The sequence below is a fragment of the Papilio machaon genome, chromosome 24, assembly GCF_912999745.1.
Source record: "Papilio machaon chromosome 24, ilPapMach1.1, whole genome shotgun sequence".
Taxonomy (NCBI): domain Eukaryota; kingdom Metazoa; phylum Arthropoda; class Insecta; order Lepidoptera; family Papilionidae; genus Papilio; species Papilio machaon.
In genome coordinates, this window is record NC_060009.1 from 343,471 (window position 1) to 631,828 (window position 288,358).

Below are 288,358 nucleotides of genomic sequence, written 5' to 3' on the forward strand. Positions count from 1 at the left end.
TCAAAATCAGGCGTTCTGGAGATACCTTCAGACAAACATCCATCTAAACATTCGCATTTATAATATTAGTAAGATTGCACTTTAACGTAGAATTCTACTGCAGTGTCTCATACACACTAGCGGTTTCTACAATAACTAAATATAATAATGTCTCCGCATTATTTTTTACAAACAAAATACTATGAGCCTTTTTATTAATGAAAATAACTAGGCTGTGGCGGGGTGAAGTTAAATGTCATTGCAGCTTTTTATGTATAGATTATATGATTAAAATCGAATAATAATAATATTTTTGCAAGATAACTTTTCGATTTTGTGGAAACATATAACTTACTGAAGCCGTAGCTTAAGTATCCTGAAAGAAATAGTGACCCAAAGACGCCTGTGCTGAGACATCTCATGCGGACTATAATCCCGCAAGCTATCCTAAATACATGACGCATTACAGTTTCATATGTTTAAATACTTTTTTTTTAGCACCTATTTCCACTTACCCTATTATATTTGTAATTTACTAACCAAATAAATGGTAACTTTAGGTAAAATAAAGGACATTTTTGTCATTAAAGCGTTTAATTTGTGAAAAATTAAGTTCATATAAAACTTATACTAATAATATCTTAATTAACACAACTAAAAAAAAAATACATCGATTAATTAAAAAATTAAAATCGTCATTACTTAATTAAGAATCGCAAATTAATTAAATTAAAATACATCATTTGATAATATCCAATTAATGCTCAGATTTGAGAAAAAATTATTTTAAACATAAATATTCGATGTTCAGTCTTTTTAAAACAAACGGAATCACATTTAAATGGCAAATACTAAACAAAACTTTAAAATTATTGACATTATATTAAAAAAAAATTATGCAAAATATACGATAAAATACGGAATGGAGATTTACAAATAATTAGGAACGATACAAATTTAATATAAAAATATATAATAATTAAAATATTTGTCAAATTGAGATTTCTGAGTCCATTTGATAAAGCTCAAAAGTGCAAAATGCAATAATTAATATTAAAGTTGGCTTCCACTTACGAAAACATGCTAAAAACTAATATCTATTGTTACAACCATTCAATAGAAATTAAAAATTATATTCACACATGTCACTGGTTGACAATGACATTTATTGTTTTTAATTGACAATACAAATATGTCGTGTTTCGAAATAAGTCTGCAATAAACTTTTTTAAGGTAAAATTTCTTTACATTGTTATAATTTCTAATTTCCATTGAATTTACTTGTAAAATTGTTTCGTCTGAATAAATCTATATTTATATTCTAACCTCTAAGTGATATTTAAAAATACATACAACATTTTATTAATCAAAATGACACAAACACTCACACAAACATTATTGTCACAACTAGTAATGTGCAAAAAAATTTTTTTAAAGTCATTTATTTTTTATCATAACCGTTTTTTTATTTTGACCGTAAAAAATAAATAAAGACTGTTATTAAATGGTAGAAAATTTTGCCAATCAAAGAACTATTTTAATTATATATATCAAAAATATATTTATGTGTACAGTTTCATTCAAATAGAACCTTAAATTTGAAAAAAAAACCTCTACAAGAGAGACCTCTATAAGCGAGAGTCATTGTCCCGTTTGATCGGACAATCTTCTCAAGCGAGAAACTGGTTAGAAAAAACCACAATAAGTGAGATATTGTAGTTACTTGGATTCTCGCTTTTACAGGTTTGACTGTATTCCTCTTTTAGGACGGATTTGTAGAAGCAAAATCAATGTCTTTTATAACATAAGAAGATATACTCTCGATATTGGATAAGCGAGAGTCATTACTTTACGTCCTGACAGACGACCTCTATAAGCGAGAGACTCGGGAAGAGAGAAACCTCTAAAAGCGAGAACTATATTGTAAACGGAGCTGCTTTGTTAATTAGGACGGATGTACGCTATAAATTGCTTTCAGTTAGTTAGTTAATTGCATTAAAATAGACAATGATAGAAAGATTCTGAGAAAAATAATTAATTTTTTTTTATCCATTGCAAATTAATATTTTTTTTACTTAAAAAAAGCTTGATAAATAGAAATATTACCAATTATTTTTAGACATTTTAAAAGAAAAAAAAACAATAGCTACCATTTTTAAATGCAGTTTCGATGCAAAGTTATTTCTTGTAATAAATATTTTTTATTTGTTTTCCTTTGAAATCTTGATTATAATATACTAAGGCACAGACAGAATTGTAAATAATGTTGACATATAAACATATAAAGCGTGTGAAGTCTTAAAATTAACAACCAACATGTTACCTAAAATATTAGGAATTCAGTATAGCAGAGAACATATCAACGTCCCCATCGAATAATCCTGTAATGCACTCTTATCGGGTTCTTGATTTTCCCTTGAATTCAGCATCTAAAGGTTCTATTACAAGTTGTGCATTTTTTTATATTTTTCTTAATGTTAATTACGGAGATAAAAAGTCATTATTGAAACAGATTTTTTTTTTTATTTCCGGTATTATAATTTTTCCTTCATAGCACAGAATACGCCCGGAATATATATATGAAAATTAAATACAATGAAGCTATAAAAATTAACTTTGTTTTGGTATTTAAAAGATTCTTGTACAATAATTATTGATGAAGTTATTAAAGAAATACGGTTTTTTTTGCTTCTCCTGAATTTTTTTTTCCTATTACGGGGTTATTTGGTGGGGGCGTCGATATATAGTTAGGTTAGTAATAGTACTTACTACACTAATTGTAGTCATCCATAGATTTACAACCTATAGACGTCTAATCTATAGCACAAAAGTAAAAAAAAAAACATCTAAAAGCCTTTTGTTGGTAAATATAAAGTGAAATTTTGTAAATCGCCATTCATTTACTGTGGGTTTCCGAATTCAAAATATATGTATTAAAAATATTGTCATCCCTCTCATTATCAGACAGAACAGACAGACAAAAATCAGAGATAATATGTTTTATACGGAGATTTTGTCTCAGAAACCTACAGTGCGATGTCCAACTTATATGAGTCTATGGATTATATATCTATGGATATTAAAATACTTTAATTATTTATTCAAATTAATTAAAATCATTATTAACATGTGTTGCTATATATTGATTATAAAAATATAATTACAGATAAAAAAATAATTATGTAAGTTTAAAAATCATTAATTAAAATATTATTTTCTATAATTATCTATAGGTAAATTGGAAATTATTTAATTACTTGATAAAAAATTGGACAAACTAAAAAAATTATACAATTACATGGTCACTTTATCATCACGTGACACAAATGACCATAATTAGAATTATCATCACTTATTATGGAAAATACTTTATTAAAATTAAATAATTGAGATTATAATCGAGACGATACACATCAAATATGTCTTTACCGAGACAAAACATTTTCCCGCCATTTCAAAATGGCAGATGATCACAACATTAAATTTAAACATTAAATCAAATTGTTAAAAAAACAATATAAAAATTATAATCATGGCCGATATTTGAAAATTCCTAGAAATATTAAAGTAAAACTTATATTTATTTCACACTAGGGTAGAGTATTAAGACAGTAGAACAATGAAATAATACTATTATTTGAACGCAAACAAAATAGAAGTACTGTTACGACAGAAAATCAAACTCAGAGAAATTGAATCCAACTTTAGTGTAGATTTAGGAGTACCCCTTAATCATTAAGTAAATCTCAATACAGTAAGATTTAACAATAACAATACTGTACTACTCAACCTCTATTCTACCCATGTGTGAATAACCATTGTTTCTAGTATGTTTTAACTGAACTATGTTATGTGTGAACAGTGAATTGTAATCATTAGTTAAAAATATATAAAATACCTAAGTATTGAGTTACCTTCAAGCTGTATCACTGTTGGGGTGGACTGAGAGAGTACATGACGCTGTCAGCAAAGGTTGCCGCTATTGTATAGTTCTTGGTTGCAAGGAACTCTGATGTCTTGTTGCGGTACGAAGCATCCGTTGAGAATACTTCAATTACCTGTTGATATATTTATTGTTGAAATATTTAATAGAAAAAAAATAAGAAATGTATCCATATAAATTTACTTTAATATATGTATAAGTTAAATAAAGTCAGATTACGATGGCTTCCACGAATAAGGAACATATAGGAAAAGATGCCGCATAGCCCCTTTTTACTTTAGTAAAAAATACACATTTACATTGTGTATTTGTGTTTAGTGCATGTTAATTAAACTAAGAAGTAACTTTGAATATAAAAAAGTTACCCATCAATATGGTTTTTGATGTCATTAAATGACTCAATGAAACACAAAGAGACAATTCAATAATTGTAAATATAATATTAATTCCTTATATCTTACTAATCTATCTATATATATAAAAGAAAGTCGTGTTAGTTACACTATTTATAACTCAAGATAGGTCGAACTGATTTAGCTGAAAATTGATGGGCAGGTAGCTTTGAACTAGGAGACGGACATAGGAACTTTTTTATCTTGTGTACATTTTTTTTATTCTGCGCGGACGGATTCGCGGGTAAGAGCTAGTATTATATAAATACTAATGTTTAGATGTTGTAAAGTATCTCCGGAACGGTTCAACAGATCATGATGAAATTTGTCACAGATGTAAAACATATTATGGTTCTTCCCGAGGCTACTTATAAAAGTTTTTTTTATTCCGCGTCGACGGAGTCGCGGGCGACAGCTAATAACATTTAAATATTTCATTTCACATGTATACATATAATAAAATTGAAGTGTCGGTATTTAACATTGAAAAAAAAAATCATTTTTCGAACTTTGTGTATTTGTGTACAAATTATCATGAACTCTGTGTAGGAGGGTATATTACCTGCAGCTGTAGGTCGGGCAGGTGGTAGGGCAGATGTGTGAGGGCGGGCAATGCGGCATCGCCCGCCAACAGCAGCAGCTGCGCGCGCGCCGCCTCCGCAGCTAGCAGCACCGTGTACAGAGGTAGACAGAGCACACGAGACCGGAATGCTGATCCACTGCTCTCAGACTCTTGGTATGTCACCTGTTTCAAAAAGATGTCAAGTAAAGTTGTGGTACACATAGACTTTTGCCAAAATAAGTACTTTTTTGATATAGAATCTGTATTATGTATCTGTATCGGTATCTGTATATAGAATATGTAAAAAAAAATTCAAATTACCTCACGAGGATGATTAGTAGGACTGAGACAAGCATGCAAAGCTCTCGCTGCCCCTCTCAGTGCCAAATAATCCCTTGCAGCAGCTCTGACCACAACCCCATCCCAACCTCGGACAGCCTCCAGAAACAATGTAGTATTATCCCTCGGTCCTTTAGGTAGAAACTCCACAAAAGTCCCACGTTCCTCCGGTCCAAGGATCTGATCCAGGATTTGAACTCTCGGAGTGGGTTCAGGGTTCGGTGGCTGGACATGTGCAGCTCTGGGCGCAAGGTGCAGTTGCCTCACGTAAGCGACAAGAGGTGGTGACTCCTGAGGTATCTTAGCCAGTTCGTAATCACGAGACATGTTCAGACGAAACTGTTGTGCACCCAATGCTGAAACAAAATAATTAGATAAATTATAAAGAATGTAATATTTAAAGGTATGTAAGCTTACTTTACAACAACTATATTTGTTGGATGCTCCAATGAATCACCCATTTCAATACCACAACCATACAAAAGACAAGCATCAAATGGAACCGATTCTGCGTACAGTCTGATGAATGTGCATGCAGATGACCTACATACAGTCCACATTCGCGTATCCGAGAGGTGACTTTGGAGGAAGGTAAGGGGAAATGTCTTCTTTTTGTGCATGCCTCTGTTGATTTAACGTAGGCAAAGCACCTACAAATGCAGGAGTCCATGGCCAGCAGTCGCTACACTATTTCAGCGAATTCAGATGACTACTTGCTCTTTGCCACCTTAAAAAAATATCTAGTCCAATCCCAACAGACTATCTCCAAAGAGAAACCTCTATAAGTAAATGAAAAAATATAGAAGTTACTTAGACTCTTGCTTATATAAGTGGGACTGTGTATATGCTGTAAGGTGACAAAGTTATCTGACCTGGTGAGAGAGGTCGAAGTAAGCCTACTCATACCCTAACCTGGATAGGATTCAAGCCTCTTGGTATGAGCTGACCATGATGACACATGACATGACAAAAATGCTACAGTTGAACAATGATCTATTGTATTAAGCTATTATAATTTAGTTTCACTTGTGTGAGGTCAGGCATGTTTGTCAGTGAAGTTTTTTTATATTACAAGGTGGCAAATGAGCAAGCCAAGGCCATCTGAATTCACAGATGCTTTGCCTACCCTCAATCAATTGATGAGGAGACACACAATAAGAATATTTCCCCTTCCTATGCATCTCTTCCTCCATCAAATCCACCTTCTAATCCTTTCCTTATAAGAAAAAGGTGGGAAGGAAAAGAGGACTATAATTAGGCCTCTGGCACAACACTCATCAGATGAAATGTGGAATTACTCCCACTTCACCCCGTCTTCTGTGTGGTTGTGGTATTGCACCAGGCAAGCTGGTCTATTTGTACAACAGATGTTTCCGGCGTCTACCACTGTAAAAAAGTTAAATTTAAAAGATACTTACCCACTGTATCCATATAAACCAATAACACTGTCATTACAGTCACAAAAGTCAGTAGAAACAAGACAGCAGGCAGTAGTTTCCTGTACAGTTCATTGGGTGATGTCTTCGTGAATGCTGGAATGGTCAGCCGAGGAGATGGAGTCACTACAGGGACTACCACCGGCACTGGCACTACTTTATCAGGTAAAGGCTTTGGTGGAATGTTCTTATCACTGCCCTCTGCTTGCTCCATTGTATCACTGGGCTTTGAGTGTTTGGGTAAAGTTTCTTCTGGACTCTTCTGAAAGTATTGTAATTATAGTAAATTTTATAGCCAGAACTAATTTTGTAGCTAAGTTTGTTATAAAGTACCATTGTAATGTAAGGGAAACCCAAAGTTAAAAATGAATATGTTTTAGTTATTGAAGAAAACATTTAAGTTATGCTATTTGTGTATAATCTTTAATAAAATAACACATTGAAACTTGATGTAAAGACTAACAATGATGTAATGATGTAAACAAGAGTTGTCCACACTCAGTACTCACTGAAATGATTTAATCAAACCACACTAAATTGATTTTTTAATAGAAATACGTTATTTTAGATTAAATTCACACTAGAATTTTAACACTACGACTGCCAAATGATATGAAACCTCTCATTGTCAAGACGACAGGTGCTAACCTTTTTTTGTTTTTTTTTTCAAAGTAGCTAATCTCAGATAGTAATAGTCAAAATATATTTTATTTGGCACAAGCATTAATAGAATTAAAATGTAATTTACAAGTATACTTACTTTTTCTGCCATAATTAAAGTTTACAATGATTTTTAATATTTGTGTAACAATAACTGCACTAAACTCCCCACAAATAAAATTAATAATGACTTTGCCCCTATAGTAGAGATTCTACCATATCCAACTATAAATAAATCATTTCTACACGCTTTTTACTTTATTTAACACAATAACAATAGAATTTTACATAAATACATGAAACAGGTGAACGAACGCGTGAGTCATTAAAGATTATGTATAATGTAGACTGGACATGTTATGTAATCAATTTGACAGATTTATGTTTTTAATAAATCCTATTAAATCGACAAATCTTTTTCTCAACTTTACTTGTTTTTATAATTAAAAGCTAATTATATAGCTAAGAACAAATAAAATTGCCACATCAAAAAATCCCTCAGTATTGTGTTGTATTCTGTGGTTTGGTGGCACAAATTATAAAATACGTTTCCCGCTTCCCGCGCTCTTATTCAAAATCTCCGCGTTCTAATCAAAAACATGTCGATTTGTGTCATAAAAGTTATAAGTTGTAAAAAAGTTGAAATTAAGCTAAAAACATAAATACATTCCTAGCTATATAAATAATAAAGGGAGTTTTAATCGTTATTTATGGTATAGGATAAATAAATAACAATTTTTACTTAAGGAAAGGCATTTATTGTCGAAGTTTTCAAAAATTACATAACGTAACAGCAATTTCTTCAAGTGAAACGTGGTAATTGTAATTTTTTTTACAAAATCGAGGATTTCACTTATGTAGTCACGCAAATATTTACAATGGTTGAATGCGGAATGCGAAACGGCTAATTTTTAAAGACAGTGTGTACACTGTCAAAGTTCATTTAAAAAATCCTACACAATGCACATCAGATAAAGTTCAAGAGAAATGTATTTACACAAGGACAAAACAGAATAATTAACAAATAATTTTAGTGAACAATTAAAAACATCTAATAATATTTATTTATATATTAAATACTTTGATTTAAATTGGATATATGATGTTTGTACTCTGGTAAACTATTTTTTTGGCAAATATATATACTTCATATAAAAAAAACCATGTATAAAACAAGAACATGTTACTTTGACATTCTGCTTTGCAGTACTATAATTTTGGTTAGTTCTTCCGAATTGTTTATAAAAATTCGTAAAACATAATATTATTATAAAATATTAAAACGGTTATAATAATTATATTATTAACTAACACAAATGAAAGCAATAAAAAAATAACACATAAATTACTAACGTAGTTTTCTTGAAGCATTTAAGGATTTTTTTTAATACAATTTATTTTAGAAGGCCATTTGTTTTTTACGTTGGACTTATAGCTAAAGAGTGATATTTTGTAGCTCATTGTTACGCCAAATAATATGAATAGGCCACTTTAATTGCACGTTAATATGATATATATTTGCCTAAAATTTTCACAAAGTTTTAACTTCTAATAAAACTCTTTAATAACAAAATTGTGCTCAAACAACTACGACTACGCAGTGTAAAGTGATTTCAAATTACACTCATACTATTTAATAAGATTCTAATATACATATATTAATAGATAAAATTTATCGAAAACAATTTTTTTTTCTAATAGATTAATTTACTGACGCATTTGGCGAAATTACGCGGAATAGAAAGTACGAAATTTATTGTCAAACATTTACCTTCAGTTCGGTCGCAAATTCCTTACAAACATTTTATTGTCAAGAGTAACTAACTACACATAGGATTTGAATCTCTTAAGCTGGGTTTATACACTATAAAACCGAGGAAACAAAGTATACCCGTAAGTATAGTGAAAACCCAGCTTAAGAAATATTTTATTTAATTAATGTAAAAAATAATAAACTATGTTAGTTTTATTTTTAATAGTATGGTAACATTGATTTATGGTCATTAAATTACCAAAGTATTATAGGGTTGCAATTATAAAAAAAATATATTAGCGTCATAAGTTTTTTTTTATATAATAAATTATACATAATGTAAATGTTTTCTATTAGACCATTTTATTGTCTGACTACTTGCTTATTACGTATCCCAAATAGCAAAACCAAAATCAATGGAATGACGACTTAGTACAATATTCTAACTAAAGATATTACTTCATATGTATAAATGTTACGTTTTAAATTATTATTACATACTTAATGTATTAATAAAATATTTTCTTACATTATTGTCATTACCACTGTGCGAAATAGAGAAGGGGAACCAAAACTTTCAGATATCGATAAAAAAGATAAATGGATCCTAACATCTAACTGCAGTCTATGTTTTGAACGAGTTAACAATTGAATTAATCTTAGTTGCCATTTTGTTTTATTATTAAGGAGCTTTATGGCCTTTTAACACTATTTTTAATAGTTATGATTCACCCTCTCTATGGTTTACATTTATAGATGTCAAATAAATTTTTAAATATCACGATTCGAAATAAGAAATAAGAAAAACATTTAATTTTATAAACATTATTGTCAAGGACGTTCATACATTATATTAATAATTAAATAATTCAATATTTATTATTCTAAATGTCAATATTATTGTCAATGTTTCCATTGTGAGAAATTCTTATTTAACTATTAAAAAGTTTTTTTTTTAAATTTCAAGCAATAAATTTTATGTTTAATTCTATAATATGATAAATATATGTATAGTATATAATACTCAGATTAATCTAATTCAGGAGACGTTGTGATATATTTTGTATATATTTCAGTTGTATATTTAATTTAAATCCTATGTAAATATTAATATATATATATATATATATATATATATATATATATATATATAATCATCATCATCATCATCATCATGTAATATGTTAACATAAGCAAATAGTATTCAAAAATATTTTTCTAACGTTTACACCGATATTTATTAAATCAAGCAATATTTATTTTGTAAAATCTATATTTGGCTTAATTTTTTTCAATCAAGTTAAATTTTATTATTGTCTTGGTAATTTTATCTTGGTAGATTTAAACTTATTATAAAATCACTTTGTTCTAGTGATTTAAACACATTACAATTTTATTTAACAATACATAAATATGTCAAACATTTTATAAAACAGTATATATAAAGATGAGTCTAAAAATTATTAATCAATTCAATTATCACTTCGTCTCCCAAACACGTTTAATCTGGACTAATATCTAGTAATTATTGTCGAAAAGAACTGTCTACAGATCTCCAAGTATTCCAAAATCTAATTTACAAAGTTCAACGCACAAACACGCATTAGAATGATATGAAATTGATATATAATAGATTGACATTATTTACCAAAATTCGGTTACCTGTACAATATACGAAAGCTCTGTTCGTATTTATATATTGTTTTATAACATTCCTATTTGAAGAGAATAAATCAATTCGAATAATAATTATTTTTTATCGTATAATTTCATCACATAAAATAAATATCGATAAATATTATACCCATCACTATTTCTGTCAAAGTACATTATCTGTATTTAATATTCTCTAAACAATATTCAAACAAAAGTAAGTTTCATCGCGTAAACGTATGATAAATATGTTTTTATATATTTTATGTATGATTTGCAATTGTAATTTCAGACAAACCTTAACGTAACAGAGCTCGCTTTGCGTTTTCGAACGCAATCTTATCTTGCGGCCATATTGCGGAGAGCTGTCACGATGACAAGCGCCGTCAATGTCAAGATGGCGAGCGGCGGGTAAGTGTCTGCGGCGTTAACTCTAGCACCCTGGTCGCCGGGGATAGGTACTGGAGTACCTGGATCCACGACGTGTATCTTCCAGCCTAGATTATTGTGTGTGTAGCACTGGAAAAGTTTTATTTAATTTAACAAACTCCTAAATATAGACGAGACCTGCCTATTTGTGATATGGACCCACTAATTGGAACTAGTTGTTTTTACAGATCTTTTCTTTTCATAATAGATTCGAAGATATCCTGAATTTGAAAATCGATTTATCTAAACTTTCTATTTCCATTTAATGGCTGAAACCAGTAATTATTATTGAAGCAGTTAGGGCCACGTGATTTAAATCTATTTAAATCTGTAGTGTTCACCTGATAGTAGACCAAGTCGGGAGTTTCATGTGCCACCGTCCAGTTGAGTACAGCAGGCTCGCCCTCGTTGCACTCCAGCTGCAGCGTCTTCATGTAATCTTCGAACGTCTCCGAAGCGGCCGACTGATCGATGGTCTTATGAGTCCATTCGCAATAACGACCCACTGCAAAATATAAAAAACAAGATAAAAAAAAGTTCCTATGTCCGTCTCCTAGTTCTAAGCTACCTCCCCATCAATTTTCAGCTAAATCAGTTCGACCAATCTTGAGTTATAAATAGTGTAACTAACACCACTTTCTTTTATATATATAAGATACTAGCTTTTACCTGCGACTCCGTCCGCGCGGAATAAAAAATAGAAAACGGGGTAAAAATTATCCTATGTCCGTTTCCTGGTTCTAAGCTACCTGCCCACCAATTTTCAGTCAAATCGATTCAGCCGTAATTGAGTTATAAATAGTGTAACTAACACGACTTTCTTTTATATATTAGGTCCTTACATATGAAATTGGCGTTTTGTATGGGAGGAACAAAAAGTCGAATATTTTTTAATATAATATATTTAATTAATCAAAGTATGAACCATTATTTTCTATGCACTTTTGCCATCTCATAGGTAGTTCATTGATCCCTTTACTAAAAAAACCAGTCGGACGGGAATCAATAAAATCTTTGAAGGCGATTTGGACTGCCCCATCGGAGTTGAATTTTTTCCCTTGCACGAAGTTATCCAAATTTCGAAAAAAATGGTAATCTGTTGGAGCAAGGTCCGGGGAGTACGGAGGATGTCTTAGACTTTCCAATTGAAGCTCTTCTTATTTAGTAGCCGTCTGTTGCGCAGTGTGTGGTCTAGCGTTGTCGTGAAGCAGCAGTGGCGTGGAGCGATTGACCAGCCTAGGTTGTTTAGCCGCTAGCTTTTCCATCATGGTTTGCAATTGCTGACAATAGACATCAGCCGTAATAGTCTGGCCAGATTTGAGAAAACTGTAATGAACAATACCGGCACTAATCCACCAAACGCTTACAAGTAACTTTTTTGGGGTTAATTTTCGCTTGGGGCAGGATTTGGCTGGCTGGCCAGGATCCAACCATTGCGCTGAGCGCTTCCGATTATCGTAAAGAACCCATTTTTCACCACAGGTAATGATTCGGTTTAAAATACCTTCATTATTGTGCCGGTTCAGTAATGTAACGCAACAGTCGACGCGCGTTTGCCGGTTTGCTTCAGTCAATTCGTGAGGTACCCACCTTTCAAGCTTTTTAATCTTCCCAATTTGCTTCAAGTGAATTAAAACAGTTTTATCACTAACATCGCAGCCTGCAGCTAACTCGGACGTGGTTTGCGATGGATCCGCTTCCACAATAGCCTTCAACTCTTCATTATCAACTTGAGTCTTAGGCCGTCCACGGGGCTTGTTCTGCAGATCGAAATTTCCAGAACGAAAACGTTGGAACCAAAAACGAACTGTGTTTTCTTTTGCAACACGACCGCCATACACATCATTCACCCTTCGAGTCGTTTCCGCAGCACTAGTACCACGGCGGAACTAGTACTCGTAAATAATGCGATATTTTAAGTTTTCCATTTTGTAAAATGAGTGACGCAAACAGAAAAAAACAGAAGAAAAAAACAAATGAATGACGGTCATCGAACCACAAATACATGAGTCTATAGCTGTACAAATTTGAATTTGGAATTCCTTACCAAAGAGGAGAAATTCGTGATTAAAGTGGCCAGTACGAAAAACGCCAATTTCATATGTAAGGACCTAATATATAGATATAGAAGACAAGATATAGATAGATTGTAGTAAGTGTCAATTACGAGTGTGTTCAACTTAAATCACCTCTTAATTTGTCAATATCTGTTGTGTTTACCTGACAAGTTATCATTATATGTCGATAACTGGTATTTTTATCGGGTTAGATGGCAATTTGTAATTAAAAAAAATGATAATAAGGTTACATAGTTTTGTGCAAAAAGACACAGTGTGTGGGGAAAAATTTGCAAAAAAAAATACAAGCTAAGTACAGAAACAAATTTGGATACCAACTCACCGGCAGTTGGATATGGATATCCTTCATTATCGTAGGCAACCCCTGCGAATACACGCTGTTTCCTTTGATCCTCTTCCCTCTTCTGACCGAAGCCACCCTCTGATGAATCGCTGATATAGAAGGGATGGAATTTGGCAGGGTTGGTCCTGTCGTCCCCTCCCTCGACGAGGAATGTGTACGTCTGACCTCGTTCTACGTATATCTCTGGTATCAGCTGGTCGTTGATGTACCAAGCTATACCCCACGATGGGTGACCTGGTAAGAAAGAATTAATTGAGTAAGAAATGTAATATTAAAATAAAGTTTAAGTTCACGAAATGGGGTTTATTGTATCAAATATCGGCTATTGTTAGGGTTGCCAGGTCACCAAACCTACTAGCCGGACAGACAGTTTGGCCGGACATTTGGGTACAAAGGTCGAAAAACCTATGTTATTTAGAATTTTGTCTCAGTATTAATAGGTACACTCTCGTTTAGGAAATGTAAAAAGCCTAACAAAAGCCGGACAACTCGGACAACGTTTATTTTGGCCTGACACGCAATCAAAAAGCCTACCTATGTCCGGCTTTATCCGGACGCCTGGCAACACTAGCTATAGTAGATCTGTTAGGAAAATAAATCTTTCTATAAACCTTTCTCTTAACATATTTTTAATAATGAAAATAGTTGTTATATTTACCAGGCAAGAATCCATTGTTAATTTCGTTGTCTGCGTGTAAAAATAAATATAATAAATATCAACCAGTATTTTAATTATTTGTATTCACATACTTACTAAATAAAATCCAAAATTGAGCCATCATAAAACCTGTTAAAACGTAATTGAATAAATAGCGCGGTATTCACTAAACAAATACGCGTAATCGTCGCGTAGGAGACGTTTAGCCGAATATTTGGTAGCAAAAAGGTTACGACCGTTTTGTTAATATATTTGCAATGCACTGACCAGTGATAGGTGTGTACCCGCGCAGTCCGGCGGCGGGCCCGATGCGCGCGGTGAGGCGCTCCTCGCCGGCGATGACGCGCGCCCCCCACGGCTGCGGCCCGCCCGCCTCCAGCTCCGCCAGACCCAGGCACGTGTTGTCGTTCTGAGCAATGTCATATAGTATATATATAAGTAGCCCATATGTTCTTCCAGACTATGTTCTACGTCTGTGCCAAATTTCATCAAGATACGTTGAGCCGTGGTGGAGATACATTCAAACAAACATCCATCCATCTAAACTTTTATAATATTACTAGCTGTCACCCGCGACTCCGTCCGCACGCAATTTTAAAAAATATCTAAATTGGGGGGGGGGGGGTATGAAAAATAGATGTTGGCCGATTTTCAGACCTACTGAATATGCTCACAAAATTTCACGAGAATCGGTCAAGCCGTTTCGGAGGAGTTCAAGTTCGAACCCCGTGACAATAGAATTTTATATATAAGATTAAGAAATAGTAAGAAGTACGATTGGTGTGTCTATGTGATATCTAAAAAAAAAGATATTTCGTGTACGTGATGTATTTGCTTTAGTTATAAGGAAAAAAAACAATTTCTCGAATTTTTGTCTGTCTGTCAGCAAGTCGCGTTTAGTTCCATACACTCTTCATAACGGCTGGGCCGATATTGACGGGACTTTCACTGGAAAGTAGTTAGTGTGAGCGGTAATATTGTAGTTATTTTTTATTTATGCGCTGATGAAGTCGCGGGCGACAGCTAATATATTAAAAATGCGAAACTTTAGATAGACGAATAGATAGATGTTGGCACAGAGTTATATTACAAAATATTCTTACCTGAGCTCCAAAGTCTATTTGAACATCAGTCCTGGTTGTATCCATGAAGGAGTGAGCATTGGCCTCGTATCTGGAGTTGAGAGGTCCAAACGCCGCGATGACGGACTGCGAGCGCGATGTATGTATCTCTTTGTCTTTAAGCGGCTCCTTGGCCGCTAGAGGCCGGCGGTATGTTATGGTGGTAACACCACCCTTTTGATGACCTGACACTGAAACGTAAGAATTTAAATATATCTGAGTAAAACAAATCACGAAGCTGAGTGTGGCAATAATTTGTATTTTATTGAAATTATTTACTAGAAGTATGTACGACTTACTTATTTACTGTAATAGTTGGTATTCAATGTCGCAACAAATATTATTTTAATTGAAAGAAAACGTAATATCAACTTTCCTAATATGAAAAATAGACAACAATATGTTTTTGTACAGGTTGAGCAGTGGAAATCCCCGATTAGGTTTTTTATAGGATGAGGGCGCAAACGACGATTAGCTGTCCTAACATTAATTGATCCGACCCTCATGATAATTGATGGACATTCGCAATACCAGAGGAACCGTACATTTGTTGTCGGCCTTCACAGTCGTAACTGCCCCTAAGTCATAACTGTTTGAAAATACTGTAGAGGACAAAGTATTCCACAATGCAGCTGTGCGAGGATTTTCAACTGTCTTTTCTCCTAAAGAAAAAGAGCATTAGGCAACTAGAGCAAGTTACTATACCTAGAACAGCGTCGTTGCTGCCTCCCAGCCGCTGGTCGGGACACACGCCGCGCTCGCCGTCGCACTGCGCCAAGTGGGTAATGGTGTAATCCGCCACACGAGGCTGGTCTGCCTTGTTGTCCCAATATGCGACGACTACGTCTGCGGCGAGCATGACGGGTCGGCCCTGTGCGCCTGACACGCCAAATGCCATGTACTGATCTCTGCGCAGGCGCGCCGACAGAGTGATCTGAACTTGGTCGCCCTGCAAATTACATTGAACAATTCTAAAACTGTAATATTTAAAATTGGAAAACATAACCAAAGAGATTGTGATTTATTAGTTGACTATATTTAATTTATTGTTCATATTACACGTCTTTTCAAATAACATGGCGGCTCAAGGTCATCTGAAAGCTGCGCAATGTCTTCCCTACTGCACAGCTACATGTTCCGAGCCGCTAAAATATATGATAACCTCTATACACATTTTTATTAATATTTCTACAATAAAATTGCCCATTTATCACAAATTCAGCTGGAGTAGTTGTACTATAGCTGTTAACAAAGGTTATGGTCCTGTGATAGAAATATTCGTATGTAATATCTGCTATGGCAATATTAAAATCCAGTGTTGCCACTGTCGATACAATCGTATCAAAACATAACGTCATCGCTGTCATTAGCGGGGGAAACTCGCGGTCTTCTGAAAAGAAATACATTACCTTCCTGTTTTGGCAGTTGCTAAATGATTTGATTGGGAAAAAAATGTTTAAATCTAACATACTGTATTAAATATTAACATTTAGTCATCATTTTGAGAGAAATAGTAGCAAAAATCATCACATTAGCTTTTTCTTTAAAATTAATCGAGAAACGTCGGCAAAAATCTTAATTAAAAAGTCATAATATAGTCAAAGTAATTGTTATAAATATACGTAATTTGGAAAAGCCATCATTTAGTTTTTATTCACATTATTATTACCTTGTATTTTGTCAGCTTGTCAAATGCTTGTATGCAAAAACATTAATACACTAATTAGGTAATGTTTTCTAAACAAAAATAAAAACTACGTAAACATTAAAACAACTCGAAGATGAAAAATTTTTGAACATTAAGTTTTTCTTTTTTGGAATTGTAAATCTTTTTTTTTCTAAATTCCATAAACAGAAATATTAATCTAAATAATAGTATTTCTAAATAAAATTTAATAAATATTATTTTTATTTAACTCCTTACCTGTACTTCCCATCTAACTTGTAGACGTTTGTCGAGAATTTCCTTGCAATTATTAGAGCTGCTGTGCGGAGTCTGAGATGTTGTGGAACTTGTCTGAAACATTAACAGATATTACTGCTTGTCAGTAACACAGTGTGTCTCCACTGTAACGTAACTTGTATAACAACAACGTCTTTTACACCTAGAAAATACATTCTTAAGATTATAATTATTATCTCATATTTTCAATGTGAATCACCGTAACGATTGCAATACCGTTGTTACGACAGTGGAAGCTCACCGTTATTATATGAAAAGATAAGTTGTGTTATGAAGAATGTAATTGCAAAATGTGAAGGATTAAAAAATCTATCCTTTATAACTATCCTTTTTTTACTAGTACACAGAGCCCTTCACTTCGCTTCATATTTGCTGTATAATTATTAAACTTCTATATGTAACTATGACTGTTACCATTGCGTATCTATATATATAAAAGAAAGGCGTGTTAGTTACACTATTTATAACTCAAGAACGGCTGAATCGATTTGACTGAAAATTGGTGGGGAGGTAGCTTAGAACCAGGAAACGGACATAGGATAATTTTTACCCTATTTTCTATTTTTTATTCCGCGCGGACGGAGTCGCGGGTAAAAGCTATATAAGATAAAAATCTGTGTTAGAGAACTCTAACTGAGAAGAATATTGCGGTCTCTTGGACTATCGTTTATCCAGGTTCGACTGTAATGTATATAAGTATAAAATTCACACTAATTTTTAACTATTAAGCAATTCTATTTTTATACATTTGTAACAAATAAACTGAAAAACTACTAGAGTTATTTTCAAAATCTTTTTCAATTTTAAAAATGTCCACCTTTCGCAAATCTAAAACGATCTTACGTTTCTGGACTATGTTAGTTTTTTTCGATTAAATATTTTGTTACTTGTCTAAGTTGTGATTAAGTTATAACTTACAGGATTGTACCACCAAGCAGGCTGTTAGAGAAAAGTTAACATAATCCCCGGATATGCATTAAAAGAGGAAGCACACAAGTTAATATAAATTAAATAAAAAATAACTTTAAATCTTATGAAAATTGTTATTTGTTAGTTTCCTTGCTGACTGAAAAAAATATTTATTAGTACTGAAAAGAATAATAATTAATCCTCGATGTGCTTGAAAAAATAACAAAACAAGTAAAAAGATTAGAAAAATATAGTTAACTAGCATAACATCTGCGAATTCGTGCTCTCTGAATTAAAAAAAAACTTTATTAGTATTCTATGTGGTCTTCTACGGACTATGTTTTTCATTTATGTCAAATTTAACGAGATCAGTTAAGCCGTTATGCAGATACCGTCTAACATCTATCCATCAAAACATTCCAATTTATGGTAATAGTAAGAAATAAGATGGAATTAAAAAGTAAAGAAATAAATTAGTTTTTTCTTTTTTAATGTAACTTATTTCGTTTAACACTCCTGTAATATATTTATTCAAGTACTCTCAAATTTATCTCGACGTCGTACACCCGCCGGGTCTTCAACGACTCCATGGCATAAAACCTGTACTATTTAAGGCACTGTACTCACGGTAATCTTTGTCTGTCCAAGCGCGGGCGGCACGTCTAAGTCCTTAGGCAGGTAGACATGACCGAAGTTATGCCTGTACTCCACGCACCAGACGGCCAGCCAGTCCACATCGTAGGCGGTCAGCTTACCCGGCAGCTGTATCTCTATGTCCTCACCTTGGTAGCCGCGGAGAGGGTTTAATGAACCCATCTCATTGGGTACCTGGTTACGATATATTTTATTTTATGCGTATTCTCTGTCTTGTCTAGCTTTACATAAAAATGAAAAAAGAAAGGAGGAGATAATGAGGGAGGAGGTGAAGAATATGAAAACAGGATGAAACTCCAGTTAATAGGAGAAACACAAAAGATTCTTATGACTATTTGCCTTAATGGAAGTATAATGCATTTTGTAGTTAATTTAGACAACACTTTATTGAAGAAATGATGCTTTTCTGTTCTATAAGTTGCCTGTAGATAATTTTTAACGTTGTGAGATGACAGTGTGTGAACTACCTTGGTGCCAAAAGGATTAGGTTCAGTTCCATTGCCGACCCAGAAGTAGGCATCGGGTCCGGCGCCGTCGTAGTGCAGATTGGGAATGTAGAACGTCTTGGCATCAAGCACGCTCACATTGCCGGAGCGCAGTCCATGTGCCAGCCGCTTGAACTCGGGCAGCACTCGTGGACGTGGCGGCTCTAAGCCTGGATTAATAAATACATCGCCGAAGTTCACCTGAAAAGTAAGAAAAGATTTAATTTAACTGTCGCACTCGCAGTCGTTAAATCTTCCTTACTGTCGATTTAGCAACGGATATCTGCACTAAAAAATTCCTTTGTTGATCAGCTACTCTAAGAGAAGCAGTTAGTAAATTACTGTTATGTCAGTATTTTTTAGAAGAATATCTGCGTAAAATTTGACGACACAAACAAACCGGAAACAGACTTTGATATATTTGGGAGAAGTGTTACCGAACATGTTAAATGTATGCCGATTCGGCTAGCGATACGAGCACAGATGTTTATCCAAAATTACCTATGCAATTTATATTTGCAACAAATTGCCAACTCCTATGTCTTCAGAAGCAGTAAAGAAATATCTTTTCTTTTCTTTCAAATCATGAAACAAATCATTTTGTCATCAATCTGTGAACGAGTGAATGAAAGATAGCGTGTCGTAAACGTCACATTTTGGCGGGAAGCGGGTGAAGTGCGCGCGCAAACCGATCGATACTATGCTACAGCTGGCAGCGCCATTGACACATATTTAATTCAACTTTAATATGAGTTAAATATTAATTCGTTTGATGTAAATAAATACTTAATGAAACTACGCGTATGAATGAAATAATTGCTTTCGCATTTTATTAGAAATGCGTCTTTTTTTAATCTTGGCACTCATTTTTTATTTTTTTACATTCAGTTTTACAATGTACTAATTAACTAATATATTGAAGTATAAAAATAGGCTTATAAATAAAAATTAATACGAACTACTTTTAATGATCATACAAGCAAAGACGCGGGAAAAAGTAAGCAGTAAAATTCACTGAATAAATTATGGTAGAGATGTTTTTTTAATATTAATACATTACGTCGGTGGCTTGCAATTTCAACTCTCAAATTGTATTTCCGTGCCTCTGTTTTCATTTAAATTTCAATATTACATTTTGTAAATGAATTTTGTAATATATCATAAGTTATTACAGAACATTTTTATTTTTACACAGTTTATTAATGACTATGAGTTAAAAGATACCTACCTGAATTACCGTTCGTTTCTGAGACCAAGATCTCTGTATATCGTCATTATCTTTGAAAAAACAGAGATAGCAATTCGTTTTAAACGGGAATTTTGGCATCAGAAATTTACGATTAGTGATAATTTGCTCAATCGATTCAACGTAAAAATTATGAAAATGTGTTTTACCAGAACTATATAGTAATTTCCGAGACATGTAATATACTGTTTGTCTAGTGTGAAAGATTTGTATTGTAACTTTTGTACACTCACAGTGAATCTCCTACACCAGACGCTGATCCACTTGATGTCCCTGAGGCGCTTGCCTGCCGGCAGCCTCAGTAGAATGTCAGAGTTCGTGTGAGCTGTCAACACTGGCGGGTCTCTGGAATGCAAAAGGATTACAACACGTAAAGAACTGATATGAGAAAGACTAATGTAATTTAATTTATATAATTAATCATCAATTATGTTTAAGGTTAAAAAATTCAAAATCTATGAATATTATCCCCTTATTAAAACCACGCTCGCTCCCCTCTTAATGTCGTTTTTATAACACTTCCGAAACACGAGAAAAAAAAGAAAAACAATTTATTTGACCGTTTTTTCATCTCCGATTAATTCACGTTTGGAGCAGATATTAAAAATAATTAAAGAGGGCGCCTCCTTTGTAATTTGAGATCTTTTCAGAAACCGAAAAGAGAAATAAAACGACAAAACAGGAACGTTTCCTTGCTCCTCCATTTTTTGCAATAAATGGTGGAAATAAATTACAAACGTCGAAATAACAATTTTATTAAATTTTTTACAAAAGATTATTTTATAGAAATGTTTGAAATAATATACCATTTATGTACAATTGGTTCCGTAAGTATTTTATAAGCAAATTTTAATTACTATAAAACATGTCAATACAATAGCTTAATGTAGTGATGTCAATATAGATTTAAGGAGAGTTCATTTGGTTGAAACTTATTAAAAAACTAGCTGTCGCTGACTCCCTCCGCGCGGAAATAAAAAAAAAACGTTATAGCCTATGTGTTCTTCCAGACTATGTTCTACAGATGCGCCAAATTTCATCAAGATCCGTTAAGCCGTTCCGGAGATACCTTCAAACATCCATCCATACATCCATCGAAACATTCGCACTTATAATTTTTTTTTTCCGTGATCCCCTGATATGTGTGTTCAGAGACTTTATTTACATTTTTAATTATATACTATTTACATATTTACTTGTTTTTATAAATTGATTTGTTACTAAAAACAATGGTGCATATATTATCACTGTGTGCGGCATTATCTCTATGTATGCTAACATACATATGAGGAAGCCGCACAGGTACGTAGCCTCTTGCCATAATATTTGCACCATTCTTTTACATTTACAGATTTTTTGGGCGACAACATTGGCTCTGCATGACTACATTCATATCTTCCTTCTCTCCTTCGAGTGTCTACTGTTCCGGTAAGTACTAAATTTTTTCTTCCTTCTTCTAATTTTATAATTCTTGTTTTGTTTCCCAAATAAATACCAAATTCCCTAACTGCATTTATAATATTAGTAAGACGTAAGATATATCTATAATATTAAAAACTAATTTAATCTCACCTGCTAGCATAGTCCTCAGGATACGGCACTAGGGTACCCTCAGGGGAGGGTTGTGGAGTGTCCCCCACCCAGAAGTAAGCATCAGGCCCCGTGCCATCGTACGCAAAGCCACGCACGAAGACAGTGCTCTCGTCCACCGCGTAGACCGTACCTCGTATACCATGTGCGTATTGCGTCAGACGACCTATCAGACGGCCATAGTACGGCTCCGGACGACGTGAAACTGCTAAATCTGTGAAAAATAGAATGAGGTTATCGTGATAACAGATTAAAACTGTTCTTATTTGAAATTCACATAGTCTATAACATATGTAGACCAGAAAGTTAATGGCAGTGTTAGTCCAAGAGTTGCACACAACGATTGGTTAATAACCACCAGTCACACTAAAGTATTAAAAGCCGATACCAACGTATGGCGCAAATGTTTGAATGTGGTTGAGAGAAGCCAGGAGTGTGCCAAAATGAAGTCCGTAATTTCTGCCTACTTTTCGTAGAATGACATAATGAAAAAATATGCAGACGTATACCAGTACTAGAAAGAAAAAAATAAGACAGTATTTAAACAAAGAAAGCTTTACAAATATTGATACTGTATTGAATTGTAACCAATATCAAGTATCAGTTTTCCAGACGTCGTCGCGTCGTACAATTTGTAATATCTGATGTTAGCTTGTAACTAGGCCATGTAATGTATTACGATATACGCTGGGGACGTATTTGTTATTTAAACACGATTGAAAATATCGTAAGATGTTAGAATAGGGGACTTAAATTGTTCTATTTAAAATATCGTAATTCTTCTAGAACTTTGTTTCGCTCTAATGAATTTTCGTTCATTATTTGTTTAAATCAAGCAAAATAGAAAACAAAGAAGCCTCTTTGATATTTTCTATCTATATAATAGTTGCATAATATAGCAGTTCAAAAGCTAGACAATTTGTAATTCATGACATAACACCTATTTGTCGACGTAGTCTTCTTAAATTGTGTTCGTGATATTAAGACAATTTCCATCATCATCAACGAGGCATATTCGCCGGGGGTTGATTACTAGAGCGTCGCTTATCGTTGGGGCGAGGGTGCAGCGGGGGGTAGACGAGGGGTTGTATTTATCTAATATCCTAAGCGGGCCGACGGCGCACATTAAGGCATATTTTGATTGACGTGCTCGCCCCCGAGATTTAGCAGCGATGGGGTCCGCTAGGGTTGAAACAGTTCAGACATTCATCGACAGACTTGCCCGACTTATAGGAGGGTAAATATCGATTTCGTAGAGTGTGGTATCATTAGGTTTGTATTATTTCTACGGATTGTTAAGGAATAATCATAATCAGTAAGATTTGTTAATATTTTATATCAAAATACGTAGTTTGAATACACATATTAAAAGTAGCTTTCATAATATACTCATTTGTAACAGATTAGATAAGGACGAAGTAAAATTAACTTCCAAAACATATTATGTGATAAGTTATTTAAAAGTTACAGCTTGAAACTTGTGAAATATGCTAACTTTTATGCGTTAACTTTGATTTAAAATTGTAACAAATAAATAAATGAAATATAAAATTAACTAATCGTTAGTTTCTGAGACAGAAATCCCTGTAAGAAACATATCGTCATCACTGTCATCAACTTTAACAAAACAGAGATGTTGTAAGCGGAGGAAAAAAAAAATTATAATTAAGTTAAATTATATGTATTTATAAGTAAGTTATATATATATATGTATTAAGCAGGAACAAACAATATAGCACAGGGATATTAATAAAAAAAAAAAAGATAACTAAAACCTGTGCAGAAAAGAGTACGGACCAAGCGTCTGTAGATGTGATTTTATAAAAATAAAAAAAAAATAAAAAAAGCGGAGATTTTGGTCTCGGAAACCAACGATAAGAATTGTATTTCGACAAATTGTTCTAAGACTATGGTCAAACATCAAAGTCGTAGATTATTCCATTCGAACAAAAAAATCCATCGTTTAGTTGGCAGCCCTATGGCACCCTAGGCGCGGGGGAGGTTCGGCTAACACGTACATTTAATACAGTTTTGTCTCAACATTTCGATACTCATTTGTATGTGAAAAATGTATGACTATGCGAGGTGATTCCATCATGTCGCAACGCATGCTATTTATTGCGCTATCACTGGCATAAATCTACGTTTCCACTATCAAGGAACTTGTATAAAATATTTTTCATACTCTTTGAAACTATTGTTAAAAGTAGTATTTAAATAGCAGTGGAATTTAACGGCAACTCTTTAACCAATGTAAAGACTTTGAAATTATGTAAGTCGTCGTTTAAAAAATATAACTGCAAATGTGAGTCAATCGATCCTTTAAATTATAGATATCAGCATGATCAAGAGACAGTGGCACTAAATGTACCACAGATATGCAAAAAAAAACACTTCATTTTGTACAAAGTACTCTGTGGACTGTAGTCGTAGCAACGACTTCAGTCAAATTTCACTCGAAAGATTCAAATATAAGTGATTTTGTAAACAACGTTCATAAATTATTTTCAACAATTTTTTTTCCAGCTGTTGAAACATTCCGGCTTCGCATCTTTTTTAATTCTGGCACAGTGTATAAGGAATACATTTTATCTTTTCAATATCGCTAGGATGACGTATAAAAACTTTGACAGTTGACAGCCATCTCTTGACGCTGGCGCCACCTTAGATCTACTTAGAGCCTCCACCTCCACCTCCACCTACTTAGAGCTTTCGGATTTTCTCCCCTTAGACTAAGTTCTTTCCTTGTACCAGACAGTCGGACAGAAAATTAATTGTCTTTATGGTTGTATTTGGCTTCTTTCAAATTAAAAACTCAAATCTCCATAAAAAATGCAATTTTAAAAATGAGTTTTAGGTAAATATAAGAGTAATATTCAGTAGAGTTTTGAAGAATTTATTCATACCGTGATGTGGGAGTCGGCGGGAATAAATTCGATCTTTACGCTGGACGCATACTGATGCTGGACGTTTTCAAAACGTGCCAAAGTTTATTGATTGCCTGCAGTGAAAACCTCTCTTATAAAGATGAAAGAAAGAAAAAGGAATTCATCAATTTGTTTTTTTTTTGGTTGTTATTTAAATTTGTATTTGAAAAATATATAATTATTAATAGCAATTTTTTTGCCAATACTTTTATACATATGAATTAAATTGATCATGTAGAAGTCCTGATAATATTTAAAAGACAAAAAAGGCAAAGGCGTGTCCAGCCACAAGCCGGATATATTACATGAGCCCACTTTGAGCTGTCATTTAATCTTTATAATCTGTGAACATTGCACGCCCGTGTTCGCGGTATATTATTTTAAAATGTTCAAACCATGGCCTTGGGGATTTCCTTTTTTTAATTAAAAGGATTGAAACTGTTTCAAATTTTATCGAGATCGGTTTGACATTTTGGAGTTACCTGCTAAGAGACATCCATCGATCCCTGTACACTTTCGCATTTATAATATTAGTAAGGTGTAACTTATCTCTTCTACTCCAGTATTTCAAGTAAGTATCTGAGACGTCTGAAAAACTTTTACGAGTTATAAAACAAAATTTAATGTCGCGATGTGAAGACGAACGTTCAATCTATTTTTTAGGAAGTATTCACACTATTAAGTTATTTCTTACAAATTATAATTATAATTTATATAATGAATATATTCCTGCGTATTACAATACTTCCACTTTTTATAAGAAAATTATTTTTTTCAGACAGAAAGATGTACAAATAAATGGATGGATGGATGTTTGTTTCAAGGTATCTCCGAAAGGCTCAACCATCAAAGGATCTTGATGAAATTTGGCACAGATGTAGAACATAGTCTGAACTGACACATAGGCTACTATTTTTTTTTATTCCGCACGGACAGAGTCGCGGGCGACAGCTACTAATGTTATAAAGAGGAAAGAATTTGTTTGTTTGTTTGTATTGAATATGCTCCGAAATTACTGAACCGATTTGGAAAATTTCTTTCACTGTTGGAAAACTACACTATCCTCGGGTGGCATTGGCTATATTTTTTGCTACACTTTTTTAATTCCTCGCTGACAAATTCACAGGCAACTGTATGTTATAAACAGGTTGTCCACATATTTTTTATTTAAATAAAATTTCAATATATTTATCAGTATGGAGGTACCTTTACGCGTGTCGTTATCCTCAAGAGTCAAAAAGATACGATAATAAAGGCGAAAAAGAGTTTAATAATGTTACAATAAACTTACGATTTAGTTTATGGTAGCTCTTATGGTAAAATTTCTTTTTTTTACTGATGTAATAAAAGACTTTGAGGGATAAAAAGTTTATGGTAAGAAATAAAGAAATCATGAATTGATTTGACTGATCTCTTATGCAAATAATTGAAAAAACTTGACTTTTTTTATACTCTGAGATTCTGCAGCAACAAATTTATTAAACTTCGTTCTCAATAATAGGTTAATATATTCATCCCTATGTTTTGATGAGAAGAGGGAGAGAGAGAGAAAGTTTTCAATGCTACATAAATATCTGTGAAAATAAATTTCTCTTATTTTGTGAATAGCAAAAGAGTTTACAAGATTATTTTTGCTACGAATTTTTAAAAGGAGTTAATAATGGGAGCTTATTTTATTCACTAAATGTGTGAGATTAGAGCTAAAGTTGTACCCCTCTTGAATAAAATCAATCGAAAGCCATAAATAATTCCACTTATCTGAACTTGTGAAGCCATGGGATGCCTTATACTAGTTTCACACGAGGGTAGCACAGTGCGATAACGTAGTACTACTATTTGAAGGTTCATCGCCGAGACGGAATTGTTTTGAAAGTAAGTGAATTCAAACAATGATAGTACTGCACTTAGTATTACTCTCTCACTTTGCCTCAGTTAGCTACCCTCGTGTAATACTGGCATTACATTCGAAGCGATTGGTATGCACCCCGCGCACCATTTATCTTCCCCTATAGTCTCCCTCTCCCATTGTTGTTATCATAATGCAAGGAAATGCGGGGGAGGACGTTTTTATACTTCACAACCTTTTATCTAATTAATTTCGTCGTTTTATTTTTAAAATTTTAATTACTTTTATACAACCAAAAAGGTGTAGAATTTACATTTCATTGCGTACAAGAAATGCTACGATAAAGTAATTTAAAGTCAGGTCACAATGTTTGAAGGCCTTTTTGCCTTCAAGGCAAGAAATATCATCACCTCGTATACTTACTCACCGAAAAGCTCGATTCTACACTGAAGTATCTATTTTTTTATACATATCTTCCAAGACTAGTATACTAAGTGTCAAAAAGATGGGTAATTTATTTTACATTGATATTGCAGACATATCAGTCAGTTATGCTAACAGTTTACGTCGACAACTTACTAAAAGAGAAATCAATTACTTAAATGTGTACATTACATGATGCAGTTTTCTTACCAGTTTTAATATTTATGATGCTTCTGTCTCAGACTTCTGTCTCATTACATACAGACACTATTTTATTGATTGTATATATTTAATAATCGAAAGCGGCCAGTAACTATCTTTTTCTAATCCAATTAGGTTAAAGAGTGTGCAAAAAACGAATAAAAATCCGTTCCGGCAATACGATTTTAGCGTATGTTGCAAAACTTTACTCCCTTCGTCTGTGTTGATGTCTGAGGGGCTGAGCGCTGAGCACGCACAATAGGGTAGACAGGGAGGGTAAAAACTTTCTATTCTATTGCGAGACATTTTTTCTTTCAATAATGTTTTTTATAACCATGGTAACATAATTAACATTGACTTAACAATGCTTAGACATATATAAAAAAATTAATTTCTGTTATTCTTAAAAAAAAAACGGAGATTTAAATTTAATAAGTATATTGAAATTTGATTGATTTGATGGATTTAAACTTAATTATATTAAAAAAAAAACTGGTTTTTAAGGTTACAAAATTATATAATTCATTTGTTTATTGTTCTGATAATATACCTGTGTTGTTTTATTTGATTTAGAACAATTTAATCTTGTTGAATCAAATGTTTACATAACTTCGACTACATGAACCAAAAGATTTATAGATCTGTTCAGACACAAAGCTTTGTGACCGTGAATTATTTTGCTTGTTTATTTTCTTTTGTATTTCTTCTTCCTCTTATCTTTTCAGGAAACTGAGCTGTGAAAGCGAAATCAATAACAATTACATGATTGAAAAATACAATGCTGTGATAAAAATGCTTTAATACTATTCTTAAAATTTAATAATCTCTATTTTAATTTAACTGGAATTTAAATTGACTAGTATTTAGCAAGTGGAATTTTTTCATAAAAATCACTAAGCAATAGAAAACTTTTGCTTACTTTATTAATACAAATAACTGACTTATTTCTAACCTTGGATTTCCACATAAAAACAAACATACACTTTCTTATTAACCTTGATAAGAAATAATAATATATTTCGGCAATAGAAACTCACAGTAAATTTTATACTTCAGTTTTTAAATATATAGTATATTTTTCTAATACTAAACACAACCAGAATATTTATTTATTATTATTAATTTAATATTGAGTTGTTAATACAAACTTTTGTTCCAGTCCTCAATTCTAACACAATAGTAAATAAATGAATAAGACCCTACTCGTGCCATAATCCTCTAATCTCTACAAAGCAGAGTACGACGTGCAACTATTTGCAACGCCATTGTTCATTGTGTTTCCACTGTTGGTTTACTTGTATCGAAACATGTTATCACTCATTTTCTGTTTTTTTATATCATAAGATGACAAATGAGCTAGCGGCCACCGGAATTTGCCGAAATAGCGAAGTGACCGTTGCCTACCTTTATGCACAGAATGAGGATATATCCCCTTCTTATGCGTCCTCTCCTCCGAAAAATCCACTCCCCTTTCCCATCCTATTCTTATTAGTAAAGGGTGAGAAAGGGAAAGGGTATAAAGTTAGGCCTCTGGCACTCATCGGACGGATGACACGCGGAATTGCTTCCACTTCACGTCTATCTTCTGTGTGGTGTCGAGATAGTAGACAGAGACATGTTATGTGTACGTGTTTAGGTAGTCGAAACTCATTATAAGGATTTTTTTAAATATTTACGTATTTTTAAGCTTCATTTTCTTTGCTAAAAAAAAGTGAGTCGTAACAAAAGTGACGTCTTGTACACTTTTCAAGATACATTACAGATATTTCTAAGTACAATCTACAATACCATTGTAAGAAAAAGATTACCTCGTGATCCGTTCACAGGGGCCTTTGAAATCTCTATTGTAATAAAAATGGGAACATGTATAGTTGGTTGCATTGCAAAATTTATTTTTATGTTTGTTGAAAAATCTACAATATGAGGTTTCCAAATTCAGCATCATACTGCCCTTTCCTTACATGTCTATCAGCTGACATATCTGAATTTACGCTTTTCTCTAACATAACCTCTTTCACATAATCCATCCATACTTTCTTCGGTCTTCTTCTACCTTTAAGCCATCCACATTCACATTTAGAGACTCCTAATTTTTAGGCGTTTCGGAGACCTCATTTAGTCATCTTTCTTATCTAATTTTGTCCTAATTTAGAAAGTGGATTTTGAAGGAAAATATTCTCTTCTCTGTGCCTCCACCGCATCTGCGGTAGCTTCGCCATTTCCACGAATTCAGGTGCACATTTGCCACCTTATGATATAAAGATAAGGAGTTTCTTTTTAACTTAATACTTAGTCACGTCTCACCATACAGTTTGTAGTATATATCCTTCACTTAACCTTTATTATTTATTCAAAAATATTCATCTAAGTACAGCTGTAGTATTAAGTACGCAATAATAACTTGTATGACAGGTATTAATAGGGGACATTTTGCTTTGTAAATCAATGTTATTGAGAGATTTATTTCGTCAACATACTTGCCATGATCTTAATCGCAAGTACAACTTGTATGGACGTATGTAGAACTAGTAACCTACACATTTAACTTTAACAAGGGCTATTAAGGTCAATACAACAAAAATAATTAATTTTTGACAACCTGTGAATGTAACAAAAGCTCTTTGTACTGTATCTTGATTACAGTCTGTCTTGAGTATTTTCTTAAGAATTTAGTTCGGTTCTTGTACATGTCTGATGAAGGTCCCGAATACAATAACTTCAACGGGTATTTATAATATTAAATATAATACCAACCAATAATATCGGTGAATGGACTGATAGCGAAGAGCTTCGACCAACAGCTTAAGAAGCTCTCGCTAAACAGTTGGATTAAGGGCCTGATACAAAAGGCAGTTATTTTAGAAACCGCACGCATAGTTAGGAGGTTCCTGTCTCTGTAGCCCTCACCACTGGTTGTTTGAGTAATGGGATTCCGCAGCCGGTGGTATACTATTTTTTATATAATATATTTTGTTAATTTTTTTTTTTTATAAAATGTATTATATAAATAATAAGATAATAAATGAATAAGTGTTATAATACCAATCAATATTAACTAGCATTTGTGCGTTCAAATTCTTCAGCTTTATGAAGTAACTGGCTGTCGTCCGCGACTCCGTCCGGAGTTAAAAAAAAACATAATAAGCATAATGCCAAATTTCAATGAAATCTGTTGAGTCGTTCTGGAGATACCTTCAAACAAACAAACATCCATCCATCCATCCAAAAATTCGCATTTATAATATTAGTAAGATAAGCTACGCCTTCAATAAGAACGTGTACACATTTTTATGTATGACTAGTAATAATAATGATATGACCTCACTAGAACCTCAAGGTACTGACTGCATATTCAATATCCGGTTTAAATATTCTTGACTGAGGATTAAATTTTTTGCCAACCATACTTATGATAATAGTTTTCCACTCACAATAACAACAGCATAAAGCTTTTTCGTGTAATTCGTTAAGGAAGGAAAGAAAGAGTTATAGAGGTGTTTTTTCGTAAAAGAAAGGTATTAGAAGGACGAAAACGATGTTGAGTTTTACATACAAAGCTGTTTTATGGATTATTTTAGGTTGTGTCGATATTATTTATAGTAGCTTCATAACAAGTCAGTAACTCAGAAGGGATAGGCAGAGATAACAGATACCTATTTGATGAGGTGTTGGCACACACATTTCGCTTCTTTATCCAATATGTCGATATTTAAATTCAGACTGTTCAACCCTAGATTATTAGACCTTAGATGTATGAAGTAATCTTTAATAAAGTAGAGACCCTGTAAAATAAATATTTAACGTCTATTACTCGAAATTCGTTCGGAAATTACTGATTTAAATTCCTGAAAATCGAAAAGTAGAGTTTATATTCTCGTTTCCGAACGTTCTTGTCCTGAGACGACTTACCGGCATTAAATAGCAGAAGTAAAGTTAGTACCGGCGCGCAGCCGTGCGGGGGCGCGGCCCAGCGCGTCATTGGCCGAGCTCTGGGGGCGGACAACCCCGACACAATATTATAAATATACAACACACAACACACTTTTTAAACAACACTAGATTTTCTTATCTTTATACTGTTTTAATTCACGTCCACACCGCTAAGCTGGCTGACGCGCACTGGCCACTTTCACTTTTTTTTAAATGACGTTTGACGTTTGTTTCGCGCGCGAAACTGCCTTTCACTATTAGTTGCGTTTGGTTACTTAATTTTAATAATATTGTCGTCGTTTCGTAAACCAGTCTTATTTAGTTTTACTTTCTATTTAATACATATTTATTTTTTATCTGTAACAAATAGTATTATGAGAAATTCATAATTTATAATAATTAACACGTCTTTATTCACATTTAAATTGGAACACTGTAGAGCCGTTTTTTTCGAGTTTACGCCAGTGGTTAACCATTATCATATTATTTGTAATGTATTATAATTTTAAATTAAAATAGATATAAAATAATACATACAATGTGTCAAAGCGCAAAATATTATAAATCCACAATAAAATAAATCAAACAGATTGTTATTGGAGTATTAATATTTTATTTATTACATTCAACATAGCAAGCACTAAATACAACTTAAAATACAATAAAAAAAACATGCAAAATTTAGTTTCAATTTAACCACATGCATAGGAAAAATGATAACAATTTTAATGCATTATCGTAGTTAATTTAAAAGATATCATTATTTATAAAGATAGACAGTGATTTTAGATTGTCATATCCCGCCACCCTTTAATCCTCGTACATCAAAGCACTCATTAAATGTAATTTTAACATGTCAACCCTATTTAGTATACCATCGATGTGAAACATTTGTTTCCACAGTCAATAAACCTGTACAAAAAATATATTGTCACCGTTTATTATCTATGGAAAAACAAAGACAAAGACAATATTGTCTTTGATGTTAACAAAATATAGTTGTTATAAGAATACAGATAAGATAAAGTACAAATTATTTAATTATTTTGCAAACAAAAATGCTTTTCCTTATAATAGAGTTATAAATTCGCTTTCCTTCTTTTCTTGTGTTGCGGTATAATGCATACGATACAAAATTTTAGTGTTTTTGAGAGTAACTATATACTACTTTTTTATTTTTCTCATTGTAAGTGAAACATTGTGTTTTTTATGAGAAATAAAGATCTTTAAACCTAAACCTAACTAAATACACATTATATGCGTCTTTGTGTGTATCCTACAAGTGATTTAACAGCACAATCTTTGTTTAACTAGAGGTCATCATTTATTAATAACTAAATCCAAATACATTTTAGAAAATTTAACTTTAATTTCACAAAATTATAATACATGTTTTATAAGACTGTTTATACAGTAAAGTAATATAGGATGAAGTTATACAACGTATGAATACTCTAATCTAAGGGTAGGGGGATGATGCAGCTGCGAAACCTCTACATGAATAGTTTTGAAATAATTAGGTATACTTGAGAGCAGATTTATTAGGTCAGCCGCTGGATAAGTACCGAAGTAGGAAAAGTCTAGAAATGAGGACACGAATTACCTGCCTACAAACATTACACTAATATTATATTCTCCTTGTGTGAAATATTTGAAAAATAATAAAATATTAGTAACCATACTTTGTAAACATATGAATTGGTTAGCAAAATGGAAGTAGAATTGCTGTCAATATATTAAATTGGCATTATTAGGAATGTTTTAAAAATATGCTTTGAATATATGTTTTGTGTGAAAGATTAGATGAGGTCTATGAAATCTAGCGACTTAATATCTCATCTCAATATAACTTTGTTCAATAAAATGTTTAGATAGATAATTCAAACAAATGCTAAATAATATTTGGTGTTGTATAATTTTGCATTTAAAATAACCGGTATACGAGCAATTTATGTACGAAATTCGATCAGTAAGTAATCATTGAGATTGAAGTTAAATAAGATTTGATAACATTGCAAACGTTGGCGAGGCAATGAGGCTACTTTAGAGAACGTACGGCATTGACGCCTTACGTAACACAAGCACAAGTCATCTTGCAAAACATCGACATCACATGTTCTCAATGCCGGATATATTTAACAGTTATATATCGACTGCGATTCCGTCTGCATGGATTTAAAAAAAACTTAAAGAGTAGTCTATGTGTTCTTCCCGAATATGTTCTAAGTCTGTGTCAAATTTCATCAAGATCCATTGAGTCGTTTTGTAGATACCTTCAAACAAACATCCATCCATCTAAGCATTCGGATTTGTAATATTAGTAAGATGGAATAACATATATAGAGATAGTATGACATTAACCTATTGATTTGGGGGGGAGGGGTTACGCATGTATATGTTTTTACTTATGTAGATTTGGACATAAGTTTTATAGTGACCAGGCTAAACACTGGAGCGGTTTTGACGAGCTGTCCACGACACTTACTTTCCCATCTTTCTAAGTAAAATTGACGTGGTTTAAAACTAGTTGTAAACGTTATCACAGTGTAAATTCATGCCTAAAACGATTCATCTTTTAACTTATATTAAAATATCAAATAACAAAGTCAATTCGTCTTCAAACTTTTACGTCATTAGCAATTTATAAGACAAATGTTTGCTTCGAATATGTTTTTTTTGACAATGTGATGGATTAATTCCAGTACAACAAACAACGACATGCGAATAAAATTAGATGAAAGCTTTTAGAGTTATGATAATATTTAACTATTTATTTTTCATGGTAAAAAACTTTATTTTTTTAACTACACAGTCATTTTACAAATTAGTAATTTAAAGTAAACAAAGCTCGTAAAGGCTAAAATTAAACAATATTAGTGATAATAAATTAAATTTAAAAGTTGTACATTTATAACCATTGGTTTCTGAGAGTAAAATCTTTGTATAAAACATATCGTTATCCCTGTCATTATCTTTGACATAACAAAGATAACAAAAGGTTTCAAACGGGCATTATAGTCTCAGAAATCCACAGTTAATGACGCAAAGACTTGCGCTCAAACGTTACACGTGGGCATGAACTCTGACATTCTACTCCGAACCCCCTTTTGATACTGTATTTAACCCAACCTCCAATCTATTTTTAAACTAACAGGACTCTATTAAGTTAAAAAAAAACTCTAATAAGTCACGTGTAAGAATTTTAAAATAACTAGGTATATAAGATGATATAGGTTACAATTGTTTTTATATTATGTATCTTACATAAAACTTTATGTGAAGGAGATTTTCAATACAAGTACATATTGCATATCCCAACAAACATGGGCAACTATATATCTAGAAATAAAGCTTCAAACTGGATTATTTTAATACAAAAAATCTTGTATATTTGTAAAGAAAAGAGGATTTTCTTTTCTGTTTCGTTTTCCTTGTCAAAATGACTAAATTTATTAATTATAAACATTGTAGAAAGACTATTAATTTTATTATTTGATTTTAGTTAAAATAAAAAGGTTTTATGTTGTTTCTTTTTTCTTATCAGATATGTCAATATTTTTCCTTAATTTTATAATGTAAATGTAAATAATATAAATGTATATATTAATAAGACCTGTTGCCTCTAGATCCCTGGATATCTATTTACTTAATAGTCTCTCTATATTCTACTATTATAAACCTACCCTTGGACTCGTAAGCTGTAACACTAACGACGTCCTGATGCATTCAAACTTACTACCCTTGACACAGCGGTAAGCACGAGGTCGCTACGCCCGGGTCGCACGATCGATCCCTGATGCACAAGAAACTTAGATAATTACACACAGAATTCTAGACTTAAATACATAATCTTCTACTGGATTAGAACTAGAGTTTTAAAATGCTCAAAAACAGTATTTACAAGTATATCTTTGAATAAATATTAAAAGTGTTCAAAATATACTGAGAAGTATTTGAGTTAGTATTAAGTACTTTGTTGAATAAATATTGGTAATAGAACACTGTTATTTTTAGCCGACTTCAAAAATAAGGAGGTTATCAATTCGACTGTTTTTTTTAATGTGTGTTACTGCGAATCTCCGCTCCTGGTGGTCCGATTTTGATAAAAAATATTTTAATCGAAAGGCTTGCAGATGGGTCCCATTTTTTTTTTTAATAACTAGAAGACTAGTAGATTTTGAATTTAGCTTCAAATTTCGTTGTGAAAATAGGGACATTTTTGCTTTCAGCGCTTACGTAGGCTAAACTATAGGACCTACATAAAAATGATGTATGGACGAATTGTAGCTCTTTAAATTTTCAAAATAAAAGTCGGCGATAGCATTTATCTATCTATTATAGTTTTCTCACAATAACCATTTTTTTCTTTAGAAACATCAATTATTTAAAATAATTACATCACTAAAATACTCATTTTATAGTCTACAAATTATGTTTAAATTTAAAACGGGATAAAAAAATCTTTACCAAAATTTACTACATTGCTTTAGTACCATACTCAAAGATTGGTTACTAACATTTAATCGATTAGTGTAGATTTAGTATAGATTTACTACGAGAAATTAACATTCAAACACATCAGTTGTTGCTTCGAAAAGCTGGCTAAATATCTACATATAGTTTAAATTAAAATATTACCTAGGTTGAATCTGTCTTCTGAATTTTTAACTCTTTCTGAGAACTGTTCTTACGGTATGTTTCTTCACTTTATCGGATTTAAAACAAGTATTCTAGGAAAGTTAACGTCGCTCTTAAAACGTGAAAACTGGGTCAACAGCGTTCCACAACTTTGTCAAAAAAAAAATCTATACGCGTTTGTATTACTGTGAAAACTTTTGCGATGGATTGCGGTAACTTGTTACATCTCTGCATATTTCTCATTATATATAACTGATCCATAATATAAAATTGAGAAAACTTTCGCTTTTCTTAAAAATAAGAAAGAAATTTTATAAGACTTTGGTTCATATTAATGATATTAAGATATATTTTTCTGGAGTGCTTGTAATATTCATCCATTAAAGAACAAAAAAAAAATTAAAATCGACTTAAATTATTTAAACCACATTTTAGTTTATCATCTTATTTGCTAACTATAGCTAAGTCCGCTTAAGAGTTAAGTACAGTGAAACTTGGATAAGTGGGACCTGGATAAGTGAGAAACCTCCATAACTGGAACTCATGCTGAACACTTTGGCACTGAATTACCTCTGTTAGTGGGACGAGGTAAACCTCTATATCTGGGATTTGTTCTTTCGATTTATCATCATAGTTACCTCTATAACTGAGACAGCGAGTAAATTTTATATGCATAAACCTCTGTAACTGAGATAACATTGTTTGTTTACTCATTCTTATTCTACCCACAAATTCCACACGTAATTCCAAGTACGTAAGTACAAATTTTGAGCTTCTATATTTTTTTTATTAAAACTCATTTACATACATAACACGTTATTTTATTTAATGTTCGCACCTGTATAACTGAAATAACCTGTATTCTCACCTCTATTAATGGAACCCTCTGTAAATGAGACAGATATTTATTTATAACTGTATATTTGAGACACTGGGTAAGTGGAATACCTCTATAAGTGAAACGACATTGCAGGTCCCTTGATGTCTCACTTAACCAGGTTTCACTGTATTTTTTACTTAAAGAAATATACTGCTACTTTTATTCTTGTTATTTTACGAGTTACTTAAAAATTAAGTTCAAGAAAATTGAAGTAGTCAATCGAACTATGAGTGATGTTTACTAAGAACTTACTTTAAAAAGTTTATTTTCAAATTCAATTTTGATTAATAAATATTTTCACAAAAATATATACCATGCAGACACAGGTTTATCATAAGTCAACCACGCAAAAATGCCTCCACGCTATTGACCACTCCTAAGCAATATATACAAGTCTAAATTGTCTGGCTTTAGACATCTTTAGGTCATTAATCCTTTTACTATTTACTTGAGAATTATTTTAGCTGATATATGTTTTTTTTTTTAATGGTGGATACGACTAATTCATATGCATCTTTGTTACATCCCATATAAGGAATACTATTTACAATAAACGTTTTAAAATACCGAAGGAAAATACGAAGTAAAGGTAAAGATACCTCTTTTTTTTCCAAACTCCAAGAATACAAAAGTTATTTTTTTTATTTTATGGCTTTAAAGAAAAAGACATTATTTACCACAAGACACTATATCTAAAATAGTTCTAGACGTTTTAGTAAATATGATTTTGTATAGTACGTTTATGTTTAAAAAAGAAATTTGCTTAAAATAAAAAAAGATAAAATAGAAGAAAGAGCTTCTCTACGTAAATACCTACACCCGCCATTTTGGAATCATTCAAGCAGATTTCGGCCATTGAAAATGTTTCAGCAAAAAACTATCGCTTTACAAAAAACCTATTTAAACTAAATAAAATTGATGATCACATTGAATATCATCTTATATGAATTAAAAAAGAGATAAGATTTCATCTTCCAATTGTGTTTATTTTGGTGTAAAATCAAACGAAAAATGTCTTATTTATTTTCATATAATGAGTGTTTTTATTATTTATATTATTTTATCTGATATTATTGTTTTATTTTTAATTCGCTTATGAAATTTATTATTATAAAACAAAGAATGCATTTTATAAAATTTTCAAAGGCACAGAGATATAAAAACTACTTATTTAAAAGCTTTGTACAGCCACACATGTCATGAGTGAAAAAAAAATCAATTCTTTTATGCTGAAGTTTAAAAAATGATGCATCACATGCTTTTATATAAAATAAATACTTATATAGTGTTAATATTTGTTAGTATTGATTATTTTGTGTTTAATTTAAATGTATTTAGTATGTAATTCGTTACTTTTGTATTCACTTTGTGTTAAATACAGAGTTTGTCGCGACACGCGCTCGCCGGCGCGCGGCTTAGACCGGACTGACATATTTTGTAAGGCGATACGATGCTAATGGAATTTGCCAATTTTTGGGGAAAATTAAATATCACTGAAATATTGTGACATGAATATTTTAATTATAACATCAGAACTATACTGTATTGACACTTGTCTGAATGCATATTGTCGTCCTACAAATTCACAAATTTCACTGCAGTAGAAACCCACTGCTTTGCACCGAAAACACGTCAACGAGTATATAGATGGCTATTGCATAGAACCCAAACTTATATAATACAATAGTTATTTAGTTGTATGGACTCGATTTACCACAACTCAACGATTAGCGCGTATTTTAAGTGTGGGATGGGACATGGACTCAATCCAGCCAGCGCAAGTCTCCGAAGAACTTATATAGAAATGAATAAATGAATTACAGAAGAAATATAAAATATTTTTTAAATACAGTAATGGAAGACAACACGTCGCTAAACAAGTACGCTGCTTTCTCTTGCTAATTTTTTTTTAAATTATTTCTCACGAATTCTCGATCGAAAAACTAATAAATACAGGCTAATTAAATGGTGTTCTATTAATAAAGTAAAAAAATAAATAACGTGACAGCTCAAAATATGTTTCGCAAACTAAATATTTCAAACACTTTGCATATGTACATATAAGATTTATATGTAACATTATAAAATTGTATATGTATTATTTCAATTTACATATATATTGGAATTTCCCAGACAACCAAGAGCGGTGTTAAATGTTAAACTAAGAAATAGACAACAGAAACTGAATCTCGTTGACATCGGACACTCATTAAAAGTTCAGACGACACGTTTATCTTCTTCTTTGTTTTGTTTCATCACAAGTGTTAAGTTTTAAATAATAATTTCAATTCCCATTGTACTTCTTTACGCCTAAAAGTTATCTGAAAGAAGTCAATTATTATAATTTGTCTTCTGGAAGCATTTTTAATTTTTTATTCATAGCCTATCAAATTAATAGCCTAAAAAATTAGCTTTAATGTTCAAGCTGTAAAAATAACGATACTTCCATACAACCGTTCATCCCCTTTCAACCCCTTACAATCCTTTTCTCGCGTTAAAAAGTAGCCTATGTCATTTCTCAGGCTCTAGACTATCTGTGTACATATAAATTTCATTTTAATCTGTTCAGTAGTTTTGACATGAAAGCAAGACAGACAGACAGAGTTACTTTCGCGTTTATAATATTAGTAAGGATAAAAAAGACCCTTTATTTCCTTTTATAACCGCATAAATTCAAATCTATTGTAACTTTTATAGGGCAAGTAAAACCTTAAAAAGTAGGAAAATTTGTTTGCCAAACATGTAAAATTAACTTTTTTTTTTTTTCATTTCAATAGGAAATTTAGTTATCCCTACTGGCAACACAGGGATGCTACGCCCCGCGTAGCCGCGTAGACCCCGCCCGCTACGGCACTACGATGCTACGAAAATACATATATATATGCAGTACAGAGGCGTATTATACGTTGTTTTTATTATAATTATGGATGGGTGTGCAAGGGGAAGGGGGGTACGACCCTATCCTGTGTAATTATTGGGGTGATTCAGGTTGTGCTGCGTCCCGCAGGCTGCGCTTAAACCTTTGTAGAATTCCGCTCTCTGTGACGTTTCGCGGTCTCAAAGATTGTCTTGTGTGAAGTTATTGTGGTAAAGTTAAAATGTTTTTATGTGATCTTTAATGGATATTTCTATGATAATAATCGTAAGTATGTTATTTCTTGTAATATATAGTATGATATTTTAGCAGCGTCTCAAAATAGGACGGGATGATAATGTTTCGTAAAAATTATGGATATCCTAAACATGCATTATTTAATGACGCGGAAAAATCGAAATTTTATTGGACTACTAGTGGAAAAACTTTAATAAAATTGTATATAAATATCTTATAAATAGATAATGTATGCTTATTGCATATTAATAGTAAATTTTATCATTTTGTTTGAAAGTTTTTCGTGTTTTTTATACAATTAAACATTGAGTTTCTAAGGCCTGAATCTCCTTTTTGTCCAGGATAATGCAAAGGAAAACGTTAGGTTTTAACAGAGATTTTGGTCTCAGAAAACCACGATAAGTAACCTAACCTATTCCATTGAGACCCCCTTTTTTGACATTTGAGATGACGTTACCCTTCCTTGTTATAAAAGTCTACTGTCAGTTGAGTTTTATATTTTTTTTAATCGTTAATCATTAAGCAGTTAAATAAAGTGTTAGGATAGGTAGTGTTAAGATGTTCCCCGAGTCGAAATTTATGACAATTTGATGAGCATTAACGTAATCGAAACACGCCGTGACGTCAGCACTCACAGTGGCGCCCCCGCAATTTTGTTTCATATCTATGAACAGGGTGTTGCTAAATGTCATCGAAATGTCAAAGTGTACCGAATAATCAAATAATGTTTAATTGTAACATTAAATTTATATCAAATAGAAACTAATACGAAGGACAGCGACGTGACATTTTGAGACCAGACACGTTAAGTTGGTAAATATATTTTTTACAGTATACAGATTGTCTATTCATATTATTGTATTTCACCTCACTCTATCTATCTCAGAAATTTCTACAAAATTAAAATATTTCTGATGATAATATGACTTAGTTTTTATGTTTTTTTAAAACAATAAATAAAAATCTAAATATTATATTCAGCACATACTGTATAAAATAAAAAAGCGAAGGGAACGTCCCCCATAACATTTGGTATCGACTAAATTGTACTATCATGTTTTCTGCACAACACGTTGTATGACATTTATTATTAAATCGATATCTTTATAGAAACACTGTTGTTTATGGTATTTGACAACCATAGATTTATTGGCGGGAACGTGGATTATATTTCCATGATTATTTGTTTATGGTTTACGATCACACAAGAATCTTTAGTCTACGTGTTAACTTGCCTTTTGCTTATCTTATTATTATTATTATTATTATTATTTATTTATTTATTTACAATACAATAAAAAAACCTAAAATAGAACTATGTCCCACAAAATTATATAAAATAATTTGACTGTGGGATCAAGAAATTTAATTTAAATTTCAATTGATATAATATAAAATTAGATTAGTGTGATAATTAAAAATTAAATTAAATTTAAATTTATATAAAATAAAATTAGATAAGTATGATTATTAAAATTAAAATAAATTTAATGAAAGTATAATGAAATCAGTTATGGGAAAAGAAGTTATGGCAATGCATGTAATAAAAATTTTTTGAGCTTTGTTTTAAATTTACCTTTGATACTTTCATCCGTAATGAATGCAGGTAAACTATTAAATATATACAGTACACGTTTTTTAAGAGTTCGGTCTCCGTATATATTATGTACCCTGGGCACCATATATTTACCTGCAATCATTGCTCGGGTATTGTAGGTATTACATATATTTTTAAAAAAAGAAGTATGCTCACGATTGTTAACTGCAATTAAATACTTATGTTTGACACTAACAGGAAGTATTTTACATATTTTAAAAAGTTTGAATGAGTCCTGATTATATTTTGATTTTGTTTTTTTTATCCACAAGTAATTTAACATATCTTAGTTGAATATTTTCCAGTTTAGAAATATGGGTTTTATGTGTGAGTCCATAACAATCGAGAGCATAATCGAGTATTGGTTCCACTAATGAATTATAAAGTAATTTTAATGTCCCTTTTGGGACTCTAAAACTAAGATGATAAAATTTGCTAAGAATATTCCTAAGTTTCTTACATAAAAAATTTACATGTTCAGTAAAAGAGAAATTTTCGTCTATTTTTACACCTAAATATGTTGTACATTTAACTCGTTCTATTGGTTTGCAAACACAGTTAACCAGGTTATTATGAAAGCAATCAAAAGAATGTGCAACTAATGATGGAGGAGACTCTGTTAAAGGTAAGTGTGGGGAATGTATAATTAACAATTGTGTTTTATCAGAATTGAGGACTATGCCATTGTCATGTGACCACTTGACAACGGCATTTACATCTTGCTGCACAAGGCGACAGGTCTCTACTAAGTCAATACCGGCTCGCAGCACGCACAGGTCGTCCGCGTACATGTGCGTGGAGCAGTGTTTGAGTACAGCACATAAACTGTTTACGTGCATCAGGTAGCAGACGGGACCACATCCCGAACCTTGAGGCACCCCGCAATTGACCATTTTCTTATCACTTAACGTGTCACCTATTTTCACCCTATAGGAGCGAGAAGTGAGGTAGTCTCTAAACCATTCGTTCAGAGGCTTCCCCACTCCACATTCTAGTATTGCATTCAATAATGTGTCCGTCTCAAGGGTATCAAATGGGTATAAAAATCAAATCAAATGTATCTGTATTATTAAAAACAATTGATATCGCAAAATATCCATAGACATCAGCGACATCAGTCTGAGCGACATCAGAGACATCAGGAGGAACTGAAATAAGGAATCGATCTCTATTCGTAGACAAACATTAGTTGCTCTCCTTTTTTGTTTTTGTTTTAATTATTTTAGAGAAAACTCGATACTACTCGATACTAATATTATAATGCGAATGTTTAGATGGATGTTTGTTAGAAGGTGTCTCAATAACGGTTGCATGGATCTATATGAAATTCGGTACCTACATATGTAGAGCACTGTCTGGAAGAACACATAGGCTACTTACTATGTTTTTTTTATTGCACGGCGGACGAAATTGCGAGCGCCAGCTATTATAGTATAAAATCTATTACCGTAATGGTAATGTTTTGCAGTCTTCTTCCACCGCCCCCTCGGTAACAGCTAAATCGTCGTGAGACCGCTCCCCCATAGAGTGTATCAAATCGGGATTTGTTTAAGTACCCCTTCGACGCACCCCGAACGCTTAGAGTTGAAGGTGACAAACAGTTTGTGTAAATTATGGCCAATCCAAATAATAAAAATTAGTACCATGTTTCGATCACATCACCACTAACATCAGATGCGAATATTCTACTAAGCCATAAAACAAATTAAAATACGGTTTTCACCATCACTAGGTTATTTATTTCGGATAGTTTGTGTATACCATAGTTTGTGTACCATAATATTTCAATTATCAGACGAAACTTTTTACTCTCGAATTAATTAAGATTTAAAAAAAAATAAAACACTATTAACTCATTTGTATAATACTCCCGATTGTAAGTATAAATTATGGTTACCTTATTACGTCGCTTAACAATACCGTCTCGGGAGAAGGGGTGCGCAGCCCCGTGTATTAAATTTAATACTAATTCACGTCTGTGTTCAGTTTCGAGATATCAATTATAATCCATTTTACGTTTGTTCCCATAACGTATTAGTTGAGATACAGTTTTACAAGTTATTAAACGTATTTGTTAAATTATAAAGTACTAGTTTTTGCCTGCGATGTCGTCCGCTACGAATTAAAAAATAAATACGTAGCCTATGTGTTCTTCTGGATTATTCTGGACTACTGGACTACGTTCTGGAGTTAAATATTAACTCTCACATTTATTATATGAGTAAGATGTTAGTTAATTAGTTACGAGTTACACGGAATACGGGAATAAAGTCTATTAAATGTTCGTTCGTTTAGTATAATTCCTAATCTATTATTTACAAATAATTACTAAAGTAACTCTTACTTAGGTTACTTTCTTAATTTCTGCGCTAATAAAGTCTTGGACAACCGCTAACACATAAATTTTTAGTTCCAAACGTACTTTTGTAAACCAAATCTCTTTCGTGTTAAAAAGCGCCATCTATTATCGAATACTAGGTACTGAAACAGAAGAACATTATAGTTTATATCTTCACCAACAGATGGCAGTACGGTTTTTAAAAAACACTAGTAACAACAATTTTAAAGTGATTTTTTTTAATTAATCTTTTGTTTCATTGTTTGTATCGATATTGATTTTTAAATGTTATCGCTATGGACATTAAAAACGCATTAAGGGTAAGTGATAAGTTATTTCATTTTTGTTCCATACAAACATACATTAGTTAACGTTTTCCATTACGGAAAACGTTAACTAATTGAGGAGAATTTTATCGCAGCACTAACAGCAGCTGTGCGCTCAGTATAGACGATGACGCAGAGGACAGTTATTTATTTTTTACTGTCATTTTGCTTACGTAATTAAGCATATCAAAACAAACATTACAGATCAAAAACTTCCTTATATGTTATTTTTTTACGAAAAGAATAAACTAATAACGGTTAATTAACAAAACAGTAACGACTGCTTTTGTTGAAACTTTTTATAAAAAAACGATCAAGCGTATACCAATAAATGGCGTACTAATTCTTGAATGACTTTGAAAATATATTTTATGGAAGGATTAAAACAGTATAATGATGTACACAGGGAAATATCGATAAAATACCAAAATAATTTTTTCGAATAGTTTTCAATAAACAAACTGGAGTTCTAAAAACGGCTGAAATTAATGGCCTAATGAAAATGTAGGTACATGCAACGTTTTTTGATAGGATGTTTTAAAAACTAACTTGTGATGCGTTAGGCCACCGGAGACGAATGTCATATAGCTATAGCACAGCAAATATGTCACGTGCTGGGTTTCATCTATTTAAATATTGTGGCTAAATTAAGCGACCCTCACGTTTGTTAGAACACTGTTAGAATACAAATTATATTGTTACTTTTATTTTCAATTTCAAATTGCAAGTAGCTGTCTGTCAGTGACTAAGTTTTCTAATGACGAAATACATTTTTTTATGAGATTCATCACTTTAATTCTCTTTAGAAAAACAATATTTATAGACATGGCGTTTTAATGTGTTTCTGCGTTTCCGCAGTTTATTCTTTTCTTGACATTATTTTTCAATTATGTGATTATTTCTTCGAAATGAAAATTACTTTAAACGTGTCCGTGCTATTAAACAATATTTTAAATGTATCTTTGTTATTGTAGAGAATTTTGTACTAAGATTGTATACAACCTTAGGTTTCGCCCACACACGGCTAAGTATCGATATGAATTGTACTAAAGAAGTAATGTTGCCATCTAAATAAATTGCTATAGCGTTTTTAATTATCTGCGAAAATTAACTGGATGAATTGAACAACTGTAGCGTTAACCGTTCTTAATTGTTTAACACGTTAACAACTATGTTACAAATATAACGTCCATCTGCTACAAAAATAAACGATACACACTTTAATCTTTAATTAACACAAAGGAGTGCATCCAAATTGGGCGAATTTAAAGAGGACATAAATATTTTTACGCTTTAATCCTGCTTGTAATAGCGACGTTAACATTTTACGATTCCCCGGTCCAGGATAACGAGACCAGAAATAGGAGCGGGCACACGGGGTCAATGGCCCGATATTTATTGTCCTCACGTAAAAATAATAACAGAAACCATGTGACTCAGATGTAGAAGGAAGACTAACGCGTGGGATATTTCTTTTCTTTTCTTTTTTTGTTGCCACCAAAACAACCGACATTCCCTTGTCACATGAAAAAGATGCATATTTCATTGAAAACATTTCGGAACACATTCCGCTAAAATGAGTCATTATAAGATCTGATTATGGATTGCAATTTCAGTATAAATTAAATGAAATATTGAATACTGAATTATGAACATTTGTGACAAAATCTTGTTGTTATTAAATGAATGTATTGTGCTGAAAGGTAATCGGATTGCCTTGGCTTGCCAGGCTACCAGTTTGGCGCCCTTTGAAATAAGCCCCGAACTGACCCCGTTTTCTAAATATGGAAAAAGTTTTGTAAGGTTCTCTCTGCCTGTCCGCAACGGACCGAGTTTTTTTTTTTAATTTTTTCCCTTAGCCTCGCTTTCGGATTACTTCGACCGTGACAGATTTCTCTAGATCTAGAATATAATATAAAAAATTAACATTCGATTGGTTATAAGTGTAAAATTATATTGTAGCACATTTTAAAATTATCCATTGCTATCTAACTATTGTATAACCCTAAAAATGAAAAACCTAATTGCCATAATCAGATCTAAGCGATCATTAAAGGCCACCCATAGTGAAGATATTTATACTCAGAAAACCTTACGCTTAGGGATTTCTTAACCAATCATTTAACACGCTGAGTGCGTCTGTAATATTTGTTTTATAAACAAGTTATTTCTACACAAATTCTAACAGCAATAGACGATTATTCAATATTATTAAGTAGATGGAATGTATGCATTTATAAGGATGAGTAATAACGGACAATCAGCAAATCATAGCGGGTCCGGTAATGCAATTAAATGGGATTATAGTGTTATCCAAACTTTATGGGAGCTCGGAATTTTGCACGATATACTGACCACATAATATGCATATCATAATTCTATCCGTAAAAACAGTTATTCATTGAAAAACTTCACATTACACTAAAATAGTAATTAAAAAAAATATCACATAACATTAGTGATCTTATTTCTCAATATCACATCTTTTTATCTCACAATTTTTCAAAAAATAACTGAAATAGTGAAACATCGTAATGTCAACCATTTATGAAATTTAACATTCCTTTGTTTATTTTTCGACATTGGGTCGAAACGAGTTATGTTTTCGCATTGGGTCCCATGTCTCAGAAGCAATAATTAGTATATCTTTAGAGTTGTAGTTGGTACGAAATATCATTATAGATGAGTTTTATCCGTGTTATTGATATCCAGCTACGGAGGTCACATTTCTTTATAGTGTTATCGTACGTTATTATCTGTGATTAGATAAGACGAAGACATGAGCTTGCAACATTTAGCTAACACCAAGCCATCATAAAGTGTGAATGCAGCAATACAAGTGGGGTCGTGGCCAGCGCAGCCCACACGCCGACAACTCCTTTTCGTTTACAGAACGGTCTCTGTTCGTCGTTTCACAGAACAGTTTAATTTTAGAATATCCGTTCGTCCCTATTTGTACGAAATGCATTTAGTATTAGTTTAGTTTGTCGACTGCAGTTATGTGTGGTGTTGTGTGCAGATTGTGTTATACTTTATTTTGATAAAAATCGCGATGTATTGAATTTGTACGAGTGAATCCTTGAACAATTTAACATTGAAGTTTTTTTTTAATCTGTTAAAATTATATTGTAAAAGTACTGTATTGTACTGTAAAAGTTTTATGGAAAAAAAAAACACATTTGAAAGATAATTTATTTGTAGGTTTTATACCAATCTGTACCGGATTGTAAAATCATAATAAAACAATTTAAACGGGGGAATTTATTTTAAATGATCACTAGTGAGCGAAGTTTACTAATGTGTTGTTATCAATGATTACTTGTGATGTCGATGACGTAAGCTTACTGGAAAATAATGTGGTTTGATGATAAGAATGTAAGCACATTGATAAGTAACATTGAACATGCATGACCAATTCTAGCTAAATCTCCACTAGCTACTACGAATTACCTATGACATATGCGACTAACCTACTCGATACATGAGCGACAGCGCGCTTCAAACATAAACAAAAAGCGTAAACATTATCTCATATGACTCACAATGGCGAAGAGTTCATTATCATAATCATAACTGCACGCATACGTTAGTTACGAACGGGCACTGACGTCTAATTGTCGTCTGTTAAAACATTTTTAAGTATTTATCGGCTCTACAGATAATTACTTTTATAATATACGCGGTCCATCGAGGCTGTTTTATTGAGTGAACGCGAGTGACACAATCCACGGCCGCTCTGTGAACGTACACATTATTACGCGTATTTTCCTCAACGACGGAACAAAGAAATCATATTAGTGAATTAAATCCATCACTTTCCAATAAACGGGCCACGGGCCTGTTGATCCCGACACGTGTTGTGAACTTTGCATGTAAAACTGGAAGATGTTCGGTGCGCGCGTGTGAAATATCGAATGCAAAAATGATTAAAAGAAACGGCGATAATGTATTTGCGATCGCGTCGAGCAACAATCACAGCCAGTGTCAGAGCGGGAGCGGCCGTAGCGGGATTGCCGTGTCGCCGTGTGCCGGGCCCGGGGCGACGAGGATCCCGCGCGCTACACCCGCGCCTCTCGCAGCCAGGATGACGCCGCCCGACGCGCAGCCCCACACCAAGGAGACCAGCATCGCACTGTCTACTTACGTCGAGAAGTGGAAGAACCGATACGAGGAGGCCGAGAGGAAGCACAAAACGTACCTCCTCAAGTCAGAAAAAGGTCGGTACTATTCAATTTGACGTGCGAATCTTTAGTTTTTTCCCACTTTTTTTGCAAGTCGACACTGCGCATGCTCTATTTACCAGTGTTTTATGCAAATGAAAGTGCGAAAGAAAATCCTAGCCGCGTATTTGTCGGATTATGACGGACGATAACCTGTTGCTCATACATTATGTATTCACGAAACTTTTGTAATGTAAACCCGTTTCGAGGAGAGGTTCGAACTTTATGCGCAGTTGATATCATTATTCTTTGCATGTTTCACTTTGGTATTATTTTAAATACGTTGTTTTTAATACATTTTGTATACATTTACATGTTTGTGACTTGCACTATATTATCTTAATAGATTTTACAGTTAATATACTCGCGATAACACTATATTTGAACAAACTCGTTACTAAACATATTAAAATATTGACTTGTTTACTGTTGGCCCAATTTAAAAACATTGATTTTTAGTTTTGCGCATCGCCACTTCATTGATTACGTATATCGAAATGTCAAAAGTACAAATTGTTAAATTACGAATACAATAATTTACGTAAAAGTTAATAAAACGTTGTTCTCTGTTTGAGAAAACTAAATGCTAAATAGTTTTACTTTAAAAAAGTAATAGAAAAAAGAATTTAATAACTTAAGATTAACTTAACTTCAAGTAATAGATAACAACCAACAATCTTTTCTTTTATACTAAAGAATAACTTGAACTTTATCAATATTTATCATATTACATTATGTTTTATAGTCTGAGAAGGTTAAATCAAAGATTAACAATGGATAAAGTAACATAGGAACTGAGTTGAACATAATATATGAATCATTAAGTCTTTGTCTACTTTACTATGTTATACTTTGTTCCTTACATGTTTACACATACTATATATACTACAAAGATCAAGAAAATTTACAAAGTGGAGACATTTTTCCCATGAAGTAAAACAGTATTAGTCAATCCTATAGTTTTCATATAATCAAATCTTTACTTTAACTAATGCGGGTAAAATAAACTGGTTATCAATTACGGATACTTCATTAAACTGTGATCATACATTTGTGATACTGTTAATATCAAGGTATTAGCAAAGAGGCTTAATACAAAATATATATTCAAACCATAAAATCGAACACTATATTTTTTCTAATTTATTTTTGTGATCATTCGTTTGTGATACTGTTAATATCAAGGTATTAGCAAAGAGGCTTAATACAAAAGAATATATATTCAAACCAGAAACTCGGAACACTATATTTTTTCGAATTTATTTCGTCTATTGTTTACTTTTTATATATAGTCTGAATGGATCGCAAGGATGAAATAAGTGTTTCATCTTATACTACATACTTATACCAACGGTTACTAATTTCCGTTGTAATAGATTGTAAATACAAAAGTTGTTGTTCGTTAATGTAAAATATATATTAAGACAAGATAGATGATAGCGTTATCCATTATAACATTCCAACTATCTTGTTTTGTTAAACTGTACATAATAAAATGTATTAACAATGGTACTTATTTACATAACAATTTAACTTATGTAAAAGCAGCTGTATCTTATCTTTTGTTCTATATTTCATAATTGCATTTACTTATATAATGTTTCATAGACTACAAGATTTAAAACATCTGTACTGTGGAGAAATTAAAAGTTGAAATAAAAATATGCTGATGGTACTCTTATGATTGGTGAAGAACACTGAAGTAAACATTGAACATATCTTTAATCAGTTAAGTAATTTGGGGCATTGGTCATAAAAGCACAAACAATCAAGCTATTATCGTTTTGTCAGTTGGGACATTTTTTTTTCTGTTTGTAAAATGCTTTCCCCATTCAACCATTTTATGGCATTTGTAAGGAAAGTAACCATTATTTAATTACAACAGATGTTAAAAATTAAAATTACGTTTATCTTTTCAAATTAAATGCCAGATTTCCTACATAACTAGACTAAATAAATTAAATTTTGTTAAATTATCATAAAATATATTTAATTATTTACTTGTATTATATGTTTTTTTGAGATGAAAAAAATAAGTTTTATCTTGCAAATTATATTTCAATGAATTTTCTAAAAAAAGAAACAAATATGACAACAATTAACAATTTCGACGAAACAGATCATTTATTCCAGCGTCTTGTATTGTTACCACAAACATGTTTTCATTGCGACCTAAAAATAAATCTTACTCGTTTAATTCTCCCTCATTTGGATTACTAAGAATTTGTTTACCAAGCAATATTGATTTACTAATTGTGTCGTATGATTCTCGCCATACTTAATACGTATGATTTTTTAGGTAAATTGACGTTTGTTAGATAAAGGCGGGAAAAAGTTTTTTTTTTAAGATAAAGAACCATATGCTTTCTGCCAGTGACCGTGGCCTATATGTATTTCGTTGAAATTCTTTGCCGATTACGCATATTTGTTGAACTCGTACGTGTTTTTTTCCGCCGATACTCGGAATATCTTTGACGGCAATTTCGAAAAAGTAAACTTTAAAACAAAATTCTTGAAACTTAGACTTTTCAAGTATTTGAACAGTAAGTAATACTTAATGAAAAATAATCAGTCAGTTTAATTTTTACTCTTCAAAAGTGCATTATACGTATATTTCCATAGGTTTTTGTGAACGTAACATGAAGTTTGTTAATTAAGTCTAATTTATATGAGCTCTAACTTTGTTAGCATTCATTAAATTTGCCCGTACGATGTCCGGTCATGTCAGAACAGCCACAGTCCTTGTTCAAGGAGATTTTACATATTTTGGTGAAATGGCATTAAGAAAAAAGAAGAATTTAAAATATAGAAAAAAGAACACATTCTTAATGTCATTGTATTTTTAGTTGTCTTTTCTATTCATGTTTCTCAATATACGCTTCTACAAAAAGTTAATTTCATTTTAAATGTTTTTATCATATACATTTTGGTCCGATTCGAGCCGCATATTTTACAAGACCAATGGATACTGTTGAGTGGTTATAAATAACGATTTTAAGAACAATTTTTACAATTTTTAAGATGTCTCAGTCAACAACAATACGAAAGCTTATTAATCATATTCACATAGTCTAAGGAAAAAATAAACATTGCTTGAAACAGTACAAGTAAGTCGAGAAGTTGCAGAAGCCTGGACTATTCTTAAGAAGTATTAGGATTATAAGCGGTATGTTGCCAATTGTATTCTTACACGTTTCATTAAGAAGAATTGATAGCTCAGTTTACTACAGAAGAATTATAAGATACCTCAATCAATAATGCTATCAAACATATTACTTTACAAGAACCATACATAAGTTAAAGACAATGAAACAAGAAAGCATTTTAAGCAACCGCTCAGTATTATTCATTAAGTAAGAAACTCACATCTTGTAAAATATTAATTTGAAACACTAGAAAGCCACACACCCTGGAAGTAGATATATTGGGAGAACATGAATACAGCAGCAGGAAAACAAAAGACCCGAAGGAGAAGGAACAATTAGTACTACTACACTTCTCCTGTAAAATGCAGCCTGGTCAATATGTTACTGTCTACAACAGCACTAACAGATGTTTTTTCAGACAGACCATTCACACGTCGTTAGCGCTCTACATGACCAGGACACACAGGCCTCGTTTATTACCGAGTTAATCTCGGTAAAAAGGATTGATGACAAATCGAGGTAACAAACATAGGTGAAGGTAAGATGAGTTAAGAGTGCGGTAAGACGCAATATACAACCTTCCACCTAGATGTCATTGCATTGCTTTTGCCCTGTCACAGCCCTTTTTTCATGATGTGGAATAAAGGGTCCGCCTGTCTCTTAAGAAGTGAGGTACCATTACTTTAAGCTGAGGACTGAGGTCATACAATAATGGTATATTTGACAAGGAGACAGGCACAGTTCACTCGAATGGAATGAGTCTATCGAGTGAGTCACACAGGTCAGAACAAGCATGGCATAGAGAGAGAAAGCGAGACAGAGAGAGCAACACAAATAAAAGTGCACTTACAATATTAGAAAATCACAACATATAAGAAATACTTATGACATCATTACATTAAAGAGTTTTTTTGTGTGAGAGAGAGAGAGAGTATACATACACATAAGTAGTTGAGATTTATTCCAGAAGTTTTCGTAGACAGAATGAGACTTAAGCAACACTACGGGAACATTGACAAAAGATGAAGGTAATTTACAAGACAATAATAAAAGGAGATGACAATGGAAGTTAATCAGTAAGTTATTTTCAAACAATTTGTAGAAGAGAATACAACGTGTGGTACTCGTACCATCGAGTCGTTCGACGATTTAAGCATTTAGTAAAGTATTTACAAATTCACATACTCTAAAAGTGGAGAACATTATCATAGAGTATCTAAGTTAAGGCCACGCGGTGAAAGACAAATGAGGAAACAATTGTTTTATTAATGTTTACTACATCATGCAATTAATGAGAGACTGACACAAATAAGAGATCGACGATTCCTCAGCAAAACACTTGCGCACTTATTAGATGGAAATGACACAGAAATAATTATTAGGAGATATTACACAATGTTACAGTTGAGATCGCTGAAGAACACAAGAAGCATAGCTTGGCGCGATGAACCAGAACAATCTTTAGAGCAATACAAGTAAGTCAACATTTTCAATGCAGCAGCACTCTTCTATTGGAGTTTTGAGATTCAGAAGCGATTCAACTATTTAAGATTCTAAGATAGAGAGCACTACAATTTTCACGATACAGTCCATTCCACTTACCTGAGTTTCTCTATCATATTAGTAAAATTCACATTTTGTCAGATATTCAGATTCATTCGATTTATTTAGCTGTTTAGCGTCTTATATCATGATAGCCATACTGAGTTATACAAAGAAGTTGGTGATTTTCAATTGAGATTAAATAGTGCACATTTGGTAGTATAAGTTAATCAAATGACTAAGTATAGAGATGAGTAATTTACAATAATAATAGAAATGTAAATAGAAACCAAGAATTTAAGAAAGAAATGATGTCTGAAATCAGATTTAAAGAGGAATTAGAAACACTGATTTACAGATAAAAGAGTATATTTACATAATTTGAGTCAGGACAAGATGAATAATTAGCGAATTCAGAACAATACAATTAATATTAGAAGATGAAATCAGAATTAATTGCAGCATTTGCAAGATACGCAGTTATAAGAGTTTGAGAATACACGAAGTGATAGCACAGATTTCATCTTTACAATTAACAAAGTAACAACACGTTTAAGCAGAAAATAGTAACAACAAACGAAGAACATTTACAGCAGAGTTTTAGAAATTATTCAGCGCCTCCAAGAAGATTAGCACAAAACACTAGAATTTCCACCGCCGAATATGAGAGCAATTATCATTACAGAAGAGGAGAGAATACACAGGAGCTGAATAACTAGCATTTAGTATGAGATGTAACGGTGAAGTGCAAAGAGGATTGAGTCCTTTAAACGATCGTTACAGAAGGCAACATTTTTAGATTCTCCCTCACGGTGGCCGGTCTTCGGTTATTGAAAAGACTAGTAGTCTTTTGGTGGCCGGTATGTTCAAGGAGATTTTACATATTTTGGTGAAATGGCATTAAGAAAAAAGAAGAATTTAAAATATAGAAAAAAGAACACATTCTTAATGTCATTGTATTTTTAGTTGTCTTTTCTATTCATGTTTCTCAATATACGCTTCTACAAAAAGTTAATTTCATTTTAAATGTTTTTACCATATACAGTCCTAGTCCATTGGAAATGAAATAGACAAAAATTTTCATTTAATCCTCATATAAATCTGCTAATGCAAAAAAAGTTGATCTAAGCCGAATTTTTCTGTAAATAAACAAGAAAAAAGTATTAAAGTGCTACAAATGTAACATTTTTCCTCATCCAAAGCGCGTGAATAACGGAGTACAAATGCGTCCATTAGTAACCGAGGTATTTCCAACAGTTGTTCGTGTAATAGGATAAGATATAGTGTAGTTAGAAGTGTGGCTGTTGATGCTTGTATTTTGTCACACTCACATATGTTTCTATTTATATACTAGCTCCGTACCGCGGTTTTACTTATGTTACTTGATTATAGCAGCGTAGTAAAACACATTAGCCTCTCTCTCTTTCTGCCTAGCTCGTATCGTATCCCTCATGGTGGTGAGGTCGGCTTTCGACATCTTCATCTGATACTTGGCACTCATGTATTTTACACATATAGCTTGTTTAATCAATATTTATTAAATTCATTTGGTAGATTTCCATTTATTGCAAAATATCCATATGTTTTTTTATGATATCAAAGGTAATTGTTTAATTATTTTTTAAGCAAATATATTTTCCATGCAGATAATAACATACCCAAAATGTTACATCTATTGAAATAACATAACAATAATGTAATTTGGTCCCGTTTACGTACAATTACCGTGGGCTTCCACTGCCCAAATATTGAGACAAAACAATATGCCATCAGCAATGGAAACCGACGTTAACACATGATTGTCCTGATTGTTCTCAATGAAGACAATTCCTTATCTGCTAATTAAACATGTCATCTGTCTCAAGACGTTAAAATAACAATCAGTTATATGACCGCTTTGTATACGTTTCATTACACTTAATTGCAAAGAAAAGGTTACGTAAAGAAATAATACTCCGGTTTGCTTCTCGTCTGCTTCGTTATGCTTCGATCAACAACATTGTTCATGGAAGCTTATAATAATAATAAGATATAATACTGTAGAATAACACTGTAAAAAAAACAACGTTTTCACTATGGTATGTTACTGATCTACTCAGGGCCGGCGTTAGGGTGGGCGTTTGGGTAACCGCTCAGGGTGCTGTGCAGAAAGGGGTACCATAGGTCTGCTGAGAGCGGACGAGAAATCTCGTCTAGGACGTTAGTAGATCTAAAATTGTTACATGGGTATACGATTACGTTGTCTGTATGAATTCGTTTTTATCCTGTTTGTGTGAAAGGAGATATGCGTAAGAAAGAAGTGAATTCATATATGACTGCTGATAAGATGTATAATAAAGTAGTTTATTCTATACTGACCCTTGTAGAAAAGTACAGAGATATAAAGTGTTATTATTTCACAGCTAAACGCGAGCATGATGAGCTGCAGCGGCGGTACAACATCCTATTGGAAGAGCGGCGGCATGTTGAGGCCGAGCTGGCGGAGCGCGAGCGCGAACTGGCCAAACTACGGACTGTCTCCGAGAAGCTATTCCAGGAGTACCAACAGCTCAAGCACCAGCATGAGATTGACGCCGGAGTCATGCAGAAGTAAGTAACAAGAACAAGATTCAAACTTTTTGAAGGTTAGCTTCGAGTAGAAAGCGCGCGAATCCGTCCCTGCGTCTCCTTTACGATACTCAACGTCTTGTTGCGAAATTACGAGCCGCCATGAAATTTAAGTACGAGTTGTATTGAACATAATAAACAATGAAAATACTGGCTTTATCGAAAGATACTTTATAAAAGGAAGAGTAAGGAAGGAAGGAAAGGAAGAGGAAGGAAGAAGGAAATTTCAAGAGTAATTGATAAAATTATTATTGATTGTCGGTGAGAAATAATTGTAGGCAGATATAATCACATATTTTTGGTATTAGTTGTCGTTTCTAATAAAAAAAACTTGTAGTGATTAACGTTAATATTACCTTTTACAGTCTGTATGTATTTGTATGATGCATGACCACCATGTAACCGGAACTAACAACTGGCCACACTTCGACCTCATCCGTCACGCGACAACCACACGATGATTTTTTATATCATTATAAATAAATCGACTATTGTTGATATATTTTAACACTAACTTAAGTATCAGTGTTAAAAAATATTGGGGAAGTAGATTTGACAGAGGAGGGGACGCATAGGAAGAGGATACCTATCCTCGTTCTGTGCCATTCAAGGTAGGCAACGCATTTGCAATTGCGGATATCTATGGGCAGCGGTCGCTTCGCTATTTAGGCAGATTCAGGTGACCGCTTGGTGTTTTGCCACCTTATGATATAAAAAAAATGACAATTATTACGATTATTACGGACAATTATAAATGATAGACAATTTTTATCAATTTGACGATGTTCCAGTATTTCTATTACTGACTTTACTTTCATACGTTAGCGTTAACAAACACATTTTTGATTTAATTAATAATAAAATCTGAGAAGTGGCACGGACAGACAAAATACAACGTTATGTCACCTCAGGACGGAAACCGGTCGATCTTGCATCACGGTAAGCTCGTGTCTTGTTAGGTAACTACTAAAACGAAATTCAACTCTTATAATGATTCCGTTATTCAAAATGTAAAGACAATAGGACGACTAGCTCTCTAACTACAGTAAAAAGGCTTTACTAGATTTATGACTTTCCTTTCAATATCCGGAGAAATTTCAATACCACGCCTCTTAATTTCTCTTATATTCGAACTGTGTTAATGTTCTACAAAGTTATATTACATTGACACGATAAGACAAGTACCAAAAATGTTTACTCATTGTTTAATTAGGAATCTTCTAAAATGTTGATAGAACTCTACTTACAAACTTTTACATAACTAGCTGTGTTATTTCCTTTGCTCAGAATAAGTATCGATTTTTTGCACTTGGTACATTGATTTATGTTACCTTTGGTTGAATACTTTTTATAAAAAGTATTAGTGGGAAAATTTTATTTTTTAAGAGACAAATGCTATGTTAACATTCGGCCAGTGTTTTGTTTTAATTTTTAATCATTAAATTTAATCAGGTACAATATTATTTAGTATGTAATTTAGTTGGAATTAAAAAATAAAATCCACATTAATATTACAATAAAACTTTATAATAATCGTTTTTCCTTTCCGCATTACTTCCTTTTTACACATTGACTTTTAAAATATAATAGTCGTCCAATCATTCGAGAAAAAAACAAAACAAACCAAAAGCCTTAAAAAACGCACGTAAATTATCTAAACACATATTCTATAAATAATTCATGCGATGATAAAAGCTAGAAAGTGGCGAATATTAAAATGAAGCCACTGCGCCAAATTACTTGTTACATTATTGATTTGGCGAGAATTTTACACGAACAAGCCATAGTTGAATACTGTTCTATCATAGTAGCGCACAGTTACGCTGTTGTGTATTTTTAGTATATTATATTTAATTTATTAAAATTAATTATTTTTTAATAAATAAACATTAATTCTAATAGTTATTTTTATCTGTGTTTTAAGTGGATTTAAGATTCCAAAACCTTTGTACTGTAAAAAAAAGTGCGATTAAAAAGAAGCATTTGTTTTTTTTCTGTGTCGTCATGGCAATAGAATCGAAATTTTGCTGCCGGTGTATGTTATTATTGTTTGAGATACGATTTAAAAATTTACTTTTAACCATGTGAGTGTTTTCTGTCATTTTTTATTATTTTTTTTGCTTCATTAAACTGAAATTTAACTGTTAATATAACAAATATTAAATGTCGCCAGCTCTTGATAACGACTTAAGTTAAATTGCAATAATCTGTTTTTGGACCTTTGCGAATTTGTTTAAATTTATAAAAGGCTTCAGCGAAGTAATCCAGTAAAAAAAACATATCTAATCGACTTTCTATTCAACTCGATTTGGTTAACTTTTTTATTGTTTTGCATCAAAAACTCTTCCACGTGAAATGAGTTCTCTTTTCTTTCCCAACTTTCGGCTCACGTTTGCTTTGTAAGGAAAATATCGTTTGTTTTAAAAAATTTCAATTGTTTAATCAATTGTAAAAGAATGAAAAGTAAAAAGTTTTTAATTGCCTCAAAGAAAATGAAATGATTCTTTTTAATTGTCTAACTTTAATTGACTTTTCTACATTTTAACTTGTTTAAAAGTTAAAGTTCAGTACTTTGATATATAAGTGCTACTTATTTGTGCCAAGAAATTCGTGTGTTCCTATAGAAATGTTACTCTTGTGTGTTAGGGTTATGCAGCAGGCGGGAGAGTGGTACAAGCAGAACAAGCAGCTGAAGAGACGCAGTGCGGCGCTCATTCACGCCTTGCCCACACAAGTCGACATTGATCTCACTGACACAACTGATGCAGGTGAATTACTTTGATTTGTTTTACAAGATTCATACTTACGGCTTAGTTGTTATATTTTGTGCAACGTCTTTTGCGAATTTTCGCGTCGACCGCGCGACATCCACGCGTAAACAACTGGTGAAGGTGTGATGTTATTAATTGTTCAACCATCGTCAACAGATGGAAGCTTCGAGGCGATACCATTTGAAGTCTAATGACCTTTTAGTCTTTCTGCCGCAATCTGGTCACTGAGATATTAAGTGTAAATTTCTCGTATTAAATCTATACTTAGTGATAGTTTTTAAGACTTTGAGTGTGGAATTAAGATCTAGATGATTGAACTAAATTATTTGTGTGTTACAGCATCAGACAGCAGCAGTAACGAGGAGGTGGAGTTCCTAAAGCGCACAGTGTCGGAGCTGTCGGCGCAGGTGGGCGCGCTGCAGGCGGACCTCAGCGCCGCGCGCCTACACGAGTTTGAAGCACACGAGCACAATGTCGCCCTCGCGCAGGTGACCTACTACCACCTAGTGTACATACGAGACTTGAGATCAAGTTATACTGGTCACATGTCTCATGAGTTCGTTTTTCGTTACGAGCTAAAAGCTGATCCTATTTGAGGAATTCTTTCACTTTTGGAAAGCTACACTATCCCCTGGTGATATAGACTATATTTATTAGGAGTTTTTTTTATAACTTGCGTACAAATTCTATGAATTTCGTCCATACAATCCATACTAAAATATTGCCGTCTTTCTCACACTGATTCAATGATCGCCATTTTAATAAATAAACCATTACACCAATAAAATTTGTTATTGTTCTTTTCCATTTTGCTTGATTTAAATGTCCTTGTTATTGCAGGAGTTAGAGACAGAGAAAGAGAAATGCGTTGCACAAGAGAAGGAGTTGCAGGAGTTGCGAAGTCAGCTGGAGAGACACAACAGAGTCTCCAAGCTGCTGATGGAGGAAGTCACCGCGTTGAAAGATAACGCCGACAAGGACAGGCAGATGGCAGAGACGTGAGTTAGACTGACATATTTCACATTTCCATTTCATTTTACTAAAAATAAATAAAAGTACGACTAAATGATCAAAATTTTACTTCTACTTTTACTAATAAACTTATTGTAAATTGTAATACTTCTATAGACCAATGGTTCAAGGTACAAAGTATCTGTTTTGGGGATAAGGGCTTCAATTCCGTTATTGGATTGAATATTTTATAGAAACTTCCGGGAAATATAGAAAAAACATGTCCTAACCATAGTTTGCATTTCGTAATTTTACTTGTGTGATCTTTACAAAACTACAGTCAAAAGAAAAAACTAAAAAAAAATGTTTTTATAATGTTTTGTAAATTAAAAAAAGACAAACTACACATCAAGACTATTCTAACGAGCCCAAACTCGTTGAGATTGTGATATTTCATTGCGAAGTTCCTATGGCTACCTTCCAGCTCCATCATCAGATCAACACCAAGTCATCATGATATTACTAGGCTTAATTTATTTTGTGGATTAATTTGGATGATTTGATGACAAACATCGGAACATTGGAAACGAAATAATTAGTTAAATATAATTTTCAGATATAAAGTTGAAGCGCGTGATGCCAAGAAGCGTGTGAAGGTGTTAACACACCAGAGCACGCTGCTGCTGGGCGAGCTGGAGATGGACGAGAGGCTGGGCAGGCTGCTGGGGGAGGTGGACAGCCTCCGGGATGCACTGGAACACCAGGCCACCAGGCACAGGGAACAATTAGACGAACTACAGGTAAAATATCAATTAATTTGACTGACAAGGGAAGGAAACTCATAAAACAACTTTTTAATGTTGAATATACTTCATAAAATAAAAAAAAACTGACTTTAAGTTAAAACATTTCGAGGAAATATTGTAGTATTGTAGTTAGTCGGGTAAAAAAACTAAAACTTCTATTTTTCTAATCATTGTCGTATTGTAAATTCTAAAAACTTTTTAAATTAACGACAATTTCCTTTTTCAGCTTAAACTAGCTGAAAAACACGAAGAAACAGATATTCTTTTATGGGAGGAGAAGATAAGACTCGCAGAAGAAGACGCACAGAAGGCTCTAGAACGAGCCGAGAGAGCGGAAAAGAAGTTGGCAGAAGTTGAGAAAAAACAACCTCCGAAGAAATCAACTCTCATGTCAAGAATAAGTTACTTCGAAAGTGGTGGAAATGAAAAAAACAAGAAAGAGAAAGTTGAAGTAAAAGAAGAAATAAAAGAGATTAAGGAAGAAGTGAAAGAAGTCATCGGTAAGATTTTTTTTATATATTTATAATTTAAACAAAGTGAAAATTCTACTTTCTTACCGTTGATTTTCGAGACGAATATCTTTTTATAAAAATACTAGCTTTTACCCGCGACTCCGTCCCCGCGGAATAAAAAAATGCACACAAGATAAAAAAGTTCCTATGTCCGTCTCCTAGTTCTAAGCTACCTCCCCATCAATTTTCAGCTAAATCAGTTCGACCGATCTTGAGTTATAAATAGTGTAACTAACATGACTTTCTTTTATATATATAGAGACTAGCTTTTACCCGCGACTCCGTCCGCGCGGAATAAAAAATATAAAACGGGGTAAAAATTATCCTATGTCCGTTTCCTGGTTCTAAGCTACCTGCCCACCAATTTTCAGTCAAATCGATTCAGCCGTTCTTGAGTTATAAATGGTGTAACTAACACGACTTTCTTTTATATATATAGACTTTCTTTTATATATATAGATAGATAGATCTGTCATCACTGTCATTATTTTTGATAAAACAGAGTTAACAATATGTTTTAAACGTGCATTTTGATCTCAGAAACCCACGATTAGACAGAAATTAGATGAAAAATATCTTAAAACTATGTTCTATATAAGAAAACTTTAATTTTATTTACGATTTTGTCTAATAAGTCTTTTTAAATTATTATTATTTAAGAACTAATAATAATTTATCTTTCAGAAACGTCACAACCTTCAGAGAGCACAAATCTGTCGGAATCTCCCCCCACAGAGACTGCAGCCCCTCCCCCGCCACCACCATGTCTCCCACCTCCGCCCCCACCACCACCACCTCCTCCCCCTCCCCCTGCACCAGTCTTTCTCCCCGCAGAGCAGTGCGAGGATATGGCAACACTGCTCAATTCCAAACAGGGAACATTAAAGAAGACCAAGCAAAATGGAGGTAAAAATACCGATATCAGAATTTATTCTATTAAAAGTTACTAATATATAGAAAAAAGTATCAACAGATAAATATATATATGATACTAGGTATCGCCCGCGACTCCGTCTGCACTGTATTTAAAAAAACTTAATAAGTAGTCTATTTGTTTTTCCAGATTGTTTTATATCTGTGACAAATTTTATCTAGATCTGTTAAGTCGTTCCGGAGATACATTCAAACATTCATTCATACATCCATACATTCGCATTTATCTTAATATATATAAATCTCGTGTCACAATGTTTGTCCTCAATGGACTCCTAAACCACTTAACCGATTATAATAAAATTCGCACACCATGTGCAGTTCGATCCAACTTGAGAGATAGGATAGTTTAAATCTCAAATTATAGTCGCAATTTTAATTTATTGCTAATTATTTGTCTGTTATTATTTGACAGTCACAATTATCTGTTAACTCCAAATGATTCTAACAGATGTCGATACCTTTCGACTGGGTTGAGTAAGTAATCAATAGATGGCGCTGCTATGGTAAATCTACGAACGTCTCATATAAGCTTATTAACTGCGCGCGGACGGAGTCGCGGGCGACAGCTAGTAATAATATAGTAAGATTGAAAAATTTATAAATAACTTATAAGAAAATCTGCTATTAATAAGTTTTTGGTAATTGAAATATTAAAATGTGTAATATTTTTAATTAAAAATATAACTCTTGTCTATGACTCCATAAAATAATAATTAATAACCTGTGTACTTCTATCAATATAATCTTTCACATTTATCTTACTAATACTATAAATGCATATGTTTGGATGGATGGATGGACGTTAAAAAGTATCTCCAAAACGACTCAACGGATCTTGTTTAAATTTGTCATAGATGTAGAACATAACCTGTAAGAACACATAGACTACTATTTTAGTTTTTTTAAAATACCGTGCAGACGAAGTCGCGGACAATAACTAATATTACAAATAAGATTTCCATACATTAAATGATCGTTATTATGTATGAAATGTATGGAGAATACATTTGTAGAGCAATGCTCTTGTGTATGGAGCGTGGGGCGGAGCGCGGCGACGTGTTCACGACACAAACACCGCCGCTGGAGAATATGCACCTTTGGTAATCCACAAACCACGGGAATAACTGACCATAGACTCACGTTTTACATATACCATAGATAATGCTCCATACTCTTTGGCGTCATTGACATTACATAGTTTTTGGTGTATGTTATAAAATTAACCATAAAGTAGTGGTTTTTTGTAAAATTTTTTGAAACCCTGCAGGACTTTTTTTAAAGATTGAGGTTGTGGAAAACGGCGACTTTCTTTACAAAGATTTCAAGGTTCTGTGCTCTTTTTGTTCGTGATTAAAGATGGTTTAAAATCATAGACAAAATATGTTTCATATTTTTCTCATGGTTTTTCCCGCCATAAAACCATTTAATAACTTTGTATGGTTTATTTTGATCTCATTACGTCATTATTTTTGTAAGTTTATAAAAATAATTTTTTTGTTTAAAAAATGTGATAAAAATCAATAATGTTTTTTATATTTTTTTTTTAGTAAATTAAAAAGCATGATATTTTTATTTTACGAGTGTTATATATCGTTTGAGATTTTCTTTTATTGGTGATGGCATAAAAATAAAATTAAAAAAAATCAATACGTTAAATATTACTTGATAATTTAATTCCAGGTGGTGCAATAGACGCTATAGTAGACCAGATCAAATGCGGTAAGTTCCAGCTCAAGTCTACAGATCAGAACTTCATGGAGAAGAAACCTAAAGATGACCAGCCGGAGGCTGTGAAGGAGATGCTCGCTATATTGGGAACTTTGCGCAAACGCAGGGGAGGGAATAGATCTAATTTCGTTGCTAACGAACAGGAAACATAATATAAACCTTTATTAATGATATTTGGCACACCTTTCGCTTTACTTATATGTATAGTTCGCTTCAATTTTAAAAATCGTCATTTTGTAAACATCACAAAATGAGAAATTTTACACTTTTGTAAATATAAGAATGGTGTACTTTTTTTTTTTTGAAGAAAAAAAAAATTTTTATGTTTGCTTCATCAGTGGAAATGCACTGTTAGGTACAAAAAACAAGTTTGCAAAAGGACTTTTTCTTTTATTACATTTTTTTTTGTTTAATTTGATGTTTTATTAATTTTGTTACCATTAGACAACTGAACTATTAAGATGGATTACATGTTTTGTTAGTGGAAATGCACTTTAAAACATGTTAATAATTTTAAATGCCTGCCGATATTTCGTCCAATTAGACATTCATAGATATATTAAAAATATACTAGTTGTTAATAAACGAATTCTTTTATAGATTTTGTTTATTAAAAACTTCATAAAATATTAAATTATATTTTCATATACTTTAACTAAGAAGACGGAATATATCGTGTTTTTACAAAAACAATGTGATATTTAAATCACAACTTTACAAAAGAACAATTTTGAACATTTAAGTGTTGATAAAATTGTAATTTCATATTGATTTGAGTTATTTTTACTTATTTTAATAAGTCTTAATTGTTTTTCGACACTAAAATTATCAATATTTTAAAATTTATCAACGTTTTTTGTATTAAATTGCTCTTCTGTAAAGTTGTGATTTAAAATATCACACTGTTTTTATAAAGAGGTGATAATTATTAAGAAAATATACAATATACATACATACATTTTATATTATCTTTGTAAATTGATGTTTTTTTTAAATTAGATTATTTGAAAAAAAAATGTACTATAGATAGTGAAATTTTTTAAGTTTTTTTTTTAATGAAATTAGTTGAAATGGTTTTTTTTTTCGAAATTTGTCCGTTAAATGAATGGTAACATTAAGGTTGTAAAAGTGATATTTTTAATTTATCGCAAAATTATTAATAAATAAATTGTATTGTTAAGTATATTATGGAATTATATTTAATTATCTTAGTAATAATTTTATAGAATATTAAAAGTATATTAATTTAAAGTTTTATATTTTTTTTTTTCTTAAGATGCGTGTAAAGGATTTAACTTTATTTTACAAAATTTTCCAACGAAAAATCACATAAAGATACAAGTTTTTAACTGTTAGAAAAACAGTTGAGAAAATTTACTTCCTTTTGTATATAATTATGTTTTTATATGTATGTTATATTATATACAATATTACATTAAATATGTTTAATATATACTAAAGCATTTAATTATATGCAAGTTGTATGTTGCAATCTATATATCTTTTATATATATCATAAAAAATGTAAAATTTTTGTGGATCAATAATTTTTTTTTATTTTCCATCGTATTAACTAGAAATATATATATTATGGTAAAATACACACACCATATATTTAATTTGATGTCCCACTTTACTTAATCTGGGGTCTAAATAATTCTTAACTATTTCTTGGAAATCATAAAACGCGAACGAGTTTGTTGAAGTTGGAAGTGATCTGACGAATAAATTATGATATATTTATATTAAATGTTATTTATAAAGTAAATTAAGTGTCATAAATGTATACAAAATTTTAACAGTCATGTATTTTAGAGAAAAAAAAATTTACTCTACGAAATTCATAGAGAATTGTATTTTTTTTTAAAGTTACCGTCGGTGCCATCGAATCGTAATGTTCCGTCAAAGACAATAACTAGAGCATTTCTCTATAGTATTATTAGTTTTTAGATTATAAGTGAATTATATGTTTTTTTATTAATTAATAAAATATTTAAACATATAAACTTTGTATCATTAATATATAATTTTTAAATAAAACAATTTTCAAAGAAAAAGATATAATTTTATTGATTTTTTTTTATAATCATCGATACTCAATTTATAAATACCTAATCAGATGCATAAAAGTGAGACAAAAATGCCTTAAGAAGCCTTATTTGAGTGAAATACCCTCTTTGTTGTTATTTGCATACAAAATGACTCTCGATTAGTTGTCAAACTTGTAACACTTCATTTATAAAGTTATGTATGTATGAAATATATAATTAAAAACTGACTTATTTCCATTATCCACTAACCGCGTCTTTGGTAATTTATGTAAGGCACAACTTTTAAAACTACAAACGATCGATTAAAATGTAAAAAAATTCAAAAACATAAAACCGAAACGATAAAAAAATCAATATACTTGATTAATAAATTGCCAGGAAATAAATGTTAAAAAATAATTATGCTATAAAATTGTTATGACAAAAACTGTCAAAATTCGATATCAAATATTTCCTTATACATAACAAAGATTTTAATATACATTTTATAAAGTTTTATGCAATAAATAAACCAAAGATTGCATATATACCAATAATTCAGTGTTGCCTGTAGACATAATTCCCTCGCTGTTTAGACGACTAGAATATGGCAATTCGGGAAAGTCACTGTAAGGAAATAAACAAATTAAATTTTTAATTTATAACAATGCTATAAAAAATAAAGTTGTAAAATAAAAACCATCAAAATCCAAAGGAAGGAAAAAATAAAAAAAAAACACCAAATAAATGTCAATAATTTCTTTTATTGTGAAGTTAACAAGTGCTAATCATTAAATGGACGGAGAACTAAGTACAAAAATAAAATATGAAAAACATTAAAAAATCATGACACCATCCTATTGTATATTTAAAGTTTAACATAAAATAAAAAATAATAACATCCAAAAAAAATTAACATAATTGGAAGAAAAAATCTTTAAAAAAAACACCCTAACATTTATCAATATTATCACTTGGTTGTTCGTTAATAATTAACAATATTATTTAATTTAAAAAAAAATGAACAGAATTGAAAATAAATTGGGGAATAATAAATAAATGGAAACATACAATAATAATTACTGGGCAAAAGAACTGAATAACAATAAAAAAACAGAAACATGAACAGAATAACAAAAAAAATAGAAATAAAGTTGAAACGCGATTTAAAAAAGTATTTATAACTCTATTATATATTTTTGTTCTTTAACGATAATAAAATTGATAATTTTGAGCATTTACAAGAAATAAGTACATAAATAACAATCATTAAAGTTTTACATAGCCTTTAATCTTAACTTCACTTTTTTTTCAACACAAGATCATAACTTCTATATTATTTTTTTTTAAATTAAATGTCAAAAATAAATTAATTGTAAATATTAAAGTCATTATCATTAATATTATCATCTTTTCCCTATTTCGTATACGTAATTGGGCGATCTACTGCTCGTCAAGTTATGGATAGCGTAAATGGATAGCATGATGGATTGTTCTTCCCACTGGTCTGCCGGTCTCCGGTAGCTAACAGAATTGTTGTGTTAATTATTATTAAACTAACAATTTGTGTAAACTACACTGACAAATCGTGTTAATTACATAGTAAAGTAGTGTAATCTTTACTGTCATGTGTAAATTACCCTAACAAGTCGTGTAAATTACACAGACGAGTGGTATAAACTACACTGACAAGTCGTGTTAATTACACAGTAATGTAGTGTAATATTTACTGCTATGTGTAAATTACCCTAACAAGTCGTGTAAATTACACAGACGAGTGTTGTAAACTACACTGACAAATCGTGCTAATTACACAGTAAATTAGTGTAATCTTTACTGCCATGTGTAAATTACCCTAACAAGTCATGTAAATTACACAGACGAGTGGTATAAACTACACTGACAAGTCGTGTTAATTACACAGTAAATTAGTGTAATCTTTACTGTCATGTGTAAATTACCCTAACAATTCGTGTAAATTACACAGACGAGTGGTATAAACTACACTGAAAAGTCGTGCTAATTACACAGTAAATTAGTGTAATCTTTACTGCCATGTGTAAATTACCCTAACAAGTCATGTAAATTACACAGACAAGTAGTATAAATTACACTGACAAGTCGTGCTAATTACACAGTAAATTAGTGTAATCTTTACTGCCATGTGTAAATTACCCTAACAAGTCATGTAAATTACACAGACAAGTAGTATAAATTACACTGACAAGCCGTGCTAATTACACAGTAAATTAGTGTAATCTTTACTGCCATGTGTAAATTACCCTAACAAGTCGTGTAAATTACACAGACGAGTATTGCAAACTACACTGACAACTTGTGTAAAATATAGTGACAAGTATTATAAATATCCATAATAACCTATAAGACCTTTAAGGCTACATGATAACGCCATAGCCAGAAGTACTTGTAATAATACTAATAACTTTTTACTCTAACTGTGGATTTCCACTACCAAATACGTATTTTTTTTTTTGTTTCCTTTAAATAACTATATGTTTTTTACGAGCCTTTTAGTAATGGAAATCCACAGTAATAATATGAAAATAAATCAAATAATTTCAATACGTACTGTGAATTAACTTAATTATGAATAAAGTGCAATTTTTATCTACTTATTTTACAAGTGTTATGTACTTTTTAGCAAATTTATATGTTATACTTAGTTTTATTCTACATTTATACTTTTAATGCATGTGAAAATAACACGTTTGCTATAAAATCTTTACTTTTATGTGTAAATTACCCTGACAAGTCGTGTAAATTACACAGAGAAGTATTGTAAACTACAAAACTACCTAGCTACTACCTGTAAATATTAGAAAAGCTGAATTTCATAAAATTTCGTAAAAATATGTAACAAAGTGTTTGTGTAAAATCAAAGCATATTTACATTTTGTCATTGTTTACAGTTAATTTTATAGATTTTCTAAAACTAATTATTAAAACATTACAACTAAATATATTATTTGATATCTTGGAAAGAAATTTGTTCATTTTCCAAACCAAAAATATGATGTGAATTAAAAAAAATTGATAACGTTTCCAAATAGTTAAATAGCACAGATAAAATAAATCTCAAACCTTAACAAATGTCTTTCCAAACACATTCTATACAAATTATAATTTTTCATCAACACGAATATTTCATATCTAATATTAGGTCAAAGAAACAAAACTGTACTTACAACAACAATATACTAAAAGAAATAAGCAAAAAAAACCTACCAAAACTAAAACGGTCTCACCGAGTGGCAACACTACGTATGACATATGACATTTGACAGTTGACAGCTGTCAGTCTTACGAGGAGAACTCTCGCAGGCGGTCGACGACGTGGCGGCGATGTCGCGCCAACCAGTCGATGTTGACTCGCGCGCGCTCCACGCCCTGCTCCACCGCCAAGTGCGCGTCCTCCAGGTACTTCTCGTTCTTTTGCTTCCATACCAGGAACTAAACACAATTTATTAGTACTATTGTAACCTATTGTTTTAATATACAACTCACGCCTTTGACCTTGAAGGGTAGGCAGAGATCACAGACCTCCACTTGGTGTGGCCAAACGAGGTAGGTGTGATCAAAGATATATGAGAATTCTCCCGAAAATTCACATATTTCATTATAATTTCTTATTACTGATATGTTCAAGTTGCATTACGATGTTTTCTTTTATTTTAAGAAAGTAGGATAAATGTAAATATGTAAATAAAAAATACATTGGATTCGAACCCAGTACTCCAGAACCTGCAGGTTACAATTCAAGTGTTTAACTCCTGAGCTAAAATTATAAAAAAAAAAATTGAAAACAAATTGTGAAATGTGTTACCTGGTCGAGTTCCTTCTGTGTTGTGAACTGATCGAGCAAGGTCTTGATGATGAAGCCGATGCGACGACCTTGAGAGAACCTGACGCATAATGATAGTATATTAATATTTTTTGTTTTAGTAAAAATCCTATATATAAAATTCTAGTGTCAATGTTAGTTACCATATTCCTCCGAAACGGTTTTACCGATTTTTATGAAATTCTATATGCATATTCAGCAGATCTGTAAATCGGTTACTATCTATTTTTTTATACCCTTAAATAATAACTGTTGTCCACCCATACTATTTTTATTTTATTTTTTGAACAAAATTTAATTAATTAGAAATTCCCTAGAAATAATTTATATGGCTAAGCAACGTTTTTCGGATCAGCTATTACACTATAATATACACTAACTCCAGTTATCTTAAGATATCAAAATGTATGTATGTAAATAGATGTTTTGTCTGCTCGGAACATCGCACGTAATAACATGTAATACCAAAACGGTTGAATTGATTTGGATTCAATTGAAACCAAACAGTGTGAAATATAAAATGGCGTATAGATGAGAAGTGTTTAGTAACAGTAAGTTTACTCACGCGTTGTAAATATCTTCAATACGGTCGTATATAAAGTCCTTGGCGACGTAGTATCCAACAGTGGAGCGAGTGACGCCGGCGAGCACGGCCGCCGCGTCCTGACGCCGCACCTCCGACCCCTCAGTTATTGCCCACTCCAAGTATCTACAGCCATACACGTGTCATACATTGTCATACAACTCGTCTACTAAGTCGGGATCTTACGAATATAAATACGAATGTTTACTGAAATGTTGGATGTTTGTTTGAAAGTATTAACAGAACAGCTAATCTTAATGATATTTGGTATAGATGTAGAAAATAGTCTGGCAAAATATATAGGATATTTATTTAGTTTTTTTCAAATGCCACGCGTAGAGTCGCGGGCGTCAGCTAGTGGTTTATAAAATAGCAAACCTAAATAATTGACTAATGGTTCCGTTTTGAAAAACCGTCAATGGAATTCGACCTAGTCAAGTCGACGAAACTTGAAAAAATTAACAAATTCTTATCAAACATTTAAAATATAAACAAAAGCGTCAAATCTTTATAATTATACTAATAAATAAAAACGAAACATTTGAGTGTTTGTATTGAATAGACTCGGAATCTGCTGATTTAATTTACGGAATTCTTTCACCGTTTTAAAGCTACACCATCACCGGGTAACAAAGGCTATATTTATTAATTTCACGCGAACTAAATCGCTTTGAACAGGTAGTTGTCAAACAACACGACATTCTATCATACTATTCATTGTCTATGGTGTAGTCTAGCGATGTCCAGTGTTGCCATGTACAATCTTTCAATTTCTACCATTGTGAATTAATTTAAGAATGTTCTAGATGTATGCTCACTGCGCCAGTATCCATGTGTCTCTGGAGCAGGCGAGGGCGTGCAGCAGCTGGTCGCGGGCGGCGGCCACGTTGGCGCTGCGCCGGCGCTCGAGGGCGAAGCGCCAGTGACGCACGGAGCCCCGAGACAGCGCCACACAGTACACCGTGCGGCGCAGGTCCAGCGGGATACTGCGCAAACACGACAACATCATACCGCACTTCTAACTTACACGGAACTTGGAAATAACATAAAAAAAACCCTTCTAATAATGCCAAAATATTAGGTTGAGTTGCAGAAGAAGAAAAAGAGAGAGAGAGAGAGAGAGAGAGAGAGAAACAGAGAGGGCGAGAGAGAGAAAGAGAGAGAGAGAGAAAGAGAGATAGAAAGAAAGAGAGAGAGAGAGAGAGAAAGCGAGAGAAAAGAGAAATTTGTTATTGCAGCTATACAATGATGTGTGAAGAAAACTCACGGATTATTCTGATCAGGGTTGGGAGTCTCCATCCAGCGGTCAAACAGCGCGATGGCATTCTCCTCGCAGCCTGGCACCTTCATGCGGCACGCCCAGCTGCTCGTCGTCACCTACACACACATACACACAGACATACAGAACTTAAACTTTCCTAGATCATGTACCCCCCCCCTCCTCCTCTATTTGTATATTATACTTTACCTGCATTTTAACACTGATGAGGTCGTCTTCGTTGAGGATCTTGCTGGAGGACAGACCTCCGGAGCGAGTGTAAGTCTCACCTGGGAACAATATATTTTTGGAATACAACAAAAAGTACATCAACTCGTAAAAACACCTTCAAATGACTTGAAATCAACGTTACTATCCAAATATTAACCAAAATCCACAACACAAATTAGTTTATATTTAATATTATTGATTCATCTTTCCATCTAATAAGACGAGCTTTAAAATGCGTCACATTTGAGTACAATTCGTTACAAGAAAGAGAAGAAAAATGTGGTAAAGGAACAAAAAAAATGTTAATTTTGTAAAACTTATTTGTTTAAAACGTTAAACTGACCAATAAGTCGTCTAACAAACTTCTGGAAGGCTCCGTAGTCTGGAGTACGCTTCAGAACATTCTCAATCTTAGCCAACCCACGCAGACCTGTCGACAGCGGCAGATAGTCCATCTCTTTCTGCAGGTAACTCGTGAGTCTGTGCGGGAAAGAGATAACTAGTAAGTCTGATATTGTGATATTTAGATTGATTGCGTGTATGTATGTGTGTGTACTGACTGCAGTGCGGTGGTGTAGTCAAGTCGACCAGCCCAGGCCAGTTCCAACGCGTCTGACAGCAGCTGCACTCGAGCCAGCACTGGAACAGCGCGGTGTCCGCTCGCCAGCGCGCGAGTTATCAGCTGCCAGTTGCGGGGGTCGTAGTTCACGCGGTAAGGAGCTGGAACAGAAGGAAATTCACAATATCATCACCAGCATCGACCTTTCTCTGCCCATTGCTGGGCGTACACCATCCGCATCCCACGACTTCCCGCCATGCGAACTATTTCGTCGGTCAACCTGGACGGAGGACACCCCACGCTTCTAGTGCCCTTCCGTGGCTTCCATTCTAAGACTTTCCTTCCTCATCAGGCGTCACTGGCCCGATAAATGTGACCGGCCCATTGTCACTTTGAATAACTTTGAGAGTTTTATCGTTTACATACAAAACTCATAATATATAAACTAGAAAACATATTAAATTATTGAAGTGATCTCTTGGTATTTTATTAAGAAATGTAATAGTAATACAATAATACTCTCCTACAAGTAATACTCTCTTGTACAACACTGCATTTCTTACTTAATGTCACAAAATTATATGTGTATGTACAAAGTTTAAAATAAATAAATAAATAAGTAACATACCGATCATGTCAGTGTTGAAGATGACCCACTGTTCCGGTGCTGCGCCGTGCTCGAAGCGGTGCAGAGTGTTTGTGCCCTCGCCCGCCGCCAGCCACTGCACCTGACCCGTCTCCATCTGCGTCTGCTCCTCCCCCTCGCACAGCACCCGCAGCGGCACCCACCACGACGCGCTGCTGCTCGCCCTCGCGCCCAGAGACAGGTAGCGCTTCTGTTGATGAAACAGGATGTTTCCCTCTGACGCCAACTTCACTTCCCCTTTCCCACTATTTCCTTCACTTCCCCCTTTCCCACTATTTCCTTCACTTCCCCCTTTCCCACTATTTCCTTCACTTCCCCTTTCCCACGGTTTCCTTATTAGAAAAGCGCGGGAAGGAAAAATGATCAAAATTTAACTTCCGGAATAAAATAAGGTAGAGAATCATCTCCAAAAAGTCGACTAGCAAACTCCATCTTTGTCTGATTAAGCCAATCATCAAACTACCAAAATCGAAAAATGTGACAGTTTACAGGAGGTTTTAGTACCATTGTCATATATTTGTAAAGAAGACCATAGAGCATACTTTTCGCGAGTCATACCTGTGAGATGGTGAGCGAGTTGTCACTGTAGTCTCTGGTGACAGTGAGGAGCGGGTAGCCGGTCTGCGTGGTCCAGGTGTCCATCACCTGTTTGACTGTGACGTTGCGAGAGAGGCCGCCATGTCGCTGTGTGGCGGCTGTCAGCTCTGACCACAGGTCGTCCTGCTCCGCGTTACCGTACGAGTGCTTCACCAGGTAACTGGTTACACAAAATTATCTCTCAATAAATGGCCACCGAAAAAGATGTAAAGACAAATTGATCACCAAAGATGAACTGAGTGGAAAAGGACAGAAGGAGACCTTCCACGCTGTCAAAGCCCGAATCAAACTGGCACACCGACTCATCAGATGAGACGCTGAAATACTTTCCTTTCACACTGGTCTTCTAGTTTTTATGGTGAAGTTCATCAACCTGCATATTTCCGCGAAGAAATTCGAAATGTGTAAAGACAACCGCACTGGACAAGCACGACCCTTGAAACCCTTACCTTAGTAGGCCTGAACCTCAAAAACAAGAACTTTAATGAGCAGATCAAAGCAACAAAGAAATAAGGAAAAGACAACTCTGGATGGATTCGTTAGTCTTAGCTAGAAATTTAAGGCTAAAGTATGAATACTTACTTATTGATGGCTTCCCGGAAGACGTGTTCTCCGAGGAACATGGTCATCATGCGGATGATGGTAGAACCTTTACGATACGAGATTTCGTCGAAGATTTCCGATATACGCTTCGGATTGTCGATCGGTACTGACACCTGTAAATTTTATAAATAATTTAAACCGAAAGAATTTTATAGCGTGAACGATGAAAGGAAATAAAATTGAGATTTCACACGTTAATGGAGCCAATGTTTCACCGAAACTAGTTACATTTTGAAAGGGGTCTAAAATAAAGAAATTCAATCTCTGTTCTCAAACCAAGATAACTAAGAACGTTAATACAAATTGAAAGATTTTTTATAGCAATATTAGTATATTAATTAGTATTAATAGTGAGGAAATAAAGTAAATCAGAGAACGTATAATTTTTGGTTCGACTTTTAGGATAGGGTACTGATTTTGGGTTTGAAAGATTTTTGGAAACGAAGGTGAGAAGGCGAGAGAGTGAGAAGGTGAGAGAGTGAGAAGGTGAGAGAGTGAGAAGGTGAGAGAGTGAGAAGGTGAGAGAGTGAGAAGGTGAGAGAGTGAGAAGGTGAGAGAGTGAAAAGGTGAGAGAGTGAGAAGGTGAGAGAGTGAGAAGGTGAGAGAGTGAGTATATATACCGGGTGCGAGGACTCGAGCGCGTCCAGACTGAGCACGGAGAGGATGTTGTCGAGGGCGTATGTGCGGTCAGCGCGCCAGGCGGGCTCCACCGCCGCCACGCCAACTGACGCCGCGAACGTCGCGAAACCCTCGTTCAGCCACAGGTCTGACCACCACTTCATCGTCACCAGGTTGCCGAACCACTGGTGAGCCAGCTCGTGAGCTATCACCTGCAGATGTTACAAGCATCAAATAATATTCTCAATATCAGGTCTTTTATAAAAAAAAAGGAAATTAAAGTTTGTAAAATCTGACACTCATGATGCAAAATTATATTACCCTCTTTCTTTCAATTCCTACTATTAATTTACTCATCGATTATGTTTGTCTATGGGCTTCCATTTGACATCCATGTTGGAAAAGTTGTACAAAAATATTTGAACCGCCATTTTTTGACGGCGGTCTAAATTTTACACGATCCACTGTACCATACTTGAAAAAAATTGGTAAAAAAAGGAATTGTCTTAAAAATATATTTTAATATTATTTGTTAGTTAAAACTACATCTATTACACAAAGTCAGTCCCTAAAGACGCACTCTGGGTAGCAATAAGGGCTCACCTCTGCGACCCTCTCCTTGTTGAGGAAGGAGGACTGTTGGTTGTCGTAGAGCAGCGCGGTCTCCCTGTAGGTGACGAGGCCCCAGTTCTCCATGGCGCCGGCGCTGAAGTCGGGGATGGCGATCATGTCCTGCTTCGGCAGCGGGAACGATACGTTGAACCAACGCTCGAAGTGCGACAACACGCGGGGACCCAGATTTGCGGCGTACGCGGTCTGATCATAATATATAGTCATTATACTGGCAAACAAGCAAACAAGCAAGCAACCTGGCAACACTACATTTCTACCTATAGACAATAGACACCGTAATCAACACCTTCAACAATTTAATTAATAATAGAAGCGTTGCTGTTGACATTTAATTAAGAGCAATCAATTTTCCGTTTCTATTTTTTTTTTGACCCTAATAAAATCAGTATAAATTTAACAACCCTAAAATAATTACGATACATACGTCAAAGTGACATTGACAGTAAATGTCCAATGTAACTTTAACATTTACCACAGATTAAAAATGAATATTAATGTAACCATAACCAAATTATAAAACACTCAGAACCAATAAAAAAAAAATAGACATTTATTTCTTAGCTACCTGATCAATAGCATCACTCCTAGCCCAGATCCTGAACTTAGTGTTAGCGAGCTCTGGCGGGCTCTCAACGTACGCGAACTTTGACACCACAAACGCGACCAGGTATGTAGACATCGGGACAGAATTCTCAAACTGATCCCAAACGAAGTGAGCGCGGTCCTTCCTAAAAATATTTAAAGCCAAAGATTTAAATTATTTAAAGTCGCGACCACCAAAAAATATATGTGTGTATAACTATTTTGGACTTACCTAAATTTCTTTGCAATCGTTTCCCAAGGCCAAACATCTTCAAGGGCACTGTAAAAAAAATAATTATGCAAAAGACTCAAAATAAATAATGAAAAACTTTGTTAATTAGAAATTTTCTATTACACAATTATGAGAAAAAACGTGAAATTAATTCTCACTTGAGGCATGTCTTGTGCGCATTGGCAAACAAAAAAATGTAACAAGATGTATTTGTACTGTAGCTGTCATGTCATATTTTCTATGTCTAAGTAGGTCTTATATTCGGACAGAACCAACCGCGATAGCGCCTCTCGCACCGGTTCAAACTTTGTTTGACTGAAAATTATTATACGATTAGAATTGGGATCTCACTTGTCACTGGAAGTATTAAACAGCGGCATGTTGGAGACTGCTGAGAACTCCTCATGATGACCGATGTTCAGTCGGAACGTCGCCTTGTACACAGGTTCGTCGAAGCACGGGAAACCTTTGCGAGCTGATATAGCCTCAAATTGAGTCGCTATCAAGTACCTGTAAGCAAACATATTATTTTTATAGAATTGTTAGAACCTTTCTAGAATATTCTAAAAGAGAGAAGAAAACATTCAATGATTTGGGTCTTTTTACGCTGTCTACTGTTCGTGATATTATGATGTACAATAATATAAGACAATTATGAAACTTATTAATTGAATTTTTATAATTTATAAAAAAAAATGTAGTTGGGTCTAAAATATTGAAGAATGTCTAAATGGACCTTCAAAAAGACAATAAAATTACTAATATCGCTACTGTCTTTCAATTTTATGGATTGCGGAATTTGTGGTCAATAATTGGAGAACCACTTGCAGCAAGTAACAAGCGATTGACTTGCTTGTTAACCTCTATTAAAAAAAGCAGAAGTAAGAACTCACTCTCTAAGATTTGTCTTCTTATTTACATATGTACTAATATAGACACCATCAAGTCCGATCTTCAAATTGCCATAGAAAGGTATCTGCAGGCGGTAGCTAGAACCTTCTACAAGTTCCTTGTTCAAGGTTAGGGTAAGGAAATTGTATGTATCATTGAGTTTCACAGAAGTAACGACTGGTAAGTCGCCAGCACCATGAAATACCACTTTATCGTCTGCTACAATAAAATCCTGGGCGTGCAGAACGATCTTTGAAGTCGTCTTCTTAACGTCCAACTGGAAAGAAAATAGATCGAATTAAATTCGAATATCGTACAATTCATAACTGTCATCCCACTCATTCTCTCTGAAAAAACAGAGACAAAAATATGTGTAAATTTTAGGTGTTGGGCGCAACGGGATGCGGGGAAGAGTCATTGCGCAGCGCGCTATTGACCTTGGGCCGCCATTATATATAAAAAAAAGTAACTCGGCAGTTGAATTTCACGGGTATTACAAGTACATATGTTGCTATGATAAATTTTTAACCTACTTGCATTGTTAACGTCAAATTACATTTCATTGTAGTGGATAGGAAATAAAATTCCTCGACTGTACGTTTGCAAAAAAAAAAAGGAACAAGATTCTTGAAAACATCCCCTTCATAAACCGGGTCATTATTGTGTGTTAAGGCTAATTATAATAGCCACATTTCTACGCAATTAGTTACGCCTGTTAATCTGCCATAAAAATTCCTAAATTTGCGTTGAAGCCATTATAAAAATAATAATTAGGAAAAAAACGTAAACTCTTTTTCCTTAGTTTATGTATTGGTTTGAAACAGTAAACACTTTTTAGTTTAGTTATAGCATGTTTAGTAACTTTCTCAACCAGTTCTTTTACGTAATTGGTATGTTGCTCAATGATATATTTAACCCTTAAACCCTACACTGCCTGGCGTACACAGTATTCCTACACAGGGGTGACAAGGCACCCCAAAATAAAATAGTTAGTAAAGTGTAGAAATAAAAACAGTTATAGAAAATTATACTTTTATTTATATATATTGACATTATGAGATCACGAATCAGCCTCAAAATTTTAGATTACACATCAATTTGAGCACTTTTGGCATACTTCAACTTGGTGTTCCAAGCAAATTGGAATTTTGCACTTGGTGCTCCTGGTCTTGCTCTTCCGATCCCTGTTTCTCGGACAGAAACCACAACGACCCTGTGTGTGACGTTCAGACCCAGAAGAATCGAGAGGCATGAGTTGCTTGAGAATCGCAGCGATACTCTCCTTTATATCCCTCTTCAAAGTTGGTGTTTGTAGGCGCATTCTCAAATGTTCATCTATAAGATTCATTCTTTTAGAAAACTCCGACGAAGCTTTATGTCAGGCTTATTATTTGCTTTTGAGCATTTGTAGAGAACCCAAGAGTTAATACCAACTCCATCCAATAACCCATAGAAAATGCACATTGGCCAACGTTTGGTTCTTCTTTGGACAGAGTATTTTTTAGCCATTGCATCGAACACATCCACTTCTCCCTTTGTTTTATTATCAAAATTAATAATTTCTGGAAGCTCAACTTCAATGTTGTTATCTGGGGAATCTAAACGTTTATAATAAAATAATTCAACTATAGAAGTAAGCTTAAAAAATAGTTTGGAAAATTTTTAAAAACTTACGTTGTTCCTACACTGGGGTGCTACAGCACCCAACGACACACGTGGACAAGTCTACAACAGCCGGCTGTCGCCGCGACACAGGCCAATCCGTGGCGTATAACCTCAAAGTAAAATACGCGGAAAGTCAAACACGTGCATTATTAATCAACGAAATAAACAAGAAAAATAAACCTTGTGGGGTGCTCCAGCACCCCGAGTAGGGTTTGAGGGTTAAGAAACTGTAAGGATGTCTTTGATCTGTATAATGTATTGAAAGGCAAAGGAAATAGAGCGTGTTACCGTGACAAATCTGAACTTCAGACGAAAGGAATGCTGTCACGCTTCACGCTTACTATTATTACATATTTCCAATTTAATACAAGTTAAAAATAATCAATTGTTGTTTTGAATTTTTATAGATAGTTATTGATGTTTATCAGTTATGTAATTTATGTGTAACCTAGTGATTTTTCGTAAATAATCTCATTCAAAGCACATAACTGTTAAAACTGCATTTTTATTTTTTCATACTTAACGCAATTAGGTTGTGGAAAGATTTCGGAAACTGTGATTAAACATCTTCCACGATAGTTTATCACTGTTAAATTTTGACCAGACACTAAATTGTCGTAAAACGGAACGCACTGCGCTCTGTGTGTTCCGATTGGTCGAATGTGACGACCCGCCATACTGGCCACGAAAAAAAGTTTAGCTATCATCTGTTCTGTCATTCTGTCAATCTGTCATATCACACTTCAATCGTTGGTCGTAAACAAACCAATGTTTTTAATAAATAAGTTTTACATTAAAAGTAATTGAGACTGCTAGACTATGTTTTATTATAAAGTTAGCGAATTGAAATGAAAAATTACTGCGAGTAGACAAATATTATATTCCGAATGGCTTTGGTATAAGAAACTTGTTGTATTTTGTAAGCTATTTAATAAACAATGTCGATTATACCGGAGTCTGCAAAAAACTCTGAATTACCAGTCGTTGATAAAGAAGAATTTAACACAAAAGTTCAAAACTATTACAAATCACACAGCGTGCACAGCAAAAAGTTAGAATGGACAAGAGAAAGAATAGAAAATGTGATCAAACTGTTAGAAGAATATAGCAAAAATAAATGTCGTGGCGTAAGAGCAACGAATACACAATACCACCACGCGCATAAATACGACGTCGTTAAAACAGGTAATCATAAGGTATTAATTCTCAAAAGAAAAGATAGTTCACACCCAATATTAGAAATGATTCCAACAGAGGATTATTATGAAAAAATACTCGACGCCCACCTCGCCACTGGCCATGGCCGGAGAGACAAAATTGTTAGTACATTGAGAAATAAATATATGATACCTATATTTGCTATTAAAATATTCCTTGATCTTTGTAAAGTATGTATTTCACATAAAAGCAATTTTAGGTCCAATACAAAGACAGTCCCTGTTGCTCTAAAACCTATACTTTCTGATGACTTTAACCAGAAAGGACAAATAAATGTTTTAGACTTCCAAACTAGTCCTGATGAAGAATACAAATGGTTAATGCAGTATCAGGATCAAACATCAAAATTTAGTTTTTTAAGACCATTGAAAAGCAAAGAAGTAAAAGAAATAGGTTTGGAAGTTTTGAAAATATTTCTACAAATTGGTTGTCCGCATGTTCTACAAAGTTGCAGGGGAATTGAGTTTACTATGTCCATACTAAGAGAAATTACTACATTGTGGTCAGCGTGTGATGTCATACAAGTACAAACAATAGATCCACAGGAAGAAGAAAGCATAGAAACATTGAAGCAAGATATAAAGAACATGATACAAGCATGGATGGTCGAAAACAACTCGAAAAATTGGTCTTTTGGCTGTTATTTTGTTCAATTTCAAATGAATTCATTATACCAATTATCAACTGGTAACACTCCATATAAAGCAGTTTTTGGAACTGATCCTAGATTAGAAATATCAACGTCATTATCAGAAAATATTGAAAATCACTTTCAAGTAGAAATAACAGTGAAAGAAGATTCTGAAGAAAATGATAACAATGAAGAAAAAGATACACTAAATAATCAAATGATGAAAGATTCCAGTTGTGGGGAATAAAAATTATGTTTTAATTTATATAATTTTATATCTAGTTTAAATGATTCCAATCCAGTAATCGAAATCTGTAATGGACACCAATTGAAAAACTATAAACACACACTGGAATCCAGAATCAAATGCTGAAATTGATCACTGAACTGGAATGATGTAAACAGGGTATAAAGCATAACAATTAATGGTGAGGAATTGGAGTCCACTAACAATTGGTTTCTGAGAGAAAAATCTGTATAAAACATATTATCACCATTGTCATTATCTTTGATAAAACAGGGATAAAAATGTTATAAACAAAGATTTTGGTGTTATATGTAAAATCATTAATATTATATTTGCATTGTTAGCAAATTAGTATGAAATAACTTATGTACATAATAAGAAATAAATATAGTTTTATATTGTAATTGAGTTTATAATGTTGTTATTTAATTTATGTGATACAGTTTTAAATGTTAGATGTAAATGTATGTAAAAAGTAAATAAACAAATATTAACTCTACATAAACATGATTGAGGGAAATGATGGTCGCTACCAGACAAAAGCTTAAAGCTTTTTTCTATCTATAACATTTAATCACTCACGTCTATTATTATTTATTGTTGTTATATTTTCAATATTCATTTTGAAGATTTAAACTATTATTATTTAGTTTTTAATAATATTACATTTTAATTTATTCCTTCCAAATAAGATTGGCGACAGGCAAACGGCCGGCCGTAAAAAATTAAGTTAAAACGTTACGATTTAAAAACTTGTGCACCGACCTCACATGTATGGTATAAGACCAAGGAGATGATGATATGAACTTGATTGATTAAGCATCTTATTTATATCTGTAGAAAGAACGAGAGTTGTGTGACAAATCGCGCCAAACGGAAATCCATAATCCTTGACTAACCATCTAGGTTTTTTTAGGAACTTTTTGTTCTTATGAACACGCAGTCCCATTGCAAACTACTATCAAAACTATTACAGATAAAATCAAAAAATTACAATTAATAGTAACAAAAAGGGAAAGTATTTATAAGTTCACGCAACGGAATCCGTCTACTAGGTCCGTCATAGGTTGGGTCAAAGCAGACACAAGTCCGCCAACATTGAACCCTTCTACATTACAAACGTGAATTTTATAACTGTACTCAGAATAGCTTACTCTTAATAAGGAACAATAGAGAGTATGGCAAAAAAAAAAATGTAACAAAAAGTAATTTCACGGTGTCAACGAACAGGTTTCAAATATCGAAGCATACAATAAGATTTTGTTACGCCCACACGTCAAGTAATGTCTTGGTAAGATGACAATGTTCAGTACAATAACCCTGATAACGTCATTGATGTATTTAACCGAAAGAAATAAATGTTTAAATCTCTATTTTAATAAAACAAATGAGAAGGATGGCTTATGTTTTTGGATAGATGCTACAGTATGTTCCAAATCGAAAATCAAAAAATCGAATCAAAGTTGTGGTGTACAAAAAATGCAAAATGGCGTATACTTGATGTTTCTGTTTCACTACTAGGTACAGAGCGCAGAATTAAATATTCTACCAAAGACGTGGCATAATGGCCACTAACCTTTGCCTTTTTATTAATGAAAAAAAAATGACAAAAAGAGTAGCGCGGGATGCCGGAGTGTAACAACGAGATGTAGTAGATATTAGAGTGGAATTGTTAGTGTATATATTTATATTAATTAAATTATATTAAGTGTTAATGTAATTAAATTAATTTATATTAAATGATTTTAACAACGTAATAAAAGCATATTGGCTGCCGTGTTCCTATTATCAATTTATATACTAGGTTGTTTTAAGGCCTATTGTGTGGTCATTTCCCTGACATGATCGTGTCACTTTGTTGAACGGATACGTCTGATATGCCGCTCTTGTAATTTGCCTAGGCAAATTCATGATAGTTGATATACAAACTAAAAACCTTGAAACAGATTTCACTGGTCAAACAATCTGTATATTTAGTGAGCGGGACACGACCTGCTGCAGACGTGGCTGGCCTCACAATGACCAAAGAAAGTGGGTTATGCACTAGTTAGTTTTGTGTTAAAGATATTTAGGTGTAAATATTTGGCAATGTTTGTCTAGGCCGATCAATTGGACTGCGTATTTAACAATATGAAGGTAAAGTGCATACTTTACTTTAAATCGGCATCTGTTGTATGAATTCGCTTGGTCCTAGCATGTCAATTCAAAAGCAGGTATTATTTTCAAAGCAATTGTTTCCGAGGCATTCACTTTTATAAATTGAGAAATAGTTCTTATTTTGGTAAAGAATTTATATCGAATGCGTCAACATATTCCTGGCCTTATCCCACTCACGTGGAGTCAGTTCACCGGGTTTTATAAAAACCAATTTGCGAGTAAATATAGTTAAAATGCGTATTCACTTTAAATAAAACGAGTAGAACCGGTAAGTGAACGCATTCATGTTGTTTACATCAGTTATTTACTTTTTAAAAATAAATGAATGTACGTACTCGTCAATAAGAACTTCCATTTCATATAGTTACGTCATAGTACATTTTAATAACTTAAGATATCAGATATTCTCGTAATTTGTAGAGAAAAAAAAACATTCACCCCAACTTAAAGGTGTAAGCTAGACAGTTATTATAAATTTCAAATTCGCGCTAATTTAACTCTTTATTACCCTATTAGTCCGGTCATTTTAGACAATTGAAATAAAGAAAATTCCGACAAAACCAAATCTTCGTAGAGACCTTAGGTTTACCATAAGGAATAAAGTGTCAAAAGTACCCATCAGTCCCATGTGAGCTTCGGGACTTATTCGGGGTCCAAGGTCAAAATTTTAGTTTTTTTGGATTTTTCTCGAAAACGGTAAGTTTTATTGAAAAAGTACTTCAGAGCAAAGTTGTAGATCTTAAAATTCTCTATAAAAATGGTCCCTATAATATTTTCTCTAAGACCCACTATTTCCCAGATATTGCGCTTGTAAAAATCATGTTCTACCATGCCACGTATATACATATTTAGGTACTCAAGCAAGCAAAAATGCCTACTCGTGTCTCTTTTATGTATACATTATACTATTCTAAGAAAATTTACTCTAAAATGATAAAAAATTGATTGCATAGATACGTACAGATATTTAACATTTGTAAAAAATACACGAAACAAAAAGCAAGTACAGCTATCTTGTCTTCCTCCAACATCGGCATCTGCTAGTCAACATTTGTTTCGAGTATACTATCAAGTTCAGATATGGCAAGGCAATGAACTGAACCCTGAAGACTGGGGTTGGAAATTGATAAATAATACTTTGGAACCGATTCGAACTTTACTGCCCCCTGCTCCAGAAAAACTTCTTAACACTATTTTTTGCAATTGCAAGAAAGGTTGTAGTGCCAAATGTGGCTGTAAAAAAGTAGGGTTGCAGTGTTCTCCAGCGTGTACCAATTGCCAAGGTGTCTCTTGCTCAAATGTTCAATTAAATACAAGAGAGGAAGATTCATGTGATTTTGATGAAGAGACAACTGATTCTTCTGCATTTGAACAATTTCTAAGCGTTCATCAACAGGAAGGAGAAGAAGAAGAACAAGAAGAAATTGAAGAAAACATGATTGTTGAAGTTGAATATGAAGAGTATGAGTCAGATTAAAGTGATAAAAAAAAGTTAGAACGACAGTTAAACTCAGTAACCCATATCAGTAATCTTCATACTATTAAATAATTATTGTTCCTGAAAATAACGTCATAAAGGTTCGATTTTGACCTTGGACCCCGAATAAGTCCCGAAGCTCACATGGGACTGATGGGGACTTTTGACACTTTATTCCTTGTGGTAAACCTAAGGTCTCTACGAAGATTTGGCTTTGTCGGAATTTTCTTTATTTGATCACTATTTTTATGTCTAAAATGACCGGACTATATGTGTTGTAGTTACTTTTGCAACATTGACTTTTTTATATTATAAGGTGGCAAATGAGAAAGCGGCCAATTTAATTCAGCGAAATAACGAAGCGACCGATGCCCATTGACATCTGCGCAATTATAGAGGGGACGCACAGAAAGATTTCTCCTTTCCATGCGTCCCCTTCACCGTCAATTTTATTCCCTATTCCATCATTTCCTTTTAATAAAAGGTCCTCCTGTAGCCTTAACGGCTTAACTGATTTTGTATACCACGTTGCAGTCTACCGCCGCAATTACGTAACCACAGAAACGTCAAATTCCATACGGTACTCCAGTTTTTCAGTTATTTTTTATAACCTTGCTAAGGTTATAAAGTTATGAAAGAAAAAAGGTTTTACCAGAAATATTTTGCAATTTTATTATTAGTAGTATTACTTTGTCTATGGTTAAATTCGATGCATACTCTTTGCCACAGTGTCATAGAGTCATAGAGAAACCAGTCAGTTTGTTTAATTAATTTATATGAACAGCATTTGTATTCACATTGAGACTAACAGTGTATTGTTAAGGACAGTCGTTGTAATTCTAAATAGAAACTGAACAAGATTTTCCTCGTCTTGACTCTGACACATTCTTTGTCATACTTATACTTTTTTATTACCACACAAATCCATTGCACTCACTTTTGCATTTATAAATATTGTCATCCCTTTCTTACTCTTCAATAAAACAGAGAGAACAATATGTTTCACGATGTGTTTAAAGCGTTTTAACATACCAGGATATCAGCAACACCAAAAAAGCTGTAATTAGTCCTTGGATCGACGTCGAAGACGAGCCTCACGTCGTAGTGCTTGGGGACCACGTCACCCGGCAGCAGGTACTCCGCGAGAACCACAGGTAGTACCAGGACCAAGACCGGCAGGACCAAAAGATATCCCGACCGTCGCATCGTGATATCTGCAAAAGGCAAATATTAATTCATCAAAAAGTTGTATGAACTTTTTAACGATTTTTAAAAGAAAAATAACATCATGGGATGCTTCAAATGTTTTCGCAGTGCGAACACAGACAACCTTAGGTATAAAAATAATAAAAAAATCTCTAACCTTTAAATTTGCTGTAAGCCAATCTGAATTATAAAAAATTTGAATTTCATTGATTTGAGTGTTATTTTTCATTATTATTTAATTATAGGCATATATATTTATCTAATCTAATTGACACCAAATCGTTCACGTGGTGATAATTGATAAGCATATTTCAATGTAATATATTTTAATTAAATATTTATTTTACAAATTATACATTTCATTTTCTTGCCTTACTGACACTTCGTCTTCATTCAGACGTATGTACATGACGGACCACGTCCATATTACTGAGACCACTTTAAGTAACAAATACTATATTGATATTGTCAATCTTACTAATATTATAAATGCGAATGTTTAGATGGATGGATGTTTGAAGGTATGCCCGGTAAGCCTCAACAGATCTCGATGAAATTTGGCACAGATAAAGAACATGATCTGGAAGAACACATAGGCAACTTATTACGTTTTTTTTAATACCGCGCGGACGGAGTCGCGGGCGACTGCTAGTTATATCTAAGAACTATGCTTAGTATGTTTATGATTATAAATACCTATTATATCTTGTGGCAACACGAGACAAACACAATATGGTACCAACCGGTCACAGACACAAAACTGTACTGTGTATTAGAAAATGTTGCATGACAATATAAAACAATTCAGTCATATTTTTATAGCATATTAAAAAGTTGTAAAGTGGTAATATTGACCTGGAATCCTGAAATACCAGTATGTGGGCGTCCGCCATCTTTAATTATTATAGACAATGTTAATTTGATAAAAACATTTTCATTAACTTTATCTTTATGTTTATTGTTAATTTTAATCAAATTAGTTATCAATGTTATCCGTGCTGATTTGATAACTATTAACAAAAAGTAAATTTATAAGAATAATATTATGTAAAATATTTGTATTGTGACGTGAACTTTCGCGCGCTTTTTTATTGTTTTTTTAGGAGCCTGTGAATATGTAGGAAAGTTACGTTCAGCCACAACATTTTAAAAAGTTTCAATCTACATTATATTTTTTTAGTTCACAGAATTTATTAAAGTCAAAATGATTTTTGATCTTTTTTTATTTCTTTCATTTGAAATTGTATCATTTGGGAAAGGATTTATAATAATAACTTAACTTTACGTTTGCTTTAATTTGTTTAAAATTTGACCTTAAAAATTTAAAGTACTATTACTACATGAGAATTGTCTTAAAGATACGTCAGAAAACTGTGTCTAAATTAAAACTTTCTTGCTAAAGAAAATAACAAACGGAACCAATTTATTTACTATATTATTAGCAAACGACGTCACATACACGCGGACAGAGCAATTAGCATTAATAATGCAGCTTTAAGAATGCATAAAAAGAGGAAAACTAGGTCATACATAAGACCTAGATCGAATGCGACCACACCAGTTAGCCTTCACCATGCGTGCTTGTAACATAGTCTTGTTTACTTTACAATATGTTTTACAAACACTAAGTTTTATTTTGATTTATCATCCCAAGACTAAGACATAAATAAGCAAATCTCTCGACAGCAAAACAGATTAAACGAACTTACACGTGGATAGGACACAAAATGAGTATATTAGAGGAAGTCTGAAAGTATCACCGGTAGTAGAAAAATTGAGAAGTAAAAGGTTAGCGTGGTATGGACATGTTATGAGGAGGGAAGAATCGCATGTGGCAAAGAGAACGTTAAGTATGAGTGTGGAGGTACACCACCAGTAGGAAGAGATGGATGGATTGCGTGAAAGGTGACATGATCAAAAACGGGGTGACAATGGAGATGACGGAAGACATTGATTTGGAGGACGGAAACCTGGTGCACCGACCCTACGTAAGTGGGACAAGGTCAAGGAGATGATGATACGATTCGATCAAAAATACATTGTATAAAGCAATAGAAATACAAAATACGATTTAGGGTCTTTAAGAAGCGAGCGTATCACCATCTCAAAGGCCGGCAACGCATTTGCGATTCCTCTGGTATTGAAGATGTCCATGGGCGTCGATGAACACCTTGGTGTTCCCGCTGCTCGTTTGCCCCCTTTTCTTATAAAAAAAAAATACGTGATAGACTGGTGTATGCTTTAACTAAAGACTTTTAACTAAAAACATTGAAAATATGCTCCCAATTGAAAGGTTTTATAATTCTTTACGTAGTAAAACATCATTTAAGTAAACCAGGTACAAATTTCTTGTTACAATTATTGTAATAATCAAGTAAGAAATGCATTAGCTCCAAGGAAGTTTCAAATCGATCAAACTTCATTATAAAGCGTAGTTACTTATTTCTTGTCTATCATTGCTGTAATCAAGTATACTTTAACTACATTTCACTAGAATTAACTTTCGCGGTAATATAATATATACAAGTATTCTCAAAGCTGAATAATAACTGTCACTAACATGTATTTACAAATAACTGGTTTAAAATATTTTTCCTTGTTATTGCAAACATTTCTACAGCTTTAGGTAAAGACCATGAAGTTGAGAATAATGCGTCATATATTATCAAGTTTTCCTTCGTCCTACATAACCTAAAATACTGTTCACATATTTGGAATTTTCTGTCAGTTTTATATTTTGGTGTCGTGCATCCGATTTTTAATAAGGAAACATGTCATTTTGTCTTTGTCTCGATTTAAAAATAAATTTATTTATTGCAAGTCAATTAGTTGCAAAATTACACTTGTTGTTTATTTTCTGTTTGCTTGCTTTTTTCTTTCAGACGATTTCCTTATTTTCTTTTATTATTCATAGGATTCAAATCTTACAATTTTAACATTCAAAATATTTGGCTATCTTGGAAAACTATCTGTTGCACTAATTGGATGAATAACGGACAATTTGGTCACAGTTTTAATTTAAAAAAAAACCTGGCACGTTACGATCAACGCACGAATATGAACAAGTTGAACTGGTGTTTTATTCAGATAGAATACTTACTACCGTATTTCAACTTGCAAGAAATGAATCTCGGGTGCGTTGTGTATCCCTACCCGGAAAAGGAAGGTAACTCACCAATACTTTAGTCCGTGGTGACTAAACCAATGTTCCTTTGGGAACCAAACATTTTAGTAATTAACCTCTAACAAACAAACATAAATAACATCTGTAACATTTGCCGCGCGCTGTGAGATCACAAACCAATTCACGTTGGTCGACAATTTCCAAACGACATTTGAACGTCACGTGACATCTGTCATGTCAAATTGTTTTTAATTATTTCGCGGCAAAAAAATTAATGTGAAAATATGTAAATAATAAAAATAGAATTACTGCCACTGACCTCCATAAATAGATATCATTATGCTAATACAGTAAATTGTAAATAAATAAAAGCTGCCTAATAACGAAGTATTAGCCCGAGCCCTCGAGCCTAGTTACTCTTAAACGGGGTTTAGGCTAAGCGTCATCTGGGCCCGACCACCTCAAGTCTAGTGAAGCTGTAAATGCCTCTTTAAGGCAAACAGTGACTACTCAGTCACAAAAAAAGTATCGTTCAACAAGGTAAAGGAAAGGATCATTGTTAGTTTGACATTTTTCTTATAAAAATCGCAACCACAATGCATATGTAAAAGGGGGAGACCCCTTTTGCCCAGTTGTGGGCGTTACGTGGCTGAAAAGAAGACATGTAAAGGTAAAGTTCCCAGTAAACTATACTTTATGATTTTTTCTCATTGACGTGATTATAAAATTGACGGTTTTATCCATAATTGAAATATTTGATAAACATCTTGATCAAACAAATTAGGCAAAAATTTTTATCTTTGACTAAGCGTTTTACATAAGCTTAACAAGATGTGTATGTAAAACATACCGTTAAAGTAACCGTAACTCAAAAAATAACTGACAGCTGTCCACCTCCCCCCCCCCCCCCCCCGCCTTTTCTATTCGTTCAAATAAAACTAGATAGTACATTGAACTTTATCAATATATGCAAATATTTATCTAATTTTGTATTATTTTAGAAAACAGGTTTTATATAAAAGTTGTTATTCAAGTGAATCTGAATATTAACGTTTTTTAACACATCGAAATGCTTTATTAACAAAAAAATGTTTTAGTAAATCTCTTAAGTGTACTTAGCAAATATCATACAAGTAATGTGCCAATAATTTTTAATATGCAAAATTTTACAGTTAAGGATTAATCCATAAATCTGTGTCTTTACAAAGCGCTGTGAAAAAAATACTATTATTACGGCGGCTCCAACATTTATTGAATTCAAAAATATTTCGACAGTTAATGTTCGATAAGTAAATGTGCAATATTTGACAGATCCCACAAAAAAAGTTATAATTCGTTCACGATAACATTTTGTTGGTAAAAATTTAAAGTACAGGTAAGGTAAGAACTGCGTCAAATAGCCAAAGGAGTAAGCAGGCAGATTTAAATATTTAAATCTGCCTGCTTACTCCTTTTGCTTACAGACTTAATGTGCAAAATCTTAGTGATATTTTACCTCGTATAATTGTATGTCAGATTTAGAAGGTAAAAAAAAGGTTTCGGTATAAAAACCATTAATTTATTACCGAGAAGAAAACGGATTCTTAATCTTAAAACTCCGCCTAAAATCTCTACCTTATTAAGTAAGAGATTTATTTTATATATTCCTTGATAGTTATCTGGCAGCTTGAGAGCAGTATATCATCCGGGTATTCTTGGTAAGAACTTTTTCGATTAACGTAACGGTTTTTCAATATGTAACGCCCTCTAGTGGTCAAGCTAAAAATAATTTATCTTTCTTCTGATATAATCTATAAATCTATATTCTATACTATTAACAAAATTGGAGTGTCTGTATATAATACCGAAAAGGAAAAAAAATGTACACGATGTATTTGCGTAGCTGAATACGAAAAATCAATTTTTAAAATTTTTATTCGTCTGTGTGTCTGTCTGTCTGCAAGGTTGCGTTTGTTCCGGGTAATCTCCGGAACGGCTGGACCGATTTTGACGAGACTTTGGAAAGAAGGTAGCTGATGCAGGCAGGCATATAGGCTACTCTTTTTTCGGCGCTGACGTAGTCGCGGGCTGCTGCTAGTCTTACATAATTTTATCATTCAATCTTGCAAACTATAATCTAGGGACTCAACCGTGCCCCGAATAGGCAAGCACGAGCGTTATAAATAATGGTGTTAAAAAATAGCCAGAAATATATTGTTTTCTTCAAAGATGGATTAGTGTTTCGTCAGTGGGTTAATTAAAGAATAGAACATAATCACAACTATCCTTCAATTTTCCTTTTCCGCCATTGCTACACTTTTCAAGCATTATGGTGTGCAACATTGAATTAACTTCCGTGAGCGTTTGGCGAATAATGGCGAGTATTTATTAATATAATAATAGATAATAAGACACCATTAAATACGGTTCTTTCCCTGTTTTGTAATTAGGGCTTTCACCATTTGCAAGTTGCTCTAAATTTTTCAAGTTTCCATAAGCATGTTCGGTTTTGGTATTGTATTAACCACCATTCTAATAAGGGTTTGTGATGTCTTAACAAGTCAATAGATGTTATTTCTTCGTCCGCTAAGGATTTAGGATTGACAAGTGATAATCGTTTTCTGTCGCAAATATTAAGTTCTATTATTGAGAGTTGACAGCCCTAGTTGTCATCAAGCTAGGCACGCGATATCTTGACATTTCAATGATTAGGAAATATAAAAGGGGAAGGTTATTCTAAAACTAAGGAAAGTAACAAAAGGAAAAGATTCATTTTCTTTTATAAAACAGATATACTAATATGTTTTTTTAAATGTTTCCGCAGTAAAAACTGACAGTTTCATTAAAAGTAATCCCTTGTTCCATTGTTTTTTTTTTCAGTTTCAGAATATTTTTACGAACACAGTCAGTTGTCTATAGTGTTAGGGAGAGGACATAGTGTCGAGGACTTAAGACCAGCTTCTCTAACACTGGTTACCTGTGTAGATTAGGACCACCACAATTCTATTTAAGACAATAAAATACATCTCGTTTATTTGCTGACTCACTCAAATTTAGTAGTCAAAAATGGTCGCATAATGTTATTAAAAAACACTAAGGGACTGTTTAAGTAACAATTAACGAGTTTTTGAGTATGGCAGTTTTTGAGTAAATAAGTGTGCCAGTACGACTACTGACAAAGCTCTAAAGTTCTCTCAACTTATTCAGTGTTAAATATTATGGAGTTAAGTTTTACATAACAAAGAATGACTCAAATACAAGTTTGTAACTTGGACCTCTGTTTTTTTTAATGCTGTGACTCATTAAGTTATACTAATATTTAAAAGATGAGATAAGCTCACAAACTTTACACATATATTAATCTTCATTTATGAGTGTAAAATTTTTAACATTTTCGAAATATACTTGAACATTCGACTTTAGTACTTAGTGTTCAACGCCCTCTATACTTTACGAAATTAAACAAGTAGGGATTTTAAATGCCTCTATGTAATGCAATAATTACCTTATTATTAAACAAAACGAAATAATGAAATTATGCTAAAAAGTTAAAAATAAATAAACCGACCCGACAGATCATTAGGAAAAATTTTCGTGACAATAAAATAAGACAGGACAACTTACAATAAGTTCTTCAGCATAATTGTAACTAAAATATTAAAATACCTTCAGTTATTTACAAAATTTACGTTTTTTATTGTTATGTCTGTTTACGAAATTATACCTCCAAAAAAGTTTGTTGCATTCTTTACAATCGGTTACAATCTATTTAAAAATCTTATATAAAATCAAATTAATCGACTAACTTTCACTATTAAAAGTTACCGTAACATTTCAACTTTTACAACAGCTGTTGACTTAAGTCTTACGAAGTGTCTTACTTAATACTTTGTTAACATGTGTTAAAATTTAGTAAAACAATCACCAACAAAGCAGACACGAACTATAATACGTAATAAAAAAGTAACTCACTCAAACGTCGCCTCCTGTCGACGGTCAAACACCGACTGGAGTAGATTGGCTATTTGTCATAATTCGGCACCAACTTCTACGATAATCATAACGTTTTTACAAGCGACGACACGACTACGATACGATTTTTAGGAAATTGTTGTTACATTTCTGCTTTAAGTTTTACAAAATGACAAGTTTTTTTAATTTCCCGGTCAGGCTTTATACACATTTCGTTCCATGAGGGGGAAGCTACCAAAAAGAAAGAAAAATCCTTGAATGACTTGTTTTTAATCAAGTTAATTTCTTTACAACTACTCTACTGTCACATTTTTTGTTTCTAATCCAATTGACTTGTTATTTATCATCACGCTACGACAGTTAAGAGCTGATAGGTGGTGAAAGTGGTGTGGTGTAGCCCTATTTAATAAAAACATTTATAGCTATAGTAATGGTCACAGGTGGGCACAGTTAATCGAAAAGTTAACTTCGTTAATCGTTAATTCGTTAATTAAACAATTAACTTCGTTAATCGTTAAAGCGTTAAATTCTCGAAAATTTAACGCAAGTTAATCGTTAACAGTTAACCATACCAAAATTATACATACTAATTTCACACTTATGTGGCGACACTTGTTTAAAATAGTAATTTGACTATACATTTATAGAATGTACACATTAGTATTAGAGGCAAGTATGAATGCAATTATATGTAGTATATTTCATTACGAGTGCGGAAAGCCTGTCATTGCGAAGAGTTCCGACAAATGTCTACCCGAGCCGAGGCGCAGCCAAAGGTGAGGGTTTACAGTTGGAACAAGTTGTAATGACAGTTTCCCACGTGTACTAAACAACTATTTTTGATACAGTTGCGAAAAAATGATGCAATTTAATATAATAATAAAAACACAATAAACTCAACTAACTAAAATGTTCGAAAAATGGCGCCAACTATAAAAGAATACAAAAAGAGATTTTTTTTTTGTTTTCTCCACCCATTCTGGGTAGGCAAAGGGAACTATACCCAAACGGCCAAGTCTTCAGTAGATTATTTTTATTGCCATGAAATGAAAATGAAATTTAATGAGATGAAATAAAATGAAAACTAACCTAATTCAATGAATCAAATCATTTAATCTGATATTTAAACAAATTAGGAGCTTCTTTTTAGAAATATTTGCATGAATCATAAAACTTCAATGATTTTTTTTTTGTAAAAACTTCGTGGTCGGTTTTTCTTTTTAACAGACATTATTTTGACAGTTGGGAAAGAGAACACACGAGTTTGGAAAAGCTAAAGAAAAAGCACGAGTAAAAAAGTGCTTTTAATACAGTTGCTCAAAAAGTGGTGTATTACAGGGACGTAGAGGGTTCGGGATGTGGGCTGTTACATACTCTTGCTTTTATATTATACTCGTAATGTAAATATACTATTTCGAACCCTCTTTTAATTTTGTCCTGTTGGTTACGTCTTTCTCGGACACTCTGATGCATCACACTTGCACGCGACATTCACATATATCAATTATGAACTAGTTCGTTCACCATTCGAGTAGCCGACAGTCGCCCAACATTTTAAACAAAATGACAGCACGTCTCCAAGTTTCTAATTTAACGATTAACGGACTTTTATTAACGGAAGTTGAGTTTAACGGAAGTTAACAAAAGCGTTAACACTTTTTGAAGTTAACTTAAAAGTTAATCCGTTAAGCAAAATGTTAACTTCGTTAATTAACGATTAACGAGTTAACGCCCAGCTCTGGTAATGGTTAAAGTGCAAATAAACATCGATTTGATATTGTCCAACTAAAATCGTGACATGTAAAACAAGATAGTTTCTCCCGCGTCTGCCACAGCCTTTGCCATTAATGTTGCCAGTTGCTACCGTCACCAAGTTGACCACTGACCGCTTCAATGCGTCATCACTTGAAAGTTTAAGGTTGCAAATACATTCCAACTTGTAAACTTTGTTAATCGTGTTCAGACTATACCGAGATTTCAAACAAGTTTATTTGATAAACTTTATTCTATAAATTAATCCATAAGTATTTACTTAGAAGTTATTTAATTAACCAGAATATTGTAAATTAGAAATATCGAAAAACGTATAATTTTTTTGCTTTAACGTTTGTTTTGATCATTTATTTTATACTAGCTTTTACCCGCGACTCCGTCCGCGCAGAATAAAAAAATAGAAAACGGGGTAAAAATTATCCTATGTCCGTTTCCTGGTTCTAAGCTACCTGCCCAACAATTTTCAGTCAAATCGATTCAGCCGTTCTTGAGTTATAAATAGTGTAACTAACACGACTTTCTTTTATATATATAGATGTAGCGTCGTAAAAGTTATAAACTGTTGTGAGAACAAATAAACATCTCCATGAAAATAGAACAATGCGTAATACAAAATTTTATACTCAATAATTTATTGCGGTTATTGTCATCTAATAAAAAATAACATGGCTTGCAGAAGTTTAGTTTTGTAAAAGTTTGATATCTAAATCGCTAGATGGCGCTGTTGTAAAATTAAGTATTTTTGGTAACGCTATAAAAAATTGTTACTTTCAATTTCTCCCGCAATTTATACATTTCATTTTTAACTAGCTTTTGCCCGCGACTCGGCCCGCGCGGTATTCAAAATAAAAAACATAATATGTTCTTCCACACAATGTTCTACATCTGTGCCAAATTTCATCAAGATCCGTTGAGCTGTTTTGGATACCTTCAAACATACATCCATCCATCCAGACATTCGCATTTATAATATTAGTAAGATTTAAACGATAGAATTGTAAAAACTTACTTACTATCAAAAGGTTAAGGGTAAAAAAAAAACCAAGATATTCACAAAGATTTTATTAATAAATCTAAAAATAATTTCTTTCAACATAAATATGATTTTTTTCTAACGTAAGTTTGAAGAAAAAAATAGGGATTTAAATCGAAAAATAAATTGTCAGCACTTTTGTATACAAATTTCAAGATGTCATTCAACATGTCAACTTTTAATTTATTATTTACTATTTCAAATTAATACTTAAGTTAGTAAATAAAAAGAAAGTGGAAAACTGAAAACTTTACATGATCAAAACTAAAACAAACTTTTATTAAAAAAAAAAAACTTTAAAATGTCAAATTTTAAGCCAACAATACATTTATTTTTATCTTAATCCCTTATCATCCACAAAAGGGTGGACATTCTTAATCTAAGCAAGACAAAGTTAACTTATCTTTTAATTAACCTATTTGAAAAAAAAAACTATTAATTTTCAATTCGAGGCAGTGAAATTATTAAATACAATTTCATCAAATATATTTGTTATAAATATCAAAATATAAACTAAATTTAATAACCACGTATTATATCATGTAATGAAGTAAACCAAACAAGAAAGAAGGAATATTATAGAAAAAAAACATGTTTTCAATATTGATTCGAAAAAAAAATCCTGATATTTTTTTGTTATAAACTAAAAATAAAAATCATAGACAACTGTGTTATAAATTGAATTTACATTAACACATACTTTACCACGATTTTTTCTTATTAAGGTTCCATGACATCTATCTCTCTCAGCAATAGAGTTCGTAACAAAATGTCACACGAAAATATCATTTCATTTTTTTCTGTGGCATTGAAAGTGTTAACAATTACACGCAATTTAATTTTGATATGAGAATTTGTATGAAATAAAATATATGGCAACAATCGGTGGTCAAAATTGTATTGTCATGAAATAATACTGGCAATTAACAAAATTAAATGACATTTAACAAATCATAGACATTATTTTTTTTTAATTTATTAAGGCATTGGATACCGGTGTGCTTTAGCCTGTCTTGAAAATTACAAATGCAAATCATAGACAAGTTAGTGTATGTCATAGATTAAAGAAGAAATGCAATACAATAAAGTTTGAAAACTTGGAATAATAACAAAAATAAACAATCCATTATCATACAAAAAGGTTATTTATATAAAACTACTAGCCTTTACCCGCGACTCCGTCTGCGCGGAATAAAAAAAATGCACACAAGAAAAAAAAGTTCCTATGTCCGTCTCCTAGTTCTAACCTCCTCATCAATTTTCAGCTAAATCAGTTCGACCGATCTTGAGTTATAAATAGTGTTACTAACACCACTTTCTTTTATATATATAGATAGATATTTAAATTAAAAAACAATGAACTGTAATAGAGAATTAATCGTAAAAATTATTGCAAGCTACAATTTTTTTTTTCATCCATAAAATCTTACAAACTTTTTTTTGTCTATTATCGTTATATACTTAGGATAGTTCTTTGTGTTAAAATTCCAAGTTTCAGTACAAAACTAAATACATTTGAGAGAATGCACATTCCCGAGTCAGAAAAACAAAACTTATACCTAAAATGTAGTAAAACGAAAGAAATAACAAATATTATAATTTGCTCTTCTTTCGTTTGTCAGAGGTGAAAAAAAATCCTACTAAAATCAAAATTTTGTTACATATTCTCTGCCTACCCTCTTTTTATTTACGGATATATTTATTAAATATTTGTTATTTTCAATTTGCAAAAAATGTCTTTCTAATATTAAATGTACATACAAAAAATGCATGAAAAAATCTAAGTCGGACTATCGTTTATATAAAAAAAACACTATTTTAATTAATAAAAAAAAACATGATTAACAACTAAACTTACAGACTACATTTTATATACATGTGAATATAAATTTTGATCTTTCAGTCAATATTCAACCAGACAATATTTAATTCAATACAAAATACTACGAGCAAATATTTTAATATTCAAAAATTTTGTTAAACCAATTTTGGAAAAAAAGAAAAACATGAAAAAGTCAATGTTTCTATACATGTTTCCTCAGTGAAAACTATCGGGGAAACACAATCATAGTATGTTAAACATACGTTATTTCACAATTAAATATAAAACACTACAAATATTCTAATCAACTTAAATTACAAAGCAAACTTACTTCTTTTGATTCCTTCAAATACTAAATTACAATAACCAGAAAAAATATTTATTTTTTCCTTTTTTAACCTCCAAAAATAAGACTTGAACATTCTTACATGACGACACAACGTTTCGAGTCACGCTCCGACGCCAGTGTGGGCGTGGGCAATACGAGAGGCGTGGTCTGGGCGTGGGCCAGTGTGGGAGTGGGCGTGGGCTTGATTGTCTCCGGGTCGAAGGCATCATCAGCGCCAACGGGCGCGCTCTGCGGCAGGTCCGTGTTAATGCCCACGATCTAAAACAAGAAATTGTTGTTAACATCGTGTAATTAAGTTAATTTGTAAACTAACAGTTGCCCGTGACTTTGTTTGCGATGAATAAAGAAATGTCACTTAGGGATAGTGGTGCTAGATGACAATGAAAGAATTTTTGCAAATAAGTTTAATAGTTTCCGAGTCTATTCAACGCAAACAATCAAGTCTTTGCTTTCAAAAACTAAGTGATAAAAGATAAGGCAGGTTAAGGTGTTTTAACAAATCTTTTCTAATTTACAAGTTTTAGTGCATGTACAATGCGGAGAAATACTGAAAGATCTAAGTAAGATAACGCCAGCAGCGTCAAGAACGAACAGTCAGCTGTCAATTTTCTTTATACGTCATTCTAGAAATTAAAAAATGTATTCCTTTATTTTTATTTATCCTCTTATCATATTTATCCCTTTGAATAACTTATAAAATATCCTAAAAAAAAAATTGAACTTTTTCACCGAAATTTGACGAAAATCGTTGCTATAGTCATAACAACGACTTTCAGACCATCCACAGAGTACTTTGTATATAAAGCAAGATGTTTTTTTTTTTATACTTTTGACCATGTTGACATCTATAATGAGCGAAAAGACAGTATTTCTCTTCATTGAGCTGCTCATACATTTCATATTCATTGTTCAATTTGAGCAATGTTTGTATTCACCTCAGCAGCTCGGCGCGCGGGCAGCGGCGTAGAGGTGGTGCGGAATGGGCGCGCTAGGCGCTCCAGTAGGCGCGGCCGTTTGGCGCCTTCGCCTGCGCCTGCGCCCACAGCCCCGACAGTCTCAGCCACGCCTTCGCCCTCGCCTTCACCACCCGCCTCCGGCCGCCGTTTGCGACCCACCACTGTACCAGTGGGGCGGACATTCGACTCCCGAGCTGAAATATACATTCATATTTAATTTATACTTCATTATAAATAAATAAATAAAATAAACATGTTGGCAGTCAATATCCATAACGAATACAGAGCACTGGTAAGGCGGCCATGTTGAAAATAAGTCAGTTCGGTTTGAATCGTCATAGAGTGCGCACGCAACCACATGCTCGGTACACTATTTATAACTCGAGGTCGGTTGAACTGATTTAGCTGAAAATTGATGGGGAGGTAGTTGAGAACCAGGATACGGATATAGGATACTTTTTATCCCGTTTCCTTTTTTTTAAATTCCGCGGGAACGAAGTCGCGGGCAAAAGCTAGTAATATATAAAAAAAGTACATAATTAGTGACCATTCAAGCTGGTGACGGAGTGATGACTTGTGTTGAAGCTGTGCGTAAGTGAGAGCGGCTTGAGTTCTCGATATGAACGTCGTGCACGGATTGTACGTAGAGAGGCGAGGTAACTGTCCTCTGGTGCACTCGTGTCGCAAGCTGCAGCCTCCGCATCCGCAAAAGATTCCGTTATATCCATCTCCATTGTTGTATTGTTGCCTGAAACAAATATTAGTTGTTAAAACATCTACGTTGAAGGATTTCTGATCAATTGCAGATGCGTTCCTACCCTCAATCGACGAAGGAGGAGACGCACAAAAAGAGAATATTTAACCTTCCTATGCATCTCCTCCTCCATCAAATCCGCCTCCCCTTCCCATCCTTTCCTTATAAGAAAATGGTGGGAAGGAAAAGAGGACTAAAATTAGGCCTAGTCATAAATTTCAACAAAAAATCAAAAAAAGGAATACATTTTGATTTTTTAAATCACTAGTGATGTACAAAAAATTGACAGGTGACGCTAGCGCCACCTACATAGAGCTTTCAGTTTTTCTCCCCATTAAGTGAAAACTTGTTATCAGTATATATATAGTATGTACATAACGTTATATATTACTGACCAGTGTAATTGGCGAGTATTGATGTGGCGGTGTTGTCTGCCAGACGCGCGCTTCTGCGGTACGGGCTCACTTTGACGCGCGACCGCGAGTAGCGCGTGTCGCGACGTGTCTCGCCCCCCGCACCCCCAGCGCCCCCCGCACCCCCCGCACCCCCTGCAACACGCGCGTCACACTACACATACCCTCACACTGCCTCTCTATACACCGCTATACTATATTGTAATTAATACACAGCACGTCCGCACTCCACGGCGGCCGATGTAACACTGAGATATTTCACCTCCCTCCACTCACTGATTAATTATGAATACACTGTATTTTATTCATACCCTCATCATTTCTCTATACATTTGCAAAAAAAAAAGGTTTTATCATTTTTTTTTAAATTAAGTGAGAATTTGGTTAAACTAATTTATGAATTTTAACGTGAAATGTTCCTTGAAATTTTATTATAAACTACTTTTAGACATTCTTTAAAAAATACAGAAATTCAATCTTAGACAAGACGATAAGTTTTATAATAAAAATACTCACCCTCAATATTTTCAACTTCGATTACCATTTCTGTGACGGTTCCTTCGGATTTCTGTACGTTCTCCTGTTTATCTTCAGCGCCAGTTTCCTCCAGCGTCTTCGTTTCTAATTCACTCTTTTTTATCTCCTTCTTTGGTGAGTCTTTACCTAGAGATCTCTTCTCTGAAGGTTTAGGCGAGTCGGCGGAACGGAGACGACGGTCGGTGATCAAAACGTCCTCTTTCAACTTGAGTAGTTTCATCTCCTTGGACTGAAATATAAAACGGTTTATTTGTAGATTTTGTAGCCATTTTATTTGAAAAAAAGTATAATAAGCTAAATATACCGGAACTACATGTTAAAGTAAAATATATAAAAAAATGGTTACCGAAAAAAAAAACATATCGAAACTAAGTTATTGGTTTTAAATTGAAAATTAGCGATATGTTTATTGTAACATACGAAAGCCTTGTACAAAAAAAAAATCTGCTTTCTTGTTTTTGTACAAGGATTACGGCTATGGAAATACACGCTTAGCTACAAAAAAACTAATTGGTTTGTTGTGAATGTCCAATATATGTAAAATTGTATACAAAATTTAACTTTGATACCCGCATATTGTATGTTAGCGTTTTGTTTGTCAGATTGATGAATCTTAAAATATTATAAATGCGAATATGATGATGGACGGATATTTGTTAGAAGTGTTAGAGACAAAAATCAACACTGTGCCGGTGTATCGGCGCAGCACTAGACATGTCAAATATCAACGCTTACGTCGCCTCACTACAGCTATATGACACTTGGTTTTAGTAACTTTAGCGCGTAATTCGCTCGAAAGGATCTTGTCTAATAATCTCTAAAAGAAGGTATTTCTGAAACGGTTAAACTTATTACAGCGATTTAGAACATAGTCTGGAAGAATACATAGATTTTTTAATGTCTTTTTTAATGCGGCGCAGACGGAGTCGCGAGCGACATCTACCTACTCAATAAGGGCGATATAACGCGATAGAGGTGTGTCAGGAGTCCGCGAAATTAAGGTTAATAGTCTGCCTACATGGGTTACAGGTATGAGTTGTGTTATTGCCTTGTCTGTCTGTCTGTGCCACTTACATCGTCAGTTTCCTTGTCAGCCTGCTTGACGGAGGCGGGTCGGGGTGTCTCCGGAGTACGTGTCACCTTCACCTTCACACATCATCGTTACCGGGTTAGTAGAACATCACAAAACCTTTGAAACCCTTTTATAATTATGTTAATTTGAATAGAATTGAACAAATTTGTATGAATAAATACATCTACCAATCACCGTATGATAAAACTGACACAAAATATGAACCTTATCTCCCATATAATAAGAGCTAATGAGAAATAAAAAATTGAAATGCCTTTAAATGAACCCTCATCTTAAATAATATGAAACAAACACAAATAGGGTAGCCAGGTCGCCAAACCTACTAGCCGGAGAGACGAGCCAGTTTGGCCGGACATTTGGGTAGAAAGGTCGGACCCCCTATATTATTTAGGATTTTGTCTCAGTATTAATAGGTACACTCTCGTTTAGGAAATGTAAAAAGCCTAACAAAAGCCGGAAAACCATTTATTTTGGCCGGACACGCAATCAAAAAGCCTACCTATGTCCGGCTTTATCCGGACGCCTGGCAACGCTAAAGACAAAGTAGATATGATGATATTGTTATATTATGAGTAAAAGTGCATTTTAAATATACTCCAATTAAATAATACCCCTAACTATGATAAACACAAAAATGATTGTCAGTCAAGTTACGTCACATCACACAATGTCACATAAGTAATGTCATACCTGAGACCTTCTCGTGACGCTGCGTAAATCTGTGTCGGTTGGTTCCGTGTCTGAGGTGTCATCGTATGCCAATTCGGGGAACATCTCGTCATTGTCAGCCTCAACTATCACCAGTTCTTCTTCACCGTCATCAGATTCACTGGCAGTTCCATTACTTGCTTTACCATTCTGACGGCTCGCTTCTCCGTTGTGTTTTATCGTGTCAGATTTTTGTTTCTCTTCGTCTTTCGATTGCTGCTAGAATTATTAATGGTTCAAAAAAAGTTTCAGAAAAATGAATTTAAAATTTAAAACATGTTCTGTAAATTAGATTATCAATTGCTTATAATAGTAAGTATAAATTCAAGTAAATAAGTTACCTTTCCTGTCTTTTCTACACTGGTGCTTTCTTCAGTTTGTTCGACTGGCTTCTCTATTGGTGTGTCTTTCTTTTCCGTTGACTTATCCACTTGCTTATCTACACTTTTTTCTTTCTTATCAACAGATTTATCTTTCTTTTCTGTAGTCTTTTCTTTCTTTTCAGATTTATCTGCTTTCTCTTTTTTATCAGTAGATTTATCCATACTTTTGTCTTTCTTATCTAAAGATTTATCCAAACTTTTATCTTTTTTGTCATGAGTTTTATCTATTTTTTCCTTCTTGTCGGCTTTCTCTGCATGCTTCTCTGCTTCTTTCTTATCCTTTTTATCTGTTTTGTCATCGTGTTTGTCTTTTGATTTATCGACATGCTTCTCGGCTGCGATCTTTTCCTTTTCGGCGTTGGCTGCCATTTTTTTCTTCATTTCTTTGACCGGGCTTGCGGTTTGCCGCTGTAAGATGCAACAAGAAAATGTCAACAAAAAAACCGCAACTTAAGTTTATATTTTATATTTTCAGCACAAAAAACCTTCTCTTTCCCACAGGTACACACGTAACAAGAATTTCAAAGCAATTATTATTTGTAATGACATAGTTATGCGCTAAGTGATTAGACGGTGGATCACAATACAAGTTATTCTCGACATAATGACTATGATAAGAAAGCTCACCTTATCTATGTCTTCCCCGACAGGGCCCTGCCGCGTCACCATTTGACTCATGATCTGATAACAAACAAAATAGCTATTAGAACATTTTTTTATTACCTTCGACCTTAACGTAATTGGTCTTTAACTTTTAAATTTTATCTAAATTTGAAATATACGGATAAAGTTGATTTTTTTCTTTGGTATTTTTTCAATAAACAACAAAATCCGTTACGTCACAACAAAGCGTCTCTAAAATTGTACATTCGGAAAGGGAAAAAACTCTAGTGTCATTACACTACGCTAGGTATATCTTGGCATTAGTGTTTATAGAGCTAGATATTTTTAGAAGTGCGTTGACATGACAAACGACTACTATACTTATTGAATATTACGTTTTCGTGTCTAAATGTTTTAAATACCAAAATGTGTATAATAATTAGTAGTTTTTTTATTGAAAAGGTCAATACGATACATAATTTCATTGAAGTTATTGCATTCAAATAACTCGTTTTGTTTAATTAAGTGCTGAATAAACCCAGTATCCGCCAGCATCTGTCTTACCTTTCAATTTAAATCAGGGAGATTTAAGAAAAAAGCAGAGGCATGTCGCATTTTCTACCATTTTCAACAAAAAAATTAAATGTTACGAAAATGTAGTAAAAAGTGCTGAGATAAAATCGTATTAGTCGCTGAAATCAGTTGGAATGAAAAAAAAATTGCTTAGGTCTCTAAAACATATTTACTGAACCAAAGATATATTTTACTATTCAATACAAAAAAATAAAAACAAAGTCGCGGGCATTAACTAGTTTATGTATAATCAGTAACAAAAGATCTTGTACAACAAAGACATAAACACTTACATCAGTTCACACATGACATGTGCGTGTCTATACATCGCTTAGCTCTATGGCCGGGTCGGGGTGAATAACCTAGCCCACTCGCGGTTGAACGAGCGCGTGGCTCAATTCATACAATATGCGAGGATAGATTATAACTACGGATAAAAATGAAGCTTATGTCCTTAAGTGTAGCTTTAGTATAGGAGTAAGGGAATACTTAAGCAAGACTGTGGCAGTAACATTTGAACGATTTTTAAATTATTGATGAAAAATTTATAATAAAACACATTGCAAGAGGTGCGCAAACGCATTTTTCAAAGTTGTAAGTATAAAAAAACACATATTATAAATACAGAAATTATTAATAACCAGATAATTAAGATGTATTATTATTTTTAATGACACTTGTCACATATATCAGCTGAAGAAAGAATTTTGACCAAAAAATCCACCAACTGAGGATCATATAAATATTAATAGCTACCAATATCTACCGCTAGCCATCTAATCTCAAATAATCGCTACCGCTACCGCCTATCCATGTTATTTTGAACCGCAAATGAATCACACACATGCGTTATTCAAAGACCAACATACCAAAGGGAGTTATGAACATACATGGGGGATCTCTGATACTTAAAATAAGTTTTTTTTTATTAAAGTTGATGTACTGTTAGGGTAAGTTACGGTACAACATTTACGTAATAAAAACTTATTTGTCTATGAGCTTTAATAGAAACTTGATTTTCACAAAAAAAAAAACAATGTGGGCGACGGGCCGTGTCCGCGAAATAATACCAGTCCCACTCACCCTGATGAAGGGCCCCCGATGGGCTCGAAACTAGTCGGTGCCGACACCGGATATGTGTACGTGAATGTTTTAGCCGTTCCTTTATAAGTTAACTCTATAAACAAATTTTAATGGTCCGTAAATCGATGTAATCCTTGAGAATTTTTATAACTATTTCATTTGTTGGTAAATAATAGGAAAACTCTAGGCTTTGGTATCTAAAAACTTCTTGTACCATTTACTCATGTGTTGAAATAGAACAATATAACTTGAGGTAAATAATAATAATATAAACGATACTACTGTACTGTGGATTAATATTTTTATGTAAACACGTTTGGGATAAAAGCTAAAAACATCGCATATTGTCATCCCTTACATTACGTAAAAAAAACATCAGAGATAACTTATACATTTATCGTAACACCACCCATTGGTGAGTCATATCTTAAACACAGAGTGAAACCACATAAAATATATTTATATACTTTATGTGCTTTATATATCAATATCCCTATACATCTTACTAATAATATTTGGATGGTGGATGGATGTTTGTTTGAAGGTATCTCCAGAACGGCTCAATGGATCTTGATGAAATTTAGCATAGATGTATATAGACACATAGGCTACTTATTTTAGTATTTAAATAATTCCACGAGCACGAAGTCGCGGGCGACAGTTTGTATAATATAACCACCCACATAAGTATCAAATAAAAACATGCGATCGGAGTCAAAGTAATGTGGGTGGATCTTAACTAACGCTAGCACCTGCCCTAACTGGGTCAATACAGTGCCGCGTTCTTTTTACTAAACAACTAGAAATGTACACTTTTAAAGCCTGTAATCTCTAAGCAAGCAATAATCAACTGTATGTGTTCTCTGGAGATAATAAAATATTGAGAATAAAACATTACAACGTATACCTTTATATTTAGACGATAAGAAATAGTTGATTTGTCTATCTTACTAATATTATAAATGCGAATATTTGGATGGATGGATGGATGTTTGTTTGAAGGTTTCTCCGGAACGGCTCAATGGATCTTGCTGAAATTTGGCACAGTTATAGAACATAGCCTGGTAGAACACAACGACTACTTATTAAGTTTTTTTTTTTATTACGCGGGCGACAGATAGTAAACCTCTTACATTGGCTTCATAAAACTGAGGGGCGTTAACAGATTATTTTTTTATTCCAATACCACTTTAAGATGACGTATGTTATACCTACATATATATAAATAACGTATATACATAAGGACATCAAAAAAAATCATACAGATAAAAAAATGTGTTTTTTTCTTGTTGGAATTTTAAGTTACATTAGTATAGATATCAAGTTGAAGGCCGAAGTGGCGAGCGTTTGATACGTCTATGAAAGAAACCGGTTAGTTTTCGTGAGGCACGCAAACAATTACTATATACTACATTAATTCGTTTTAAATTATTGTCTACAATATATAAATTCGATTCTACAAAAGATCCGAGGGTTCTTTTAATAAGTTTTTTTATAAGACTACAAAAATGGATTTTCTAAACAATACATTAGGGATTTCGATAGTTTTTGTAATACTAAAAATTGTTACAGATCGATTATTGGGTTCGGTTAGTCTACACATACATCTAATATATAAAATTCTCGTGTCACAGTTTTCGTTCCCGTACTCCTCTGAAACGGCTTGACCGATTCTCATGAAATTTTGTGAGCATATTCAGTAGGTTTGAGAATCGGCCAACATCTATTTTTCATAACCCCCCCCCCATTTTTTAACTGCGCGCGGACGGAGTCGCGGGTGACAGCTAGTATAAGTATCTTTCTATATAAGAAAAATAAAATAAATCTAATAAGTAGAAGACTAAATTCGTGAATAACCCTTTTATAAAAGCAATATTATATTCCTACCTTTAACAGTGTTGGATTTGTAATAAAAGATGTCTAGTTATTCGTAAGGATATGATAACTCTGACGCATTCACACTTGCAATAAGTCCACAGTATGAGATGTTTTCATTCATAACACAACAATGAAACTAGAACGCTACTGATATTGCATCTTTCTTATTTAATTTATTGTACATTGGTCCAAGATTTATTTAAAGCTTTAAATAAACGGGTGTTTTTCGTTGAGCTAATAGATTTAAAAAACATACCGTTGGGAATATCGGATTAGGCAGAGTGACTACGTAGAATTATTTTTTATTTATCATAAGGTGGCAAACGAGCAAGTGGCCACCTAAATTCGCCAAAATAGCGAAGCGACAACTGTCCCTAGCCCATGCTCATATGCAATTGCAGATGCATCCCCTACCATTAATTGACGAAGGAGGAGACGCACACAAAGAAGATATTTTCCTATGCGTCGCCTCATCAGGAATATACAGTTCCCCTTCCCATTATCTTTTATTATAACGAAAGGGAAGGGAAAGGGGAATAATACTATGCCTTCGGCACGCAGGAAATATTACCATTGTGCCAATTGATCGCTTGAACGATCGGACCTACGCAAGACACAAATATTTTTCTAGTAGCTATATAACTAGTATACAACTACTCTCCTGAGATCACGACTGTTAGATTAATGTCAAAGTTGTCCAGGTGGATCCACGAAAGATACCATAACATGGCGAGAAATGCAGTTAAAAAAAATGCAAATTTTGAAACAACGGGGTCAACGAGAAAAAAGTTTGCTATTCTCTGTTAGGTTATTTAAACTATGCGATAAAAGGCCATCTATAGTTTTTTTTGGGCGACGGTAAGCATGCTGCAGCCAAAGACTTTGTCATTCTATGTTTTTTAAAAACACAATATTCAACACAATTATCAAATTCAAAGTGTTAATAATCTTCACGTTAAACTTTAATTAGTACGTAGTTGCAAAAAAAAAAGATAAAACAAAAAAGCGCGCAATGTAATCAAAACAAAAAATGCACGAGCGAGATATAAACAATAAACAGTGATAAGTGTGCAAATGTTTGCTTTTAAATTGTATAAAAAAAATCATAACAAGCTACGATATCGCTTTTCACGGTCATGACCTATAAAACTATCTGAGAGATATCATTCTTTTTCTCTAAATTTAAAACAACTTTCTATTCTTTACTTCGTTTGCTGAGAAATCTATGTACAGTCAAACCTGGATAAGCAAGAAACCTGTATATACAGACGGTCTCCATAAGTGAAAAACTTGGGTTAGAGAGAAACCTCTATATGCGAGAAAAATATCGGGATACTTTCAAACCCTTTCCTATAACTAAAGGATGCGAAAGGGAAGGGATTTGACAGATGAGTGAACGCATATTATTAAGTTGAAACATTATCTTCCTGTGCGTACCCTAAGTAGCAAGTCTAATTATTTAACAAATAGTAAGCTTTGATAAAATAAAATTAACCCAGGATCTCTTTTTAGCAAGAAACTATACATTTTTGATGTAAATATATGCAATTTAACTTATGAAGTCAGTTACAAAAAAGTCTAACACCATAATTATAATGCGGCGCGTATTGTTTCGATTCACAGGAAACGGTCAGCAGTGGCCGACACGTGGTCGTTCAATTGTCGGACTTACGTATTGTTATGTACGGGCACTTAGCCAGCAAGAAATTTGAGACAAGTGCAATATGCAATTTACGTCATCCGCTAATTTCCTTCCTTAGCAACTATTTAAATAGCCATTAGATGGACTGACCAAGTAAAAGAGACGTCCACAAAATTTTACACCATCATGAGAGACGCGGTGGACAGGACCTACATATGCACTCCAGATGCGACCCTACACATGCTGACCACGATCCTCAGAAATGAGGAACCGACACACAGAGAGAGAATTAACCAGTAAACATTTCTGAGAATGCCAGTTAGTCTACAATCTTATAATTAAATTACTTCTTTTCTAGGTAAATTGCCTGTAATGTAAGCCATGGTGCCAAATTCTACTATCAACTATAAATTCCTATACCGAAAGCCTAATCTTTTACAAAGAAACATGTGATCTCAATTCGAAGTCAATATGAAATGTGTTTCGATGATTCGTTAGTAAAATAGGGATGTAAGACTCTTTAATATTACCATCTTGTAAAATATGAAAACAAATGTTTTCTTATGCTAATTTCAGTCTACAACATTTAGTACATTACCATAACCCTAAGATATGCGCATGTCAAGACGACTGACGACGCATTTGCAAGTTAAAGATGTTTTCAGAAACGAATGGATATTTAACGGTCAATGGTTACATTTAAAAGAGGTAGCGATTCTAATATTAAGAAAATAAACAAAAATATAACATATCTTAATAATATTATAAATGCTTATGGATGGATGGATCTTTGTAAGAAGGTATTTCTCCGAAACAGCTCAACGGATCTTGATGAAATTTGGCACAGATATAGAACATAATCGTGAAGAACACATAGGCTTCTTATTAATCTTTTTTTTCAATTCCGCGCAGACAGTGTCCCGGGCGAAAACAAATCGTTATTATGTTTAAAATTTAAGCTAAACTAAATCAACAATCGGTACCAAGAAAACCCTAGTACTTATAGACTTACAGTATCTTTTTAGGTTATTAATATATAACATAGAAAATTGATCCAGCAACTTATTAAGTAGAAAATATTTAACTTGACCTGAATAATTTTTAAATTAAGTTACAGTCTTAACTTAGTAACAGACAAGTTAATATGCTACGCTTATGTTTCTAACCCTAGCCGGTAACACTTGTGGGAGAAATCTATGTCTTAGAGCATATTTGAATAACTAAGTACCAACTATTTGCTAATATTTGCTTACTTATTTTAAGTTGTGAAAAGAGCTAATTTATATTAATGTAAATAGCCATTCTACTGTGTAAATTATGCAGTTTCACACTTTACTAAAAGGATGTTTACAATACAAAATTGTATGTATACCAAACATACAACTCTAATACTAATACACATGCGTCTTAAGGCCTTAAACCCAAGCTATTCTAGGTTAAGATGAGGTTAAGTGCTACACTGTCACATGCATAACTGACAAGATTGTATACAAACATAGATGATAGATAGCAGGGATCCCCAAACTATTTTGGACAAGTGACCACTTTTTCCAAAATGAACCATTTCCACAGACCCCTATGTCCAAATTATCTACTTTTAAGATCAATTAATATTATTTTCCATTCTGACTTAGGTCAATAGAAGAAGACAGAGTGAGAATTAGTAGTGCTTAAAGTTCGATTTCGACCACTTTGGGAATCCCTGATCTATAGGCATAGAAAAATGGAGAAGGTTACAGTTACAGAAGCTTAGAATTTTGTCAAATAAATATTTGTTATCATTATATCTTATTTGATCATGAACTTACGGGTCCCACACATTAACAGTCCGCCGGCCAATATTAGTCTGTATAGGGCAAGCGGCCACACACTCAAGGTTGGTATAAATCGCCAGTTCAAAAACTGTGAGTGTGTAGTCTATTGCAATTAACTGACAGCTGTATGATATCGGCTGGCGGACTGTTAATGTGTGGTACCCTTTAGACACTTATTTGTGTATAAATGCAGTTAAACCTGGATAAGCAAGAAACCTCTATCACTTAGACATTATCTGGTCCCAATGTACAACCTCCAAGTGCGAGAATCTCACATCAGAGAGAAACCTCAGTAAGTGTGAAACTTATCACATACCCATGGACTCTTGCATACAGACTCAACTGTATAAATAAATAGAAACTATGTACTTTATAATTTTAACACTATCTTTATCATATTGAGGGGTGAAAGGCTATTTGTTTGACTTTTCAATATCGCAAAAAATGTTGCTTAAAACAAATAGCCTTTCACTCCTCGATATGGATATGAAAACTGTGATTTATTCTACACATGATGTAGTCGGTTGCACATTTTTAAATAAAAGGGTGCATAATTACAACAGCTTAATAAAATTGAAGCACCCAATATTACCCATATTAATCAATTACCAACAATCTTTGCATTTGTGTAATACAAACTATATAACAAATTCTATTCTCCCATTATTTCTTTGTTAAACAGCCATATTACTACTGTATATAAGTAATTCAAGTACATGTACCCATTTAGGGTGGTGTTATATTACAAAGCATTGAAGCGCGAGGCTTTCACGCATCAATAAGGATGCCAAGGGCCAAACTTCCTATCGTTATAGCTTTATTATCTATCTGTAATCAATGTAACACACCTAGTTTTTTTACATAATGCTTTTATGAGCATGTATGTACATAGGATTGATTGTGATCTCCTATACAGTACAAACAGTTTAATATATTGAAATATAAGGATTTAATTTATATTATTTTCCATATGCTGATTCTAAATATAATTTTGATGTTATTCTAACTTTGACAATGGAATACATAGCAGTAATCTAAAGTCCTATTTGTACCTTTAGAGTTCTCTAAACTCACTTTAGCTGTCATGTAATTAAGAAATATTAACAAAAACTCTTGTATGCACAGATATTAATGGTAACATGGAATCGAGATTTATTAAGTAGGTAATTAACCTTCTTTCTTTTTACAATATTAAATTACACATTTACCAAATATATCATAACAGCTGTAATAAAAAATAAATTAGATATTAGTAGTATGCTTGTAGTAGTGTTATGGCTAAAAAGTAGCCAATGTATAATTTGCTGTTTACAGTAAAAATAAACTAAAAATTGATTTTTGCTACTATTATGTAAATTCACACAATAAAAAGTAGGAGATATATAAAATAACATTGTTATTACGCTAAAAAAAACTAATAATAACATTTATCAATACTTACCTATGACTTTTAGCTAAACAAGAATCTCGTGTAAATTATTTCGGTGACAAGGTCAGACGTAACATAAAACTTGCGCGTTTCGTTCACTTCCCGATTTTTTGTAAACATATTCCAATTCGATCATTACCGGTAAGTCAACAGAAAATAATAAAATAGAACTTTTTAAATGTTTAGTAAACGAAATCATTGCTAAATAATAATCGTTTTTTTTATAATAGGAATATAAAAAGATATTTGGCTCATGAAATATGAGAAGTACCGCGCAAAATACATCTAACCTAAGAATTGATTTTAACCTATATTAGTGTTATTTAAGGGAAAATCTACTTATGTTACATACAACAATGTTATACGAATTCTCTTAAAACATGAAATATTAAGACAAAGATTTAAAATACTCGGTAAAAACAATACACAAACCAAATAATGGCGGGCGTTATTAACATGGCGCGCCGACTATTTAATAAGAATTGAAGGTTTAAAAATGACTTACTTACTTTTTCTTGTCCTATAGCACTTAAACAAATAACTGAAAAGAACACTCACTATTTTTATAAACACTTACAACTAACAACAGAATTAATGATAAACTATCAAAGACCTGAAAAATAATTATCGCGACAGCGTCGTCAAAACTTCATAGCAAAAGCAAAAGGCAAAGACAAAAAGCGCAGAACAATTTTGTGAACGCATGAACGCGGCGCGGCGCGAGTAGCGCGAAATGTTTAATGTTGCCAAATGACACTGACCAAGTGACCACAAAATTCACCATTTCTGTTTGCATCAAATTATAATTTTTTTGTAAAATTAGTTAAAAAAAAACAAAAATTAACTTGCAATGGAAAATCAGTTAAGTTTTTTTTTTTTTCAATTTTTTTGTGCAATTGCTGCCATTTTCGTGCAGATTTAATTTTTAGGACAACGTTCCCGATGTTATGTGTTGTTAAGTTTTCATACATAAAAACGTATTTCAAGGTCCAAAAATTACAAAAACTTAAAATTTTTAATATTTCTTGCTTGTTTATTATTTTTTGATTTTTAAACGAAATTCAAATTAATACTGACATTTGTCAAAACAGCTCTTATTCTTTGACATAGTCAATTTAAAAAAATACCATGTGCGTAACGATTCAATTGTTTTATTATATTTAATTCAATAAGTACAATATCATGGATTACGTAGTAGGTAGTGTTGCGGCCTTAGTAACTGGTAATGTAACTCCTAATCGACCAAAATTTCTAAAACGTGCGTTAACCCCGACAAAACACCAACCCTCTCCAAATGTTACCCCGAAGAGTGAGCTCGCTGATGACCGATCAATTTTTCTTTCACCTACATTACAAAAGAAGAAGGCTGTTGTAAAAAAGTCACCTAAAAGGATTTTTGAAAACCCTGACTTGGACGTCACCAATGATGATGAAGGGAGTACGAAATCTAAAAGTCCGAAGGCCGAAAAAGTTAAAAAGCATCTTAAAGAAGACCTAGACGCAGATTTAAGTCCTAAATCAATTAAAAACAAAAGCCCAAGTATTAAAGATGTACAATTTCAGAGTACAGAAAATGAAGATATGGATATTTCTGGCAGCTCACAAGTTGAAAATGAAAGTACTCCTAAAAAGAAGAAAAAGAAACAAAGTCTTATTATTGAACCAATTGACAATATAAATACTTCAATTGACAATATTGATGAAATTAAAAATAAAACAATCTCACCTAAAAAAAATAAAAAAGGCAAGAAAAAAACTATTGTTGAAACGAATGTTGACGCAGAGAATAACATAAGCCATACAAATGAAACTCAAAATAATGAAACTGAGAAATCAGATACAGAAGAAAATTCTACAGTTATTAAACAAAGCAAGATTTTAAACAATATTGAAAATTTGGAAAACCCTAAAAAAGCTAAAAAGAAGAATAAGAAACAAAAGAAAAAATTAAATAATAAAACCGACAATACCAACAGTATGGTTACAAAAAATACACTGGCCGAGTCTAATATAAGTATCTCAAAAAAAAATAAGAATAAAACTACAGTTAATCCTAATGCTATTACGGATAAAGACAGTGATTCAGAACATGATTCCGATAATGAGATTGATTCAGAAGACGAACAGAACAATAAAGAAGTACTTGACACAGGTCCAGCGGACGACAGCTCAGAAGATGAAGAAGAGAAGCCAAAGAAGAAAGAAAAAGTACAGAAGAAAGAAGTAGTCGTAAATACAGAAGAAGAAGTCAAAAGAACACTGTTTGTAGGAAATGTGCCTTTCAGTCCAAAATGCAAGAAGGAAATTAAAAAGATCTTTAGTAAATACGGGCAGATTGAAACCGTAAGGTAGATACTCAGAACAGTAATAATTACACCCCTCTCAATCTCTGAAAAAAATAGAGATAATAGTTTTTCTTTAACTGTATTTAATGCAGTCTTAATATTTTGCAAATTGATTGCTCCATCATAAATATTTCTACATTTTCTCCTTAGCTCTATGAGACATTAATAATTATTGCTTGTGTGTGATTCTAATGTGTGCGGGAATATTATTGGCTACTTTTTAAAAATTCCGCACTGAAGAAATCGTGCATGACCGCTAATTTAAAGTATTTTTTTCTTCCAGAATCCGCACAGTCCCTGTTAAAGATGGTAGAGCAACCCCTAAGTTAGCTGTAATCAAGAACGATCTCCATCCAGAGCGTTCAACTGTCAATGTGTATGTCAAATTCCAGGATGCATCATCTGTAAGAGAGGTAAAAAAAATTTTTTTTAAAAGTAATCTTACAAAAAAAATTTGAAACTATGTTTTGTGGCATTGACAGACAAATTTAAATTATAGTCTTCCTTTGATTCCAGGCATTAGCTGAAAATGGTACTGTACTAAATGATCATCACTTAAGAGTGACCTTCAGTGACTGTACGGGTTCAGAACATGACCCTAAATGCGCTATCTTCGTTGGAAATCTACCATTTGCACTGGAAGACGAGACTCTACAACAGAAGTTCCAGCAGTGCGGAGAGATTGAATCCGTACGGATCATAAGAGACTCTAAGACAAAAGTGGGGAAAGGTATGGACAAAATATATTAATTTTATAATTAATTTAAAACATGATTATGTATCCATCTGTTCATAATGTGTGGCTTGAACGGGGAAGTGGTTCCAAAAATTACTAAACACGGACGGAGGGAGGACTAAAATGAAAGAATTTAACACATTCAATGCCACTGAATCCAATTCAGTTTACTAATACATAAAAATTGTATTGTCACTGAGTGTTAGACACAATTATCTTACTAATATTATAAATGTGAAAGTTTAGATGGATGGATGGATGTTTGTTTGAAAGTATCTCCAGAACAGCTCAATGGATTTTGATGAAATTTGGCAAAGATGTAGATCATAGTCAGGTAGATCAAATAGGCTCCTAACAATTTTTTTTAATTCACATTCACACATTCGCGGGTGACAGCTAGTTCACTATAATAAGATTTTTATAAAGGGAAAAATTTGTAAAAACTTTCATTTATTCTATTACTGCTAAGAACTGTTATGTACATTTTTATATAATCTTTTGCAGGATTTGGATATGTTAACTTTAAATCTAAAGACGCTGTTGAATTGGCCCTACAGTTACCCGAAGAGGACTTAACAATCAAAAACAGAATACTCCGGGTGAAAAGATGTATGCAAACAAATACTAAACAAAAACCTCAACAGGAAAATCGCAGGGGAAATTTCCAAGGAGGTCGTGGCAGAGGGAATACACGAGGTGTATTTGACAGGGGAAATACGCAAGGTGGATTTGGAAGGGGAAATGAACAAGGTGGTTTTGGCAGAGGGAGTATGCGAGGTGGCTTTGACAGAGGCAATTCGCGAGGTGGTTTTGGCAGGGGAAATACACGAGGTAGTTTTGGCAGGGGAAATACGCGAGGTGGTTTTGGCAGAGGAAATATGCGTGGTGGTTTTGACAGGGGTAATGTGCAGGGTAGGGAACAGTTTTGGAACGGAGATGACAAGCAAGTGGGTAGACCTGCCTATAATGATAGTAAAGCTGACGGAGCTATGAGAAGATTAATGAAGAAGAGATCAAACCAGGTAAATGAACTAGTATTATTCAACTTGTGTTTATAACAAAATAATTTTACAGTATGTTTGTGTAAAAGTATTTTGACAGTGAAAACTCATGTCAAGATTTGTATTTAATAAACACTGCACTTTCATTTGGTTAAAAAAAACAAAATCTTATTTGTTTTTTAATGAAAAACAGTATTAAAAAGTTCTGGAAAAGTATTAAAGCAGATATTAGCAGCGTATAAATAAGAGAAAAATAATATGTTAAGTAACTGCTTTATTTGGCACCATTATTTGTAACAGAATCAACTCGGAACAATCACAGCCTACAGTCTATGCTAGAGTAAAGAGGAAAGGGAACATAGATTATAAACTGTTGATTGTCAATATTGATATAAGAAAACAAAGATTGATTGCTCAGGGGTCAAGCACTTGACTTGCAATCTGCAGGTCCTGGGTTCGAATCCCGCCGTGTACCAATTTGTTTTTCGATTTTCGATCTACATATGTACATTTATCCGACGTTCTTACGGTGAAGGAAAACATAGTGATGCTGCACATATCTGAGAAGAATTTCAATGATATGTGTGAAGTCAACCCGCAGTGGGCCAGCGTGGTTGACTATGGCCTAGTCACCCCTAACTTAGGGTAGGCTCCGAGCCCCTCAGTGGGGATGTATAGTGAGCCGATGATGTCAAGATTGTTCATCAACATATTAACTATCGTTTTTGAGTTTATCTGGAACAATATAATTTTTTTCTATTATATTAAATCTAATAGATGTTTAAATCACTATTAATGTTATCAGGATGGTGCTGATGGTCCTCCAAATAAAATGCAAAAAACTATAAATCAGCCAGGGAAAAAGCAGCGCAAGGAATTTGTTGGAATGACAGCAGAAAAGAAAAAGGTAATATAATATATCTTTCTTATAGTAATAATAATAAAGTATTTTTTTATCAAAATGTAGCAAACGAGCAAATGGCCACCTGAATTCGCCGAAATAGCGAAACGACCGTTGCCCATAGACATCTGCAAATGTAGACGCGTTTGTGTGTACCTTTAATCAACGGAGAAGGGGACGCACAGAGAATATTTTCCCTTCCTTTGCGTCCCCTCTTCCGCCAAATCCACTTATCCTTTCCTAATAGGAAAAGGGTGGGAAGGGAAAGGACTAGTAGTAGTTTTGATTTTCTCGGTAGATGGCGCTGATTTAATTTGTATAGAATGTCAGAGGTGGCGCAGTTATTTATACGGACCGTACCGAAATTTATCCGTACAGGTTCAATTCCCGCCATGTATCTTTGTTTTTTTTTTGTTTTTTAATTTAATATGTATCGGACGTTCTTACGATTAAACAAAACATCTAGATTCAATGTTCACATATCTGTGAAGTAATTCAAAGATATGTGTGAAGTCTGTCCCGCATTGGGCCAGTGTGGTTAAATGGCCTAAATCATTTAAAACTTAGGTAGACTCCGAGCCCCTTAGTGTGGAGAAATTAACTCATGTTGTGCGATATTTTTTTCCGAATTAATTATCAATATAAATTTAAAACTTATTTTTTTACAGAAAAGCAAATTCGACAAGGGACAAAAGAAGAAGAAAGCACTCAGTGAGATATTAACTAAATAATATCATACGTTATAATACATTAAATTGTTAATTCTTTAACATTTGAATATAAATGATAGTTTTACATTATTTTAATTCATGCCTTTTTATTCCCTTAACTTTTATTAACAAATTATAAATGCTCAAGCAGTTTTCTTAACCACGGATTGCGCCGTTCTATTTTAAATAGCAATCGTGCAAAAAAACAACATTGCAGATTTATTTTGGTAGGCGCTTTATATGACAATTTACTATCTGTTTATAGAAGAATTTATTTAATGTTGTCGTCATATTATTGATTTCGTCAATATATGATGTCACTAGCCACATTATAACCTGAGGGTTAATATTAAGTAATTAAACTTAGAATACCTCGATTGAACTGTACTCAAAACTGTGATAGATGGCGCTGTACAGTACTGCGTAGTTCAAATGAACTATATTTTATGAATTTTGATTCTTTCAATCAACCTACATGCAGCGTTCGGAACCGTACGATAATTATCGTACACATACGATAATTTTGTGCCCACATACGATGTACGATAGCATATTATTATCGTACGCAGATTGTACGATAATTTCTATCATGATGCAAAATTTGAGAATTTATATTATTTCACTCATGCGTTGATAGTCTAAACCGCAGTAGCATGATTTTATTTTGTCCAATAAAATCTTGAGAAAATACCGGGAAATACAAGTTCTTTATTCCTATTGGTCCTTACGATCCGCTCTACTAAGTTTCACCACTGCCAATACTGTAACTTTATCCAGCGCCTGCTGTACACGCTTTCTTATTGGTTAGTATAGCATCTACCAATGCGAACAAGAGAATATACCAAAACGGTTCAAGATTTATATAGTGACGCGGATGTAGAGGAATTTAATAATATTTTAATGCCAAACGATTTCTAAGTGATAACACAAATAATTAATCTTTATCTTATACCTTAATTATATTAAATTATTTTATAAAGACTATATTAAAATATAAAAATTATATTTTCTGTTTTTATGAATATAAGTGTATATCTAAATATAAAAAAAATTCTTTGATTTTTTATTTCACCACCCATTCATATCCATTTCTTCTTTATAAATACAAAATTTTGACGTGTTTCATACCCAACTTGCATGAGAACAGTGAAATTTTGTCTAAGTGAATTTTAAGTTTGGCGCGTTTATTGAACTTAAAGTGGAAAGGGAATCAGTTCAGGTCTGTACCACGTGTAAAACATTTGGGTTTCAGTGTTCTGTTGATTTGACAGCGGTGGTTTAAAAAAGATAAACTATAAAGTACTTGCATGCATATCAATATTACAATTTATATGATTAATTTACCTATAATAGACATTATCCTAAAAAATACGATAATTTCGATCCATGTACGATAATTTTTACGCCCCTGGTACGATAGTCAGTCCACTTCAGGTTGCTAACGCTGCCTACATGTAGTATAGTGAAGTCTGCCTCCAAATTAAGTCTAACACTACTATTAGGGTAGGATAAATGCACGTTTATGTACTTTTTATAGTTGGTTTACAATATTTCGTAAACATAAGTAAACTTTATATGTCAAATGTTTACTTTCCTCTCGGTGATGTTGCGAAAGACTTGCAATTCCAAGACCATTGGTTAAGACGGCCTACACCACTAATTTAAAATGTACACCGGGTATGCGGAAATGCAACGTAAATAACTATGTTTTTCTTTTCGTCGGTTAACCGTTACGAGTTGTCTAGTCGAGTTGTGGTGTAAACAAGCGACGCGCCTTCCTGCCACAACCGGCGTAGCCACTGACCGTTAGTAACGTGGCGAACCGAATACTAAATTGAATAATTCTTTATCTGTTTTAAATATCATACGAGTACTGTACGATATTAAAGAGAAAGTGTTTTGTGTTTAGGCGCGAAATTGCGCCATAGAGAAGTGGCAGTGATTTTTTTTTATAGTGAATTGTGACTTTTTATTTAGTGATTTTTGGATCTTTCAGACAGCTATTTGAAAAGGTGAGCCTATTTTTATTATTAAATTAAATTAAATCAAAACATTTCAACGACATATTTTTATATGTTACTTTAGCTAAGTCTATTAATGGAGGGCAAAAGTTTTTTTTTTTGAAAGTTATTTAGTGTCAAAAAAGTAAAAGTTGTGACGAATATTGAAAATGCCATCGGTTTAGCGTATTCGATGTTAACGTACTCAAGGCAGGCGTATGAAATCAAGGTTGTAAGGAGAAAGTAAGGCAGGTGTATGAATGGGAACCGACTGCGCCTGTAAAGATGATGTTTTTTAGGTTCTTTATAGCTTGCACAGTTATGTCAAAACCGGATATTCTTACGGGAAACGTACCAGTTTCTACTTCGATATAAAATATGTTAGGAATTTAAGAATGTAATGTTTATTAACTAGCTCGTCGCTCGTGACTTCGTGCGTGCGGACTTAAAAAATATTAATAAATAGCCTACGATATGTTCTTTTAGACTATGTTCTACATCTGTGTCAAATTTTATCAAAATCCGTTGAGCTGTTCCTGAGATTCTTTCTAAAAACCTTCATCCATCCATCTAAACTTTCGCATTTATAATATTAGATATAGTAGACTAGAACCTAGAACATGTCATGTTTATTTTTGTCAATATTAAACTGGAATCACGTTATTTACATTTTCATTGAGTTGTGACTAAACTCGTTATTATTCGGATTTTTGTCACTGGTTGAAAAAATACAAAATACATTTATGTTCTAAGTTATTTATACGTAGAACATAAATGTATTTTGTATTGTTACTTCATTATGTAATTATTCTAACATCTATAGTGAATCAATGAAACTTGTCTGAACGCGCGGGATGTAATCTCCGTGTTACGTGCAGAGAGAGTGTTGTTTCGTAATTTATCGATAACTTTAGGTTCTTTTTATAAAATTAAAAACTATACTTGTTCTGGACTTATTCATGTACTTTAACAATTGAAGTGTGATATTTAAAAAAAACATATTTCGTGAATAACATTTATTTAATTTGTCTGTCTGTCTGTTTTGGATAATCTCCAAAACAGCTGGCCTAATTTTAATTGGACTTTGGCGGGAAGGTAGCTAATGCAGTCGTAAGCGACGTAATGGCTAATTTGGAATTAATTTAATTATAATATTTTTCCAAATAATAATCAACGAACCGTGTAATTATAAAACTTGAATCTTAATTTTAAAAGCGAATTCTATTATCTATTAAAAACCTTAACAAATATAATTCCCAGAAAACATGTTTTAAAACAATTAGCAATTATTATTTTTTTAGATTGTTTTTTTAACTTTCTTGTATATGACATGACGCATTGATAGATAAATGAAATAATTTGGCAAGAAAATAATGTTATTAGCTAATCATTTATAATGCGTATATTAACATAATGACTGTAATTTTTTATGCACTTCTGTCACAACTTAGTTATGTAATAAAATTTAATAAATGAGTAAGTTAATAACATTAAGAAAAATCAAGTTAATTAATTGATTTAACTTAAAATCCTACTTCAACATCCCCGTGTACTTATCCGACTCACGTGTGTGTGTGTGTGTGTGTGTGATGGAAACACACGCTCGATTAAATACAGAAAAGGAACAACCGGTCAAGCAAACAGCAAAAACGCATGCGCGTTGCGCCGCCAACTTTCTGTTGTAGTCACGTGCGTAACGTAACGGACCTGTGTAGCCATCTTTATTTTTTTAATTTTTCCGCCATTTTAATTGTAATTTAAATTATAGAAAATTAAATATAACAAAATGGTTTAATTTACTTAAAAGTAGTCGATTCATTTTATACAATTATTAATTTAAATATTCGGATATTTTGTTGTGGCAGAATGTTCAAAGCATTTATCTATAGGGCATTAAAAATGTACAAATAACCATAAACTAAAGTAAAATTTTGAAATTGACACGCTTTTTAACAGACTTCAAAAATGAGGTAGTTGTCTATTCGTCTGCATATTTTTTATAATTGCTATAAATTGTTTTACTTGATAAATTAAAATTTTAAAGTATCAGAAATGTTAATCCTCAGCACCATACCTCCTTTAAATTTAGTTAATACAACGAAGTGATCTAGGCGTATAAGTCTAACCTTACTAAAAAAAAGTGGGCGAGTGACATACGCAAGGTGAAATCTAAAAAAACACACTGAATTTGAATATAGAGTTATAATGTTTTATAGACAGAAATCTATGTCATTATTACTGGCAAATAATTATATTGACCTCAGACACAATGTCAAATGTCCATTAAAGACAATGCAAGTAATCGCGCATCTTACTGCAGTTTCACAGCCAAAAAGCGAACAAAAAATAGTTATCCCAAACACTAACATTATATTATATTATCCTCTCTTTTATTCTTGTTTATTAAACTGAGACTACGATATATTATTAATGCAAGTTTTCATAGCACTATATGTATAAATTAACACTAGCACGACAGCCAAAAATGTTTTTATTTGTTGTTATATTCACTTATACTAATTACTACGTTCCGTTGTTAACACACTTTTCGCACCATTCTTCTTCTAATTTGCACCTATGTTTTTCTAATAAAAAAGGCAAAGGTCTTGGTGGCCAGTATGCCACCTCTTTGGCAGAACACAAACTCCTTGTCTACCAAAGAGATGGGATATATAATTCTTCACTCAAAACAACGTTTGTCCAGTGTAAATAAGTACATTGTGACCTCAAGCCAAGTCGCAAACATCGCAATCGACATCGCGAGCAAACATCGCTCTAACTTGACTATATTAAGTAGAAGGCTGTATTGCACAACCCACTATGTATTTAGTACTTTTTTATGAAAAACTGACCACATAATCGATTCTAGTGTGTAGCTAACGCCATCTATCATCTATAATGTGTATTTGTTTCAACTTAACAATACTGAAGATCATAAATATTATTAAGAAATTTGTGCCTGAATGAAGTACTGTTATCCTGTAGTGTTTGTGGCTATGGTGGCCACACCACACTGTTGTCTAGAGACTACTGTTAAGTCAGTTCTGTCCGAGCTACCGACTGGAGTAGTTGTCTTGCAAAGCTAGCAGTTTTTAAATTGTACCTAGATGTCTACTGGTCACAACTACAGTAATGATTTAGCTTTATTTTTATTTTGAGGGGCTTTTAAATAATATATCACATTTTTTGACTACTATCGCGATCTTCAGACCACTTTAATAGGAATTAAATGGATAAGAATGTTAAAAATACCGCGTAAAATCATTAATAGGTTGAATATACATAATTCGGATGTTAGTTTATTTTCTAAAATTCTACATTTTTATATAATTGTGTGGCAAACGATCGAGCGGCCACCTTAATTTAATAAATCGACGGAGGAGACGCACGCAAAGAGAATATGGTAAATGTTCTCTTTCCTTTGCATTCCCTCCTCCGTCATATCCACTTCCCCTTCCCATCTTCTCCTTATAAGAAAAGAATGGGAATGGATAGAGGACTAAAATTAGGCCTCATTAGACGAAATGTAGAATTACTTTTATTTGACGCCTGTCTTCTGTGTGGTCGTGGTATTTCACCGGACGAGCCGGTCAATTCGTACAGCAGATGTTATTGCTGGCGTCTACTACTGTTACAATACGTATATACAAGGTTTTACTTGCATTTCACCTTCATATTTATGTAACTAGGAAATTCAAGTACTGTTCCGCGACGAATATATTAGATTTGTTTTATCTGTGTACAGAATAACATATTATTTTTGTTTAAAAAATGTATATAAAAACAAAATGCGTCGAATATTCAAAGAAAAACAATGACATCATTTGTATCTTTTTAGTAAAAAAAAATAGAACAAATAATTTATTACTGATGCTAATTAGAAATTCCAGTTTCAATAGAAACTTAAGGTGAGTTTCCACTGTACAAAACATGTCATCTATCTCAACCTGAGATATTTAATCAGTGGAAAATCACGATTATGTTCAAAGACTAGTAGATAAAACGTGATACTTTATTAAATATTTTTGACTCACAAACCTTTATCATTTGTTCTATTGTAGTTTTTGAATTCTAACAAAAAAGCAATATTATATATTCTCTTCTTTTTATACATACATATATAGACGTCAAACGAGCAGAGTCCCATCGTAATTAAAACAGGTCATCAACGTCCATTAATTTGTTTGACCATACTAATCTCAAGAACTCTTAAACGAATTCAAATAATTATTCTATGTGATTGTCCAGTTATTAGAGAATTTATAGGCTACTAGCTATCGTCGGCGACTCCGTCTGCGCGCTATTAAAAAAACGTAATATGTAGCGTACGTGTTCTAGACCAGTGATTGTCAAACTTTTTTCTTTCACCGCCCTCTTTGAAAATCAATTATATTTCAGAGCCCCCTAATTTTTATTCAGCCCTAAAACTTAAAAACCACAATTTCATTACTTTAATTAATTTCAATGCCTCCCATTTTTGGGCCCCTTTTCGCCCCCTCCTAGGTTTCAAACGCCTCAAGGGGGCGTTATCGCTCACTTTGGGAAACACTGCTCTAGACTATATTCTACATCTGTGCCAAATTTCATCGAGATCCTTTGAACCGTTCCAGAGATATCTTCTAATGAACATCTATGTATCCATCCAACCAAACATTCGCATTTATAATATTAGTGAGATGGTACATATTACACATCTTACGTACGTACAAGATGTACCATCTCCAATCTACCACTGATAGGAATAAAGCAGTAAGGAAAACAAAAATACAAGAGACAAGAGACACAGCTAGTCAATATCTGTTAATCTTGTATATGGATGTTAGTGGTATAATTTCGTTCCACATCTCGGCTGCTCCGGAGGTTATGTAAGCTTCGTCATAAAGCAACACCTTTCACTTGACGTGCCTTTTTAGTTCACTAGTGTTTTTAACAGTGCAACTTATCTGGTCTGATGAGGGTCGCTGCTATCGCTTTTAGTTCTGTCAAAAATAATGTTTTACTTATTTTTGACAGAACTAAAAGCTTGGGCTTAAAAATGGCATTAAAAAAAAAACATGACGTGTCAACTACAGCACAAAAAATACTTTGTTTTAATATCGTAAGGTGGAAAACGAGCAAGCGGTCACCAAACCACCAAAATAGCAAAGCGACCGCTGCCCATAGACATCTGCAATTGCAGATGCGTTGCCTAACTCTAATCGACAGAGGAGGGGACACATAGAAAGAAGATATATCCTCTTCCTATGCCTCCTCTCCGTTAAATCCACTTCCCATTCCCATCCTTTCGTAGACTAAATTAGGCCGCCGGTACCTCAATCATAAGACGAAATGCGGAATTGCTTCCCCTCCACGCCTGTCTTCTGTATGGTCGTGGTATTGCACCGGTCAACCCGGCCCATTCGTATACTTAGTAAATATTGTTGTTACGGGATCTACCACTGTAAAACTTTGTGACACTTTCTTGACATTGAAAGGGGGCGCCAGTGAGCAAGCATCATTTAGTTAAACTTATTAATCCTCAGATTAAGAATTAATCACAGGAGGACGTTAGTTGCTTTCATAGGTAATTTAATTGACTTTTGCCCTCTAGGACAGATAACTTTAACGATTATGTCTGTAAAATTGCAATGGAGAAAAACGTAAAGCACATTTCAAAGAAAGAGATAATAAAAGCAACCATTGATAAGTTCCACATATAGCAAGTCTATAGTTAATTTAACACAATATACTTGTTTAAATTAATTGCATGAGAACAAACTTGAGAGCAACAACTGGAATAGAAACATAATGCTTAAAAAAAAACTATAAACTTCCTACATTTTGAAATTTCTTGCCGTAATTTTCCATCAAATAAATACGAATATATCAGTTTTTTCAAGAAGAATACGTAATCATGAGGGATGACTTTTTTTAACGTTTTTCGGTAATGGAAACAGATGATTATCATTCATTACTTGGATCATAAAGTTTTTTCCGTGATTCGAAAACTTCCTGATGATTAAAATAATTTCGAGTAATAAATTAACCTATAGGTCAAAAGATTCTTTCGGAAATTAATGTTGAGTCGTGTTTAATTAAATATGCAATGAACGGAAATCCGATCTGGGTTTTTGATTTAGTTTTATCATGCATTGGTACTGCTAATACACTAATACAGAAACATAATGTTGTCTCTTTTGGGTTGGCAATATATTTTTGTACAATGGCAACCCAGACTTATTGATCGCCTTGGAAGCGTCAAATTTGGAATGTCAATAATAATGTGTGTTCGACTCATTCCTTTTCTATATTTATGAGTAATTTTAGTTTAAGGTCGATTAGTTAAGCGATTATTAAGAAAAGGCTAAGTTAGGAAAAACCGAATACATAAATTATTATCTTAAACCTGAAAAAAGGCGATTAATATAAATTAAAGATCTCAGATTCTTCAAAATAACACTGATGAGACTATCTTATCTTATTTTCCTTAGACAAATACTTAAAACATTAATTCAGTGTGCATGTGGCTCTGCTGTTATTCTTCTGTCTTAAGTTCGTTGTCTGACATTGATACTTCCAGATGAAATGCATCTTCCGGTAAGAAGCAATTTAGTAAAATCAAGACGAAGTTTAAGTACATGACATTTTAAGAAACTATCATTAAAATCTTTAAACTGCATTCCACTCCGCTTCCGATTTATAATCTTTGTTCCGTAGTGTCACTAGTTTTTAATCTTTGTTCCAGGGCGTTGCTGATTTTTAATCTGTGACTGCTTCTTCATTGGTTTTTCCCGCCAAATTTATATCCGTATATTTCGAATAGCCGACCTCATGGTGCGAAACTGGTTGTGAAACGAAGGTGATCTAGGCAATTCTACATTTATGGCACATTTTATAATTTAGTTAGTGAAACATGTTCGTAGGCTTATATTACATGGTATTTGACAATAGTCAAGGTTAAAAAAGTATTTGGTTATTCATATTTTAAAGAAGGAAGAGGTAAATTAAATCGAGCTTAACTTTAGTGACCGTTAATGCTTTTAAGGGGTCCTAATAAGACTTTTCACCAATAAATTTTATACATCAGATACAAGAAAGATCTATCCAGATATTAACAAATAGCCAGTGTCTTGCAATTATTATGTAAAGTTGCCAGTTAAGAATATCCGTACACAGTTAGGCAACACCAGAGCTCGGGTTACACAAGCAGTTATCGACCAGTGCAGAAATGTGGGAATTCTTTACCATAAATACATATATTCTGAGATAACATGTAGAGATATAGATTATAAAGTTTGTTAAAAACAAAGAAACTTAATTATTTTTAGACTGTATCAGTCAAGACGACATTTAAACATGAAGTAGTTTTTTTGCAGTCTTCTATTATCTTGTCCTATTTTGTTCACAATATAAAATAGTTGCAAACCCTTACATTCCGTAGAAAACATATTTCTCCCTGTTGTTAAACATGCATGGCACAAGATAAAGGACCGAACCCATCGTTACTGCTACTGTCAAACAAAAAACGTTACCGTGTCCATATTTATCGATCCTTGGCTCTATCAGTTTTAACCTGATTGCTCGCTTTTATATCGTCTTACAATACATTTAACCGGACACTAGTTAACGGACGGTAGTATTCGACGGTGTGCATCCAATTATTATTGTAAGAGCATACGATTTTACACTCTAATACAATGCTATAAAGTATATTATAGCATACAAGATATGATGTTACGCAGACCGTTACAAATTCACAGCAAAGGATACAATTTCACCATTGACGTGGTTAATTTGATTACAATGAAAGTTGGTGTGAACGCGTTCTGGAGGTCGAGTTAGACATAATGTTTTAAATACAAGAAATGAGACGAATTACCTGTGCCTAGCGTTGCCAGGCGTCCGGATAAAGCCGGACATACGTAGGCTTTTTAATATAGGGTGTCCGACCTTTCTACCCAAATGTCCGGCCAAACTGGCTGGTCTGTCCGGCTAGTACGTTTGGCGACCTGGCAACCTTATCTGTGCCTATTTTTGGGAATCTTAATTGTTAAAAAAGTACAGGAAGTAACCACAACATAGAAATCGGGTTAAAAATAATATTTTACTCTTATGTCAAATGAGTCGAAAAAAAAGTTTCGTTTAAGGATAAGAACTTCGTCCGGCGTCCGGTGTAAATATATTAACAGACTTATGTCAAGGTCGGTCGGTCGTACGTTCGGGTGTGGTTAAGGAATTTTTATTTTGAAAATTATGCGTACGCAATTTCCTGTTAGTATTGTTAATGTCTTTAACATATAGCTACGAGTATAATTAAAATAAAAGCCCGATTCAATGACATGGAATGCTATTTTATTCGCGCTTTGTAACACTTGAATAATTTCCCCCATTGTATACGCTGTCAGCTGTCAAATAATAGTCGAATAAAGAATTTGAACCTACGAGCAAATTATTGGCACATCAAGTATTGAACAAAGAAAGAGAAGCGTCTTATATTGCGATGAAATTCCATTCGTTAAAACGAATACAAGATGGCCGCCAACAATCATGGTAGTAATTATTTCGTCCTTTGAGTAATCGTAATTAATGTATTTTCCTGATAATTATTCAGCCATTAACAGATTGCATTGAACAATGACTATTGTATGCCTTTTATAAAAAAATATTATCTTCATTGCTCGTTTAACATAAAAAATGTATCATGTCAAAGGAATTAGGGCATAGCATTTGTTTTTCGAAAAAGCCCGCCATAAAGTGCTCCTTTTTCGCGCCATTTTATGTTATGTATCGCGTAGTATTGCCAACTTTTAAAAGGGTGTTCTTTTGGTAGTAAAAAATTATGTTCATTTTATTTATTAATCATTCAAAATATTGGATATACTGTTAAAGTTTTAAAGCATTCATAGTATATTCACGCGTTTAAGTATGTTTATTGTTATTTTAAAAATGCAGTAAACAACAAGAAGTGGGTTGGGACATGTGCAATCAAATAAATCCCTTGTTGTAAGCGATTAACTTCGGCCTTGTAATGTATGTGGTATGCATTTAAATTGTTCATTGCAACCACTGACCAGTAGGAAGTGACCAGTGGCTTGTTATTTTAAGAACTTTTAGTCATAGTCAGGTAGTAAACAAGATAAGTATGGCATATTTATTTGTATCCTGAAAGTATAAGGATGCAAAACTTTCAGTGTCTAGAATGCTCACAGAGTGTGCTAAATTGTTATAGCTTTTGTAAAAAGGATGTAAGCGTTGCTAAAATAGGAGTACTTTGAGAGATATTATTGGTGAAACGTCCCAGTCTTTGGAGAATTTTACGGCTCAACAACACCACACTACGTATGAAACACAAGACAATCACAACGCTCGCCTGTAGTAGTGACTTCTGTGACGATTGACACATGACGTAGGCATAAGATTCAACCAAAACACTATACAAAGACATTGAGATCGATGATAATATGTTTTTACACAAGCATTACGACAGTGGAAACCCACATTAAGTAAAGTTAGTTTGGTAACCCTTCATTAATCTCATGTAAGTACATTATTGCATGACAACTGGTTTCAGTTCGCGTGAGTCGAAACTGCAATCATGAAACTGTGTTTATACGTAGTAACGCAATCGAAACAAAGAAGATATGTTTTAACAAAGGTGACTGTTACGGTCTGACTGAGAAAAGAGTTATCTTTCGGTCTTTCGCATATGTATTTAATCCTTTCCATTCTAGGCCCTTGTAGTCTCAATTACTTAACCGAATTTGGAAAGTAAAGTGTAATTCTGTTTGTATTCTTTTCGTATACAATTGAATATTTTTTTGAATTTAGCAATTGCTTGTTAATCACAACGAATCTATTTAGAAAAATGAATAAAGAAATAATGGAAAATGAAAGTAGGAAAATTTTTAACAAACGAACATAAAATTGCGTGATAACGCAGTAAATATTTTACAGGTTAACTTTTCACAAATTTCCATTAAATAATACTTACAACTTTACTATTTATACTAACTTCTAACAGGGTCAAGAATTTAAAAAGGACGCACGTCTGTTTAGCAATATTTATTTAAATAATATGTCAAATATTAAGCAAGTAACGCCATCTCGTTGTGTAATATGGACAAGCAACCATGGGTAGACGATCTTTCAATTTTCTGACTACAATTATTCGTAGTTCGTAGATTGATTTACATGTTAAAATGCAAAATCATGAATTAAAGTACACGACACTCGTCATGTCTTCAATGTTCATATAAACTACAAGTAGATGGCGTTTGTTTCAAATTCAAATTAGTTTATTATATATATTTTTCACAAAAACATATACCTTGCAGAAACACATAGATTCATAAATTTTTGATAAAAAAAAAACAAAATTTCCCGTTTTCTAGTTGGATCATAAGATTTAACAATACATTTTTGTTGCAGACACAATGACGACTTCAAATAAACTGCAATCGGAGAGAGTGAAACAAATGTTCAGTTGGACAACGGGGTGAGTAAAATATACGCAAAAATTCAAAATCAATAATAAGTTAACTGTCTGACTGTAAATACATTATAAATATCAGATACGTTTTTTTTATTTAACTATTAATATAACTAAGACATACTTCAAATTATAAAATTAAGTACCTACATAATACACGAAGGAGATAATAAACTAACAAACCTGACATACATAGACATAACATCTTTTGAATGATGTAATGATCGGGGCCGCTGATGCAAGACCAACTTTCACGACCAGCTGAGAACGATAAGCAGACACAATAACCTACTTAAACACTAATACCGTATACAATATTGAACTTTATTTTTATGTTTAAAACAAAGATTTGGTAGCTTTTTGAATATTTAACTAGTAATATTTTATCTGTGGATTGAAAGTAATAATGCCATCTATTAGTAGTATTAAAAACTAATTACGCAATGTCTTTTTAAAGTATCTCCTATCCGTCACAAGATGGCGTTGATATATATTTAGCAATGGAACAAAATCGAATTAATTTTCATCACAACTCTAGACCTAATAATTAAAAAACGTTTTCACCTATTTACCTTACGATGTTAAGGCTAGTACTTGTTGATAAAAATTAAAAAATGAAAGTAAAAGTACGTTGGTTTTAAATATTGTACTGATATATCAAGCTTAAGGTTTTGTACAACCTTATTCTATCAGTATGCTGTAAAAGTTAAACTTATAGACAAAACGCAAACGTGTTTAAAGTTTTTCATAATAATTACTGTCAACGCCATCTGTAAGAATCCTTCACCTTACAGATCAAGGCTTTTCTTGCGTACCGTGTACATCTCGTAATTCGCTTTACACGATCGTAATAACCTTTGTAACAATTTTCATGTAAAAAAATTAATTTAAATAACTTATAAAAAGCGGTTAATGAAAATACAAGGGTACAAATATTGTTATTTTTTAGTAAAATTTGGTAACAACATAAAATATAGAGTCATTTAACTTAAATATTCAATCATTATTGATAATTTTATCATAACTTTGTACGAAAATTAAATCAATGTAGCTACACAGCTTTTTCATTCCTTATATTATTGTTGCAATCTAATTTCGCTCAAATTCCATTGAAATACGATCTATAATTGCTTACAATATATAAGGCATTTCGTAACAACTTGTGTTGCTGAACATTTCGCAAAGTCCTGCGGAAAAACCAAAATACCTAATGAATATTTAACATTCCACTCAATTAAATAGTTATAAAGTTTATTTTTCCTTGTACTGTGTAATATTATTTTATAGTAAGTAAGTAATAAAGTAAATTAAACTTTATTGTAATGGATTAAAGTAGTAATTTGTCATAAAAATTTATAATTTCGAAATATAAATGATTCTTTTGTATTGTTTTTCACGAAATCTACTAATATTATATATTATGTTTGGATGGATGAATGGATGTTTTTAAAGGTATAATTTGGTATAAATATAGAACATAGTCTGGTGGAACATAGGCTACTTATTATTTTATTTAATTCCTCGCGGACGGAGTCGCGGGCGACAGCTAGTATTTATATAATTGTCGTAACAAAACCTGTAATTAAAATTGCTGTTTGTTCTCTTAAAATGCAGTAGGTTTTTTCCGATTTTTTTTATGGCATAGCAAACGAGCAGCTGATCACTTGTGCGGAACTTTTTCTGTTGAAAAGATACGTTTCATTTATGAATTAGTACTTAAAATGTATGCATATTGCTGTAATATGCAAAAAAAATTAACATAACTCCATTTTTAGCCGACTTAAAAAAAGGAGGTTATTAATTCGACTGTATTTTTTTATGTGTGTTACCGCGAAACTCCTCCCCTGATAGTCCGATTTTGATAAAAAATATTTTAATCGAAAGGAAGTGCTTGTAGGGTCCAATTTTTTTAAATAACTATAAGACTAGTGGATTTTGAATTTAGCTTCGAAATGTGTTTCGAAAATAGGACATTTTTCAGTTGAATTTTTCTTATTAATCAGTTGTCATAAATTATGATACTTAAACGCTTTAAAATTTTTAGACCATAAATGTAAAAAGCTATTTAAAAATAAGTTTTTTTCCCTTATTTAATAAACATGTATACCCTAATCTTTACGTTACAAGGGATGACTTTTAATTGCTACATATTTTAATTTCTTTTCTCATAAAACAAACACTTCTCAAACAATACAACCAACCACTGAACTGTAAGGTTCAATAAATATGAAATTCAATGATTTATTGACATAGTGTCGTGATTTTTTGCATTAATCGTGTGCGTTAGAATTAAATTTTATTACAGTTGCTACTTTATTACTTTAAGCAAAAAACGTTTTAACAAAAAAAAATGTAATTGTATCAAGAACGTAAACATGGAAAATTTAAACAATAATGCATTTATGTGATAAATCTAATTTAAAATTGCAATTAGAAGTCTATTGGGTATTGTCCATGATTTGGTTTTATACACAGAGTTCGAACAAAATCGATTTAAATCTATTTTTTTTTTTTAGTTTTAAACTATGTGATCTTTTTTTATATAATGATCACGAGTCTCTTCATCTTTTTCGTCCATCTCTTTTATTTACATCTTAAAGTTAATTAAATTAAACCGTTTCATCTTTTTGTATTATCTGTGAAACTTGTCTATAGGTAATTTAAATTATTCTCATAATTTAATTATTAAAATTGAGCAGAATTGAAAAATAGTTTTTGTTTTGTTTTTCTATTTTAATAATTCTAATTTTTAATTAAATTCGATGTCTTACTAATATTACAAATACGTATGTTTAGATGGATGTTTGTTTGAAGGTATCTCCGGAACGGCTCAACGGATCTTGATGAAATTTGGCACAGATTTAGAACAAACTCTGGAAGAACACATAGGCTACTTATGTTTTTTCAACGCCGCGCGGACGGAGTCACGGGCGACAACTAGTACCTTATAATTACATAACTAATTTGCATAATTCAAAGTTTCTTTTTTAACTTAAAAAGTTAAATGCGATATTTTAATAAAATTTGAGTATCTCTATATACAAAAATAGATTTCGCGGGTAAAATGAAAGGTCAAGTGTCAAAAACCACAGACTAACACTGACACTTTACGAAGGTTGTCATAGACAAAAAATATAATTTTTATTCATATCAATACTTACAGACCTTGCTTGTAAGTTGCCTTGAAATTCGTTATTACTCACATTTTAATTACGCAACAAAATAATCAAATTACATACATTATTTTCCTTTAAATGTATATACTTATCTATAAATATTATGTAAGTCATTCTGTGTTTCGTCTGAGTGTGCGTCCATGAGGCTTAAGTGTAGCTCTTACCTTTTCCATCCCTTTTCTTATAAGGGGAGAGGATTGAAAGATGAAGTGGGTTTGGTTGAGGGAACCCATAGAAAGGCAAATGCCCTCTTTCAGTGAATCCTCTCCAATCTCAGTTAAAGATCAAATAAAAAAGCAACGTATCTGCAATTAGACATGTCTGTGGGCAACGGTCACGTTGCTATTTGGCGAATAAAAGTGGCCGCTTGCTCGGTTACCACCTTTTCTTTCAAAAGAATATGTCCGTAATGTAGACCACAAACGTTAGGTTAGGTTATTTCTCATGATGGAAATTTCATCATGCTTCGTCCGTCTGTAGGTTATTTATATAAAGTTCAAACCGTTTGTGGACTCAAACGGTTTGATAGATTTTTCAGTGCAAGTTGATTTAAACGCTATTCTCAGTGAAATTCTTACGTTCACATAAAATGTCCTTGTGGTTTACTATATACGAATATCAGGAAACGGCAAATACCATCGAAACATAATTCAAAACCTGTTTCATTACTTTGCATAATACCGACCACCTTAATATGTTACTATAGGAAGGTTTCATTCAACCGTGAAACATCTTACTAATATTATAAATGCGAAAGTTTAGATGGATGGATGTTTGTTAGAAGGTATATCCGGAACAGCTCAACGGATCTTGATGAAATATGGCACAGATGTTGAACATAGTCTGGAAGGCTACGTTTTTTTAATTCCGCATGGACGATTAACGGACGATTAACTACATACATCGCCAACGGACATAAAATTCCCGTTTAAATATCTGTAATTATAAATATTGACTATTCTCAAAAGCCATTGCTGACTATTAAATACATATATTTTGATGGCTGTTTTATAAAATATATCAGAATTTTAATATAGAATGTTACGTCACTTACTAAATTTCATCAAGATCCGTTCAGCCGTTCAGGATATACCTTCTAACAAACATCCATCCATCTAAACATTCGCATTTATAATATTAGTAAGATTTGATAAGAATAGAAAGGAAGGACTATTTTTTTTCCGCAAAAAGTGACGATCGGTTCAACAAAAAAAATCATACTAAAATTAGGTTAATAGATTTCGCTGTTAATATGTTCTTCTAATATATAAAATTCTCGTGTCACAGTTTTCGTTCCCGTACTCCTCCGAAACGGCTTGACCGATTCTCATGAAATTTTGTGAGCATATTCAGTAGGTCTGAGAATCGGCCAACATCTAGTTTTCATAACCCCCGCCCCCCATTTTTTTTTTAACTGCGCGCGGACGGAATCGCGGGCGATAGCTAGTAATTCTATACAAATCTGAAATAACATAGATTATGTTTACCAAGAATTAATTGTTTACGTCAGATGAAACCAAATGATAACAAATCCACTGACTCGGCAATAATCAGTCGTGATCGTGAGACATGACGTCACACGTACGTCAAGATATTTTACAAATGGCGGTAACCGTGCGAACGAGCATCATATTATAAAACAAGAATATAAGAAGGGAACGAAATATAAAACTAAAATTCGTAACCAAAATATTTGCGAAAAAAACATTACATAACATAATTTCAATTCTATTTAACTCACGTTTTTCACAAAATTACAACATTTACCACGGACATTTGAAATAATGTAATGGCCGCCATGTTTGGAATTTGACGTTTAAATTATTTACTTTGAGTTCCTGAATCCAAAATCTCCGTTAGAAACATATTGCTATGCTCTGTGTTGTCAAAGATAATTTCAGGGATGACGATATGTTTTATACATAGACTAGCTTTTACCCGCGACTCCGTCCGCGCGGAATAAAAGATATAAAACGGGGTAAAAATTATCCTATGTCCGTTTCCTGGTTCTAAGCTACCTGCCCACCAATTTTCAGTCAAATCGATTCAGCCGTTCTTGAGTTATAAATAGTGTAACTAACACGACTTTCTTTTATATATATAGATTTTGGACTCAGAAACCAATGGTTAGGCTTTCGTTTTAAAGAGGATAAGCTGTTTTTGATATTTACTGCCCTTTTTATTAACCGTAATCAATATGGTCTAAGTTATACATTGTAAAAAAACACAATGTATTGAGGAAATCATCTCTTTGTATATTGGGTCAAAGGTGTGAGATGTCGTCGTTTTGTATAAAAAAACTAAGGCTTAGTCTAATCATAGTTAGGGCTGTCATCTCTTCAGTGTCATTCGGGCTAAGGGTTTGACATCGACAACAAGAGTTCACGAAGGGTCGTCTTTTTTAACACGACTGACTGCTATGAACCGAGTGAGTACCAGGATTCTTATCCCGTGAACGTTGTACAGTCAGTCGATTTTTGTGGTTTTTAATTTAACCACCATTGTTGTTTCACCTCTAGTGTTCGAATCTTTATTGAAAGTTGACATCCCTATGAGACTATTAAGTCGTCGTTTGATGCTTATGGAATTTTTACGTTAATACGAAGGTTAAGTAAGAGGCGAACACTTAGACGAGATATAGTATAACTCAATAATTAGTGTTTCCAGCAATTAGAAATAATAATTAGGTTCCGTAGAACTAATATAAATTTATTTCTATATTATTTATGCGTTGTTGTTTTATTCCGTCTCATGATTTACGTCACTCGATCGTGTTTTTTAAACTGTTCTTAGGGTTCTTTTGACCTTAACAAATTTGCTATATGTAAAGAGTAAATTTAAATAACACAACTTTATTAGTAAATTTTAACAACGTTCTTCTGTAACCTTTCCTAACGCTATTTAAACGCATCTATTTGTTCTTAAATAAATCTTTTAAATCCGTATGACGTGTATATAGCTATGGATCCCTAAACGTAATAAGACAAGTCGTAGCGTCCTTGTCTCTAACCAGTTTGTTTGGACTTTGGTCTCATAGTTTTTCTTATGTTTCGGTTTACGTTTTTTCAATATTTAAACACTTCATACTTATATGATTTATGACAGAATTATATAAACTTAGTACCACAAAAACCTTGATGTAATCTATAACTTTACTTCGTTCTTCTGATAAGTCGAATGTCTTTAATACTGGTGACAAATAAATATAACATGAACTTAAACTTTTCCTTGAGAAAAAACTATAAAAAATACATAAATTATGACATACTTTTATCTATCTTATCTTATCTATATAAATAAAAGAAAGTCGCGTTAGTTACACTATTTATAATTCAAGAACGGCTGAATCGATTTGACTGAAAATTGGTGGGCAGCTTAGAACCAGGAAACGGACATAGGATAATTTATACCCCGTTTTCTATTTTTTATTACGCGCGGACGGAGTCGCGGGTAAAAGCTAGTCTATATATATAAAAGAAAGTCGTGTTAGTTACACTATTTATAACTCAAGAACGGCTGAATCGATTTGACTGAAAATTGGTGGGCAGCTTAGAACCAGGAAACGGACATAGGATAATTTATACCCCGTTTTCTATTTTTTATTACGCGCGGACGGAGTCGCGGGTAAAAGCTAGTCTATATATATCAAAGAAAGTCGTGTTAGTTACACTATTTATAACTCAAGAACGGCTGAATCGATTTGACTGAAAATTGGTGGGCAGGTAGCTTAGAACCAGGAAACGGACATAGGATAATTTTTACCCCGTTTTCTATTTTTTATTCAGCGCGGACGGAGTCGCGGGTAAAAGCTAGTTTCTACTATTTAATACGTGCCATTTTACGAGTATGTAACGATTGCGCCGATTTTTAATCAATTTTAAATAGATATATTAATTAATTATTAAGTACTCGGATAATTTTACAATTTTACAGAATTAATTAATAGATTAACAATTAGACCGTTTGTCCACCAACACCGTCGCCCACATGTCAACGCCCGTGGCTTGTCCACATGTGGACACCTTGCGCGCTGTGGGCAAACGAGCGCCGTCACGTCATTTTGATCTCGGACAGAAATTTGCCCGTGACGTGACGGTGAGCCGGTGCCGGTGTTGGTGGACAAACGACTTTAGTTTTACATTTAGCGGCAACTAGTAGGCTTATGAATTAATACGAGTATCGGTGTCGATACTCTTATCGTTAGTGAGATAAAATAATGTTTTTGTACGGATATTTCTGCAGTGGAAATCAACCCTTATTGCGATTTGATATTATTAATAGCTAGTTCCTTAAAATTTCATGAGATGTCGTTGAACAGCATTATTAGAATACCACGAATATATTTGAATAGATGTCTTCCTAACAGAATTTTCCACTGCCTGTATAAAATGATGTTATCTTTGTTTTTTCAAAGCGAATGAGAGAGATAAAAAACATTTTTGTATAGGGTATTAAAAAGAAATGGTAGGGCATAGCAAAACTCAGCACATAAATAGTAAAATTATTCAAAGAAAAAAAAATTCTAAATTTTGTGGTTTACTTCCGCCTAATTCACGTTAGTTAAACATTTAACTTAGACCAATTAAATACAATTATGTTCTATAACGATGAAGTACTCTATATATATTATGTAGTTATGTAAAGAGCATTGAGAGAATATTACGTGCACTCTCTAAATATTACAGTGTACGTAATTATAGACATGTCGCAATATGCCTATGCCAGTCCGGTTACGTCGATATCAGATAACTACCGAGACTTGAGGTTTGCATACTGCGAAAGCGAACCGAGAACAGAATGCAGAGTTTGCTCCCAGATAAAGTCAATTTTATACTTTCTGTTGCACGCGTCTTCGTCTTCGCGGTAGTGTATCGAAGAACTTTTTGGAACGATTTCTGTCGTCGAGATCCGTCATCAGACGACAAGACAAACTGCCTTGTATCATCCACAACTGGATTTCTGGAATTCCACAATGGTACGTCGATAATTACCTTGGTGTTCTCGCCGCTTGTTTGCCAACTTCTCTTATAAAAAAAGAATCATACGGGAATTCCGTTTTATTCACATACTATATAATATTTTACATATACACGAATAATATTTACATATATTATCAACATAAAATTAGATTATTACATTATGTTGCAATGTTCACATAAAAAAGCAAAATTAAGCCTCGCTTCGGTAACTTTCCACTGTAAGATGCTTTCTTTAGATGGGTTTTTACGTACGATTTACACGGCACTGTTTATTTTGTTTATACTAAAAAAAACTGTTATAAAATGCAGACAATAGATGGCGCTATGTCATTAATTACATTACAAGTCAATCTGGTTCTTTGGTTTTTCTTTTTTAAACTAAGTTTAGGTTGTTTAAAATTTATGAAATATTGTATGATTTTGTAACATATGTTTCAGTAGTGAAAAATAACACAAATTTGTGTATATGAATGAACAAGGGTGCATGTTTTTTTTATTGAGATAAACTTATGATTCAAGGTTCAATATACTGAGAGCATTACAAAAACGTCATTGCAAACGGCACAAGTATTTTTTGCTCTTACAGATATGACGTCAATGACTTGAAAGGTTTTTGTACAAATGCTCTTCTAAAGTAAACCGTATTCAAATGAAAATAAGGTGTATTTTCTATTAAATGTATATTATTTATTTCCGCAATTATGTAGTTATGCTCATCTTTTTTAGCCTAAAAAAACTTCAGTCCTCTTTGTAAAACAATTTTGCAAGGAGACGAAGGAAAAACAAAAAACTGGACGCATCATTATATTATTTTAAAAAGAAGTCGTTTGATTTTACATCAGTTAAAACAAAATATTGGTTATATCGACCAAAACAGAAACAAATTCAGTTTACCGTCTTAATCTATACAATATCATATAGGCATATATGTAAATTGTAGTCTGGAAGAACACATCGACGCTGGAAAGCGTAAACGCTGTAACCCCGAAAGTATGAACTTTACAGGAGAGCCAAAAAATGATAACTCGTGAGCTGATACGTCTACAAGCATGCGGTATTTAGCAATGTTGTGTAGTTTGTGCTAACCTATAATAAAATCATTATCCTTTGATAATGGTTGAAATTACTAACGTGTGAAAAACATATTCGCGATTTCAAGGGTTACAGCGTTTATGCTTTCCAGCGTCGACATATTCTAATTCCGCTCGAACGATGTCGTGGGCGATGGCTAGTATGTGTATAAAATAGTATATAAACATTGTTTATTTCATCGCATTAAGTCACTATTCGTTCAAACAATGTATTGTACGATTTTATTTTAAATACATTCTATTGTATAAATTATAAATAAACCACTTGACGGTTGAATTGCACTTAGGCCCTTTTTATACAAGACAACTTACATCTTCTGAACCAGGAGATTTTGGTTGCTAAGCGATTTATGTAATACAATGTTATAGCGTGCGTCGACATTTCTATCATCGCTAAAGACAGTCGATCACAACCTGTTTGTAAAGATCTTTGTAAGAAAACTCGCAGCAATTTTCAAGATGGCGGAACAAATCTACAGTTGATATGTAGTCGCTCCACCAAACCACACTATTGTATCGAATACGAACAAAAATTGTTTCATCGTGGGAAAAGTACACTGAAAATCTTACACTAATTTATCAGAATTGACGATGACGATACGAAGGTGACTGTTACAAATATTTGTGCTAGGACCACTACTGACCTAAGAGACGACCAGCATCGATGATAAAATGTGTGTAAGGAGCGCGTATAAAGCAATTCTAGCGATGCAACTAATTTTAGTTTCGATAATTTAGTTTGCGTTGTGTACGAAAGGTTTTATAGGTAAATAATTTGCTTTAATATATCTATTACTAGGTTTTAAACCCGACTTCGGTCGCGACCTGACTAAAAACAATTCGGACTGACTACATCCACATCAATACGATAGAAAACATTTGGAAAAAGAAAAATATAGAAATATATAGTGTATTTTGCGGATAATCTGTAAAGTGAAATTTGCTCTTTCTTTATATCTATTTTTCAGTTTATTAAAGGTAGATAACGCGTCTGCCACCTTTTTATTTCTTTACAGATGTTTTAATCTTAACGGTTAAACTATACCAGTGGTACATCTTTTTGAGAGTACGTTTGGGTTAATGTCCCGTCGGAATTAACGTTCATACAAACTCTATAATTCTCCAAAGAAAGTATGAATGGATTGTGTGAAAGAGGATATGCGTAAGAAGGGGGTAAATTCAGATATGACGGCTGATGCTGAGATTTATGGAGGAGTAGTACATACTCGTACTGTGCTGACTCTCAATAAGGGCAGGTTGACGCTGATGATGACTTACTTACTTACTATAATTTGTTTTAACCCATTTTATATTTATAAAATTGTTTGACGTGGCACCTATATCAATAATAGCTATGCCAATATTCCGTGCTTTAATTGATTGACTAATGAAGGCTGTTATGACGTCAAATTGACGTTAATAAATACGTCATTATAGTTCTTATATTTTTGATCACAGCGACGAGCACAAACCCTCATTTTCTTGAATCGAATAACTTTTTTTTATATGTAGATAAATAAGAAAAAAATGAATAATTAAAATAATTTTAAATTATATAAAAAAAATATGACAACAATAAAGAAGACATAAAAAGCAATTTATTTATATATAGTGCTATAGTTTTAGAGAAATAATGTTAAGAACTTTGTGTCTGTCATGTGACCTAGTATGTACATTCGAGTTGTGGAATATTTTTAGGAATTTATTCCCGTTGCAATGTCGAATACAACTTCCCTTGTGAAATTATATTAATATTATATCATTTAAAAGATCTCATACAAAAGACAATGGCAAAGAATGTTCTCAAAAGGCTTGGCTCACGTTTTATTTAATGGATAAATATGTTGGTGGCCAGTTGCCGAAACCACTTACGTCACGATTAACAAACACATCGACTGGCCACTCGGTATACTAGTGATGTGCTAAACATCGATATCACTTCACTTATGGAAATTAGTAAAGCCTTGCTGACGTAGTAGAAAAGCAACCGTTCGTTCGACCGTTCGTGTTCGACCCCCGACATATACCAATATGGGTTTCGAATGTCAAATGAACGGTTTCGATGTTTTTACGACTAAGGAAAGCATTGTGTTGCAACCTGCACATAAATGAGATGTTTGTGAAGTTAACGTAGTTTTATCTTAACGTAGGCGCCAGCCCCAAGTGTAGGGACGTGTTTGAGCTAACGAAGAAATGTTAAAAAATATGTGTTGAATATAATTTATAAAAATATATATTCAAAATGTAATAAAAACCACAAGCACTTCAAAGTCAAGATCGAATCGTAATTAATGTATTATCACGTTCAATGACGTCGATCAATCTAATTAATCGATATCAGCAAGGTTGGAACATCACTAATGTACACTGGCCGGTAAGAAAAAAAACGGACGACGTAAGCGAAACCTTAAAGCAGCCAGTCTGTGCTCGACCGCCCGCCGGATAACACGTAATTACCGGCGGTGAAACACGCGCTTAAATTAGAAAGTTCGTAATTATTATTTTTTTAATTTATAATAATCCGAGTGCGCGAGTGTTATTTGTGATAATTTGTCTGTGGCAGTGTGTAGGAAGTGACTGCATGTTACAGGGAAGCTGACGAACAACGACATGCTAATAACGTAAGACAAGATCAAATTTATCATGTATACGTCATAATTTCTGTCTCGAAAGTGCTGGAGTTTTCGATCCAGACATGATTAAAAAAATATTTTGAAAAGTAGATCGACTAACCTCCTTGGTATCTACGTGTATTTTTTTAATCACATGCATTTGTCTTATTGGACTCTTGCGTGTTGGAAAAATAACTTTTTTTAACTTGTATACAATTAAATTAAATTATACCAGATATATTACAAGATATAGATCTTTTAAAATTAGCTTAAACTAAAACTAAATAAAAGACAAAGTCCTTCTAGAACAATAAGTAGAGAAACTTTTCCACGGAAATATATTTGTTGCAAAAAACCTCATTAACTAACACATTTTCATAAGTTTAAAGGTTAAATAATCTTACAAAGTTATATTTGAAACGTTTATAATGCTACAAGGTAAGCAAATTGAACACAAGATAAGTTGTCTCGATGCAAATTAACTTCTCGTAAGAATACTGATGTATTAAATAAGTTTAATACAATATTGTGATTTTATTCACATCACTTTTTAAGGACACGGTATTTTTCCTGAATTGTAAGTTATAAGTATTTACACAATGATTTTAAATATTCCCATCAACTTAAACTTTGCAACATAGTTTAAAAAAAAAACTTCCAAAGAGTTTTATTAGTCAGAATTTGTTGCTAACTAGAATTACTAACGGAGAGTTTCCACACCTGAATTACGAGTGCAAAATTCATTTATTTTTTTTTAAACAGAATGCGAGGGTTGGTTTTATTATTGGCCAGTGGAAGTCCACTCTTATAGTTGTACTTTAGTCAGTCGGGTAATTAATAACACGTTTAGATAATTAAGGTATGAGCCAATATTATAAATGCGAATGTTTGGATGAATGGATGGATGTTTGTTTGAAGGTATCCTCGGAACGACCTAAGGAATCTTGATTAAATTTGACACAGATGTAGGACACAGTCTGTAAGAACACATAGGCTACTTATTTCGTTTTTTTAATTCCGCGCGGACGGTGTCGCGGGTAACAGCTAGTATTTATACACGTAAAACCTTGTGTGTTCATACTACTAAATCACTTACAGGAAACGTGTTTTGATTTTTCTTATTAATACCCTTTTTTATTATTTCAGTATTTTTAACTCAAGGTAAAAATATTAATATTTTTTTCTTCTACATATATTATAACTATGATTATGGCAAATTTAAAACGACCCAGTTTGCAACTTTAACATCACACACGCTGCTAACTCAGAGAGCTAGGCAGAAATTATTAATTACCATTTGTAGTGAACCGGACTCCAAATGGATACCCAAAACAAAACACAACTATTAGAATGCTTTAGAGCTGGAATAAAAACGTTATTAGTTATTTTTGCTCAAAAACATTCTTTAAATAACACAAGATATCATCTTATATAGGTAGTATTTCATAAGCATGATACTGTGTTCACTTTCTTAAGACGTGACTGCGTGTCGGTGCGGCGTCGGCCTTGCGTGTGTTGCGTTGCGTTGCAAATGGGATCGCAGCCATTCTACTTGCACAAACACAAGGATAACACAATCTGCATCTAAGAGCGAGAAAATATTATTTTATTTTCACTTATAGGATTTTTTACAATAAAAAATTTGTAAGTTTAATTAGTAATAGATGCTAGTGTTTAATTTGTGTTTTAATTTTAGCTTAAAATGTATTTTAAGTGACTTCTACGAAGACCTTCGTCTTTGGCTGACAATTACCGTTACAATGGCAATCATCAATTTTAGCTATTTTTGTTCCTTTCTCGCATAACATTTTTTTTTTAATTTACTCATCCACAAAGTTTAATGGCGTGATAGCCTAAAGCATGTCGTAAGTATAGGACTTTTAGACTAGGACCAGGAAAAAAATACTTAATACGTAGCCTATTTGTTCTTTCAGACTATGTTCTACATTTATGCTAAATTTCATCAAGATCCGTTGAGTAGTTCTGGAGATACCTTCAAACAAACATCCATCCATCTATACATTCGCATTTATAATATTAGTAAGATTTAAATCAGCGTTTGCGGAACAAGTGAGCAGCTTCTTTTCCTTTTTTTACCTTCATATTGCACATTGTAATATTAAATATATACTATATGAAATGTAATTTAATACATCAAGGTAACCACTCATGTGCATCATTAGTAGACCTTCACGCCTTACTAATGTAGTATCTTTATACTACATTAATTTAAAAAAAAATTATGCAAGGATAGGCAAAGGTTGCATTTACTGCCACTATATTGAGTCACTTGATTGTGACTTAAGTTCCCTTAGTGAAAACATTTTAACAGTGGTAGAAGTCAGCAATATCAACACCAGTTGTACGAATTGGTCTCGCCCAGTGAAACACGACCACACAAGACAGGCGTAAAGTGGAAGCAATTCCGCATTTCGTCTGTAGAGTGTGCGTTCCGGAGGTCTAATTTTGATCCCCTTTCCCTTCCCATCCTTTTCTTATAAGGATATGATGGGTAGGGGAAACGCTTTTTCTAGTAATGGCTGTAAATTGTATTTCGTTACCGTATTTTTCAACTGCTGTGCCACTAATGTTGTCTCTGCTTTGTCTAGGAGCATGAAAGGGTTGGTAATATGACTTTCAGCTGTAACTGCAGTGAAATTCAACAGTTAGAATTACTAACCAATACACTAGCTTTCTAGAGGGATAAAATTCAGGTATTGAACTTTGAACTCTTCAGTCATAAACTTAAAGTTCAAATTTAATTTTCACGAGATAAAGCTAGTCTTAATTTCCTTATTAATTTATCTCGCTCACTCTTGCATAACCGTTACGTAAGCAGCCTCCGCGCTCTGTTTAATCTTTTGTAAGATTAGGCTCACTTCTGGAAATTCCAATGTGTGATTCATATTGAGAGCGATGGTGGCTTAGGGGTTAAACGCTTGACTTAAAATCTGCAGGTCCTAAGTTAGAAACCCTCTGTGTACCAATGTGTTTTTCGAATTTAGATTTACATTTATCCGACATTGTTACGATGAAGGAAAACATCGTGATGTAACCTACACATATCTGAGAAGAAATTCAAAAATGTGTTTAAAGTCAACCTGCACTGGACTAGCGTGGTTGATTATGACCCAGATACTACTACTTAGGGTAGGCTTCTAGTCCTTCAGTGGGAACGTATAGTGACGTGCACATATGATAAATTTATTTAAAAAAAGCAACCAAACACAAAAATCTCTTGTAATTAAAGTATTTGTATTTATATTTTTCACTAGATGGCGCCATTAATAGTTGTAAAACTTTTTTCTTGCTACTCCGAACCATCAAAATACGTTTATAAAATACTAGCTGTCGCCCGCGACTGCGTCCGCGCGCAGTTAAAAAATAACTTATTAGGTGTATGAAAAATTCTCAGACTTTCCTAAACTATTTTGAAAAAGATTATGTTAAACTGGCAGTTGCCTGTGACTTTGTCCGCGCGGAATTAAAATAAAACTATCCAATGTCACCCGGGGATATTTAGATTCAGAATAGTGATAGGACTTTTCAAAACGGTTGTGCCTCAGTGCATATAAACAATCAAATCTTTTCTATTTATAATATAAGTATACATAAATATTTCATGCATTAAATTAAATTGTAAAAATCAAATGCGTATATATTTTTATTAAATCTTTAGTGCAAACAATTGATTTAAGATGGTTTTGGTTTTGTTAAACTCTTAAATTGATTTGAAAACTTCCTTGAATTTAAAATGTGCAAAATTTATAATAGCATTACAATGTATCATTAAAAAGGAAGTTTTTTTGTAGAAACAATGTAAGTGATGGCAACACTGATACCGGATGAACATCTTTGACGTATTGTATAACTCGTACTTCTCTGCTAACACTCATTATTTTGATACGAATGGAATCAAATAATGACTAAGTAACTAACCACAATATTAAATATTAATTAAAGATATATTATTTCCGTTACTTTATATTATACTAAATTAAACTTTCATTAGATTTCCCAATTTCTGACATTTAACATGTAAACAAATTACTAGCTGTCGCCCGCGACTCCGTCCGCGCGCATTTTAAAAAAAACTTAATAACGGTATGAAAAATAGATGTTGGCCGATTCTCAGACCTACTGAATATGCTCACAAAATTTCATGAGAATCGGTCAAGCCGTTTCGGAGGAGTACGAGAACGAAAACTGTGACACGAGAACTTTATATATGTATAAGATACACTTCATTTTCCTGAAGTCGGGAAAATATATCATTATACATTTTCGTCACACACACTTTTGACAATTCAAAAATGGTCTTAAACTTAGAAACTATAAATGTCAAACTTGTATGAAACGATCAGCAGGTTTTGGCAAATTAACATACGATATTGCTATCGCTAGTAGAATCGACACAATATGACAAATCGGAAAAATACGTGACTTTTCGATTAGCGACTTCGCTTATCGAATGTTACTTTTCTAGTCCCCCAATCTATAGGTATAAGTCAATGCCTCTGTTGAAACCGTTTTCTGACAGATGGCCACAAACACCGTCACCAAAATGACATACAGCGTTAGCGATAGTTTCCGTCACGCAATTCTTATTATGTCAGGTTAGTGTCTAGGTCAAGTTGGCTGACTATGGTTGAATGGAAGAGTTCCATTGCTTGCCTCACATAATTGGTACCTACCTAACCTTGTGAAACGGTCATTGTATGTCACATAACATTAGTTTGAGTTATTTCTTACCCAATTTTGGTTATTTCTTTCGATCTACTTCGAACTAATTGCTTTATAATTGCAAAGATGTCGTACACATATATTTATACAATGTTTCGCCAGTTGAGAGACTTAATGCAATGAAAAATATTAAATTATAACAATTAGTAATTTTATTTAAGGATTTAGGATAACGCCATCTAGTTAAAAATTAAATAAAGTATAATTTTTTAAACTACCAACATTTAAAATTTATACGTCGGAATATATTTTGATTGATTCAGTATCGACGAGCAGCTTGTCACCTGTCGTCCGTGACACGAATTTGGTCACAAAACGTGTCGTCAGCCGCGGCACGTGACATCAACCGCACACATCTCACACGCACGTGCTTGCGGTCATAATCATTGATGTGTAATTGTTAAAACGACAATTGTTTAATTGTGTATACATTGACATCATAATTTGCTCCGATTGAATATTATTTATTAAAAGTATCAAATTGTAATTATATCACATACTAATGTATAACTATGATATATAACTAAATGTGATATTCAAGTGACAAAAAAGCTAAATATTTTTTCTTACAAAACACTGTTTGGAACTTTCAAGTAAAAGACATCAACGCGTACACTAAGTTAAAAGCCAAGGAAATCGTAAAGGGCCCAATTGTACAAAACTTAGACAGTGATTCAATTACATTTTTGCTTAAATATTTGTCGACTATTTTATCGCACGTTGATGTTAGATATTACATAATATGATACGTAACATAGTATGAAATATGATAAAACGTAGACTTCCGAAATGAGATCTAAATAAATAGTAAAATATGTATATCGGAGGGTAAAACATACTTTTTTAGAACACGTATTTCTAAACAGTGTCTAAGCTTATGGTATAATGCACAAATATTTTCTTAATTAAAATTATTAACAGATTAAATAAAGAATTTAAGTACTATTTTTTTCTTTTAAAACTGTTTCTAAATTACATTAAAAAATATTTTTGGATATAATATTTTATAAATCTATTAATTATCTGAAGGTTACGTGACATTGAATAACTTAAAGGCATTACACCTTTAACATAAAAACTTCAAATTGCTTTTAAAGATAACTAAAATAAGTATATTTGATTTATAAACATGATTTGTCATTGAAGTTAACAAGGAAAATAATCTGCGAATTTAGTCGGCAAAATAATTTGCCGTCTTTCAGAAAATTTAAGTTCTTTTGTAATTTATATGTCACTAAGTTGTCATGAGTCGTAGGCGACAACTAGTATGACTATAAATGCGAATGTTTAGATGGATGTTTGAAGGTATTTCCGGTACCGTTCAACGTATTTTGATGAAATTTGGCACAGATGTAGAACATAGTCTGGAAGAACACATGGGTTACTTATTAGGTTTTTTTTTATTTCGCGCGAACAGAGTCGCGGGCGATAGCTAGTAACATAATAAATGTAATACTTGATTCTCTACATAAGGTCAATGTATTCTCCAATTAAGTTATTATAAACAATTAATACATATATTTATTATGTATATTTACAAGTTATTAGGGACCTTAACATATGTCTTACAAAGGTAAATCATGTGACAGGTCAAGTTGAACTGGTATAATTAGTAAAGTAATGAGATTAAATGTGGATGGCTATGAAGGTAGAGAAGAGAGAAAGTATGGATGGATTGTGTGAAAGAGGATATGCGTAAAAAGGGGGTAAATTCAAATATGACGGCTGATAGAGATGTATGGAGGAGTAGTACATACTGTCCTAACCCTCCGGCAGGTTGTTGATGAGTTCAAGTTGAACTGGTAACAGCTTACGTAATAATTTTGCAATTTTAAAAAAGATTATTTTTTTGTTGATTAACAAGTTTCAAGTAAGAATCGGAAAATTCTATGTTAAATAGATAATTAAATATATTTTGTTTGTTAAAATAGATTTATATTATAGCGCCTTAGGCATTTTCCCAGGGGTAAGAAACCTCTGGTGCGTGTAATAATAGTTCATTGCCATTTAAAATATTTAAATTTTGGACGGCAATGTTCTTAAATAAATTAGTAAATAAAAAAAAATATCATAAATAGAGAATATTATATTATTAAAATAGTTTTAAAATGTTTTTGTCCGTCGTAAATTATAATATTTGAAGAAAATATCTTTATCAACATAATTATTTTATTTTATGAATATTTTGCCTTATTTAGCCACGTCATCTTATAAAAATTAATCAACAATTCAACTATTATAAATCGTTATGTGTTGATTTATGCTATATGTTAATTATTTAATATATAAGGCCGACAACGCATCTGCGATTCCTCTGGTATTGCAGATGTCCATGGGCGTCGATGAACATCTTGGTGTTCCCGCTGTTCGTTTGCCCCCTTCTCTTATAAATGAAATATTATATTGCGACACTTGCATTTAAAAATATTTTATAGACACTTACATACAATATTTATAACTTTGTATACATATAATCAAGCGGTTGCCCGTGACTACGTCCGCGCGGAATTATAAAAAAATATTAATAAATAGCATATGTTCTTCCAGACTATGTTCTACAACTGTGCCAAATTTCATCAAGATCCGTTGAACCGTTCTGGAGATACCTTCTAACAAACATCCAACCATCTAAACTTTCGCATTTATAATATTAGCAAGATTACTAAGTAATCTTACAGTAATCTGTAAAGGTGATAAAAAACTATGAAACTTGTTTTTTTTATATTTCAAACAAAAGATGGCGTGATTCATGAACAAGGTTAAAAGAACATCATTAATAGTTTTTTTGTGAATTGGCTGAAATATAAAGTATTGTTGAAAAGATTCACAAACGTTTTGTTTGCTTTGTGACTAGTTTAAAGAATATATGAAATTATAATAGGTAAGCTCATTCAACATAGGTTATTTAAATATATGTTGTTTAATATAGAACAAGAGACCACGATTTTTTTCTTGCATGTAGAGATTTCTCTTTAACTCAAGTTTCTCACATATGCAGGTAGACAGTCGGTACCGGAGAGTGTCTCTCGCTTATTCAGTTCTCGCTTCTCCAGGTTGCATTGTATACTATATGCTTTATACAACCTCGGTTTTACTTAAGTTATATGCTTTGAATCGTTTACCTGTGTATAAGTCAATGTTTGAAGAAGCCTTTACGAGATGTACCTGAACAAACTTTAGAGCCTGCGTTACCTTTTTAATTTATTCTAGATATATTTAGCACAAGGATATGGCACGAAGGTTATTGACGCTACTGTTTTTGCACCTTTGAGATGCTGTATAACCACTCGTATTTTTGTTTATAAACAAAATTAACGTTTCAACAATAAATCTTACTTATAATATAAATGCGAATGTTTTGTTGGGTGTTTGTTAGAATCTCTAGAACGGTTGCATTGATTTCGTTGAAATTATGCAAAGAAGTAGAACATAGCCTATTAGAACACATACGGTTTACCTCCGCGCGGACAGACTCGCAGTCGACACCTAGTAATAAAAATATACAAGTTGTCGATTATTATTCGAAATTCGACTTTAATTCAGAATTAAAGTTTTTTTCATTAAAATAGCTTTATGCACTTTAAATTGGGCTCATCTTCAACAGTTCGCGCAATTTCCTTTGATAAGGGTAGAATGTTTTCGCTTCACGATTTAATATAATGATAATTTAAAAATGTAATTGAAAATCAAATTCAACTTAATAAGTAACCTATGTGTCCTTCCAAACTATGTTCTACATCTGTGCCAAATTTAATCAAGATCCGTTGAGCCATTACGGAGATACCTTCAAACAAACATCCATCTAAACATTCGCATTTATAATATTAGTATGGAATAGCTAAAATGCCGTCAAAGCGGATTCTTTCAAGGCTAGAATTACAAAAACGTAAGCTAAATAAGCAAATTATAATAATTATTAAAATATTATTAACCTTCAGTGACCTTGACATGTCTTACAATTATTATCCATTTAATGACATATCTTAGAAAAACTTAGGAATGAGACAATCATGAGACTATTAATATCAATAAAACATCAATTTATTAAAAACTTCAATTACACAAACAATTTACTCAGTTTATCGTTTATTTTTGCTCAATATAAGATTATATCGCGAAAATGTATACGTAAAGTCTATTGCCATTACGAGACCTTTCAAAACAATGAACAAATAACCTCTTTTTATGAGTTTGTTTTTAAAAAATTTATCACTTTCTATTTTAAAAATGTTTTTAAAATTTTTAAATATCTGTGTGTCTCTACTTAAGTCATATGTGATATATTGGAAACTTGTTTAACTTGTTCAAAAACTTACATTACTTAGATTACAATTCAATATTGAAACAGTAACGTTTAAGTAAAACAATTTATAACATTAAGTATGTTCATCAAGGTAACTTTCACCGCAACAATTCAGATCCGACTTTACCGGGGCTTGAAGGTCGTCTCCGAATACCCGCCTGCTCGAATGCCCAAAGCCACCCGGCTACCCGAACGCCCGTTGCCCGGTGCTCATTTTCTCTAACCTTGAGCGCATTGCGTTGCGATCTGCCATTTCGTATGCTGCCAGCTTTACGACGAAGGTTGCACGTTACAAAACTCTCTGCCCGATTAATTATTGTATCACTTGAACGTGACGCATCAATTTTGTAATCACGGAACGGACAAACAGTTAGACTGATTTTCTATAAGGAATTTAAATGAAGGAAACATCTATGCGCTACAATTTTTTTTTTGACAATATGTTTAAAGTAAGTCAAAAGTTTACAATAAGCGTGGAATTAAAACACCGTTTTAGGCATTACGAAAATGTCGAATTATAGATATAAGTCGTGCGTTTATTGATAACATCATGCTGTTTGCTCATTTTAAAGACAGTTACACACAGTCAGTTTAAACTGCACCGATAATTAACTTAAAACGTTTCTCAAAGATGTTTTCAATGATTTTTTTTCACTAAAGTGAAACCTGTAAGTAAAAATGTTTTCGGTTATTTCATTACTTTACATCTTGATCAACATACAATTTAGATTTACATATATTGAACCTGTTCTATAGAGTTTAACTGAACAGCCCGGCCTTAACTCAGTTCACGTCAGTTTTTACGTACTAAAAATCGGAAATAAACTATATTTTTGTTAAGAATTGTCTCTGATTATGTCATTGTTGTTCCGTTTTCTAAAATTCAAATCAAGGCCAACAACCATAAAAGGGTAATCTAGGGCAAATGTTGTCGCTCATAGTGGACAATATTTGCGTCCAATATTGGTGATGTTATCCAATGTCCACCGATGAAAAGGCGACGTGTTATGTAAGTTTTAGGATGCGACACGCTTGCCTAGTTTCCGAGTTAGGTGTGTCGCGTAATTTGATTTATGTCGGTCAAGTGCGACACTTACTTACCCCACTTTTATTACAACTAAGTTTTTTTAAATAAGATTGGTTAGGAAAACAGTCTACTCTGGGGTTCTAATATGTAGAACTAAAAATAGCGAAAATTTAAGTAGACAATCTCTGTTTTCTTCTGTTCTGCTTTGTTGTTCTTCTGTATGGGTTTTTTGACAGTGTTACCCCCGTTAAGATTCATAATATTCCTAAACTACATTTAAGAAACCTTATATACACAAAATAAAGAATCAGTCAAATTAAATTTTACGAAATCAACTTACACGTTGATACAAAAAAGCTTTGTTTAAAAACATTTAAAACACACGAAAACCTTTTTAATTACGTAACAACAAGAAAAAACACATCAATAATGCTCTAAATAGAAACTGGTGCCAGTAACTGGTCGGCCATTTTGTAAAACAAGTTCTCTCGTAATGCGAAATGCGACGCAAACAACCTGTCATTACTTTTATCATTTATTCTTCGATTCACACACACACACGTACACGCATATACAAACGTGCTACTGTAGGTTTTCACTAACGAAACACTTGTAACAAAACATATTGTTATACCAGTTTATTCAAGAGAATAAATGAGATAGGAACATAAGACAACTAGCTGTTGCCCACGACTCTGTCCGCGTGGAATTAAAAAAATGCAATTAGTTGCCTATGTGTTCTTCCAGACTATGTTCTACATAAATGCAAAATTTAAGCGAGTACCTTTTAGCCGTTCTAGAGATACTTTCAAACAAACATCCATCCATCCATACATCATCACAACAACTATCAAGTAATCGAGCCAAGGTAATTCTCATCGTATGCATAATATTTTGAAAGTAAACAAACATCAAGGTCTTAATACAATTAAATGTTATTAAACATTACTCAAACTAAAAGAAATAAACAAAAATATTAGGTCCTTACATATGAAATTGGCGTTTTTCGTACTGGCCACTTTAATCACGAATTTCTCCTCTTTGGTAAGGAATTCCAAATTCAAATTTGTACAGCTATAGACTCATGTATTTGTGGTTCGATGAGCGTCATTAATTTGTTTTTTTTCTTCTGTTTTTTTCTGTTTGCGTCACTCATTTTACAAAATGGAAAACTTAAAATATCGCATTATTTACGAGTACGAGTTCCGCCGTGGTACTAGTGCTGCGGAAACGACTCGAAGGGTGAATGATGTGTATGGCGGTCGTGTTGCAAAAGAAAACATAGTTCGTTTTTGGTTCCAACGTTTTCGTTCTGGAAATTTCGATCTGCAGAACAAGCCCCGTGGACGGCCTAAGACTCAAGTTGATAATGAAGAGTTGAAGGCTATTGTGGAAGCGGATCCATCGCAAACCACGTCCGAGTTAGCTGCAGGCTGCGATGTTAGTGATAAAACTGTTTTAATTCACTTGAAGCAAATTGGGAAGATTAAAAAGCTTGAAAGGTGGGTACCTCACGAATTGACTGAAGCAAACCGGCAAACGCGCGTCGACTGTTGCGTTACATTACTGAACCGGCACAATAATGAAGGTATTTTAAACCGAATCATTACCTGTGATGAAAAATGGGTTCTTTACGATAATCGGAAGCGCTCAGCGCAATGGTTGGATCCTGGCCAGCCAGCCAAATCCTGCCCCAAGCGAAAATTAACCCCAAAAAAGTTACTTGTAAGCGTTTGGTGGATTAGTGCCGGTATTGTTCATTACAGTTTTCTCAAATCTGGCCAGACTATTACGGCTGATGTCTATTGTCAGCAATTGCAAACCATGATGGAAAAGCTAGCGGCTAAACAACCTAGGCTGGTCAATCGCTCCACGCCACTGCTGCTTCACGACAACGCTAGACCACACACTGCGCAACAGACGGCTACTAAATTAGAAGAGCTTCAATTGGAAAGTCTAAGACATCCTCCGTACTCCCCGGACCTTGCTCCAACAGATTACCATTTTTTTCGAAATTTGGATAACTTCTTGCAAGGGAAAAAATTCAACTCCGATGGGGCAGTCCAAATCGCCTTCAAAGATTTTATTGATTCCCGTTCGACTGGTTTTTTTAGTAAAGGGATCAATGAACTACCTATGAGATGGCAAAAGTGCATAGAAAATAATGGTTCATACTTTGATTAATTAAATATATTATATTAAAAAATATTCGACTTTTTGTTCCTCCCATACAAAACGCCAATTTCATATGTAAGGACCTAATATTATCAATTAATAATAACAACGACCAATGGATTGCGCATCATGATTTCATGCCGCGAAATATGTGAAGTCACTCGCGACACCGTCCTCACTAATTTAAAAACAACTTAATAAGTAGCCTATGTGTTCTTCCAGACTAAGTGTCAAATTTCATCAAGATCCGTTCAGCCGTTACAGAGATACCTTCTTACAAATATCCATCCATCCATCTAAGCTTTCGCATATATAACATTACTAGCTGTAGCCCGCTACTCCGTCCGCGTGGAATTAAACAAAAACTTAATTAGTAGTCTATTTGTTCTTCCAGACTATGTTCTAAATCTATGTAAAATTTCAGCGTTTTGTAAATTGTCCTTTTAACGAACATCCATCCATCCACATTTTCTCATTTATTATATTAGTAAGAATTAAGATTAAATTCTACTCGATTAATATATAGAAAAATTCAAGTATGAGAAAATTATGTCCGAACTGTATAATGTTTTTTGGTTATAAATTTTTAAAAAGAAAAAAGTTTTTTTTAATGACTCAATCGAGGTTGTGTCCGGTGTTCGGTTCCGATTCGGCCATTCATGCCGCAACCTACTTTACTTCAATATTTAAAGATATCTGCTCGAATATAAAACTTACGTTAATGTAAATAAGGTTGTATTTATCTTTTACTTTTGGTACGTTTCACAAGTTATTGTATAATAGTTATGTGAATTGCCTCACAGCTGACCGGTACTGGCTGATTCCAAACCGCACTAGAACCGAGCTATGCGTTGCGTAATTTATTAACTGGCCCTGTTTACTTTTGTGGGTTGTAGTTTTTATTCAGTTTTATTGATGAGCATCTCTTTATAATATACTAGATATTTCCCGCGACTTCGTCATCTTTAAAGGGACAATATCAAGAAATTCCGAAACTCTTAAATAACTATTTGTACTGAAAAGTGTGTTAGCAATTCTGCTAAAGTAATAAATAACGCCTCCCTATACAAGCTTTCATCAGCCCACTTTAGATTTGCAGTGGATCAGTTCATAAAATCCTTACTTAGTGCTTGACTTATTGATTATGTGAGGTATCTAAAATTAATATCAAAAAATATTTTTTTTTTTTTTTAACTTCTTTCTTCTATCAAACCAAACTGTGCCGTTTTTAGGTCATTCGTACACAAATCAACATAAATCTCCAACGCTAAGTGACTTAAAAGACAGTCGCTCGCCGTTGTCAAGATCGTCGTGAGAAAAGTCGCTGAAATTTTCAAGATGGCGGAGCTGTTTACAGTTGACATGTCGCTATGCCTATACTGATTGAAGACAGCTCGAGTCAACAATTCAACGTTATTTGTACGAAGCGTGAAACACGTTTCTCGCGACGCAACCATACAATATTAGTTTCGATGATTTACGTTATGTACTTCAATAAGATATTAAACACATAACTTTGCTCCTTATGTTTAAAGGAATAAGTGTTAATTTCGCATGTGGATATGTCACAATGGGACAGTAGATAATGCCTGTGTGAATCAAAGCACAATCGATACTTAACGTTAATTGATTGCGTGTCTAACAATGCGTCTTCCCGCCGGCAAGTCGTTGGTAAGTCGCACGACACACTTACAGTGTTTATGTAACCTTATATATTGTGTGATACACACTTTATAACGCCTCATAATTGCGAAGGATAAGATCCTTAAGGTTCATTACGCGCCAGAATCATACGTAACGCTCGACAGTCGCTTCAGAGCGACACAAACGGGATACGTGACAGCGCTATACTGCTACTGACGTCATTGCAGGACAGTTTTAACTGTATGTACGATTCCGGCTTATGTCTAAACAAGCTAGACTACTACTAAAACTTACTAAGTAGCCTATGTGTTCTTCAAGACTATGTTCTACATCTGTGCCAAATTTCATCAAGATACGTTGAGCCGTTCCGGAGATACTTTCAAACAAACTCCATCCATCTAAACATTCGCATTTATAATATTAGTAAGATAAATCTTTACACTCTCCTCTAATTCTTTTAATCGTCAGAATCATCCAGTAACATATTTTAAATTGATATTTCATATTCCGATACAATTTCTAACGGTCTTAATCAATTATTCAATACTCGAAATCGATTGGATATTTTGATTACTTTCTATGAAACGGAGCAAGGAGTAAAATAAATCACATTTTGTAATCACTATTTCGATTTAGAACTGTAAAATTTGTACCAAAGAGATAAAAAATTTTGTTTTTATAAGCTGTTAAATAGCACAAACTTTAGCAACTAAGTTGTTCCTTAATTATTGCAAAATAAATATAATCTGACAAGGAAAATAGAAAATCTATCTTGTGGCTTTTAGTCGCCTTCTAAACTACAATACCTTCTATATTTACACGAAGATTTATTCTATAAACATTTCGGCAATATCTCTGGTTGGATTATACTTTATCATGTACCTTGTAATAAACAATGTTTCCGCTGAGCGCAGTTAAACCGCAATACGTGCTGTTTCCACTGTGACTCACAAGGTACAGGGAAGTGGACTTTAAACTTTAATATTGAATCACGTTACAAAGAAATTCCATCTCTATGATATACGATGTAGTGAAATTTTAATTTATTTTATCTTTGTTAGTAATATTAGAAGAAAGAAGTAAGGATGAATGGATGATTATCAAGTACGGTTGAACCTGGATAAGAGAGAATCTAAGGGACCACGATGTTTTTCTCGCTTATAGAGGTTTCCCTCTAACCCAGTGTTTCCCAACCTTTTTGGATCCATGTCCCACTTTTCAGGATGAACATGACTATTGCCCCCTTATAAAATTTGTTTAGAAATAAATTTCTCTCGAGGCCTAAATTTACAATGTTAGAGAAATAATTAAATACTACTTTTGGCTGACTAGAACAATTTCATATAAAATTTTTAAACACGAAAACACATATAAATAGTTTAAATGCAATGGATTTTTGTCTCTAAAATGTTTTTATGTACTTTTTAGCACTGGTTATCATTGTAAGGATGTAGCCTTAAGTTTTTAAATCTCCGAATTGCCCCCTCCAAACCCAAATGTACACCCAGGGGAACACTGCTCTAACCTGTTTCTCGTTAATGGAGGTCGTCCGTCGGAATAGCGAGTATAACTCCAGAACGACTGAACGGATCTGGATGAAAATTAGAACAGAGATAAATAATGGAATAGGCGTATAGTGAAATGGTACATAGTCAATATTTTTATTGTAAGCACTCAAAAAACTTTAAGGTGGGTATAGACTAGAGCATTTACTTGTAACAAAACAACGAGCTACTCTATGATATGTTGTTGTGTACTTTCACGAACCAGACGTGCTTTGGAAACTATGCTTTTACATATATCATATCATTCGTTAAAATGTTACATTACATAGAAATGCTTGAGAAAATGCTCTAATGTATATTCACCTTTAGTAATAGTACTATTAAATTAAATATTAAAACTGTAAAATTAAACATTGTATGTTTCTGATAGGCTATCTCATAATTGATTATAACAAAGTCGATTCAAGTGAGAAATCTTCCACAACGGTAAACCTCCGTTACAAATATCAAAATATATCCGGGTTTTTTCCGTTTGTTCAATTGAATCAATTGACCAAATGGGAAAAAAATAATTCCCATATCAATATTGCATATCTTTCACATATCTGTTAAAATTTTACTATTAATTTAAAAAGTTATAATTGATTTGAAACTATATAAGACAAACTTTAACTGCCGATTTACAATATACAAGCTGTCGCCCACGACTCCGTCCGAGCGGAGTTAAAAAAACTTAATTAGTAGCCTATGTGTTCTTCCAGACTATGTTCTACATATGTGTCAAATTTCATCAAGATCTGTTGAGCCGTTCCGGAGATACCTTCAAATAAATAACCATCCAAATATTCGCATGTATTATATTAGTAAAAAGTAAGATTACAGTCACATTTGAAAACTGCACAACTTGAGCAGACCCTGATAATGATTTTACATCAATTCTTACTGAGCATGCAAAATATGAAGACAACGAAAAGATTTACAGCGGACTTCTGAGACCTGATAAGTTTTCATACCGAGTTTTTGATCTTGGAAACCAACGGTTAGTCATACAGTACAGTTAACTGGATAGTTAGTTACATTAATTAGAAGAAGTTTAATTAACGGTTTAACGGTTCCTATAACTGTATTCGTCATAAACGACTGCGCGGATCTATTCTATGGAAAAATATTATAGATATACATAAATGAATATATACATCAGTAGTGAAAACATAGTTTTAATTTTATAATATGTATAACAACACCAGAGAAGTAGGAGACACTTTAAAAACCTATAGAGACATTTTTAAATACGTATTAGTACGCAATAATTAAAAACTTAAAACTTCAAGTGAATGTTTTAAACTAAGATAAGTTAGTAGTAGGGGCTCAGTTTTCCGCAACTCCACTACAAAGGCGTATTTTGCGTGAAAAACTAAGATAAAATATATTCTGGTTTATCCTTTGAATATCATCTGGAGTTCAACCTACATAACTGTGATAGTTTCGCCACAATCGAAACGCTTGACCGTGAGTGATATGTCAAAATGGATGCACAAAGAATACGAATGGCTTACGTCCCTTGAATTTAAAACAAAATGGCGACGCACAATGAAATTCCACGAGTGTTTTAGCACAATGGACACATTGCAATCTTAATGATTTGAAATTAGAATTAAAATAGTGTACAAATTATACATAATAGAGGTTAACGATTATTATCCTCAATTAAAGTTTTATCTCTTCCGCTTTTAAAGACTATTGCATCAATACTTATTTTGTAATTAAAAAGTGGATATCTTATGTTAAATTGAGACTTATCCCGCAACAACAATATTTGTTGGGTGCACGAATTGGCCGGATCGACCGGTGCAATACCACGACCATAAAGAAGACAGGAGTGAAGTGGAAGCAATTCTGTGTTTCGTCTGATGTGTGTGATGCCCGAGGCCTTATTATAGTCCACGTTCCCTTCCCACCCTTAATGAGTGACAGCCCAAGCTGAGGTCCCCTCTCGGGGGCCCTTGAGCCCAGTCACGCATTAGAGCGTCCACCGAAGCGATCTAAGAGCTCGGTGACCACCCAATCCGGTAATAATTATGAAGTAACACCCCGAGCCGAGGCTCCTGAGGGAGCCCTCGAGCCTAGTTACTCTGAAACGAGGTTTAGGCTATGCGCCATCTGCGGCTGGCCACCTCAAGCCCGGTGAAACTGTAAATGCCTTTTCAAGACAAACAGTGACTACTCAGTCACAAAAAAAATCCCACCCTTTTTTTATAAGGAAATGATGGGGAGGGGAAGTAGATTTCGCGGAGAACGAGACGCATAGGAAGGGAAAATATTCTCTTTCTGTGCGTCCCCTCCTCTGTTTATTAAATGAAGGCAACGCATCTGCAATCACAAATGTCCATGAACAACGGTCGCTTCGTTATTTCAGGTAATTCAGGTGGCCACTTGCTCATTTGATATACATACATTTACCATACAAACCATTATACATACGCGCGAAAAACATGACAGTTGAGCAATAATACTAGTAGATCACAAAGCGAAGACAGCGAATAAGGTTTCAGTATTTTTCTACGTACATATTTCTACGTTCAATAAAATATTAAACAAAAATTATCTTTGTCTTTACGTATTCTATTGTTCTTATCATGCAGTAAGGTTGTGTCACAAACAAATAGACATCAATAAATCACGATTGTTCAAATAATTTTATTCACACTTTACCATGAGTATGCACTGTGTGACGTCATCAAGATGGCGACGGTATCGGAATTGTGTTGTCCTTTACTTTTGTAATAAATGACATGTAATTTAGTGTATTTGTTTTTTATAGCATTTGTTTTTTTCTTAAATTGTCATATTTTATACGTGTAACTTTGAAAGAGGAATAAAATATAATAATAAAAACTTATTTATATTCATACTAGCTGTCGCCCGCGACTCCGTCCGCGCGCAGTTATAAGCTTATATGATACGTTCGTAGATTTACCATAGCAGCGCCATCTATTGATTACTTACTCAACCCAGTCGAAAGGTATCGGCATCTGTTAGAATCATTTGGAGTTAACAGATAATTGTGACTCTCAAATTATAACAGACAAATAATTAGCAATAAATTAAAATTGCGACTATAATTTGAGATTTAAACTATCCTATCTCTCAAGTTGGATCGAACTGCACATGGTGTGCGAATTTTATTATAATCGGTTAAGTGGTTTAAGAGTCCATTGAGGACAAACATTGTGACACGAGATTTATATATATTAAGATTTTGTTGTAAACTGTAACGATAAAAATCGTGTTTTATTGCAACAATATTATGCAGCCATAGATGTTCTTTGACTAAATATGTTTTCTTTTATTTACAGAGAAACCTCGCCTCCGTCGCCGATGGGCGACGAGAAGGAGTCCAAGATGAGCCAGATACAGTTCTCCCCACCACTAGACAAACAGGAAAGCACGGTACGTTGTCTTTTACAATGTTTGTACGTGCTAATCTCTGCAACTAGGAATCCGATTTAAAAAATATTTTTTGCATTCTATAGACCATTTATTGAGGAAGGTTTAAAGATATTGATCACCACGCTGCGACCGTTAGGAGGTAATAAAAAAGGAAAATACGTACAATATGAATTTACAACCTACATCTTAAAACTCACTTCTATTGAAACTGACGGGACAATGTTTGAACTGAGCCCAGATTATTTTACCGTGAAACATCATTACCTTAACACTTTTATGAAAACATGTTATGCTATCTCTGTTTTCTTCAAAGAAAAAGAGAGGGATGAATATATTCTATACAAGTCTCGACTGTGGGAACTTATTTAAACGACAAACGTTATCCGAAAACATCCGCAATCAGAAGAAATGAAGTACATTACCTTTGTGTACAATTTGTTGACATTATCTTGGAAATATAACGTTGACATTTTTAATTGTTTTACAAAGATCTCGATACTTAGAAATATTAAAGTTGAGTTACATGGAGGACACAGTAAAAAGTGTTTCGTTAATTTTTGCCGCGAGTTTTCACTGTGGCACTAACAATCTATATATCTAAAAGAAAGTCGTGTTAGTTACTCTTTTTATAACTCAAGATCGGTCGAACTGATTTAGCTGAAAATTGATGAGGAGGTAGCTTAGAAGCTTAGAACTAGGAGACAGACATAGGAACTTTATTTATCTTGTGTATTTTTTTTATTCCGCGCGGACGAAGTCGCGGGTAAAGGCTAGTTATACATATATCTACCTCTGTTTTGTTAATAACAGTGAAAGGGATGGCTATACGAGTTTTAACTTGTTTTAAGAACAACTTTAATGATTTGTTTTAGCTTTACCTTGTTATTACAATGTTTTACGATTATCTTAATGTATATAAGAGATTAAAAAGGTTAATGTAGTTTTTTGTCATTACATTATATAACCGATATATAAAGTTTATTACTTGTACATAATGTTATAGAACCTTTTTACCTTAAGTTTAAAGTGCTACAAGTGGCTGCTTTGAAATCAAAATTGTAGCTCCGAAATTTTTTTTTAAATGTAATAAATTATTTTTTTTATAATTTCCATAATAATTTAAAGTATTTTAGTATTTATTCTTGTAAAGAGATAGGAAGGGGAAATGGATTTTACAATCGAGGAGACGTATAAGAAGGGAAAATATCCTCTTTCTGAGCATCCCCTTCTCGATTAAAGATCGCACCTGTAATTAAGGATCTCTATAAACAGCGGTCGCTTCCCTATTTAGACGTAGTCAGAACGCTAGCTCGTTTGCCACCTTATGATATAAAAAAAACCTCAGGCGCAAACAATATGCATACAATATTTCTCACTATTGTTATAAAATACTAATCAGTTGCATTATCTTTTTTTTTTGCACACAGTACAAGGGTTAACCGTGCTTATAAAGCTTAACCAATTTTGTGGTGCTATTTGATCTTTTAATATATCTAACTATACTAATATTATAAAGAGAAGAGATTTGTTTGTTTGTTTGTATGCATTGTATAGGCTCCGAAAATACTGAACCGATTTGAACAATTCTCTCACTGTTTGGAAGCTACACTGTGGGTGACAGACTTATATATTTATTACTAGATATTTTTAATTCCGTGCGGGCAAAGTAGCAGGCAACTGCTAGTGTTACATAAACACAATAAAATTTTATTTATTTATTTAAGCTTTATTTTCCATTTAACAATAAAAATAAATATAAAACAGATTATGTAAACTAGTTTGTGTGTTTTGTTATGTGGCCCCTTATTAGGTAAAAGCCTCCTCCATCCTCTTCCATCTTTCTCTGTCCTTGGCCAAATGCATCCAACTTGTTCCATCACTCATTATGATATTATCGACCCATCTTTTCTTTTGTCTCCCCACACTTCGTTTTCCTTTTGGGCATCATCTTCTCATCTTTATATCGGGATAAGTGTCCAGCCCAGTTCCACTTCTGCTTCAAACTATATTTGACACAATTAAATATTTGGGTCAAATTAACAACTGACGAAATCACCTCTACAAAACAAGATTACCAAAAAATCTCGTTGTAATTCCAGAAAAATCGACTGACTCCTAACCGATCTATGTCTTGTGTAGGTACCATATTGAAATGGATTAATATAAAAAAGCAACTGTTCCAATACTTACGTAAATTGATATTGCAGGTATGGCAGAAACGGCAGCAGGCTGTGTGCGTGCGGCACGCGTTCAAGCACTACGGCTCGAATAAACGACCCAACCACGTCCTTAGTAACCTCAACATGACCGTCGCTAAAGGCACCATGTAAGTATACTTTTATATCACAAATATAAAGTAAAATAAAATGTGTGACTTATAACAAGGTGAGTAAAGTTGAGAATGGCATGCTTCAATGATTTGTACACGTTGTAATTATGAATTAAAATTCACTTCAGAAATGATAATTTTTGTTGCGAAAGTGATATGCAAAATCCATAGGAGCCGTTGTAGAGAGGTTTTTGGCCAAACTAATACCTTACTAAATTCCTCTTAAAAGCATTCGCCGAGCAAACATTCTCAGATGAAGGTGGAAGTAGTGAGAGAGAAGTGCCTCTGTAAAGTCACAAAGCTATTAGAAATATGAGTATAAGTCTCTTCCAAAGTCACAGTATTAGTTTAGTCATCATTATGGCTCGAAGGACCACCTAATAGTAGGAAGGGCTCTGGCAAGTCGCCAGTACCAAGGGCAAAAACAAAAGATTGTTAACCTCACAATAACCAACAGTCCATTGTCTCACTTATTTGGATCAAAATAACTTTAGCATTCAATGTATTGTCTCTTGTAATTACAAGCCAATTGATTTCCTACATGTTATCGCGTATTGTGACGTCATAAGTCTGGAAAGCCTTTGTTTCCATGCATAGGTTCAAATTGCAAGAACATGACTGAGAAATGACTGTACTGTTTCAACGTACATTTTTGAAGCATGTTAGAAAGATATTGATTGATATTTGGAGATCGAAAAGATTGCGTACAGATAGTCGAAACTGACTGATTCCTGAAAAGTCGAAACTACTCGCTTTGTAATATATAGTAATAATGATAATTACTTATGTATGCATATGGAAAATTGACTTGTGTGTAAATTCATATAAAAATTTAAAATGAAAAGAAATTTTTACATTTATTAGACGTTTCAAAAGAAGGAGAGAAGAAATGGCTTCTCTCCTTCTTACCTTATTCTGATAAAAAAGGGTAGAAAGTAATGATGGAATAAAAAAGAGAAAAAGGTGAATAGAAAAAAGATAAGATATACCCTTTTCTTTTCATCCAGCGAATGTAGACGTGCAGATGTGTCTTGGTCACTTAACACAATGTCACCTGCTTGTTTGTCGTTTTTTTTTTTTAAATTAAAAAACATAGAAATTTATATCACAGTAAATTATATTCTACAAGTTTTTATTTAAGGTCATTGTATTATGTAAACTTAAACGGCAAATATATCAATCACGCATTAAATTTATATCTTATTTAAAATAAGTTGGCGCTGGTTTTGGTGCGTGATATAAATACACGTGTATGTAATAAAGATTCTGTTTTACGTTTGCTTTGATAAAATATATCACGACAAATTATTCCACGTATTAATACTGTACATGATTTTGTATGCATGATTATTTAGCACATATATTAGTTGACTATCACAAGAATTTAACAGTGGTAGATCCCGCAACAACAATATTTGTTGGGTGCACGAATTGGCCTTGACCGGTGTAATACTACGACCACACAGAAGACAGACTTGAAGTGGAAGCAATTCCGCGTTTCGTCTGATGAGTGTGGTACCGGAGGCCTAATTTTAGACCTCTTTCCCTTCTCACCCTTTTCTTATTAGGATGGGAAGGGGGATTTGACAGAAGAGGGGACGCATAAGAAGGAGAAATATCCTCTTTGTGTGCGTCCCCTTCTCCGTCGATTAAAGGTAGGCAACGCATCTGCATTTGCGGATGTCTATGGGCAACGGTCGCCTCGCTATTTCGGAGAAGGTATCTCCAAAACGGCTCAACGGATCTTGATGAAATTTCGCACAGATGTAGAACATAGTCTTGATTTTTTTTTATTCCACGCGGACATAGTAGCGGGTGACGGCTAGTATTATATAGTAGGTAGTATTTAAAACTTACATTTAACATTTACATTAATGTTTGAATCATCGGAACTTCCTTAAGTTTACTTAAATATTGTCTTGGCATTTATGTCACTGCGTTTACGTATTGCCGTCGAGTTGCATTCAAAGTAAACGGTAACTTTACGTAATAGGTCGATGTCAATGAAAGTTCGACTTCAATAAGGTCTGCGGCAATACGGAAATATGTTTTCTAATATTCACCTTTTTACCCAACTGGCACAGAAGGGATAGTTTTATATGTGTCCATCGTGTTCCATCCAAGTTTAAAATCGATACTGTCGAGTGAGATGTCAGTCGAATTGTTTTATCCCAAAGATTTTTTGTTATTTTAACTAACAAATAGTGTTATTTCATCCTAAACCATTGATCTCATTTCTTCTTAGAGAATGAAATTCTATCCAATTTGTAATAATTTATTTCTTTTAACATTCTTACTGTGTTTCAAGTATTTTTAGAGATCTAACGTGATGTTAATTAATTAAAATAGAATGTGAATATAATATATTTCGACATTGTTAACAAAACAACGAAACAAACAGACCGTTACTTATGTTTAACTTAGTCTTAGGGCTGTCAGATTATTTCTTATTTATATTAATTGTTTTTCAATAAATAAAAAATAATGTAAAAACTCAAACTGGTTTTACTTTACAAGAATACAAAGAATACGTATATAGAAAAGCAGACAATTCTTTAAAATATTCAAAGATTTAAAAATCGATGAAATCTCTCGATGAAATTTGGCATAGTCTGGAAGAACACATAGGCTATTAATTAATTTTTATTACGCGCGGACGGAGTCGTCAGCGACAGCTAGTATTTTTAAATTTTGCTTATAATTTGATATTAATTTAGGTATAACATTAAAAATAGAATTATTATGGTGAGTAGTACTATTATTAGATGCCCATTAATAAAAATTTGACCATAATGCTATATCAAAAAATTGTTTTACTATTAATAATAGCTTGATTAATATCAAACATGTACATCAGTTAGCGTAATTACTTTAAAAAGGGGTAAAAAGATTTCACTTGAATTATTAATCCACCGTTATTTTGTTAATTAGGTACTAGAAAAACTGATCTGTACTGATCATTTTAAGAAATAAAAATATGCATATCAAAACTGAAAAATTATCCTTCAAAAAATAATATTTTGTGAATTGAAATAATCAGTGCGCGTGCACGCACACAAAGTTAACGCTTGTAGTAATAGTTTACGCACATTCTATTAAATTAAAAGCAAAATCTAAAAGCTGCTATGATATTTACCCACTTCTCGTCCATTCACTTTACCCCGCAACGACCTAGCTTAATTCTTTAAGCCAAAATGACTCGTATTATTTTGTTTATATAAAGTACTAGCTTTTACCCGCGACTCCGTCCGCGCGGAATAAAAAAATGCACACAAGATAAAAAAAGTTCCTATGTCCGTGTCCTAGTTCTAAGCTACCTCCCTATCAATTTTCAGCGAAATCAGTTCGACCGATCTTGAGTTATAAATAGTGTAACTAACACGACTTTCTTTTATATATATAGATTGTATCCATGTTTTTACAGGATTTTAAAGTTTTTAATTTGTTAACTTCAACATTGTTGAGTATAAAAAAAAATAATGACTTGAAACTATGTTTTTTATTACCTGTTTTTTTTCTGGTTAATTATAAATAACCGTGTATAATATTTAATAATAAATATATTGGTTTGTGTCAACCATAATGTTAAATAACACATTCATAAGAGCAGTAAGTCAGAGATGTACTCGATTACAGTGAAAGTTATATCTGCCTTCACTCTCAAAGATTGTATGTATGTCTTTGTATCTCAGACGCAGTTGTTTCAAACTAACAGTTTGAACAATTAGAAACAACTAGTAATTACTAAAATTTAACTTACTTAATTAATTAAAAAATAATAACCTCAATTGTGATCCTATGTTATTTCGACATCGGAATGGAATGACATTATTTTCAAAGAGTACATTACAATAGTCCCGTCGTATGTATGTCTATCATTCCGACAAGAAAACACAATTAAAATTTCAAATTACTGATGACAAATCTTATATCTATATATATATAAGAAAGTTGTGTTAGTTACACTATTTATAACTCAAGAACGGCTGAATTGATTTGACTGAAAATTGGTGGGCAGGTAGCTGTTGTGTTAGTTACACTATTTATAACTCAAGAACGGCTGAATCGATTTGACTGAAAATTGGTGGGCAGGTAGCTTAGAACCAGGAAAAGGACATAAGATAATTTTTACCACGTTTTCTATTTTTTATTCCGCGCGGACGGAGTTGCGGGTAAAAGCTAGTCTTATATAGATAAAAGAAAGTCGTGTTAGTTACACCATTTATAACTCAAAAACGGCTGAATCGATTTGAGTGAAAATTGTTGGGGAGGTAGCTTAGAACTAGGAGACGGACATAGGAACTTTTCTATCTTGTGTGCATTTTTTTTACTCCGCGCGGACGGAGTCGCGGTTATAAGCTAGTCTAGTCATAAAAGTAAGATCTTCTTTATTTGTATGTTTATTAAACATAATCGCTTATTGATCTTGGTAGAATCAATGTATATTGTTTAGATTGATATTTGCGCGCGCGCAAGTTTGCTGATGCTACGTTATGAGGTCATCTGCAAAGGTTCTGCGCACAACTAATATTTATAATATTTAAAACATACTAGCCATCACTTATAGTTTTGTGTACATCGGTCGCCACGTTACTATGGCAACTGTAGGCTACATGTGAACGTTTTCAGAAAGTGTGTACTTTCCTGATCACCTGACATTTAATTTTGCGTAATGTTATTATGCAAATGAATTTTTTTTTTTTTACATAATATAAGGTGGCAAATGATTTCTCCGAAATAGTGAAGCGACTGCTGCCAATGAACATCTGCAATTGCAGATTTATTCATGATCTTTTATTACCATTTTTATATTTAAAAATAATTTATCTACTATATAAATTGAAAACATCAGCACGGCAGCCAAAAATGCTTTTTTATTCCGTTGTTAAATCCTTATTCTTACACTATACCCATATTTACAATAATTTTATCAATCAAACTTTATTCACTCCTACATCACGTTGTTAATAATTCCCGCGCCATTCGATTACTATTTTTTCACCTATTTTTTTCTAATACAAAAGGCAAAGATCTTGGTGGCCAGTATGCCATCTGTTTGGCAGAACGCAAGCTCCTTGTCAACCAAAGAGATCGGACACATAATTCTTCACTCTACACCTACGACTATTGAAACGACGAACCTTTATTTTCAACTTACATGCATTTTTTATCATCAGTTACGGACTGCTGGGCGCGTCGGGTTGCGGCAAGACCACACTGCTCTCCTGCATCGTTGGCAGACGCAAGCTGAACAGCGGAGAGATATGGGTACTGGGAGGAAAGCCTGGTACTAAAGGTATGAATAATTTACTTACATCGGTCTGTCTAGTCCTGTATGACAAATCTGTGCCTGCTAGATACAATGCGACACATTTTGAATATGATTTTGTATAATAAGGGTGGTCACTAAAATGACCTCGCTCTCTATGCTCTAGTCTATCTGAAGTTGAAGGACCTTAGTCAACCACGTTGGCCCAATACGAGTTGCTTAACTTCGCAAATATCTTTGTATTTCTGCGCAGATTTACGATTTTATTCACTGTAACAACGTTACATATAAGAGAAAAGATAATTTTCGAGTTTTATACAGAAAATTATGCAGTTTCTCTATGGTGTTTGGATTGGAACATATAGTATAAAAAAACTTTTAAATCTTTACCAGGTTCGGGAGTGCCAGGCAAGCGCGTAGGTTATATGCCTCAGGAGATTGCACTATATGGAGAGTTCACCATTAAGGAGACAATGATGTACTTCGGTTGGATTTTCGGTATGGAAACACGCGAGATCTCTGAACGTCTTCGGTTCCTGTTAGACTTCCTAGATTTGCCTAGCGAGAACCGCATGGTTAAGAACTTGAGGTAAGTCTCTAATGTTATTTAATTAATTTAGTTTATTAGCTAATTTGATCCATACAATTATGTTTCAACTACCTGAAAATCTTGAAAACACACAAAGGAAATTGTAAAATAAAATGAAGTGAAATTGTATTATATTGTTAGCTAATTTTATTTGAACACATTAGATAAAGTGATCATGTCATGTCAAATAAAATCAAAATTCCGAATTCTAATACAAAAAACAGTTTTAAAATGTATTTGAACGTTGAAATTATTGGGAACATGCACAAATAATATGGATTAGTATTTCTTTATATTGACTTTCCTTTTGGTGCTACAAATGCTACTGCCATTTGTTGGATTGGTCATTTACCGCTAAAGAGTACACTTAAACTTATATTATATTAAATTTTAAGATATTCCTCCCAAGAAGGGTTGGCGACAGGCAGCCGGCCTTAAAAAATAAACCAAAACTTTAATCAAAACCTTATGTGCCGACCCCATATGAGTGGGAAAAGGCCCGAGAGATCACGATATACGAAAATGTGATTTTCTAAAAAAAAGTAGTTATTTTGTAATTAACTCGCTTCTTCCTTTTATATAAGTATAGTGCCAGTTAGATACAATTTTATAACGTCTTTCAGACACCGGTAGTAATTCGTAAACAAGTTTTTCCCACAACATATAACAAGTATATGATAACAAACATTTAGATCAAATTACTTTAAACAAGGAAATTAACTTCCTTGCATTACAAAGACGTATCATTTTACTTTGGGAATATTTTCTTTGCTTAAACAAATTCTTTATAACCCCGAATTTAGTAAACAAAGTTAAAAAAATGTTATAAAATCTTTTACTTTTATTAAATATTCACTTAAATGATAATATCTAATATATAAAATTCTCGTGTCACAGTTTTCGTTCCCGTACTCCTCCGAAACGGCTTGACTGATTCTCATGAAATTTTGTGAGCATATTCAGTAGGTCTGAGAATCGGCCAACATCTATTTTTCATAACCCCCCCCCCCATTTTTTAACTGCGCGCGGACGGAGTCGCGGGCGATAGCTAGTTTACTATAATAATGTATTTTTAAAAACAATTTGAAAATAACATCTACTCACAGAAAAGTTGAATATGTAACCATTGCATCTGTGGAGAAATACATATAGTTATCTCTACTTATTTAAAAAGATTGAGAGAAATAACAGCTGTTTCGTCAGTGAAAACCCACGGTATACAGTCGAATCTGTGATAAGTGAGGAACCTTTATAAATAAGAGTCATTGTTCGGTCCCGACGGACGACACCTATATGTCGCGTTACAGAGAAACTTCTATCGCGGTACCTTAGACTCTCGTTTATACAGGTTCGACTGTACTTAGCTATAGTAAGTTAATTAGCTCAGTTCTTAGTCACTTGTTTATTTACTACCTTACGTAAATCGCTTAGTAATAATTTCAATAGTTAGAAACTACTTGCTACTATCTGTCATTTTGTTTCTGGGAAAATATTATTTACTCGAACTGTCCGTCAAATAACTGACTCACAACTTAACATATTATCCCTTGAATTGAGGTTAAGGTGAATTTGTTTTCTTTATATTACAGATGTGTGATCAAATAATTATAAAATTCCACATAAAGACTATTTCCACTGGCGCAGCCGCAACTTCCAAAATTAATATTCGATCCTTGAGATCAATTCGAGAAATGGAATACAAAAAAAAATCGATTGCGTTCTTTAGAAAAAAAAAAATTAAATTTTTTTTTTAATTGTTTTAAATTTTTTTATCCGTTAGAAATCAAATGTATTAAAAATATTAATTTTAAATACTGCAAATTAGCAGAATTGCTTCGAGATCAAATATTGCTTTCTACTAAATGCGAGCGATGTTAGATGCGTGTTATAATCTTACTAATATTATAAATGTGAATGTTTGGATGGATGGATGGTTTGAAAGTATCTCCGGAACGGCTCAATGGATCTTGATAAAGTTTGGGACAGATGTAGAACATTTTATGTTATCAATATGTATTCAGTTTTTTTTATATCTGCGCGGTTGGAGTCGCGGGTGACAGCTAGTTGTCTGATAAAATAGAACTAACGGATGAAGAGATTGGCAAATGTCACAAGGTCAACGTCATCAAGGCATATTGCTATTGTAAAGGAAATTTCCTCATAACACTGCCCTTGGCTGCCTCCGTTTTATACGTGTACGTTTCCACATCTAGCTGTTTTGTTTACATACGGCTCCTTAGTGTGTGGTCGTAACTCAAAAACTGTTTTTTTTTAATATTTTGTGATTTCAATTACTGTCTAAATATATGCACACAAAATATTAACAACTTTTCCTGTAATTTTATCATTTGCAAAATGTTTTTTCCTGTAAGATTTCTATTAAATAGACGATTATTTACATAGAAGAAAAAAGTCTATCATAAAATTTAAAGAAACGCTTAAAGGCCAAAACTTAATAACTTAAAGATTAAATAAATATTTAAAGTTAATATTTAAACATCAGTTAAATAAACGAAAAGTTATTGGGATAGCAAAAGAGGATCGCCTTGAAGATGTGAACGATTAAAGGTCGACACGTATAGGTTTAGTCATTGAGTTTATAAAATTTAAAGAAATATTTATCAGTGTACTAGCTGTCGCCCGCGACTCCGTCCGCGCGCAGTTAAAAAAAATGAAAAATAGATGTTGTCCGATTCTCAGACCTACTGAATATGCTCACAAAATTTCATGAGAATCGGTCAAGCCGTTTCGGAGGAGTACGGGAACGAAAACTGTGACACGAGAATTTTATATATTAGATTATGACAAATATCTCTGCAATATACAATAAACAACAAAATATCACGAATGACGTTGACTTTTTAAAATAGAGATGTCATGCATAGTCCAATTTTTAGGATCCTACGTAAATAGTTATTACCCACAATTTTGCTATTATCTCAATGTTTTTTTTTTTTTTGTAAACTCGACATCTCCAAAGATCATTCTAGATATAAATGTTTCAATAACCTTATAATCTTACAATTATACAGTTTCCCACAACATTCATTGTTATAATAAATTGAACGAAACATTTTGCTAAGTTTATAAACAACAGAACAACTGTTAGACATATGCGTATAAATATTTTTATTACACAGCAATGTTTGGACTAGACCAATTGTGGGAAAAATAAGCAAGTATCAAGATGAGTTACGTCATTCATATTAAAACTGATTAGCTGATTTATGATTTTTTATATTAAAAAAAAAATATTTTTGGAAGGTGTTTCGATATTAATAATTATAAAATATTACTGAATAAATTTTCCTTCTTTATTCGCGCTAATTATTTCAATTAATTCATATTAAAAGATTTTTTTATGCAAACGATATTAAAATAAAATCAATTAACATCTTCCAATATATTAATGTAACCTAGATACAAAAACTTTCGCTTCAATTGATATCGAATATGTTACTTTATAACGCAATACTTGTGCTCAAAGTGAAAATGATCAAAATTACAACGTCACGCTATACCAATTTACACAATACAAAAAATGCTGACGTAATTATTGAAGGCATTGGGAAAGGCCAGCATTATCCAGCAGTGGGCAGATAGAGACTGATGATGACGTTTATCCTCATTTTTTAATTAAATTTTAACCTGAATATCTCTTCTTTCAAAGAAAAATAGACAACACGTTTGTTAAATACCTATAATGTAGACAAAGTGTTCATCATCATCATCATCATATCCTTGATCTTGTCCCATTTACGTACGGTCGGTGCACCAGGTTTCCGTCCTCCAAATCAATCTGCCGTCATCTCCATTGTCACCCCCTTCTTGATCATGTCACCTTTCACTCAATACATCCATCTCTTCCTAGGCCTACGTCTACCTGTGTACCTCCACACTCATACTTAACGTTCTCTTTGCCACATGCGATTCTTCTCTCCTCATAACATGCCAATACCACGCTAACCTTTTACTTCTCAATTTTTCTACCACCGGTTACTTTCAGATTTCCTCTAATATACTCATATCGTTATTTCTAACTAGCTTTTACCCGCGACTCCGTTCGCGCGGAAAAAAATGCACACAAGATAAAAAAGTTCCTATGTCCGTCTCCTAGTTCTAAGCTACCTCCCCATCAATTTTCAGCTAAATCAGTTCGACCGATCTTGAGTTATAAATAGTGTAACTAACACGACTTTCTTTTATATATATAAGATATATACAAAGTGTTCATTTACCAAAATACGTTAACTATTTGGCACGTTTACCAATACACAGTCACAGATAAATAATAACGGTTCTAAATAAACTCTGTGTGTTAATAAATCTTCCAAATATCCTGTTAACCAGAACGGTATTAGTAACGGTTTCACTGACGCTACATACATCGCCAAACAGCCTGAAAACTTGTGATAAATTTGTGATTTAAGATTTTTTTCTTAAGGTACATAATGTATTTTAATTAGTAATTAGATTCTACTAAAAACTCCATTTAAAGTTGAAGCTTTAAGTCTTAAACATGAAAGTATTATAACATAGGCGTAGGTAGTCTAGACTATAGGTGTGGGGTTAACTACCATTAAAATGGTCTTAATCAAAGTAGCAGTATATCTATTTCATTATCAATTCTCTAGGAGGACAGTTGCCTTTCCTTACAACCTCCTCCCCACCCTCGCGACGCCCATTATACAAATCCTCTGAAACTGTTTGAGAGTATTTCTTTTTTGCATTTTTTAAATAATTTTAATTCTTTAAAACTTTATGACAAATCGAAATTTTAAAAATGTACTATTTAATATTGATATGAAGTTGTCTTAAAGTCTATACATAAACTTGTGCTATCTTCCAGTGGTGGTCAACAGCGGCGTGTGTCATTCGCGGTGGCATTGATGCACGACCCGGAGCTACTGATCCTGGACGAACCGACTGTGGGCGTGGACCCGCTGTTGCGTCAGTCCATCTGGACCCACCTCGTGCAAATCACCAGCTCGGGTGACAAGACTGTGATCATCACAACCCATTACATAGAGGAGGCCCGGCAGGCGCATTGTGTGAGTACTATCACGAGATTACAAACATCGTTACAGTTTCTTTATCATCAATCTTCAATCATCTTAGTCGCCACTACGTTCTACGTTACATTAAACAGTTATAAATGATACCAAAGTATAGTTATTATTTAATTAAAGATATTGTTATCTCAGATTTTTCGAGACGAAATTCTTGTTACGTAAGAACTATGCAGTTCTTATTATTAAAGTCATTTAGCTCTTCTGCTCCTTTTTTATTGTATTAAATAAAATTATTATAATCAACTTCTAAATGTCGGTTCCTAAACTGAAATGTTATAAAGATTTTATTTTGCTAGTCATTCCTAACCTCTAAAAAGTTTTGATGTCGTTTTCCAGATTGGTCTAATGCGCAGCGGTCGACTACTCGCTGAGGAATCCCCGCAAGCTCTTCTCACTATGTACAGCTGTATCTCACTTGAAGATGTATTCCTCAAGCTCTCTAGAAAACAGGGTAAGTAGAGATAATAAAATGACTGATATTCAAGCTGCGGTAAACATAAAGTGCGTTCTAATGGAGGTTTTTTAAAACTGAATCGTTGTAAGACTATTCTAACGCAAAATACGTACTAATTATGCTTATGTGTCCGCAACCAACTAACTAAAAACAAGGTCTAAGAAATAGTCATCGTATTAAATTTGTTTTTTTTTTATTCTTAACGACACGGGCAAAAATACTTTGGCATTCTGCCATCTTACAGCCAATGACATTGTAGATGCCTATACAAGGCAAACAACCATTTGCAACAAACATTGAATAGTATTACGATAGAGTTAATGTTAAATTACTGCAAAAAAATTAAAGGCCGGATACATCAAGATGTACAAAAAAACTAAAAAGTTGACATTAAATGTTATTGTTCAAAAAGTACTAACTAAATATGATCAAAATTACTTAGACTAATTAGACAGTAATTTTACAATTCAGACAATAATTCTTATTACTATTAAAAACATAAATATATCACCTCACAGAATATATAATAAAGCAGCGGTCGCTTCGCTATCGTGTATTCAGGTGACCGCTTGCTCGTTTGCCACCTTGTGATATAAAAAAAAAATCTGTTGTCTATGACATACGTCATTGGCATCGTAATGACGCATTTTTATTAGCATAGAAGTAAACTTAAAATCTTACGTTATATAATCTACAAACAATATGCAAATCACATTTTTTTGGCAAAACTTTGCATGAGGAAATCATTTATGGAAAAATATTTGACGTTGGCAACACATGTATTGTGGATTTTAACATAACAGGAAATTATTAACATTATTTTTAACACAATGTTTTAATATAGTACTTCCTAATACATAATTAAGACAATATGTCGCTATGGAAGAAATAATACTCTAAAAACTAGCGCCTATAGTTAAAAAAAATCAATAACAATGTCGGTTTTTTGCAGACTGCTAATTTAAACATATTGCAATTGACCGTAAATGATGCGTCCTTTTATCACTTTTTTTTGTTTTTAATTTCAGCAGCAATGAAGGTTAAAAGATGATCTTTTATTGCATTAAAAAAAAAACTAAAATTCTTGTACATATTATTTTAGGATTCATAATTTTAAAAAAAATTAATTATATAGTCATTTTTTTTACACTGTGTTGAATTGGTATGGTCTTGTATTGTGTTTTATTTATAAAATTATCTCGTACTTTAAAAAGGAAAAAAAACTAAGTCGTTTCTTAAGTTTACCAACTACAAAACGTAACCTCTACTTTAAAAAAAACCAATTGGTTTATGACGATAACAAATAAATTTAGATCTTATTACATCCGAATAATATATATAATTTCAAACACAAACACACAAAACACTTATTAATACACACAAATTGTCTCTTTAATATAACAAAATACAATGTATCTTTTAACATATATAATATAGTAACTAACGCTTAATTAAGTAATATATAAGAGAAGGCGCTGCCTCCCGAAACACAGTTTTAACTAGTTCGGGAGACAGAGCCCCACTAATTTTGTGAAAAATGGCTTATAGTTAAATAAAGAAATTTTTTTATATAAATAAAAAAAATATTTAATTTAAAAAAATACAGTCGAATTGATAACCTCCTTCTTTTTGAAGTCGGCTGAAAACAATAGAAGCAAATTATTTTTCATTTTAGCCTATTCACATTTCTACGAGATTGGCTATCTTTTAAAATGGAAAGTCGGTTTAGGTATGTCTAACATGTACCACTCTTACGCTAACATGAGGTCCTCGTGATCTCACAACAACCGTGACAGAAGTGTTTGAGGAATCGCAACCGCTTTGCTAGGTTAATAACCAGCTCCTTTTATTTGTTCTGGTAATAACCCCACAATTCGCAACTTAATTAGAACCCTTAAGATGTGTCGATACAAAATATTATTGTTTATGTTCTGAAACCTTCGATAGAAATAAATACAATATTTTAATTATTATTAAAATAAAGAACTGCTTTTTTATTACAAGACTGGTGTTTTTATTGAAAAAAGAAGAAAAAAAAATATATACACGCGGTGCGGTGCGCACTGGCCACTTAACTCCGTGGCCGGTGTTGCCGCAACATTATAGAGTTATTGATATTTGTTAAAAATACGAATTATACTATAACGTGAAATATTCGAACACTAAATAATCTATACCTAATTTAGGCTATCAGCTTACATCGTAGTGGCATGAAACTTGTTGAGAGAATCTTGTGTACTATCAGGGCAAGCCAACCAAGTGGTGGAGCTGAATGTGTCGGGAGGTGCGTTGGGTCTGAACAAGATGGCAAAGCGCGAGGAGGCGCCGTACGCGGCGGAGGACGCGCAGGTCGTCGGCCTCAACTTCCATCAGAGCAAGGAAGTGCTTATTGTTGACAATGGCGCCGGCTCTAACGGCGATGTAAGTAAATTTACTGATTCATTTGATGACATGAATTAAAAATTAATTAAGTAGTTAAATGAGGATGATAAATAATGAAACAGTAGCTATTGCCCGCGACTCCAACCGCGCGGCATTAGAAAAAAAACTTAATAAATAATCTATGTGTTCTTCCAGACTATGCAATTACATCTATGCCAAATTTCATCAAGATCCGTTGAACCGTTCCGGAGATACATTCAAACAAACATCCATCTAAACTTTCGCATTTATAATATTAGTAAGATTTATTTTCTTTGGTGTTAGGATGTTTAAAAGCGTTAGTTTTAGAACAATTTTATTCCTTGTTTCAGATTCCCGGAAAAATGACTGAAGTTGTGACGACTGAATGCGAAGAGTGCGGCGACTGTTTAAATGTAAACAATATTATTTAAATTAAAATATCAAAAACACAATTAGCATATTCAAAGAATAAGGATACTTAAGTGCTTGATTTGGTTTACTAGATTTTTACATTTAATTTAATAATATATATTTTTTTTGTTATCAAAAATAGCAATCTATACTTTTCCACCACGTTGATTGTGACTGTCAAATATCATGTTTAACATTTTAGAGCAATTTTCTTAAAAAACAGATCCACAGTTTTCCCTTTACACGTAAAATTGCGTTTGGAAAATAATAACGTTGTTTAAAAATCCTTTATTAACAATCGTTCTGTATGTTCCTCACAGTTGACATCTCGTGGAAAGATCAAGGCTCTGATTCAGAAGAACTTCTTGCGCATGTGGCGCAACATCGGCGTGATGCTGTTCATCTTCGCGCTGCCTGTCATGCAAGTTATACTCTTCTGTCTGGCCATCGGCCGCGACCCCAGCGGACTTAAGATTGTAAGTCAACCATTTACCTTTCATACAAACTAACGGCTGAAAATTGAAATAACACTATAAAAAACTTACACAGTACTTCAAATACATTTTAGGTTAAACATATGTCAACACTTTTATACCGTCACACTAGCGCCAAATGCGTATTTTTGACAAATCATAGTTATTGAAACGTTATTATTTTTAGGCGAAACGCGATTTTTACCAATAAATTGTACGGTCCGTACATAACTGATTTAAAACGTTAAAATTGTGGCGTCAAATTACTTTAATGTATTATTTTAAATCAGTCCACTTTAGAACGCGAGGTTATTAACACGCTTCCACTGTACCTTAAATAACTAAATAAAGATACTCAAATAATATACATCTTTGGACTCTAACATAAATAATGAAGTACTTATACCGAAAGCATTGTGATGATACATATTTATGGTGAAACATATAATCTTTGACGTCAATAATATCAGCGGCGGTTAAAGAGTTAAAACTAAAAACAAAGGGTTAAATTTCTTGGAGTAATTCAGTATTGATTTGACATCTGACATTATAAATGCTTACTTTAAGTTAAGTATTCGGCCATGTCTTTCAAATAATATATTACAGGTCAATTACTTTGATCTGTAATAATATGATCTTATTCACTGACTACTTTATTCCATATCACAGCTATGACGTCACAATATGGCGCAGGCGCAGAATTTAATTGGAGGCAATATGTCTGTACAAGTATAACAGTAGTGAACCCCATGTAAAATACATTTATCTATGTATGGAAATCTATCTATCTATATATATAAAAGAAAGTCGTGTTAGTTACACTATTTATAACTCAAGAACGGCTGAATCAATTTGACTGAAAATTGGTGGGCAGATAGCTTAGAACCAGGACACGGACATAGGAACTTTTTTATCTTGTTCTTTTTTTATTCCGCGTGGACAAAGTCGCGGGTAAAAGCTAGTATCAAATAAAATACGTATAGGAAAGATATACTTTATTATCCATTGTATTGTCCAGGCGATAGTAAACGACGACGTGAACGTAATGGACGGCTACTGCCCGTACAACTCCTCGTGCTCCATGAAGAACCTGTCCTGCCGCTACCTCGACCATCTCAAGAACCAGTCCATCATCAAGCAGTACTACTTCGACGTGGAGTCTGCCATACAAGCGGTCAAGGACGGCGACGCTTGGGGCGCCATCTACTTCAACGAGAATTATACTGACGCTCTCGTGGCTAGACTTGCTCTAGGTACTACTTGGTCTAGGACTTGTAAATTGTACCATTTCTAATTTAACAAACACCAGCGACAACATCTGTTGCATCAGGTTTAATTTTAGTCCTCTTTACCTTTCCAACAATTGTTAGTAAGGAAATAATGGGAAGGGGAAGTGAATTTGATGGTGGTAACATTCTCTTCTTATGCGTCCCCTCCTCCATCGCCTAAAGATAGGCAACAAATTTAATAAGCTTTGTATAATACAAGTACAATGAAATCTAAATTTACAGGATAATCCTTTTTAATAATATGTCAACAAGTTGCTATTTTTGTAGTGATAAGTCGCAGCAACAATAATATCTGTATTTATTTCTAGAGATTTACTATAGTTCTTATTTGTTTTTTTAATAAAGTATATATTTGTATGTGCAGCGGACACAGCAGACAACGACACTATCGTATCGTCGGAGGTTCAAGTGTGGCTGGACATGTCCAACCAACAGATCGGTCTCATGCTCAACAGGGACATACAGTTCTCATACAGAGACTTCGCTAAGGTAATAAATCTGAACCCGTGAGAGGCGCTACTATCGCGGTTGTTTCTGACAGAATATATATAAAACCTACTTACATATTGTTGAGCGAAGAATTATATATCCCATCTCTTTGGTAGACAAAGAATTTGCGTTCTGCCAACGAGGTGTGGCATACTGGCCATCAAGACCTTTGCCTTTTGTATTAGAAAAAGATAAGTGCAAAATAGTAGAAGAATGGCGCGAGAAGTGTATTAACAACGGAATGTAGTAATTATTAGAGTTTTATGGAATTGTAGTGTTAATATGTATATAGCGTTAGTATAAGTGATTTTAACAACGATTAAAGGAGTTTAAACAGGAATAAATGACATTACAGCTACAGTACAAAGAGGGTTTGACATTGTTGACGTTGTCAGAGGGGCGCTAGTGAACTGTCATAATTTAGTTTGACTTTTGTTCACAGGTTTAAATATCCTTGATAGTCTATCTGTTACATCTTGTTTCAATTTATAACCATAGACAAACTTGCGCAATAACGGAATTTGTCGTTTCTTTATTTAATTTCACCTTTGAAACGAAAAGAGGTGTAGTTACTAAGAATTTTTTTTACGTTCAAAAAATTGTTACATAAAGTAGACGATGTGCGTTGCTTTAAAATTTTTATAAATAGTTTTCTTTGTTTTCTTTGATTTAATATAGTTTAAATGTTTTCAGGACCTTCTTGAAACGTGTAACTACAACCCGAAAGTGGGCGACATTCCGATCGACTTCAAAGACCCAATTTACGGAGACATCAATCCTTCATTCACTGACTTCGTAGCACCCGGAGTTATTCTCACGTAAGTTATTTCATTTACAATTACAACTATGTTATGATAATTATATTTATTTATTGTAAACAAAAAAAGCAAGTGAACAACCAAACTTTTTTTATCTAATTAATTTAGAATTTTATATTACAGATCAATAAAAATATTGTTTTTTTTTTATGTTCAACTTTTAATTATAATTTTAATATTTATTACTTTAGTAAATTAAGGAAGTCAAAACTACACTTAATGACTGCTAAAGTTATCATTATAAGACTGTGAGTCTGACTTTGAATTATTATATAAATAGCTATCACCCGCGACTATTCGCAGGATGTAAAAAAAACTTAATAAGTAGTCTATGTGATCTTCCAGATTATGTTCTATATCTATGGTAAATTCTAGAGCTACCTTCTTACAAACCATCCATCCATCCATACTTATTCTAATGCATGGAACACTTTTAAATATTAATTCGCTTTAACTTTCCGGTGTGATTCTATACAAAATGGCGACCTTTAGTAGCGAAAGTTTAAACGGTTGAGTGGATGTTTGTTTGAAGGTATCTCCAGAACGGCTCAACGGATCTTGATGAAATTTGGCACAGATGTACAATATAGGCTACTAATTAAGTTTTTTTTTAATTCACCACGGACAGAATCGCGGGCGACAGCTAGTCTTTGAATAGAAATGATATCTAAATAACGTTTGTTGGTTACAGTATCGTATTCTTCCTGGCGGTGGCTCTGACGTCGTCGGCGCTGATCGTGGAGCGCATGGAGGGTCTGCTGGACAGGTCCTGGGTGGCGGGAGTCTCTCCCGGGGAGATCCTGTTCTCTCACGTGGTGACGCAGTTCGTGGTGATGTGCGGACAGACCGCGCTCGTCCTCGTCTTCATGATCCTGGTCTTCGGCGTCAAGTGTAACGGGAACATCGCTTATGTTATAATGCTGACGTTGTTGCAAGGTTGGTTATATAAAAAACATTATCTGATATAATAGAGTACTTACAAATATTGTTTTTTACTTAATTTATCTATACATATTAATAAAAAATTACATTTCGTACATAAGATATATTTGCGTAGGTAACAAAAAAAATCATTTTTTTTTTTTTTTGTTCCTAGTAATCTCCGAAACGGCTGAACCGATTTTAATGGGACTTTAACGGGAAGGTAGATGATATTCGCGGGCATGTTATAGGCTATTTTTTTAACTTAACTTAAGATTAAAAAACATATTTTCAGGTCTTTGCGGCATGTGCTTCGGTTTCGTGATATCAGCCGCGTGCGAGTTAGAAAGAAATGCCATACAACTGGCGCTCGGCTCTTTCTACCCCACGTTACTGCTGAGTGGTGTAATTTGGCCGATAGAGGGCATGCCGTGGGCTTTGCGCTACATCGCTCTATGTCTCCCTCTCACTCTGGCCACCACCTCACTCCGCTCTGTGCTGACGCGAGGCTGGCCACTACAAGACCCCGATGTCTACATGGGCTTTGTGGCCACATTAGCTTGGATAGCTTTGTTCCTTGTTGTCACTCTCACCATATTGCGTTTCAAACGAGGATAAATTGTTTAGAAAGGAATGGAAAATTTGCTCATTAGCGCGTAATTTGATTACCGTGACATTTGTTCCACATATATCTGTCTCTGACTCACATTTTGTCTATGTTATACATAGAGTATGACGATATCATTTTATACTTTACTTTTGCATATTTTTGACAGCTGTATTTGTATTAAATACGATATAGTAATATAGATAAAATATTTAAAATCTCCGTCCAATAACCTAATTTTAGGTTATGTTATGTCGTTGAATCTCTTTAACAAAAAGCTCTCTTCTACAGATTTTTTTTATATAACACTCTATTTTAATTATTTTATAATCTGGTAGAAAATATAACAGATTATATGCAACAAACTAGAGACAGATGTTGACAAAAACTACTTTAGCATATCAAACTCTATTGCTCAAATCATGAACAGAATGGGGCTTAATTCTTAAAAGAAAATAATAATATCTGATGTAATTTGAATGCACAATATTAATAAAATGGCGATTCAAGTAAAATTATTGTAGAGTTTGTAAAAAATATTATTTATTCAATTATTATTATCATAATTGGCTTGTCTAGCAAATGAATAATACGAATGAAATAAAATTTATGATGATATAAAAATTACAAAGAAAAAAACAATAATAGTTGTTAAAATAAATTAAGATTAATATTTTTTTTAGAAATTAAATACGTTCAAATTTGACATTTAATAACCTGACGCCATGAAATCTTATTTTCGCAGGACTTTAAAATTGATTTATGAAAACACCAGCACTAGTTGGTTTTATTTTTGTTATTTTGTTTTTTAAATCCTAAGGTACGTACACGTACACAAGCCTATTAACTGATACAGATTAAAAACTTTTTTTAGTAATTCTTCAATTTGTGATAATTATTTAAATTAAATACATAAGAAAATACATTTTGATCTTTTTTCTGAAAGAATTAAGCCCAATATTACTCTTAGCTAAATGACTGTTAGTCGATGTGTAAATATAAGTATGTTATTTATAAAACTGGTCGTCACAAGACGCTCGGTAAGGTGGTTAGTGGGTAATGTTAGCAATTATGATTGGTCCAACGCTTTCCAAGGGTATTTTATAGATGTATTAATAATATATTATATTTTCTCGGTAAAGGATGTTTTTGGGTGTGAACTTGAGACATTAACTTTGAGATACCTGAATAACGAGTTACCATAGAATAAGATGGTGCCATAGAAATCGATCGTGTGTCGTTTAACAAAACATAAACCAGAACTTATATTAATCAACAAAGATGTTAAGTTACTAAAATGTTTCTATATTTGGTCAAAATTAGTGAAATATATCAAAGTCTGTTACGTATCAAAATTTAATTTTCGAATGGAACCGTTTTTGCATATACGGTTCAGTATTGCCAGTGAAATACAGAACACATCAAAAACAAAGTAGCGCCATCTTGTTTTTACATTAAATTAATAGAGATCTGAGTAGTTCCGTTTATTAATTTTAAGTATTAAAGGTAATGTCAATGCTTTTCAGATTATTGACTCTCTAGTTATAAAGATGTACAGTAAGTTAGGTTGTGCGTGGAGTCTAGACTAAGACTTTGCAATAGTATCTAACGTCGTAATTTAGCGTGGTGTTGCATGTATAAATAATAGAATTATATAAAGGCAATAATGTAAACGTTTAAATTCTGTATGAATCTAGATTCTTAACTAGTTGTGTAGATTAGAAGTGTCAGACTGTGATTATTTTTGCTAACATTGACATTTTTGTAATGACAATTATATAATATAATATAAAATTATACCAAATAAATTCTTGCTTTTATTTTTACCCTGTTGTTTCCATAATATTCAAAATTATAGAGGCGTGATAATACTACTAGTTGAATAACTAAACCAAGCAAAAACAATTAATTTCAATATGGTCGTGTGGATTGGACAGGGGCACTTTGTAAGTTCAAAGCAATTATAAATCTAATAAATTTGGGACAAAAATCAAAGGTCATCTCAAAAAAAAAAGGAGTTATACCAGTTAAATATAAACTCTCGAATATTGCTGACTTATAAAACAAAGCATATGTAACTGGTCTAAAATATCTAGCACGTACTATATCCTAAATATTCGTACGTACTATAACCTATACTCACAACTCACGCATGTAACCCAGAGGGGTAGGTAAAGATCAGTGACCTCCATTTGATGTGGGCCAAATTAACCTCCGCAATACACTTTTCGCATTTCCCGAGACGGAACTTGGCGGGTGACAAGCCGCATTGCCGTCTTTTTCTCCTGAGAATTCACACATATGTGCGGGTTGCATCAAAATTTTTTCCTTCACCGGACGAACGTTGGTACATTTATTTAATATGTAAATCGAAAAACACATTGGTAGGCGAGATTCGAACCCAAGACCTGCAGATTGCAAGTCAAGTGCTTAACCACTGATTCTCTAAAACATAAATATTTTACTTTGAAAATTGTTAAAAGGAAAATAAAATGGTAATAAGATATGTCAAATTATACCCCGTTGGATGCAGTGCAAGGAGGAAGACATGCTTTGGAAAAGATCAAGCAACACTGAAATGTCATTGTCAAACTTGAATTACAGGTGACAGCAACTTTTTAAGGTTATGTTATGCTGGACTTGTATACATTTTTGAACGAAAAAGTAACCCAAATTTGGAGGATAACAGTAAAAATATAAACTTCAATAATGAATTTTCTAGCTACATCAATCTCCCGGAACATATGTAAGTACTAACGTACCGAACGTACTGAATCCTTTTTCTGATAAAAAGCAATAAATAAATATTTAACTTACAGATTTAACAACAAGGCGCATCCTATTACCAACAACAAGGCAATCTTCGTCAATAACTGAGGATGATTCTCCCGTGGAAATGGAAAACCCTTTTAAAAAGGAAAGACGTCAATGTATTTTGTGCAAGCACAATATAACGCCGGATTACAAAAACTATAGACTATTGTCTCAGTTTCAAAGTCCGTACACAGGAAGAATCTACGGGAGACACATAACTGGCCTTTGTAAAAAGAAGCAAGAACTTGTCGAAACTGAAATTAAGAAAGCACAAAATTGTGCATACATGCCTTATTTCTATAAAGACAAAATGTTCCTTAAAGATCCTAAGCTTTTCGATCCCGAAAATCCAGTTCGGTCGCATAGATTCTAAATTTAGTCAACAATTTATATTTGTATTAGAATAAAATAGTTGTATTAAAAAAGTGTTTTATTTATTCTTGGAAACTCAGTTAAACTCACCCAATTAATGTCAAAAGTAAAATCCCAGGGTGATTCAAAGTTAACTGCCAAAAGACGATAAATTAGGTTTTTTTATAAATAGGGGGCAAACAAGCAACTGACCACCTAAAGTTATTTGATCCGACGCCCATGGACATTCGCAACCCCAGAGGAATTGCATGCGTTGCCGGCCTTTAAGGAAGGTATACACTCTTTTCTTGAAGTTCCCTAAGTCGTAACTGTTTGGAAATACCGCTGAGGACAGAGTATTCCACACAAACACTGTCCCTAACTTTTTTACTTAGGAAGATAAAAACAAGTATAACAAAAGAAAATGTTTAATATTTATCATAGAATAAATTAAATATGTTTAAATATAGAACTGAAAGAAACATGAAGTAGCTTACATATCTTACTCACTAGTCAGATAACCAAGTGGAAATAGGCTTTAAGACAATCTTTTATTTCATAAAAACTTTAACATAGAACATTAAATTATGTATCTGTAATAATCTATAATGCAAAGTAAACTACTGTGTTACAAATCACTAAATATAGAAGAAATGATGCTATTATCATCAGGGGTACTAAAACAATCATTTTCTGGATCAAATCCGACATAAGAGGCAGGTATTTTTAACATTTCTAATATATTAGCATAGTTCATATCAGAACGATCAGGTAAATTCTTCTTCATTAAATCTAAAAGGTCCATTAAAGCATCCTGGCAACCTTTCCGCCACTTTTTTATTAAGCCTCTCACTTCTTCAGTATCTTTACTCTGAGCTTTTGCGAACAGAAGTTGCTTTTTCATTTCAATTCTAGCTTTTAATTCATCAATATCCTTTTGTGTTATAGAACCTGTAGATTTAGCTTTCACAGGCTTGATAATTTTATCATTACGTTTGGGGAAAAATATTGTTTTCTTGTTTAATTCGAAATCATCATCATCATCACTGAAAGAATTTGAACTTTGTGATGATTTGATGTGTTCTTTATTTGCTATTATTTCTTTGTGGTTTTTAGTAGATACACTTTTCCTGCTGCTTGTTGATTTAGTTTTCTTTAAAGGTTGTACTTTTGGAGAGTTTTTAGTTTCTTTATTTTTGAAATCACAAACAGAATTGCTATTAATATGTGTTGTTTTATTAAAATGACTTAAAGGGACGTCTTCATTATCAGAATCATACGAAATTTCAGGTTTCATAATAGATTTTACTCCATTTTTCTTTAAAATTTTGTTTTGTATAACAACTATGCACTCTTTTACCAATTTATTAGGCGGTTTATTGCATGTTTCCTTTAATTTAGTATCTTCAATATTATTGATAAGGATATTTTCCGTTTCATTAATTTCTTCATTCTTTTCCACTATATCTACTGGTTGTATTGAATTTTGTTTTGGTGGAATACTTTGACTGCTTTTTTCGTCTTCACAACTTATAGAAGATACCTTTATTTCACTTACGTTTTGTTCTTCTTGGCTAGTTTTCACAGTTATTGCACACTCTTCATCCTTATACGGTATTGTCCTAGTTTTTTTTCGGGTTGCCTTTCTAATAGGAGTGCTATCATTAGTATTTGGTTCCTGTTTGCAAACTGGCGGTGTAGTAACAATGTCATTAATTTCATTTTTTTCAACATCAACAGGTGAAAGCTCTGTGTTTTCATCGTCTAACCGTAGTTTCCGCTTCCTTGTATTTGTTTCCTCCTGTGAACTATCCTTAGGTTTTGTAAGATTATTAGAAGCGAGCGGAGAAACAAACGGCGAAACTCCAGATTTCTTCCATTTCCGCGACAGACCAAGACGTCTTATCGAAGTTAAATGCGATTTGCTTATACCACCCGGAGTCTTTGGTGAATTATTTTCTTTTGGTTTTATGTCCTCGTTTTTCATATTTATAAAAAGCTAATATTAATCAAAGAAAATATTCCATTTCATAATGTTTACAAATAAATGTAAAATTTCGACAAAATATTTTCGCGCCTCGGAATTCTTCGTCGTAAAACCATAGACCATAGAAGAAATTAAAAATGAATCAAATCGTTAATAAAAACTGCGTAAAATTTTTTGTAATACAAACCGTGTATATTCAGTTGTAAATTGTAAATACTTATAATTGACGTATATAACTTATTAAAATATTTTTCATTCACAGTTCTTAACAGAAATTCAAATAGTCTTTCTCCTATTTAAACTTTGAAAAATATTTTTCAATAATTAATGTAAATTTAAGATTAAGCAATATATTCTTTTAAGTAAATATTGAACATTAAGATAACGTTAATCCAACCCAATTTCATTCCATTTAAAACATGAAAGGAGAAAGATGTTACAGCTGATAGGTCTTTTGCACAAAGTATTTTAAGCAAGTCTATGACACGGTAATAATAATACCGTGAGTGAGAGAGATACAGTTATACACAATTCCTGTGACGTGACAAAGACAGGGATAACTATCTTCCGTCCCTTTCTGCGTACCAGGGTTTGGGCTTTGTTTGGAACAAAGGTTGTCCCCTACAAACAACCTAGGTTGTCCCTAACAAAGTTTGACATTCGTGCTATTTTTCGAAAATTGTGAGTACTTAGTGGCTGTAATTGTGCAAAAATATTTTGATATTACAGTTTTAGTGAGATCAAGTGTATAAAACATGGTATACTGCTGTATTGTTGGTTGTAAAAGCCGTAGTCAGCGAAAAGAGAAAAACATAACCTTTCAATCGTAAGTACTGAAACTACGCACTTATTCACATGTATTCATACAAAATAAGGAAGAAAATACAAACTAGTTGTTCTTTACAGTCTTTGTAATAACTAATATGTTAAAATACGGGTAAAATCAGCTAAAATAAAATAGTATTTTTCGAACATTATGCGCCCAAACGCAGATGTCATTTGTGTCAAATAATATACTGTAGATCTGGGAAACAAGCGGCCATATTAAACTACTTTTCAAATTGGTTGGTTATTATTATACCCGTAAAAATAATACCACCATCTTGTTGTAAAAATTACCCTGAATTTAGGGGAAATAAAGTATAGTATTTGTAATGTATATAAATGAAACAATTCACATATTTTATACTATTTGCAACAGATTTCAAAAGGAGTTTTTAATGCTAGTATATGCTGTGTTTTTTAAATATTTGATACTTTCTTATCCCGTTGATTTTAAAGAGTATGCTTTTTAATTTGTCCCATGTAAATTTTGTTTCTTAGAAATTACAATCAAAATAGTTTAATATTAAGTAGTTTTACATGTAGTGTTCACTGTAATGATATACAGAGTAATTTAAAATTATATGACTATAATATTGGTATGTTTTTTGTAGCTTTTTATGAAGACTCAGGGCTTCGTGCATATCGAAGAAAAATAGGACATCGTTTGAATGCTCGTCTAATGGACCTAAGACTGAAGAGATGCCGCGCTTTGTTGAAGCGGTACGCGGGAAAAAAATATCGGGAAATTCTTTTTTTGGAGTAACTCAAGACATCCTTGATTAAGGCAGCCGCCGATATTGACATGGACCTCGTTCATCCTGTGATAGACGACTGGCCGAGCAGATTAAAGGCCTGTATTCAAAATCACGGATGTCATTTGAATAAACTTTAGTGTCATAAGAATCTATGTTTTGTTAAGTTCATTTTGGTATATAAATGGTCACATAATGAATAAACTTGTTTCAATTATTTTATATTAAACATGTGACACAATTTATGACCTGACTAAGTATTACTAAAAAAATCTGTTTACGTAATCTTAGTCACATAAACAAAAATTACGCATTGTTTTTTATATTTATTACGTTTATTAATTACAATTTAATTGGGAATATATAAATTGGTCTATATTAAATTATATAGTAATTATTCATTTTCGGGACAAAACAAATAACTGGTAACCCCAATCCTTTTACATATATATAGGTATAGTCTATAGTACTCTCTATCTGTCCCTTACGGGTGAACGCGCATGCCATATCTATATAATTCTTCATCTGAGATTTTAAGAGAAAAAAGTAGTTATCTTATCTGTGGTTCTAAAACTAGCCAATCAAGAAAAAACTCATTATTTTTTCTAAAAACAAGCCCTTCTGAACTAATACGACCGAAATAACGAAGTCTGATTAAATACATGAAATATATAAGTTTGAAAAACGTGTAAAATTTTGTGTGATAGGTATTTAATTTAAGCAAGTGCAAATAAAAAATAATAACATTACATAATGCCGTTGCTTCGACTAACATCGGGTGGTTTTGGGCAATTGCGTACTTTCGCTACGTCAGCAGCCCTAGGGAAAAGAATGAAGACATTTGCCGTGTACCGTTGGAACCCGGACGAGCCTGACAAAAAGCCGTACACACAGAATTATGAAGTGGATCTCGATGACTGCGCGCCCATGGTTCTTGACGCTCTACTCAAAATTAAAAACGAAATGGACCCGACCTTGACCTTCCGTCGCTCATGCCGCGAGGGTGTCTGCGGCTCCTGCGCTATGAATATCGACGGTGTGAACACACTTGCATGCATCAGTCACATTGACAAGAATCTGTCCAAACCTACGAAAATCTATCCCCTTCCCCACATGTATGTAGTGAAAGACCTGGTGCCCGACTTGAGCAACTTCTATCGTCAGTACCAGTCTATTGAGCCATGGTTGCAACGTGACAAGGAAGCGGTGAAGGGTAAGGAGACACAGTTGTTACAAGATGTGGAAGACCGCGCTAAGTTGGATGGTTTGTATGAATGTGTACTCTGTGCTTGTTGTTCTACAAGCTGTCCCTCTTATTGGTGGAACGGAGATAAGTATCTAGGCCCAGCTGTGCTCATGCAGGCTTACAGATGGATTATAGATTCTCGAGATGATGCCACAGACAAACGTCTGTCAAAACTAAAAGATACATACTCTGTATACCGTTGTCATACCATCATGAACTGCACTAGAACATGTCCGAAAGGCTTGAACCCTGGCCGTGCTATTGCTCAGATCAAGACATTGCTTTCTGGTATTGTTAAGAAGCAACCTCCGATCTTGGATCCCGCAGGCTTGGAGAAACAAACAGCACAGAACTAGGCCAATATAACAGATCTATTAATATTTCTTTCAAATTTATCTTACCACTAAGTGTTACTTGACTTGTACTTAAGGTACAATAGAAGATCTAGCAAATAAGAAAATATGACCGATACAAGTTTAGTGATACAAAACATTTTTAGACCTCAGTTTCCTTTGCATTATGTTTTATTATTATTAAAGATATATCAAATTATAGACAATAATAGGACATAAATGATTTTGTTTCATATTTATTTTTAATATTGACTTATATACAAATTTCAAAAACTTGACTATCTTGAATGTTTCAATTTTTAAAAACGATAATAACAAAAATGAAATTATGTTTAAAGTATTATTTTTTTGTCATCAAATCACTTAATTTATTGTCAATGTAATCTATTTATTAATAAATGTTTTACAAAAAAAAAAATAATAATGTGAAAGTTTAAATTGTGCTATACAACTGTTTTGTTATTACAAAATAAAGATTGTTTAATTTAATTGTTATTTCATAGATGAAATCAAGGAATACATTAGAATGTATTCCTTGATTTCGTATACTACTTCATCTGTTCTCTGGGATTTTTTTTAATTTAGCATTGCAAACTAGTCATCTAATTTTCTAAATTTTCATGTCACACTGGAATTCTAGAATTTCTATTGCATGAATACATATTGCCATCTCTTTTCAGTTTCTTTGGTTAAACAGAGACAGCAATATTCATACTTAAACTATATTAATCTTATATATATAAAAGAAAGTCGTGTTAGTTACACTATTTATAACTCAAGATCGGCTGAATCGATTTGACTGAAAATTTGTAGGCAGGTAGCTTAGAACCAGGAAACGGACATAGGATAATTTTTACCCCGTATTCTATTTTTTACTCCGCGCGGACGGAGTCGCGGGTAAAAGCTAGTATATATATAAAACAAAGTCTTGTTAGTTACACTATTTATAACTCAAGAACGGCTGAATCGATTTGACTGAAAATTGGTGGGCAGGTAGCTTAGAACCAGGAAAAAGACATAGGATAATTTTTACCCCGTTTTTTTTTTTTATTCCGCGCGGACGGAGTCGTGGGTAAAAGCTAGTAATGTTATAAATGCGAAAGTTTGGATGGATGTTTGTAGCTACGTATCTCCAAAACGACTTACAGATCTCTATGAAAGTTCAAGACCGATATATTAACAGTCTGGAAGTTATTCCATTTGTGTTAACAAAGACTACTCTACACAAATTAGTTTATTTTTTATTTTACGCAAATAAAGTCGCGTGTGATAGAAAGTGTAAAGGCAGTAGAGTTCCATGTCTTTATCCCATTTATGTAGGGTTGGCGCAACAGGTTTCGTCTTTCATATCGATAAACTGGTAATATGTAGACAATATATATTACCACATAATTTGTTTTAGGAATTTTCCATACTCATTTAATTAACGTGTTTGTTGACGTAGGTAAAGTAATTAAATAACAATGTAGTAGTCATTGATAGTTTTTAGTGATCGATTATTAATCACGTGATGATCGATAAAATCGCAAAAAATCACATAACATCACGAGAAGGAAGGGGGTCTAAAATATCACATATATTTGTTTTCTAACTGATGACGTTATTTAATAAATTAATAAATTGGAAAATTTCGATATAACTACGTTAAAAAATACACGTAATTTTAGGTATAGGGGTACTAAAATTTCACATATTACCACTGGAAGGCTGTGTGTGGGTCGAGAAATTGTTAAATAAATCACGTGATGAATGGACGATTCCTTACCCGTTTGTGTACACACCAACGCCAAGAGTCGAGCCTACTAGAGTAAGTTTTTCAATTCGAATTGCTAATTTATTTATTTATTTATTCCTTTATTGCATGTTACAGTATTTCTTGTTTAGAACTTACATGTAACACCCTGTAAGGGCATAGCAATATACAGTTGCATATGTAGGTACCAGAGTGTTTTACAATATTAATTAAATTCTTTTAAACATTTTCCAGTTTACATAAATAGTAATTTCACAATCTATAGAGAAGGTTAACACGAAGCTAATTAAGACACTTAAGACAGAATCTATTGTCTATGCTGGATTTATTTAAAAATATAGTAGTTTTTTGTCTTTGCATTTATGATAAAAAACTATAGGATCCAAGTTACTTAATTATTCATATTAGCATGACTCGTATTGACAGTTTAACATCCACTGCTGTTTTCTTCTTGTCTTTTTCCCCTTGGCCTTCAAAGCTGGCAATGAATTTGGAAATTTGTTATCCTTACATTTGCCAAGACTAAGATAAAAATGTGTTTAAGCGAGGATCATGCTCTTAGAAACCTACGATTAGTCATTTAAATCTTATTTAGATAGATGGATGTTTGTTTGTAGGTATCTCTGAAACGGCTGAACGGATCTTGACGAAATTTGGCACAGATATAATTTGGAAGAACACATAGCCTACTTATTCATTTTTTTTTAACACCGCGTTGACAGAGTCGCAGTCAAAAAATAGTTTACAAAATAAATAAGCAATATTATTTATTTGTTATTCATAACTATCATAAAGGAATTCTTATATGCTAATTAAAAAAAATTATAGGACTTTGAAATATAATTTATTTTAATAATAAATTAAATACTAATAACAATGTTATAATTATATGCACTTCAAGATATACAAAGCTAATGTATGCATATCAATTGAAAAATCTAATATTTCTATAGCAAAAAATTTGTACCAACAAGAAAATAATTATTTATAGTTATAATCTCATAAAACAGAAGAATTTAAATCAAAGATTAAATGAAAAATACAAAGTATTCGGCTTTAGTAATTTATAAATCAAATATGAAGAAAATTCTCGTATATGTAATCACTCAGAAATCCAAAACAACTCAAAAACGTAGTCATTCTTCTTGTTGAAAAAAAAAAAAACGGTAAAACTTTAAGGACAATGTGGGTAGTTTTGCTATAAAAATATTAGATTTCAATATAGCTTTCTCTCTATACAAATAAAATTAACACAAAATTCTTTTAACAAAAATATTTGAGTTGGTTTACAATTCATTTCGTAAAGTTAGTCTAATTTATAGTTAAAAAATTCAATTACATATTATTGAAAAATAAAATTTAAAATACCTGCATATTTAGCACATAGCTGGGTGAGAGAAGGTTTATTCCGGAACGAAGAATCCCTTTATTCCTACCATGTTTGTGGGAATAAATAGGTAAGGAATTCAGCAACTGTGCTATGCTCTAGTGAATACCGTCCAAAAAAATTAAACGAAGTGAGGACTTGTTCCGTAAAAAACACATTAACGAGCAAATCAACAAACCAAAGACAAAGCATTCTCGTAGGCGCAAGGTCTTTTTGCGAGGTCCACGGCAACGGCCATAAATTGCGCACCCACGAATATCAAAGGTCAGTAGTCACTTAATAATCGGAGCCGAAAAAGGTTAATCCTAAGCCGAAAGTGGAAAGGAATACATAATGGCTATTAATTCTACAGATTGATAAAAATTTTAAATGTATGGTCAAACAACTGAATCTGCGAGAGGGGCGCTACTGTTGCGGTTAGTTCGGTCAGTAAAATATTTAAAACCTACATGGGCATAGATAATGGCGTAAACGAAAAAAACATGACATGACAGCTACGAAAAGAATTTTGTGGCACTTTCTGACGTTTACAGAGAGGCGCAAGTGAGCTATTATAATTTATAGTTTGAATTATGCCCACCGGGTCAGATAAACTAGTCGATCTATATATTGGATAGATAGTACTGTGTTGATTAAAAAAAAGTCTAATGTTTCCTTGCGACCTGCGCCCCATTTTTATCACAAGAAATTAACGGTGCTTAATAATTTGAAAGTGCTTTATTTAGTTGTCTAATATTAATTATCTTTGAGTAACTATTTCTAACTACAAAGTAAAATTCTAATTTAAAAAATACGTAAATCTTATAATAAATATGCAGAGCTGGGCATTAACTCGTTAATCCGTTAATCGTTAATTAACGAAGTTAACATTTTGCTTAACGGATTAACTTTTAAGTTAACTTCAAAAAGTGTTAACGCTCTTGTTAACTTCCGTTAAATTTCACTTCCGTTAATTTAGTCCGTTAATTGTAACAATAGACACTTATTGACGGTTGTCATTTTATTTAAATTATTATGCATCAGGCTACATTCGTAAGTTCGGCTATGTTCGGGGACCGTCGGCGAGTCGAATGGTGACCGAGAACGAGAGAGTGCGAGTGTTATGGAGGTTATACAATACACCGAGCGGCCGGGAAAGACGTGATCAAAAGAGTACCACAGCATCCTTGTTAGAAAATAGTGACTATTTAACCAAACTTACCCCTATCAAATATTGTGAAATTTAGGCGCTAGACACCTTCAAAGTTTATTAATTATTTCACATTTACACAAATATCTCGAAAAGTCTATATTACATTCTATTCACATTAAAACTGGTTTTCATTTATTTAACATCACTTTTTTTTAGAACATGATTTTGTTATAAAATCAACATAAGGTACGAAAGTACTTTATTCTAAATACAACAATTATACACTTTGTCTTATACGTGAAACGAAAAATCTAGTAAAAAAGATAAACACTGCGTTGAATTGCAATCAAAATAATCAAGTGTGCATAACTCTTCAACGTCATAACTAAATTACAACTAAACTTTGTTGCAGACAAAAATGTTTATTTTAATATTGAAGTTTAAAGACAACAGAAAATATAAAAAAAAAATCGTTTATGGTTCATTTGAAAAAGCGTACAAATAGGATTTTTTTGTCATTGCGTAGATAAGAAACGAACAATGAAAAATAAATTTAAAAATTCGAAAGACGAAATGTGCACGCAATAAACATTCCTCAAAAACAAAAGGGATTTAGGTGTTTATTACCGTCGTTTGTTTTTTTGGGGCTTCTTCATGGTCAACGAAAAATAATTTTGCATTTTAAAAATATGAACAAAGGATCAAATGGACAGCCGCACAGAGAATGCGATAACGAACTCGATGGATTTATGGCCCCAACCCTTCTAATGGTCGGGGATGCACGTGCGCTGCACAAAGACAATAGCGAAGATAATTTGTTTGTTTACAAAAAAAAAGTATACGACAAAACGAGAAAGAATGAGGAAAAAGATAAAATAATTATGTTAGTGAAATAATGTTAAATTGTGTTATACTAAAATTAATAGGTATATGAAATGTCGTCGGCACAAGTGACCTTTACTATAACATAAAAAACAATCTCAAACAAAATGCACTGAAAAGTAACAAAATAATGTCATGAAAACCCTCTAAACTCTAAAGAAAGTTCTCTTCTTTCTTGTATTGTATAATTATATTTATATTGTATAATTATAATTATATTGTATAATTAATGTTATTTCGCAGCCGGTGTCGGCCGAAGTAAATAGATGACATTTTATATTTGAGAAATAGCCTAAGTTCTATTGAAAGTCTCGACAAAATCAGTCCATATGATTCGGAGATTATTCGTATGGCCATTTCCCGCTTGCGCCTTATACTCGTAATATAAACCAAAATTAACTTTAACTGTTAACTTTAACTTGCGTTAAAATTTCTTAAATTAAACGCTTTAACGATTAACGAAGTTAAATTTTTATTTAACGAATTAACGATTAACGAAGTTAACTTTTTGATTAACTGTGCCCACCTATGTAAATATGTTACACCAAACGACACAAACAGCACCTAACGCTATATTAAAGTATTATCCCACTGCAGTGACAAATGTATTAACAAATGTTGCCATTCCTGTCATTTTATTTGAGAAAAAAGAAACTACAACATGTACTTATATAAATGTCACGGCAGTGGAATTCATTGGTTAGTACTTCTTAAAAATCTATAAAAATTTAGAGAAATCACAATGTTTTCATATTTCACTTCAATGGCAGTTGAAACATAGTTTACTAATAACTATAATTCACTAAGCAGCAAAGATTGCCATAGGAAATAATTTAAAAAATATATAATATATTGATTGAAGTAAAATAATATTTTGATTGTCTTAAATTGTCAACAAAATTTTATCATTATTAAAACCAGAATTAAAAACCTATACGATAAGGTAACATTTTAAATTCTTTTCATTTTTAAACCTTAATATATGTAGTTAATATCTTTGTGTCGGATAATATATACAGACCGCGCCCTTACTTTGGCGCGGGAAACTCGTCAACCAATGCGAAGGCGCGCTGACAAAATGGCGATATTGGTTTTGCCACGATACGTAGCTCCACGCAATAAAAAAAAAATTAATATATGTTTTGTGCTCCTATATATGTAATAAATATATTAAATGATAGAGTGACGCTCATTTGATCATAAAATCTCATATCAACGAAATTACTTTTACAGATAAAAAAAAATTAAACTGGCAAAATTAATCTAATAATATATAGACAATAATTTAGAATGGAAAATTATTTAAGCCCTATATTAAAATTTCTAGGTGTTTATATTAAAAACAAGAAAAACGTTTAAGGGTATTTGACTTAAAATAAAACAGACATAATGTTCACTATCTCTTTTTTATCAAGCTTATTTAAATACACTGGAAATCCTTACCGTTACAAATAAACCATAACTAATTATAATTTTTCGAATAAATCACAGATTATAAAAATTAAAGTGATGTCAAAACTTTAAGTTAAATGCGAGGTAATTTTTCTATATCATTCAAAAGCATATTTAGAAAAAATTTCATTGACCATAAATTAGTCGATTTTCAATAAAAAATAGTACAAAAACAAGTGTATAAGCAAATTTGAACTTTGCGTAATTGTAATTGATACCAAATTCAACATGCAAAATTTACACAAGTAAAAAAAACTTGCTTTCCTTTTCATTCATCTTAATTTAAGCAAAGACAATATGATTCAATAATTTTGACAGGAAAACTACGGATCAAATCACTTAAATAATAACTTAAGTAATTAAAAATAAAATCTAAACAAAAAAAAATTTAATAATTTATTAAAAACATTACACTAACTTGAAAATCTCAGAATATTTTCGCAAATTAATATTTCTATTTAGTTATCCATAATCTCTTCACCTTACGATTTCCACAAAATTATATTTTCGATGTAAATGAATTAAATTTTTATGTGTTTCCAAAATTTACGGTTGGTTTCTCAGACTAAAATCTCTGTATAAAATACATCGCTATCTTTGAAAAAAAAAAAAAAACAGATAACAATAAGTATTAAACAGAGATTTTGGTCACAAAAACCCAAGATTAGACGTTCATATGAAATGGAATATCATTTTTATAATTACTAACTTTTATCTGTGACTTCGTCTGCGCTTAATAATAAAAAAATCTAGTAATAAATATAGCCTATGTTACTCAACGATGTTACATCTTTTCAATGAAAAAAGAAATTTTGAAATTGATCAAGTAGTTTTTGAGTTTATCTGTTACATATATGAATAAAAATCTTTGCCATTTATAATATTAGTACATTAAAATTATTTTTAATCTGTCTTCTGACATTCCTGTTAATTTAAATCTTACTAAATATAAATGCGAATGTTTGGATGTATGTTTATTAGATTGTATCTCCGGAATAACTGAACAAATCTAGATGAAATCTATCTATACATATAAAAGAAAGTCGTGTTAGTTACACTATATATAACTCAAGAACGGCTGAATCGATTTGACTGAAAATTGGTGGGCAGGTAGCTTAGAACCAGGAAACGGACATAGGTTAATTTTTACCCCGTTTTCTATTTTGTTATTCCGCGCGGACGGAGTCGCGGGTAAAAGCTAGTTTCACATAAATGTAAAATATAATCTGGAAGAACACATAGGCTAGTAGGTTTTTTAATTCTTGGCGTACGGAGTCACGAACGAGAGGTAATATCAGATAAAAAAAAAACTAAAAAAAAAACTTGAAAGGTGTCAAGGGACACCCGGATGGAACGAATTTCCTTTCGATTAATTAGTGAAGGAACCAATGTTTATTCTATGAATAAAAAACTTAAGTCTTCACAAGAAGTACATTTTATTTCTATGAATTTTCGTTATATATTGTCACGTCGTTGTCATGGTGAAGTAGCGCTCATTCGTCGTTAACATACTTACTATAGCAAAAAGTGTCGTGACAACTTTTCGTAAGAATTTTTTCCGTCTAGTCCCCTTTCACAACACGCGATAAGGAACTTCGTTCCAAAAAAATTTATTGTATAAAAAAAAATTGTCAAATACCCTCATTTTGCGAATTTAACTTATATTATTTCGTCTAGATAAGTAATGTAACTTAGGTTTGTACAAATCAGAAGTGTCGTACCTTTGTACTTTATTGCGCTGTGTTGTCTTCACTTTGCCGTTGTTTGTGTCCGGAGTGTTCTGTTCGTAGTTTTCTACTGATTTATCACTCGATGGACTATTTGGAAGATCTGTAAGAGAATATATTCTGAATTAATAAAAAAAAAACTTTATATCTTACTTATTAACAAGCTGTCGCCCGCGACTCTGTTCGCGCGGTATTAAAGAAAACTTTATAAGTAATCTATGTGTTCTTTCAGACTATGTTCTACATCTGTGCTAAATTTTATCGAATCCGTTGAGTCGTTCTGGATTTACCTTCTAAGAAACATCCATACATCCATCTAGACACTCGAATTAATAATATTAATAAGAATGTTTGTATGTATGGATGTTTGTTTGAAGGTATCTCCAGAACGACTGCACGGATCTGGCTGAAATTTAGCACAGATGTAGAACATAATCTGGGAGAACACATAGATTACTTATTAAGTTTTTTTTAATTGCGCGCGGACGGAATCGCTTTATATAATCTGTACTGTAACGAATAATAAGAAATGCTTTTTAAATATTTTTTTTTGCTGTGGCAAATACAGTTTTCCACCCCATCAAAATCTTCTAAATATTTTTGGTATTTAATTTATAACTTACTATTCCTTGGCCTAGGTAGACCTACTCTTCTTGCCCGGCCTAGGAACTTAGACCTAGTGGGCTGGGGCAGATTATTATTAGACCTTTCGTCTACATCTGGAAACGCAAATAAATAATGTGAATAAAGAAAAAAAACTTTATCCCTATGACACTTGTGGAAAACGACAAATCGTATCACATAAAAACATCAAGCGCGCAAAAGACATTACCCTCCTGAGTTATTCGAGTAAAAAAGATATTCCCCTTCCTAAATATGTACTTCCCCTTCCCATCTTATCCTTATTATTACTAGCTTTTACCCGCGACTTTGTCCGCGCGGAATAAATAATAGAAAACGGGGTAAAAATTATCCTATGTCCGTTTCCTGGTTCTAAGCTACCTGCCCACCAATTTTCAGTCGAATCGATTCAGCCGTTCTTGAGTTATAAATAGTGTAACTAACACAACTTTCTTTTATATATATAGATTAGTGTAGGTAAAAGATATGTACAAATATTATGTTTTTAAAAATCTATTTAAAAGTTTGTATATCTGTCCGGAAGGTTGCCTTTGTTACGGATAACCTCCGGAACGGTTAGACCGATTTTGACGGGACTTTGACTGGAAAATAGCTGATGTATACGAGCATGTTATAGGCTAATTTTTTTTAAAATTCTGGGCTTACGAAATCACAGACTTAACTAAATATTTTTTATAATTACCTTCAGTAGTAGATGATATTTGATCAGATGTACTCAACCTTCTCCTTTTGCTGGGAGTCAATATAGATTTATTATTATTCACTGTTTCGACATCATTATGCTTCCTTTTCAAATTATTTTCACTACTATCTTCAATATTAGAGTCAGTTAAATAATCTATTTTAGGCATTTTCGTTGGCGAATCAGCTATTACGTTACCAAGGATGATTTCCATAATTTCTTGACGAGATGTCTTATTCACCATCTCTTCTAATTTAGCATCATAATCATTTGACAATTCAAAGGAACATTCCGATTTGACAGGACTGAATACTGATTCTGTTATCGATTTAGTTTCAGATTCAGTTTCTTTATCTAAAGGTAATGAAACTTCATTTGATAAATTGACATTTTTAACAATATTCTTCGATTTAGGCAGTTTTAAGTGTCCGTTCCTTTGATAGTTAACTATTTCGTAATGTCCGAATGTTTCTAACACTTCTTGGACTATACTCTCTTCGTATGGATCACAGTTAATTAAATAAATTTTATTCGTTGTTGAAGCTGTGTAATCTTTTAAGAATTTACTGAACCTATCTCTTTCTATTTCCGCATTATATTTCTCAGTTTCGGCGAAATAATGAAAATTGCTCTGTTCCGAATGAACGTTTCCTTCTTTAATCGTATTTTTGTCAATAATTTCTGTCAATTTTTTTGCTTCCGGTTGATTTACTTCATCATCCGTCACTTCTTCAGCAATAACAGTTACTTCGAAATAAGCTGTTTTTTCCTTACTATCAACAACTGATACATTTTCTTTGCCTTCATCAGAATTTTCAGTGTTTGCATCAATGTAATTTTTCTCAACATTTTCTGGATGTAATGCATTTTCAGAATATTCCGATTCAGTTAAGTTCGTTGTAGATTCATAGGATTCTTTACTTATAGTATCTTCGTTCGCGTGAGCTTTTGCTTTATTATTTAACTCTTCATTTATAATTTCTATAGATTCTTCCACTTCTTTGACTGTTAAAGTAGAAGGTACATCATCTTCGACATGATCTGAGAAACCTTCATCTTCCGGATAGTTTTGATCAGTAATAAAAGTTGCATTTTGATGTCCAACATCATTCAGCATAATCTGTTCTGTATGAACAATAGTATTAGTTACGCAAGCAAATTCTAGTTCTGGTCCGGGAATACTAGAATAAATTTGACTAAGACTAGGTCTGACGTTCGCTTGAAATTCCAAAAGTAATGCCGCTTCTTGATTCATTCTTTTTTGTTCTTCATCTAAATATTTACGCATTTTCATAAGTTTTTTAGCCTCTTCTAAGTTATTAGCGAATTTAGGTTTCTTAATTTGTACTTCGGGAGCTAAAGACAAAGGTGGCGATGCTATGGGAGTTTCTAAATGTGTTTCGAGCCTAACGATCGGTTTAGGTTGTAGCATATCGATTACTTCTTTCTCTTTTTCTTGTAATGTTAACTCTCTATCGTTAGGACTTCGACCTTCGCCGCTGCTAGTTGACATATTATCGGATTTTGAACTTCCACTCTTTGCGTCCTTTTTACTTTCAGTTGATTTAGCACTGGACGGATTATGTGATCCTTTAGAAGATGAACTACCATCATTGGAATCTCTGTCCGTAGACCTTCGATTAGGATTACCACGCCCCGAAACACTGTAATGATCATCAGATTCCTTCTTCTCTTTCTTTTCTTTCTCTTTTTCTTCGTGTTTACTTTTGCTGCTACTTTTTCTATCCTTATCAGAGCGAGACGAAGATTTTGAATCTCTGGGCTTGTCTTTGGACGACTTATCCGAACTTCTATCAGATTTATCCCTGTGACTCGAAGATCGTTTCTCATCGGAACTTTTACCCGAATTTCGTTGACTTGAACTTGAACTTTTGTATGATTTGGAATCTTTATGGCTAGAACTTTTATGGGAACTATTTCTAGATGATTCTTTACTCTCTTTCTTATCAGTTTTATCTCTGGAACTTTCCTTGTAGTTGGATTTTGATTTGCTGCTATCTTCTCTTGATTTCTTTTCATGTCTGCTGCTATCGCGTGAAGTTGAATGCTTTGAGTCAGATCGTCTGTCTTTGCTGCTGGAATGTTTATGCGAATCTCTTGAACGATGTGAACTCTTATGACTGCTTTTTCTGTCTTCACTTTTTGGTCCTTTCTTCAAATCCTCCGATACTTCTGTTTCAGTAGGTTTCTGTTCTGAATTAACTTTACTATTTGCATCGCTTTCATAGTCAATATGTAAGACATTACTATTAGAACTGTCATCATACATAGGAGTATTAAATGAGGCGATGTTTACTTGATTATTGAACTGATAAGCCAAGTTAAGATCTGTTGGTTTCTTAGGTGCTTTTTCTGAATCTGTACAGTTTTCTGTTGCTTCTATAGTGAATCGGAACGAACTCGGCTCTTTTTTATCATCTATTTTACCATCAAGTGAATCATTATCAAAACCTTGTTGGGCATCACACGAATTTTCGTTATTGAAGTTTCTTATTGGTGTTAAGGGCGACATATTACGTCGCAACGACGAATCGGAACTTGTATCGTCATCTTCGCTGTTAATTGCTTTGAAATACTCTTTCTCGTCTTTACGTATCTCATCTGGTAGTGGAATATCTGTAGAATAATCTTTGGGTAATTCAATTTTATCCAATATCACTTCTTTAGGTGGACTATTTTCAGGAGGTGGTATATTTTCTAACTTGATTTCTTCAGATGGCAGGGGAATGGAACTTTTATCAATACTGTTAGTTTCGGGCGAAGTTAATTCGCTTACTCCAGATTCTTCTTGTACTTCAGTCTTTGATGAATCAACTTGATTTGTCTCGGTTGTGACTGGTTCTTCATCTTTAACTTCTGGTTTGAGTTTATCTTTATCATCAATCTCCATACTATCATTATTTGGTACGGGGACATTGGTATCAACTTCCATAGCTTCATTTTTATCTTCGTTACTTTTAACCGAACCAGGACTCACTGCTTCTAAATCAGTCGGAAGTAGAGGTTCTGTTTTATCATTAGAAGTCTCAGCATTATTGATAGTTTTTTTTCTTGTGATACCCAAATAGTTATAAACCAGATCTTCTACTTGAGGAATGAATACAGATGCTACTTTAGGATTCACGACTTGATCAACAATTCGTTCAACTCCTTGTTCAAGATAATTACCGCTGAAAGAAAAGATTTATGTTATTAATTATGAAATACAAGGGTACGCTTGGACAGAGTTGGATAGACTGTGAGAAAGACGGCAGAATTAAGGGTGTGAGAACTAAAATTATAAATGAAAGATTAATCTGAAGAAGAACCTGGTGCCCCAATCTCAGATAATAAGTCAAAGAATTTAGAAGTACCTCCCATGCGCTTTAAAAAACATACTTACTCCAAAATGTGCTTTCTAAGTTTCTCTCTTAGTTGATTCTTATTCAGATCTGGCTGCCAGCATTGTCTAGATAAGAACGTTGTAACTGAGTTCTCTACCCGTTGCCTTAAATTCTGATACGCTGGTCTTGTGTCCACATCTGCTATACAATCCTTACGAAACTGAAAATAAAATGTACAAACCTATGTTAGCATAGAATTCCACTGTTGTACATATTATATGTATTGCAGTCCCTTTTTTTGTTGAAAAGAATGAATGGGATGACAATATATATTATTACAAGTATTAGTACTAGTTTTAGTTCCTAGGACATCCCCGAACCCGCTTTCATTGCACTTGAGGTTAGCCACCAAGAGAGTTTTAATGAGTAAAATATCACATAATCCTGTCTTCCGCAGAAGGCGAGATATTTTTCGAAAATTTCAGCCGTATATTCCAAACAAAAAAAGTTTTTTTGGTACAATCCTGTTTTTTATATATTGATGGCTCCTATGAGTTTGGAGTAATTTGCAAATTGACAACTTTTCAGGATAGGTTCTCAAAGTTTCAACCATATAGGAAAAGATGCTGCATAGCCCCTTTTACTTCAGCAAAAAAACATGTTTACACCTGTAAATGTGTATTTGTGTTTAGTGCATGTTGTTAACTAAATTAAGAGGTATCTTTTAATATAAAAAGGTAAAAATAATCAATTTGTTACTTTGGCCCTTACACATAGGACTCATTGATATGTAGTAAGTATAATATGTGATAAATTATTTATTAATATATTTTCTAAAGTAATGATGAATTGCAACAAAACATAAATTTATATAATACTTTTCATGGTTTAATAGTTTATTTTGAAGTAATAAAAAATTAATTGAAACAGGATAAAACTAAGACTTTTCATTTTTGGACTAGGGTGGGGGGAATCCTCTAAACATACCCTTCCACCCTTTTGGGTGGAAGACAGACACTATAACCCCTTCGGTGGCCAAACTCAAGTGATAGAAGGGGGTTCCGGGATTTCCAAGGAACACACCGGAACAATCAAAACTAAGCCATAAACATTATAATTTTTCTACAAAATTAAAAGATAAGCGAGTTTATTTTACTAATCATTTTACAAATTTACAATATAACCAAAACTATTTTTACATAATTTTTTCTGAAAAACACTTGAAAGGATGACAGTTTCACCAAATTCCACTACCAGAATGTAAGACCAATTTAACCATAGTTCAACTAAAAACCCACATAAAAACAACATATAACAACTAAAAACAAAAACACAATATGAAAAGAATATTTAACCACACAACATACAAAATTTTTGGTTACTTTGGAAAGACCTTTCTAATAAATCTATTACTGTAAAATATATAACGAATAACCTTAAATCTATTATGAAGTGATTAGAAAACTATTGAAAAATTTTGTCAATTAAACAGAGATATATTTGGCTCTAAATTAAATGAGATTAAAAAATAAAAATCATTAAACAAACATATATCATCATCATTATCAGCCTGAGTTCATCCACAGGTGAATGTAGGCCTCACTACCAATTGTCACAAACCTTCATACTGAGTGTTATGTGTGAGACATATGTAATAATTATAAATATCACACTAGATTAACTTTGTAAACACCTAAACAGCACATGTTTGTTCATTTTTCATGTCAATTGTATAATGCTTCTATGGACAGATATTTAAAACATTTATAATTAAATTTTATCAAATAAAAAACACACGAAAATAAATTCTGTTAATATTCAATATGTTCTACTACAATTTTAACATACAAAATTCGTTTTTAAGATTTGTGTAACAGAATATTTCTGATAATCCCATAGATTTTTATATGTATAAAATACTATATATTATGTAGATTACATAAATAATTTTCTCTTTGCTATGGATAATCTTATTCATAAATTTGATTAAATATACAAGTAAAATATACCTGGTCGAAAATCCCCTTCGATTTAAGTTCATATACTAATTGATCAACTAAACGTGGATCTCCAGGCAAATATTGCAAATGTGCCATTTTTATATTATTTGTTAAACATGTATTATTAACTAGGTTTATTAAAATATGTTATAGTTTCAATTAAACTTTACTGAAAGCAAAAAATTACTTGAACAAATTAAAACATTAAAATACTGACATTTGACAACTTCAATGACAATGTCTTAAAAATTTTGTCTTGGATTATCTTTGTATTTTAGACGAATAAAAATAAATTTGATTGATTTTGACAAAGTTCGTAATAAATAAATTTGATTTAGATTAACTAAATTAAATGGTCAATAACAAATATGCACTTTTAAATTAAACAGCTTAAATGCTTAAAGTTTCCTCTGCTTTCGTTTGGTTCACTTTGTCTTTAAAAAATTTAATGTCAAATTTGAATTGTGGCGGTTTGTGGATTGAAACCAAAGTTTTTAACGAAATAAATATAAACATGAAAATGAAAGGGGAATTAGACACGGAGAAAACAAATTTGTTTTTGAAATTAGATCAAACTAATAAACAAGAACAACAAGCGATTGGTAAGTTATTTTAATAAAAAAAATTGACTAAATAAAATGGTTCACCACAAGTGTCACAATTTCTCTGAGAAGTGTCATTTTTAATTTAGCAGTCGTATTATTATAACCTTTATGTTATGATTGATGCAGAGTTATTTAATAATTTAAAATATATTTAAGTAGTGAAAAATGAATAAACTAACTTCATATACGATAAAAGAAATACACAAAACATATCGTGACAAAATCCTAACTCCTATCAGCTTTGTTGATTTATGTTTGCAAAAGGCGAGACAAACGAGTAGATTAAATGCAATAGTGACTATAACAGAAGATGTTGCGGAAACTCAGAGCATTGAAAGTGAAAAGAGGTTTTATATTGAGAAAAATATAAAACCTCTTGATGGAATCACAATAGCTATTAAGGATAATTTTTGCACCAAAAATATACCTACAACTTGCGCGTCAGAAATGTTAAAAGACTTTATACCAACTTACGATGCAACAGTATACTCTAAATTAATAAACGATGGAGCTTGTTTAATTGGTAAGAGTAATTTGGATGAATTTGCTATGGGATCTGGTACAGTAGATTCAATTTTTGGCCCAACTCGAAATGCTTGGGGATACAACGGTGACACAGATTGGAGAATAGCCGGTGGCAGTTCCGGAGGAAGTGCCGTAGCTGTGAGCACTGGGGTCTGTGTTGCTGCCATTGGTTCTGATACTGGAGGATCAACACGAAACCCAGCAGCTTTATGTGGTGTTGTTGGAATCAAACCTACATATGGTCTAGTATCGAGATATGGTCTCATACCTTTAGTGAATTCAATGGATGTACCGGGAATACTTGCAAGAAATGTTGATGATGCAACTACAGTTTTAAATTGTATTGCCGGACCTGATAAATTGGATTCAACAACAATAAAAAGAGATTTCAAACCAATAGAACTGAAAGATATTGATTTATCAAACGTAAAGATTGGAATACCAACTGAATATCTTTGCAACGGTATGAGTAAAGAAGTTATTGATACATGGAAGTTTGTGGAAGATTTACTTGAAAAAGAAAAGGCTATAATGAAAACAGTATCATTGCCTCATACGTCAGTGTCTATAGCCGTTTATTCTATATTAAATCAGTGTGAAGTTGCAAGTAACATGGCACGGTATGATGGTTTAGAATTTGGTTTAAGGACGAATGAAGATTATTCAACCGAAGAACTGTACGCTTCATCGAGATCCCGAGGCTTCAATAATGTAGTCAGATCACGTATATTTGCTGGGAATTATTTCTTACTGACACGGAATTATGAAAAATATTTCCTCAAAGCTTTAAAGTTACGTAGACTGATAGCTGATGATTTCAAAAATGTTTTTAATGGTGAAAATAGTGTTGACATACTGCTTACGCCTACTACTCTATGTGATGCACCATTGTATGGTGACTTCGTATCGAAACATAACAGAGATCAGTGTGCATTTCAAGATTATTGTACACAACCAGCCAACATGGCTGGGATACCAGCAGTTTCGATACCTATACGTTTGTCGAAAAATAAATTGCCAATTTCGTTGCAGTTGATGGGACCGAATCTGTCTGAAGAGTTATTGTTAAATGTTGCTAAAAGAATAGAAAGTCTTGTTAATTTTCCTACTCTAGAATCTGCAAATTAGACTGTTCTAATACAACACATTGATTTTATATTGAACCTAAGCTTGGTGGATTATATTTCATTGTTTTTTTAAGTGAAAATGACTGACTCAAACTTTATTTTTGTGATGTAAATATGTGTAATAAAATTAGTTATGATTTATCATAAATAAAATATTATTAGTATCTTTAGTTTAATTGTTATTTCAAATCATCATATTTACTATTTATTTTGGAATTACTCTGTCACATGGAATAAAAAAAACTCAAAGTAGCCTACGTGTTTTTCCAGACTATGTTCTACATCTGTGCCAAATTTCATCAAGATCCGTTGAACCGTTCCGGAGATACCTTCTAACAAACATCCATCCATCTAAACTTAATTTATAATATTAGTAAATTTTAGTTATTTAGTTACAAATTAAATAAAAACTTTTTTTACAGTTAGGATGTCTTAAAACAATTTTTTCTACAGGTATTATCAACACAGAAATTCTATCAAAGTTAAATATATCTCTTGATATATTACCACCAAAATGTCACGAGCTTATATCAAAAGTAGCAACAGAACAAGTAGCATTGGGTGTTAACTGTTTGGACCCAATTGCCATTTCTATTCAACAATCTCGACAGTTATCTAAAAATTTAGAAGAGGAATACGAAATATTGAAATTGAAACTTAAGAACAAGGAGTTGCAAGTCAAAATCGATCGTAACCAAAGGTTCATGGATGATCTAAGGAAGGAATTGGAAAGCTCAATAGAATCTTTATCCAAACAGTCTCCAAACCCTGATAATATACAGGAATGTATAAAACAAATGAAACAGAAAGTTTCATCGTATGAAGAGTCGTATAAAAAGGCTACCGTAAGTGAAATCTTATTCAAATTTCTAAAAGGTAGCCAAATCTTGTATCTTTAAGATCTCGTATAGGCAATAAGTTTTTCAGAGATACTATAATGTTGTCATGTTTATTTCTGCCGTGCTAAATTGCTCTATCAATTTGTGACATCATATTATCATCAGCTCACTATACGTCCCCACCGAGGGGCTCGGAGCCTCCTCAAGTTGAGGTGACTAGGCCAACCACGCTTAGCCAGTGCTAGTTGTTTGACTTCACACATATTTTATATCTATATATATAAAAGAAAGTCGTGTCAGTTATTTATAACCCAAGATCGGTCGAACTGATTTACCTGAAAATAGATGGGGAGGTAGCTTAGAACTAGGAGACAGACATAAGAACTTTTTTATCTTGTGTGCATTTTTTTTATTCCGCGCGGACGGAGTCGCGGGTAAAAGCTAGTATCTTATATATGTAAAACAAAAATCGAAAAACACATTGGTACATGGTGGGATCAAACTTAGGATTGCAAGTCAAGTGCTTTACCCCTGAGTCTGATGCTCTCATATCATATAACTACTACTTATTGTTACCTCCGTGAAGTTGATCCCCCACACTTCATTGTTTTTACTTTTTATTATGCAAATTATTTGAGAATCATTTTATTGTGTTTGAGAGAAAGGAAAATTAAATTTTTAGTATCTAAAAACTATCATCATCGGCTGGTGCCTCTTCGATGTTAACTTTGATCTGATTTCTCCAAGATTTTAATCTAAATTGACCCCAAATAATTCATGCAGGATCCTGAAACTTTGTCAATTGTCCGATTTCAAAACTCTAATTGACATATTTAAAAAACCAATGAGCCAAATTCTCATGACAAAATTAAAATACTTTTTTTCACAGAAAAAGTAATAATTCAAACGATATTTCTTTATTCTAAATGATTCTCAAACAATTTGCATAAAAAAAGGTAAAAAAAGAAGTGTCACGGAGGTGTTATTGTCCACAGATGAAGTTTTCAAAGCTCTCAGTACCGGATTCAGTACTACCGAAGTCTCTGCAGACACAATTGGCCACTTTGGCCTCGTTACGGGAAGAAGAGACAATGTGGCGGCAGCGAGCTGATGATGTACTCTTCACCAGACAAGCTAGGGACGCGTTCAGGAGACGAAAATGATATTTTTATTTTTAATTGTAAGAAATAAAGTATTCAAAATATTATAGTTTATTATTATTAGGTTTGTAAGAATTGGCGCTAGTGTGTCGTGGTGTTCTCTGAAAATGGTAAATTCCATAGATACTAAACATTTTGCCATCGAAATTATTTTTTTAGGATGGTAACACTGCACACCCTTTAAGTTGTTTTTTCGAAAAAGCCTCATATCTTATAAAAATACCATTAAAATAAACACTGTCAAAATCAAATCTTTATTCAAAGTTTAAATAATTAAATGTAAAAATTAGTAAACCATTTGTCAATGTTATTTTTTTTTTTACTAAATAGATTTAAGAAATAAGCAAGAATAAATTAAATGTGATTTAAATACTCTAATATTTTAAGAAAACAGTAAAGTTTTAACTTCAAAATTCTATAGAAAAGTTCTGTCAATAAATTCAAAAGTATGCTTTGTCTATTATAAAGATCTAAAAGTTATAGATTGACGACTAAATAAGATCATAAAAGATCGACAGATTTAGTTGTTTCATTGCGGGAGTTATATTTTTCGATCCTTGGAAGATGGCTGCAATCATCTCTGTGAATCCATTCTCAACCATCCTTTTAGTTCTATTTAAAATAAATATGTTTCTTGGGCTATTTACTTAAAATCTAAGTAAAAACTGGTAATTTTAATTATCCACTATTCTTAACTAAAGAAAAACTAAAGTACGTAATGTAGACAAATTATTTGACCCCTTTTGATTATTCGAATAACAAAGTGGATTCTTTAAACGCTGTTGTTTTTGTATTACTCGTACTAGTTTCAGCTTGTAATTTATCTTGACACATTTCCAAAGTTTCCGCTGTAATTAATGTAAATTTTATTTTAATATACATTAATTTAGAACATAAATTATAGTAACATGAGACTAATTCGCAGACCCGTGGACCTTTCTGTGCAACGCCCTGGGCAATTGCACAACCATGCCCTAATGCCCCTCCTAAATCTATCCCTTCCCTAATCCAACTATTTATGGTTTAAGCGTTCCACTATAGATAACTGCACAATGTTTTTATACAATTGTTTCGGTGGAAACTATTGAATAATTTAAAGTGAACTTGGGTTTAGACCAGTGTTTCCCCAGGTGGGGCGTACGCCCCACCTGGGGGACCTTTGGATTTAGAGGGGGGCAATTCGGAGATTTAAAAACTTAAGGCTACATCCTTACAATTATAGCCAGTGCTAAAAAGTACATAAAAACGTTTTAGAGACAAAAATCCGTTGCATTTAAACTATTTATATGTGTTTTCGTGTTTAAAAATTTTAAATGGAATTGATCTAGTCAGCCAAAAGTAGTATTTAATTATTTCTCTAACATTGTAAATTAAAGCCTCGAGAGAAATTTATTTCTAAACAAAATTTATAAGGGGGCAATAATCATGTTCATCCTGAAAAATGGGACATGGTGGGGGTGGAAAAGATTGGGAAACACTGGTTTAGACTTATGAATTTTCATTAATGACGGAAGGCACGTTTCTTTCATCACGTTTACCTAAAAAAACGCATTACTTTATTTCTATTGGTACTTTGATGTAAGGTTTTATGAATTCCAGTAAACCAAAGTATACCTTTCTTTATTTCTGAATGAAACATCTCCTCTAAAGGCATTACATGCTGTCCTTCACCCAAACGTCCTCTAAGTCCCCACAGGAATATGTTCTTAGTGATTGTGTTTATCCCGGATTCTTTTTTAGTCTGTAACTCCTTGTCTCTCATGTCTACAGTCTGACATTGGATCTCAGATCGTAAATGACTGTAGATAGTTTGTGTGGAATGAGTCCTACAATTTACTATATTTGCCTGGAAAGATAATATGTAACCTTGTTATTTTAGTTTCGTGTTTAATAAAATGTTGACAATCTATGGACTTGTTTGATAAAATCAAGTAATTTTTATTTCGGAAACAACTATTTTGGTTATTTAAAAATTAAATGTTATTCTCTTCGTCACCGCTTGTATTAACAGGAGGCCAAAAAAATGTTGGTGATCTCTGCTTTAAATGAGACACAGTTTAAAAAAGTAACGACAAATTGTAAAAGAAGTGGTGATAAAATTTAATTTGAGTTAATCTTTTTCCTAGTCTAAATTGGCTAAAAAATCTATATTATAAAGTAAATTAAATTTGTTACCCATTGACAAGCTCTTCGTTTCCACTCCCAAAGATCGGATGTATAGTTCTTCTCTATATAACTTTCCATAGGATGTGTTTCGGTTTGTATGTCTTTATCCGACACTTTGACTGCAAACATATAATTTACTCGCCTAAGAATCTATATTAACAAGTAGTTAAACATTAATAATCGTAATACAATGAAAACTATATGTGAATCCAAACTTAAAATAGTTTCACCAAGACATATTACCAATTCGTTCTCATGAATTCCGAAATTTCATTATTTCGCACTAAATTTTTAAAAGCATAATATTTTTAATTTTATCTCACAATTTTCAAAAAGTAAATCGAAAAAATGATTGAATAAAAACCGGCATCGGCATTATTAAGCGAGTTAAAGAATAATTTAAAATTAAAAAAAAATACACATTGACATTTTTGTATTTTATTTTCTGTCCTTTTTATTCATATTTTGCTAATATAACTTCTGCCCTATTTTATTTTAATCAGTTTACACTATTATAGTTTATTTTTATGAAATTTGACACTAGACTATAATTCGCAAGTCAGCGGCGCCTATATTTATCCAGCGCCCTGAGCGGTCGCCCATCCGCGCCCTTCCCTAACGCCGGCCCAGAATTTAACATTTATCTTATTTAATTTATTAGTATCATCATACTTACTCTTTGGAACAGGTTTTGTGACGAGAACACTGATGTCCTTAACTCTTTCAACATCTTCTGCGATGTTTAGCAAATTTATAAGATGAGGGTTATTCCTCGCGTAATCTAGGACTTCATTTATATACCTTAAAAATATATATAATCTTTCAAATAATAGACAACGGTAAGAGCAAATATGGTAATAAAATAAATCAAAATTTTTATCGTAAATTTCTACTGGCCTAATACAATTTCGTCTCTTTCATTCTCTTTTAAAAACCAGAGATAATATGTATTTCAGTTTCAATAACGGGATATAACCGGTTAATTTTGTCAGCGTACCTCTCTGGTGTTTTACCGAAACGCTTCGCCATTTTAAAATTGCACAATCCATAACGTTTTCCTTGAAGTCTTATGTGACCGAGTTTAATATTGCTCGGAATAAGCGCACCCACCGCCAAAGAGATTGCGCAAAAGCCTAGAAACTAAAGCACGAAACTTTTATTATAATTAACACTACTTCAGGGAAATAACCATGTGCCGCTAGTGTGCCATTTTTATAGGTAATAAATAAATGATGAAATATAATAGTTCTAAGTAAACTTTTAACCACTTACTTGTACATCTTTATCCCTAACATTGTAACTGCTACATGTGACGTAATTCTTCAGAGAGCCCAGCGACAGTTTCTCTTCCACCTTCAAGTTAGTCATGCGCTCCTGGTCACTTAACACTTTTTTGCCGATCAACATTCTCTCTAACAAACTGGGCATTTTGATCAGATCGTGTATCGCACCGAGTACGGTATTCAAACGGTTAACAGTTGACACTAAGTACATTATGTTCTGCATGTCTCGCCATATTTGCCATAGTTTCTTGAATAATGGCTGTAGAGAAAGTATACGTGAGTTACATTTTTGGAGTATAAGTTATGATGGTTTCAATAGACTCAAAGCACATTGCATTTGACTTTAGTGATATCGCTACAAAGGTTCTTTGTCCAGTCGTATATTGTCGAAATGTAGGAAAAAACCACAAAAGAATTCTCAGTTCGAGGTTTGAGATCTTTTACTGTACTTAATCTATTTTTTTTTCACCGAGAATGCCAAAGACTCAGAGAAGAGAGGACAATATAGTTTTTTTTGTGCAAAAATAATACCCACATAAACAGTATCAACAGGTACAGCGGCTTTATATTTAACACACGAATGCAAATCAGCCAGCACTTTGCGCACATGTTCCACGCACTGCGTCGCACTTTGCACTAACACCTGTACGTCTGAGAGCAACTTACGAGTGTACACTTCGTATTGACGGTAGAAAGCCAACAGGGAATATACGTGGTTGTAATCCTCGCTGAAATGTATATTAAAAAAGTTACCTAAGAAAAAAAAAACACGTAAAACCTTGTACATTGGCCATAAATAAAACCTAAAAAAGTTCATGGAATCCTGTTCATTGGCCGAGTTGTAAGTGTGTGTACGGATATAATAATATTAAAAAAGTTGTTAAGGATGTTTGTTAGCACGTAATTTCAGAACGGTTGCATTTTTAAGTCTACTGTCTAGTCTGAAATATGACAAGGTACTAAACCAGTTCATTTTAATTTCACTGAGAATTATTGTATTGAGAGAAATTAACAAGTAATATAAAAATAAAGTTTTTTTCTTCATCGCGTCTTATTAAAAACCTTACACAGTAAACTCTGGTGTCGCCACAATGTATACGTTGCCTGTCTCATCTTGTATATCCACGCTGTCCTGTATCGCGGTGGTCAAAGTGTTAACTTTCTGCATGATTGTGATCAACGAGTTTGACAGCGACGATACACACGCGTTGCCAGCTTCTAACAGGTTGAAGGGCACTGTTTGGAACAAATCAAAATTTACTACTGAAATTACTCGTACTCAGTTACACAAGCTTAAAAATTAACGACTTTTTTAATCCATATTCTTATATCAGAGGGCCTATCACGAAGATTTGCGAGAAAGTATTCATATAACGTTATCGAAAAAAATTGTATGAAATTTATTGGTGTACTTTTCGCACGATAAGCGCGCTGTACAGATGTCATATTATAAATTTCGTTGGTATCGTAACGAATGTATTCACGCAAATTATCCTGCTAGGACCTCTGTTCTAATGAAATATTTTACCAATTTTAACGTACAAAGTGTATCTTTGACGAAATGTCACACGAACTTCTTGAAAAAGTACCTACCATAAGCGCAGTTAATGTTATAAATAGAAAATACTAACAGTCTGGTATACCATCGCCTCCTTTCTTGCAGTCTCTATTAAACAACCTAATTCCAGACACGATCTGAACCAATTCGTTCAGCTGATTCATCTTCTCAAAACCGGGGAGTGCGACAAACACTTTCAGATCCTCGATAGAGAATACGCTTTCTAATGCCGCTAAACCTTCTTTTAAAGTCTGCAAATTTAGATAGCTTATTCAATTTAGATAATTAAAGTTATTAAGTTTAATATTTATTAATATTAGTTAAAAGAAAGTTAGAATAAGTGTTAAAAAACTTTTCCTTTCATCCATCCCCTACTCTGTCATATCCCCCTTTCTATGGATATGATGGGAAGGGGAAGAGAATCAAAATTAAACTTACGCTTTACTCTACATACAAACACTTTTTCTTACGCAGGGCCGTCTTAATCATATTAGACGCCCGAAAATCATTCTAGTGCCCTCGCACTCTAACGTTAAGACGGCCCTGACTGTAAGCCCTTCTGTAATTTTTTATTTAAATGTTGCCATCACTCGTATACTAACAATAATACTGCTAGGATTGCCGAGACCGCTAGCTAGTATAATGTAGATAGAAATCTTTCTAAACAGCTTCTTATAGTCAGCATCCTCCGGTCCTCCTTCAGGGCCCGGGTCTTCTTCCATTATCTCATGAACGAGCGGCCTTAGGCAATTCTCTATGGACTCCAAGTGTGTGTCTATTAGGTTTTGGAGTTTATCGTAGTTTGTTAGCATATTGTACTGCATCTTTAGAGTTAGAATGGCTATATCCGCTTCTGTAACCGTAAGTGTAACTTGAGAAGAACGATTGGTACTTTGGCAGTAGAAAATCAGGTTAAATGTTTTGATGGTATTAGTTACTCTGTTATATTATGAAACCTTTGTTATAAAACCCGAATAACGACATCGTCACTATCTCAAAACTCCCTGTACTAAAAAAAAGATAAAGACATAAGAACTCTTTTTTTTTTAATTTTTATAAATACACTTGACTTTTTTCATGTTATGAGAGGTTTACTACTCAAAAATGTTACATAAGTGACCTCATATTATTATTGTATGCACAACTGTTTTCTTTAATGTCGATTAAAAGATATTTAAAATGTGCTTCCACTGAGAAATAAAGATGAAATAATTATTATAAATGTTACTTAACTTACTCGTCAACATAGCGATGCATTCATTAACAAAATACTCTAAATTGTCTCTCTTGATAGTTTTAGCGAAGAGTTTACCGTACTTTGGATTAAGAAGTAACAATTCTATGAGATATGTTACAAAATCTTCTTCCACCAACACACCGTTAGCGTGACAGTTTCTGGTAACTTCATTCGCAATATTTTTTATTATATTTTCATTGCAAGCCATGATTTCTTGAATAAATAGACTAAAAATGTAAATTAAAAAAAATGTCAATACTCCCGCAATTGTTTAAATTATATTAATGTTGCCATAGTTACCCTACAGTTGTCAAGATTGTCATGTCAGTTTGACGTAAATAGGGTTGTCAAGGGCTTGAAATCTGGCAAGTAGTGCGCTTTTGATCGGCAAATGTAAGACCTTTGCGGGCAATTATGACATTTTGTGTCATTTACAGCTGCGCCAGCGCAAATGATACGGCTTTTTCAAGTGAAGGCGCGGGCGCGTAAGACATGCTTGAGTGTGAGGTTAGCGATTGACGTCGGGAGTGAATCATACAAACATCTCGAGCGATTAATTTTGTCGCGATTGGCGCTTACTTGCCCGCTACTAAGACAGCACGTGCGATTTCTACATGAGCACTTAGAAATGTTTTAAACTTTTGACAGCAACTCTGTCCGCATCCATCTAAACATTTTTTATATTAGTAAGATACATCGTGACTGTGTGCCTGAAAAAGCCGATACGTATTTTTACATTGTCATGTCGCGTCGGTTCTGGTCTCGTTAGTGGAAAATGGGTCTAGGGTTAAATAAAAGACGAATATACATAGATAATATTTATTTTTACATACGTCGAGCCCTTTCGGGTTGTACAACCTTTCGGCTTAGTGTACTAGAGCATACAATTAAACATTACTGTGGATCTCCACTGTTAAAACACATGTCTAAAAACATTGTTTCGGAAGCTTAAATTTACCAAATTACTTGGAAAATTACAATTATTACTGATTATAAATAAATTCAAGTTCTTACAACATTTATACGATGTTTCGTATGAAAATTAAAACTTTATAAATGTCATAGATTTCAAACAGCGTCATATTTTGACAAAGATCTTACGGCAACTTACACTTACATTGACAGAGCGCCAAGTTTAAAGGGTTACCAGTGAGCAAAAACTTCCTAACTTCTTCTGAAATTCGTCAATGTTGTAACTTTCCAATCCAAACAATTTATTCTCAACTTATGACTTATTTTCGTAATAATTCCTTACTATTTAAATTGATAGATACAAACGCATTAAGAAATTAACCATCATGCGTGACATTTTTCTGGAATTACGAAAATATGAAAATGGCAACATTTCTACTTGCAGCTGATGCTCTCTCATTGGTCAATATGACATTGTTAGTTCGCACATTTTTTGAATGCTATAAGATCTTTTTGGATTTATTCAAAATACTACGAAGTACTTACATACTCTGACAAAATTTGGATGTCTCTGTGACATTTATACATTTTGCACAATATTAAAATTATAATGATATAAAAGTACTATTTTAATGTACTTTGATAGTTTTTAAATGTAAAAAAAAATTATTTCATAAATTCAAATATTACATATTTAAAAGTGAACTTTTGACATTTTGTTATTTTTCCCGCCATTAATCCTTCAAATAGTGCTTTTTTAAATCTTTTTTTTTATTTCACTCTTTAAACCAAATGGTTTATAAATATTCATATGAAAGATATGACAAAAGTTATAGGAAAATGTATAACCTAAAAATAATTTCCCGCCATTTTACTTGACTTACATTATCCCAGTACAGTAGAACAGTAGCACAAAAATTAGCGCTGGCGTACAACTGGCATAATGTTGAAACTGACTGGCGCCAGCGAGCTCAAACATTTCATGCCAAGCCAGCGCTACTGTCCTACTGTACTGGCATTATGATTATTTTTATTAAAATGTTAAATTTGTAAAGTTTGTCACCTTAAATCAATAGTTGCCATTTTACAATTAAATGCAAAGCAAAGAAAGTTATTCTTTGTATTATCCAAGTTTTCATACCTTTTTTGTCCTTAAATTCTAACATAGTATTATATAATTAATTCTAAGACTGAGTAATTAATGTCTGAAAAGACAGACTTGATAGTAATAAAGAAAGGAGATCTTAAAATGGTTAAGAAGTTATATTTTTAACTTTTAAATGCAATTAACTTGTCGTTTCCCCTATTAAGGTTATTTATAGCAATTAAATTGAAACACTCTCAATAACAACGGTTAAAAAGACTTTTTAACCGTGTGTTTGGATATACACATAATACATTTGGTAGTTTCCCGTTGGACCGATCAACTCAATGGGGATTTTTTCCCTTTAGGTCAATTGATTCTATGTATTCGAGCCCAAGAGGAAACACATCCATACAAAGTTATCGCAGCAAATTATTTAGTCAAACTAAAAGTACAAGAGTATTTGTAATTTAACATATTGTATGCCGCAAGATTTTTTAATATACTTCAAAAAAGAAAAATTAACACTATTTTCCTGTTTTTTTTTTTTTTTAATTTAAGTTACTACAAAATTTTTCTTCTAGTGAATAGATTTTGATGATCCTTTTTTTATTTTACAGCTGTTTGCTAGATTTTAATGATCCTTTATTTTTATTTTACAGCTAATGTTTGCCGTCTTATAATTTATTATGCCTGGCAAATAAGTGGCACTGAATGTGTTAAAAATGCTTTATGTTACTAAATGACATATTTCTAGGTAATTCTGTTTTTTTTTAATTCACTGAGTATATCCTTTCAAATAGATCAAAATAAACTTAAATTAAAAAATTAAATGTATCTATTGTTAGATACTTGAAACTAGTTTCGTCATATTTGCATTATTAAAAAAAAATTATTCCAAACGACAACAATAAAAGAAATAATTAAACAATTTCAAATTCAACTTACAAAGGACAATATTTTTTTTTTAATATTATTAAAGATAACTTACCATTCAATCGCAGAAATGTGTTTTGAGATGTTTCATCATACCAAAGATACGGAAACGTTTGGTGCCAAATACTTTGTACATGGCGTCATCACAAATGGCAAACTGTTTGTTATTAGGATCATATAGTTTGCGTTCTTTGACAATTGCCCAAACACGTTTGACAACTTCGTGTCTTGGCATTTCATCTTTCCCCATTAACTCGGCTAAAGCTGGGGATAGTTTATACGCTCTTGTATACCCACCTCCTTTTCCTCTACCACCCGCCTGAGAAATTACATTTAATATTATAATTGATGTTTCTAAAGAAAAAAAAATGGTTATATCGAGGACTTTTATTTAGCACATTTAAAGAGCTACAATTCGCCATACATCATTTTTATGTAGGTCCTATAGTTTAGCCTACGTAAGCGCTGAAAGCAAAATTGTCCCTAATGTTCGCAACAAATTTTCCCTAATGTTCGCAACAAATTTTGAAGCTATATTCAAAATCTACTAGTCTTCTAGTTATTAAAAGAAAAAATCAAAAAAATGGGACCCATCTGCAAGCACTTCCTTTCGATTAAAATAATTTTTATCAAAATCGGACCATCAGGGGCGGAGTTTCGCGGTAACACACATAAAAAAAAATACAGTCGAATTGATAACCTCCTTCTTTTTGAAGTCGGCTAAAAAGAAATAAATTTTTTCATCTAAAAAGGTGGGAAAATATGCAAAAATCCACTTAAATTCACCGCTTAGACATCCGTAATTGAAGTGCATTGCTAATCTTTAATCAACGGACGTGACACACAGAAAAAAAATTTCCCCTTCTGTCAAATTAAGTTTCTCTTCCCATTCTTTCCAAAGAGTAGGAAGGGAAAGGATGTGGTTGTGATATTGTACCTGTCGAGTCAGTCTATTCCTACAACTGACCTCTATAAGTGAGAATTATATTGCAGTCTATACTCTCGCTTATCCATGTTGAATGTGTACCACAATTGTTAAGTATTAAAGTGAATTCGGTGGCATTTAATGTGTTAACACTATTAAATTGTAGGAATAATGTACATGAAAAAAAATCCAGATGACTTATTGGTGACGTCTTTAAACTTTTGTCACAACAGATATTCCTTTGAAAAACATTACCCTTCTATTATTTGGGCAAAAAACACATGTATTTTTATTTTCCATATTCATTAAGTTAGAAAATATGTTCAGTTACTTTATTTTTTTCAAAGCATTAAAAACCATTGCAATATAAATCTTAGAAATATATATATTCTTTTAATTTCAGCTTTGGTATCATTGAATATAAGATGTGTAAAATTAATATTTATTTTAGTTCCTTACCTTTTTGGCTTTAGGAGCTTTTTCCTTCTTCTTTCCCCAGTCACTATCGGAATCACCATCTGAACCCTTCTTCTTCTTGCCTTTCTTGGCTGCTGGCTTCTTTTTCTCTTCCTATAAATATATTTGTTACAATTAGTAAGTTATTTTAATTATAAATGCAATATAATATTTAAAATGCAAATGTTTGGATGGATGTTTGTTTGAAGGTATCTCCAGAACGGATCCACGGATCTCGCTGAAATTTGGCATAGATGAAGAATATATCCTGAAAGAACACAGACTACAAGTTATTTTTTTTCCTTAAATTCCAAGCGGACGGAGTCACGGGCGACAGCTAGTTGTTAATAAAAATCTAATATGTATACCTCAGATTCACTTTCATCAGATCCCTTCTCATCTTCTTCTTCATCTTCCTCATCGCTGGTGTCCTTACGGGACTTCTTGGATGATGCCTTAGAGGCTGGCGCTGCTCTCTTCACCGGTTTCTTTTCTTCTTCCTAAAATTTACACCATAGACTATAGTTTCTCAACTAAATGAAAACCTATCTGGAACTACAATTAATAACAGTAGACCCTAAGAAAAGACAAAGTTGGTGGCATCAAATGTCATGGATAAAAAAAAAACATTTATGACACCACTAAGTCAAATTGCAAGGAATTTCAAATAATATTGGAGAATACATGATATGATAAAATCTAGCATCAAATTAATTGGATTTTGAAGATTGATGACTTATTTAAAATAAAAAATTAACACATTCAGTGCTACTAACTTGTCCTTAAAGAATAGATTCGGATGTGAAACTTGTAGCATTTATTGTGTTAAAAGACTAATGTCAGTGTAATTGGGAATATACTGACCTCTTCTTCATCATCATCATCTTCATCATTTTCGGATTCAGAACCCTTGTTGTTCACATAATCCATCACCAGTTGATCAATAATCTTTTTCTTATCAGATAGATCAGTGCCAAAGCTTTTCTCAAGCTTCTGGATGACTTTCTTAGTGGATGTTGTAGCCAAGTTTGCATTTTTCAATATTTCTAAACAAAACAATGATTATTTGATATAATACATATAAAAAACATTTTTTTTCAACAATGTAATATGTAGATTATTTAATATTTCATTAGGTGCATAAAAACCTGTAGAAAATTGCTTTTTAAAATAAATAACATGAGGATGTTAAAAATACTTTCCCAATAGTAATAAAAATTAGCGCGCAATGATAAGTTTCTGAACGCAATATGGCGGCCTCACTAAAATGACAAAACATCTTTATTGGAAGAATAAACTCTCATATTACATTTATTTTTCTATTTAAAGGAAAATGTATCAAATAAAACCTTTTCTAATACTATATGCGCTCTGTTTTACATCAAAATTATTTCATGAAATGCCGCCATTGCCTCGCTATATACGTGGAGTATTGTATAACTTCGCGTCGCATAAAAATAAACCACTAGTAGTCAGACATAATTAGGATACTAAAAATGAAGGCTACTATCAAAATAGGTCCGCACAATATTATAAAAGAACTTTCACTTGAAACATTCTTGTAAAATCATAATACTAACAGAGATATTTCAATTACAAGTGACGAAAATTAAGTTTGCTTAGAAACAGGGAAGCCATTTTATACGACTCCTAGTGAGATATCGCTCATGTGCCTTTTAGCAAAAATGTTTAAATTTATCTAAATTTTATATCATTTTTGTGTGAAATGTTATTTAGAATAAAGTTTTCTTACTCTCGATTTCTTTTTCAAGTTCTTCCTCGGTAATGTCTGCCATTTTTCTTGAAGTAAGTAGATTCCGCCAGCAACACTTCAAAGGCAGCCACACAATAATATACCTACGCGCTAGATGCTACACGGCGTCCTACCGAGTATCGACGAGAGAGCGTTCGGGCGTATTCGGCGCCAAAACAATCAACTAAAGACAGTTGAAATTGTAAACATTCCGTCGTTTATTGACCATTGAAAGTGATTTATTTTTATGATTTATAAATAAATTAAGATTATGTATTAAGTTCTAATAATCTATAGACATAAATAATGGAAGTCTTTCTATTTATAACCGCAGGATAATTTTACTAACATTTTGAACACTGAATTGATAAACATTCTGCGCTAATATTTTAGGTGAAACGATACGCATAAATGTCAAAATGTGGACTTGTCATTGTCAAAACCATGTGTATTTTGATTGTTGTAAGTTGACTCGTATCATAACCTATCAAGTTTCCTTATATTTAATATTTTAGATTGTTAATAAGATAGTGAAAACTTAAAATGGCTAAAGTTAAAAACAAACGCAATTCTGGTAAGGCTGACAAAGTCCACATAAAGAGTAAAACCGAAGCGAATAAGAAGAAATTAAATCCATTCGAAGTTCACATTAATAGAGAAAAATTAAAAGTATTAGGCAAAAAATCCAAACATGACCGTGGTTTACCTGGTGTTTCTCGTGCTAAAGCTATTCAAAAGGTATTTGTAACCGATTTTTTCTTCTTTATTAGCAATTGATGCAAAACAATTAAACCCACAATTCTTGATATATTTTTACAATTGTAGTTATTAAAAAGAATTTTTATAGGCTAATGAACTATTTGAGTGTCGTTTTTTATGTAAAAAAATTATATATTTTTTTCTCTTACTTAGAGAAAGGAAACTCTTGGTGTTGAAATGAAAGTAATGAATAAAACAAATGCATTCATTGACCGACGGATCGGTGAGAAAAACGCACAACTGTCAGCTGAAGACAGAATGATAGCCAGATTTGCTGCGGAGAGAGCAAAGCAGCATAGTAAGAAAAATATATACAATTTAGCAGATGATGAGATATTGACACACAGGTAAGTTTAACGATTTTATTTATTCATAACTAGCTGTTGCCTGCTACTCCATCTGCACAGAAATAAAAAAAAACTTATATTTGTAGCCTATGTGTTCTTCCTGACTATGTTTTATATCTGTGCCAAATTTCATCAAGATCTGTTCAGCTGTTCTGGAGATACCTTCAAACAAACCTCCATCCATCCATCTAACTATTTGCATTTATAATATTAGTAAGACAGTAAGATTATAATAAATTATGATAACTTGTTCTGAGTAATTGGTGTCCATTTTAACATACTTTTACTCCAATGTATAACTCATCAGGAATCTCTAGTAAATAGTGTAATTTAATAGAAGTCAATTTAAATATCAATAAATTGAACATTAGTTTAAACATCATTGGTAAGTAAATAGCTTCTAGAATTATAGCATAGTTTTAATTGAATTTAAAAATTCTAGAGGTCAAACTCTGGAACAGATTGAGAAATTTGACGACCCAAGATCTGATGATGAAGATGAAGAAGGTGGTAAAAGATTTGGTGGTCTAGATGGTAAGTAACTTTTTAATTAGTAATTATAATTCTATATTAATTAATTGACACTACTAATATAAAAGGGAATTTATTTTCGCAGATGAATTTGTATCGGACGGTCATTTCGGAGGTGGTATTTTATCAAAAACTAATACACAAGATGGTGCGAAATCGCATAAAGATTTAATTGAGCAATTGATTGCGGAATCGAAGAAGAGAAAAGCAGAGAAACAGAAAGAGAAAGAACAGACTTTGGATCTGACGGAGAAGTTAGATAGCGAATGGAAAGATTTACAGCCAGTTGTGTTTAAGAAGGCAAGAGTTGAAGAATCACTGATAGATAAGTTGTTAAGTAAAGCAGACAAGGGGCAAGATTATGATAAAATGATGAGAGAACTTAAGTTTGAAAAGAGAGGAACTGTGAGTATTTATCAAGACTATTTTAGTTTTAATAGTTATTAATAATCTAATATATAAAATTCTCGTGTCACAGTTTTCGTTGCCATACTCCTCCGAAACGGCTTGACCGATTCTCATGAAATTTTGTGAGCATATTGAGTAGGTCTGAGAATCGGCCAACATCTATTTTTCATACCCCCCCCCCATTTTTTAACTGCGCGCGGATGGAGTCGCGGGCGACAGCTAGTTTTGATATAAATTAAATGTATTCCGCATTTCGTCTGATGAATGTGATGCCAGAGGCCTAATTTTAGTCCACATTCTTTTCCCACCTTTTTCTTTTAAGGAATGAATAGGAAGGGGAAGTGAATTTAATGGTGGAGGGGATTCATAAGAAGAGGATATGTCCTCTTCCTGAGCATCCTCTCCCCTGTCCATCCTCTCCCCTGTCCATTAAAGGTAGACAACGCATCTGAAATTACAACACAACACACACATTACAAGTCTATGGGCAGCGGTGGCTACCTCATAATATAAAAAAAAATATTTAAATTAAATTGCATAAGAGATGTTAGTCTTTTTCTGAATGGATTTTTTTTGTAATTAATTCACTTGTATCACAATATTATTGTGAGTTTTCACTGCTAAGATTCTTGTACAAAAACATATTGTCATATTTGTCTTTTATATATATGTATATCATGTGATGTTAAATAAAATATGAATGTTAAATAAATATTTATCTGTCTCCGAAGTGACTGGACCGATTTTGACGGGACTTGGACAGGACTGTACGGGAGAATTTTTTTATTTTAATTCTTTTGTAACGAAGTTGAGGGCAACCGTATTTATGTTATTGTTTACAGCCATCGGATGGATTGAAAAGTACAGAAAAGCAAGAAGCAGAAGAAAGAAAGAAGTTGGAAGAGTTGGAGAGGCAGAGGGAGCAGAGAATGTTACCAGAAGAAGAAGCAAATGCACCGAAATCTAATCCAGCTGCTCTTAAACACAGGTAATAAAATAAAAAGAAAATAATTGGAAATAAAATTAGTTTAAGTGTTGCAATTTAAAAGGCGATAGTGGCGTCCCCATGCCAGGTCTTAGTTTAAACCTTTGTTTTACAGCTTGAGATTTTTTTTATTTTGTAAATTACCAGGTCAGCAGACGACCTGGACGATAATTTTGAACTGGACGACGAGAAAGAATTTATGTTGGCGTACGATAAAGAGGGGAAACCTCTGGTACCTGAACATGTGCTGAAAGATTTCACAGGTTTGTATATTTAATTAAAGTTACCAAACATTCATGTTTAAATTTATAAATTTGTAAAATATTAAAAAAGGCATTTTAATCATAATTGTAAAATTGCTTCATAACCTATATTTATATTCTTTTAGCAATCTGAAATTTTCTAAAATTATCTTTTTATTTATTCCCAATAATTTACAGTTCCAAATGCAAAGCCTAAATTCAATGATGGAATATCGGACACATCATCAGATGATGAAGAAGGTAGTGAAGAAGAAGAAAATGAAGAAGGTAACGAAAGTGATGATGAAGATGGTAACAAAAATGAAAAAGTTGAATCAGAAAATGAAGAAGGTAATAAAAAAGAAAACAGCATTGATGAAACTAATTTAGTTTCAAATAAAGTTGAATCTGAAGCATCTAGTGACGAAAAAGATGAAAGTGAAGATGATGATGATGAAGAAATTAACGATAAAAAGAAAAAGGATGAAGAATGTAACAAATTAAAAAAACCTAAAGCAAATGGTGTCAGTAAAGCTATGGAGGAATCTGAAAATTCCAATGATGAATCTAGCGGTGATGATGATGAATCGAATAAAAATGAATTTGATGATTTAAGAGATTTGAAAGAATCAGAAGACGAATCTGATGATGAAATGTTAGAAGAAAGTAGTCAAAAAATTGATTCGTTTTTCGATTTGAAATCTGAGGAAGGTGCTAATCTAAAAGTAAGCATGATAAACTTTCCCGTGTTTTCTTTCTACTTTTTAGATGAAGTTAGTTTTTTTAATGAATTTATATTCTTATATAAAGAAACTATTTTTTTCTAGGAATTATTGACAGGAAAATCTCCATCTCAACAATCAGCAGCCCTTGAAAAATTAATAAAAAGCTACGATCCCAGTTTATCTGAGAATAATAAAGAGTTACTTAGTAGGTTGTATGCACATATGTTACAATATGTTAACGATATCTTCTCAAATCTGAATGACGAAGGAGAAATTATGAAATCTTTTCTTATATTCAATAAATTGGTTCCACATTTCTACGATTTGGCGCAAACCAATAAAGTTTCGGCGAAGAAATTTTTATGTGACGTATTAAAAGAGAAACACGATAAATTCAAAAAGAATCCAAAGAGAGTACCCGATTTAGATACGTTGATATTTTTCAAACTTGTATCCCTTTTATACCCAACTTCGGATTTCCGACATCCCGTTACGACGCCATCTTTGATTTTTATGTCGGAAATTTTATCTTATTGCAGATTTAAAGATGCATATTCAGTTTCTAGAGGTTTTTTCGTTACTGCGTTAATTTTAGAGTACACGGCGCTATCTAAAAGATTCGTTCCCTCTGCGGTAAATTTTTTGCGTGGTATTTTATATTTGAGCGCGAATACTTCAGTATTAAATCCGATACAAGTTGTGCCGCCATTTCGTTTGCACAAAGATGTCAAAATTTTGAATTTGGAAGACGATTGTTCTAAAGTTGCGTTCGAAAACAAAATGTCCACGAAGGATTTAATAAGAACTGACATAGACAATGCGTTCAAGATTACTTGTTTACTAACTTGTGTATTAATGTTGAAAGAATTTTTTGACAATTACAATGATTTGGAGGCACAAGAGGCTATTTTTGAGGCGCATATAAAATTTATGGGCAGATTGGATTTAGATTTGTATCCGAAGAAAGTTAGAAGTACTGTATCAGAAGTGCTACAACATATGAAAGAAAGTTTGGAAGTAAAAACTTATACGCCATTAGCAAGAGAGAAGGTTAGACCTAAGGCATTAAGATTGTATGAACCTGACATTCAAGAAGTGTAAGTTTTTATTCATTTTTCATTATTAGACCTTATTTGATTTGTATTTTTTCTAAATGTCAAAGGACAATTAAGTTTTTTTTTTCTTAACATATTATTAGGTCATCTATATTCGCTAAAATGGCGAAGCGTCCGCTGCTCATAGATATTTGCAATTGCAGATATAGAGGGGACGCATAGAAAGAGGATTTTTCCCTTTTCTATGCGTACTCTTCATCAAATCCACTTCTCCTTCCCATCCCCCTTATAACAAAAGGGTGGGAAGGAAAAGAAAACTACAATAAGGCCTCTCAAAATTTTTACGTGTTAGTTACTAACATAACCTATCCACAGCTTCACTGGTAGTAAGAGTTCTAAGTTATCCCGTGAAAAGGCGGAGAAGGCGAGACTGCAGGGTAAATATAAAAAGGAGATGAAGGGAGCTCTAAGAGAGATAAGAAGAGACAAAGCGTACATTGCCTCTGTTAAGATAAGGCAGAAGATTCACAGGTATGTTAAGATAATGGATATTTTTCAAGCTTTTAACAAATTTAAGGAGTTTTATAGTTGGTTTCCACTGCTGAAAGACGTTTACAAAAATAGGATTTTTCTTTTTTTTCCCCCAAAGTAATGCAAATGTGTTTGGCATGATTTATTTCAGTGAAAAAAAATGTTGATGTTTTTTTTTTAATATTTGGAGCTGTTGTTTTTTTTAAACGTGATTTTATTTTTCTTTTATTCCAGTGACAATATCCGTAAAGAAAAGGTGAAACAGATCTACAAGGATGCGTCAATACAACAGGGAGAATTGAACAAATTGAAACGAATGAAATAATATTGATTTTTAAACTTTATTCATTATGTAAATATAATGGTATCACAAATAAAATGTTGTTTTAAACAATAGAGCACCATGAAAATTTTTTTTTTCTTAAAGACGTAACATAGTCTTTTGAACGTAGATTGCGTTGCTTTATTAATATTAGTGTAAACTTTTTAAAACTAAATAATAAAATTCACAGTTGTCTTTTTTTTTTAAATTAATTGAACAATATATTAAAAACAGTTTTTGGCACTATATACTATTTAAAACATAACAATACGAAAAAAAAAATACAACAAAATTTCTTAATCTTATTTAAGTAAATCTATCTGATTTTACTAGTATTTATGACAGAAAAATTAAGATTTGAAACATTATACTATACTATACTACTTTTATGTAGAAATGCATCTGAATTTTAGATGTACTATATTTATATTATCTGTACTGATTTTTTTTTATTTAGTTCCTAAACTATTGAGCCAAAAAAAATTGCTTGAACATTAAAACATTTATGTAGATTAAATTGTTCCAAATAACCAATCTTTATTTACTCCAGTTTGGGGTCATCTTTATTAAGTTCCCAGATGGAATGGTTCAGACATGTAGCAAATGCTAACCAGCAAAGATACGGAGTCATAAAGTATGCAGTATTAGAATTCACTTTGAAGAAACTGACTGCACACATAGCCGCTGCTATATCCAGAGTTAATATGTGAATTAATGCCTGAAATAATTAACACAGATTAAATAAACATATAAAAAAAATAAATTAGCAATTGAGCCCCTGGTGGGAATTATGAGCAAACAAATATCTGGTTAGTTAGCTGTAATTTCCCACTAGAAAATATTGTACAACAACATAATGTTATCTCTGTCATTCTCTTTGTAAAAATAGGGATAGCAAAATGTTTTTTTTCAAATGTGTCAGCAGTGGAAACAGTTTAAGCTAATACATGTGTAATTAATGTTTGCTAAAGATGTAATTTAAAATTATATAAAACCTTTGCACAAATTTAATATAGAATATTACCCAGCCAATTTTATGCATTCCGAAGAATATTGGTGTCCACATCCAATTCAATACTAATTGACCTCCATACAATGCTAGTGGAAGTACAGCTTTCTCTGAAAAAAATTTATACTTATTACCAACATAACTAATTAAAAATTTGACATAAAAAAGTTTTATTGTAGGACCACACAGATGAAATGCCTCTGGAAAGATTAAATCACAAATATTTTTCACATCTTTATCACACGAAAAATAAATAAAAATATTTTACCGTTAAAATCGCCGCAATCTTCATAAACCATATAAGATGCGTAACCCATTCCTGTATATAAAGCCGTCCAAGCTGGTCCGAAAATCCAGTTGGGTGGAGTCCAAGTTGGTTTCCTAATAGTTTCGTACCAGGTATTACCTTTTCCGTTCGACACCTGACCTGCCATGGTGGTCGCAGCACCTACCCATCCTCCAACATTTGGAAATATTAGAGATCCTATAAGATTCCAATTCGGCATTTTCGTTACTATCTGTTAAAAGATATAAAAAATAATAATATCAATAATTCAAGTATTATAAAGTTTTTAGTTTTTTGTTTACGAATAAAAAATCATAAAGTTGCACGACAAAAATAAAACAAATATTTTAACACTCCACTGACAAACAATAGTTTTAAGCTAATAGTAACAAAAGAAAAAATTATACTCACGTTATCAACCCGCAAACTAGAAGTTACGATATATGTATCTGATATGTTTCTATCTATATTGATAAAGCAACCTATTCGCTTTTTACAATTTAAAACATGAAAATTGAAAATCAAAAGTCAAGAATACTAGGCACACTAGGCATAACTTACATGTGCCAACTAAAAGACAAAAGTGTTCAAAGTATATCGATTGTGATATCGAGTAAACTAGATAAGGTCTCGATAAAATACGGAACATGGTGTCTCACTACTAAATCAGCGATTCGTGAGCACTGAGCATTAATTTGATAAATTAATATTGAATTAAGACATCAGTTCAATGCTTGCATTTAATTTAATAATAGTAATAAAATTTATAACATACGATTCTTCTTTAGGATTAATCACAACTGATCATAGCGAAATAGTAGATAAATTGAATCATAATGAGCGAAAACGAAAATAAATATTTCTACAACTTATACCACCAGAGGAAAATTGGATTAGTAAAATATGAATCTGTACATTGTTATAAGACCTTTTAGTTTACGTTTTAGTCAAAGAACGCGATATTGGTTAACGTTAGTTTCAATAATTTTATACGAGTTGAGAATTGATGATCAACCAACGGATCGAATACCATGATATCGATACAAATATTGGTATGACCAAAGTATCTGATGGAACATCCTTAGTTCAAAGTTGAATTTCATTTGATTTCAGTATAAAGTACATTTTTTATCGTTATCACCGGCTGATTGTGTGATAGTACAACTTTCTCCATTGTTTTACTATGTAAGTATAACATTATTCGTTTTCTATCTTTTAACTTTTACTTCATCATTAGTTATTTATTATAGACAAGTAAACAAAGTAAATAAAAAAATTGCGTAATTGTTAACAATCACCGCTACTTTTAGATATAACGTAGCCTTATTAGAATTCTTAACAAACTCGCACTTACATCATCCGTGTAAACATTTTATCGATATCCGTAGTAATCGGGTAAGTCTTCTTTTTTAGCAATTAGGTATTACTCAGCAAATATTTCTTATCAAGTCGTTTTATCGTATTTAAATACTATTATGTTACTAATCAAACGTTTTTTTCCGATAACTTCGATATATTTTGGTATATTTCAGTCTAAAGTTACAAGTTAACAAGTATTCAAGTAAATTTGGGTTATAGGTATAGTTGTTATAAATCGGTGTTTTGTTTTCGTACTATTGAAACTAAGTTGTTATATAAAGATGGGATCTCTAGAAATTGTCATTGAAAGTGCTAGGTAAAGATATAAATGTGAAATCCGAATAGAATTTACTTAATTCTATTCGGATTGATTAAATCAAACTCATATCAAAAAATCAAAGTACATACATCATTGCAATAGCTCTAATTTGATACTTAGATAGCTACCATTTGCAGTGGACTAACTGTAGGTTTTTGAGACCACTTAAAACATATTGTTTTTTCTGTTTTGTCAAAGATAATGACAGGAAGTTGCTGATGCATTTTTTATATTTTAATTAATAAAACAAGAGATTAAGACAAACCATTTTTTTTCCAGTGAAATTATTAATATGGCAAACTGGCCAGCAATTGGTTCAATAATCCTGCCCAATGTCGGTGGTTGGGTAAATGGACTGTACTTTGCTGGACAAATACGTTCTGAAGAGGGCAAGTCTTGGTATGACAATCTTAAAAAGGCACCATGGAATCCACCCAAGTGGGTATTCGGACCAACCTGGACAGTTCTGTACAGCACTATGGGATATGCTTCATATTTGGTGTGGGAAGACTGCGGTGGTTTTACTGGTGAGTCAAATTATTTATTGTAAACCAATTAAAGTAATTCTTTACTCATTAATTAGATAAATTTAAAGCTATTTCTATCAATAACTTTAGCCCATTCTGTGTCACACAAAACAAATTTAGTGGCATGAATAATGTAAAGTATAGTATGTTATGACTTAAAACTTAAGATTTTTCTTTCAATAATTACAGTCGAACCTGGATAAGCGGGAGTCCAAGGGAGCACAATATATTTCTTGCTAATAGATGTTTCTCTCTAACCTGAGTTTCTAACTTATGGAGGTCATCCGTTGGACTTGACAATGACTTTCGTTTATCCAGCTTTGACCATACATATATTTTTTGCCACCTTTATTTAAAAACACAGTAAATAAATTTACACAACTCTGTCTGTGCTGAATTAAAAAAAAAAACTGAATAATTAGCCTATACCTTCTTCCAGGCAATGTTCATCATCTATGACAAATTTCAGCTTGATCCGATCATCCATTCTGGAGATACCTTCTAACAAACATCCATCATCTAAACCAGGGACCCCAAGCGGTCGATATCGACCCCTTTGGGAACCGAAATAGTAATCAAAATAGTTTGGGGATCCCTGATCTAAACATTCACATTTATAATAGTAGTAAGATGAGAGATGACATCTTTAGGGCATCAACTAGCATAAAATCATAACCAATTATTTTTTATATCATACAAATACAGCAGCCAGTTAAATACAATAGACAGCTTTAAAACATCTGTGGGATAGTGGAAGACATCCAGCATATTGTTTTGGAGTGTGCTCGGAACAAACGGTTTAGACTTAATTATTTTAAGGTTTTCACGCATAATGTCGGTCAGATAAACACTATCCTGGCTTACCCGTCTTCTGACGAGGCCAGGATGATGTTTAAGTTGACCGACATATGTTCAAGAAACAATGTAGATGATTAGATGTATTGTGTATTAATTGGAAGGCTTATGGGGCGGTATGGTTGCATTGCGACAAAGTCTTTTAAATAATTAAATAAAATATATATATCATCTGTATTTTACCAAATGTTGATAAGATTATGTACCTCATCCATCACTATTTGATAACTCAAAGTATTGTTACCTCACTTGATGTAACATATAACGGATTGGATGTTTTACAACTGAGTATTTTGTGTTAATACTGCCTATGTTTTTACAATTTACGTTCATTGATATAGTAAATACGATATAGTAACTCAAAATTTTTATTTTCATGTTCAATATACTAATAATAGTAGTTTAGTATTAAGTAGGAGTCGAGTAAAAGTAGTAATTATTGATTTAAACGATAAATATGTAATTTAAAAGAAGAATGCTAAAATTATCTTATCATCAGATCGTAGCTTACCATTAGTTAGGGGTGACTAGGCTATAGTCAACCACATTCAGTGCAGGTTGAGTTTACACATAATCTTTGAATTTCTTGAGACGGGCAGGTTGCATCACAATGCTTCCCTTCACCGTAAGAACTTTGGATATATGAATAGATATATAAATCAAAAAACACATTGGTACATGGTGGGATTTAAACCTAAGACCTGCAGATTACAAGTCTTTAACCCCTGAGCCACGAAAGTTCTATAATTATCTTCAAATTAATATAATTTCAGTTTTGAAGACTATAAAATTTCTTCGATAAGCTCTTTCAATGTTTTTAACTATTTTAAGTGTATACAATACAAGGTCTAGAATTACTAAAAAAAATTATAAAAATGTTTATTTAAATTGCAGAATCTTCAGTACTTCCTCTCACCCTATACGGAAGTCAATTAGCTCTCAACTGGGCATGGACCCCTATATTCTTTGGCATGAAAGACTATAAACTGGTAAGAGTTTATATGCATTTAATTTATTAATAAACAATTATCATCATCATCAGCTCACTATTCGTCCCCACTGAGGGGCTCGAAGCCTACCCCAGGTTAGGGGTGACTAGGCTGGAGTCAACCACGCTGGGCAAGTACTGGTTTACTTCACACATATCTTTGAAATTTTTCTCAGATATGTGCAATATCTGTGTAAATAATTTTAATGTATGGAGATTTATGTACTATAAAGTGATATATCAATTTGATGTTCCATTTATTAGAGGAAGAATGAAAAAAAAAAGAAAAAACATATAATAAAGTACATAAAATACACACAAGGCACAAACTTGGTACAAAAGTGTGGCTAAAGGAAGCCAAAAGCACTAAACTGTCCCAGTACTGGTTTCCGCTGGTCCTTTACAAAAAAAAAAGGATCGAATAGCGCTATTTTTTTATTTTATAAAGAAGCCAACTGATAAACAGCGCAGGGATAGTTAAATCTATCCCCGCTTTGCTGAGCTGGCTTCCTTTTACCACACAATTGTACTAAGTTTGTGCCTTGTCTGTGTTTTATGTCTTTTTCTTTGTGTCGGCAATAATTTTTTTTTTCTTTCTAATGAAGGAAAAATTAGGAATTGATAAGTTTATTATGGTGGTAATATATCCACAGAGATGATGTTCATTTAAACTAGAAAGTAATGGGATTGAATGTTGGTCTATAAATGTGAAATGTATGTATGGATTGTGTAAATGTGTAATGTGTAAGAAGGGAATTCAAATATGTCAATTGGTAGTAATGTATGTAAGAGTATGATATATTAAGCCGGCACTATCTAAGAAATATAAATTTATGTTCCATGTATTTAGCAAAAAGATGTTCTTTAGAAGGACTTGTGAAGCTTTCTACTTTGACTAGATTTTGTAAAATAAAAATAAAATAGTGTTTAGATTATTAATATGAGATACTAGCTTTTACCCGCGACTCCGTCCGCGCGGAATAAAAAAAATGCACACAAGATAAAAAAAGTTCCTATGTCCGTGTCCTAGTTCTAAGCTACCTTCCCATCAATTTTCAGCTAAATCAGTTTGACCGATCTTGAGTTATAAATAGTGTAACTAACACAACTTTCTTTTATATATATAGATAGATATAGATTATATTCTAATTGATCTTCTTTTTACATTAGTATAAAATATAAAAAGTTTTTTTTACGATAGATCATCAAATGTCTAGATATAAATTAAAAAAAAAATCTTAATAAAATGTGCTACAAAACTGTAAACTTTTTGGGATAGTATCATTCTTGGAGAGAAGCATCTTAGGCATTAAACTTATAGATAAACAAAACAGTCAATCTATCAGACAGAAAACAAAAATAATAGACGCAGTACACCAAGCGCAGCGCCTTAAGTGGAAATGGGCGGGACACGTGATGCGCGCAAAAGACAACAGATGGACAAAGCAAGCAACCCTATGGTCTGGCCCGGTAAAAGGCGTGAGAACGAGAGGACGACCCAAAGCCCGATGGTCAGACGACATAATAAAAGTAGCAGGAAAATCCTGGTGTAAAACGGCAACAGATAGGGAAAAATGGAGAAAAATGGAGGAGGCCTATACCCAACAGGGGTCATGACTGTTTCTTTAATTTAACTTGTTAATTTTAATTTAAACAAATAATGTATGAAACTATCATGAAATAAAGGCTTATTATTATTATTATTATCATTCTTGAAAATGTTAAATTTAATTAGAAATTAAACGTTAAATTTCTCAGGCTTTCATAGAAATCGCAGTGCTAGGTGTAACAGCAACGGCAACAACCATAGCGTTTGTGCATTACAATAGGACAGCGGCTGCTCTCATGTTACCATACCTTGGCTGGTTGGCCTACGCCAGCTCTCTGTCCTATTACGTCTGGAAGAACAATCCAAAGCCAGAACCCAGGATCACCGAGATCAAGGATGAGAAGACCCAGTAAAGGTATTTCAGAAGTTTTCTTACTTTTTTTTTATAAGTTAATATATAAATATACTAGCTACTAGAATAAAAAAAAAACTTGAGAGGTGTCAAGGGACACCCGGATGGAACAAAGTTCCTCTCAATTAATTAGTGAAGGAACCAATGTTTATTCTATGAATAAAAAACTTAAGTCTTCACAAGAAGTACATTTTACACAAGTCACGTCGTTGCCATGGTGATATATCAAAAAGTGTCGTGACAACTTTTCGTAAGAATTTTTTCCGTCTAGCCCCCTTTCACAACGCGCGATAAGGAACTTCGTTCCAAAAACTTAATAACTGTGCCTATATGTTCTTCCAGACTATGTTCTAAATCTGTGCCAAATTTTAATCAAGATCCGTTGAGCCATTCTCAAGATAACCTCAAACAAACATCCATCCATCTAAATATTCACATTTATTAAATTAATAAGATAAATAGAATGATCTAATTTCTATTTAAGCTCGAATACAATAATAGATTTCATACTTTCTTATATTTTTAATCAAATAAGTTAATTTTTTTTTTAATATTTGAATTTAGCAAAACGGACAGAAAAATTTAAAGCTTTAAGTAGGTAGCGCTAACCCCAAGAGTAAAATTTTACACGGCATTCTAGCGATTAAAAAAAATCTGTTCTTGAGGCGGAATTAAAAAACAGTGCTCCGAAGCCGGAATGCATCCACAGCTGAAATTAAAACAATTTTTTTAAATCTTTAAAAATTACTTATTTTTGAATTGTTTTCAGTGAAATTTGAGAGATATCGTTGCTGTGGTATATTTAGTGTTACTTTTGATTTTTTTACAAAGTTAGCGCGTACCATCTTTAGACCACATCATAACTTCATCGGGTGGGATCGTGGTCAAGCGCTAGATTTTTCAATAAAAAAAAAAGATTATTCTGACATCTATAGTGAGCGAAAGACAGTTTTCTCTCCATTTGCAATGTGTGATGAATAAAAAATGAAATAAAAAATAATAATTTTGTTACAGACTGGAGAACTTCAATAAAATGTTTGAACAAAAAAAAAATTGTAACTAGAAGTCTGTGTCAGTACTTTATTTAGTTAGGCATTTTTTTCCTATTTAACTTTATATTGTAAGAATTATCACAATTATTGTAGTTTTGACTTTTCACTTATCGTATATAATACGAGTTATTTACAAACATAATAAATATATAGTACATATTCTTTGACATTTTCTAAAAATGGCTGTACCAAAAATAACTGTCTAGTTTTTTTTTTTGCCTAAGATTTGTATCAATTTATAAAAGTATTACGACTTTTTGATATAATATCTACTTTAATAACTTAATAGTATAAAAATTCATAAAAAACATCTTATGTTTTTTGGTCATTTAATATTTTTGTCCTATGGTTGTAGGTGCTTTTTAAAATATTAGCTAATTAAAAAAAAACACCCAGTACTGTAATAGTCTAATCATAATGATATTTCTTTTTAAAACCGTTCATTATCTATGTAGTGATTTTTTAATCTGCAGTGTTATTTTTTTTTTTATATATAAAAGCATTCCTTGTTACGCATTTAATTTTGGATTGAATTTATATTCTTCGACTGTTTAAGTTTTCGATTACTTTATTTCTTTTTTGCTTGTTAATAAATAATTCAAAGCATAATATGTTGTATTATTTTTTCTCCTAAAAAAAAATTAAATTTGCTCCTAAAAAAAACCACTACGACTCGATCAATTCGACGAAGCGTAGAAAAAATATTTCGATTTCTTTATTCATTAATATTTGGGACGTTAATTTTTATGACAGTCAAAGCAATAATATTTATCATGGATTCTACTGCATTAAAAGGAAAGGATAGGAAAGGGAAGTGGATTTGAGGAGGAGATATAAGGTGGCAAACGAGCAAGCGGCCATCTGAATTCGCCGAAATAACGACCGTTGCCCATCGAGATCCGTATTGCAGATGCGTTCCCTAGCTATAATCGACGCATAGAAAGAGATTATTTTCACCTGCTTATAAGAAAAGTTTAGGAAGGGAAAGAGGACTAAAATTAGGTCTCCACTACGCACATTCATTTCCTCTTCTTCTTTTTTTTTTTTAACGTGGGGAAATGCCTTACGCATACTTATCTTTATAGGGGTAAAGATAAGTTATGTCGGGCTTGCACCGACAAAAGCCCACGGTGGTCGCCCACAGCACTAACGAGGAGTCACGGGATCTCCAAATAGGAACGCAACCGCGGCCCCCCAGCGCTTTGCTACGAAAGTAACCCTTTCCTAACAATCTTCTACCTCCTCGGAGCCCCTCTGTTGGTGCATAGTGCCCCTACGCTATGTACCGGAGACCCCAAGAGCCAATCATGCTATCAGCAATCCCATCAACGCGAACCATTTCGAGGTCGTCTGCGACGTCCCCGGACGGGATTTGCCCTCTCTCGAGCTCTCTCAGCCGCCTCTTTTTTCTGCATAACGGCTTCGCAAAAGGAGGCCCCTTTTTTTCTTAAAAACATATACAACAAAACGATTTTGTACTCTTTGTTTCGGCGATAACAACTACGAGTCAATTTTATTATTTATTCTAAAGTGGATAATTATTGAATTCATTAAATCATAACAAATACTAGGTCCTTACATATGAAATTGGAGTTTTGTATGGGAGGAACAAAAAGTCGAATATTTTTTAATATAATATATTTAATTAATCAAAGTATGAACCATTATTTTCTATGCACTTTTGCCATCTCATAGGTAGTTCATTGATCCCTTTGCTAAAAAAACCAGTCGGACGGGAATCAATAAAATCTTTGAAGGCGATTTGGACTGCCCCATCGGAGTTGAATTTTTTCCCTTGCAAGAAGTTATCCAAATTTCGAAAAAAATGGTAATCTGTTGGAGCAAGGTCCGGGGAGTACGGAGGATGTCTTAGACTTTCCAATTGAAGCTCTTCTAATTTAGTAGCCGTTTGTTGCGCAGTGTGTGGTCTAGCGTTGTCGTGAAGCAGCAGTGGCGTGGAGCGATTGACCAGCCTAGGTTGTTTAGCCGCTAGCTTTTCCATCATGGTTTGCAATTGCTGACAATAGACATCAGCCGTAATAGTCTGGCCAGATTTGAGAAAACTGTAATGAACAATACCGGCACTAGTCCACCAAACGCTTACAATTAACTTTTTTGGGGTTAATTTTCGCTTGGGGCAGGATTTCGCTGGCTGGCCAGGATCCAACCATTGCGCTGAGCGCTTCCGATTATCGTAAAGAACCCATTTTTCATCACAGGTAATGATTCGGTTTAAAATACCTTCATTATTGTGCCGGTTTAGTAATGTAACGCAACAGTCGATGCGCATTTGCCGGTTTGCTTCAGTCAATTCGTGAGGTACCCACCTTTCAAGCTTTTTAATCTTCCCAATTTGCTTCAAGTGAATTAAAACAGTTTTATCACTAACATCGCAGACTGCAGCTAACTCGGACGTGGTTTGCGATAGATCCGCTTCCACAATAGCCTTCAACTCTTCATTATCAACTTGAGTGTCAGGCCGTCCACGGGGCTTGTTCTGCAGATCGAAATTTCCAGAACGAAAACGTTGGAACCAAAAACGAACTGTGTTTTCTTTTGCAACACGACCGCCATACACATCATTCACCCTTCGAGTCGTTTCCGCAGCACTAGTGCCACGGCGGAACTCGTACTCGTAAATAATGCGATATTTTAAGTTTTCCATTTTGTCAAATGAGTGACACAAACAGAACAAAACAGAAGAAAAAAAACAAATGAATGATGGTCATCGAACCACAAATACATGAGTCTATAGCTGTACAAATTTTAATTTGGAATTCCTTACCAAAGAGGAGAAATTCGTGATTAAAGTGGCCAGTACGAAAAACGCCAATTTCATATGTAAGGACCTAATATAACACATATAGTTAAGGTTTATTTTAAATCAAGTTATCGATGTATTTCATCATATAATTATTAATTAATTTTATAATCTGTGGTTTAGCGATACTGTATATGTATAGATAATTTAATAACTACTAGTAAATAAAATTAATTGTTTCAGCAATATTGCTACTCTATGGAAGGGAAAATTTGTATTCTTATTGTTCTAGTAACCAACGAACGTAAACCAGTGTTATGAACAGAAATACTAATAAATACTAAGTGGACCCTTATTTTTTTAAATATTTAAATAGTATTTTTTCTAAATGTTTTGTAGTACTTATTCATAGTTACACGTATATCTAAATATGTGAAACACTTCTAAAAATGTTTGTTTGTTTCTTTTTCGAACAAAATGACAATATGTTATCATACAAGTTGTGACGATAGAAAGCCACTGTTGAAGTTATACACACTCGTACAAGCTCGTAATATGCCTAATGAACTTGCATAACAACGTACGCATCTCATTACTAACAACAATGTCTTAATTAAGCTTGTACATGTCATGAAATCAATAGCCTTCGAACCTTCGAAACTATTGTCTCTGGAATGTAGATTCGAGGACGTTTATTTCGTACTTATTTCAGTGATCATTCAACGCTAACAATGTTTAAGGTGAAAAAGTAGCCATAGTACATTGTCTATTATATGGACAGGCTATATGCTGTGGTATTTTGCGCCTATTTGATTTTTACCATATTGGCGCTGACGGTTGCGGTTGTTGGCAGTGATGAGGATTGGAACTAATATTAGAGATAGAATTGACTTTAACTGTCAAGAACATCAACAGGCGCGTTTACGTCGGTTCGAAGCAAACGCTGTCATTTACAAACGATAAACTATAGCTCTTATGAGAGTTTATTGTACGATGTTAGATCCTAAGGCAGCATTTAAATCTTGTCTGTACGTTAGCATTGTCAAAACTAATTAAAGGTCATGTTTTCTCTTTACTATTTTAGGTTATGAACCTGTCTACTCTGTTTCAAAATCGAGGAAAAAAACTCATTCTTAAACAAATATTGAACAATGATCAACTAGAAAGTAATTATGGATTTAATTGATTCTTAAAAACTGCCCGTCAAAAACCATTGTCGTATTTAACGTGACAAAATGACGTCACAGCAAGTCTCGGCGGCCATTAGCTATGGTAATTGTCAACTCAAGTCTCAACTCAGTCTTCGTGCTAATTTATTTGATCAGGCGCTCGGCAACGTTAATTGTCACCTACAAACTTTCTTCGCACAATTACTTGCAATTGTAATAAATCAACTGCAATGCGGAATCTTCTAGAAGACAACGATTATTTTAAAGAGATAATGTCTCAGTGTTTTATAATCTAAAAGTGGAAATTACGTCATTATCTATCTTTCATCTTTGTCACCGTATGGATAATCTAATCGGAAAAAAAATTGAAACAACTTTCATGTTTATGTTTTAGTGTACTGATAGAATCTAACTGTGATGCGAAAAGGTCATTATTTAAATTAAAAAAAATATACCTATATTTTTTGTCATAAAAGGTTCGATTTGTACGAATATTAACTTACCATTCCTAATAGTCCTATAAACGCATTGACGTGTCTTATTATTTAATTACAAATTACCAGGATTGAGTTGTTATTTAAAAACAAAGTTTACAATACATTTTTGCAGTTTCTCCGTTGCAGAGACTCACGTTTAGTAGCATAGTTTGTAGTTTTCCAACAAATCTATTGTAAAAAAGTTTGCATTACCGTTGCAATGTCATTAGATAGTATTAAAATTGTCCACCCTGTCGCGGTGCATCTCCCCCATTATCAGAGAGACGCTCCGTCTCACAAGTTTAAATTAAAATCGAACTCGGAGATAGTTTCCTCGGATAGAATTTACTTTACTACCAAACTATATACAGACCTTTGCTTTATTGTAAATTTTACATTTTATTAACTTTTGTTAAAGTATGTTATTTTTTTATAAAGTTTAGGTTTTGATTAGAAACTAGAGTAAAGAGAACTAATTATTTAAATAGCAACACTTTTTTTTTTATTTTAGTTATGTTGTGGAGTTTTCCATAAATCGCTACACAGGTATAGATTAAAAATCTTATTTTGTTGTACTCTTGAGATTCTGTTGTCTGATTTTGAAATGTCTGTTTTATTTTTCTATTTCGAGAGAAATTCATTAGGTTATTCATAAATAACCTACAAAATAGAGAACAGAAAAAAAATCATTCTTAACAATACACTTGTAGAAACTTTTTTAAAAGCCACACGAAGGCTGTAGACGTGCCAACCGGAACTCGTGTGAACGGAAGCTAGTGCAACTTCCGGCTGAACTTTTTTTTTCTGTTTGCTCATCCGTTAGCGAGGTGTGGTAGCAAACTTAAGATATCTAACTTGGAACTAAGTTCGTTTGAAGTTACACTATGTGGTTCTCTTAATGCACACTACATACATATTTTTACAAAGTATTTTGCTGATGAATTTTTTTTTCGGATTAACAATTGTATTTAAATCGTGAAAAAATCTATTATAAGTAAATCTAAAAATATTTATTCTCAAAAAAAAAATAATATCATTTGTTGGGGGTGCAATGTGGTTCTTGAACTTTTTGAATAAAAATGCTTCTACAATGTGTAAGATGTATAATTTTCAATCACGTTTTTACAATGGTTGCAATAAGAAGGGAAAAAAAGGTTGCGATTGCGTCACTTCAAAAATGTGCTAATGTCATCTGTCAGTTGTCTTCTAATGTCATCTGTCAGTCACAAGTTTCGTTCAACATCATTCTTTTTTTTTTTTTAAATAAGAGGTACGACGTAAGTTTTTATATGTCTTTCAGTTATGAAAACTCACAACTAGACTATACTGAGAAGGGAATAGTGTAATCGAATGCAATTAATTTAGATCGGATCATGTCGCTTTCAATCAAACTGTAATAATTGATATGATGTAGTTGATAATTGCATGCTGCGTTGATAAAGCACACACTACATACATATCTGTCTAGTTGCAGTACCAGGCATGCTATATGTAAACCATACATAGGTACTATCAGGGAATCTAGCGGTGTTCCACTTTAAAACACTTTTGACAATAGTAGTTCCCGAACGGTATGCTCTCATGTCCGCAATGTGCGAGGATTTTCGCAAACAAAATTGGCTACATAAGCCACATGCGAGCACACCAACGTCAAAACCGGAGCTGAAGACAGTCGCCGTGGCCGATATCGGCCAGGATTACATCATTACATCATCCCGAAACTACAATATTTGTTGGAAGCACGAATGTGCCGGGTCGACCGGTGAAATACCACGACCACACAAAAGAGAGGCGTCAAGTAGAAGCAATTACACGTTTCGTCTGATAAGTGTGCGTGCTGGAGGACTAATTTTAATCCTCTTTAAGTTTATAAAAGCTCTGTAACAAAGATAAAGTTTTTTTTATATTATAGATTCTAGGGTAAAATTTCCAACAAATTCAATTTCCATGATTACGATAAACTTCCCATAAATTATACAGGAAAGTTTTTTTTTTCATTTAAATTCTTTTGACAAAACATATTAAAAAATCAACATTAAAGTACAATCAAAAGATTTCAAGTATTTGTCATCACAACCTACGTAAAATTTAATTATAAAAATAAAAGTTTCAACGATCTTTAGAATTAATGTAACTTTGCAAAATAACGTAAACAACTTTTATATTACTTTAGAGGTAGAATACAAATACGCTTTTAAAGATTTACTAATTTTGTGACAAAAATTGTGGTACATCGATGGGTACTATGTATAAGGGCCAAAGTAACAAATTGATGATTTATACTTTTTTATGTTAAAATCTACGTCTTAGTTTAGTTAACAACATGCACTAAACACAAATACACATTTACAAGTGTAAATGTTATTTTTTGCGGATGTAAAAGGCCCTATGCGGCCTATTTTCCTATATGGTTGAAACTTTGAGAGCCTCTCCTGTAAAGTTGTCAATTTGCACATTGGCCCTTATTCGTAGGAGCCATCGATAAACAAGAACTAAGTAATAGTTGTGCAAGTTTTATTGGCCAGTAGTGCAAAGGTGCGATGCGATGTGCACACGGCAAACAGCAGCAGCAGTCGGCGACTGCATGTGCCGCAATAGAATACAGCACTACTCTGTAGTATTCCTTTGTATACCTAAAATTGCTTTATATATAATAGTGTAATTATCGTCTGCCGCACCTCGTGAAATCGCACCTTAAAGTTCAGTAGACGTGTACGAAGACTTGACTGATTTTGACGAGTGACGTGTCAATCAATTGGTATTCTTTTCCGGAGGCTTTAAATTAATTATTACTTGTGTTTCTTACTAGTATTATATTATAAATGCGAATGTTTGGATGTGTGGATGTTTGTTTGAAAGTATCTCTGGTACGGCTCAACGGATCTTGATGAAATTTAGCACATGTGTAGAACATGGAAGAAAACATAGGCTACTTATTTTTTTTTAATTCTGCGCGGATAGAGTCACGGGCAACAGCTAATCTTATATATATAAAAGAAAGTCGTGTTAGTTACACTATTTATAACTCAAGATCGGTTGAATCGATTTGACTGAAAATTGATGGGGAGGTAGCTTAGAACCAGGAAACGGACATAGGATAATTTTTACCCCGTTTTCTATTTTTTTTTATTCCGCGCGGACGGAGTCGCGGGTAAAATTATTAGCTAGTATTTAATAAAATGTCAACTTTGGGAATATCGTCGTAGAACTAATATTGCGGTCAATAATAATGTTCGTCATTGATAGCACAATAGCTTATAATTGTCAATAATTGAATCTGAAAGCTCGTGCAATTCCAATTAGATTAGATCAATTAAATTGCTAATGTCGCATGTCAACGGTGCTTTGTACACTGACATAATCTTCTTGATACTTGCGATACTATTTATTGTTTAAATAGTAGTTTAAATTTATAAATAAAAAACAAAAACAGGATAATTTATAATATACGGTAGGAGATGAGCAAGTAACAACTGAAATTCAAAGAACTGAAAACATATGTATTGAGTCCAAAGTCGTATACGCGTAGCATAACTTTATTGACTTATCAAGGACAAATTCACTTCTTCTTCCCATCCTTTCTTGGTTTTTTATTTGTTTTATAAGATAATTATAAAAGATGTAGTCGGTGGCATAATTTTAGTCCACATTCCATTCCCACCCTTTTCCGATTGCGCCGTTCCAGAGATACCTTCAAAAATATCCATCTATCCATCCATACTAAACATTCGCATTTATAATATTAGTAAGACTAGTAAGAAATAAGATCATCCGCTATCTTGAAGCCGTAATAAACAGACAAACAATATTAAGAATTTATTGTAATGTACAGTGATGCGTCTCGTGTATACACGAGACCTGTCCTACGCTGACATTACTACTGAAATTATTTTAAAATTGTTGCACACAGAATGCTAAACTTCATATATCATATAGCAAATGGTACGAACTTGAGAACCGCAGTAAAAGATAGTGTCTTACAAATATTTTTGCACTTCACATTGCTGCAAAAAAGCTATCGAATTACAATTAGCTTTGATTATATATTTACAAATATATTGTTAAAAAGAATTAGTTACTCTTCATTATCAAAGTTAAAAAAATATTTTGTGTCTCTTAGCATTTATGTATTACCACAGTTACTTTTTCAATTGAATTAAATATGAGATAACAATTAAATAAAAATAATAGAAGTATCGCCATGTGTTTATCATCTGTGTAGTAATGTCTTTACACTTACCTTCAAGTTATGCCGACATCTTGAATCTTGTTTCTTGAACTATGCAAATGTTCCTGAATACATCTTTATTAAACCTGACATGTCGTTTAGAAGCAGTCTTATTATTTTAATGCATTTTAACCGGAACTATTTGAATGATAAATGTGGAAATACTAAATATTGTGTAGCCTTAGGTTTCCATTGTTGTAACATCTGTAGAAAAATATTATTGCTATATGTGATTTATCAAAGGAAATGAGCGAGATGTCATGATGTGTTTGTACATATAGTATATGTAGGTGTTGCTTCAAATTCGTACAGTATGTATTTGTGGTCATTCAAATTTATAACGCTTGATCGTTCAGCGCAGTGTTTCTTGTAGCCCTTTTTAAAAATAATATAGGTTTCTGTGATCTTCATGTTGCTAAATTTCTACAATTTGTAAACTGTCAACTTTATTTCCCGTCTTCAATAATACTGTGCTTACCGTGGATCATTTTAGAAATCACTGTTATATTTTAATAATTTTATCTTATAAATTTCGATACTCTGTGCATCTGTATTCTGTACATGATCGTATTAAGATGCTCTGTGAAACATAAACAATATTATTGATAAAGTTCAACGTAAATGTGTTCAAATATAAATGTGACGTAAGTCTATTGAATGATATTTGACGCGTGTTTACTTCGATTGAATGATCTTGATACTATGCAGGTGTAAAAGTGTTACTCAAATAAGATTTGTTATTGCGATTGGTTGGCAATAGTCAGTTGTTTTATATACACACCATTTTGTATTAAAATGTTTCAAGGAATAAAAAAGAAAATTATTAAAAAAATAATTACCCAACAAGAAACTCACTAATAGCTAATATTAATGGGGTCGCAGAATTACAGAAAATGTATTCTCAGTGAAGTTGATATCAAATAAAATACTGAGGTATATAATAATAATACATCGAAGACAACTTTAATTAAATTGTGGAGTTAGGTCGATCCACCTCCGCGAACCTTTACACTGCGATCTAGAAATTAATGCACGCCATCTATCGATCAATTACCTAACATTAAATTATAGCAATGGACACCCATGGGTGCTACGGCACCGAAATTTATTAGTCGAAATGCAGTATACTACTCAAGTTTTCTATGTAGCCCTGGTACTTTCATTATGCCTTCGGTAATCATTGTTGTGGGCCTAGCACGAATATTTGCGGCAATCGACATCGTATTATGAATGTATCATAATTGACATGTCAAAGCGAATTGATGGTGTACGATTAATGTGGTTTTTGATTAGTGATGGCCTGATAGGTTGTTGTTTTATGTTCGGGTGAATGAACTTTCATGCAAAACAACTTGAAATTGACTGCATTGTTGCTACGTAGAAGTGTTTGTGAAAAATTTAAAAATTCTGCCAAAATAGAAAAGACACTTTTGATGTAGATAGTTAAAATTCCTAGTAAATACTCTTTTCAAATAACATGAAGGATGATAAATCTTACTAATATTATAAATGCGAATGTTTAGATGGATGGACGGATGTTTCTTGAAAGGTATCTCCTGTACGGCTCAACGAATCTTGGTGAAATTTGGCACAGATGTAGAACATAGTCTGGAAGAAGAAAAATGCTATTAATTAGGTATTTTTTTAATGCCGCGCGGACAGAGTCGTCGACAGCTATACTTCCTATTTCTAGGCTGTGTACTGATGGCATATTAAAATTGAAACATTTTAATTAAAGAATAACAGCACAGATCTTAGAGTAGTAGAATAAACTCTAAGTTTATAACTATAAAGTTCAATTTTGCATATATCTTCGAGCTAGTATAACACGACTGCGTGGCACTTTGCACTCCGTCAATGGATGTATACGGTCACTCCTAACGAAAGCAGGATCAGAAGACAATTCTGTTATTGCTGATAACACTTCGTCTTCTTCTAATGGTGCCTCAAGCTCTTCTGGTACTCGTGACATCCATCTCGCTTCCACGCACCTGAATAAAAAAAAATTAAAAATCGGTTTCTAAGACCTCTGGATAGTGAAAACAATGAGATTATTACCATCATGCATAATACTATCCATCATACTACACCTATGATGGTTGGTGTTATGCTTAAGCTATCAAGTACTTATATTTGATGATTAGTAATTTCTGAGTTTGCGTGCTTGTTTCCTAACTATAAATTTCTACTTCCGACAATTAATGTAAACCATATTTTGATCTATTCTCTTCCTATCCATGTAAAGGTATTGACAGGGTAGTGGATCCCAACTCACGTGGATCTATGTCTGTTGTGATGTTTTTTATCTACCATTGAACTTACGAAGGGCAAGGATCAGCGGGGACCATGTAGTTGATTGGCACCGCTGACCAGAACTTTGGCAGCTCTGAATGTACTGTATACGTCCTTAGACGTGATGTACCGTGGTGCTTTTGGACGTGGCGTTCCTGTTAACATGAATTAAAATATAAAACTTTCTCTTCCCATTAATTTCTTATATGGAAAAGATGGTAACTGGACTCGAGAGGTGAGGACTAATAAGAAGATTGTACCTTCCGTCTTCTGCAGAAGGTAGAGAGGCTTTTCATTTATGCTTTTACAATTATTAAATTTGAGGATGATTGATCAATGAAAGGTATAGAATTTTAAGAAACAATTGATATCTCAGGTACTTATTGGTTTAATGCAAAGAGAAGTCAATGTATGAATACAAAAATATTTACCTCACTGATATGTCGCTAAAAAGACGTAGTTAAATTTAATCTCTGATTCTAATCATAGTGCTAAAAATAGTTGATATACTAACATAATAAAATGCAGTATGAATCAGTTCCTTGATTCTGTCCGTGATAAGGCAGAAAGTTAAATTGAGACAGTGGAACGAAGGATGCTTATCTCCTAACAGATTATGGAATGGTTCCAACGAACAATCCAGCATTCTGAAAGTGGAAATGGTCTAATTTTCACTCAGCTCAGATAATGTTAGCTTAGTGTAATTATTTTCAGCAACTATAGCTCTTAATCTTACATTAATTTAATGTTTAACTTTTAGTTTATTTTTTACCAGACTGACTCAAACGGAAAGGCAATGTAGCATAAAGGACCGAACTAATTTTGACTAGTGGGATGTCAGTTAAGATTTTTTTCTTTTTAATTCTCAAATATATTTATTACTTGAATATTTCATAAACTTTCTCCATCGAGTCGTTCAACTGTTGCGTTTGTATTTCTAAATTCTCTCTAAGCCTTTGCGTTATCTTTGATTTCTGTTCTAATTCTTCTCGTAGGACCTTCAGTTTTTTGTTTTGCCTTTCTTCCATCATTGCAATCCAATCTTTACGATCCTCTGAAAGTAAGACCCAAAGAGTATGTAATGTACTATCGTAGTTTCTCTGGTTCTAAATCTGGAGTCAAAATATCTTTAAGTTTATCTTCCTGTCTTGGCGCGCTAGGTTTATAAACCTTATTATTTTGGTTGAATTTAATATGTTTAAGAATGTTAAAAAATAAAAAGATGTGTAAAGTTTAAATTAGAAGTTACCTAAATTTTGTCGTATCCGTTGCAGATCACGTCCCAGCACTTCGTTCTCGGCGCAATACTCTGTCAGCATTTTGTAAACTGAGAAGTTCTTTTGCTCAGTATGCTGGAAACCCTCTATAATTTTATTTATGTCCAACTCTTGAGTGTATGCCTGAAGAAAAATACCTAATTAATAATGTGACAATTATTATATGAAGATAGTGACGTACGTAGTGATAATATAAATGGAAAAATTTGGATACATGCATGAATGCAAGTTTGATTCCATGTAATTATAGAATGACTGAATACACTGGATGAAATATGGAACAGGAATACAGGAACTACATAGTTTCTTTGATTCGACAACTAGTATTAAGATATGTGGAAATTGAATTACATTTATATCATCGAGTATTTTAATATGTGCGGTATATTTTTCTTTAACTTGTTTCTCTCTAGCAAGTCTCCGTTCTTCCACTCTCTTTTCTTCTTTAGCATTGATCCTGATAACTCCCTTTTTTGACAGGAAATTATATAATTTCATTTCATGATCGAATGATTTTTGTAAATCTCTCATTTCCTGAAATAAATAGTTTCAACAATTTCAAAAAACATTAAATATTCTTGAATGATTGTTACATCTGTGCGATATTTTAAAGTAATCCATTTCGTCCAATTTAACCGATCAACAACTCAATACCAGCCAGAAAACGTGATTTATTGTTTAGAGGATGATCCAATAATTTTTATATAAAGTAATTAAAATATTGTACAGACTGATTATAGGATAGTACATTGATTCTGGCTGTTGGTAAGCCTGTTAGTCTATTTAAAAGGAACTAACCTGTACTTGCAATAGTTGATCCATACGACCTTTCTCCTGTACCGATTTCAGTTTGGTACACCACTCGTCTCTCTGGTCGTAAGCTAATGTTGAAGACTCGAAGAGATCTGTCAGAAACTTCTTGCCTTTAGTCAGAGCGTTTAACATCTTGTCCCACGCTTGGTTGAAGATTGCTCTGAGAGAACAGAAATATAGAATAATGTCAGAAGAAAATAAAAATCAATGTAAGTCCTATATTAGAGTCATTTGTTTAAATCTAGTGTCATTTGTTTTCATGATTGAGATTTGTGTAAAACTCATTGGCGTTTTATTCCTTCTGTTAGGAAAAAGAACTTAATATAGAGTCAAATATTGTATTTATTATAGGTTAGAACTTTTTCGATGCCAACTTATCTAGAGTCCGTAGATTTCGATGTCTTTTATTAAGGAAAGACTATCTAGTTTACTCTAAGACTTTGATTAGTACCATTTTGATATTCTAGTCTCTTATTGGTTTGTCTATGGTGTAAAAATGTGTTTTAAAATACCTATCTTTGAGTACATGTTCAATCTCAGTTCTAATCTTCTTGTTCTCACATTGTATTGCGTTGAATCTCAGCATTGCTGCTTCTAATTTGTTCTCCGTTCTTTTGAGACGTTGTTCACTTGTCACTCGTCTTTCTTCCAGCTGCAAAAAAAACACTATGGTCATAATGAATTGATGCGTCTATGTTATGTTATAGTAAAGGGTTTATGTGTTTTTTAAAATACTAGGTAAGGGATAACAATAGGTGATAACATAAGTGTCACTGCAGCCGCAAACCACACTTGGATTCTTAAAGATGCCATGTGTAGATAGTTATTTTCAGCTTTGAGTAACTTTTTCAGGTTGTTCTTCGATATAGGCCTCTAGTTTTTTCAACATTTCTCTGTCCCGAGTTAATCTTTTCCATCTCTTCGGTAGGTCATCTTCCCATCTCTTAATTAGACGTACTCTCTGGTCTTTTGCTGAATAGTAGTCACTTAACGGCAGAGCAGCTTACTCGTTTGCCATTAAAATAGTATAAAAAAAACTCTACTTTTTTATTGTAGTTTATAATCTTTTGATTTAGCATTTCTTTTGTTATATAAATTAGAACTTTATCTTGTGATGTTACTGAAAATGTTTATGAAGTTTTTAAAACAATTTCAAAGTAATCAGCATACTTTTCCCATAGTAGAATTCACTAAACGTTTAAGACGTAACGTCTGTTTGTTATTCCTCTGCAGCAAACCTTCTAATTGGTCCATCAGAATTATTCCATCTGAAACAAAGAAATCTTTCATCATTAACAAACAATAGATAATAAAAAAAACAAGAACCCGACTAATGTATGTATGGAGATTTGTATACCGAATTAAGTCGTTAAAATACAATTTAGGTAAGTTGACACTCAGTGAGGATTTCCTTCATTAAATCTACACTATGGGTTGATAAGTGTACACACTAAGTGGGGCCTGTACGCTTATATAAATTAAAATAAAATCTTACTTTCACATTCAGTATCTGTCTTCTCGCGTAACAAAATACTATCAAGAACTTCCTTTTTAGTTTTATCTTCTAGTTTTCTATTAGCACCGGATCTGGCGATCTAAAAAAGATCAAATTTTAATAATCAGCTATCGCCCGCAACACTGTCCGTGCGGAATTAAAAACATAACTTAATATGTTCCTATGTGTTTTACCAGAATATATTTTATATCTGTGCCAAATTTTATCCAGATCCGTTGAACCGATCTGAAGATACTTTCAAACATCCATCCATCCATCTATTGCATTAATATTAGTAAGATTGTAAATTACTACGAACGCATGATACAACCGTGTATTTCTAATGCTTAAACTACTGTATAAAAATATATTTAAAAGAAGAATAAGAGAGATAACAATATGTTTGTTGTTTAATTATTTCTGTAATGTAACCTCACATACTTTAAGGTCTGTAGAAACGTTAATGTATTCCTTCTTCAATCTTCTTAGTAGATCTTCCTGTCTCCGGAACATCGGGTGAACGCCTTTCACACGATTCGATCTGTCAGCTTGTATCATACGAAACTGTAATAAACAGAAACCGTGATATTAATTCGTAATTCAGAAAATAATAGGAGATGACTTAACAAAGGAATATTTTATTAAAAGTTACTCAAGATTAATTTGTTCTTAAAAATATAATTCTAATATATAAAATTCTCGTGTCGCGGTGTTTGTGGTTAAACTCCTCCGAAACGGCTTCACCGATTTTCATGAAATTTTGTGAGCATATTCAGTAGGTCTGAGAATTGGCCAACATCTATTTTTCATACCTCCCCTCCATTTAGCTAGCATTGTCGCGGGCGACAGCTAGTTTTCTATAAAACCATTACCTGTCTCTGCAATCGTAAATGGTCATCTTCCATCTTCTTTAGAACTTCCAGATCATTTGCTTGTTCATTGCTGACGCTCGGCTGCACTTCCATGATTTTATAAAGAAAATATTTATCTAGAAAAAAGTGAATGTAAAATTTTTATATCAATATCTCAGCTTTGTCTGAGCCAACGGGATACGATATTGTTGAGACTGACAGCTTGTTCACATTTGTCGTTTGGTACGTCCGATAAAATATAATGCACACTGATGGCTGAACATTTAAAATGTTATCTCCATTTATTCGACACCTTTTTTTATCGGAAACAACGTAAAGTGTCGGGCGTTTTCCGGTCTATGTCCGTGTAAACATTGTGACATAGGATATTTCTTGTTTTGCATCCCCTTCCCCGTCAAGTCTACGTCCTCAACCTGTCATATCCTTAATCAAAGAGTGGGAAGAGAAAGAAGCTTAGAATTAATTGTGCTCCGGCATACACACTTATAAGATCAAAGGTGGAATTACTTCCACTTGACGCGTGTCTTCTGCATGGTCGTGGTATTCGTGTAACATACTGTGCAGTCTCTACCATGCTTAAATGCATATATTGTTATTATTAGCTCTGATCGGATTAGTGTGGATTAAGGTACCGACACCCAACATATGTGAACAAGCCGTGACTCGATCTCATATTTATAGTGCTGACGTAGCATTGTTAGCGCCCGGCGCCCGGTCCACGTTAGAACAAATAAAATATAGCTTTATATTTTTCCGTTCCCTGATATATCTTGTATTGTGTCACCAATGGACGGGATTTGTTCGTTTCATCTTCATTTTGAATTCAGATCGATACGTTGTCTTTGTAAATGTAACTGTGTTATTGTATAATATATTTTCTTTTGTTAAAATATTTTTCAAATAATTGGTTTTGTTTGCATTTTCAAGGCCAGTTCATCGGAGGATATAGATAGAGATCATAAACTGAAAGATTTCTGATGTCGTTTACATCCTTTTTCCATCTTCTTTTTTTTTGTAAGCCTTTGTTTTACCTACCCTCATGTTTCTCAAGAAATGAAGTATCATGCTTTAAGAGGCTTATGTTTATTCACGGTGGTTACAAGCTCAAATGCTGGTGCCAATAGTATATACCCAATGAAATGAAACTGAATTTCATTTTGATAAAACGTAATAAATGTTTTCTACTTAAAGTATAATTAGTAAAATATCTTTTCGACACATCCGTAACATGTCAGCAATATTATTCATATTATTTATAAAACGAGCCAAGAAGTATATTATTAAAGAACAAAGAAAAAGGGGTGCAAACATCATTCCGTTTTACAATATCAAAGAAATTTTAATGAAATGGAAGAATGCGTCCACCGTGTCACGTAATACAGAGTTATTTGAATTGCAAATTCGCGACAAGAAAATATTTTCCGTAAGGTTCAGCGTGCATTTTATAATTACCCCGCAGTTTTGCGCCTGCCGTAAAAAATATACTCGCAGTAATTGCGTCGTGTGAGGTATGAATTGCTAATAAGTTTGATAAGGCGCGCTGAATGGTGAAAAATGTCTTGAAAAATTGTATATACTTGTGTTAAAAATATGTTTCAACCCGGATTCTAATTATACAGTTAACATGACGATTTTTGGTTTAAAAATAATTAAGCTTCAAAGTAGGATAGAAGACTATATTCTTTAGGTATTATTTTTCATCCTATGTTGGTAATACGTCTCTTCAATTTATAGTAAGCAATATGTAGACGAAGGTCAGTAGAAGGTTACAGGTCCTGTACATCAAGTTCAATGTCAATTCACTGACACTATATCACGTGGCGGGTATCCGCAATGACTTTACCTTTCATACGTTGCTAGAAAAGGTATACATTTATTTCAAAGCCCTTTTTTAATTCTAAATTAAGAATAATTTTCACTTCATAATTATATTTCTTGTTATTAATTTTTGTGTTTTTTTCGACTTGTATCCTATTTCCTTATTCATTTTAACTAAAAAATATCACTCATCGTGGATATCCACTGCAGAAACAAACATACGATATATCCTTTCTAATCTCTTTAAAAAGCCGTTTTAATTAATTTTGTTCTTCAAAAGAAATAAAAAAAAAAGTTAATTGACAAAACGTACTAGCAAAGCCTTCATTACAATTAAAAATTACATTAGATTATATTTAAAAATAAACAGATCGTAAAGCAAACGTTTATTTAGTAAACAGTTGTGCATTTTAATACACGTCAAAGCAAGATGTGCCGTGACCGCAGCCGTTAGCATGAAACACGCGTTAGTGACGTCACCAGCACGCACTGTCACATCAGCGCGTGCATCTGTCAGCTGGTGTATGATGTAGTGAGATGGCTAACATGTCGGTTACGATAGATTTTTTTAAGTTACACTTCGTTTAGCAATCAAACTGACATAAGTCGTACTAATATTATAAATGCGAATGTTTTGATGTATGGATGGATGTTCGTTAGAAGGTATCTGCAGAACGGCTTAAAGGATCTCGATGAAATTTGGCATAGATGTAGAACATAGTCAGGAAGGACACAAAGGCTACTGATTAAGTTTTTTTTATTCCGCGCGGATTATGTCGCGGGTGACAACTAGTGTTTGATAAGATTGACGGATATATTTTTCTATTAACATTTAAAAAAGCTAAAATTTTAAATAAAGTGAATTTGGTTCTAGGCGCAGTAAATTTTCACTGATAATAAATAAAAAAAAAACTGGTTGATAAAGGATTTATTTATGCCGTTCGGTTTTTTACAACCGGCCTTAGAAGTTAAAAACATTAGAGACGAAAATATGGTTTTGCAGTTATTTCGACGGATAATAGTCATGGTTAAACTGGGAGTCGTTTTTTGAAACATTCTCAAAGACATTGATTTAATTCAGTGGGCGTAGAACGAAATTTCGTCTATGTCAATATCGACGCTGGAAAGCGTAAACGCTGTAACCCCGAAAGTATGAACTTTACAGAAGAGCCAAAAAATGATAACTCGTGAGCTGATACGCCTACAAGCATGCGGTATTTAGCAATGTTGTGTAGTTTGTGCTAACCTATAATAAAATCATTATCGTTTGATAATGGTTGAAATTATTAACGTGTGAAAAACATATTCGCGATTTCAAGGGTTACAGCGTTTATGCTTTCCAGCGTCGATATGAAAATTTTTCGTTCTAGGCGCACTAAGTATGAAAAATTTAAAATCTAGATTTCTTGTTGTGAAGCGTCAAACAGTCAAAGAGCTGCGTCTGATCCGCTACAGAGCCGCAAACCGCAATATGAAACGTTTTTATTTCGAAAATTAAAGACTGCATTTACACCGTTAGTATACAGTTTAATCTATTAATATTAAGTCGTAGTGTTCTTTGTCAAATTCTATTTGATATTTGACAATGTAAACAACGATATATTCGATGTTTTGAGGTCAAGAATTTAATTTGAAAGTTTTTAAATCAAATAGTCTCTATCCAATTTTTTAAAACTGCAAAATCTGAAACAAAGTGTACCGGTTGTGTCGGTCTGATTGAGGATGCGTCTTTGTTTCCCTCTCTGATGTTTGCGTGGCCGCTTCTCTTTGTAAATGCCGCCACTTGCATACTTCTCTGTCATTGACAATTTTTGAGCGTTTCACACAGCCCAGTTTATAACGGCTTATTTGTGGTTACGTCACTAAAGCTAGAAAGATACATAGATGAGTGCATTCTATTCAGATTTCTAGAAAATAGTGCATTCTTCTCACACTACTCGAATGTGTCACTTGTGAATTTTTAATAACTTTGATTTTATTTACGACTAGCTGTCGCCCGCGACACCGTCCAAGCGGATTTAAAAATAACATAAAAAGTAGGTTATGTGTTCTTCCAAACTTCTATATCTATGCCAAATTTTATCGAGATCCATTGAGCCGTTCTGGAGATACCATCAAACAAACATCCATCCATCCATCCATCCAAACATTCGCATTTATAATGTTAGTAAGATGAAGAAAAAAATGAGGGTGTACACCACGTTTAAATTAAGAATGTATCTTTCAATGATTTCGATCGGAAATTTGAATTAATTCGAAAAACCTCTAGAAATTGTATTTTCTAGCGATTTTATCAAAGACTAGCTTTTAACCGCGACTCCGTCCGCGCGGAATAAAAAAAAATGCACACAAAATAAAAATGTTCCTATGTTTATCAGCTATACATCCAATTATCAGCTAAATCAGTTCGACCGATCTTGAGTTATAAATAGTGTAACTAACACGACTTTCTTTATACATATAGATTTCTTTGTCTCATTTTAAAGTTAACATTTGATATTTTTTAATTAAAAAATAAGTGCGAGTCGGGCTCGTGCACTGAGTGTTCCGTACAAACTTGTAGGTGTATATAACATTTACGGGTTTCACAATTTTTCTTTTATCTGTGCTATAAGACGTTGCTTTTTGATTCCCTTGAGAGTGTCGAAAATTTTCGGCATAAACATCTTTTGATTGCGTTGACTTAGAAGTTTAATTTTCACAGCTCCAAAGGACAGTAGACCTCAGTATTTGTTATAAATTCCAGCTTGATACCTCTACGTGTTCGTGAGAAAAAGGGTCTTGACAGACAGACAGACGGAAACGCAACAAAGTGTAATAAGGGTTCCGTTTCTTCCTTTCGAGGAACCCTAAAAATAGTATAAGGCAGCCCTGAGATTCTATAACGCTTTTCTTTTACGACAAATAAATATATTGTCTAATGTTAAATTAATTATTTAACATTTATCTAACATATAGTTATATTTTTTTAATAATTAAACGTAACATTGTACAAGTGGTTTATATTATACATTTCAACATTTTTAATTATAACATACTGGCCTTAGGTTTACGCGAGCGACGAATTTCTCCTGGGAATACCTCATTTGCTCTGTTTCTACTTTAATTGGAATTCATTTTAATTCAAAAATTAAATTATAATACTTTTGATATCTATTAGTTGTTTAATGGAAAAAGGGTTAAAGGGTCGTTCAAAAAGCGAGCTCTAAGCCCAGAAATACATTTGCAGTTCCTCTGGTGTTTCGGACGTCCATAGATGAAAGACTTTTTCTAATCGGTTTCATAGTTTCGGAGCCTATTCAACGCATACAAACAAACAAACAAATCTTACTCCTTATAATATTAGTAAAGATTTATTTCTATAGGTGTGCTAAATCCACACACTGAGTACTATCGTTGTCATAAGACTTCTAAACGAAGACAGTATAATCGGCTTACTTCAGCTGCTGCAGCGCTGTAAAGCTGTAAAGCTGCACGTTATAAAGAGCTCGCGAGCGCCGCAGCGCTTTAAGAACTTCGGATCCCGTATTCATTCGTAGCATGAAACGTTTTCATTTCGACCACTATAACCGATATGGCTACATTTAAACCGTATCGTAATATGATAAAGGATAATTTTTTTATAATAGTGAAGCGAAATAAGCTGTCTAAATCGAAAGCATATAGGCTGATATACTTAAAAGAAAAACCTGGTGTCAGTCATGATTAAATTTTCTCTTTATCTTGAGGCAGAATATATGTTTATGTTCGTTCTCCTATAAAATGTTTGTTCCATTTTAACACGTAGTGACACACTATTCTGTATGTAATTTTATTTGATTAAATAACAACATTTGATAAAATTGAAGGAGTAATAACACAGTTCTGTACGTAAGGTGATATTTATACAAATCAATGATAACGAAATTGTAACAATCAATACGCTTCGGTGTGAGTGGCGGCCGTCGGTCGGCTTTGTTTGTGAAAATCCTCTCTTGAACGTTGTTGCGTCGCGTTCACTTTGAAACTGCCGCCTGTTTCTCAAACTTTTGCTACAATTGACTTTTTACACCGCATAATCTCTGTTTCTACTTGTTGTAAAACTCAACACAACACGTTTTGCAAATTAGCTATTCCAAAATTTTCATATTACAATCGGGAAATTTTACAACAGATTAGAAATAAAAATAATACTAAGTCTGGACTACTCTAAATAATTCTTTAACACAAAAAACACAATAAAATTCGGCATATGAACACACTATCCTTAGATATTTTCGTGTTTGTTCCTTTAATTTTTTTTTTTTTTTTTTTTTTTTTATAAGAGAAGGGGGCAAACGAGCAGCGGGAACACCAAGGTGTTCATCGACGCCCATGGACATCTGCAATACCAGAGGAATCGCAAATGCGTTGCCGGCCTTTGAGATGGTGATACGCTCGCTTCTTGAAGGACCCTAAGTCGTAGTGGTTTGGAAATACCGCCGAGGACAGACCATTCCACAACGCGGCCGTGCGCGGCAAGAAATTTCGCGAGAACCGCACTGTTGTGGAATGCCAGCCGTCCAGATGGTATGGATGGTACCTGGCGGTCTGTCGGGTCGTCCGATGACGAAACTCGGCGGCAGGAATCGTTCCAAACAGTTCTTCGGAACACTCCCCGTGGTACAAACGATAAAAGATGCAGAGGGAACTGACGTCCCTCCGCAAGGCCAGAGTATCAAGCCGATCGGTAAGAGCTCGGTCGTTGACGATTCGAGTCGCTCTCCGTTGTATGCGGTCAAATGGAAGAAGCTGGTATTGAGGTGCTCCCGCCCAGAGGTGCGAGCAGTATTCCATGTGGGGCCGAACTTGCGCCTTGTACAGTTGTAGGCGGTGGCCCGGCTGGAAATACTGCTTCGCCCTACTGAGCACACCCAGCTTTTTGGAGGCCAGCTTGGCCTTGTCTTCCAAGTGACCGCGAAACTGAACGTCACTCGATATGTCAACGCCGAGAATACCGATACTGGCTGAGGCAACCAGGGGAGTGCCCTCAAAACGAAGATCTACGACAAAGGGTTGTTTTTTAGCGGTAATGGCGCACACTTGTGTCTTTTTGGGATTGAATTCAACGAGATTTCGTCGACCCCAATCCGAAACTTCACCCAGTAGGGTCTCCAGTTCAGACACAAGTTTGGTCCGGTTCTCATCGGCAGTAGCCCGAGAAACATTGGCACGGGCCGTATACAGTGCGTCACACGTGCTATCGTCTGCATAGCAATGAATGTTGCTAAATTGCAGCATGTCATTGATATGCAGAAGAAACAAGGTGGGCGACAGTACACAGCCCTGTGGGACACCAGCGTTGATTGGTTTCGGGTCAGAGCACGCACCGTCAACAACGACCTTGATGCTCCGACCCTCCAAGAAGCTAGAAATCCAGGCGCATAGTTTCTCGGGCAGCCCGTAGGAAGGCAACTTCGCAAGAAGTGCTTTGTGCCACACCCGATCGAAGGCTTTGGCCACGTCCAAACTAACCGCCAGGGCCTCCCCCTTGCCCTCGATAGCCTCCGACCATCGATGCGTGAGGTACGCAAGAAGATCACCAGCTGAGCGACGTTGTCGGAAACCGTACTGACGATCGCTAATCAGCTGATGCTCCTCAAGGTACCTCATAAGTTGGCAATTGATGGTCGTTTCCATGACCTTCGAGAGCAAGGTGGTAATGGCGATCGGCCTGTAGTTCGACGGATCTGAGCCATCGCCTTTTTTTGGGATCGGGTGGATTATGGCAGTCTTCCATGATTTCGGGACAACGCCTAAGGAGTAGGAGAACCGGAACAGGCGCGTTAAAACCGGTGCCAACTCAGGAGCGCAAGTCTTGAGCACGATGGGGGGTATCCCGTCAGGCCCACTCGACTTGTGGATATCCAGAGATTGCAGCGATTTCCGCACTGATCTCTGGATAAACTGGATTTCGGACATAGAGGTCTCGCCGCATGGGATTTTCGGCGGCGAGTTACCTTTGTCATCCAGAGTCGAGTTGGCCGCGAAAAGAGAGCCCAGAAGATCGGCTTTCTCTTTTGCGGTGTGGGCCAACGAGTCATCCCCCCTGCGCAGGGATGGTAAGGACGGCATACAGAAGTTCCCCTGCACAGCCTTGGCAAGAGACCAGAAAGCACGAGTTCCCGAAGGAAGGTGCACTAGCCTCTCACCAATGCTGGCCACGTGTTCGGACTTTGCCTTGGCAATCACTCTTTTGAAGGACCTGGAGGCAGAGTTATACTTCTTCTTTAACTGGCTGGTATTTACATCCCTAGCTGCTGACGCCTCAGCCCAGGCTCGATAACAATCCTGCTTGTAGCGTGCGGCTAATTTGCAGGATTTACCAAACCAGGGCCGAGAACTGCCCCCGATGGGCACAACTGAAGATGGAATGAAAAGATCCATCCCCTGAAGCACCACATCAGCGACAGAATCAGCAACAGCGTCGGGATCATCCAGCCTGAAGCAAACTCTCTCCCATGGGTAGGATGCAAAAAAAGACCGCATCTCATCCCAGTCTGCTGACCTATAGTGCCATACTCGGCGAAAGCCATTCGGTTTAAACCGTGGGCGACGCGAGATGGACACTGTGGTCCGGATCAGGCAGTGGTCCGACGAGCCTAAAGGGGCTTCAACGGAAACCTTATAGCTGTCCGGATGTGAGGTCAGCAGAAGGTCCAACAGGGAAGGTGTATGATCTTCGACATCTGGGATTCGCGTGGGCGATGTGACCAGCTGCGTCAGATCATAAGACAAGGCAAAGTCGTGGACAGATCTCCCCGCATGATCGGTGGTACGAGAGCTAAGCCAATCGGCATGGTGGGCGTTGAAGTCGCCTAGTACCACGATTTCAGCGGAAGGGATCTGTGCCAGAACGGAATCTGTAGCCGCTTGGACTTGCTCCATGAGTCGGTCTGTTTCGGCATTACCGCTATGGGACCTATAAAGGCACGCATAGACCCGCGGATGGTCATCGCCATCTACGCGCAGCCACAAAAGAGATAGGTCCCTACCTTCAAGAAGGCTGAGGCGACGAGAACAGATATCCTCTCTGACGTACACGCATACCCCAGCCCGGGGCAAAAAGGACTGTTCTAATTTGTATCCGGGGCAGGACAGATACGAGGTGTCCGCCGGAGAGGATATCTGCGTCTCGGTTAGAAAAAGCAAGGCCGGCTTGGCCGTCCGGAGATGGTAGTGGACGGCCTCCAAGTTGGAATGGAGCCCCCTGATATTGCAGAGGTCCACGGCGTAGGTGTCAGGGGGAGCTGAAAGTGCCTTGCTTCGTTTGCCCCGACCTTTACAAGCGAGCGGAATGGTGCCCCCCCCAGAATACGCGGGGCGGCCCACGCGCTTACCCCCAGACTCCGAGCGGGAATTCAAGCGTAAGCGCGCGGAGGGGGATTCTCCAATACCAGAGGTATTGGTACCCCCCTGGGGTATTTCCTCTTTCGATCCCACTGCCATGCTGTATTAAGGGGGGGGGGGTGTTAGGCCTCCGGCACCACACTCATCAGACGAAACGCAGAATTGCTTCCACTTCACGCCTGTCTTCTGTGTGGTCGTGGTATTTCACCGGGCGAGCCGGCCAATTCGTGCAACTGATGTTGTTGTTGCTGGCGTCTACCACTGTTGAAATTTTTTTTTTTTAATTTTTTTAATGTTACTTGTATTGTATAACGCGAAAGTAGGGGGCATTGTATACATTAAATTTTGATATACAATAATATGTTATTGCATATGTTTTCGTCAGTTAAAACAGTTATTGGCATACGTGTTAGAATAATTTTCATATTCGGTTTCCCGCCATTCCGCCATGTTGCAGTGACAGAAACGTCAAATAGAATTTTAAATGTTCCGGCAGTTTTGAGAGCGGAATGATATTTGATATGAAATCGTACTGTCGGTTAAAGGGGGAAATTGATTTTGAAAATAATCTCACTTACCGTAAGTTTACATTGGTAAAATAACTGTAGAATAATTTCTGTCTCTACTTTTTCAAATATAATGAAAGTGACGAGAATGTTGTCTACATGTTTGTGTTTCGTCAATAAACAAAAATATAAGATGCATCTACTAATAAATAAATAATAACAAAGATAAATAATTAATTACTATTATTAAAATAAAAAGATTCGTTTGTTAAAACACTAACCGCCACAACCAGTTACTGCATTAGCTACTAACGCCCTGGCGAGATTTTTACGACGCCATTTTTTTTTTACCATACTTTTGAGGGTTTTAACAGTTTATAAGAGACTGTATAATTCGCAGACCTGTGGCGCCTCCTTCTGTCCAGCGCTCTGTTTGGTCGCCTAACCGCCTCCTACCCTAACGTCGGCCCTGGCAACATCTAGGGTAATTTAAATCAGTACGAGCGTTTTTGGGTGACCGTGTAAGTCGCTGGATAGAAAGGAGCGCCACAGGTTCGCGAATTAAGTCTTATTTAACTCTGTTTTTAAATACATGGTAAAAAAGAGGGCTGCCGTAAAACAACTCCCACATTGCGCTGGTAACGTTAAAATCGGCACTGGTATACTGTGTGTGCAAAATCTACACTAAGGGACTGCTTACGTAGTAATAAAAAGTTTATCTTTTAAATGAAGTTTGTGGATCAAGAAATAAACAATGTCCAGTTGAAGGATAAACAAACTGACATACTAATGTTTGTTTCCAATCAAATATCCTTGTACGAGTTGTATTTCAGGTGAACCGTTACTTTACTTAATGAAAAGTTCTGCTCAAAGAATAACAAACAGTTATTTACAAACGGTAGTGAGGTCATGGAAAAAAGGTTGAAAACGTATTGAGCTAGATAAAATAAACAAATTGACGTGTATTTCGAACTTAAGTTTTTTTTTTTTAATAAAACAAATAAACATGATTGGACTCAAACTTACTTATTTTGTTTTCTATTATTTAAATTTAAAAATAGGTTGAAAATATAGACAAGTCTTTTGTGACCAGTCTCTAAAATCTGTATTCTATTTTTCTATTCTATAAGGAAAGCTTAAATGTTAAAGATCTATGTCGCCTGTGAGTGATTTCTAAGCTGGATAGTTGTATCAGCACCGTGTCAAATTGTAATCTGTGATCTTTGTATGTAGGTGATTTATACTGTAATGTTTTAAATTATAGTAAGCTGTGTTTTTCTCTGTTAATTTTAAAATTATAAACAAAATTTATTTTCTTTCTTTTTTACTAGTATTCTAAACATGGAGTAAACTAGCGTTGATTTGGTGTGGATCAATTGACCTTAGTCCTGATGTACAAGCTCCGTGACCGTCGAATGACCTTGACTACATATTGCTTACAATAAATCACGTGAGAAATTTATAAAAGTTTTAGGTGTAAATTCATTAAACAGTCATTTGCACACTAGCTATCGCCCGCGACTCCGTCCTCGCGGCATTGAAAAAAAAAACTTAATAAGTAGCCTATGTCTGTCTTCTCCCAGACTATGTTCTATATCTATGCCAAATTTAATCAAGATCCGTTGAGCCGTTTCGGATATACCTTCTAACAAAACATCTATCCATCTAAACTTTCGCATTTATAATATTAGTATGATTGATATAACATTTTGATTTGTCCGTAGTCATTATTATACCTAAGCTGTAAGAAAAACATAAACTTTAAGATATTACTAAAGACATTTACTCCACGTTCCCTTCCCACCTTTTATTTATAATGAAAGGATGGGAAGTGGAAGTGGAAGTGAGGAGAGGACGCACTGCAAGAGGATATATTATCTTTCTATGCGTCCCCTTCTCTGTCGGTTAAAGATACGCATCTGCAATTGCGGATGTCTATGGGCGGTCAGTTCACTATTTAGGCGGACTCAGGTGACTGTTTGCCAACTTGTGATATAAAAAAAAACATGAAATTTTCAATAAAACACATTAATTTAACTAGGTAATGTTTGTAAATTCTATTTAGAGTTTTTTACGTAAAAGTATAAAAGATTTTCTTAAACTCGGTACGCGAAACAGATACCCTTTTAAGTTTATTACAAGTTATAATAATATTAAGAGTAGGTTATACTAATAGGAGTATGGTAAAAGAAATGAACGAGGCCTTTTTTTCGTCGTTCTTTTACATTTGGACTAAATTATTAGTAATTTTACTAATTAATAAAAACTCTGATTGTTAGATTTATGCCTTTTGATAATCTATACTTAAACAAATATTATAATCTTGCGAATGTTTAGATGAATGGGGGGATGGATGGATGGATAGATTGTTTCTTTCAAGATATCTCTGTAACGGCTCAACAGATCTTGATGAAATTTGACACAGATGTGGAAACCTATAAAGTTTTTTTAATGACGCGAGCTCGGAGTTGCGGGCGAGAGCTAGTTAGTAATCTTAACTTAAAAATAAGTAATAAACTCACTTAGAGTCGGTTCACCAGTTTTCCTTCCACATATCAATCATGCGACATTTGAGTCGTCACTCACTTCTTAATCATGTCAACTTCTACGCAATACATTCATTTCTTGCTAGTTCTACACCTAAAATTAGTAATCAGACATAATTAGTAATTAATAACCTTAATTAAAAAACCCGACAGAGGCTTAAATCGATAGCGCCATCTAGAGGCATAAATGCGAATGTTTAGATGGATGGATGTTCGTTTGAAGGTATCTCCGGAGCGGCTCAACGGATCTTGATTAAATTTGGCACAGATGTAGAACATATTACGTTACTTATTACGTTTTTTTAATTCCGTCAGAGTCGCGGGTGACAGCTAGTTTAAACTAAAGTCTAATGGTGCATTTAAGACTTTCTCATGATAGAATATACGGCGAGAAAATTGAAAAAATATTCAGTTAGTAAAAAAAGTAATTTCGAACTCTTTAAGAAGAAAGAAAGAAGAAAGAAAAAATATTTATTGTCACATCAAAAAATACAATCAGAAAAGAAAAAAAAAACACACATACATACAAGGCACAAAGTGTGGCAAAAGGAAGCCAGCTCAGCGAAGCAGGGACAGACTAAACTGCCCCTGCACTGGTTTTTAGCTGGCACCTTTATAAAAAATAATATTGATAATAAAAAATAAAGAAAAAACAAAAAGACTAGATATAAGACAAACTAATGTAGAATTTTATGCCTTAATTTCAAAACATGTTTTGTGGAGATTTAGTATTGTCTGATAATTTGGCGTAGAAGTTGTTTAAGAATTTACGTACATAAAAACTATACATACATACGAAAAACATTAACACATTTCCTAATATGTATGTTCTATGTATTGTTTGTATACTTTATTATCGTACAATAGACGTACAAATATATTCAAGACATGACGTACGCGGGTCGGCAGTGGAATACAAATGCGCTATTCACATCATTCTATGCACTTCCCAACGCGACGCTTGTAGGAGAATATTGATGCATCTAATATTTCTAGGAAATTACCTTTATTTTGTATTTCAAATACCGAGATATAATATTTAAACTACATTTTATCGATAGTAAAGACATCTATCGGAATTTTTAAGTTATTTTATCTATATATATAAAAGAAAGTCGTGTTAGTTACACTATTTATAACTCAAGAAGGGCTGAATCGATTTAACTGAAAATTGGGGGGCAGGTAGCTTAGAACCAGGAAACGGACATAGGATAATTTTTACCCTGTTTTCTATGTTTTATTCCGCGCGGACGGAGTCGCGGGTAAAAGCTAGTTATCTAATATATAAAATTCTCGTGTCACAATGTTCGTTCCTGTACTCCTCCGAAACGGCTTGACCGATTCTCATGAAATTTTGTGAGCATATTCAGTAGGTCTGAGAATCGGCCAACATCTACTTTTTTTTTTAACTGTGCGCGGACGGAGTCGCGGGCGACAGCTAGTCTAATATATAAAATTCTCGTGTCACAGTTTTCGTTCCCGTACTCCTCCGAAACGGCTTGACCGATTCTCATGAAATTTTGTGAGCATATTCAGTAGGTCTGAGAATCGGCCAACATCTATTTTTCATTTTTTTTTAACTGCGCGCGGACGGAGTCGCGGGCGACAGCTAGTCTAATATATAAAATTCTCGTGTCACAATGTTCGTTCTCGTACTTCGTATTGTTACAATTTTGTGCCCCTAAAATTTCTACACAATTTTTTTAAACATATCACTATCTCTGTTTTCATCATGAGGAGTGAGAGGGATAACATAATTTGATAGAAAAGAGTGTCGGCAGAGAAAATAAGAAAAATAAAACGGTGAAAGTTCCCGATGCGACAGAAACAGAGAGAGAAAGGAGAAAAGAGACAGCGAAATGTTTTTTGTTAAAGTTTCAGCGGTAGATAAAATGTTCACTTGAATGAAATTTTTCTTGGTTTTGTTAATTGTAATGTTTACGTTTTGCCTCGTTTTTACTTTCTGTTTGATAAATCTTTTGACATTAACGCTTGAGAGAATTTTGTAATTGTACATAATTCTTTTTTCCTTTTTTCATTCTCATCTACTGCTTGAGAAAAGCTTAGTTATTTTACGATTCTGAAGATTTCTGTGATGAAAACTTATTCAAGAAAACGCAAAGCAAAATATCAGTCACAAAGGCATCACTGAAATTGATACCGTTGCGATTAAGATGTCTCTTAGTTACTTCTTTTATCAAAGATGCGTGAAATCAACCAATCTACATTGGACCAGCGTTCAATTAGCCCTAGTTACAAGATCTGAAGACGATGTATATTTGGCATGGGAGAATTAGTACTATGCTAGCATACGCCCGCGAATTCATACGCGCGAAATAAAATAAAAGTAGTGTGTTTTCTTCCAGATTATGTTCTTTATCTGTGCCAAATTTTATCAAGATCCGTTGATCCGTTCTGGAGATACCTTCTAACAAACGTACATCAAAACTGTAGCATTTATAATATTAGTAAGACTACAATTATTTGAGTTATAACACTTTTTCTTAATAGTTCTTGAGTATGTAAGTTGAAATAATCGTAGTTGTATAGTTTAATTAATATAGTGTTGAGTTGACGTGTCTCAGAGTCGCACATCCTCTTGAGACTGGCACGTACGCTCCCATGTTCTCAGTTAATTGCTGTTCAACTAGTTCTGAACGTTACCCTCAACGCCCTCTACTGGTTTATTTAATTTACAGTTAGATTGAGGCTTAAGTTACGTCGAATATATGTCGATTTGATTAGAGGGGATGGTACGATATCATTATAATTGAAGGACTAATCGTGGGTTTCTCAGACCAAAAACTCCGTTTAAAACATATTGCATTTATCTCTGTTTTGACAAAGATATTGACAAGAATGACGATATGTTTTATACAGAGTTGGGCTCAGAAACCTACGTTTAGTCCTTCAGTTATAATTATATTAGGTAACAGTTACATTTTTGTAATTGTCAGTGATAAGTAACTATTGTCTAATTATAAAATAAAATGCAGCAATTTCCTTTAAAAACAAATACAGTCGAACCCGGATAAGCGAGAGTCTAAGGGTACACGATATTGTTCTCGCTTATAGAAGTCATCCGTCGGGACCACACAATGACTCTAGCTTAGTTAACAGTGGTAGATCCCGCAATAACAATATTTGTTGGGTGCACGAATGTGCCGGGTCGACCGATGAAATACCACGACCACACAGAAGACAGGCTTGAAGTGGAAGCAACTCCGCGTTTCGTCTGATGAGTGTGGTACCGGAGGCCTAATTAAAATTAGGCCCCCGGTACCACTACACAAAGGTACACGGTAAAGGTACACAAAGGACTAAAGTCCTTTTTCCCTTCCCATCCCTTCTTAATAGGAAAGGATGGGAAGTGGAAGTGGATGTGGCGGAAGAGGGGACGCATAGGAAGGAGAAATATCTTTCTGTGCGTCCCCTTCTCCGTTCATTAAAGGTAGGCAACGCATCTGCATTTGCGGATGTCTATGGGCAACGGTCGCCTCGCTATTGTGGCGAATGCAGGTGGCCGTTTGCTCGTTTGCCACCGTATAATATAAAAAAAATCCAGTTTTCGCTTATCCAGCATTTTTATATCAATAGGTGGCAAACGAGCTACGGCCATCTGGATTCGCCGAAATAGCGATTGTTGCCCATAGACATCCACAAATGTAGATGCGTTGCCTACTTTTAATCAACGGAGAAGAGGACACAAAGTAAGAGGATATTTCCCCTTCCTATGCATCCTCTCTTCCGCCAAATCCATTTTCCTTGCCAATAAGAAAAGGGTGAGAAGAGACCGTGGACTAAAATTAGGCCACTTAACGAAAGATTAACTATTAAAATAACAAGTGACACTTTCTCAGCAAAGTTTTCAGAATTCTATTTTGTAAGTTAGTGAAATACTTTTTTTGTTACAGTTAGTTGATCTGCAGTGTAAGCCTACGTCACTTGGATTGCCGCTAAGTTTCCCTATCGGAGTGTCAGGGGCGCGACGGAGCGGGGAGGGTCCACGCAGGCGCCAGTTCCCGCCATTTTGTTGGGGAGGTCAGCTCGCACTTAACTTGCTATATTTTAGGGAAATGCTGTAATAAAAAAATATATTTTTATTTGATAGTTTTTTATTTGTTTTTTAAGGAGATCGAAAATTGTTTTAATACATGGAAATAAGCATTTAATCTATTCTAGTTTTTTTTTTAAATCATCCTTCACATTGACGAAGTTGCGGCTGCCAACTAGTAAAAGATAACTAAAAGAACGCAGTTAGTAACAGCATATTTATTTTGCTATTATTATTGAAGGATACATAGTTATCAAGAAAAATGAAATTAAGGGCTCGTTCCTTTTTAGCCGACTTCAAAAAGAAGGAGGTTATCAATTCGACTGTATTTTATATATTTAGAACTACAATATGTATTATAATAACTCTATCTGGAAATAAAAATAATGTGAATAAAAGAAAGTAATAAATGCGAAATCTTACTCATATTATAAATGAGAATGTTTGAATGGATGGATGGATGTTGTTTGTTTGAAGATATCACCAGAACGGCTCAACGGATTTTTATGAAATTTGGCACAGATGTAGACCATAGTCTGGAAGAACATATAGACTGCTTATCATGTTTTTTTAATTCCGTGCGGAAGAGTCGCGGGGGACAGTTAGTAATACAGTAAAACCTAAAACTTTAACCCCAACATATTGATAGTTATTTTACTAAAACGAATGGAATTTTTAAGTAAACATTTTTGCAATTCAATGTTAACATCACAAACAGAATTCTCCCAACAAACGTCGAATTACCCCAAAAGCTCGATCACATTTTCATCTCGTTTGGTCAGTCGCTTTCGCGCCGTAGACCCGAACGCACGGCCGCCCAACGCGTCATCATAATGTGTCCTGTGTAACGAGTGATCATTTATGTGATGTGACGAAGTGATTGTACATAATATACATGCCTTATATACATGTAAGTATATAGTATCGTAATATAATATTATAATCGAGTGAAGCTAACATATGACCTTGTAGAGTTCGCTTATTTCACATCTTATTTACTGTCTCATAAATAAAAGATAAATAAATGACTGACTCTTATTGTATCTTTGAATTTGTGAATTTAACTCCTTTTTAATAATGGTACATATAAAGCTACATTTCGTAGTCTTTCGTAGCTTAAGCCTTTCGTCTTTATATGAGTATTTGGGATCTTTTGTTCAATACATTTTATTTTTATATCAAATATATGAACATTTTAAAACAACCAACGTATTTCACTTGTTTTTACGATGGATAACTATTGTATTATTTAGAACAGAATTCGTCAAGTAAATGTTTAGGTATCTTTTAAATTGTTTCTAATCTTTCGTTAATCTGTTGTAGTCTTAAGAGAGGCGTTGTTTTTTAAACGCTATATGTTTCTTGATGAAAAGATAAAATAAGAAATTTATACTCATTTTCAAAAAATTACTCACAAAAAGCAGAGATATTTTGTAAAACTATGTAAAAAATAACATTTGACTCAAGTATGTGAAGCAATGTAAATGGTATTACATAAAAAATGTGTTAAACATAATATATAAAAGTAAAACATTATTAGGAGTATCCTAAATAAAAAACTAATATGCTTGAATAACTAGTTATTTACATAGGAGTGATATTTTGTTATATTCAAAACAAAATATTTAACATACGATTATTAATATTTATTTTTATGTAATTACTATAAAATAACTTGCCTAAATAAAAAAATGGACTCCTTTTAGTGATATATTTTAATTTTTATATTATACTTTTTTAAGGATTTTAGTTTTAGCTTCTTTATTCATATAATTAAAGTAATATATTTTAACATAAATTATATAAATTAATCATCTTAGTAAGATATCACTAAATAAAGGAATAAGTTACATCAGTAAAAAAATATTATTATAAAAGTTTTTTAATATCATTTATATCCGAAATATTTAAATGTAAAAAAATAAATGTTAAAATTCAAATTCATGTCTATAGAAATTCTTTTCAACTTTAGAAATAGGAATGGAATTTAACAATTTACTTGGTCGTTTTTTCTTAGCTTCTTAAATTATATTTCCACTCTTTTAGTCAGAGGTCGAACTTTTTACTGAAGAAGTATAAATTACACTCGAGATAAAAAAAATATTTTTTCTTATTTCATAGAGTTTTGTGGCGGTTAATAAAATTAATGGCTTTATTTCTCTGCGCGGGGGAAAAATATTACCTAAGTGTATAAAATAAAAGGTCCAAATGAAAATTGATTTGAAGTATAAATAATTGAAAGTAACGTAGATATTAGGATAGACCGACATATTGTTTAATTTGTTTTAGGGTTCCTTTGCCGTGGGCTTATTTATATGTCCCTTTCGTTCTCTATGAAAAAATTGAGTTAAAAACAACAAAAACAGACAATTTTCTCCACGTAGTATATTATGTCTTCAGAGGTATTTCCTAATTTTGAGTTTTACGATATATTAAAAGTCGGCAACATATTTGCAGAACTGTATGCCTGTTTGTTTGATTCCTGTTCATAAAATGTTCTTTTAATTCTAATTGCAAGTTATTATAGTTTAACAGCGATAGAGTCCGAAGAAGATAAGTGTCAAGGGGAAATAACTTCGCATTTCGTCTGATGAGTTTGCATGCTGGAGAACAAATTCTAGTTCTCTTCCCCACCTATATGTTTCTGTACAACTACTCTACTCTCAATTTAAGGTAGGCAACGCAACTTGTTAACGGGCAACGTATTAACGGGCGGTGGACTCTTAGCGAATTCAGGTGGCCACTTGCCTGTTTGCCTCTTTATACTATGAGAAAAAGTTTCTAGAAGTCTTGAATCAAATGTTATAAATTCATTGGTTAAAGTGCACGCCACTTGAATAACAAACAGTGAGATAATGAAAAGAATAAATTTAAGAATCCAAGCGCAAATCTTCAGTTCGTTGACCGACATTTTATACAGTTGCATTTGAAGTGGACATCTTCAAATTGACTACGATTGACTTACAAAGAGATGCCGAGATTCGATGGAGATATGACGTGCGGAATGATGTTTAAATGATTCCTTTTCAACAGATGTGGATCTTTTAAGATGTGACTTTTATCTTTTTAAAATTATTAAATCTAATATATAAAATTCTCGTGTCACAGTTATCGTTCCCGTACTCCTCCGAAACGGCTTGACCGATTCTCATGAAATTTTGTGAGCATATTCAGTAGGTCTGAGAATCGGTCAACATCTATTTTTCATTTTTTTTAACTGCACGCGGACTGTGTCGCGGGCGACAGCTAGTATGTTATAAATTTTTCAACCATCAAATTGATGTTTAATATAATTTATTTTTCATCTTCTTCTTCTTTTAGATTGAAAAGTACAATTTTTTTTATTTAAAATGAACTTGCTTCAGAACAAGAAGCATACGTTTTTTCATGCCTATATTATTTTTGGTTTGTGTTAAATTCACGTAGAGCCTCTACGATGTATCTACGAAGCCTCTACGATGTCCCTACCGCTACGAATTTAAGATGTCACACAAAAGTTAAGCCGATATCGATTATAGTTCTGCTGAGATATCCTTGATCTAAATAGTAACGACAGTATATTAAGTTGAAAATTATAATGACCGAAGTACTTATCGGGGCTCAGGTGTGGCTACACCCTAAGGGTGATGTCAATGCACTCTACCTCGTTACGTATCAGACGTAATGTTACACTTGCATCATTACGTAGGATCAGTGATAACGATATGTTAGTCTACGTTTAGATATGATGGCAAGAGAAATTACTTAATTTGACTATTTATAAATTGAATGTACAATTTTTTCTTTATACGAGTATCTGCTATTTTTTATTTAAAACTAGCTTTTGCCCGCGACTCCGTCCTCGCGGAATAAAAAAATAGAAAACGGGGTAAAAATTATCCTATGTCCGTTTCCTGGTTCTAAGCTACCTGCCCACCAATTTTCAGTCAAATCAATTCAGCCGTTCTTGAGTTATAAATAGTGTAACTAACACAACTTTCTTTTATATATGTAGATTTTCAAAACGATTTAAAAAATATGTTAGCAATATTGTATTCTAAACTAAAAGACGTTTGTAATTGTAAAATACAAATTGTATAGAGCTTTAAGACCTAAGCTTAAAAATTCATGTTTATTTAAAACATTCGTACTAAACACAAACTTGTAAAAACTCGTTAAACCATAGTAATATATTCAAATACCTATAAATTAATCCTCATGTATCGATATCTGTTAATTTCTGTTTAATGTAGCGAATGGAGGCTTTGTTACAAAGTTTATTTAGGTTACTTGCGTACGCATTATTTTCCTTTGTACCCTCATTAATACTTAGAAGATTAGGTAAAGGGTGTAATAGAAAATAAATACTAACATAACTGTTGTTGATATCAATGATTTTCTTTGAATTATTATTTTGAATTCTAAGAAATTCTTCGCTGAGAATCTCCAGATCATCTGCTATAAGTTTCAGGAATAATTGATTTAATATTTTTTAACGATTGCGACCGTTATACAAGAACAGATTAAAAATGATCTAGTACATTGTTTGAAACTTTCTGTGTAACTGTAATTATTTAGAACGCCGTTGTTAGTCTTGTTATTTTTTTTAAAAATTCATAGTGTCGTTAATTATATGTGTTCTTATTTACTAATATTTTATGTGTTTTAGTGATAATATTGATCGTCGATTGGTTGAAGTTCTATCGTAATTTGTAATCAACTTTTTTTTATTATTTTTTATTTATAGCACTTCAAGGTCCGAAGTTTTTGTTTCATGTGTTTTCATACTGATGTATTAATCTATCATGAGGTTATTGATGATATAGAAAAGCTATATTTGAGGCAAACCGGTGTGCGGTGGCCGATATTGACCCGCTTACAGCCAAGCGGAGCGTAACTTTACCTATTGGCTTATATGGTACCTAATGAATGTAAGCTTCGTTAATCTATAATTGAACTAGACATCGTTAACAGTGAACTGAGTTATTTGAGAATTGACTGTCGTCTTTATTCGTCTGATTCAAGAGTTATGATTTATGCATGTATGTATGTATGTATGTGTTTGGATGTAAGTTTTATTGTGATTTCCTTTATCATAAACAGTCAGATTTTAACGAATGAGTTATACTATAAGTATTCTTCTCTTATCTGTCATAAGGTTCATAATCGGGTTTTTTGTTATTTAAATTAAAAAATCGACGTCAAATGATTCATTTGACTGTAATACCGTTGGTTTCTGAGACCTTAATCTTTGTATAAAATATATCGTTATCCCTGTCATTATCTTTGACAAAACAGAGATAAAAAAAACTTGAGAGGTGTGTTGGGACACCCGGATGGAACGAAGTTCCTTTCAATTAATTAGTGAAGGAACCAATGTTTATTCTATGAATAAAAAACTTAAGTCTTCACAAGAAGTACATTTTATTTCTATGAATTTTCGTTATATATTGTCACGTCGTTGCCATGGTGAAGTAGCGCTCATTCGTCGTTAATATACTTACTATAGCAAATAGTGTCGTGACAACTTTTCGTAAGAATTTTTTCCGTCTAGTTTCCCTTTCACAACGCGCGATAAGGAACTTCGTTCTAATATGTTTTAAATGGATTTGGTCTCAGAAACCTTAGACAAATATATTTCAAAGCGATGTACGTATTGTCTTCTACAGGTGTAGTAAACGCCAGTTCGTTTGCGACGCTCCGATGAATCTAACAGCTACAAAAAATATCCTATATCGTAGCGAATTGATTCGCGTTATAAATCTCTTTCCCGAGATAAGCCGGGCAGAGCTCCACCGAGCGTTGAATCCTGCAATTTGTTAAAAGCGATTTCGCCCGACACAATCAGATATTCAATGTTAATTATAATTCTATCTTATTGCGTACGTCTCCTTAATACTGCTGACTGAGACTGGAAGGTAATGTTTTACCTCATATGTTAGTCTGTTTTTACCCAACTGCTTATCGTGGGTTTCTCAGACCAAATTTTCGTTTCAAGGGATTAAAAGATCTTTCTAGTTCAGGCAGAATTGTATGTATCTTCTCTCAGTAGTTGAATTACTTTGTAACAACTTCTTGCTACTTCTCGTATCTTCTACGGACCGATTGAAATGGAATCTTCCAGATTGACGTGCAGGAATACTTATAAACTACCACCAACTAAGGCAAGCTCGATTTCCCGCCACAGTTGAGTGACGGTGGAATCCATAGCAACGACCAATAGTGTGACGGTCGGAATCAATACAACAACTATGTTTGAAAAATAAACTAATTCACTAATAATTACTGATCCTAAATAGGGCTGCTTAGTCGTCAGACGTGCTGCCGAACCCGTACTTCCGCCTAAGTCAAGTCCGGGAGCGACCACTCTCGTCTGACCGCCTATGTGCAGAGAAATGACTAAGAAACGGATTCACCGTGATCCGGTTTCCCACCACCACTACTCCATCGCCATAGGGCTTTGATTCGGAGAGAGTTATAGCCAAGGTTCATCTGCGCGTGAATGGATTTTAGTGGGTAAGCAGTTGCGCTCGTGCAAACCCACTCTCTCGTCCTATGCTACCATAATCCGATGGGCCAGTTGCCTGAAACGACCGGTGGTAAAACAGTGGTGGTAATAGTTATTAGTCAAATCAGTATTAAATTATGTATACATCAATATAAAAGATAACAGTATGTATCCCAATTTTATTGTGAACTGCAACTGAACTCATATTGACGATTGGGATGTCATTTGTTTTATATTTTTCCCTAAAAGTTTTTTTTTATGGTTGAGTCAAACGAATGCTTTATTATAAAAACAAAACTAATAAATATATCAACTGCATTTAATTTATGCGAAATTGTCTAACGTTACGTTCAACATGAAAGTTTCAGACACTTCTTGATTGACCGAATGGAGTTCAGCGCGTTGTATTATCAAATTTGTATGTTAATAAATAACTTGCAATTGTTAATAACGTTAATATAAACTTCACGCGGCCAACTAGAATAGTATTTAAATTAGTTTTTTAACTTACTATGGGTTTCTGAGACGAAAAACTCTGTATATCATCATCCCTGTCATTATCTTTGACAAAACAGAGATAAGAATGTGTTTTAAACGAGGATTTTGGTACCCACAGATAGAAAATTTTCTCTATTTTGTATTGACATATCATTTAATTTATTTAAACTAGTAGTTATTTAAGATATATATCACATTTTCGATACACTTCTTCATATTTTTTTTAGATCCTATTCTTCATGAATGAGTTAAATTTTTTGTTTTTTTATGATACAGTTTTAGTATTTTTTTATTATTTATTGCTAGTTGTCGCCCATGACCCCGTCCTAGTAGAATAAAAAAAAACTAAATAAGTAGCCTATGTGTTCTTCTAGACTATGTTCTACATCTGTGCCAAATTTCATCAAGATCTGTCGAGCTGTTCTGGAGATACCTAACATTCTTCAAACAAACATTTATCCATCTATCTCAACTTTTACATTTTATTTTTAAATATAAACTTAATTTTTTTTGTTAAATTTTGTGACCATCTGATCCTCAGTTAGACAGTTCAAATAATATGGTATAGGTTTTTCATTGTTCTTTCACCCTAATAGTTCTAGTCTCAGATACTTCTAGTGTACCGAATTTTACACGATCTAAATAAAACAATCAACATTCAAACATCGACCAAGGTTTGCATATTAAAATTGGTTAAATTAAGTTTATAACAAATATTGGTTGGCATCCACTTCAGTGCAACTCGGACGTGTTGGCTAGTGGTTACCAGAGCGTGACGTAATCGACTTGCCGACGCTGGCCGGTCTACCGTACGGCAGCTGTTGGCTGTACTAATATTGATATTGTTAATTACTGCCAGGAATTGACATCAGTGGATCACAAATATTTGTAACAATCGCCAACGTATCGTCCTACAAAATTTGTATTAAAAATCCTCCAATTTAGAGCGTCAGTGGCTCAGGGGTTAAGTACTTGATTTGTAATCTGCAGGTCCTGGGTTTGAAGCCCGCTATTTACTAATGTGTTTTTTGTGTGACTACAGCCTAAATGACTGAATCGATTTTAATGTGTGATGTATTTTTAGCCGACTTCAAAAAGAAGGAGGTTATCAATTCGACTGTATTTTTTTTTTTTTTTTTTTTTTATGTGTGTTACCGCGAAACTCGGCCCCTGGTGGTCCGATTTTGATAAAAATTATTTTAATCGAAAGGAAGTGCTTGCAGGTGGGTCCCATTTTTTTGTTTTTTTTTTAAATAACTAGAAGACTAGTAGATTTTGAATATAGCTTCAAAATTTGTTGCGGAAATTAGGGACATTTTTGCTTTCAGCGCTTACGTAGGCTAAACTATAGGACCTACATAAAAATGATGTATGGCGAATTGTAGCTCTTTAAATGTGCTAAATAAAAGTCCGCGATAGCATATATCTATATTTTATAGTTTTCTCACAATAACCATTGTATTCTTTACGAAACATTAATTAAATTCATGCCCTATTTCCGACGCTATTATTCAAGTTCAGTATTAACCCTTATGTAAATAAACATGTTCATTATCAAGATAATTTAATGTAGATTATATTTGCAATTGAAACTATATCATTCTGTCTAATAGTTTAGGAGATATCGTAAGAATAAAATTACGCGGAAACGAAAAATGCTACATCGCGTTACAATGAATAGCACAAATTTGCTTTCTGGGCTTACGTAGGTCAAACTATATGACCTACATTAAAATGATGTATCGAGTAATTATAGATCCTTAAATTTGCTAAATAAAAGTCTCAGGTTGCATATATCTATCATCTATGGATGTCTCACAAAAACCATGTTATTATGAACAAACTTCGATTAAATTGCACACGAAAAACAGCGTCGTAAGCTTACGGCGCTATTATATTATATTCGATATGAATCCTTATCCAAATAAATATGTTTGATGGCTAGAGTATTAAATGCAGATTACATTAGCCTTTAAACTATGTAATTCTGGTCAATAGTTTGGAAGATATTAAATTATTAAAAACTACGCGCATTCGAAAAATGCTACTGCGGCGCGCGGCTGGACAAAATTAAAGGCACGCTACGATGTATTAGTTCGTTAATTTTCAATTTGTATACCGATTTTGATAATTATTTCATTGTTTAAAGGATAAGTGGTTATCTGGTGTATTCTAAATTAGTTTTTGAATTGAAGTACACACATATTAAATAGGAAAGTCCTTTTCTTTATTTGTCTTATTTATGTCCTTATACGTATTAAGGAAATTTGTAATTAAACTTCAAATTCACTAAAAATTGAGAAATAAAACAAACATTTTAAGAAAAAAAAATAGCCGACTTCAAAACAAAAAAAACTATGTCAAACAAAATGCGCTTAAAAGTAACTTAAAAAAAACAATTTCAAACAAAATGCACTCAAAAGTAACGTAAAAAAACAATTTCAAACAAAATTCACTCAAAAGTAACATAAAAAAACAATTTCAAACAAAATGCATTCAAAAGTACCATAAAAAACAATCTCAAACAAAATACACTAAAAAGAAACAAAATAATGTCATGAAAACTTCTTTCTTTCTTTCTTCTCTCTTTCAAAAACCCTCTAAACTCTAAAGAAAGTTCTCTTCTTTCTTGTAACATGTCTATATTGTATAATTATTGTTATTTTGGAGTCGGTTTCGGCCTAAGTAGGGACATAAACGTAAGTATGTCTAATACATCTCAAATATAAAATGTCACCTATTTACTTCGGCCGACACCGACTGCGAAATAACAATAATTATACAATATAGACATGTTACAAGAAAGAAGAGAACTTTCTTTAGAGTTTAGAGGGTTTTTGAAAGAGAGAAGAAAGAAAGAAAGAAGTTTTCATGACATTATTTTGTTTCTTTTTAGTGTATTTTGTTTGAGATTGTTTTTTATGGTACTTTTGAATGCATTTTGTTTGAAATTGTTTTTTTATGTTACTTTTGAGTGAATTTTGTTTGAAATTGTTTTTTTACGTTACTTTTGAGTGCATTTTGTTTGAAATTGTTTTTTTTAAGTTACTTTTAAGCGCATTTTGTTTGACATAGTTTTTAATATTTTAAGTCGGCTTTTTTTTTATTAACAAAAATCCTTTTTATATAAATCTTTCAGAGATGACCTTTCTAAGCGTCTTCAAAGCGAATCAAAGTTGTACTCAGGAGCGCATTTGGATCGGTTTGTTAATACCTACATGAAATTCCAACTAAACATCCTTCAAATCCTTTGTTAAAGTTGTACCACAAAGGGGTGGTATTTAAGAAATTTCTCTCAGAAGGTCAAAGGAAACGAAAATTGAAGACGATTTATTTTTTAAGAAATTCAACATCATCAGCTCAATATACGTCACCAATGAGAGAATCGGAGCATACGAAGTGGTGACTTGGCCATAGTCAACCATGCTGGCTAAGTAGGGATTGGTTGACTTCACTCATCTTTTGTGCTTAACCCCTTAGCCACCGTTTCTTTGTTTTATTACAATTTAAACTTTATTTTGTTACGCCTGTTATCTATAACTGTCTTGGTGACCTCTAGACCCTAACTATAAACAATTATATATGTTATTACCCCAAATTAGTGGCTTTGAGACTACAATCCCGCCACACAGCCCTAATGTGAGGCTATTACGTTACGTAATGGATGCCCTTCCTAATTTATTATCTAGCATTGTAAGTTTGGACTTTACCACCCTTCAACATTAGTCTTAACATTCCAAGTCATTGTATTCCTTAATTCATTACTTGCTTATTTTTCAAAGCTTAAATAAATTTGAAACCTTACAGCTTACTTTTAAATCTAATAATCGGTTCTTAAGATCGATCCGAAGAAGGGAGTACAAGAAAGAATTGCTAGACATCAGATGAATTTAACACGAGAACGATTAATTTAGAAGCGTATAATTAAATTAATACGTGAACCGAAAACTGCGAACTGATGAACTTTAAAAACATATTGAAGTTAGTGGGAAGAAGTGCATAAAAGTAATAGAAATTAAAAAATCTTTGATTTTGAATTACAATTTTTCCCGCGATTCGTACATAATCAGAATTAAAAAAAACTGAACTGTATGTGTTCTTCCAGACTATGTTCTACATCTGTGCCAAATTTCATCAAGATTCGTAGAGCCGTTCCGAAGATACCTTTAAACAAACAACCATCCATCCATTTAGACATTCGCATTTAAGGTATAAGAAAGATAATCGAATTTCGTACTATGAAGATCACTTATATTAATTACTAGCTGTCGCCCGCGACACCGTCCGCGCGGCATTAAAAAAACTTAATAAGTAGCCTATGTGTTCTTTCAGACTATGTTCTACATTTGTGCCAAATTTCATCAAGATCCGTAGAATCGTTCCGGAGATGCCTTCAAACAAGACCCATTCATACGTCCATCCATCCATCCAAGCTTGCGCATTTGTAATGTTATAGTAAGATTCAAGAAAGGAAAATATAAAATAGTTTAAAAAATTAAATGTGAGTAAGAAAGTAGTTAGTAACTGTAGTTATAAATAACTTAAAATTAAATATGTTTAGAAGATGTACGACTTCATTAATTTAGCCGAAATTTCCAAGAAGTTTTTTTTGTATTCATTAAAAGAAATTCGTTTTTTATTTGCTCTTGAAGGTAAATTTGGTTGAGACCTTAGTATTTCATTATAATTTCACCCATGTTATAATTAAAAGCTCTGAGTTCTGTCCTTTCACTAAATTTAAAAATACCTTTCGAATTTTCAAGGCTTTTTCCCGTCTACAGGAATGAGGTTATACAAGTGGACAGAATTTATTCAGGCTTATTTTTACTAATTAATAAAATTAAACTTTTAATTAAGATTAATTTTAAATATTTCTGTGGATTAATTAACTACTGATTAGGTAAGTTACTTTTTTAATTTTCGTAAATAACAGAAATTATTTAACATTCTTTTTTACCTTTTTATCTTAAGCTAGGTTTTACTCGCGACTCCGTCCGCGCGGAATAAAAAGAATGCACACAAGATAAAATAAGTTCCCATGTCTGTCTCCTAGTTCTAAGCTAACTCCCCATAAATTTTCAGCTAAATCAGTTCAACCGATCTTGAGTTATAAATAGTGTAACTAACACGACTTTCTTTTATATATATAGATTTTCTCATCGCAGTTAATTTTTTAGCCCAAAAGGTCTTACCATTGGATTCTGTAATCAAAAACTCTATTACGATATATTCAAACGGGGATTTAGATCTCATAAACCCACAATTAATAATGTTATCCTACCTTTCAAACAAAAGATTTAATAGATAGTCTCAGCTAAAAAAGACAAAATAATTCACTGTCGGTTAATTTTTTTGATACAAATTTTATCTAAATTAGCAAAATATATGTCTTATATATTCTTTCTTATTAATAAAAACACTGGAAAAAGTAGCTAAGACACAGTTCTTTACAACTATATCTAATGAAGCAGAAATTGTATTCACTAGCACTCTAGGAACCTTGTCGCATTTGTAAAGCGTAATGGAAACAAATCGTTGACGTGGCAAGCGAGAGTGAACTCCATTGCTCTAATAATAGACGTTATTATTCTTTGCTTGCTTAATACATTACAGACCATACCCTTCCCACTAGTATCTTATGCACTTAAACTAATCTTGATTTACCCAGTTACCCGGTACGAGCTGGGAATCTAATCCGGCCCGTTCGGGACTGACCGGGTGATCTTAACCGGGTCAATGAGGGCTCATTACTTTGTAACTTCACGGATAATCCCAATAATAGGGGGAAGGGGAGGTAAAATTAGCGCAGTTCCTTAGTTTGTTTCCTTCACTATTGTGCTATTCAGTGCACAAATGTATGTATTTTTAAAGTTTAATAGGCACTAAGTAGTGTCGCTTTAAGTGCATGAAACTTAAGTACTTAATGGAAGTAACGAATAAATAAAAAGAACAAGTTAAATGAAAACCGTTTAGAAATCAGTCAGTTTGAAAAGCTAGTAAGACTTAAGTGTAACTTCTTTTATAGGCAATAAATGATCACTAAGGGCGTCCTTTGTGTAGATTTAGTACAGTAAGGGACTGCCTAATTAAGCGTTTAATGAGTTATAATATCCTAAAACATTCCGGGGAAGAAAACGAAACAAATCGCTTTTAAAAATAAATCAAATTATTTAGATACAGTAGACTGAGTTTCGATTGTCTTAACAATTCTACTGAATTATATTCACATACTTTTCTTTCTCTTTGAGTAAGCAGAGACAACATCTATTGAAACAAGTATCGGCAATTGCACATTAAGGTGAGCGGTGCGATGTAGTACTCCGCTCCCGCTCGTTTCATGCACGACGTTATATTGTACTATACTTTTGACTACATCGCTCCGCTCCGCTTATCGCGCCGCTCCGCTTATCGTAACGTGCCCGAGGCCTAAAATATATTTCAACTATCAATTGAGCTGCATTCTATCAATAACAGTATCCGTTTGCGAATGAACAGAAATTTAATGAATCGAAGCGATTGTAAAAGACTAGTTGGATCATACGTCGATTGCTGTGTTCCGGTGCTCCAGTCAATTAACATCGGGAAATGCATGTCACCGGTTTGAGAGTTAACATGAATTTAAATAGAGTAATAAATAACGCAATATTGAACAAAAAAACTTTTACACTAATTGTAAAATCTTCACGACTTTAAAAAATATAAAGGGAGTTGATTTGTATTATAAATCCAAAATTTGACACTTTTCTGGTAAATAAAATATGTATCGGTTGTTACATACTAAAAATTAAATTGTCGTAAAACTTGTATGAAACATTTATATATATAGGTAAAAGAAAGTTGTGTTAGTTACACCATTTATAACTCAAGAACGGCTGAATCGATTTGACTGAAAATTGGTGGGCAGGTAGCTTAGAACCAGGAAACGGACATAGAATTTTTACCCCGTTTTCTATATTTTATTCCGCGCGGACGGAGTCGCGGGTAAAAGCTAGTTTATAATATTGTTGTTTCTGTCTTTTTTATGGAGAATGAGAGAGTTAGGGATATGTATTAATTAAATCAAAAAAACGAAGATGCATACCATAAGTTTGTACCTATATAACCATCAAAAGTTGGTCTGTCCTGTTGACACGATTAGTCACAGTTAATAAATATCAGAGCGAATAAATACTTTAGTAAGAAATGAAACGTGAACGAAAGTTATATATAACTTGGAGTATCGCAAACTACGCAAAGGTCGAAGGGGTGAGACTCGAATGAGATCAACAATTGTATATTAAAGTAATACCGCGACCTCGTCCGCGTGGAATTGAAAAAGAACTGAGTTAATTCCAGCCAGTTATACTATTTCTGTTCCAAATTCCATCCAGATCCGTTCTGTTGTTCGGGAGTTCCGTTGTAATAAACTTTCGCATTTATGTAAGGGAGATTCCAAACTTTAAACTTTATAACGATTCTAAGCAGGACATGTCTGCATAAGTCAGATGAGACCAGATGTAAAGAAGGAAAGTGTTTGCAGGTGCCAAGCACCGCATGTATTTTCGGCCCCCCTAAAATTGTGATCTACGCCGCGTGTGAAATTGCGAGCCGATATAAATTTTGGATGGCACTGTACTTGATAACATAACTGAGATTTTTTTACTAATTGTAATTGTACAAAGTGAATTAATTTAATTTCGAATAAGCTCAAAGATATTTTAAGTGATTTTAACCACTCTTCAATAGCTAGACACCTAGTCAAAATGTTTTTACAGCAGGTATTTCAGGAGCAGAAATTCATTGTAAGAGATCAAATTATTAATCAAGCAAACGATCTAACGAATTCATCTCTAATCTGAATGGAATGTTGACTGAACGAACGGAATGAATGGAAATGGAAGATGCATGAATGAATGAATTATTTATACAGACAGAATACAGGCCATTGTGAGATTATCTAGGTTTGTTCTGAAGACGTGCAAACAAGGTAGACTACAACAAGGTAATAAAGCCAACCATATGACTTTGCCTTCTCGGCTTTCATAAAATGAATGTAGGAATCTTTACAGAAAAATTAACATTATTCAGAAATGTTATAAATAACGGATTTCTAAATATCCTACAAAAATCATCTAAACCATGGTCTAAAGTTTAGGTCTAGGTTAACCCTTGGTCGAAGAGAGAACCCGTGGGGTTTAGATGGCGGGAAATGTAGGGTTTCAAAGTGGAAAAAATTTAACAAGAGTTTAAGTGACCTCTATTGAATTTTAAGAGGAACGTCTAAAGAGGTATGCGAAGATAGTTCCAAATGGAATTCGAAATTAATGTAATTGGTATTTAAAATATTAGGAGTGTAGGTTAAGATTTCATTAAGCAGGTTTATTATTAGAGTTTTAAATGTCATATTTAGGGTTTAAATTTACAAAACAACAAAGTGGCTTGTGAACAATTGTAGTAAATGAGGTCGCGCTCCAACTAATAATTCAACGAAACGTACTTCGTATTCAACGCGTAATATTTAACCACTTGTCCAGTTTTCCTATGTATGACCTCAAATAACTGATTTGAAGTCATTTATTTGAACGAATATTTCTATAATTTCATAGTTTTTTTTTCACATTTTATCACATTTTCTGTAGGAATCGAAATATTGAAATCTTGTACTAATTTATAAAGAGGAAAGATATGTATGTCTGTTTGTTTGTAGCGAAACTCAAAAACTACTAAAGCCATTTTATTTTTTTTCTAATATTAGAATGCAACACTATCCCTGAATAACAGATATTTATTTAATATTAATAACGATTCTTTCTGATATTAATAAAACTCATAAACTATTTAAAAATCCATATTCGTAAAACTAGGGGTGAGATGGTAGTCAATGATATAGTGAAGAAAATAGCTACGCTTTTCAATATTAAAAAAAACTAATTACTAATTAAAATTGTCAAAGTACTTGTTGGAGCCAACTCGTTGCAGTGGAAATGAACTTTAACAGAAATGTTGCAATGTAAATTGGCTTAACGCCAAATGCGTTGAAATCCGCGACTAATTATTATTGTTGAATCGCCAACATTTTACTTGTTGTAAATAGTTTTAATCTATAATGAAATATTAATTTTTAATTTATTTAATACTAGTTGTCGTTCGCGACTCTGTACGCGCGGAATTAATTGTAAAAACTTAATTAACCTATGTGTTCTTCCAGACTATTCACACAGTTCTATACCTAAGCCAAATTTATCGCAATATGTGGCGCTATTCTGGAGATACCTTTTAACAAACATCCATCCAAACGTCCGCATTTATAATATTAGTAAGATTATCATCACATATAAGTATTTAAAGGCTATTAATTTTGTTCAGGAAAAATATTTAATATCGTTTGTAAATACAGTATAATATAGTGTAAGTTTTAATTTTTAATTTTCTTTTTAATTGAGTAAGTTAGTGGTAACTTTATGATCAGGTTATGATTTTCTTTTGTTTTAGTGCAACAAGCAAATTTTTTAATGTTGTTTTTTAAATTTTAAAACAAAACTTTGATTCATCGGTCATCTTTGTTATTATTTTGACAAAAAAAAATACAGTCGAATTGATAACTTCCTTCTTTTTGAAGTCGGCTAAAATCAGAGATGATAGAATGTTTTTAATGGGAATTATAGTCTCAGAAACGTAAGGTAAGTCGTGTTAGATTCCTATTAGAGCGGGAAAGTTGATGATACAAAATAATTCATGAAATTGAGTTTACCAAGTTCCTAGTCTACCAATTTAATGATAAAACCTAAGTCATAAATAAAAAAAATAATATATTTACATATTATATAAACCTGTTAATTACGAATTCTATTCCACGTGAATTTAAATTAACCAACATAAATCAAAACGTGAATATTTATTGGAACATTTTCATCAGTTTCCACAGATTTAACAACGCACAACTTTTATAAAGAAATACGTATGTTTTTTTTTCGTTATTCATTCCCCCGCCCCGGTACGACCTTTAGCGACGGTTAAGTAACATTAAATATTAAAATACAGCTCTAGTTTATAATTTATCCTTAGCAATGTCGCGTATTTTATAACACACTAGCTGTCGCCCGCGACTCCGTCAGCGCGCAGGAAAAAAAACTTAATAGCGGTATGAATTTTTTCGCGCCTTTTAAACCTTCCCTAGACCTCCACGAACATTTCAAGACTAAGATAAGATAAATCCGTTCAGTCGTTCTCGAGTTTTAGTGAGACTAACGAACAGCAATTCATTTTTATATATATAGATAATCTTTTTTTTTATATTAAAAGTTATACGTTTCTTGTAAAGTGCCTAACTAAGGAGTTTTATTTTTAAGAACGAATATTTTCGCGTTGTGTAAAATTTCATTCTGAACATTGAAGTTAACGGCTTCACCCATTTTGAGTGGAGTCAGTCTGTTGTATAGTCGGGTTATTTTTTTTTTCGTAGAAAAACAATAGCAGGAAAGGAAAAAGTTACTTGTACCATTAATTACATTACAGTTTCTGACCAAGGCAAGAGAAATTAAAACTGAATATCAGATTTTAAATTACCATGATTAGGTACCATCTTAGTAATATTATAAACTAGCTTTTACCCGCGACTCCGTCCGCGAGGAAAAAAAAATAGAAAACGGGGTAAAAATCCTATGTCCGTTTCCTGGATCTAAGCTACCTGCCCACCAATTTTTAGTCAAATCGATTCAGCCGTTCTTGAGTTATAAATAGTGTAACTAACACGACTTTCTTTTATATATATAAGATGCGAATGTTTAGATGTATGTTAGACGGTATCTCCAGATGTAGGTTTATAAAACCTTGTGTACCATCCCCACGTGAGTGGGAAAAGGCCAGGGAGATGATGACTATGGGATCTCCAGATGTAGAGCATAGTCTGGAAGAACACATAGGCTATCTTTGATCCCGGAAATTCTCGTGGGATACGTTTATATTTTTATAATCTTTTATGTTTCTTCTCTATTAAATAGTCTTTTGTTTATATAAAGAGATGACGTAGTATGAAAACAAAGGCATTAGGAGTGAGTCACACCTCGCGCCCTCTCAACCCCGCCAGCTCCGCTAGTTCACCCCGATAGGGATACACTGCCACTTCCGATTCCCAGCAACAGATAAAAAAATAAACTGCGCTATCTGTTTACGTTAGGTTCATGTTACATTGCTATGAAATATTAATACTAGCTGTCGCCCACGACTCCGTCCGCGCGGAATTAAAAAAACGTTATAAGTAGCCTATGTGTCTTCCCGACTATGTTCTACATATGTGCCAAATTTCATCAAGATCCGTTAAGCCGTTCCTGAGATACCTTCAAACAAACATCCATCCATCCATCTAAACATTCGCATTTATAATATTAGTAAATATTTTGTGCAAATTTCAGGATAACAAAAACCGATTTGACTAAACTTGTTGTCTAATTTATACCAAAATATTGGAAGACTAAATAATTACAAATCTAATAGGAATTTCATAGACTTAACAATATTTTAAATAAGTAAGAATAAAATTACTCTTTTGAATTTACAATTTTAAAAACAAATAATATATAGTATTGCAACACGGTGTTTTTTACATTGTACAGTAGAGCATAGTAGAGTATGTAGCTCGGTCTGACATACAAAACAAATGGCACCCATGGAAAATCTCTATTTTTCACGTGTCCCAACTGTCAAATATAAAAAGCCCGCCAAATTAGAAGCGCCGACAAAAGAAATTTAAGTAATATTCGCTGTAACCAGCCAGTGTTGTTGTTAATGGAATTTATGCTCGCAAAAATAATAAAAAAACTCTTTTCAGATATTTTTTTTGATAAAAATGATTTGGAACTTTCTTTACACACTTCAATTTAGTTATTCAAGTCTAAGATATTAAAAAAAATTCTTTGATCGTGAAACACGTTTTCTGTTTATTTTCAAATAAGTTTTTAAAAGGCTTTTTAATAAAGAAACATAAGTATGGAGGTGACATGTTTTATTTAACAACTGAGTTACCACAGTATCTATATCTATCTATATATATAAAAGAAAGTCGTGTTAGTTACACTATTTATAACTCAACGGCTGAATCGATTTGACTGAAAATTGGTGGGCAGGTAGCTTAGAACCAGGAAACGGACATAGGATAATTACCCCGGTTTCTATTTTTTTTTCCGCGCGGACGAAGTCGCGGGTAAAAGCTAGTTTTATAAAAATAAAGTGAAGGACGTTTACTTGACAACATGTTACAAACCACAGGCTATCATTATCAGTGAAACTAAGATGGTGACTTCTTTAGATTAATGTTGTATACTTATATCATAAATATGAAAGATTGTCTGTTTGTCTTGAATAGGATCCGAAATTACTGAACCGATTTGAAAAACAAAGTATCTCCGAGTGACACAAGCTATATTTATTACTAGATTTTTTAAATTTCGCACTAATGAAGTCATTATTTGCACCAGTCTCGATCGTGGCCGGCCCAGTAAGTAGTTCATGTATGCTTGTGTTGGGACCGCGTCAAATGGAAGTCCTTGGTCTCTGCCGACCCCTGTGGGTTACGGGCGTGTGTTCTGCTGTTGTTGTTGTTTAGACAAATACATCACGTATATGCGTGATAAGGACTTTGATGACAACAATTTTCGTTCTTTTCGTTTGTAAAAACCCAGGGTTGTATTTAATTGTTTTTCTCTCTCTATTGTAACAATCCAAACCGATAACGTAACAATTGACATAGGCGATAAGTCCTCGAACTTGGTCAGAGACGGGATCATTAATTTGGAGGCGAAACAAACGTCAGGCCATTACTCTTTCCCGTCATTTGTAAGTGTCCATATAGGAGGGGGAGGGGGTAAAAAAATTTAGTTTACTTTTGTGTGCGCCTTTCACACAAAAGTAAACTGAATTTTTTTACCCCCTCCCCCTCCTATATGGACACGAACAAATGATTGTGATCGATCAATAATAGATAATTTTTGTTAAATTATATGATTATGGTAAAATTGTAGCCCACTTCGGGTCACTGCGTTACCTTAGTTAGCTAGTATAAATATTATGGCAAAAACTCTTCATCATTAGCCCACTATACGTCCCCCCTGAGGGACTCGGAGCCTACGCTAAGTTAGGGGTGATTAGGCCATAGTCAACCACGCTGGCCCAGTGCGGGTCGAAAAAACTCTTAGCTCATGCTAATATGCTCGGAATATTAACTAACTAGGGGAGAACATTATTGTTGACATGAGTGAGAAATCTAAATGACAAAGAACCAACTATATAATAAGGGATTATTTATGTAACCACAGTTATATCCTTGTATATTTTTATAAAAAACATTTATGCTTAAAAGTTTCACCCAATTTATTTTTTCCGGCCTTATTATTTTTTCCAATCCGACTCTGGATTTTTGAGTTACAAAATAAAAATATGGAACTGAACTTAATGGACACTAAAAAGTCAAGTATATTTTAAAAGTTGAAGTCGTTTTATCAGGTAGTTAATATTCAACATTTATACAGAACGTGGTTAGTCACTTAGAAATGTCATCGGAATTCGAAATTTGTTAAATCTTACGCTTAACTTTAATCTTCAACTCGTTTCGAAAGTTTTCATTTCGACAATTTGCAAAAGTTTTGCGAGTTTACTGAAGCGTATGAGCCGGAGGAAATGTAACTTGAAGTTTATACATGTGAATTTTAAGCAATTACATAAGTTTTATAAAAGAATTAAGTAAAATAACATTAAGTGAAACCTTAACAAACCTTAACTTACACCTGATGCACTCGAAGATTGTTGTTTTATACCAAGGACACTAAGAGAATACAATTATTTCGGCACTCAGGGTAGTTCTAAATCTACGCTAAGTAGTATCATTTAAAGGCTCCGAGTACGACAGATAGACTAATTTTATAAAAATATAACTTATAATATAAAAAGAATAAGATTTAAAAATATCAATTGGGAAAATAAAAATAAATACTATTAAAATGTAACTTTATTCATTTTCATTCACTCCCGGTCAAAAGTTCAAAAGGGTCACATTGTCCCTATTTTTTAACAGAAAGTTAATTAATTCAGAGTATTGATAAACGATA

General features: G+C 33.2%; 21 protein-coding genes across 28 annotated transcripts; 10 read left to right on the plus strand and 11 right to left on the minus strand.

The window, feature by feature from the left end:
- Positions 1-3,815: 3,815 nt before the first annotated feature.
- Positions 3,816-7,624, minus strand: LOC106716220 (protein Star). Of its 2 annotated transcripts, none has more exons than XM_014509694.2 (5): positions 7,412-7,624; positions 6,634-6,913; positions 5,198-5,571; positions 4,877-5,059; positions 3,816-4,037 (listed from the first exon to the last, which is right to left on the minus strand). In XM_014509694.2, the coding sequence occupies exons 1-5, from the start codon at positions 7,421-7,423 to the stop codon at positions 3,906-3,908; spliced, it is 981 nt and encodes a 326-aa protein (XP_014365180.2). In that variant the 5' UTR covers positions 7,424-7,624; the 3' UTR covers positions 3,816-3,905. The 2 variants fall into 2 exon arrangements, with proteins under 2 accessions (XP_014365180.2, XP_014365179.2); XM_014509693.2 differs by lacking the exon at positions 7,412-7,624 and adding an exon at positions 6,985-7,058.
- A 3,371-nt stretch (positions 7,625-10,995) lies between these two features.
- Positions 10,996-38,455, minus strand: LOC106716217 (protein Skeletor, isoforms B/C). The gene is made up of 13 exons (XM_014509688.2): positions 38,392-38,455; positions 31,500-31,877; positions 22,176-22,407; positions 20,837-20,948; positions 19,340-19,558; positions 18,846-19,046; positions 17,271-17,363; positions 16,052-16,295; positions 15,329-15,537; positions 14,493-14,634; positions 13,547-13,801; positions 11,488-11,651; positions 10,996-11,236 (listed from the first exon to the last, which is right to left on the minus strand). Exons 2-13 carry the CDS (start codon positions 31,567-31,569, stop codon positions 11,057-11,059), a joined length of 2,121 nt encoding a protein of 706 aa, XP_014365174.2. The 5' UTR covers positions 31,570-31,877; positions 38,392-38,455; the 3' UTR covers positions 10,996-11,056.
- Positions 38,456-41,784: 3,329 nt separating this feature from the next.
- LOC123722357 lies at positions 41,785-43,271 on the minus strand. Its single transcript, XM_045683878.1, has 3 exons — positions 43,195-43,271; positions 42,852-42,915; positions 41,785-42,766 (listed from the first exon to the last, which is right to left on the minus strand). Exons 1-3 carry the CDS (start codon positions 43,269-43,271, stop codon positions 41,987-41,989), a joined length of 921 nt encoding a protein of 306 aa, XP_045539834.1. The 3' UTR covers positions 41,785-41,986.
- A 4,379-nt stretch (positions 43,272-47,650) lies between these two features.
- LOC106716238 (shootin-1) lies at positions 47,651-63,808 on the plus strand. Its single transcript, XM_014509720.2, has 9 exons — positions 47,651-48,628; positions 55,722-55,908; positions 58,573-58,694; positions 59,037-59,185; positions 59,538-59,695; positions 60,265-60,448; positions 60,681-60,954; positions 61,651-61,872; positions 63,583-63,808. Exons 1-9 carry the CDS (start codon positions 48,334-48,336, stop codon positions 63,780-63,782), a joined length of 1,791 nt encoding a protein of 596 aa, XP_014365206.2. The 5' UTR covers positions 47,651-48,333; the 3' UTR covers positions 63,783-63,808.
- Positions 63,809-67,044: 3,236 nt separating this feature from the next.
- On the minus strand, positions 67,045-85,710 carry LOC106716235 (aminopeptidase N). Its single transcript, XM_014509716.2, has 19 exons — positions 85,383-85,710; positions 76,958-77,232; positions 76,416-76,574; positions 76,065-76,112; positions 75,816-75,978; positions 75,221-75,433; positions 74,620-74,829; positions 73,979-74,112; positions 73,358-73,556; positions 72,782-72,989; positions 72,155-72,314; positions 71,938-72,074; positions 71,574-71,653; positions 71,373-71,482; positions 70,924-71,091; positions 70,088-70,231; positions 69,505-69,583; positions 68,986-69,131; positions 67,045-67,184 (listed from the first exon to the last, which is right to left on the minus strand). Exons 1-19 carry the CDS (start codon positions 85,554-85,556, stop codon positions 67,067-67,069), a joined length of 2,925 nt encoding a protein of 974 aa, XP_014365202.2. The 5' UTR covers positions 85,557-85,710; the 3' UTR covers positions 67,045-67,066.
- On the plus strand, positions 79,519-80,149 carry LOC106716236. 2 transcript variants are annotated; one of them, XM_014509718.2, is made up of 2 exons: positions 79,519-79,939; positions 80,038-80,149. In XM_014509718.2, exons 1-2 carry the CDS (start codon positions 79,559-79,561, stop codon positions 80,083-80,085), a joined length of 429 nt encoding a protein of 142 aa, XP_014365204.2. In that variant the 5' UTR covers positions 79,519-79,558; the 3' UTR covers positions 80,086-80,149. The 2 variants fall into 2 exon arrangements, with proteins under 2 accessions (XP_014365204.2, XP_014365205.2); XM_014509719.2 differs by having other exon boundaries at positions 79,519-79,805; positions 80,038-80,118.
- Positions 85,711-97,599: 11,889 nt separating the features above from the next.
- On the minus strand, positions 97,600-112,196 carry LOC106716204 (protein starmaker). Its single transcript, XM_045683879.1, has 10 exons — positions 111,984-112,196; positions 103,080-103,133; positions 102,411-102,860; positions 102,052-102,288; positions 101,343-101,414; positions 100,248-100,497; positions 99,714-99,866; positions 99,112-99,312; positions 98,544-98,758; positions 97,600-97,866 (listed from the first exon to the last, which is right to left on the minus strand). The coding sequence occupies exons 2-10, from the start codon at positions 103,128-103,130 to the stop codon at positions 97,684-97,686; spliced, it is 1,812 nt and encodes a 603-aa protein (XP_045539835.1). The 5' UTR covers positions 103,131-103,133; positions 111,984-112,196; the 3' UTR covers positions 97,600-97,683.
- Positions 112,197-112,563: 367 nt separating this feature from the next.
- On the plus strand, positions 112,564-117,188 carry LOC106716216 (nucleolar protein 12-like). The gene is made up of 6 exons (XM_045683880.1): positions 112,564-113,822; positions 114,103-114,232; positions 114,336-114,549; positions 115,060-115,577; positions 116,362-116,463; positions 117,126-117,188. The coding sequence occupies exons 1-6, from the start codon at positions 112,657-112,659 to the stop codon at positions 117,186-117,188; spliced, it is 2,193 nt and encodes a 730-aa protein (XP_045539836.1). The 5' UTR covers positions 112,564-112,656.
- A 1,921-nt stretch (positions 117,189-119,109) lies between these two features.
- Positions 119,110-181,645, plus strand: LOC106716234 (ABC transporter G family member 23). 2 transcript variants are annotated; one of them, XM_045683943.1, is made up of 16 exons: positions 119,110-119,179; positions 129,575-129,641; positions 160,247-160,340; positions 162,548-162,666; positions 167,847-167,965; positions 168,332-168,527; positions 173,377-173,578; positions 173,936-174,050; positions 176,299-176,474; positions 176,807-176,869; positions 177,188-177,343; positions 178,359-178,593; positions 178,994-179,118; positions 179,812-179,936; positions 180,628-180,872; positions 181,153-181,645. In XM_045683943.1, exons 2-16 carry the CDS (start codon positions 129,580-129,582, stop codon positions 181,473-181,475), a joined length of 2,355 nt encoding a protein of 784 aa, XP_045539899.1. In that variant the 5' UTR covers positions 119,110-119,179; positions 129,575-129,579; the 3' UTR covers positions 181,476-181,645. The 2 variants fall into 2 exon arrangements, with proteins under 2 accessions (XP_045539899.1, XP_045539900.1); XM_045683944.1 differs by lacking the exons at positions 119,110-119,179; positions 129,575-129,641 and adding an exon at positions 141,291-141,502.
- Positions 181,646-184,065: 2,420 nt separating this feature from the next.
- LOC106716226 (28S ribosomal protein S18c, mitochondrial) lies at positions 184,066-184,658 on the plus strand. Its single transcript, XM_014509704.2, has 2 exons — positions 184,066-184,210; positions 184,284-184,658. The coding sequence occupies exons 1-2, from the start codon at positions 184,174-184,176 to the stop codon at positions 184,649-184,651; spliced, it is 405 nt and encodes a 134-aa protein (XP_014365190.1). The 5' UTR covers positions 184,066-184,173; the 3' UTR covers positions 184,652-184,658.
- Positions 184,659-185,257: 599 nt separating this feature from the next.
- On the minus strand, positions 185,258-186,643 carry LOC106716203. Its single transcript, XM_014509672.2, has one exon. It carries the CDS (start codon positions 186,614-186,616, stop codon positions 185,258-185,260), a length of 1,359 nt encoding a protein of 452 aa, XP_014365158.2. The 5' UTR covers positions 186,617-186,643.
- A 2,119-nt stretch (positions 186,644-188,762) lies between these two features.
- LOC106716218 (succinate dehydrogenase [ubiquinone] iron-sulfur subunit, mitochondrial) lies at positions 188,763-189,973 on the plus strand. The gene has a single exon (XM_014509689.2). The coding sequence runs from the start codon at positions 188,947-188,949 to the stop codon at positions 189,793-189,795; it is 849 nt and encodes a 282-aa protein (XP_014365175.1). The 5' UTR covers positions 188,763-188,946; the 3' UTR covers positions 189,796-189,973.
- Positions 189,974-198,043: 8,070 nt separating this feature from the next.
- On the minus strand, positions 198,044-204,946 carry LOC106716229 (biorientation of chromosomes in cell division protein 1-like 1). The gene is made up of 5 exons (XM_045683938.1): positions 204,803-204,946; positions 202,853-203,013; positions 199,450-202,640; positions 198,749-198,844; positions 198,044-198,228 (listed from the first exon to the last, which is right to left on the minus strand). Exons 1-5 carry the CDS (start codon positions 204,887-204,889, stop codon positions 198,053-198,055), a joined length of 3,711 nt encoding a protein of 1,236 aa, XP_045539894.1. The 5' UTR covers positions 204,890-204,946; the 3' UTR covers positions 198,044-198,052.
- Positions 204,947-205,268: 322 nt separating this feature from the next.
- On the plus strand, positions 205,269-209,052 carry LOC106716202. Its single transcript, XM_014509671.2, has 3 exons — positions 205,269-205,395; positions 207,504-207,895; positions 208,885-209,052. Exons 1-3 carry the CDS (start codon positions 205,308-205,310, stop codon positions 209,050-209,052), a joined length of 648 nt encoding a protein of 215 aa, XP_014365157.2. The 5' UTR covers positions 205,269-205,307.
- LOC106716230 (glutamyl-tRNA(Gln) amidotransferase subunit A, mitochondrial) lies at positions 205,493-207,080 on the plus strand. Its single transcript, XM_014509710.2, has one exon. The coding sequence runs from the start codon at positions 205,564-205,566 to the stop codon at positions 207,049-207,051; it is 1,488 nt and encodes a 495-aa protein (XP_014365196.2). The 5' UTR covers positions 205,493-205,563; the 3' UTR covers positions 207,052-207,080.
- A 721-nt stretch (positions 209,053-209,773) lies between the features above and the next one.
- On the minus strand, positions 209,774-215,501 carry LOC106716231 (cilia- and flagella-associated protein 206). Its single transcript, XM_045684048.1, has 11 exons — positions 215,294-215,501; positions 214,659-214,909; positions 214,130-214,307; positions 213,566-213,734; positions 213,034-213,226; positions 212,488-212,757; positions 212,213-212,355; positions 211,892-212,016; positions 211,225-211,334; positions 210,664-210,895; positions 209,774-209,897 (listed from the first exon to the last, which is right to left on the minus strand). Exons 1-11 carry the CDS (start codon positions 215,499-215,501, stop codon positions 209,797-209,799), a joined length of 1,980 nt encoding a protein of 659 aa, XP_045540004.1. The 3' UTR covers positions 209,774-209,796.
- A 2,748-nt stretch (positions 215,502-218,249) lies between these two features.
- LOC106716225 (upstream activation factor subunit spp27) lies at positions 218,250-221,518 on the minus strand. Its single transcript, XM_045684025.1, has 5 exons — positions 221,360-221,518; positions 220,471-220,652; positions 219,975-220,106; positions 219,610-219,720; positions 218,250-218,544 (listed from the first exon to the last, which is right to left on the minus strand). The coding sequence occupies exons 1-5, from the start codon at positions 221,400-221,402 to the stop codon at positions 218,284-218,286; spliced, it is 729 nt and encodes a 242-aa protein (XP_045539981.1). The 5' UTR covers positions 221,403-221,518; the 3' UTR covers positions 218,250-218,283.
- A 307-nt stretch (positions 221,519-221,825) lies between these two features.
- LOC106716215 (nucleolar protein 14 homolog) lies at positions 221,826-227,294 on the plus strand. Its single transcript, XM_045683881.1, has 11 exons — positions 221,826-222,097; positions 222,272-222,465; positions 222,908-222,999; positions 223,082-223,401; positions 224,247-224,392; positions 224,537-224,652; positions 224,830-225,071; positions 225,114-225,356; positions 225,459-226,453; positions 226,787-226,942; positions 227,177-227,294. The coding sequence occupies exons 1-11, from the start codon at positions 221,903-221,905 to the stop codon at positions 227,265-227,267; spliced, it is 2,790 nt and encodes a 929-aa protein (XP_045539837.1). The 5' UTR covers positions 221,826-221,902; the 3' UTR covers positions 227,268-227,294.
- A 424-nt stretch (positions 227,295-227,718) lies between these two features.
- On the minus strand, positions 227,719-229,143 carry LOC106716223 (translocator protein). 3 transcript variants are annotated; one of them, XM_045684046.1, is made up of 4 exons: positions 229,121-229,143; positions 228,542-228,791; positions 228,289-228,383; positions 227,719-227,982 (listed from the first exon to the last, which is right to left on the minus strand). In XM_045684046.1, exons 2-4 carry the CDS (start codon positions 228,777-228,779, stop codon positions 227,806-227,808), a joined length of 510 nt encoding a protein of 169 aa, XP_045540002.1. In that variant the 5' UTR covers positions 228,780-228,791; positions 229,121-229,143; the 3' UTR covers positions 227,719-227,805. The 3 variants fall into 3 exon arrangements, with proteins under 3 accessions (XP_045540002.1, XP_045540001.1, XP_014365187.2); XM_045684045.1 differs by lacking the exon at positions 229,121-229,143 and adding an exon at positions 228,968-229,015 and having other exon boundaries at positions 228,542-228,793; XM_014509701.2 differs by lacking the exon at positions 229,121-229,143 and adding an exon at positions 228,971-229,009.
- Positions 229,144-229,645: 502 nt separating this feature from the next.
- On the plus strand, positions 229,646-235,784 carry LOC106716222 (translocator protein). 3 transcript variants are annotated; one of them, XM_045684010.1, is made up of 5 exons: positions 229,646-229,744; positions 230,517-230,764; positions 232,514-232,608; positions 234,366-234,571; positions 235,581-235,784. In XM_045684010.1, the coding sequence occupies exons 2-4, from the start codon at positions 230,530-230,532 to the stop codon at positions 234,567-234,569; spliced, it is 534 nt and encodes a 177-aa protein (XP_045539966.1). In that variant the 5' UTR covers positions 229,646-229,744; positions 230,517-230,529; the 3' UTR covers positions 234,570-234,571; positions 235,581-235,784. The 3 variants fall into 3 exon arrangements, with proteins under 3 accessions (XP_045539966.1, XP_045539967.1, XP_045539965.1); XM_045684011.1 differs by lacking the exon at positions 229,646-229,744 and adding an exon at positions 229,852-229,954; XM_045684009.1 differs by lacking the exon at positions 229,646-229,744 and adding an exon at positions 230,145-230,234.
- Positions 235,785-246,049: 10,265 nt separating this feature from the next.
- Positions 246,050-251,137, minus strand: LOC106716200 (filamin A-interacting protein 1-like). The gene is made up of 12 exons (XM_045683882.1): positions 251,004-251,137; positions 250,573-250,695; positions 250,132-250,231; positions 249,807-249,904; positions 249,149-249,288; positions 248,622-248,796; positions 248,175-248,357; positions 247,796-247,946; positions 247,429-247,600; positions 247,061-247,193; positions 246,577-246,701; positions 246,050-246,245 (listed from the first exon to the last, which is right to left on the minus strand). Exons 1-12 carry the CDS (start codon positions 251,094-251,096, stop codon positions 246,050-246,052), a joined length of 1,689 nt encoding a protein of 562 aa, XP_045539838.1. The 5' UTR covers positions 251,097-251,137.
- Positions 251,138-288,358: the final 37,221 nt, after the last annotated feature.

Coding starts and splice junctions, on each gene's coding strand:
- LOC106716238 (XM_014509720.2), top strand. CDS start 48,334: ATGATTAAAAGAAACGGCGATAATGTATTTGCGATCGCGTCGAGCAAC. Junction 59,186..59,537: donor ACAATGTCGCCCTCGCGCAG/GTGACCTACTAC, acceptor TTGTTATTGCAG/GAGTTAGAGACAGAGAAAGA. Junction 60,449..60,680: donor AACAATTAGACGAACTACAG/GTAAAATATCAA, acceptor TTCCTTTTTCAG/CTTAAACTAGCTGAAAAACA.
- LOC106716230 (XM_014509710.2), top strand. CDS start 205,564: ATGAATAAACTAACTTCATATACGATAAAAGAAATACACAAAACATAT.
- LOC123722357 (XM_045683878.1), bottom strand. CDS start 43,271: ATGGGGGAGCGGTCTCACGACGATTTAGCTGTTACCGAGGGGGCGGTG. Junction 42,916..43,194: donor TGCAAAACATTACCATTACG/GTAATAGATTTT, acceptor GTCTACGAATAG/AGATCGATTCCTTATTTCAG. Junction 42,767..42,851: donor CTCAGACTGATGTCGCTGAT/GTCTATGGATAT, acceptor GATACCCTTGAG/ACGGACACATTATTGAATGC.
- LOC106716223 (XM_045684046.1), bottom strand. CDS start 228,779: ATGCCGAATTGGAATCTTATAGGATCTCTAATATTTCCAAATGTTGGA. Junction 228,384..228,541: donor AGATTGCGGCGATTTTAACG/GTAAAATATTTT, acceptor AATTTTTTTCAG/AGAAAGCTGTACTTCCACTA. Junction 227,983..228,288: donor GAATGCATAAAATTGGCTGG/GTAATATTCTAT, acceptor TAATTATTTCAG/GCATTAATTCACATATTAAC.
- LOC106716204 (XM_045683879.1), bottom strand. CDS start 103,130: ATGAGTCAAATGGTGACGCGGCAGGGCCCTGTCGGGGAAGACATAGAT. Junction 102,289..102,410: donor GTGTAGAAAAGACAGGAAAG/GTAACTTATTTA, acceptor TAATAATTCTAG/CAGCAATCGAAAGACGAAGA. Junction 101,415..102,051: donor GCGTCACGAGAAGGTCTCAG/GTATGACATTAC, acceptor TGATGTGTGAAG/GTGAAGGTGACACGTACTCC.
- LOC106716217 (XM_014509688.2), bottom strand. CDS start 31,569: ATGACGCGCTGGGCCGCGCCCCCGCACGGCTGCGCGCCGGTACTAACT. Junction 16,296..17,270: donor AAGTTAGATGGGAAGTACAG/GTAAGGAGTTAA, acceptor TGTAATTTGCAG/GGCGACCAAGTTCAGATCAC. Junction 15,538..16,051: donor CAGCAACGACGCTGTTCTAG/GTATAGTAACTT, acceptor CTTACGTTTCAG/TGTCAGGTCATCAAAAGGGT.
- LOC106716202 (XM_014509671.2), top strand. CDS start 205,308: ATGAAAATGAAAGGGGAATTAGACACGGAGAAAACAAATTTGTTTTTG. Junction 205,396..207,503: donor ACAAGAACAACAAGCGATTG/GTAAGTTATTTT, acceptor TTTTTTCTACAG/GTATTATCAACACAGAAATT. Junction 207,896..208,884: donor AGTCGTATAAAAAGGCTACC/GTAAGTGAAATC, acceptor TATTGTCCACAG/ATGAAGTTTTCAAAGCTCTC.
- LOC106716226 (XM_014509704.2), top strand. CDS start 184,174: ATGAATTTTCTAGCTACATCAATCTCCCGGAACATAT. Junction 184,211..184,283: donor ATCAATCTCCCGGAACATAT/GTAAGTACTAAC, acceptor TTTAACTTACAG/ATTTAACAACAAGGCGCATC.
- LOC106716235 (XM_014509716.2), bottom strand. CDS start 85,556: ATGCGACGGTCGGGATATCTTTTGGTCCTGCCGGTCTTGGTCCTGGTA. Junction 77,233..85,382: donor TTGGTGTTGCTGATATCCTG/GTATGTTAAAAC, acceptor TTTTCTTTCCAG/TTGGACGTTAAGAAGACGAC. Junction 67,185..68,985: donor CGCCTGCGAGAGTTCTCCTC/GTAAGACTGACA, acceptor CAATTCTGTTAG/CTACCGGAGACCGGCAGACC.
- LOC106716218 (XM_014509689.2), top strand. CDS start 188,947: ATGCCGTTGCTTCGACTAACATCGGGTGGTTTTGGGCAATTGCGTACT.
- LOC106716216 (XM_045683880.1), top strand. CDS start 112,657: ATGGATTACGTAGTAGGTAGTGTTGCGGCCTTAGTAACTGGTAATGTA. Junction 113,823..114,102: donor GGGCAGATTGAAACCGTAAG/GTAGATACTCAG, acceptor TTTTTCTTCCAG/AATCCGCACAGTCCCTGTTA. Junction 114,550..115,059: donor TAAGACAAAAGTGGGGAAAG/GTATGGACAAAA, acceptor AATCTTTTGCAG/GATTTGGATATGTTAACTTT.
- LOC106716222 (XM_045684009.1), top strand. CDS start 230,200: ATGGGATCTCTAGAAATTGTCATTGAAAGTGCTAG. Junction 230,235..230,516: donor ATTGTCATTGAAAGTGCTAG/GTAAAGATATAA, acceptor TTTTTTTTCCAG/TGAAATTATTAATATGGCAA. Junction 230,765..232,513: donor AGACTGCGGTGGTTTTACTG/GTGAGTCAAATT, acceptor TTTAAATTGCAG/AATCTTCAGTACTTCCTCTC.
- LOC106716236 (XM_014509718.2), top strand. CDS start 79,559: ATGTCGATTATACCGGAGTCTGCAAAAAACTCTGAATTACCAGTCGTT. Junction 79,940..80,037: donor ATGGCCGGAGAGACAAAATT/GTTAGTACATTG, acceptor AAGCAATTTTAG/GTCCAATACAAAGACAGTCC.
- LOC106716200 (XM_045683882.1), bottom strand. CDS start 251,096: ATGGAAGTGCAGCCGAGCGTCAGCAATGAACAAGCAAATGATCTGGAA. Junction 247,601..247,795: donor ACGGATACGACAAAATTTAG/GTAACTTCTAAT, acceptor TCTTACTTTCAG/AGGATCGTAAAGATTGGATT. Junction 247,194..247,428: donor AAAGTTTATGAAATATTCAA/GTAATAAATATA, acceptor TTCCACTTTCAG/AATGCTGGATTGTTCGTTGG.
- LOC106716234 (XM_045683943.1), top strand. CDS start 129,580: ATGACGACTTCAAATAAACTGCAATCGGAGAGAGTGAAACAAATGTTC. Junction 177,344..178,358: donor ACCCCAGCGGACTTAAGATT/GTAAGTCAACCA, acceptor TGTATTGTCCAG/GCGATAGTAAACGACGACGT. Junction 179,119..179,811: donor CATACAGAGACTTCGCTAAG/GTAATAAATCTG, acceptor AAATGTTTTCAG/GACCTTCTTGAAACGTGTAA.
- LOC106716203 (XM_014509672.2), bottom strand. CDS start 186,616: ATGAAAAACGAGGACATAAAACCAAAAGAAAATAATTCACCAAAGACT.
- LOC106716215 (XM_045683881.1), top strand. CDS start 221,903: ATGGCTAAAGTTAAAAACAAACGCAATTCTGGTAAGGCTGACAAAGTC. Junction 222,466..222,907: donor GATGAGATATTGACACACAG/GTAAGTTTAACG, acceptor TAAAAATTCTAG/AGGTCAAACTCTGGAACAGA. Junction 224,653..224,829: donor TGTGCTGAAAGATTTCACAG/GTTTGTATATTT, acceptor AATAATTTACAG/TTCCAAATGCAAAGCCTAAA.
- LOC106716229 (XM_045683938.1), bottom strand. CDS start 204,889: ATGGCACATTTGCAATATTTGCCTGGAGATCCACGTTTAGTTGATCAA. Junction 202,641..202,852: donor CTTAGAAAGCACATTTTGGA/GTAAGTATGTTT, acceptor CTTTTCTTTCAG/CGGTAATTATCTTGAACAAG. Junction 198,229..198,748: donor TCTACCTAGGCCAAGGAATA/GTAAGTTATAAA, acceptor ATTCTCTTACAG/ATCTTCCAAATAGTCCATCG.
- LOC106716231 (XM_045684048.1), bottom strand. CDS start 215,501: ATGGCTTGCAATGAAAATATAATAAAAAATATTGCGAATGAAGTTACC. Junction 211,335..211,891: donor CACAAAACCTGTTCCAAAGA/GTAAGTATGATG, acceptor ATATGTTTGCAG/TCAAAGTGTCGGATAAAGAC. Junction 210,896..211,224: donor AACGAAGAGCTTGTCAATGG/GTAACAAATTTA, acceptor TTATCTTTCCAG/GCAAATATAGTAAATTGTAG.
- LOC106716225 (XM_045684025.1), bottom strand. CDS start 221,402: ATGGCAGACATTACCGAGGAAGAACTTGAAAAAGAAATCGAGA. Junction 220,653..221,359: donor ACTTGAAAAAGAAATCGAGA/GTAAGAAAACTT, acceptor TGTTTTGTTTAG/AAATATTGAAAAATGCAAAC. Junction 219,721..219,974: donor CTGATGAAAGTGAATCTGAG/GTATACATATTA, acceptor ATATATTTATAG/GAAGAGAAAAAGAAGCCAGC.
- LOC106716220 (XM_014509693.2), bottom strand. CDS start 7,047: ATGTTTTCTTCAATAACTAAAACATATTCATTTTTAACTTTGGGTTTC. Junction 5,572..6,633: donor GGTTTATATGGATACAGTGG/GTAAGTATCTTT, acceptor ATTTTGTTTCAG/CATTGGGTGCACAACAGTTT. Junction 5,060..5,197: donor CTACTAATCATCCTCGTGAG/GTAATTTGAATT, acceptor TTTTTGAAACAG/GTGACATACCAAGAGTCTGA.